The 250386-nt window shown below is 49.2% G+C and overlaps 12 protein-coding genes and 1 long non-coding RNA gene across 38 annotated transcripts; 5 read left to right on the top strand and 8 right to left on the bottom strand.

Annotated features, from left to right (window-relative positions):
* Positions 1 to 2803: 2803 nt before the first annotated feature.
* On the bottom strand, positions 2804 to 17900 carry RBPMS (RNA binding protein, mRNA processing factor). Of its 2 annotated transcripts, XM_054202833.1 has the most exons (9): positions 17771 to 17900; positions 10939 to 11016; positions 10313 to 10351; positions 10074 to 10136; positions 9133 to 9283; positions 8436 to 8566; positions 6666 to 6735; positions 5258 to 5363; positions 2804 to 4477 (listed from the first exon to the last, which is right to left on the bottom strand). In XM_054202833.1, exons 1-7 carry the CDS (start codon positions 17834 to 17836, stop codon positions 6673 to 6675), a joined length of 591 nt encoding a protein of 196 aa, XP_054058808.1. In that variant the 5' UTR covers positions 17837 to 17900; the 3' UTR covers positions 2804 to 4477; positions 5258 to 5363; positions 6666 to 6672. The 2 variants fall into 2 exon arrangements, with proteins under 2 accessions (XP_054058808.1, XP_054058810.1); XM_054202835.1 differs by lacking the exon at positions 8436 to 8566.
* A 3010-nt stretch (positions 17901 to 20910) lies between these two features.
* On the bottom strand, positions 20911 to 23841 carry DCTN6 (dynactin subunit 6). The gene is made up of 7 exons (XM_054203862.1): positions 23737 to 23841; positions 23499 to 23563; positions 23304 to 23409; positions 22068 to 22156; positions 21816 to 21863; positions 21350 to 21492; positions 20911 to 21243 (listed from the first exon to the last, which is right to left on the bottom strand). Exons 1-7 carry the CDS (start codon positions 23757 to 23759, stop codon positions 21145 to 21147), a joined length of 573 nt encoding a protein of 190 aa, XP_054059837.1. The 5' UTR covers positions 23760 to 23841; the 3' UTR covers positions 20911 to 21144.
* Positions 23842 to 28419: 4578 nt separating this feature from the next.
* Positions 28420 to 34769, bottom strand: BTC (betacellulin). Of its 2 annotated transcripts, none has more exons than XM_054204091.1 (10): positions 34649 to 34769; positions 32033 to 32128; positions 31658 to 31775; positions 31368 to 31514; positions 30993 to 31100; positions 30075 to 30879; positions 29733 to 29912; positions 29353 to 29484; positions 29148 to 29219; positions 28420 to 28777 (listed from the first exon to the last, which is right to left on the bottom strand). In XM_054204091.1, exons 1-5 carry the CDS (start codon positions 34728 to 34730, stop codon positions 30995 to 30997), a joined length of 549 nt encoding a protein of 182 aa, XP_054060066.1. In that variant the 5' UTR covers positions 34731 to 34769; the 3' UTR covers positions 28420 to 28777; positions 29148 to 29219; positions 29353 to 29484; positions 29733 to 29912; positions 30075 to 30879; positions 30993 to 30994. The 2 variants fall into 2 exon arrangements, with proteins under 2 accessions (XP_054060066.1, XP_054060065.1); XM_054204090.1 differs by having other exon boundaries at positions 29737 to 29912.
* Positions 34770 to 39321: 4552 nt separating this feature from the next.
* On the top strand, positions 39322 to 52955 carry PARM1 (prostate androgen-regulated mucin-like protein 1). Its single transcript, XM_054202923.1, has 4 exons — positions 39322 to 39400; positions 50557 to 51261; positions 52020 to 52098; positions 52692 to 52955. Exons 1-4 carry the CDS (start codon positions 39352 to 39354, stop codon positions 52774 to 52776), a joined length of 918 nt encoding a protein of 305 aa, XP_054058898.1. The 5' UTR covers positions 39322 to 39351; the 3' UTR covers positions 52777 to 52955.
* A 10160-nt stretch (positions 52956 to 63115) lies between these two features.
* RCHY1 (ring finger and CHY zinc finger domain containing 1) lies at positions 63116 to 68611 on the bottom strand. 2 transcript variants are annotated; one of them, XR_008466816.1, is made up of 10 exons: positions 68500 to 68611; positions 68301 to 68420; positions 68058 to 68173; positions 67914 to 67992; positions 67363 to 67407; positions 67202 to 67260; positions 66612 to 66684; positions 66226 to 66252; positions 65728 to 65848; positions 64501 to 64720 (listed from the first exon to the last, which is right to left on the bottom strand). XR_008466816.1 is itself a non-coding variant. In XM_054204147.1 (9 exons), the coding sequence occupies exons 1-9, from the start codon at positions 68554 to 68556 to the stop codon at positions 64592 to 64594; spliced, it is 753 nt and encodes a 250-aa protein (XP_054060122.1). In that variant the 5' UTR covers positions 68557 to 68610; the 3' UTR covers positions 63116 to 64591. The 2 variants fall into 2 exon arrangements, 1 of the variants encoding a protein (XP_054060122.1); XM_054204147.1 differs by lacking the exon at positions 66612 to 66684 and having other exon boundaries at positions 63116 to 64720; positions 68500 to 68610.
* Positions 68612 to 69527: 916 nt separating this feature from the next.
* Positions 69528 to 70291, top strand: LOC128910667 (uncharacterized). The gene is made up of 2 exons (XR_008466817.1): positions 69528 to 69628; positions 69914 to 70291. It is a non-coding gene; the product is annotated as an uncharacterized LOC128910667 (long non-coding RNA).
* On the bottom strand, positions 69626 to 85336 carry CDKL2 (cyclin dependent kinase like 2). Of its 10 annotated transcripts, XR_008466815.1 has the most exons (14): positions 85063 to 85333; positions 80585 to 80779; positions 79508 to 79686; positions 78493 to 78605; positions 78032 to 78171; positions 76902 to 76990; positions 76183 to 76309; positions 75024 to 75298; positions 74473 to 74563; positions 73587 to 73698; positions 73359 to 73465; positions 72547 to 72642; positions 71203 to 71745; positions 70294 to 71093 (listed from the first exon to the last, which is right to left on the bottom strand). XR_008466815.1 is itself a non-coding variant. In XM_054204141.1 (13 exons), the coding sequence occupies exons 1-12, from the start codon at positions 85228 to 85230 to the stop codon at positions 72596 to 72598; spliced, it is 1626 nt and encodes a 541-aa protein (XP_054060116.1). In that variant the 5' UTR covers positions 85231 to 85334; the 3' UTR covers positions 69626 to 69844; positions 72547 to 72595. The 10 variants fall into 10 exon arrangements, 9 of the variants coding, with proteins under 9 accessions (XP_054060116.1, XP_054060112.1, XP_054060115.1 ...); XM_054204141.1 differs by lacking the exons at positions 70294 to 71093; positions 71203 to 71745 and adding an exon at positions 69626 to 69844 and having other exon boundaries at positions 73376 to 73465; positions 85063 to 85334; XM_054204137.1 differs by lacking the exons at positions 70294 to 71093; positions 71203 to 71745 and adding an exon at positions 69626 to 69844.
* Positions 85337 to 89269: 3933 nt separating this feature from the next.
* On the top strand, positions 89270 to 106301 carry AP1AR (adaptor related protein complex 1 associated regulatory protein). Of its 2 annotated transcripts, XM_054204145.1 has the most exons (10): positions 89270 to 89404; positions 94085 to 94133; positions 95678 to 95704; positions 96522 to 96547; positions 97423 to 97519; positions 98176 to 98274; positions 101421 to 101482; positions 102145 to 102218; positions 103156 to 103284; positions 104804 to 106301. In XM_054204145.1, exons 1-10 carry the CDS (start codon positions 89328 to 89330, stop codon positions 105067 to 105069), a joined length of 906 nt encoding a protein of 301 aa, XP_054060120.1. In that variant the 5' UTR covers positions 89270 to 89327; the 3' UTR covers positions 105070 to 106301. The 2 variants fall into 2 exon arrangements, with proteins under 2 accessions (XP_054060120.1, XP_054060121.1); XM_054204146.1 differs by lacking the exon at positions 98176 to 98274.
* A 137-nt stretch (positions 106302 to 106438) lies between these two features.
* Positions 106439 to 166392, top strand: ALPK1 (alpha kinase 1). Of its 9 annotated transcripts, none has more exons than XM_054204129.1 (16): positions 106439 to 107455; positions 107592 to 108259; positions 113092 to 113169; positions 130978 to 131210; positions 135953 to 136107; positions 145227 to 145425; positions 146941 to 147000; positions 147226 to 147312; positions 147997 to 148073; positions 150344 to 150439; positions 150811 to 150915; positions 151343 to 153362; positions 154091 to 154244; positions 155277 to 155439; positions 156433 to 156619; positions 157232 to 161617. In XM_054204129.1, the coding sequence occupies exons 4-16, from the start codon at positions 131090 to 131092 to the stop codon at positions 157426 to 157428; spliced, it is 3621 nt and encodes a 1206-aa protein (XP_054060104.1). In that variant the 5' UTR covers positions 106439 to 107455; positions 107592 to 108259; positions 113092 to 113169; positions 130978 to 131089; the 3' UTR covers positions 157429 to 161617. The 9 variants fall into 9 exon arrangements, 8 of the variants coding, with proteins under 8 accessions (XP_054060104.1, XP_054060102.1, XP_054060105.1 ...); XM_054204127.1 differs by having other exon boundaries at positions 112152 to 113169; XM_054204130.1 differs by lacking the exon at positions 113092 to 113169.
* TIFA (TRAF interacting protein with forkhead associated domain) lies at positions 108886 to 113846 on the bottom strand. The gene is made up of 2 exons (XM_054204148.1): positions 113704 to 113846; positions 108886 to 110822 (listed from the first exon to the last, which is right to left on the bottom strand). Exon 2 carries the CDS (start codon positions 110800 to 110802, stop codon positions 110239 to 110241), a length of 564 nt encoding a protein of 187 aa, XP_054060123.1. The 5' UTR covers positions 110803 to 110822; positions 113704 to 113846; the 3' UTR covers positions 108886 to 110238.
* A 2913-nt stretch (positions 166393 to 169305) lies between the features above and the next one.
* On the bottom strand, positions 169306 to 170010 carry NEUROG2 (neurogenin 2). The gene has a single exon (XM_054203574.1). It carries the CDS (start codon positions 170008 to 170010, stop codon positions 169306 to 169308), a length of 705 nt encoding a protein of 234 aa, XP_054059549.1.
* Positions 170011 to 174959: 4949 nt separating this feature from the next.
* Positions 174960 to 198016, bottom strand: ZGRF1 (zinc finger GRF-type containing 1). Its single transcript, XM_054203924.1, has 29 exons — positions 197957 to 198016; positions 197327 to 197480; positions 196727 to 196807; positions 196527 to 196607; positions 196347 to 196403; positions 195695 to 195880; positions 193144 to 195325; positions 192736 to 192818; positions 191971 to 192069; positions 190675 to 190780; positions 190482 to 190588; positions 190131 to 190281; positions 188509 to 189161; positions 186849 to 186987; positions 186119 to 186303; positions 185502 to 185689; positions 184785 to 184924; positions 183813 to 183959; positions 183143 to 183257; positions 182062 to 182321; positions 181073 to 181232; positions 180326 to 180403; positions 179337 to 179484; positions 178255 to 178382; positions 177798 to 177921; positions 177203 to 177379; positions 176962 to 177096; positions 176536 to 176797; positions 174960 to 175239 (listed from the first exon to the last, which is right to left on the bottom strand). Exons 3-29 carry the CDS (start codon positions 196745 to 196747, stop codon positions 175124 to 175126), a joined length of 6228 nt encoding a protein of 2075 aa, XP_054059899.1. The 5' UTR covers positions 196748 to 196807; positions 197327 to 197480; positions 197957 to 198016; the 3' UTR covers positions 174960 to 175123.
* A 117-nt stretch (positions 198017 to 198133) lies between these two features.
* On the top strand, positions 198134 to 226959 carry LARP7 (La ribonucleoprotein 7, transcriptional regulator). 5 transcript variants are annotated; one of them, XM_054202655.1, is made up of 13 exons: positions 198134 to 198300; positions 202877 to 203092; positions 204578 to 204678; positions 204788 to 204871; positions 208056 to 208220; positions 208918 to 209026; positions 210615 to 210989; positions 211949 to 212078; positions 215054 to 215211; positions 216160 to 216242; positions 218952 to 219111; positions 221495 to 221586; positions 222011 to 222925. In XM_054202655.1, the coding sequence occupies exons 2-13, from the start codon at positions 202885 to 202887 to the stop codon at positions 222140 to 222142; spliced, it is 1797 nt and encodes a 598-aa protein (XP_054058630.1). In that variant the 5' UTR covers positions 198134 to 198300; positions 202877 to 202884; the 3' UTR covers positions 222143 to 222925. The 5 variants fall into 5 exon arrangements, with proteins under 5 accessions (XP_054058630.1, XP_054058631.1, XP_054058632.1 ...); XM_054202656.1 differs by lacking the exon at positions 198134 to 198300 and adding an exon at positions 198479 to 198925; XM_054202657.1 differs by lacking the exon at positions 198134 to 198300 and adding an exon at positions 199728 to 199819.
* The last annotated feature ends 23427 nt before the right edge of the window (positions 226960 to 250386 follow it).

The raw sequence follows: 250386 nt of genomic DNA, 5'->3' as shown, positions 1-250386 counted from the left end.
AGCAGATGACATAATAGGGCTACGTGAAAAGTTTGGCGCGGATGTTAGGGAAAAAAGCTGGTGGGGAGGTGTCTCTATCCAAGGAGGTTTCAAGCATCGCGTGGACAAGACCAGGCTGCCCTGATCTCTTGTTGGCAGTGGTCCTGTTGCAAGAGGGAGGTTGGATCAGAGACCTCCTGAGGCCCCTTTTACCCACGTGCTCCTAGCAGCCCAGAAAAAAACAGCCGTGACTCTGAAAACCCATCGGCGCTTCTGTGGTTGGGACCCACGTGTTGGGCTCCACCAGCCCCATGGGTGGGACGTTGTGCAGAGTGGAAAAGGATGGTTAAGGCAGGAGGTTGTCCTTCCATTAAGTTAATTTTTTGACTATACCTGCACTTCTGGGCTTACGTCCAAGGCCTGGAGTACTTGCGCGATTTCCTCCTGCCTCCATCAGTTACGTTGTATTCTCTATTCCCTCCTGAGCTAGTTATTAATTATGGAGACTGCAGAGATGAAGTCCAGACTCTGCTAATGGTTGACTTCCCCGTGTTTTAGAAGCAGCATTTCAGGGATCCGCTAATGGTATTTCTTAGCTTTGCTTTTTAAGCTCCACCATCATCTTGCTTCCTAGCCTGAGCGTGGCAGCGAGGCGGATAACGGTGTTACACAGCCACGGCGAGCACTGCGCCCTCGCCCTGGCCTCAGCTGTCCCCGCAAGGCCACCTTTTTTACGCTTAGCCACCGGCTTCCCTCCCAGCCTGCGTCTCAGCCTCTAAAGCTGCCTGGCCAAACCCCAGGGCTATCTCGTCTTTCCTCTCCCAGCCTTGTTATTCCTTCCCCTCCTTTCCCGAGGAGGCCCGCAGGAGCGGGCGCTGGGCTCGCTCCTCCTCCCTGCCCCGTCCGGGCAGCGGGCTGCCGGCCTCGGCGCCGGCTCTGTCTGCCCTTTGCTTTCCCTGCCCCGGCTGGCCCCTCTCCATTCCCCCAGCACCATTCCCGACTCCCTGCCTTCACTGCTGCCTGCACAGGCTGCCTGCCCCCGCATACAATCCTCTGGGAGATACAGCTCTCCTTCTCTCGCATTTTGTTCCCGTTGCTCCGCCGCTTGCTTGCATCCGTCCGATGTGGGGAGTTAGCGCTGTGTTTTTCTCCTGCCAGCCCTTTCCCTGCCTTTGCCATCATCGCTTCCAGCTTGCTGCCCATCAGCGGGAAGCCTCAGGGCAGCAAACCTCCACGCAGGGATGCAGGGATGCGTAGGAAGGAGCTGCTCGCATCCCCCCCCAGCTCCCCGAGCTTAGCCTTGGCGTTAGGGGGATGGGGAGAGAAAGACTTGGGAAAGTGGAAACAATGAGAGTGCGAAATTTTCTCATTTTGGTTTTTCCAGCTCTGCCTGTTCGTTTTCCCCCGGGGACTTAGCCCTGGTATTGGATGCCAGCACTGGCCCGGGAGTCCCTGGTCCCCGTTTTGCAATCTCCTGGTGTCAGCCAGCAGCTCAGGCCTTCCTGTAAGTGCCCCGACGGTCACGGGGAAGGAATGTTCCCCCGGCCGCATGGGGAAAGGTCACCACGGGCAAAGGGGACGCTGGGGCCGGGCAAGCAGCTTGCCGCTCCCACCCCTCGCCGATGAGGGCAATGGCGATCAGCACGGACCCGAAAATGTTTTGATTTACAGGGGAATTTTTTATTTATTTATTTATTTATTTTTAAAAAAAGAAATGGCTCGAGAGGCTAAATATTTTCAGCAGGGCCCCGCTTTTCTTTCGCAGGGCAGACCTCGGAGCAGATGCTGTGCCCAGGCAAAATCCAGGAGGATGCGTGCGTGTTTCATTGCTTTCTTAGCTGGAGGATGTTTGCTGTTGAATCCGCTCCGGAAAGCATCTGCGTGTCCCGCTAAAGGGATGGCTGCGACAGTGGTGCCGGCCAGTTCCCGCCGCTCTGAAGAGCGGTTGGGCTGAGCAATACGTTCGCCTTGCGCTCCCAGCTTGTCGCTCTCTTCCCTTCCTGCCCCCGGGGCCTGCCAAGAAACCTCTCCCCTCGATGCAGCTCGGAAAGAAAGCTGTGACTTGCGGTGGCCGCGGCGGGATTAGCGTCCGACATTAAGGGCTTAACTCCCCGCCTCATCCCTGCCAGCCGGGAGTTTCGAGTAACACCACCGTGCCTTTTTCTTCCGCCCTCGACAGTTTGTAGCCTGCTTTAATAATGTTCTTTACACACTGTTCTCCGGGATGCATTTTCGCTAAGCTGGAGCTCGCTCCCTCGTGCTTTGTTTTCGGTGTCTGGCCTTTTGGCTGAGGCTCCTGGGGACGCCGGTCACTTTTATCGGGGCAGGGGCAGAGCGGAGGAAGGGGGAGGAATTTCTAGGTTGGGCTTATGAAACCGAGTTTTTTCAAAATTCTCAGCTTGTTAAAAAAAAAAAAAAAAAAAAAAAAAAGTAATAATAATCTGGCCCTTGGTCTCTAGGTTACGTTTGCCTCTGCTGTGGCTGAGCTCATGGAAAATCGCAGCTTAGCTCCTGTGCTCGGTGCCAAGATTAGTAGGTTTAAAAACTAACCGATAACATCTTTGTAAACTTGGAGGCGTTTCTTTAAAGCCTGCTGATCCTTCCAGCCTGGATTTTGGAGCTTTCCTAGAGATCCAAGCCAGCCAAGCGGGACGACGGTATTTGCCCTGAAAAATCAGGTATCTGCCCTGAAAAATCACGTCCGTTGCCTTCAAATACCCCGAGGGAGGAAGGAGGCTGCTGTTCCCCGAGGCCCCGAAGGGCGTGTTGGGATCCTTCCCCCTGTTCCTAACCAGACACACAGCACACGATGACGCCCTGCGCATAACTTATAATAATCACTGGTTTTATTTTTAAAAAATTACAATAGAAAAGTACCTTTAAACATATTTCCAAAAGCGGAGTAGACAATGTGGAAGCTTCTCTCCTCTCCACAAGACAAAGTACAGGAAATAGTTGGCTAAAGGAGTTAGTCCGTCGCTTGGAAACGCTGGTATCGTTCCTTTTAGAGCCGCTCAGAGGTTTGTCTTGGAATTGATTTCTTCTCACATCGCCTTTATCAATCCCGCTCTTTACAGAAGACCCCCAACGGGACAGTTTCCCCCCACCCCGCCCTGGCTCCGGCAGCCGAAATCTCAGCCGTCTTATCGTGGCCCACCCACGGAACGGAAGAAAAGGGGACGAAAAAAGGTTATGATATTTAGCAAGGCCACGGGCACCCTGTGTCTTCAGTGCAGTTACGGCGAAGCCCGGGCAGCGGATGAGCTCAGTGTACTATGGGGGTGGGGGGAAATGCAATGGAAGAAGTTTTGCGCCTCCTTTTGCAAGAAACTGAAATCTGTTCGAGGTTCTGCTTTGCTTTGCTTTGCTTTGCTCTTTGTTTTTCCAAATTGCTCCTGGAGCAAGGAGAAGGAAAGACTAGTAAAGTCAAGCGGTCTCTTTGCTGGTACGTTGCCTCTGTGAAGGTTAACAGATACTGCCCCGAGGGTGTTAGCAGCCTCCCTTCTTGTCTTTGCACATGGAAACATGGAAATTACACACGGCGAGCCGCCGGACCAGCATAACCTTGACACTAAAACCCCAGTTCAGCCCAGCGCTTTGGCATAACGGTAGGCACGTGGCTAAGCCCCTCGCACCCGACCTCGAGTAAGCTGGCGAACCGAGGGCTTGTTGGTTTGGTTTTTTTCTCATTACAGCAGTTTACGTTGCCTGTAACAACTTCAAGCAGTCATGGCAGGAGGAGGAGGAGGAGGAGGAGGAGGAGAAGGAGGCAAATTGTCACCTTGCTACATGTGCGGGCTGTCTCTGCCCATCCCTGATCCGAGCCGTTGTACCATGCCGAAGCTTTGCACAGCAAGCTATTAACATAGCCCTAAGGTAAAAAAAAATCACCATAAGAAAGTTTCTGATTGTCCTGCCTGGTTGTCGTTTGGTACAACTGGGAAGAAAACGGTAATACTGTAAGTGTCCGCAGACGTCTCGCCGACACGGCCGGAGCGCAGTTCCTACAAACCCGAACCGTGCGTCCCGACGTCCGCACGCGCGTGAACATCATGCCTTCGACATGCAGCTGACGGGGCCGGGGGTGGGGTCGGAGGAGGCGGGGGGGGGGATAGACACTCCGAATTACACGCATTCGAAAGTCAAGCACAAAACCTGTGATCTGACCCAGTGTAAGATTGTCCTATTCGGGAGGTTTGGTACAAAAATACTTGCTCTTGGGTTTGGTGGGTTTTTTTCTTTTTTTTTTGTCGTCTGCTTTCCTATGGTCCTGTTTGAAAAGACTTTTCAAACACTACAGCAATGCCTGTCAAACCATGCTTTCAGAAGTAACACACTCTTTTCTTACAAATATACAGTGTAAAAGAGGAAAATATTATTACTAGGTATGCTTTTCGTTTTTCTTCTAGGAGAGCAGATGTGTGATAGAGGCTGTGGGAAAGTCTTGGAGGAATCCAAACTTGTGTGAGGTTCGTTTTTTTCGGTTTTTTTTTCAAGCCTGTAACAACAGAGAGAGGTGTTAAAAAATAAAAGAATAATAATAATTAAAAAAAAAAAGCAAGCAGCCGCGATCTTGGGCTGAGGCAAAGCAGAAAAGGGGCCGTGTGTGGTTAATGTCTCCTCCTTCACGGGGGAAGCTCCCGTGCCGCAGCCTGGGGGAGAGGAAGGCTTGTTTTGGAAACCGGGCGAGGAAAGGAGCAGCCCGTGCTCCAAGGACGGTCGTTTAACCGGGAAAGGGCAAGGTGGGAAATGCCTGCAGGAAGAGCCAGGGCTGTCGGCACCCCGGGGTCGGTCGGCCAGGCGTAGGAGAAGGACCCCACTGGTCCCAGTTTGCTCCTCCAGATGGCCGTAGCCTCTGGGGTTTTAACGGAGGAGGCACCAGCTGGGAAGCTGAGAGTTAAGTTTTGAGTTGAATTTCGCACTTAAGAGGAATTCAGTCTCTGTTGATCCAAGGCAGGAAACGAGGACGGCAGCGAGATGAGATTACCGGGGGGGGGGGGGGGTAATTCAAAGCCGAGAGGCATTCCTCGGCTGGCGAAACTCTCGCCCCAGATAACGACGACGGTAAACGCGGGAACGGCAGAGCCGTGGTTGGGTGCGGGAGGCGCCGCGCCGCAGCGGCAAGCAGCCGTGCCACCCTGCAGGGATCAACCACCCCGGGGACGCTGCCCATTTTATTTCCTCGGGGACCGTCGCCTTGGCTTCCTTGCCCCTCTACCCCTCTCCCCAAAGCAGCCGCCTCCCCCTCGCGCAGCCCGGGGCCGCGCCGCAGCCTTACCAGCACACTGTGGTTTTGCGGAGAGCACGCCAACCCAGTAGCCGCCTTGGAAGACTCCATTAATACCCACAAGACTGACTGTAGGCCACCATCACACACCTGAGACCTGCCAGAGGACACAGCGGAGGGTTAGGGACGCTGGCAGGGGCTGAGGTCGCTGTGCTGCGGGGAGAGGTGGTTTTGCCGGTGGCCGGGGTCGGCGCTTCCTAAGGGGGCGTTTTGCAGCTCAACCCTGCCCTCATGGGCTCCACCTGGCAAATACGGAGAGGATGCAGGCGGGAGAGCCAAGGCGGCAGCGAAACCCTTCGCTGGGCTGTGCCGTAGCCCTTCCCGGCTGGAGGAGCCTGGCAGGGAGCCGGGAGGTCCCTGACCCTCCATCCTCGCCACTCATTGCGGCTACCAGGGTTGCTGCAGGCAGGTGGACCTCTTCCAAGGAATTCACTCATCTCCCCTTCCCAAATACGGCTCTGCTTACATTTTAGCTGGGAACATTGGCACGTTCCATATTTTGGAAGAACCGCTGGTTCCCAAAGCCTCGCCGCTCCCTATTTTTATCTGCTGGGCCTAAAATAGCTGGTAAATGCTTTGCGGATCCACGTCTGGGGTCGGCTGCAGCCACGGCTGGTCCTCCCGCCCTGCCCGGGCGAGGGAGCCTCGTGGCCCTGGCGCAGGGCTGCGGGGGCCAGGCGGACGGGCAGAGCGACGGCGACGGGCAGCCGATGCCGGAGCCTCCTTGGATCCGCCAGGATTTCTCCGCAGGTGGGTGCGAATGTGGCACAGGAGGCTTCCCAGCAGGCATCAGCAGCTGGGATGTTCGGGGCAGGTGGGGATCACGGGGCGAGCGACGCTCAGCCTCGACCCAGCATCTTTCCCCTCTTCTATTTGAATCGCCGGTGTTTATTTCTCCACGAAAGACCGAGTTATTTGCAGAGCGTATCTCGCAAGGCTTTTTCCATCCCAAGATGTCCCAGGTGTAATCAAAGCCCTGGCGGGCGGGCAGCGGGGCGCTTGGTAATGCCGCGCTTCTCGTTGGGAGAGATTTCGTTAAGGTTTCATGAGATGTTTGCGTCGCCCTGGGAGGCGGAGGTTGCCTTCAGCCAGGCGGCCTTGATGCCGCCATCGTTTGCTGGACCGTGCCGTTGCTACGCCCTCCAGGCACGGACCTGCCTTTCCGTCCTGCCCCGGGATATTCGGGAAAGCGTTGGGGTGGACGGTGGCAGAGGTGTCCCCTTCCTGGGGGGAAAGGAGGGCACCCGGACCTGCGGTGCCTGCTGGAAAGTGGCCTCAGCAGTGCGGGTGTAGGGTCTGGCCACCCTTGAGCCACCGGAGAGCCCCAGGAGCTCAGGCTAAGGGTGGAGGTGGCCACCGGGCCGGCACGGGAGGAGGGGAGCAGGGAGGCGGCACTCACCCGGCATTCAGCAGAACTGACGGGACTTCCAGCCCTGAGAACCAGCCTCGGAGGGAGGGAGCCAGCGCATCTGCAAAGACAAAAGAGGGGCAGAGGGTGAGGGGGTGGTGGCCGCCAACTCTGGCAAGAGCCGGGCTGGGAACGAGCCATCCATCCCCGCTCCGGTTCGGGCAGTAACACTCGTCCCCCGGCATCGCTCCTTGCCTCAGGACCCAGCCGGGCCGGCAGCACCGCGCCGTCACCCAGCAGGAGGTGGGTTTTCCCCTCTTGACCCCTGCAAAACCCATGTGAGACGGAGCTGGGGGGATGTCAGACGCCAAAACCCGGATAACGCCACCTCGTCCCCGCCGTCCTGAGGTTCCTCGTCCCGTCGCTCTCTGGACCCGGCCTGGGGGGGGCCACCCTGCCCGAGCAGCTCAGGTTTGGGTGGTGGCGCCCCTCTCCAATGCCGGCAGCCGCACGGCGGGGGACAGGGACAGGCTGCGGCCACCAGGGGTGACGGGGAAGGTGCCACCACCGTCCTCCCTGCCATGCTGGCTCTGTAACCACGGCGGGTAATATTTCTTCTAACGGCATCTCGTATCAGGTCTCAGCCTGGGTTTTCCCAGAGCTCCCTCCTTACGCCTCTGTTCCCTTCGCCGGCCGTTTCGCCGGCATCCCGAGCCGCGCAGGTGCTGCCCGTTGGCCGTTATTTGACAAGGCGAGTACGTAGCTGCAATAATATTTACCCCCGCTCTTCCTATAAACAGCAGGGCCCCAAAAGCCGGAGTTTCATCCAAAGGCTGCGGCTGGTTCCTACGCCCAGCGCTTTTCCTCGCCCTCCTGCTCAGACCAGCCCCCGGCTGCCTCCGGCTCCCGGCAATGGTGGCTCCGGATAACCTGGCTCAATCCCGGCGGGCCAGGACCAAAAGCCGTTCGGATGCGGCTTATCCGGTAAATCTTGTTTCCACGCGCTCGTTTCCTCCCGCTCACCGCCAAGCCGGAGCCGGCGGCGAGGAGCGAAAGTCGGGATGGGATGATAGCTGGGATGGGATGATGTCGGGGATGGGATGATGTCCGGCGCGGCCGACTCTTCACTCCCCACGGTGGGGGTCTCTTCCCAGCATCCCTGCGATGCCGCTCCGGGCAACATCCCAAAAGCTGGCACTGCAAAGAAATCCTCCGCCGCTTCCATTTCCACTTCTTCTTTTCCCGGCTTCTCTCCCGGGGCGGGCGGTTAATTTTTAACGGCTAATTTTTAACGGCGGCGTGCTGCTGTCGGGGGCCACCGGCGGCGGCAGCTGTCAGAAAAGCGCCTTGTGACAAGCCGGCGTCTCGTCAATAAAAGATGGGTTCCTCCATTTGCGCTTCGCTTGCCCTCTCCTCCCCGCCAGAGCCGCTTTCCTTCGCCCCCCGCACCCGGCAAGCTGCATCCCAGCCGTGCTCGGGGTCGGGGGGCTCGGGATATGTGCCCTCCCCCCCGCCCCCCGCCCAAACCCCTTCCCATTTTGCGGGGTCGTTTGGTTCCGATGGGGACGGTCCAGCCCCCGGTGTCCCCCATCTGCCCCCAGGGCGGGCCAGAGCGAAGGTAGGAAGGCAGAGAGAGGTGTTTGGGGAGAGGCAGCTGGGTTTGGGTGCCATCCCTAAATATCGGGGCGGGAGAGGGGGGAAAGTGCCTGTTAGCCGGGCGGAGGTTAGCGGAGGGGAAAAGACGGGGGGGAGAGGGAGGGGGGGGCGGTCCGGGGCGGGTGGGAGGGTGAGCGCAGCGATGGCGGAAGGGGTCGGAATTACCTGGGCGTGCAGCGAAGCGGGGTAGGTGAAAGCAGGAGGAGGTAGAGCAGGTGCTAACTCCGCTGGGTACAGAGGGTACGGCCCCCACACTTCAGGGCTACTGGGGTAAAGTGCAGGCACTGTGAGCTCGTCTGCAAGAAAACAAGAAGGAAAATTAACGGCGACCCGACAAGGAGCCGCCGCCGCCGCCGCCGCCGCCGTCGGCAGCGCCGCTCCTTCCGATTCCAGGTGCAGAAACGGGCAAGAGGTGGACGAGGTTCTCCGCCGAGGCGCCCCCAAACCCCACCTCACCCCACCCCCTGCAGCCGCAGCTCGGCGGGACTCCTCGTCCCCGTCCCTGCGTCCTCTCCGGCTGCTTTTGGGGACCACTGGCCACCGGCCGGCACGTGCCGCCGCGCTGGCAGCAAGCGGGCGCTGCCGCTTCCAAAGAGACCTGGCGTTCTCCGTCACCGCCGCCCTCCCCCCTCCCAGGCCCTGACCCCGCCACATCCCTGCTCCCTCCAGCAGCCCACTGCGTCCACTTGGGATCCCTGCGTGACATCAAATTGCCCGAAGAAGGCGTTTTCTCCAGGGAAATGAGCGGGGGGGCGGAGGTGGGGGGGGGGGGGCCCAAACCTGCCGGCGCTGCGGCGGCGGAAGGTCCTGGGAGGGCGGGGGGGACACACACCGCGCAGGGGTCCCTCTCGGGTATACTTACAGGGCTCGCGGGCGATGAACTGAGGTACGGCGGTGGGGAGAGGCGCGCTGGGGTTGGGGGTGCCCACCAGCTTGCTCTTGGCCATCTTGGTGTTGGCCTTGGCGAACTCCAGCCGCAGCGTCTGGGGGATCTCGGGGTCGAAGCGGATGCCCTGCGGGAGAGGCGAAGGAGGCAGGGCGGGTGGGCGAGCGCCGCCGCGCGCGACAGCCCCGCAGCAAAAAATAACTCCCAATTAGTTATTTTTTTCTTTTTTTTTTTTTTTTTTTTTTTTTATTTAAACCTCCCCGGACAACTTCCAGCCTTGAAATGAGCTAATTTGCCGGGGCCCCCGAGCGCGGCGGCTCGCATTCCTCCGGCATCTTTAGCATCGGCACCATATTTGGCAGTCGGGCATCCCGCGCGGCCCAGCTCTTATCCAGAGGGATTAGAGGAGCCGAAAAAAAAAAAGAAATAAAAATGTTTTACATTGAAAATGAAGACGGGGCGGAGGGGGGGGGGAAAAAAACAAAACAAAACAAAAAAAAAAACAAAAAAAAAAAACCCGAAACTCGGGGAGGAGCTGGAGAACCAGCTCCACGCGGTTCTCCCCGTGATTGTTTTCAGGGGCTGCTAAAGGAGAGTGAAATTTGCTTTTTCTTTCGCAGTTTTAGCTGGGGTTTTTCCCGCTGGGGAAACGGGAGAGGTTGGGGGAGGCGTCTCTCGCCGGCTCTGATCCGTAGGGTTCGAGCCCTCCCGGATGGCCCTGGGAAAGGGGAGAGGGACGCAGCCCCAGCCTCGGGGAGGGAGGATGGAGATGGGGATGGGATGGGGATGGGGATGGGCTGGAGGGATGCGCATCCCCGGGAGGGAGGAATTTGCAGAGTATCCGGGGAAACATGGCGGGGTGAGGGCTGGGGGGAGGATAAACATCCCGCAAACATGGAGGGGCCGGACGCACTCACGTTCAGGGCGTTCTTGGCCGCCTCCGCCTCGGAGCGGCTGTCGAAGCTGACGAAGCCCACGGGCTGCGGAGGAAGGAGAGGAGGCACCATCAACCCAGGCTGGCGGGGAGAAAAATGGGGACAACCCCCCCACCACCACCACCATCGGCCTTGGGGACCCGGGGAGGGGGTGTGGGGGGTGTGACAGGGTGGGGGAGCGTGGCGTGGGGGCGCTCGCCCCGTTTTGCAGCGGCTCCTACCTGCTTGGAGGTGAGTTTGATGAGAGACCCTTCGTAGCCCTGCGAGAAAAGAAGAAATAAATGAAAAAAAAAAAAAAAAAAAAAAAGGGCGTTTGGTGGAGATATTCCCCCCACCCACCACCACCACCATTCCCCTCGGAGGGGGAAAACTGGCCCCATCCATCACCCCGCAGGCCTACAGCCAGGGAGGGATTTTGGGGCGGGGGGAGGTCGGCAAAGCTCAGCGCCGGGGTGCGGAAGGGTTTTTGTAGGGATGCCGGCTGCCCCGTGATGTTATCCTCCGTGTTCGAAAAGGGACGGTGTCCGAGCTGGAGGTCCGGCAGGGCGACGGGACCGGAGAGGTTGGCAGCCAACGCTCTGCCAACCAATGGGGATGGGAACACAACTCAACGTGCAATTAAAACCCCGGCGTAATCAAAGCGCCCGAGGCTGTTTTCTTATGGTTTATCAGCAGGGGAAAGGAGCAGAAACTTGTTGCTGTGAATAAAATGACCGCGTTAGACTTTTTTTTTTTGGGGGGGGGGGCGGGGGGAAACCAGCAGGTTCCTCCATCCCACCGAGGTTGGTGGGGCCATTGGGATGGGGCCACATCTCCAGCCCCACTCTTTCCCCACCAAATCTGGTACCTTAAAGGGCCTGAAGAGCAGGTAAAGTTCCCGGGGCTTGATGTCCAGAGGCAACCCGCTGACAAAGAGCGTCCTCACCTGGAAAAGAAGACAGGAGGTTCCTGAGGACCCTCCCTCATCCCTGGCCACCTCCCTCAGGGGGGGTGGCACGCCGGAGGGATGCTGCCAGCCCCAGCGGAACCGCTTTCGGGAAGCCAAAAACCTTTAAGCCCGATGTGAGGAACGCGGCATTTCGCGGCGTTTCGGGGAAGGCAAGCTGCGAAGACACCATGGGAAGAAGGTACCCGAGACCCGTCCTCACCGCACCGAGCGCTCTCCGGGTCAAAAAGGCCGCCAGCATCCCAGGGCCTTCCGACCTCGCTCTGGCAAACGGGATCTCTCCTGGCATCCCCAGCGGAGCCCTTGCTCCGCAGACAATGCCTATTGTCTCTGGTTAATTGCAGCAGCTCATTAAGTACCGGGAGAATCAAATCCCCCCGACTCTTCCTCCTGGAGGAATGGCCCGGGTTTGGAAGGGGCTGGTTCTAAGCAGACTTATGAAAAAAAATCACCTTTTCAGGGGTTTTTACTCTTTTTTGGGTGGATCTAATGTTTGCCGTGGTGCAGCATCCTCAAAGCTGGGGGGGGGATGCGGGGCTCCTTGGGGACGGGCAAGTCCCACCTGGGCAAGATGGGGATGGTTTTGCTTTACAACCAGCTCATCCCCAAAAATCTCACCCAAACCCTTTGGTGACCAATGGCTGGGGGGAGCCTGGGGCTGATGATGGCCCCAACTGGCCCCACCTGGACACCACCACCCCCCCCGCCCCCCGCCATCCACTTGCCTACCCTTCCCATGGCCCCGGGGCTGTATTTAAGCCCAGACCCTGCTGGATCTCAGCCATTCCATGGCCCCGTGGCTGCCATCACCCACTGGCTCTGCTCTTGCTTGGCCACCCTGGGGACGAAACCCATCGTGGTGGGGTCCCTGCCGTCCCCCTTGCTCGGGAGCCAGCCCCCGCTCCTGCTGCTCCCGTAGCATCGTACCGGGAGGTAATCTGGAGGATTTGAGGGCTGTAACTTATTTTTTTTCAGGCACCCAAATGCCTCATGAGAGGTGGGCTGGAGGGGCTAGACCGAGGTCACCCATCCCGGGTGCCAAACTGCTAGATTTGGGCTGGAGAAGGGGGGGGGGGAAACTTGATTATTAATTTTTTTATTTTTATTTTATTTTTTGGCCAGGCACCCTCTCCGCCCCTCTTTCCCTGGGACAGAGGCATGAGAAAACAGCCAGAAACGGCCAGCCCGGGCCTATTCTCCTGCTGACATCTCTTCTTTCTCTTGCAGATAAGCTATCACCTACCCCATCTCCCAGCCTGGGAGCAGCAAACATTCCTGCTTTGGGTAACAAAACCTCTGGCTGACCTATGTCTATTAAATAACAAAAGGTACTGGGGGCTGTTTGCATGTAGCCCTTGTGTCAACAGCCCCCCACCACCACCCCCCACCCGGTGATACCCATCGCTGATGCTGGTACCCATCTCGCTGATGCTGGTACCCATCCCATCGCTGGGTGCACGGGGGAGGGAGGGGGGTCCCTCCCAGAAAACAAGCCAGCCGTGAAAGTACGGGCATCCCACCCCCTTGCAAGGAATGGAAAAGGCAGGAAAGGATGCTCACGGCCATTCCCAGAGGGATGCTGAGAGCTCCAGGCCGGATGGGATCAGCGCGGGGATGTCCTCGCCCCTTCCCGAGCCAGGGCTGCAGGTAGGCGCAGCCCGGTAGCATGTCCTCTCTACCGGGACGGTCCCCCCCAAGGCACCCTTGGGAGTCCCCCCAGCTTTCTGCCTGTCATCTGAGACCGGAGGGTGACGGAGCATCCCAAGGCGTTCAATGCCGCACCTGGAGACACTGCCGGAATTTCTCCCAGCAGGGGCTGGGAAAGGATTCATCCGGAGGACCTCCCCTCGTGCCCGTGAAATTCAACGTAAAGAAGGCAAATTTACCCTTTCCTAGGGAAAAAAAATATTCCCTTTCAGACAAGTCCGCCCGAGCGCGGCCCCTATCCGGGAGCCATCCACCCTCCCAGATGGGTTTGCGTCCCGAGGAGGCCGAGCATCCCTGCGTGGTCCCTCCTGTCTCATCGTCCCTCCAGCCTCCCGTCCTCCCTGGCACGTTGGCTTCCCTCCTCTCCTCTCCCCGGGGAGCTGCGTGAAACACCAGAGGCGGCGGAGACGGCTCCTGGGTGGGGGGGAAAAAACCTGCCGCCGATTTGCCGCCTCCCTGAAATCCAAACCCCTAGGAGCCCGGCTCGCCGGATCGCTCAGGCCCCCCCCCGGAGCCACATGGCAGAGAGATGGGAGAGATAAAAGACCCTGAATAAAAAAAACCCTCCGAAATTCGGCCTCCTGGCGAAGGAAGGGCTTCTCTTCGGTAATGACTTGTTTTCTTTCAAAGTTCAACCGCGGGCCGGCCAAGTTTTAAACCGTAAAATCATACAGCGGCGAGCGGGAGAAGGGCTCCGACGGATTCCCCCCCAACACACCCCTGGCTGGTTTCCAGCCCCAAAAGGATGGTTGGGGGTCGGGGGGGGGGGGGGGGGGTTTAGGGTTAGGGTCGGGAGGAGATACGAGGTGACGGGTGCTCCCCACCTGCACCCCGCAAAAGGGTGCTGGGGGCGGGGGGGGGGGCTGGCGTACCCAGCCAAAGGGACATTTGTGTAGGTCCTACGTAAACAGCATCCTTTCGTAAGCAGCATCCTTTCGCTGGGCTGGGTAACAAGCAGGTGGGAGGGTTTTGGGGGGGTGGGGGGTGGGGTGGGACTGGCAGGGAAAGGGAGCGTCCTCGGGGATAATTCCCAGCAGGCTGGACGGATATCCTTCTGCCAAGGGAAAGATTCGAGGCGGAAATATTACTCCTGCCCTTAAATGGAAGAGGAGCTTCATCCCGCGGGGGAGCCGCTCCAGGCTTTCCCGCGCCGAGCCATCCCAGGGGCTCAGCGTCCCGTCCTCTGCCGGCGACGCTCCCAGGGCAAAATCCTGTCCCTGAGGCAGGAGGTTAAAAAAAAAAAAAAAAAAAAAGTCTTTTTAGAGCTCTTCCATAGGGAAAAATTCCCCCTTCCGGGAGGTGGATCGGGTGAGACACAGGCTCCCAAAGTGTCTTGTGGGATGGGGCCGGGCCTGCGTCTCCTGAGCAAGGATTAGCGAAGGGCGCTGGAACACGGCGGTGGGATTCCCGCAGCCCGGACACCCCCTTTTTAGGGCAGCCCGAGCCGTTTCGCTTCAATTCTGCCGCGCGGGCATTTTTCCAGAGTTTCTTCTCGCGTTTCTCCATCTCTCCTTCTTGTAACAATTCGGGGGTGAAAACAAAGGTTTCTTCCAGGTCAGGAGTGCCCATGTTTTCTCCGGGAAGGTGCTGGCCGTGGGTGCAGGACCTCGCGGGTGACCGCCACCTTGATTTCCTTCAGCGGGGATGACAGCTATGGGACCGCAGGGAGGAACACGCCAAAATCCCCTTTCCACAGTCCCTCCTGTCGCTGCCGCCCCGCAGCTCCCGCATTTGCCAGGGCCACTGGATCCCACCTCCGCCACCTCACTCCTGGATTGTCCCCTCCTGGCTTTTGTTGTCCCTGCAGAAAGCCTTCTCCTTGCTTCTGCTGCTCTCCTCTCCCTAGGAAGCCACCTCCATCCCACTTCTGGCCTGCGCCTGCTCCTCTGCGTCCCGCCATCACCTTCTGATGTCCCCGAAATACCACGTCCCATCCGGGATCAGTTTAAGGGACGCTGGAGAGGGGTTTGCTGGGATGGTCAGGGCTGGGGACGCGCAAGGAGAGGCGGGGACCTGGCCCAGGAGGTGGCTGGGGTCTCCAGACCACAGCCCCAGCATGGAGAGGTCCATGTCGGAGCGCCGGCAGCCTTCCTCCTCCTCTTCCTCACATGAAGCCACAAGCCAGGTTTGTCTCCCCAAGGTAAGCAAGCACCAGGGAGGTGTTTGCCCACCTCGGACCCCCATCGGATGGCGGTGTCCGGAGGGATGCCGGATGCCCCGAGGGATGCTGGGCCCCCCCCAACCCAGCCCCGGTCACGCTCCCCTGCTCCTGCATGAACCACCCCCGGTAAAACGTTAACAGGCCCGGGGCCGGCGGGGAGAGGCGGAAGGCGTCCGGGTGATTCATTCACGAGGCATTTAATCGCCTCCTTCAACCCCCAGCTCCCCGTCCCTCCGTCCCTCCGCCACCTTTCAGCGAGGTGGGGGACGGGACTCTCGTTTTAATTCTCTACCAGCCCGATTAACCGCTCGGCTGCCCGCCGCCGGGGAGGCACCCCAGCCCGGGGCGGGGAGCGGGAGGGCGATGGCCAACGGGGCTGCCATCGAGCCGTGAAACTCGGGGCAAACGGAGCTTCTCCCCCCCACCCCGCCTAGGGGGCCCAGCAAAGCGGGGTGCATTCCAGCCCCGCGGGGATTAGTCCTTCCGTAAATACTCTCCCTGCTAATGGAGCGTCCTCCTCCTCGGCTGGGTTTAGATTCCCGGGCTGCGCGTCCGCACGCCATCAAGCCACAAAACTCCCTGACATATAAACAAGGCTGAGGCCGGGGTGGGGTTGGCGGGGGGGGGATGCCGGCTCCTCCGCCCCTGGGATGCGGGAGGGAGGACGGGGCTCAGGCAGCCGGAGCCATGTCTCTGTCCCAAAGGTCCAGCAGAGGACGGGAGGAGAGGAGCGGCCCCTCCGGGAAGAGCGAGTCCGGAGCTGCCGGGGCTGGAACGAGGAAGTGGCGGAGGAAAAAGCAGCGAGAAGCCAAGGGAGCAGATGGGGGATTGCAACAGAGCAAACCCATGTCCCGCCCGCGGCTTGCTCCCAAACCCTCCGGACCCCACGCTCCAAGGAGGAAAGGAAGCGGGATCACTGGGGGAAGCGACGCAGGGGCCACGGGGAAAAGTTCATCCACTCGCTGGGCACCTTCCCCCTGCCCCAGAAACCACCCCAGGGGTCCCCTCCCTGCACCCCAATCCCCCGGGATGAGGGATCTGGCATGGGATGGGGATGAGGGCCATGAGCCGGGCTCTCTGGAGCTGCTCCGCTACCAAATAAGGCCTCCGTCGGAGCCTTTTACATGCCGTTCTCGCTCGGCCGGAGTGACGTGACCTCCTTTCCAAATTCTGGTCCCCCCCGCAAGGCTCCTCCATGGGGAAACCCACCCCCCACCCCCCTGTCCCACAGCTCCCCTGCGCCAGGGGGTCCCTCTCAGGGGGTCGGCCAGAGGGATGGGGAGGCCGGGAGCAGGCAGCGGGACTCCCGCCAGCCCAGGGAGGAGGCAGGGGCCAAAGCGGGGGGCTTGTCCCACCTCGCAGTGCCCTGATCGACCTCCCCGGGACGTGTGCTGCTTCTCTATCTTTTTTTGGGGGGGCGGGGGGGGTACGACAAGGCTGGAAGGCAAGCCCCGGGGAGGGGAGAGGTTTGCAGGGCGCAGTAGCTGGGCAACCCCCTTCCCCGGCGCTTAAACAAATACTCGACGGCACCGGCTCTTCCAGCCAGGGCTGGGAAAAACTCGTGCCGGGGGGCGGGGGGGGGGGGAGAAAAAAATACCTGCCTGGCACCGGAGGAGCCCGGCTTGCAAACACGAGTGGCCATCGCCCTCCTTAACACGTCCCCGGCATGGCGGGAGGACCCTGGCACCTCACAGCCCGCCCCTCCGGGGACTCCTCACGTCCAGCATCCCCCCTGGACGGGGCTGCTGGACAAGGTCAGGGGGTCCTCAAGGGCCAGGAGCCAGGGTGAGGGCTACCCGTGGCCAGTGCGGCACGTGCCACACCATTGGGAAAGGCAACAGGCCTCCGTGAACCTCCGAGCCGCACCGTGACATCACCGACAAGGAGCCGGCAGCATCGCCTGCCCTGCACCCGGTGAGGCCGCCGGCGGAAGAACTCCCCACGAGCGGAGCGCTTTGGGAAACTTTGGGAAGTTTCAGGCCGGAATCGCCTCTGGAATAAAAAGAACCGAGGTAGGCGACAGCAGGCGAGCGGCTCCGCGCCGCATCCCGGCGTTCTCTATCAACCGCAGACCCCGCGGAGAAGCCGGAGGGGACGTGCCGGAGCAGCCCGGCGGGTGAAAGGCGAGGAAGAGATCCTATCCGCCTGCCCTCACCTTCCCAAAGTCCAAATTCCCATCTCAAGGTCACGGGCAAACCCAGGAACTTGGGCGGTTGCGAGGGAGAAAAACCCCGTGGCGGGGCGAGGAATGGGGGGGGGGGGGGAAGGGGTCCGTCTCCCGTGGGGAGGGGAGCGGTTCCTCCATTTTTGGGGGGAGACCCGCGGGAAGAAGGAGGCGAAGCCCACCGGGAGCCGCGGTACCCAGCGGCACCCCGCAAACCGCCCCGGCAGCGCCGAGCACCGGCCCCGGCGGGGGTGGGGGGTGGGCGGGAGCGACTGCTTTGCCCCCCCCCCCCACCGCCCTGGTTGGGGGCGAGGCTGGGGGGGGGAGGGGGGGCTGCATGTCTCCAGTGGGGCTCCCCTGAGCCCCGGGGAGGCGGCGGTGTGTTTGCGGGGAGATGCGGTGGGATGTCCCGGGAGGCGGCGGGCGGTGGGGGGGGGGATGCGCTGCCCGCCGGTCGTTCCCCCTACACACGCAGCCCCCCGTGGTGGGGGGGACCCCTCCCGCGCCCCCCCAACTCGATGGCGGACACCCCCCCCCACCACCACCACCACCCCGGTGAGGCATCGCGGGTGGGGGATCGCGGGTGGGGAAGGGGATGCCGGACCACCCCCCCCACCCCCGCCATCACTCCCCTTCCGCGGCGGGGTGTCCCCCCGCCCCTTGGTGTCCCCCCGCCGTGTCCCCCCCCCCGCCCCAGCTACCTCCTCCTCGGGCAGGCCGGTGTCGGCGGGGCCGCCCTCCCGGTCGGCGGCGGGGAGGCTGCTCATGGTGCGTCCGGCCCGGCTCCTCGTCCCGCCGGCGGCAGCCGCGTCCGGGGCGGGCGGCGCTGGAGGCTGGAGGGCGGCGGGGGGACGGGGCGGGGCGGCGGGGGCCGGGGGAGGGACGGGGCGGAGGAGGCGGGAGGGAGACGGGGGGCGCGGGGGTGATGGAGGGGTGCGGGGTTGGGAGGGGAAGGGCTGGGGAAGTGGGACGCGGGGACACGGGCGCGGGAGGTGGGGCGCACGATGTAGGGGGTGGGGACGCGGGACAGAAGGCTGGGGACAAGGGACGCAGCCTGGGACACGGGGCTGGGGACACAGGACACAGGGACATGGCACACAGGGTCATGGACGTGGCGTATAGGAGATGGGGTGCACGATGCAGGGCTGGGGACGCGGGACAGAAGGCTGGGGACAAGGGACGCAGTCTGGGACACGGGGCTGGGGACACAGGACATGGGGCTGGCGACATAGGACACAGGGCTGGGGACGCGGGACACAGGGCCATGGGGACATGAGGCACAGGGACATGGACATGGGAGATGGGGCGCATGATGTAGGTCTGGGGACGTGGGACAGAAGGTTGGGGAGATGGGACACAGTCCGGGAAACAGGGCTGGGACACAGGACAGAAGGCTGGGATCAAGGGACAGAGGGCTGGGGACATGGGACATGGGGAGATGGGACACAGTCCGGGACACAGGGCTGGGACACAGGACAGAAGGCTGGGAACAAGGGACACGGGGCTGGGGACATGGGACAGAGGACACGGGGCCATGGACACGGGAGATGGGAGATGGGGTGCACAATGCAGGGCTGGGGACACGGGACAGAAGGCTGGGGAGATGGGACACAGTCTGGGACACGGGGCTGGGGACACAGGACACAGGGCTGGGGACGTGGGACAGTCTGGGACAAACAGTTGGGACATAGGACATGGGGACATGGGACACAGAGCCATGGACATGGGATATAGGAGATGGGATGCACAATGTAGAGCTGGGGACATGGGACAGAAGGCTGGGGACAAGGGACACAGTCCTTAACACAGGTTTGGGGACACAGGATGCAGGGCTGGGGACATGGGGCACTGGACACAGGATTGGGGATACAGGACACAAGGCTGGGGACATGGGATATGGGAGATGGGATGCACAATGCAGGGCTGGGGATACGGGACAGAAGGTTGGGGACATGGGACAGTCTGGGACACGGGGTTGGGGACACAGGACACGGGTCTGGGGACGTGGGACGCAGGACACACAATGCAGGGCTGGGGACACAGGACACATTCTTCCCAATGTGGAGATGGGACACAAGGCCAGGGACGCGGGACGTAGTCCCAGGGACATGGGACACAAGGCTGGGGACACAAGACCCACAAGGCTGGGGACACGAGGTGCAGCCCCAGGGTGACGGGACATGGCCGTGGGCCGGAGGAGGGGACAGCTGCTGGTGACACAGGGCAAGGGGGGGGGGACACGCAGGAGCAGGGCTGGCTGCGGTGGGAGGGAGGTGACGTTAGAGCAGGGGTCCCCGCCGTGGTGTGCCACAGCCCTGCAGGACTGGTGGCCGGCGGGGGGTTCGTCACCCCAACCAGCCCCACCTGGGCTCCCGGCCACCCACGCCCCCTCCCCGCCTGGCATTTAAGGCTCCCACCCCTCTCCCTGGTTCAAACAGGCTTTGGGTGAGCCGGGGGCACCTCGCCCTGGGGTTTTTGGGTTGACCCCCGGCCCTGCCATGTCCCCACGGACGTGGCTGTGGTCCCAGGGGGGCCGCGCTAGGCTCCGGAGCGGTGCGATGGAGACCCTCGGGGTGAAAAGCTTCTGGGACCAGCAGCCGGCCGCGTCCAGAGCGGATGCCGCCCGCACACAATCGGCGGGGACCGGAGGTGACGCTGAGGACATCCTGCTGATGGCACGGGGCTGACTTGGGGGGGGGCATTTAAGGTCATGGCTCGGGCTCGGCTTTCTGTGACTCAGTGGCCAAACCAGATCTGCAGGTGGCTGCCTGCGTGTCCTGCCACCGGAGCAGAACCGCTCCCGCTGGGAGGGAGGCGGAAAGCCGTGCCAGATGGATTTTTGGGGAGCGGGAAGCGCCTGGCTATGAGGGACGGTGGCCCCCCAGAGGGAATCTAAAATGTGGGGACCGCTCTAGTTACCCAAATCTGCCGGAGCCTCTTGCTTTTGGGGTAAATTCCCAGCAAAAGACTGCCTTATCTTGTGGCGGTGGTGGGGGGGGAAAGTTGGAGAGATGCATTTCATCTCCCATTGTTTTCCCCCACTTCTGTGGGCATCTCCACACCCTGCTTCGGCTGGGGTGGGCTGGGGAGGTGGCGGTGGCCGGGACAAACGTTCCCAGCCCTTATTTGGACTCGGCTTTGGGGAAGAGCCGCAGATTCCCAGCAGCGCCAGACCCCGGCTTGGAATCACGAAGCCAAAAAACAAAACAAAAACAAAACAAAACAAAAAAAAACGGTGGGTTTTTATTTTCCGTCTCCCTGCGGCTGGACCCGGGGAGAAAATCCGACGGGCTCCGTCCGGTGGGGCGCTTTTGTGCCTTGGCCTGCCCCACCTGAAACCCCGGGTCCCAAATCAAACCCCCACCCCGGGGTCCTGCAGTACATGGGGGTTCCTCTGCTGATGCTCTCGCCGCTCTTCTTTTTCCTATGGGAATTTCCGCTCCGCCGTTAATCCCGCGCCGGGAAGAAACATGGGGCTGCGTTGTACAAGAAGGGGAAGTTGTGAACAACATCCCTGGGGAATCTTGTGGCTTGGGTTGGGTTGGGGGGGGGGGGGGGCGTTGGGTCATGGACATGCCTGAAGCTCACCAGAAGAACGGCTGATGGTGTGGGGCCAGGACACCGCTCCCTCCCCCGGGAACCCGGCTCTCCCCCGGCGTGGACCCGTCTCCCTCTGCCGGCAGCGCGGGGAGGAGTCCCCAGGGCTGTCCCCGGGGCGGGGAGGGGGGGGACGGCGACGGTGACACCCGCCCCGAGGTGTCAGGGCTTGTACGACCGCCCCTGCGGCGTTACCGGACCCGCAAAGGACTTGATGTCCCCCGTCCCCAGCAGCCTTGGCAGAAAAAGCAGGTGACGTTTTATTCCCCAAAACAAAGCACGTACAATAGGGTTAGCGCGCAAGAGACGACGGATGAAAAGCTGGTCCGAGACGCTCGGTGGAGTATAAATAAAGGACACAAATCAGCAAGATTATTATTCTTTTTAAAGACGGAATGAGGGACGCGGGGACCGGCCGCTTCCCGAGACCGTGCAGTGCTTCACAGGAGCAGACGAAAGCCCCGGCGGCAGAAGATGCTCAGCTCTTGACAGGAGTGGATGTGGCCTTCACCGTCTTCTTCAGGTGATGGTAGTTGGGCAAGATCTTCATCAGGAAGTCCAGCTGCAGCGTCTGGGGCTGGGGAGAGGGGCAGGGGAGGTGACCCAGTGGCCCCGCCACCACGGCGAGGACGGGCTGCGGCGGATGGGAGGGTGACAGCGTGTCAGCCGTGTGTCACACCCACCTGCGGCCGCTCGGTCTGGACGCGGCGGAGGCAGTCAGCCCCGTAGATGACGGTGTTTTCAGGGATCACCTCGTAGGTGTTGATGTTGCAGCAGGCCCCAATGATGCAGCCGCTCGTCAGGATCACGTTCCTGCCGACAAATGCTGGCAGAAAGAGAGGGAGGAATGCCCTGTCAAACCCTGCACTGCCAAACACCACCATCACAAGCTCCTCAGGACCATCACAAGCTCCTCAGCACCATCACAAGCTCCTCAGGACCACCAACCACCACCATCACAGCCAGCCCAGCCCAGCTGCCACCACGGCAGCGACCCATGTGGGTTCTGTGTGGGGAAAAACGACAGCTTTGAGACAAGCTGTGGTTTGGCCACAGCTCCAGCACGACCCCACCACGTCATCCTCCGCTTCTCCCAGCGTCCACAAGAGCGCCACTGCCCAAGGGCCAAGATGATAAGCCCAGATTTACCTTTGGATTCGATGACGTTGTTATCTCCCACCTTCATCGCTTGGGAGTCTACAGGTCCGTGCTAAAGAAAACTGTAAAACCTTTTGCTTTTATTTCGAAAGGTGAACCCCGATGCCATTTTCAAACCAACACCTTGCACCTTAAATAGCCCCGGGCTGGTTGAACCCCGACGGAACCCACACGTGCTTCCCCTTGTAGCCGTCCCAACGCGCGGTGGGTCAGACTGTCCGTCTCGCCGCGCGGCAAGGATACAACACCCAACCTCAAACACGTTGTTGGTGCCAATGACCATTGGTTTGGGCTCCACCTCTTCAGTTTCTGGCGTGATATTTTCCGGATACCTGCAAGGCGGAAGAATGTATTTCAAGTTTTGAGGTACACAAAGGTACCATCCTCTTTAGCAGCTCAATTTCTGTGGGAGGCCGAAGCCACATATATCCCGTTGGATCCAGCTGGGCTGTCTCCTGTCGGCTGGAGAAGGATTCACAGAAGGACTTCTTCCCTAGCCATCGTGCCACACATACGCACAAAAAGTTTGGCTTGTTTTCTTTTAAATTCTACCTCCTCAGGGTTTTTAAGCGAACACCCTGCTCCCTAAAGAGCTGTAAGCACACGCTCACCTCTGACAAGACTGATCATAGAATCGCAGAACGGTTTGGGTTGGAAAGGACCGTTAAAAGCCATCTAGTTCCACCCCCTGCCCCGGGCAGGGACACCTCCCACCAGCCCAGGTTGCTCCAAGCCCCGTCTGACCTGGCCTTGAACCCCTCCAGGGATGGGGCAGCCACAGCTCCTCTGGGCAACCTGGGCCAGTGTCCCACCACCCTCACAGGAAAGGATTTCTTCCTAATTATCTCATCTAAATCTCCCCTCTTTCAGTGTAAAACTGTTCCTCCTCATCCCATGGCTCCCCTCCCTGCTCCAGAGTCCCTCCCCAGCTTTCCTGGAGCCCCTTGAGGGACGGGAAGGGGCTGGAAGGTCTCCCCGGAGCCTTCTCTTCTCCAGGCTGAACCCCCCCAGCTCTCTCAGCCTGTCCTCACAGCAGAGGGGCTCCAGCCCTCCCACCATCTCCGCGGCCTCCTCTGGCCCCGTGTCCGTGTCCTTCTGCTGTTGGTGGCCCCGGAGCTGGAGGCAGCACCGCAAAGGGCGGGGGGGTGTCTCCCCGGAGCAGAGCAGAGGGGCAGAACGCCCCCCCCCCCCTCACCCTGCTGGTGATGGAGCCCAGGAGGTGGTGGGATTTCTGGGACGTGAGAGCACATTGCCAGGTCATAGCCAGCTTTTCCTCCATCGAGCCCTTCTCGGCCAGGGCTGCTCTCCGTCCCTGTAGGGAGAACCGGGGGGGGGGGGTTGTCCCGACCCTACCCTCGGCCTTGGCGAACCTCCCGAGACGTGTCAACCTCCCGAACCTTCGCAGGTGTGTCACCGGCCCCGAAATGAGACGCGGGGCTGGGGGCCGGCCTCGCGCCCGCCGCCCGGCTTCTTACCCACCCATTGATGATGAGGGCCTGCTCCTCGATCAGGTTGCCCTCCCCGATGACGATGGGTCCCGCTTCGGCGATGATCCTGGCCTTGGGGTGGATGACGGTCCTGGGTCCTGTCGGGGGGGGACGGGGACAGCCCGGTGTCACCCCGCGGCCAGTCGTCCCCCCCTCCACCCCCCCACCATGGGGAAAGGGGTCTTACCGATGGTCACGTCCCCGCGGATCTCGCTCTCCACGCACACCACGGCCCCCGGGGCGATCTTCACGCTGAGGGAAGGGACGGAGGAGGCGGGGGGGGGGGGGAGCCATGATGGAGAAGGCGGGGGGGAGCCGTGAGGGGAGATGCGGGGAGGGGGAGGCGGGTCCCGGTGTGTGTGTGGAAGGGCGATGGGGGAGCGGGGGAAGGGGGTGTGGGGGGGGTGGTTCACAGGGGGACTTACCTCTTCTGCACCTTCTCCGCCATGACAGCGCTGCGCCGGGCGCAACTGCGCCTGCGCGGGGCGGGGCCGCCATCTTCCCCCCCCCCCCCCCCCACCCAGGTCCGCCGTCACCGCTCCCCGCAGCTCCGGTCCCCGGACGCCGTCCGTCCGTCCGTCCGTCCGCCCCAGGTGAGCAGCGGGATCGGGGTGCGCGGAGTCGCTCCAGCCCAGAGCCCGAGAGGCGGCCTCGGGGGTGGTTCGGGGCTCAGGAGGGGGCCCCGGGCTGGTGAGATGGAGCCCGAGCTCGGGGGCCGCGGGGGGAAGAGGCACCCCCGGGGTTTGGGGTGCGGGTCACAGCGCCAGGCCGGGCTCTGCCGGGTCTCGGGGACAGGAGCCGAGCGGTGCGGTGAGACCCGGGCACGTAAAACCCACCGAGTCGGGGTTTTCGGGGCTTAAAAAAGGGAGACCAAAGTCCCGCGGTTTTGGGACCTGAAAACTCGCTCAGTGGCTCGAGTTCCCCTGATTTTCCCCCCTCGGGTGTCCCCGAGTCTCCGCCGCCGCTTCTCCCCGGGCAGAACCGACCCCGCTCCCCGCCGCCGCATGCCCGGGCTGTCGTCACGGCCCGCGGCCAACGGGGGCGGCGGTGGCGAGCGATGGCGTCTGACCGATGGCCACGGGCCGGGGCCGAGCGGGCAGCGCGGAGCGGGCGGGCGGCGGGACCCGGGGCGGCCCCGGTGGGCGGGGCGATGCCCATAAGAGGAGCGGGCGGGGAGAAGGGGCGGAGCCCGGACATCGCGGGGCCGCCCTGAGTGGGCGGGGCTCCTCCCTCCCAGCGGGCGGGGCGATGCCCATAAAAGGAGTGGGCGGGGCGAGGCCGGGGCCCGGACACCCCACGCCGGGCAATGGCGCCCGCCGGGACGGAGCCGCCGCCGCCGCCCCCCGGCCCGGTCCCGCTCCAGCTTCCCCCCCGCGGCGCTCGGGAACCGGGGCTGGGGCTCGGAGCTGGCAGCGAGTCCCGCCTTCCCGCCCGGGACAGCGACTGCGGCGGCTCCGGCACGGCCCGAGTCCGGCCGGGGGGACCGGGACCGGCGGGGCGGGGCGGGGCTCCCGAGCGGCGCGGCCCGGGGCCCGGCGGGACGGAGCTCCCTTCTCCCCGCAGCGGGACGGGAACGCGCCGGCTGCGGGGCCAGGGGGGTCGCGTCCGCCGGGGCTTTTCCAGCGGGGGGGCCCGGCCGGGCAGAGGAACGGTCCGACCGGGGAGGGGATGGGAACGGGGGCTGCCGGGGCGGGGACGGGCCGGGCAACCGGCCCCCGGGGGCTGAGAGCCGCCTGGGCTGTGTCGCTTCCTTGTGTGGGTCCTTGGCCCCATGTTATTGTTGTTATTAGTATTTTATTGTTATTGTGCGTGTTGTTATTGCATTGTCATAGTGTGTGTCCTTGTACCGATGCTATTGTTTTATTACTTTATTATTGTTGTTATGATGATGTTCTCTGCCGTTACTGTGCTACTAAACTGCCTTTAACTCAACCCACGAGTTTTTTCTCCTTTTTCTCCCTCTTCTCCCCGCCCTCCTGTCCTGGATGGGGCCGGGGGGAGGGGGGCGAGCGAGCGGCCCCCGCTTTCGGGGCTTGAGACCAGGGTCACTGCCGTGGTTTGGGCCACGGGGACAAAGGAGAGATGCTCCCCTGAGGAGAGGGGTGAAGAGATGGGTGATTTCAGAGTTCAGCTCCTTGGAAGGGGCTTAGCTAAAAAGTGAAATTACTAAACAGAAAATCGGTGCTGTTTCACCTCAAAGCAGGACAGTGGCTAAGGCAGGTTTGGGGCTCAGAAAGGGAAACTTGGTGCTGAGTCTGGGGGGCTCAAAACTGGGCTCGTTTGGCCAGTTTAGGGCTCAGAGCTCGGAAATACGGACCAAGTCCTGCGTTTTGGGGTGGGGGGCTTGAAAGCGGGGTCCTTGGGCCAGTGTTAGAGCTGAGAAACAGGGACTGAGTCCTGCCTGAAACTGGCATCGTTTGGCCAGTGTAGGGCTCACAGAGACTAAGTGCTGTGTTTTGCAGCTCAGAGCCAGAAAGTAAGTGCTGTGTTTTTTGGGGGGGGCTGGAGTGTCAGGCTCAGAACTGAGAGACAGAGACTAAGTGCTGCGTTTTGGGGGCTGGAAACCAGGGCCACCAAGACAGATTTTGGGTTCACAGAGGGAGACTAAGTGCTGCGCTTGGGGAGCGTGGAACAGAGGTTAAGTGCTGTGTGTTTGGGCTCAGAGACGGAGACTAAGTGCTGTGTTCTGGGCACTCAAAACCAGGGTCACTTGCCCTGTGTCACAGCTGTGAAGGAGTGGCTAGGTGCTGTGTTTGGGGGCTTGAAACAGGGCTCATTTGGTCTGTTTTTGGGCTCACAAAAAGAGACTAAACGCTGCGTTTTGGGGGCTTGAAATGGAGTCCAAACCCTGTGTGTTTGGGCTTAGAAACAGAGACCCAGCCCTGTGTTTGGGGGCCTGAAACCTGGCTCATGGGGCCAGTGTCAGGGCTCCCACAGACAGACCAAGGGCTGCCTTTGGGGGCTGCAGCCCGGGCTCCTGTGGCCAGTGTTAGAGCTGAGAGACAGGGACCGAGCCCCGTGTGTTGGTGCTCAGGAACAGAGGTCAGTGCCCGCCTGCGGGGGCTCGCAGCAGAGCCCCAGCCCCGGGGGGGTGCGTGGGCTCCAGACAAGGCTCCTGCGGCCAGTGCCGGGGCTCGGCAGAGCCACCGAGTGCCGCCTTCGGGGGCTCGGCCCCGTGTGCCCGTGTCCGGGCCGGGCAGCACAGCCCGAGTCCCGCCTTCGGGGGGCTCCGGCAAGAGCCCCGGCCCCGCTGGGGGCTGCAGCCCGGGCTCCCGGGGCTCGCACCGACAGCCCGGCCCGGCCCCGCTTCCCCCGGGGGGGCAGCGCCCGCAGCCCCGCTCCGGCCCCGGGCAGCCCCCGCCCCGCCGCCGCTTCCAGCCTTTATTATTCCGCGCCCGCACGAAGCCGCCGCCGTTTTCCCGTGCCCGGCCCCGGCAGCCCCCGGCTCCCCGCGGGGCCGGGCCCGGAGCCCGGCGGGCAGGAGCCGGCAGCGCCGGACTTGGGCCCCGGGGCCGCTCCCCGCCAGGCCGGGCCCGGCCCCGCAGCGCGGCTCCTCCGGCCCGCGGCGCCGGGACGGGGGCGGCCGGGCCGGGCTCGGGGCAGACCGGGCCCAGCCCCGGCACCGCGCGCCCGCGAGACCGAGACCCAGACCCGCTCCCAGACCCAACACCGGCCGCAGCAGCAGCAGCTTCAGCCGCAACACAAGCCCCGTCCCCAGCTCACCAGCCCCGGGAGAAGACCCCGCGTCCGCACCCACCGGCCCCGCTCTGCCGGCGGAAGAAGCGGCGCGTGCGCGGGGCGGGGCCTCGGGGCGCGTGCGCGGGGCGGGAGGGGCGGGGCCTCGGGGCGCGTGCGCGGGGCGGGAGGGGCGGGGCCTCGGGGGCGTGCGCGGGGCGGGAGGGGCGGGGCCTCGGGGGCGTGCGCGGGGCGGGGCCTGGCGCGGGGCGGGGGGCGGGTCCCCAGGGCGCGTGCGCGGGGCGGGGCCGAGGCCATTTGGGCCCCGCCGGCCGCCGGCCGCCCCCTTCTCTCTCCGCTCGTTCTCTGCCGGCGGCGCCGCCCGCGGCCCCGGGGCGGCAGCGGCCGGGCCGGGCTCCCCCGGCGGGGCCAGGTGAGGCGCGGGGGGCTCGGCCTGCGGCCGGCAGCGGAGGAGGGTCGGGCCGGGGCCCGCGCCCGGAGGCTCGTCCGCGCTGCCGGGGTCTCGTCGGAGGAGCCGTCGTGGCTCGGGGCGCCGGGGAATAAAGCCCGGAGGGCCGGAGAGCGGCGCCCCGGGTCCGCCTGGCGGGTCCCCCCGTCCCGTTGCCCGTTCCACCAGCGCCTGGGGCTGGGGGCTTGTCCGGGGCTGCGGGGAGTCGGGAGCCGGTGCCGAGCGGTGGGTGCTGGGGGCCGGGAGCCCCGGGCCGGGCCGGGCCGGTTCTGGGGCTGGGGGCCGGGACCTGGAAGCAGATTCAGGGCTCAGGAGCGGGCACAGGGGAAAGTTTGGGGCTCAGGATCGGGAACTGGGGGGGGGGATTTGGAGCTCAGGACCGGGACCTGGGAGTAGATTCAGGGTTCTGGGCCCTGCACTGGGGAGAGTTTGGGGCGTCTGGGGCTCAGGACCGGGAGCTGGGGGCAGGTTCAGGGCTCAGGAGCAGGCACTGGGGGGTGGTTTGGGCTCAGGATGGGGTCTGGGTCTCCCACTGGGTCCAGCTGGGGGTTTGGGAACAAGCTCTGGGGCGGTTTTGGGGCAGAGCCCGGGGATTTCTGCAGCCCAGAAAAAAGACTAAGTCATGCGTTTTCTGTGCTTGAAAATGCCGGCGGAGTCCTGCGGGTCTGGGCTCAGAAAAATGACCAAGTGCTGCGTTTTTGGGACTTGGAAACGGAGGCTCAGTCGTCTGTTTTCAGCCCCAAAACAGTGGCCCGGGAGGGGGGCACTTTGGGTGGGGGGAGGCAGAGGGGGGTGGGAGGGCGCTGGGGCCCGGGCGGGAGGGGGGGTAGGCAGGGTGCGTGGACCCCCGCCGGAGGTGGGGGTCCGGTCGCGTTGTTCCCCAAAGTGCGGGACGCCGGCATGCACCAGGCCGAATTAAACGTCTGAGATAGTCTCTGGGCGAAAAGGCACTTTTCCCACTTCATTTGAGAGTCCAACTGTTTATTCACCGGACTAGTCATTGAACAATAAACACGCTCATTAGGCAACACGTGTACAATTATGACAGTTCATATTCATATACAAGCCATGACAGTGATTGATTTACGACCTGGCCAAAAGCCAGGATCAGTTCAACAAGCACAAGCTGTGATGGGCTGGGGCAGAATCAAACAAGCTGGAGCCATCAATGAACTGGAGATGGGCAGAAGCAGTAAACTGAGCTGGAGCCATTCAGACGCTGGACCTCGAAAAAATGGGTGCAGAAAGTGGTGTGGCTGAGCCTGGCCAGCAGCTGAGCACCACACAGTCCTGCGCTCACCCCACTGTGATGGGGAAGAGAACTGAAAAAAAGAAAAAAAAGTAGTCGGATTCATGGGCTGAGGTAAAGACAGTTTAATAGGACAAAAAAGGAAGAAAAAATACTACTAATACTACTACTAATAATAAAATATACAAAAACACATGACACACAGTGCAGTTGCTCACCACCCGCTGACCCGTACCCAGCTGTGCAAACTCTGCTCAGCAAAAACTAAACCATCCCTGTGGGATCAACACCGTTTCTAGCACAAACCCAAAACATGGCCCTGTACCAGCTACCGAGAAGCAAATTAACTGCACCCCAGCCTAAACCAGGACAGAAACAATGACCTGGGGCTGCAAAGAACCTGGACCCATCAAACAAAACAAAACAAAACAGAAACCACCAACCTGAAGGTGAAAATGAGTTGGAGCCACAAGGAACAGGAGTTGAAATGAGCCGGAGCCGTCCAGAAGCAGGACCTAAAACCAGAGCAGAAATAAACAGGAGCTGGAGCCATCCAGGAGCTGGACTAGAACAAATGGGAGCCCGAACCCACAAACGGGGGCCCAAACCGAGCAGGACCCAAAACAAACAGAGGCCCAAAGAACTGACCTGAAGCCGCACGGAGCTGGAGCGCTGCAGTCCTCGCAGGGTCTCCGGGGGGGGCGCGGGTTGGGGTGTCCCCTGTCCTCGGCGCAGGCAGCCCGGCTCCTTCCCGGGGCTCGTCCGTCCGTCCGTCCGTCCCTGCAGAGGGAGAGAGGTGGGACAATCAGCTCCCGGTGGCACCGGGACGGACAAACCTGCGGCCGCCCGGGCACGGGCAGCTCTGCCCGGACCCTCGGCAGCAGCAGCCCGGCACCGCACACCCGAGAGGGGACGGGACACCAGAAACGTCCCGCTCCCGCCTCCCCGAACGCCCCCCTGCAGCCACGGAGCCCCGAAACGGGGATCCCCGCCGGGGTCGCGTCCCGTCCCCCGGTCCCCCCCCGCACTCACCGGGCGCCGGGATGAGCCCTCCCCACGCCGGGGCACGGCCACGGGCATCGCCGGGGCCGCCGGCACCGACCGAGGGACGGGCGGCACCGGGGCGGCCCCCGCTGCCCCTGCCCGGCTCCACCGGCCGCCGACGGGTCCCTGCGGCGGCCTCTGCTCCCTCCGCGGCACGTTTCCAGCTGAAAAAGAAGGTTTTTAGACAAAACCAGGGATTTAAACAGAGCTCGGAGCCGCCCCAGCGCCCGGTGCTGCCGGCGCCGGCCCTCGGCTGAGCCCCGGGGCAAAGCAGCGGAGCCCCGGGGCAAAGCCAACCAGCCCCCCCGAGCCGCCCCCGCACTCACCGCTCCGAGGGGTCCGTCCCGCCGGCGGCCGCTCCGGGAAAGGGCCGAGGAAGAGAAACCGGCCGGTGCCGGCGGCCGGAGGGGTCACCGGCCGCCCCGGGAGACCCACGGCCCCGCCGGACCCCGTCTCCCCCCGGTACCGGAGCCCCCACGGCCGGTCGCCGGGTCACGGTCGGAGCTGGGGCTGAGCCCGCGGCGGAAGCCGGGAGCTGCCGGTGCCCCCCGGCCGAGCCTCAGCCGCCGCCCCCGGGGCAGGGACCGGAGCTTCAGGCGGCGCCGAGCGGGCAGCGGCGCGGAGAGAAGGCCCCGGTTCTGCCCCATTTTTCCCTGATTTTCCGAGCCCGGGAGCCGCCATTGCCCCCCGTTGCCGTGAAAGCCGCTCCCGGAGCCGCCCGGGGCAGCGGCGGGCCCGGAGGTGCCGGTGTCCGCTCGGCCCAGAGAAGCGGCCCCAGCACGGCCCCCGGGCGGCCCGGAGATGGGCACCGGCACCGGGACCGGGACCGGGACGCCTCTCGCTCGTCCGCTTCCGCCCGCGCCTGCCGCTGTTGCGGCGCCCCCTGGCGGCCGGGCGGGCCTTTTGAAGCCTCGCGTGTCCGCCGCGCCCCCGCCCCCCGCGCTGCGGCGCCCCCTGGCGGACGCGGAGGGAAACACCGCCCCTCCCCGGCAGCGGGGTTTGGGGGGGACCGTAAGGACCACGGGGACACGGGGACACCTTTCCGTCACCCCTTTATTCAAGCCGTTGGTTTTTGCCCGTGGAGCCAGCCGGTGCCGCCATCCGGGACCCGCCCGCGGGTACCTGGAACTCCTGCGGAGAGAGGGGAGGGCTTCGGCCTCAGTGACTGCGGGTGGGTGGGGGAGTGTCTCTCCTGTCATCCCCCAGGCTCGGTGACACATCCCCCCCCCTCCGGCCCCACGCACCGTCACGCAATGTCCGTCTCCAGCACGTCCTCGCTTCTGGAAGGCAAATTCTTGTTCAAGGTCTCCAGCTCTTCCGCCTTTCTCTTCCTCCGCTGCTTCCGACAGTGGCTTTGCAGGGAGGAAGGTGGGGGGGAAATAATTAAAAAAAAAACCGCAAAAAACAAAAAAAACAACAAGCAGGTGCTGCTCCTTCTCCCTCTGCTTTCACCTCGCAGCAGCTCTTGGTGGGACCACACGTGGTTCCCAGCCCTGAAGTGATGTCCCATTGAATTCAACATGTCCCAAGCCAGCGGAGGTGGGCAGGATCCGCTCCCGATCCTGGGATGCCCCTTCCCTTCACCCTGTGTCCCCGTCCCCCCTCTCCCTGCCACTTACTGACTGCAGAGGCAGGCGCAGACGACGAGGATGATGAGGGTGACGATGGCGGCGATCAAGGAGATGATGACGATCTGGCCCCGGTCGCCTCGCAGGTAGAAGATGTCCACCCTCTCGCAGCGAGACCCCGTGTAGCCCCGCTCACACCTGCACGGGGGAGGCAGGGCGGGTGCGTGTTCAAAAAACCACCATGGCACCCGCATCCCCTTCCTCCTGCTCGCCTCGGGCAGGACGGGCATGGCGTCCCCCCAACTGGCTGTGCCACCACGTCCCCACCGGCGGTGGCTTACACGCAAGCTGGCGCGTTCTCGGCCACGAGGAAGCGGCATCTCCCTTTGACGCAGTAGTGCTTGTACTCCTCCGGGCACCTGGAGAAGTGACCCTGCCGCCGCAGCTGCGTCATGTTCCCTGGGGGTGACAAAGGTGACAAGGATTCCACACACAACCCCCTCCAAAGGTTACGGTTCTGCCCGGAGGTGGCAGCATCCCCGGAGCTGCAGCAGATCCGAGCCCGGCCAGCGGCAACGGGGACGTGTGCGTCCTTGACCGTGGCGTGCCAGCCGTGGCCACCTCCCAGCTCGGTGGATGCCACGTGGCTACGCTAGACAAAACATCCCCTCCATCCCGCGCCGGCCAACGCCACCGGCTCCCCGGAGCATCCTTACCCGTGCAGCTCTCGGCTGTGCCACAGGCCAGCCCCTCCGTGCCATGCCCGGCAGTGACGTTGGCATCGGCACCCACGCAACGGAAAAACGCCAAGCCTGAAACGCAATGGAGGCGGCTCAGAGAAACGGGGAGCCCGGCCAGAACCCCGGCACGGCCACCACCGCCCCACCGCAGCCGCTCTCCCGGCCCTTCCCGCAGGGAGGGGACCGGCAAAGGGCTCCGCAGCTGCGCCCGTGGCCACCCCTTTCCTTGGCAGCATCAGCTTTTCCCCAGGGGCGAGGAGAAGGGAAAGCCGGTCCCCGCCTGCCTCCTCCACCCACCAACGCTCCAGCACGGGGGTCCGGGAGCCAGCGGGGCGGGTTTCAGGGGGGCCAGACCCTTTGCCTGGGGAAGGATGCAGGTGGGCATCCCCGTGGAGGTCCGGCTCACTGCCCCCCCCCCCCCACTAGTTTTGAAGAGCCTGGGTTTTGGGGGCGCTGAAAAACCCACTGGCCGTGGGCGCGAGGAAACGGCAGCGCTGCAATTCAGCGCCCACCAAAGCCCAGTTAATTCCAGCGCTAAATCCCCATTGCAACGTCGCCCGCTGCTGCACCGGGGTGTGGGATGCCCAGCACGAACCGAGCCGGGAAAGGGGGTGACCGTGCTCGCCGTGGCCAGGGGACGAAGCCGAGCGCCGGCTCAGCCCCGGCACGTCACGGCGGCGGTAACCGGATCGCTGGCATACCAGCGCTGACTCAGCCCGGCCCCGCCGCCAGCCCGGCCCTCCCCAGGGATTCGCCCCACTGTGGTGGCACCCAAGGGAGCGGGGACAGGTCCTCCCTGATGGGGCAAGGTGCTGGGTGGCTCCCGCAGGGGTGGCACACCGAGGCGGGGGGTGTGTGTGGGTGTGTTTCCATCCCGAGTGGGTGCAATTTGCAGTTTGGCCATGTCGAGAGACCTCCTGGAGATGGGAGAGTTTGGGCAGTCCATCCCGGGCAGCCTCGTCCCCCGGTACTCGTTATCCCCTCCGTCCCTTCGGCACGCTGGCAGCAGCGGGGAGGGCTGCCCTGCCAAGACTCCGGCGTCCCCCCCCCGTCCCATGTTCCCAGCACACGCGTCCCTCCTGGCTATATATAGCCACCGCCGCGCTAACGACGTGCTCTGGGCAACAGAGCTGCAGCAAGGCCGGGGCTGAGCCTCCGCCGGGGCTTCCCCACCAGCGAGCATCCCCTCCTCGACCCAAAAAGCCCATCGGGGAGGGCACGGATCCCACCGCCCCATCCGGCCCAGGCAGCGGGGTGGGAGCATCCCGGCGGGAGCCAGGAGGCTGACTTCACCCCTGGTGACCAAGTTCGCAGCTTCGGCATGGAAAGATCCCCACCAAGACGCGATCCCCACCCTTATTGCAACCAGATGCAGAGCTTTTGGCATCCTCCGGGTTGGCAGCCCCTTGGCGAGGACCGCCCCGGTGGCACCGCCAGCTTGGGGTGGGTTGGTGTGCCCCCCCCCGCCCCCGACACCCAGATCTCAGCACCCAGGAGCTGGGGGTGCAAAGCAACCTCATCTCTTTGATGCACGGAGAACCTGGCTCTGCTAACTGAGGCTGCATCCCCTCCCGAGCAGCCGGAGATAACCCAGGAAAGCAACCCAAACACTGGATTCTTTTGCCGTAACACCCCCCCACGCGCCCCTGGGAAAGCTCGAATTGCAGGAGAGCAACCACCCGGCACACCGATGGGCACCCCAACCCCAAAACAGGTCGGCCACCCTTGATTTCCTCCTGCCAGCACAGGTTTGGCAGGTTTTGCCGAGCGCTGTCACCAGCCCTGCCAAAGGGCCAAACCCAGACTGTTCCCGGCGGAGGGGAAGGCTCCCCCGAATGCCGGGGGGGGCATCGCCAAGCCCGGCTGATGTTCAGCCCTACCTCTGGTTATCTCCTGCCAGCCCTCAGCAGGCAGCTGCAGGCAGCTGCCTGTTTTCCCCGCTTCCCACGCGCTTGGGAACTAACACGGGGACACACTCGGCACTGCTCCCCCAAGATGCCGAAACTCGTGAGCAGTGTCCCATCAACAGGTGGGAAAAGCATCCCAGCTCCGCTCCAGGGTCCTGCCAGGGCATCCCAGCCCCACGGGATTCAGAGCCCAGCCGGCGCGCGCGCAAGGGAGCAATGGGGTGGGATGGTGGGGAGCAGCAGGATGGGAACCGGGGGGACACTGGGATGGGTGCAGGGAAGCATGGAGGGGGGGGGGTGCACGGGGACAGGACCGGCTAACCGCCAGGCCGGGCATGGGGCAAGGAGTGGGATGGGATTGTCCGGGGGACGCAGGGAGTCACCGGGACGGGGTGGGACGGGGGTGGGACGGGGGGGATACAGGGGATCAGCGGGACGGGATGGGGTAGCGCCGGGACAGGCACGGGGGGAGCACCGGGATGGGAGCGGGAGGCAGGTGGAGGATCACCAGCGTGGGACCGGGAAGCGGCGGGATGGGACAGGGGCAGCACCGGGATCATCGCAGGCTGGGACAGAGAGAGGACGGTGGCACCGGGCCGGGGTGGAGGGGGTCACCCAGGCCGACACCGGGACCGCGGCGGGGCGGGGGGGATCCCCTTAGGGAGCCGCGCCGCCCCGTTCTTACCGGAGGCGAGGGCCAGGCAGAGCAGGAGGGTACCGGGGCCGCCGCCCGGGGCCGGGGCCGTCGCCGCCGCCGCCGCCTCCATGTGCGCCGCCGCCTGCTCGGTGCCCGGCGGCTGCGGCGGGGCGGGACGGGGGCGGCCGCTGCCGGCACCTCCGCCCTCCTCCTCCTCCTCCTCCTCCTCCTCCTCCTCCTCCTCCTCCAGCCGCCCGGCTCCTACCCCGCCGGAGGCATCCCTTGGTGGTCCGGGGGTGCCCCTCCCCGGCTCAGCCTCCCCCCCTCAAACGTGTCCCCCCACCTGTGTCCCCCCAAGCGTGTCCCCCACCCCCCCCCCCCCCGGCATCATCCACCTGCCCGTCCCGCCAGCAGCAGCCAGGGCAGGAGGCGTCGAGCAGACGCCTCGCCTCAGCATCCCTAGGGATTTGGGGAGCGACAGGGACGCCCCCTCGACCCCCCCAGTCCCCCCACCCCGCTTTCCGAGGCGGGGGGGGGGGCGCTCCGGGCGTTCCCCTCCCCACAGGGAGAGGAGGGCGTGCGGCCGGAGCCCAGCCTCACCTCCCCAACGCTATTTATCCCCTGGGCGGCGCGTTATGAAAAGGCAGATTTATTCATAGCGGAGCTGCTAATAAAACACCCTCCCAGAGCCCTGGGCAGGGAATGACGGCAGCTACGAATTATTTTGCGAGGGGCTGTGCCTTGGCACAAGCCTTCCGCACGTTGGCCTTGGAAGGGTTTTTGTTTTTTTCTGCCTTGGGGCGGCTGGGAGGATGTTTCTGGTCCCCTGAGCGATGTCCCGAGGAAGAGGAGGGCACGCAGGGGTGAAGGTGCACCACCACCACCCCACGCCCCCCCCAGGACGCTGGCACGTCGCCTTACCGGCGTCTGGGGACGCTCTGTAGGGATGCGGCGCCCTGAGTTGACGCTGTCCTGGCCCCAAGGAAAGCCCAAGAGCTTGGCCCGGCGAAGGGGAGCGCAGGCAGGGAGGGGTGGCGGGGCTGCTGCCGGCGCGGTGTCGTTACGGGCATGAACTAAGGGACGGGGGGAGGCGGGAAATGAACGACTGGAAAGAACGGGTGACCTCAAACCGCAAGCTGGCAGCTATTAATGCAAGCGCTGGCAGCCACCCAGCCATGCCATTTGGCCACCGGCCAGGGGGTGAGTGAGCTCCCGCGGACCCAGCCAGCCAAAAAAACCCAGCCTCGAGCTCCGGCATGCTGGTGCTGCCGGTCCCTCGGCTGGCGGCCACCCCGGCTCCCGGCTGGCATCGGGGGAGAGACCCCAGCCCCCCGAAAGCCGGCAGGGTGTGCTAAACCACCGGAGAAATGTTGCAAAGCTCCGGTGGGGACAGCGGGGACTTGGGCAAGACCGGGGAAACTGGCAGCTGGCACCTGGATGCGGCATGGGGCCACCCAAGAGGAGCCGGTTTCATGCCAGTGGGGTGGGCAAAGGCAGGGAGCCGGCAGCAAAAATCCTTGTGCCCACCTAAAGAAAATGGTGTCCCTTTGGCATCCTTCATATCTGGATAAAATTGGGGAGAAAAAGCATTTTCAAGAGATGTTGAAAGAGCTGGAGCCCCAAGGCAGGTGTCACTAGAGGCAATGGTTTCTCTTCTCCAGTAGGAACTGGGAAGGGCTGGCAGAATTTATCTCCAAAAAGGGACCTCTCGCTGGATGTACGCCCTCTGCTCTCACTGTCACCGTGACTATCACACCTTCCCTGGAGGAGGCCCAGGGACCTGTCTGGCCAGGCAGATGTCACCCCCAGATGTGGCCAGGCAGAGCTGGCCCTGCCAATGAGACCGGGCAGAGTTGGCCATGCTGATGAGACCAGGCAGAGGTGGCCGGGAAGTTGAGGCAAGGCAGAAGTGACCAGGCAAAGGTGGGCCTGCTCTTGAGACCAGACAGAGGTGACAAGCAGATGTGACCATGCCGATGAGACCGAGCAGAAGTGGCCATGCAGTTGTAGCCCCACTGAGGTGACCGTGTCGATGAGTCCAGGCAGAGGTGGCTAAGCAGTGGTGGCCATGCTGATGAGACCACACAGGTGTGATCAGGCAGATGTGACCATGCAGAGGTGACCAGGCAGGTGTGACCCTACTGAAGTGGCCACGCTGATGAGACCAGGCAGATGTGACCATGCTGCTGAGATCAGGGAGAGGTGACTGGGTAGAGGTGGGCCCGCTGAAGTGACCATGCCAATGAGTCCAGGCAGAGGTGGCTAAGCAGAGGTGGCCATGCTGATGAGACCAGGTAGAGGTGGCCATGCTGATGAGACCAGGCAAGGGTGATTAAGCAGACGTGACCATGCAGAGGTGACCATGCAGAGGTGACCAGGCAGGTGTGGTCCTACTGAGGTGGCCACACAGACATGACCATGCTGATGAGACCAGGCAGAAGTGTCCCTGCTCATGCTGACCATGCTGATGAGACCAGGGAGAGGTGACCAGGTAGAGGTGGCCTTGCTGAGGTGACCATGCCAATGAGTCCGGGCAGAGGTGGCTAAGCAGAGGTGGCCATGCTGATGAGACCAGACAAGGGTGATTGAGCAGACATGACCATGCAGAGGTGACCAGGCAGGTGTGGCCCTACTGAGGTGGCCACACAGAGGTGACCGTGCCGATGAGACCAGACAGGGTGACCAGGCAGATGTGACCATGCTGATGAGACCGGGTAGAGGGAGCCAGGCAGAAGTGACCAAGCAGAAGGGTCCCTGCTGCGTTGACCATGATGATGAGACCAGGGAGAGGTGACCAGGTAGAGGTGGCCTTGCCGAGGTGACCGTGCTGATGTACCAGGTAGAGGTGGCCTTGCTGAGGTGACCATGCTGATGTGTCCAGGCAGGGCTGGTCAGTCAGATGTGACCATGCAAAGGTGACCAGGCAGATGTGGTCCTACTGAGGTGGCCACACAGAGGTGACCATGCCAACGAGATCAGGCAGAGGTGGGCAGGCAGAGGAGGCCAGGCAGAAGTGGCCCTGCTGAGGTGACCATGCTGATGAGATCAGGCACAGGTGAGCAGGTAGAGGCGGCCTTGCTGATGAGTCCGGGCAGAGGTGGCTAAGCAGAGGTGACCATGCCAATGTGTCCAGACAGGGCTGATCAGGCAGACGTGACCATGCAAAGGTGAACAGACGGGTATGGCCTTACTGTGGTGGCCATGCAAAGACGACCATGCTGATAGAGGTGACCAGGCAGAAGTGTCCATGCTGATGAGACCAGGCAGAGGAGGCCAGCAGATGGCAGCTGGAGCCCGAGGACGCTGCCTGGCAGGGATGTTCAAGGCCTCCCACAGCCCAGCCCTTCGCACCCATCTCAGGCGTGGAGTTTGCACCCAACGTCACGGAGGGGAGCGGTGGCTGTGCCCAGCCCTGCCCTCTCCTCGGAAAACCTCCTCCCCCGCCGTGGAAACACGCAGCACCTTCCGCAAAAAAAAAAAAAAAAAAAGTCAAAGTAAGGGTGGGAGACCAGCAGCAGGGAGTTTATCGCATGCCGGGTTCCTGATAACGGCATTATTTTTCCTCCTCCCAAGCGGAGGAAAGGTTTCAAGAAGAGCTGAGGTGCCGATGCTGCCTCATGTACGGCAAGGGCGGCCAGCATCCCGGCCGCTCCAGAAACGCCAGCTGCCTCAGATTTTGTGTCCTGCTGTTTTAGGCCCGGAGCCAGGATCCATCCCGAGAAAACGCCACACAACGCAACAGAATAGAATGGCTGCATAACCCCAGTTAAAGATAGCTCGGCCATGGCCCCGGCTCAATGACATCCTTTTTTGCAGCGAGCGTGCGAAAGCCCGGAGAAGATGAGTTCAGCCTGAAAACATTTCACCCGCGGCAAAACGCTTTCCAGAAGGAAAGAGGTAGAAAAAAATGGCACTCGTACCTCCCGCTGCGCCGCAGGTGGCTCCTGGCCGGGTCCCTTGGGCACCAGCAGCTGCATTTTGGGACCTGTTCCTGTGGCAGAAAGGCGAGGCCATGGCTGCCTGGCTCCACCCTGGCTCCCCACGATGCATGGACCCCGGGGTGTCCCCCGCCACGGTCCCCGGACGGATGTGGCAGGCGATGCTCAGCCGTGAGGACAGGCATGGGCGGCCCCATCCAGCTACGGCAGGAGATGGCCTCTGCCCCACGTCCCCCCGAAAGGCAAGAGGGATGCCCTAGCAAGGTGCACGCGGCATTTATTCCTTTAAAAGCATGTTATATTCAGGCGGGAGACGGCATGAGGAAGGACAGGGCCGAGGGACAATGCCACAGGGTGCCACACACACCGATGCCACCGTCTGGGGCAAGAGCCCCCCCATGCCCGGCGTGTGATGCCCGGTGAGGATGTATCACGCTTGAGGCAGGGTCCTGGCGGGGTCCTCGGCGCCCGGTACCAGTGCTGGGTGCCCGGTGCCTCCTCCCGAGGCTGTCCCGACCCCCAGCGCCGGTGCCCGTCCCCACTTACGGACTGCCCGGTCCCCTACGGCCGGTCTCCGGTCACCGCTGCGGGACCCTGGTCCCCGCAGCTCCACGCTGCCCCGCATCCTCCACCCGCTGCCCCGCCGCCGTCCCCGGTGCCGGCAGGTGCCGCTGTGCCACCGGCCATGGACCTGCGTGGGGCGGGGGGGGCGGCGGCGGCGGCCGTGGGGGGCCGGACCGGGGCGGGGGCGGCGGCGGCGGCGGGGCCGGGCGGTGCGTCCCTCCCGCCCCGGCCGCCAGCCCCGCCGGCACCATGGGCTGCTGCCGCCGCCTCCTCCTCGCCCTCCTCCTCCTCCCGGCAGGTAAGCACCCTCCGCCGCACCGGGATGGGGAAGGGGGGGGACCCGGGACCGGGGGGAAAGGGAAGCCCCCCCCCCCCCCCACTTCTCCCTTCCCGGGAGAAGCAGGATGCCCGGGGAAGGGCTCCGCAGAGCATCCCCCCCTCTCGCACTGGTCCCCACTCACTCACTCACACACACACCCCCCCCCCGCCCCCGCCGTCCCCACGGTCACCCCGACACCAAGGGGGCTGGGGGGCGAGAGGCGTTTCGCCCCTCTTTTCCTCCTGCCCCTCTTTGCCCCGGCTGCATCCCTGAAGCCGGGGAGCAGGAGGAAAACTTCGGGGGATCACCGGCATCTCCTCGCCGGCAGTCCCCCTGCCCGGGTTGGAGCTCATCCCCCCCATCGCACACCACCACCACCCCCCCCCACCTCCCCAGCCTCGCATCCCCCCTCCCAGCACAGTCCCTGATTTGAAGGAGCTTTTATTGCTCGCCCCGGCCTTGAGCGGAGGCTCCCGCACACCCGGCACCTGGCGTTTTCCCCGACCAGCTAAAGGCATCTCCTTCCTCCTGCCCCCCAGCAATATCCACACCCCCCCCCCCAATTTCATAGAAACACCCCCTTTGACATCTATTCCCCCCCCCCCCCCCAAGACAGTCAGAGGAGACAGTTCTGGCCGGCGCGACAGCGAGCGCTTTCAAATGACAGTACGCTCAGGCTGTCCCCCCGTCCAGGCTGGGCTTTTAATAAACAGCACGAAGAGCTGCTTGCTCAGAAACACGAAAAACACACTTGCATAACCGAGCGACGGGGACGCGCACGAGGAGAAACACATCGGGCAAAGCTGTTATTATTAAATGGCTCTCGGCGTGCGGCATGAGCAGCGCGAGGGGACAGGGCTGGGAGAGGTTCTGAGCTCCCGGCAAAAGCCCGCGGCCGGCAGCCATGTCCCCAAAACAGCAGCCGGGGAAAGCTGCGTCTGCGGGAGCAGCAAACCGTTCATCAAACCAAGCAGGTTGCCCAGAGAAGCTGTGGCTGCCCCATCCCTGGAGGGGTTCAAGGCCAGGTTGGATGGGGCTTGGAGCAACCAGGTCTAGCAGGAGGTGTCCCTGCCCAGGGCAGGGCGGTGGGACTGGATGATCTTTAAGGTCCCTTCCAACCCGAACCATTCTATGATGATGCTCTGATCATCCTGGATCACATCAGCCTGTGGGAGATCTTCCCCTGTTAAGCCACCCCACTAGTGCAAGAGGAGGGAGAGCTGGCTCAATCCTTCACCGTGTAAAGGAGGAGTTTGCCAACAAGCTCTTGTTTCAGTACTTTCCAAGCAAGTGCATTTGGGAGGGGTGGGGATGAACCCCCATTTTGCTCCGCAGGGGTGCCGCTCACCTCCTTTGCTGGCTTCTGCCTGGCCCCGATTTGGCCACTGTCTCGGTGAACCACTTGAAAGTGGCCGGGCTCTGCTGGGACTCGGCCCTCAGCCGCTTTTGGGGTTGGGAGGCGGGTTTTTCCCAGTGCCCGGCTCAAATCCCAAGCCGTTCCCACGACCATCCCTCCCTAAAGCACCAACGCCGGCAAGGCTTGGCAGAAGAGCCAGGAAAGATTTCCCTGGAGTGCGGTCCCATGGCTCCCAGGCTGCTCACAAACACCCCCGAATCCTTCGGATGCTTTCTACTACTTTTTTGTCCCCATAGAAATAATACTTAAAAAATATATATATATATATATTTACTACCAGTGAGAAAACAAAGAGCACGATTTAGATATGCTTCGAGCTCATTCTTCAGGACTTAGTGACAGAGGGGACGTCACTGGGCAGGAATAAAATGAGACCGGGCTTCGCCTGGCCACATAATGACATAATAGCATCTCGCACAAGGAAGTTTTTATGCTATTAATTCTTCATACGCTGGATGCAAAGTCAAACCTGCTTTCCTGATGTGATGCCCGGCCCCGTACGCACAGCTGGGCGCTGCAGCCCCGAGCCCTCTTTCCCTCTTAGCAATTCCCTTTGCTCCCCAGACGGCAGCTGAGATGTTTTAAAGTACCTGCGAGAGGCAGCTTTCGGCTTTAAAGGCTTTGGCGCTCCTGTGAGAAACCTCCAGGGAGGAAAAGCTGCTTTTTGGGAGGGGGGTGTGGGCTCGGAGCCTGGCAGGTGGGCTGCTTTGAGCTGCCACCGAGGAGATGAAGCTTTGAGCAGTTCTGGCCCTGCTCCCACCCTACACGAGCTGAAGGACAGGGGAAGATGGGTGGTTAATTATCCCCTCTCCCATCCCAAATGAATGAGCTTCGGCCTCGAATACCAGAGGATGCTCAAAAATTCTTTAGCTGAACCCCATAGCTTCCCCTCCCGGGGAAAGCTGGGATGGGGCTGACGCGTGTTGGAAGCTGCAATTAGCAGCTAGCCCGGGCAATTATTTAGCTGCTGTGGTGTCACTAGGGCAGAGCTGCTGTTCGCAACACGCCTGGCTGGCTGGAGAGCCGTATCCCAGAAAATCCTGGGAAAATGTATTGTGAGGGGGGCCCCAGAATCATCCCCTCTGCCAGTCTCCCAGCCCCACGAGCCGACAAACGGTTTCTCCTCCCACGGTGTGATATCCCAGGGAAGCAGACACAGCACAACACACGTTTGCATGCTTCAAAAAAAAAAAAAAACAACAACATGAGTTGTCTGAAGTTTTTTTTTTATTTAAATCAAGCAGAAAATCATTTTGGAAAGAGCCGGTGCCGTAAACTACTGCTCTTAATGAGGGCAAAGCTCACAGCACGAGGAAAGGTTCCCACACTGCTCCGCAGCCTCATTACGCCCAGCCATCGGTCAAAGCCACCGCGTGAGGTGACAGCCTGCCAACACACCCCAAGGGGGACACGGGGCTCTGCCAGCCCGGCACTCTCCGGGAACGCAGAGGTTTTCCACCCCAGGTCCTCATCAGACACCTCTGCACGGGTTGGCCGGTAGCCACAGCTACTGGTCAACCAGTGCTTTGTCACTCTCAGAAGGAATAAAAAACCCCCTCTAGATACTCCTCTTCGCCTTTTCTGCTATAATTTCACAGTGACTTCAGGATAAAACGCTTAATGAGTTGAATAATTAAGCAACACTTAGTGATGGGGGGGGAAAATATCATGTTTTCTTTGCCAGCCAACTCCACAGCTGCTGCGAAGTGTGGGTTTGTTACGCAGCCGACAGCCCTTGCTGCTGGGTTTGGACGTTGGGGCAGACACTGGGCAAGTCCCGAGGAGGACTTGGACGCCCACCCCAGGCAAGGAAGGAGCTGGTCATAGGGACCATGCAGGCAACCACGTTGATTTGAAAAGTTGGCATCACCACTTTTAGCTGGGAAGAGCAGAGACTGCAGCACAGTGAAGCTGTCCACCTGGTTCCTCAAGAGCAATCTGACCACACCAGCTTTCCTCAGGGTCTGAAAAGCATGCAAGAGCAAGCCAGGCCCCTGTGTTAGCTCCTTCCTCCCACGCAATAGCCTGGAGAAGAGCGGCTGCTGCTCCCAAGCCAGGCCACAACCCACCAGCCAGTGAAGACTTGGAGTGTCTCCTTGCGAGCTTGCCCAAAACCCCCCAGCTTTATGTGTTTGGCCACATGGACTTTCCTCCTGCCTTTTGCAAAAGGCAGGCCACGCATCTACAGGAGATGCTGATACAACCCCTACACGCAGGGAGGTGGATACTGATGGGTTGATGGGTTGCATCCTCAAGGAGCGCTCCCAAGGGACATGCCCAGGGTGCCCTGGCCAACTGTGTGTTTGGGGACAGCCTCTCCCCCAGGGATGGGGCCTCTGGATGGTGAGGGACACCTGGAGACAGCAGATTGGTTTCCATTGCGTGGCTGTTTCTCTTAGCTACAAGAAAGCTTCAGGCTTTGGAGCAATTAGACCTAAACCACTTAACAACCATGCAGCAGAAGAAAAACTAATCATGCAGGAAGCCAGCTCGGCTCGCCAGTAAATCAGAGCAACTGCACATTTATTTGATCTGACAGCCTTGACTTCTTGACGCAGTTGTTGGACAGCTTTGCCTTTTAGCTGCTGATGTTTCTGGCCCCGGATTTTCTCACTTGGCTTCTTCCTCCTCCTCTTGCAACCGGTTTCATACCATCACTGACATGACCTGGCAGTGAAAAGAAAGGGGATACAGCAGGAGCCGAGCAGGCAAAGCAGCAGCACATCACCCAGGGCTGCTCCACCTGCTGCTAGCATTATAGGTCACCAGCAAGCACATGTGGTGCTGGAGATTTGCTGTCATCCTGGAGAGCCACTGTGTTGGCCCTGGTTTATTCTAAGCTGAACAGATGTCCCCAGGAGTTGCTGTTTCCCCAGTGCCAAGCTGGCTGGGTGCTGGTATGGGAAGGTTGTTCCCAGATCACCTCGTCATCCTCATTTCTTGGTGGATACAAAGGTAGGGCTCCACAGCAGCGCCCTAGAAGAGCGGAAACACAAGCTCAATACCAAAAACAACCACCACATCATCCTGCTTCCTTCTCCTGGGTGAGTATGGAGTTTAGACCAACCCTTATTTACTGCAAACGGAGCCTCCAACCAGAGCAGAGAGATGAGCAACACCAAGTTACACGGTGACAGAAAAGATGAAGCAGCCCGATGCTGAACAGCTTGAAAAACAAGTTGAACCCAAAGCAAGAAGCAGCTTTATTTAGTTCTAGCCATCACAAGGAGACCTTTAGCCATCCGCAGATAAATGTTACCAGTTTTATGGCTAAACAGCAACAGCACAATAAAAGTCACACCTGAGGACAAGCAGCTGGGGGAAGAGAACTACAAAACCCAGCACAAGACACGGGCATCCCCAGCCACAGAAACTGAAGCCAAGCCAACAAGGTCATGAGCAGGAAGTCCTTACCCTGTATTTAAACATTAATTGCTTTACTGCTCTGCATGACTTCACCTGGTAATAAACCAACGCATGCTGCGGGATGAGAGGGGGCAGAGCTGCTCCGTCATCGTTACTTGGAGAAAACCAGCATAACACAACACCTCCAGAAAGCCAAAAAAGATTCTGCATCACCCACATCGAGCCACACCACCTTACCTTAGGTTTTAGGGTCCATTTGATGCTCCAAAAAAGTTGAAAGAAGCCACCCCTGTGTACAATTCCTTACCCATCACGTTTTTCCTGTACTCTTAGCAATCATGAGCAACAAGGACCCAGCTCCAGCCACCAGCTTTTATGTCGGAACCCCTAAGTGTGCTAATAGCCCCTAATCACCCTGACGAGCCTCGCCTGGGACCCCCCACCCACGCACGCCCAGCCCATTGGGCCGGGACCTCCATTTAAACTGGGGCTCAGGTCCTCCCTCCTTGTCTCAACTGTGTGGTAGATATATATATATGTTTATAGTAGTGGGTGGGTTTTTTTGGACTTGCCAATAGGTTGTCTTTGAGCTCCTCTTCTTTCATGTGGATTGATGTTCTGACTCTTTCTCTCATTTTATTTTTTCTGTTGGTCTTGTATTTAATGTGTTCCCTTGGCTTGAGCAGAGGATGGGGGCTCTGTCAACATCCTTTTTTATCTACCCTGGATATGCCTTGTAGGTATGTGGCGGGATTACTGTTGACTTTTCCTTTCGAAAGCAGAGATTGTATGCTGAATGCGTGGCTTAAGTATGGTTTTGTTAGTACCTGCCCCAGAAGCAGCTGCTGAGCTAGCGTGGAAAGTGGTACCCAACCTTGCTGCATGGACAAGGCATGTGTGGGCGCCCACCAGCCCTCCTTGTTGCAGTGCCTTATTCTCCATCTGTTGCGGCATTTCTTGTTCAGGAAGGGTTCAGATTCCACGTGTAAGTACAGCCAGGATAAGCTGCTGGGAGGGCTGAGAAAGAAATAATATTAATGTTACAGAAACTGAAGTTATCTCTGAGGCCTCAGCTGCTAGAGGAGCATCACCTACTGCAGCTGGGGCGTGGGTGCCCCAGTTAATTCAGGCTGTGAGCACTGCTGTGAGTGGGTTAGGTCATGGGGACCTTCTGGTAGCTGCACCAGCTGTGATGAGTCACAAAGTGAAGCTCGTTAACAGCTCCATCTCGGCCTTATCAGTGGATGTTTGTTTGCTGTGGTATGGCTGCTCCATCTGATGTCATCCACTTGGGCTAGAGATGTTCTCTTGTTGTTGTTTTTCAAAATGCTGTGTTTCAGCTGGCGAGAAGGACTGGAAAGCTTGCTGTGATGGTTTCTGGAGTGCCGGAGAGGCTGCCAGCCCAGGTCTTGGCTCTTCAGCAGAGCATGGGAGGTGTTCAGCTCCTGGGAGGGTGAGACCTCTGCCTTTGAGTGGCTTGCAGAGGCCAGGAGGACAGCATGCCAATGGGAGAGGGAGATAATCCACCAGGTGGATGGTTCATTCCTTGGGTTGGCAGGTGATTAGGGTTAATATTCCCTAGGAGCAAGATATTTGAATTATAGGGACTCGGGGGTTTTTTCTTTCCTTGGCTGTTTCCCATACTCCTAGGGAAGGCAACGTAGAAAAAGGACTTTTCAACACTCGCGTGGGGCTGTGAAGTGTGACGCTGCAGTTTTCCTAGGCTGTTACGGTGTCCTGGCAGTTCCTGGCTTGCCTCTGCTCCGACCTGGATTCCAGCGGGGTGGTCAACTGCCGTAAGTGAATTAGATAGGCAAATTCCTCCGGGCCGAGCTGTGCTGGGCACCCTTTGATAGCTGACATCCTCCAGCCCCTCTGACAACCCCTGTTTGAGGTTTGTTGGGGTTTTTTTTAGGTTTTGAAGTCCTAAACCTCATCTTCTAGTGGTCTTTTGTCCCTTCTTCCAGTGCATGGCTCTGTTTCTGCCCACAGCCGCAGCTCCTACACACCAGGTGCTGCAGAAACAAGGAAACCCCCACCCTGGTGGTTTTTTGCTCCCTGGCTCAGATGTGTTGGTAGAGGACTGGGCTAGCAGACAAGCTGGGTGCTCTTTGGGCCACCCTGGGGGCAGGCTGTCCATGAGCTGGTGCAGTGGCGTGAGGACGTGTGGTGCTATCAGCCAAGGAGGTCCTCAGCAAGGTCCTTCTTGTCCCCCTCATCCTAACCTGGTTGAGAAGCAGCCTGCATCGCCTCTGGGATCCCAGCTGGGCTCTTCCGGCGGTGCCAAGGGGCACAGCCCGTGTGGGAGGGGGTGATGCGCCGTGGGTGAGGGCGGTCGCTGGGTCAGAGATGACCTGGTGGAGGTGATGGCTCGGGGGAAGAAGAGGATAGCAGTGGGCTGGCACAGGCAGGGTTTGCTAGCAGAGATAAATGCAGCACTATTGATCTGGAAACCAAAGCTTGGCTGGCGATGACCATGCAGGAGCAGGGGGAGATAAGGAAAACCAGGGCTGCCTTCGGCTGTGCTTGGTCTCCTGGGAAATGTCCCTGTGACTTGTGACCCGCTTGGCTGGGAGCGCTCAGCCAGTGGCCAAGGATTGTTCCTGCAGCCAGTTTTGGCTCACCCTCTGAATTTATACCCTTTAGATATTATGGGAAACTTCCTGACTCATCCCGGCTAGCAGTACTGCCAGCTTTTTGAGGTCCCTATCGGTTTGCCTCCGAAGTTGGAGCAGATTCTGAGAGCTGTGCGGTCCCAGAGCACAAGCAAGCAACATGAGATGGCTTTGCAGAGGGGGAATAAGCTGCCTGCGTCCATGAGAGGCTGGAAGCACCTACATCTACAAGAGGTAATAAATTTTCAAGGTGCTGCCAGCCCTGGGAGGGTCCTGCTGTGCTTGATGTAAGAGCAACGTGGCACGCCATGGGCTGCAGGTGCTGCTGTTGGAGAAGCCACACCTGAAATGCCAAGGGGTGATGGAGAAGGAATTATTTTCCAGAAATACAGACAGATGTTCAGGCCTGATCTGAAGAGCACTAAGGATGAAGGGGTGCTCGGTTCAGGTTTGTTGGCACTTCCAGCATCCTCTGCCACCACATGGCGGCCGACTTCTGCTCCGGCTGAGCCACCTCTGGTGCACACCTCTTAAAACACTTGATGAGCGTTCTCCTCAGGGTGTGTGTAAGCTGGAAGCTACTCATGGCGATGCCATGTCAGGTCAGCTGGGCACCTTTGGGCAGCGTTGTGGAGGTTGAGGGGTTCGCTGTCGCAATAGCGCTTGCAGTGATGATGTCTTGCATCACCGCTGGTGGGGGAGGTGGACTTGGTGTTGGTGTAGCTTGTGTGTAGGGGTAGAAAACTCAGTTATCTGAGGTCAGAAGTGCGGGCACGGGGATGTTGGTGGAGCAGGTTGGGCCTGAGCACTTGAGTTCTTCACTTGTGCCCTTTATATCAAATACAGTGTTGCTAATAGGCCTTTCCACCCATGGGCCTCCAAAGCAGACCCTCTGGCGGAGACGGTGCCTGCTCTTGCATAAGGCCCGGGATGGCTGCGTGGTGTTAAATCCTTGAGAAAGACCCTGTTGCTCAATGCTCCTCGTGAATCCAGCCAGGGATTTCATGTCCCGCCCTTGGCCACGAAAACCAGCGGGCTGTGCTCTCCTGGGGCTGTGGCTGATGCCACCTTCAGCTCCTGCGATGGGGGAGGCTGCGGATTAACAGTACCTGCTAGAAATGGCACTTGTGCCTTCTTTCCCTTTTAAAAAAAAAAAAAGAGATGAAGTTTCGATGGCCTCCCTTCTTTGTACTCTGACACCTGCCCCCCCAGGTGAGTGTCTTGAGAAGACCATATGGGGATGCTTCAACCCCGTCAAGATACTTCAATCCAGTCAAGAAAGGGCAAGGGGGGTAGCAGTGTAAAAGCAAGAAGGGCACAAATCAACCACTTGAACCTCAACACCGTGAGGAGGCAGGCTCTTGCAGCTTCTTTCTGGCCACTGAAAGTGATGTTCCAAATGGTGTTGGTCCCCAACAGATGTTGCTGGAGGTGCTTTGCAGGTCCCACCACGCTGGCATGGGACCTGGCACTTGCTGCCTGGGGCACATCAGCGTGGAGAGCTATGCAAGGTACAGGGAATATTTGGTTTTATGGCGTTGCGGTGCCCAAAGTGAGCAATTGAGCCCCCCAGCCTCGGCAGGAGGAAGGGACAGGATGAGTGGGGACCCGTCAGGTTTGCTGGATGGAGCCAGCCCTGCGGGCAGGCTTTGTCCAGGTGAGATGCTGTGGATGAAGCCAAGCCGCGTTCATCTGAACGAATGGCTTCTAAGCTCAGGATTACCACAGCAATGTGACTCAAGTTCATGTGCCAGTAACTCCCAGGCGGTAACCAGGAAGTCTGAGATGCAGAGATCCTGGGATGAGGACACATCAGAGTGCCCTGTTGACAGCAGGAGCCTGGTGTGCTTTGGGAAGCTGGGAAGGAAGAGGTGGGACGTCCACGTGTGGAAACCAGGGTGCTGAGCCAGGCGGTTTATTCGGTAACCAGACTCCGGCTTGTCACCCGTCTCCTCTCCCTTATCCTGAGGTCTATCAGCCTTGTGCCTCAACAGACCGAGAGCGTGTGGAGGGTGAAAGCTCAGAGGCATCTCCAAGTGCCTGTCCCTGGGAGAAGAGCACCTGTGCCATCAGTCCCACCTCCCAGACTCTCCTGCTTGGGAAATGGGGCCCACCACAGGGGTATCTACAGGGCCAGGAGAAGTAAAATTTTTAGGTGTGTGCTCCTAAATGCCTTGGGCTCTTGTAGAAGCCATGCCCCGGAGATGGTTTTAAATCCCTGGCCAAGCACATGTTTGTGGTTTCTAGGTAGAAAATGCCTTCGTGAAAGGCATGCCATGAAAGGTGGAGGTCCTTAGCTGAGATGTCCCTTCTGCTGTCCTCCTCTGCTGAAGGTGTGTGGGTTGAGTCAAGCTGTATTAGACACCTGCAGCCTTCTGTTTGCACCAATGGCTGAGAAAACCCGAAACCCCTGCTCACCAGTGTTGCATCCCACCATTTCTAAGTGTTTCCAGCTTTCCTCCAGCATGAGGTGCTGTCTGTGCCCTGCTGGGAGCCTCGTGGGTCTCCTGAGTGCTCAGCGGTGAGGGGCCTTGCTGGAGAAACCCTGTGTTGCACAGCCCCTGCTCCCAAATTCGTGTCCTTCCCATGCCACTGTTTCTTGGCACAGCTTTAACGTGCGATAAACGTCCCATGGTGGGCCAGAAACCGCTCTGTTCCATCTAAAACGCATCTCTGGTGCAGGCTGGGTCCTTCTTGCTGCCTTGAGTGTCACCTACACGGGTGGCATTTCAGTTTGACTTCGGGGGGGGGAACGGCAGATTTGGCTGGGGTGGCTGACAACGTCTCCTTGGTGGGGGGGTGGCTTGGTGATGGGGAGGAGAGCCTTATGTGCCCACCAGCGATGTCCAGCCACGTATGATCTGCAAGTTCCTACTCGCAAAGATCTACCACGACAGCTGTCTCTGCTCTCACCGCTGCTGTTTTTCCCTTAGACGAGCACCAAGCTCCTGTCTCTGGAGCTAAGGTGGGAACTTGGCTGCAGGGTTCGCACAAAATCAGCATTTTGCCGAGTGTTTTTGTCCTCCGCACTCATAATAATTAGTTCCTTGCAGCTTGTTTGCACCGGAGCAAGTTCTTGCTCTTCCCAGTGCTGGGCTTGGGGTGCTCTGGGGGTGTAAATAAATGGATGCATGGGAATAAAAATCCCTCCCGATGTCACTTAGCGTTGGCACACGCTTCCCTCAGCCCAACCGTGCTGAGGGAGTTAGCTGCTAGTGCTGGTCCGGTGTTGAATTTAGCCTTGGGGAGTAGAAAGGGGGGGGGGAATAGAAGCTCCAGCAGTCTGCTGGTGAGGATAAGGGAAAAAATGACTCATCTTCACGCTAAGAAAGGGAGACAAATGAATGAATGCGCGAGGAAATGGGGGGAGAGGAGAAAGAGGAGTCTTGTGTTATCATTCCCAGCTGCGCGGTGGTTGCTGCTGGGGAGGAGCTTGCTCCCCTGCCGCTTCGCTGGCTGCTGGGAGGAGATGCTGGGAAGATGGAGGGGGCGACTGGGGATGGGGGGAGGTCCCAACCTTGGGGAAAAGCAGTCCTGACACACCCTGGGGCAAGCGGTCTGGTTTAAACCTCACCTCTAGCTACGCGGAGATATTTCCCATCTCTTTTTAGGCGGCTCTCAGCATTTTAAAAACCGACATGTTTCCAGCTTCATTCCCAAACTCTTTCGTGTTCACCCAAACCCCAGGTTGCCCCAAGGCTTTGGCTGTTATTAATACTTCTTTGTCTCACTCCTAGGACTGGGCAATGACTCCACAGCATCGCCCCTCGCCCCCACCAGCCCTCCCTTCCCCTCGGAGAGGATCCCGGTGGGGCCAGGCTCCAGGGATGCAGATGTCTCCACACCGGCTCCTCGCCAGCCTTCGCTGTCCGTGTCCACAGGAGCTGCCAGAGATGGGGTGTCCTCTGGGCTAGCGGAGAGGGATGGCCGCAATGCCACCCCCACAGCAGCACTGTCCCATGCTCCTGCCTCCATCAACGTGAGCTCCACCACCGCAGCCGCCATCACCACAGCAGACAGCCCATCCGTGGCCTCCAACCCCAGCTCGGTGCCACCAACCTTGGAGACAGCCCCAGGTCTTCGGACAGCAAATACTGCCACCTTGGCAAGAGGCACGATGGATTTGGGGGCAGCTGCCAGCCCCACGCGTATACCTGCATCCTCCTCCTCCTCCCTCCCCACCAGCGACCTGTACTCATCCACTGGGACGGTCTTGTCCCCAACGCCTGTCCTCACGAACCCCCGCACGACCCAGCCACCGACGCCGACCAAGGAATTCCCCTCCCTGGGGACGGTGGCCATGGCATCGAGCCTGGCCGTGGAGCCAACGTCCCCCCCAGTGACTGTGACTGACCCCACCACAGCCGAGGCCACGGCCATGGGCAAAACCACCCTCTCCACCGGCGTCACCATGGAAGAGGTTCCCCGTGCCTTGAGCGCAGGTGAGCACCACCACCCTCCATGTGCATATATAGATATAATGTCACCCTCGAGGTGCTTAGATAAGAGGGGCAGACCCCCCACGAGTTGGAAGGGAAGAGTTGGTCAACTTTCTGAGAGCATGATTCAGCAAAAGCTGGGCTTTCCTGGAGGAGCCTATGTCATCTGCTCCACTGGTGGAGACAAGGAGAAGTAGATACCAAACCTCAGTTGCCCGGAGATGTGAATTGAATCCTTAGTTGCAAGTTTGATTTGAAACACTTAAGGATGAGAGGAAACAAGGGTGTGGACGGTGGGCGCAGCCCGAGTTAGGAAGATGTAGGTTTTTCTTCTCCCTCCCGGAGACCTCACTGAGCTGACACTAGCTTTCACCTGTCCTCTTCTGCAAGCTCAGGCAGCTTAAAGCCGCTTCTTAAGGCCCAAAAAGGGAGGGATCTGGAGCATTTTGCAGCCTTGGTTCAGCACTAAACGCTGCCTGGTGCTGGGGGGGGGGCACGAAGGAGCAAGTCCGTAGTCCTCAAGCAAAGCCCAGCTGTGTTTTATCCCTGCCTTTATGGGAAAGGGATCACGGCAAAAAACACAGGCGCGCCCAGCATCCTCCACGGGAGCTTTGGGAAGCAGTGAGGGGATGTACCCCCCCGCCACGTCAGAGACGGTTGGCGTGGGTGTATCGGCAGCAGCCGGGGTGTGGGGTGGGTGCGACGGGGCTGGGCCTTGGCGGGGATGCTGAGCGCCGCCCTTTCTGACGGATCCTCCGCAGGGAGCATCGTGGCCATAACCGTGACGGTCATCGTGGTGGTGGTGCTGGTTTTCGGGGCGGCGGCGTACCTCAAGATCAGGTAAGGCTGTTTTTTTGGGGGTGCCTGCCCCAACGGGGTGCTCGAACTGTGGTGTGTCCGTCCCCCGACCCCGCCGAGGCTGCAGCCCCTCTCCCCATCTCAAGGGGGATGCTCGGGGGGCAAACCCTGGGGAGATGCTGTCCCCAAGCCCGGCGGGGCGATGTGCAGCCTCCTGTCCCAGCATGGCTGCGTTTTCTGCCACGGCTGTGTTGAAAAGCCGAGCTTTTTCTTCCTCGTTTTACAACAGCCTCGCTCAAATGCCGGAGACGCTGCTCAGCATAGTCATAACCAGTAATTATCCCCAGGGCAAGCTGCTGCCACGGGTCTTGCCGTGCCTCAGACAATAAACAGCAGCCCAGCCCGGCGCTGAGCATCTCTAATGAGGCTTTGCTGACAACTGAGACGAGCAGAAGTCTTGTTTTAATTCCCTAGCATATCCCAGTCTGGTTCAACGGGGACAAAAATCCTGCCTGGGCTTATTTTCTGTCCTGGTTGCGTCCTGCTGAAACATCCCAAAGCTCTCAGCCTAGTGAGGTAAAATAACTAACAAACCCCCAAAAGGTAACGGCGGGCGGTTTGCTTTCCCCTGGCAGGCACTCCTCCTACGGCAGGCTTCTGGATGACCACGACTACGGCTCCTGGGGCAACTACAACAACCCTCTCTACGACGACTCCTAGCAGGGATGAGGAAAAAAAAAAAAAAGAATAAAAAAAAAAATATATATATATATCCTTAATTTATAAGCGCTTCTGCAGCAGAGCATCCGCTGTCGGGGAGATGGCCGGGCACCGAGCCACTGCTGTGGGCAGGATGACGGCGGGTCCGGCGGACGCCAGGCAACCGGAGGGCGTGCGTGTGTGCAGTGCCTACAATAAACCTGAATTTTGGCGTTTGTGTAGGAAACTCTGGGTCCTGGGGCACGTCGGCCGCTTGGTTTGGAGGCGAGGGAGCCCAAATTCCCCAAGGGGAAGGGAAGGGATGGGATGGGATGGGATGGGGGGGAGGGAAAGGGAGAGGATGGAGGCTCAGCCAGCGCCGTGGCTTCCTTTGAAACGCTGCTGCCCCTTGCCAGGGGGGTGGTACATGGGGGCTGCTGAGCCAGAGCCGGCAGCGTGCAGGGGTCCCCCGCGCTTTCACGTGCCCCTTCCTCCAAAATCACCTCCCTGCATCACCCCACTGTGAAATCCTTCCCCTTCCCTCACCAGGGACCACGGTACGGGGCTGCTCCATCACTGCTCCCTTTCTTTTCCTGCAGGGGCTTCTGCGTAGAAAAGTTGTCATTTCGTTCTTTTTCCATTTAATTGTGTTTTTTTTGCCCCCCCCCCCCCCCCCCCCCCCCCCTGGCAAACACAGCCCGGGAGCCCGTGGGAAGGTGCATTGACCACCCACGCTCCTGGGCCGAGAGGTGCCAGCGGGTGCGTGCTCCGCAGCTTTATTTTTAATCCTTGAAAGGCTTGGCCGCTAAAACACAGCCAAGTGGTTTTCTTACTCCCCAAATTTTTGTGTTGAGCTGCTAGTGTGCGAAGCTGGGGCCGGGGAGGGGGGGGGGGAGATGCTCACCCCAGCCCGCAGCCCCTCGCTTGGCCACTTCGGCCTCGGGCTAAACCCCCCGCCCCGGGCAGTGAAAAGCAAAGCCCTCGGCCTGTGAGGCATCATAATAATGATGCTGAAGAGGTTTGGGGCATCCCAACAAACCCCCGGAGCTGGTCACCATCACCCCAGAGGTTGTAGATTGGGCGCATCCCATAGACCCTTGGCAAGGCGGTGGCACGATTGAATTTCTGGAGGGATTTTGGGGAAGGCAGCAGCACCTCTGCGCAGGTAGAGATGGACCAGTTCGCAGTGTTTTCTATCTCTGCTCTTAATTACCGATTGTTTTATTGCATGAGGTTCATCAGGGTATCCTCCAAAATACCTCTTTGCAAAAGCAGAAGCCGCGCGGCTGCTATGGGGAGGGCAACCACGTAGAAGCCGCCGGTTCCCTATGGGAGGCAAACGGGAGAGGCTCGAGCTGTCACCTCACCCCAAACGCCGGCGTTGGTTTGCTTCGGGTTAATCGGCGGCGCAGGCGGGGAAACAGGCTCTGCCGTTGGCAGAAGCGTCCTGGGGAACATCAAAGCTCGGGGCATTGCTTCCCGCAACGGATGCGTCACCTCTTCATTTCCATCAAGCCTGCGTAATGAAGGCGGCCGGCACCACACCAGCCACCTGAAAAGGCCAGGAGAAACGAGGGCATCTCCTCCAGCCCCGCTTCCCAAAAGGAAACGCAATCATTAGGCGTTTTCCCTTGCCTTCCCAGCCTTTTTCAGCCCCTTCGGCGTTCCGTCCTTTCACCTCCCTTTTCATATTAGCGTGGGTCGGGTGGCTCAAGAGCGAGACTTCAGCGCGGGATTTGCTGGCGCCAAGCCTACCCGCCAAGCTCTGGATACGGAGCTGTTCCTCGCTCTTTTTTGGTTCAAAGTGGGTAGAAACGGAGAATAAAGCAGCCAACAGCTGTCGCACCTTCAAACCCCGGCCAGCTCGGGAAGCTGGTGGGGCTGGGAGCACGCACGGGGTGAGAGTTACGGTAGGACAGCTCTGTATCCTGAGCTACAGCTCAACAGTGTCCGGTAACAGGCATTAAAAACAACCAAAACACCCCGAACTTTTTAAAAAAAAATAATCACTCACTCTGCTCAAACGCCGCTGCTATAAGGGAGGGAACACAAGAAGAGGAAAAGCCATTACCTTCACTTAAAAAAAAGTAATACGATCTCCAGGGGAATAAATTATTTTTTTTCACGAAGGAGAACAGAAATGGGGTGTCGCCTTCTGCAGGACACCGAGAGTTTCTAGGAGGAAGGCTTGGCCAAGAAATTAAGGCAGTCCTCATCAGCGCGGGCTCATTTCAGGTGCAGATTCACACTTCGTCTCTGCGTCAGCGCCGAAAACCGGAGACGCCGCTGCCTCCTCCCCGGCGCCGCCGAGCTGCGGGTCCGCAAGGCTGGAACATAAAGTTCACTTTCCTGCTCAACCCTGCGCTTGGACGCTTAAAAATGGATTAATATCTCTTGCCTACAACACAAGGAAGAAGCTGGACGTATTTTTGGGGCTATCCCGGGGTGAAAGGAGATTCCTCGCTTCCCGCAAGAGCCTGGGACCAGGAACCATCGCTGGTGCCGTGGTGTAAGCAGCAAGGCAAAGCTTCTGCCCGCCAGCGCTCGTCGAACAGGTCAGGTGAAAGACGAAAGGATGGACACTCCACCTCCCGACAACGGCTCAAGCCTCCCAAGCCCATCGCTGGGTGAAAAAGGGCTTTTTACAAAACCGCTTGTCTTTTTTGACGGCGCTCACTGCTACGGGCGGAGAGGGAGGCGCGAGGACGCGACCCACCGGCAGCAGTGGGTCGTGATAAATACATCACCTTCACCCGCATAGTTTGGAAACTGAGCCGAAAACAGCGGCTCTGTGCGGCGGTACCACCCCCTCCCCGCAACCCCGACTCAGAGCATCCTCCGGGAAATGAAAAGGGTAAGCGAAGCTGAGCCGGGCTTCCAGCTCGGGGCCAAAACCAGCCGGGGAAGGGCTGGGTACCGCAGGCTACGGCCCGGAAAAGCTCCAAGGTATTGCTGGGTGAAACCCGGCGTCGGATAAAAGCTACAAGGGCGGAGGCGGGGACGGCGAGCGAGATGCAGGGATGCCCTGACTCTGCACCGCCGCGGGGATGGTAAATACGTCGCTTTGCGAAGAATAAAGCGGCGGGAGTTATTCCAACTAACCCCACGGAAAGCCCGGAGCACTCCCCAAGCCACGCCGGCCCCTCCGCTGAACCCAGACAGCCCCGTCCCATCCCGCCTGCCCCCAAAACACCCAGCCAAATTCGGCTGCCTGCTGGATGCGGGGACTCCCTGGGTCCCAGGAGATGGGTTCTGCTGGAGGAAGGATGCTGTGCCGGCAGTTCTGACGCCGGGGCAGAGGGAGCTGGTGCCGAGACCGCACCGAAGGGCTTTCCTGGGTGACCGCGCCGCAGACACACCAGACTTTATCTTCCATTTATTCACGCTGCGTCCAGCCTGCGACGCGGCTGGTGCATTTCTATCTGAAGGGCCAGCAAGGGCCAAGGCGCAAGGCCGCCCGAAAAATAACGGATGTGCTCGCCAAGTGGAAAAAACACTTCATGATGGGGGATGACGCCCTCAAAGGCAGAACTGCGTTCAAGGCGATGCCTGCAAACACTCCCCTCATCTTCCCACCTCGGACCCTCCAAGCTCACCCTGGGATTTCTGTCTTCCCCCACTACTGTGGCAGGGCAGAAGGGGAAAAAAAACCATCCAGGATACGCCATAAAAATAAAGACTTTCTTTTTTTCTTCTCTTTTTGAAAAAAAAAAGATGAGGAAAACTCTCTGCCACCGGCTTGGTTTATTTACGAAAATAGCAAAAGCCCATTTTTCCCAAAGGCTTCCCACCTCCCCCACTCCCCCGCCTTTGGCTCAATCTCATCTCAGAGATATTTTATTTATACAGCAAAAATAGCTCGCATAGCTCCGTGCGGAACATCCCATTCCCCTGGTCCTTTGGGCAGCGGCGCTGCGGATGACGTGATCCCTCTCCAGGTCTCCTGCCTTGCCCTCACCGGAGAGGTGCTTTCACCCCCATTTCCAGGCTCCCTCTGCCCTCCCTAATCGTGCTTTTGTTTTGCTCGTTTGCGAATATGCTAATATCCCATCAACATGTCTCCGCATGTCGTCTTCTCAGGCTCTTGCTGGTATTAATGGAGTGAGTATTAATGACTTATTAGCAGAGACAGCTCTTGGCTGCAGCCTCCAGGAGCAATAACGCTCGTTAGATGAAGTAATTACCCCTTCGGCGAGAGCAGGGCGCGTTAAGCACCCAGCAGCTCCGTCCAGAGCTGAAGGCGTCACCTGGTCTTTGCACCGCACGTTCCTACAGCTCCAGCCTCCAACAACAGTCGCTTCCGCCAAAAACCCCCCGGAAATATTGCGACGCGAGGACGAAACGTCCCCGAATTAGTTTCTGTAGCTCGTTTAGCACTGGGGTGCTGCCGTCTTCAGGTGCCACTCCTATTCAAAGGTCACTTCTCAACAGGGAAGCCCTTTCCTTCAGCTCTCGCGGCTCACAACTACCTCCAGTCAAACCGCTTGGCCTTCAGCCCATCCCGCTGGTCTTCCTGGGTGCTATAGAAAGATCTGCGTGTTGGGTTTTTGTAGCCCTTTATTTTATTTCTCAGCCAAGAGCAGCCTCAGGCGCCCAACGCAAGCTAGGGGAAGTCTTCTGCTCCCCATTGCCCCAGCACACACGGGGCTGGGAGAAGGTCGGAGCTTTGGCAAGCAAACAGCAGCTCTGCCCGGGTCAAGGGGCACGACCAGGAGCCACCGGCCTCTGGTGGGACCTCCCCCTCGGGCGAGCAACCTCCCAAGGGTGTGCTGGAGCCCACCCACCATCCTGCCACCTCCACCGCTCCCAAAAGCCACTGCCAGCAGCTACGAAGAGCCAGGAGCTCCAGGTGTTTAACTTCTTGCTCTATGTTGCCAACAAAGCTACTTGCAAGCGCAACCAGAGAAGTCGGTGTTGAAGGCCTAAGCGCTTCTCACAGGTCTTCGGCTAATCCATCGTTTCGCAATTATTTCACAGGTTTAGAAAGATGTTTTTTTTTCCACGGAGCACCCAGACTTCTCCCACCCACCCCGTCCCATCTGCTCAGCCGGGCGGCTGGGCTTTGCCAAAGCTGGACTTTGCAACTCCCGACAACCCCGAGGGACCCCAGTCCCCAAAAGCCGTAGGAGATGAGCGAGAGGAGGGAAGTGGGGGGTGGCCAGCACCTCAAGGTCCGCCCCCCCCAGGCTCTGCTCCAGCCTCCGCCACCCAGACCGGAGCCAGCTCCTTGCAAAAGATAAGGGAATCGGTTCACGGGTCAGAGGGCGACTATTTCATGACACTATCAAGCGACAAGTTACAAGTCCCGTGTGCAAACTCCCCCCCAACTCCAGCTGGGACCATTAAGGAGAAAAAGCAAGGAAACCACCCCGTTTCCAGCGCGGAGGTGCCGGCACACCCCTGGGCTAAGCCAGCCCTGCTTGGAGCCGGAGAGACAGATGCTCCGCTGGCCCTCCGAGTTATAAATAGCACCACACCACGAGCCTTTCCCTAATTGCGTTCCTTCCAGTTGGAAAGGAAAAACAGATGGTTTCTCTGCAGCCGGGCAGGGGCAGGACATCAGGCTCGGCCTCGGGGAAGCCGGGGCTCTCTGGCTGCGGGACAGGGGGGTTTAAGCCTGCACAGCTTCAGGGAAGGGTCTTCTCCCACCCAAGAGTGCTCCCCGCCTCTCCCCGAGCCCTCCCAGGGGGACGCAGATCAAACACACGCGCTGCTGCTGCTGCTTCGGCAGCGCTCGGGGTTGGGTTTCGCAGCCCCTGCCACCAGCCGAGCATCCGCCAGCGCTGGGGTACCGGCCCAGCACCCCTCCAGCTCCAGCCTTGCACCCACACCCCCGTCTCCGGGCACGCAGCCAGCTGGAGAGGCTCTGCAGGAGATTCCGATTGGGACAACCCTACTTTCTCCCCAAAATGATGTTGTTGGACCCAGGGCCATCAGACCACACCGAGCTGTTTTCTGCCAGCAAGGCAAGAACACCACCAGAGTCACTAAACCCACCCTTCCAGACCAAAACTGGGGCGGGGGGGGGGGGGGGAGGCGTGTGTCTCCTTTCCCAAAACGCTCCCGATCCATCGCCTTGCACCTTCCCGAGCCCCCCGGTCCTGCATCGTTCCGCTCATTGGCTTAACGAGTCCCTCTCCTGAGTTTCGCGTATTTGGGCAGGCTTTATTAATAGCTCCGCTGACCTTGGCTGTGCCGGCGGCCCTTGCGCCTGCTGGAACACCACATTTTTCCCACAAGGCAGCGATAATCCCATCTGCTCCCGATTTTGCCCTACGCCGGTGACAAGGCTTCATTTCGGGTGGCAGGGTGGGAGCTCCCTGCCCTGCCCTGCCACGTTAGGGACAGCTTCGCAACAGCTCCCTCAGCCAGCGGGCAAGCCCTGGCCAAGCCAGCAGGTTGCCTTCATCCCAGGACCACCGCATCCCTCCGATCCGAGGATCCTGCCCGCTCCCGGCAGCGCTCGGCTGCTCGGGCACATCCAAGCTCACGGAAAGATGGAGATGGGTGGCACCGTGCCAACTCCAAGGTCAACGCCATGTCTCTCCCCTCGATGCCAGCCCCCAGCAAGGATGGACAGCGGGCACCAGGTCACCCTTGGAGCCACCGCGGGTCCGCCTGCCCCACAATCTGCCCTGCAGACAGGTCTGACTGCCCCACAACTGCTCCCCCATGGAGAGGCTGAGCAGATCCTGCTGATCCATCGACGCAGAGGGGCCGGGATGCAGGGGACCCAGCATCCCTGGATGCGCCAGTCCCTGGGAGGACAGGATTGAAGCCCAGGGAGGTGGGAATGAAGCCCACCTTGCCCAACAGCACCGCTCACGTGCCGCTCTACAAGCCTGGACCAGCATCTCCAGGGGACGGGGCAGCAGAGCTCAGCGCAGCACCTTCCACCCCACAGCTCCTCGCCTGTCTCCGTTCCCTGCGTTTCTCTTTCCCACCTCGGAAAGCCATCCATTTTTTTTCCGCCGCGCAATGCAATTTATTTCCCTGGCAAAGGGAGCTAAGGGGGGCTCGGTGCCAAGCTGAAACGCCACCGTACAGCGGGTCCAGCTGGTGGCATCAGGTTCCCCAGATGCCCCCCCCCATCACTTTGCAGCGGCAAATTCCAAAAGCGGGAGAGCAAAAGGTCAAAATCACCTGGATCCCGCCCCCGAGATCTTTTTCCCCTCCTCAACCCCAGGCAAAAAGTCCAGCTGGGGAGGGAGCTCAGCTCGACTACGGGTTTTCTTTCAGCCTCCTCTTGTGGTTGGAACCCAAATAGGAATATTTCCAGCAGGGATAAAATTAGCTTCCCATTTAGCATCGAATCTGCTTGGTTGCGGACTGGACCCGCACGGTTTCACAATTAGCTGCTCTGTCAAAGGCTACTTCGCGATCGAGTTTTCCAAAGTTGGCTTCCCAGCTGCGCCACGATGTTATTTATCGGCTAAATGAACCGACTACACTTTTGCAGGGGAAAAAAAAAACAAAAAAAAAAGGAAAAAAGAAAAGAAAAACAACGCACAAGCAGGAAACAATTAGCCGGTAACGAGCAGAGCGCTCCGCAAGGGATAGCTGGGAGAGGCGCAGAAATTCAGCCTCGACCTTGGCGAGCCACAAGAAGCCTGTGCCGTCCCCCTGTGCTCGCCGGCAATGCCCGCCGTCCCCACGTCCCTCGTTCCCAGCAGACCCACTCCTCCCTAGGCTGGCCCCGCCGCCAGTTGCGAGGCCACCACCTCAGCAGCAGCCCCGGAATAGCATCTCTCTTTAAAGATATATTTCATCCGGTTAATGAGCAAGTTGCTGGCATCTGTTTCTCCCCAGCAGCTGCTCGCAGGGACAATTTGCCTGCTCTGGTTTTCGTTGTTGTTTTTTTTTTTTCTTTTTTTAATTAAGGCTGGATTGGATTGGATTGGATTGGATTGGACTGCTGCTTCTAGCTGGCCCCCAGCAGCACCTGCTGGCTGAAGAGGTTCGTGTCCTGCATGGCCCACCACCACCACCACCACCCCCGGCAGCGCTCAGGCTCCCGTGGCCACAGTGCTCCCCTTGGAGGGAGGAGGCCTGCCAGGAAGAACCATGAGGTCTTGTTGGACCCGCTGGGATAACGGCTTCCTTGCCCAAAGGCTCACCAGTATGGGTGTTGGGGGGAGCGATGGCGCCCCCAGTTAGGGTGGGCAAGCCCAGCCCTTCCCAAGGAGATGGTGTGGACCTCACGGTCTCCCTTTCTCCACCCGCCAGCACAAACCCTTAGAGGCACATAAAAGGCAAGTTACTGCTCGTGTCCCCCACCTCCAGCAGCACTTTAGATGCGCTCAACATCTCGCCACCTTCTGAAGGCAACAGCCACCAGGTGCCAACGAAGCCAGGCTTGAGCCCCATCCACACAGGGCACAGATAGTACCTATGACAACCCCGTGTCACGCAAGGTTTGCTTGTGAGGAACACAAAAAAGCATTTTGTCAACTGCTTACAGAGCTGCAGAAGGTGGGGCCACCTCTGCCATCAAGCCAGAGCACTCAGCACCTAGCCGGGGACACTGCCACGCTCATCTGCAGAGACAGCCTGCCCCAATTTCGGAGCCCACGAGGACTAGACGTTGCTCCCCAACCTTCTTCTCGGCATCTGTTCACTGGTGGCTTTTTTAATACAAGAAGGGAATTAATAGCTAGTTCCTTTTCCTAGCTTTGCTGGACGCCCTCGGCACAACTCCCTGCCATCTCTGCTTCTCCAGCCACCACTGTGTCTAACCCAGCTTTGCCATCCACGGGCTTCTCCCGTGTCAACTAAGAGGGTGTCCTGGTCAAGGAATTTTTTTTTCCCCCCTCTTCTTTGGGAGAAGGACTGTAACTGCTTTAATAATGCAGAAAAACCAACATGCCTCACATTCACCTCAAAGACCTCATTTGACAGCAACATTTTCATCCCATTTACAGTTCGTTCAACCCTGCCTTGTCCTTTTAAAGCCAGCGGGAAGTCACTTCTCAAGCAGTAACACTCAAGCAAGAAGAGCACCTTGAAAACATCTCAGTGGCATCACCTGAACCTTTTTTTGTCCTGCTTCTGGGCAGCCAAACCCGCCGTGCCAAGCTGCTGGCAGTCACCGTGGGGCTCTAGATGTTCGGGCAGCAGTAGCCTCCAAGCGAGACCCAGCGGAGCAGCAGAGGTGGTGATGGGTGGTGGGATGAGCTCTGCTGGCGCCAGGCACCCAAATTCCCCTGCGCACCCAGAGCTGCTGCTTCTTCCCAGTTAAAAAAAATACTCCCCACGTCCTTATGAGACCACAAAGCTCTGAGGTGACAACTCCTCCAGGCTGATACAAGCCCCATTGACCCTCAGGGCTTACCTGGGAGCAGATCTCCATCCAGGGAGGGTAGTGAAGCCACCAGGTGACAGCAGACATTTGGAGGGAGCTCCAAAGCGGCAGGGAGTCTTGCTGGCAGCTTCAATGGAGAAACCAAAAGCATCATCCAGAAGCAAGAGGAGAGTTCTCACCATCTACAGGAGTTTGAAGTCAAGCAGAGATGTCAGCACCATCTTGAGTGAGGGAACACCTCGACTGGCCCGTCGCAGCAGGGACTCGCAGTCCCATAGTCAAATCAGCCACTTCCCCAGCCCATGGCCCTTCAGAGAGACGTTCCCCTCGATGTCCAACCCCAAGCCCCACACGTGCAAGGCTGGGGGAGACAGCCAGGAGCCAAATCACGCTCCTTCTACACTTCCGAAGACCACAGAGTCCCTCCAGCTTCCCTCATTTGAACAGCAGCCCCCAGGAGGAAACCGCCACTTGGTGCCCAGCACAGCCCATAACCCAAAACCTCCAAAAAGGACCTTTCCCTAGAAGCACCCCCAAAGACGCTCCAGCACAACCAAGCACAGAAGCCTTACCTGCTCCCCCACCAAACACCCAGCTCCCCCCAGCACAGCCCCCAGGCTTTAATGGGCTCCAGATGAGCTGATGCAGCCCACCTGGTCCCACCACGCAGTTCCCCAGCACGAGACTCCTCCACATCTCCACGGACAGGGGAGAAAGACAGCCCCAACCCAAAGCACCCGCTGGGCCACGCACGTAGCTACGGTTGCCCACCTCCCTCACACCGTGGGACAGAGGGGCAGGTTTGGGGTGGGAGAGCAGAGACCCGGACTTGAAGAAACCGGGGCAACGTGCTGGAATGACGCAAACCGTTCCGGTTTCACCTCGTGCCACAGAAATATGGAAATATAGGGGCTGCCGAGAGCGCTATTTTCATACGAGAGTGACGCGGGCCACGCGTTCAGGCATCTCACCCTTGTTTTTCAGCATCAAATCCTAGTTTAAACTCGGCGGGGAATTTCCAGAGCAGGCGCGTAAAAGAAGAGTACACCAGGCAGAGTGTAATTTGTTTATTTTAATACAGACGCTATTTTACGTTTGTTTATTTACAGCAGTGAGAAAAGCGCTTCAGAAAAAAGATACTGCAGTAAAGGCAAGCTACAGTAACAGTATCGTCCCAGTCCCGGTATTTCATACATAAAGGGCACTGCCAGATTAAGAAGAAAAGCAGCTGTTTTACAGTAGAACAAATTAAAACCAAGTAGTTGTACGGTGAAGAGTAACTGGGCTTATTTTTACATTTTATTTCGCTACTGAACACTATTTGCATGTTCTAAAATTCTCTGAAACTAAGAGCTTTCCGTAACATTCTGTAATATTTAGGCTGCGAAACACCTTGGGCAGGGTGTTACATGAGGAAGCGGCGGGGGGGGAAGGTTTGTTGGGATTTTTTTTATGTTTTAAAAAGCACTCCTCCATCCTCTCTCCGGATACCATTAAAAAAAAAAAAAAAAAAAAAAACACACAACCCCCAAAAGCCACATAAAATTGGTCCCTGGCACTACTCGAGTGCTGCTGCTTTAGCAAACACCTCGGGCTCAGCCCAATTTGACGACAATCCCGACAAGACGACGACGACACGTGCTTCCCTTAGCGTACTTCATCGAAACATCATGCTACGCGCGCGTCTAAAAACCCTACACCTTGGCCCCCGTAACCAAATAACGCAAAATGAGGAAGAAATGGGTGTAAAGGCGAGCGCGGCTGGCAAAGGAATGTGAGACAGCAGGTTGGATGGGTGTCCTGGGGAGAAGGCTGGATTTTTAGGCCGTTCATCGCGCGTAGGCAAGCAGGACAGCCCTGTTTTGAAGGGAATTCTGTGCACACGCCGCGCGCACCCACAAATCGAGGAAAGGTGCGATTTCCGCCAGCTCGCGCTCTCCAGCCGCTTACACCGACGGCTCCGAGGCCCTGGAATGAACACATCGTTTAAAAGGAACAAAAGGTACCCAAGTAAGACTTCGCAGACGTCAGCTTTATGTAAAAAGGCTGCTCTCAAAGCTACCAATTTTCCCCCAACAGCTGCAGCCAGCACAGCTCTACCTCCACCGCCCGGCGCGCTCGCAACCTTCAGCTGCCCCGAAACATCTTCTGCTGCATCAGCTGCTCATCACGCCTCATTCTGCGTCTCATTAGTTATTCCGCTAGTAAACGGCTCTTTTAAAGGAACGCTGTTCTCTCTGGAAACCAGCCTTCACCGGGCATCACCCTGCTCGCTGGGGGGATTGTCCCCCAAGGGCCCGACCGCTCTGTGCCCCAGGTACTAGGCAGTGGGGCACAATTAGCAAAGCTCGTTTGCACCCGTGTTAATTAAACCTGGTAACCATTTCACCGGTGTTATAAAAAGTTGGAATAGATTTTTACTGACAAGTGGGTGGGTTTGTTGGTTTTCTTTGTTTTTTTTTTTTTCCTTTAAATAGATAAGTCTCTTCCGTGGCAGAGTCATCCTCGTGCGGCCGTAGGCAGCGGGTATCTCGGTCACTGCTCCTCCAGAGGCAGCCGGCATTTTCCATCTTGGGCGGTATTGTATGATTCACAGTTTTTGCATTTCATGCCTAGGAGATGGAACTGCACCGTAGACCGGGCATTGCAGTCGTTGCAAAGGATCTACACACACAGAAAAGAGACAGAGAGCGGGCCCTCAGCATCAGCAGGACACTCAACAACGGACTACAACCACGCTTTTAGCAACCACAGAACCGGTTTGGCACCGGGGGACAAAGCAGAAAATATCTTCCTTTAAAGACAGCAGGGCTGATTTAACTTTTCCACCTGTAACTACTCAGATCCCACTGTATCATCACAGAGAATTTCCTTTTAGCACGGCAAGATGACTCCTCGCGTAAGTCGGGGACAGACTTTGGCTTCTTCTCTTGATGTAGGAAACCACCAGAGAAACCCTCAAGTGAAAATGAGCGCAGATTAACAGCAACACGGGCCACTCTGCTGTGCAAGTCAGGCAAGTGGGGGTTCCTCTCAAAACAGGCAGTAAACAGGTTTTTTCCCCCCCCCCCAATATCCTGACTCCAAGCGTCGGTAGGATGGGTTGGCTAAACCATAACGGGTGCAACTAAAACAGTAATGACCAGGGCTGTTTAATTCAGTGTGAACGGCAACTAGTTTCACAGTTCTGAGTTAACACAAAGGAAAAAAAAAAAACCAAAAACCAAGAAAACAGAATTCACCTCTGTGTGCTAGCCTTGCACAAATCAACAGCTGGATATTTTTGCAGAAAACCCACCACGTTTAGTTTGGAACATGAACCTCCAAGCTCTTAAAAAACAAACGTTCCTGCTTTTCACCACACAGCACTAAACACTACTGGACAAAGCAAGACACTTTCACAGACCAGGCCATTTCTCTTCTGCGTGGTCTTACAACACTAAGAGGTTGTGCTTTTTGGGATTGGTTTGTTTTTTTTTTTTCCCAGAATGCTTTTTTGTGTGTTTATAAACCCAGCAGATGAATACTGTAAGCCTACACACAACATCTCTTCATCATTCCCTAACACCAGACAACCCGAGGCAGGACAACTTCATAGTGCCCTCTGCTGCCAGTAATGTAAAGGCACAATCTGCCCAAAACAGAGACATCGCGCAAGCCCCATCTCTTACCTCCACCATCATGTTCTGATACTCTGTGGGCATAGGAGTTTGCGCCACTTCGTCATCCAGCTGACGCCAGTACCTTGTCATATCTAAAGCCGAGTGCATGCACAAAGGACACCTGTAACCTCTGGCAGGAAGGAAGGAAAGGAAAAAAAAAGTCTAAATCAGAAGATGGGAGTGGGGCCGTGAAACAAGTCCACCCAAAAGGACAAGCTTCGTATCACACCAGTCAAAGAGAAACACCGTGAATCAAAAAGTTCTTGCAAAAAGAACTCAAAATTAAAAGCCCCTTATCCCTTTAGGAGTTGGCTTTACGTTGTCGGGTACAGGACTGTCATCGTGATCTTTACCTCCTGAAGTATCATAAAATCATAGAATGGTTTGGGTTGGAAGGGACCCTAAAGATCATCCAGTTCCAATCCCCCTGCCGTGGGCAGGGACACTTGTTTGTAATCTGTCTGGACTACAACAATATTAAGAGAAGAGATATTTAGAAACACTTACTCTTTTAGCATATCCTCGTAACACGTTCTGAAAAAAAAGCACAATGAGAAGTTCAGCAAAAAGAATGCAATTACTGGCTGGTAACATATTTGGATTGAATGAAGGGAAAAGGCACACAGTTATCCCCAAATCATAAGTTAAAAAGCATCCCGAATACAACTGAGAACAAAGCTTCCCAGCAAAATCACCAGGTACTTCGGCAAAAATACGGAGACAAAGCATGTTTGACTCCATTCTAAGGTCTTCCAACCTAACACGAGGGAACAGAGTTAGTACTATGAAAAGCACCGCATGGTTAAAGTTGGCTAAAAAAATAGTGTGATGCATCACAAGGTAAGTTTAAGATGGACAGGAGCTGAAGGAAAATTCAATCTGTGGACACCTACATGAAAGACCGCACAAGGACAATGGGGAGGGAGGTGGAAACCAGAGAGCCAAGAGAGTAACAAAAAGCTGCGTCTGTAACACAAGATAGAAACAGAAAGGGAAAATGGAAGTGAAACGTGGTAATTATTCCTCCAAAGGCACCCCGCGCTATATATATAACATCCCTTTAAATTCCCAATAGAGCTTACAGTTTACGTAGCGCAACACAGCGCTCCATGTCTTGGGGGGCTACCTAAGGAAAGCTGCCACCGACCTCTTAAAATCTGCAACTGCCTTCTGCCCTAAAGAGGGACTTCCCTATAGGTTTACTGACGTTTAACTAGTAACAGAAGGAAATTCAGCACAGGAAAATTCAGAATGAACAGTACCCAGGTCCCTCCACCACCACCAAAGTTTACCGCGGAAAGAAAACAACCTTTCTAAAGAAATTATTTCCTGATGAAACACAGACAGTCCCCAACTGTGTGAATCCCTTAGAAACCATCTCTAAGCAGCTGGTACAGACTAACCAGGCCTATAGCGCCGCTGAGTAAACGCCACACACAAGGCAGCAGCTACTCCCCTTTCTCAAGTATCTGCAATGCTTTACCTGTGAAGAAGGTGACCACACGGCAGAACGTGAGCTCCAACGCGAGACGTGTGAATGTCCTGTTTTGAGGCGAGTATCAGACCAAAGATGAGAAGATTAATTCAAACACAGTCAAAAATACAGCCGCACGCAAATCCAAGAACGGAAAGGAAGGAACTCACCTCCAAACATATTGGACAGTCCTGCCTGGAGACGTTTTCAATACACTTTGCAAAAAACAAACAAACAAAAATTATTCTACTGCATAAATATCTGCTTTTTTTTTTTCTAAACTCTAAAATACCTTTAGAACGGTAAGAAAAGATGTATGAAACATCACTGCATTTAGGTTTGAAGTTCTGAGAATTAACAGCTGGCTTTGCATATTAAAAAACAAACAGCTTGAAAGTATACATAAGGAAAGGGCTCCCAGAACTCCCGCAGCAGCAAGCGGCCTAGCTTTTCCTATACTACAGCAGGAACCGGAGCTCAAACTTACACACTGTCAGAGCCGCAATCAACAGCTGCTTTTAAAGGGGAAGGAGACCAAGATGTTTATTTCCTATAGCTTCAAATGGCAGCTAAGCCAGCCTAGAAGCGCTCTGTGTTGCTGTTAGGTGCACTTAAAAGAACCTGCTGGTCCGTATGGCCTCGGGCAGAGCTAAGGCACTATCAACTTTTGTTTTCAAGGCGGTTTTTTTTCAAGATACGGAGTTAATCGGTGTACTCTTACCTTGTGCTTCCCCCGCAGACTCAAGCTTAGGCATAAATTGCACTTTGAACAGTGGAAAAAATCCTCCTTCGGCCCAATCCTGAGGAGAAAAGCGTCAGGCCAAGGCCGGCTCCCCCTCGCCTTCCCCGCCAGCCCCTCACGCACCTGCAGATCCCGCACTCGGCGCAGTGGTACTGCTTCTTGTCGCGGTCGAAGAGGTGGCAGATGTCGCAGTAATACTCCCCGAAGAGGTTGCGGCAGCCCTCGCAGTGCTGCTGGGCCTGCCGCCGTACCGGGGAAGCGGCCGTTAGGTGCGCTAACGGCCGCCCCCCCTTACCCCCCCCCCAAAATGGCGGCGGCGCCCCCAAAATGGCGGCGCCCCCAGACCCCCTACCTCCCCGGACCCACCTTCTGCAGGAGGCGGCAGCGGGTGCACTGCACCTCGGCCACACGGAAGCGGTCCAACCGGTGCCCCTCGGCGCCATCGTGGCACAGCCGGCAGGCGTAGAGCTTCCCGCAGCACGGCGCCTGCGAACGGCACCGCTCCCCGTTAAAACCCGCCCCGCTTGTACTTCCCCCTGCCCCGGAGGCCCCGCCACCGCCTCACCCGCAGCAGGCAGCCCCGCCGGTAGTGTTCGCAGCCCTCCTCCCCGCCCGCCGCCATGGTCACCCCCGCCCGGCCCGGACGCCGTTATCACTTCCGCTTTCCGCCCCTTCAACTTCCGCCGCTTCCGCTTCCGGCGGTACCGCCCCCTCTCCCCAGCAGCGGTGTGCGGCGGTGCCGCCGGCACTTCCAAATTAGCTCCCCCAGCCTCAAACCTTCTTTTCCCCCTTAAATCTTTTTTTATCCCCTCCTTAAACCTTCATTTCTTTCTTTCTTTCCTTCTTTTTTCCTCCCCTCTTCCCAAAACTTAACTTCCCCCCTCAAACCTTTCTTCTCCCCCAAGCCCTCCTTTTCCTCCCATCCCCCTAAAATTTTCCCTTCGCCCCAAAAAACCTCCTTCTTCCCTCCCCCATTCCCCTAAAACCTTCCCTCCCCCGCGAAAAAACCCTTATTTTGCCCCATTCCCCTCAAACCTTCATTTTTCCCCCCGCGTGCCACCAAAACCTTCCCTCTTTCCCCCTTCTCCCCAAAACCTTCCTTCCCCGCACACCTTCCCTTTTTTCTCCTCGCCCACAAAACCTTCTTTCCCTCTAAAGCCTTACTTTCCCCCCCAAAAAACCTTCCCTTTTTTCTCCTCTCCCCCAAAACCTTTCCCCCCAATCATCCTTTTCCCCCATTCCCCTAAAACTTTCCTCCCCCCCCAAACCTTCTTTTCCCCCCCTCTCCCCTAAAACTTTCCTTCCCCCCCGTTCCCCTAAAACCTCCCTTTTCCCCAAAAAAACCTTCTCCTCCCTCCCCCATTCCCCTAAAACCTTCCCTTTCCCCCTCTCCCCTAAAACCTTTTTCCCACCTCTCCCTTAAGACCTTCCATTTTCCCCCCCCATTCCCGTAAAACCTTCCCCCCTGCTCCCCCAACAATAAAACGGAAGCTCTTGGCCATCCGATGCAGCGTAGGGAAAGCAGTCAAGACGGCAGACAGGTTTCCTGGGAATGTTTTCTGGGAGGAGAACATTCTGTTTCCGGATGAGGACCCACGGCCGCGGAGGCCGAGCGCTGGGAGAGGCGCCCGGTTCCAACCGGGGGCTGCCCCAGCCCCTGGGGCCTCGGTGAATTCTCCGTAGGTCAATTTTAGGTGAATAACTTGGTTGCGTTTGCTCGTGGCTAGCTAAATGAGTGCTGTGGCCAGCTGGGAAGGTACAACTGGGCTACCCGGAGCAGTTCATCAGTAGCAGCGAAGAAAAAAAAAAAAATGGCAATGGGAAGGTAAAGGGCAAACTGGATGAGCACCATCAGCCTCGCGGTGTCCGGATGCTGCTGAGGGACGTTGGGATCCTGCGCTTGTAAATGGCTCCAAGAAATACATCAACTGTTAAATAAAAGCGGATTAAAAAAAAAAATATCTTGTTTTGCAATGCAGGTGATACCACCAATACAAATGAGCACCATGTCCAGGGAAGACTTAAGTCAGCGGATCTTACATTTGTAAGCACGCACCAGTACCGAGAGATTTGGAATTTGAACATCCTTTTATTTACAAATTTTAATGTATGTGTCAAAACGCAGCGCAGCCGCAAAGCTCTAAACGCCATGACATCCTGCATTCTGCCGTGACACATCCACAGGAAAGGACATATTTTGTGGAAGGACGAGTTCCAAAATCAACTACGCTGTCCAGGGGTGGGAGCTGTGACGACAGCCTCCAGCTGCCAGAAAATAGTTGTGAGCAACGTAAGGACACCATAGAACAGCCAACGTGAGGGCAGTTAAGCAAAAATGGTTTCTCAACGGTCCCGAGTTTTACACTTCCATGTCCCATTCCCCCAGGGGACCTAAAGGACCGATGACTTAAGTTACCCAGCGCCCACAGAAGCCATTTCCCAGGCCACGGCACAGTATTTTACACCCACATTCTTCCTTCGCCGCTAACAGCGGCCACGATTCACCCAGCGCGGCCAGACAACAGGCCCAGTTAAAACCCCTGACAACCGCCCAAAGACTGGGGGAGGAAAGCACGGAGGGAAAAGGGACCTAACACAAGGTCACACACGCTGCTGAGCGTTAGCGAGGGGTTCAAAGGGACAGCTGGGAACATATGCACGTTTAAACGTCTTATTTCCTGCACAAATGTTTTCTTCACTGACATTTATGTCAAGGCAAAGGTGCTTTTCAGATCAGGTAGCCCACCAAAACATGGCAAATTCAGCAGCTATCTGCTCTCTTCACTATTCATTTAAAGAGAAAATCCTCAAGCGGGCAGCAGTTTGACAAAAGAAAGCCCAGCTTCCTTCCAAATCTTCCAAACCAATTTCTGCCCTTGTCACACAAACTAACAACCGCTTTTTTTTTTTTTTTCCTCGGAGCAACTTCGGACAAGGCCCAGCCCTGGGCCAGAAAGCCAGTATTTCAGGAGCTGTTTTGCATGCAAGAAATCCAGCAGCAACGGCAGTGTGAGCTCCGTCCTGGGACGGGACCCGAGCCGCTTCCCGTGGCAATCCGCTGCGCTAACGAGAGAGAAAGGGATCCTCCTCTCTCCCGCAGAGACCCTGCAGCTTCAGCGCCTGGATGCTCAGACGGATTGTTCCCACTGTTTCAGCCGCCTGCATCGAGAGGAGAAAAGCGGAATGATGTTATAGACAGGCTAACGAAACCACCGAGGGACTCCCTGATGACATGCTTCCTTTATTTTGATTTATTACGCGTCCTTACCTTGCTAAAGCTGTGCACTTACACCTCTGTGCTTCACAGAAGACAACTTCAGTAAGTTCTCTTTTCCTCCCACATTTATTATCAGGATTGCTTCCCATCCTAATGTTTTTTCTTCTTTTTCCTTAGTAGCATTAAGCCAACACGTCACGTGCATGTGAGTGCCAAATACCCTCACACAGATTAAGAGCACGCACAGCGTTTGTGCAGAGATTTCAGTCAGTGGTTGCTCCCTCTTCTCAAACAGGAAACGCCAGTGCCCAAAAGAAAAAAACTAAGATGCACAGTTTTCCCCTACGTGTTAACAGTATTGCCATGACATGCTCATGGCTGTCTGAACACCCTTCCAGAGCACCTTGTCTCCTTCCCTCTTTATTCTCCCCAACTTCTGCTCCCTCTGGAAGGTGCAGTCCTCCTGCCCAGCCTCAGTGAGGAAAGAGGGATGAGTGCGAGAGTGAAAAACCTCGGCTAAGCACTGCACTTCTCGCTTTCAAGAGGCTGAGAAACTCCAAGACGTACAGACACTCCAAGACACCCTGGAAGATGCTGAGCGATAAGAGGTAACAATACCCCAATAGAAAAAAAAAAGCAAAACAACAATCAAAACAACACAATTTTTTCTATGAGGGTTTTTTTTTTTTTTCAGACAAAACAACTTAGAGAACTGCCTGTCTTTCAACGGGCAAGATGAGAAACTATTAAAACCACATTTAAAAGCCTCAGCTTAAAACAATCTAGAATGATAAGAAGCAAGGCTAACTCAAAGTGCAAACAGAGTGTCAGAGTTCAAACTTAGCAATTCGATCTTAAGCCTACAAGGCAACCACACAGCCAGGACTTTTCCTAAGCTTCCTTCTCTTCCAGACTCCTACCTCATGCTTGGAGAGCACTCAGGTATCAACAGCTATGTTAAATAAATTTAGATTGTATAACATGGTTACTAAGTCCATTTTCAGGGACGCGCTCGACAGCGCTGTACATACGACCCAGTTTTTCCACTCTTTACCTGAAGGCAGCCACATTCCCTTTTTGGTTATTCTATCGCCTTCCTCTACCCCCAACTTAACGAGCTGCTTAATTTCCAACACCAATGCCCAGCACCTCAGCTTAGGAAAACGATTTACTTCCTACAGCCAGCTTCAGTACCTGTGAAGAAAGCTGGGTGCTGCCCTCTGTAAGAAATCTGTCCTAGCGAGAAGTCCTCATCAAGAATGCGTAAAAGGATTTTCCCACTGCACCTCCCAACTAGGTAAGTGTTCATGAAACTATCCATCTGAAAGATACCAGAAGCCTACACAGCAGAAATTGAAGCCACCAGAAGGCAACGCTGCAGAAATTAACGCTTACCTTTTACAGGCAGGTGTCATCTCCTTCTCCATAAGGCTAGTGCTCAACTCTAGGGAAACCGGCTTCTGACGCATCGGGCATCAAGGTCCCCGACAGCTGTAAATTGGGAAGGGAAAAAAAAAGAAAAAAAGAAAAAAAAAAAAGAGAGCGTCAATTTCCAAGTGTAGTATAAATAGAGAACAATCGGAAATTGCCTTCTATGTTCCCAATGTGCAACTTAAACAAATCTGTTCTTTGATCAGATCAGACTTTAAAAATGTTTCCTGCCCCAAGACGGTCTGCCCAATCTCAACTGGAAGCAAGGTAGACGAAGTGACTGCCTCTGGAATTACTTAACTCCCAAACAACACCTCAGTGTTACAAGCTGGTTTTTTTGCTAGTTTTCCCCCTTCTCTCCCTCCGCCTGGCTCCTACACTTTCCCCCTCTGTACTGTCCTCAGCCCCTCAACATCTAACACAGCCAGAACAGTTCTCCTCAAAACATATGTCCCTCCTGGTCTCTCTTCAACTCCGGTAAATCAGGCTTACTTTCACCCCGATCCAGCCAGCTGAATTCGCAACAATTCACACTGTCCGCCTTAGCAGTAAGAATCTAATGTCTGGTTAACCTCAGAGAGACAAATAGAGCCCCACGTTTCATCCATGACCCTTCTCTTTTCCCCCGGCTTAAGGCCTCAGGTCTTTTTACTTAGAAACCAAGGCAAGTTGTGCCTCTGCTAAGAGTCACACTGGAAATTCATGGGTCACGCTATTCAGAAAGTCCCGAACCAAACAAATACGGAGCAGCACAAACTATTTCACTGCTTCGTTACCTGCTGTGAGGCCAGACCTGGGGTATGGAGGTCGATAGCAGCAAGAGAGGGAACGCGGGACTCTGAAACTGTTTTATTTTCCTTTTTCAGAAATCTGGGATGCCACCCTGCAAAACACAACCGATGCCTACCATGTTAAGGAAGCAAGAGCTGAGTGCTCTAACGCATGCTGCTTCCTGTCACTTATTTAGGATGCAGGTTTTATTTACAGGACGTCAAAGCTCATACCTTCCACTCCTCTCAGTTCAGGGAGATGATTTAGTTCTGGCAAACGCACATCTGCCTTAGAGAACTCCCATTTTTTCCTATTTGCCTGAAGGATGTTTTTTTCATTAGTGACCTGTAATCAAGGGCGTAAGTACCAGCTCATGAAAAAATAGAAAAAACAAAAACGAAGCTATTTTCAAGCTTAAAAATGCAGCAAGATGGCAACGTTCCGCTGTAGTTGGAACTTGCGCAAGAATAGAAGAAAAGACGCTAACGTGTGTGAAGGAATCTATTCTGCTCAAGTGTCATTTATACATTAAAAACAACCGAACAGCCGCAGTGAAAACAACCCAATCATCTAAGCGAGCCTGCTTTCAGAGAGACAAAATACAACACCGGGAGAATGGCTCAGATCAGTTTTCTGCACGAAGGCAAACGTTCCCGCTGGCATGGAAAGAATACTGCCTAGGTAGCGTGTGCAGTGGAAAGCTTTCTATTTCAGTTGTTTTCATTATCAATTTTTAATGCATTTATGACATGACTAAATAAGGCCTTGACCACGTTAAATCCAAATCTTCAATCCTGCTTCAGTAGCGCAGCACACACAGTCTGTTTTTCCCGGCCAGGCAGGAGGCCACAGATATATTCAAAGTCTCACAGATATCCCGTGTTGGACTGCTCCCCTCATTTAAAATGGTCCTCTGACAGAAAATACGTTTCATATAAGATAACTATTAGCAAAGGATAACAGACAATACAACTGTACGGAAAAAGGAATAAAGGAAATAATATTTCTAGTCGTGACTTAGGGTGAAGGCTGCAACAGATGGGATTCTTGACAATAAAACACATACTTGAGTGCAGCATTTATTTTTGCTTTGCCAAGGGGGAAAGACAGATGGCTTACCGACGTCAAGCTTACGCTGTAATGGCCCGCTGGAGAACGCTTCCGTTGCTTCAGAAAGGGGTTCAAGTATTTTTTACTCTTTTCATCAACTCTGTAATCAAAAATACACCAAATTTTGTATTAACTGGGGGGGTAACACGGTGAATATAAAAACAACAAATGCAAGACACCCAGAAACACTGTCATTAAATGCTGAGAAAGAAGGCTCACGGGGAAAATATCCTTCGTGAGCTCAGTGAACAGAGAAGTTTGGCCCAAAGGACAAGCCATGAGTCAAAGAAAGGCCAGTGTCACAGCAGCCGGCGAACTGTTGCTTGTCCAGTAGCGCTTTGCCAAACGCAGAGAGCCTGTGTGGACACACACAGCTGCTCGAGGTGAAGCCGGGACTTCTCATCCACATAATCCTTCACCCAAATGCTGTTTCGAGCCGTGTCCTGTCCCAAACCCACATCTGGCCTTCCCACACCATCACCCTGCACCTGTCTTGGGACATTACAGCTCCTTGGTGACAGGGACGATGGATACAAGCTCTTCTAGCTCTGCTCTCGTACCTGTAATTAAGGTTCCCAGCCAAAGGCCCCATCCCAACCGTAGTGGGAGAAAGGTTCTGGTTGATGGGAGGGATAACTATGCCTGCATTCTTGGCATAGTCCAAGCTGCTGCTGGAATCTTTTAGGCTGGTGTGGGGGCTTATTTTAAACGGGTTGATCGCACTGTCATACAGGGAGCTCAGGTTGGAGGATCGGTCCGCCTTCTCTGCATCAGCTTTAGAGCGCTTCGCCTTTAATAGCTTTGCATCTCTGCTCTTCGAGTCGATGCTGAAATCCTGTTTGGGAAGATAAGCGTTGTCTTTCTCTTACGGTCCTGTTTAAAAAGTAGCTTAGAGCAGTGCATGTGGGAAAAAAAGTCAGAGCCTAAACCTGCGTGATTCTGCAAGGATCTGATGGAGGTGGAATTGTTTTTAGTAGAAAACTTCTGTTTTCCATCAAATGGGAGGAGACTTGTCAGGGTTCCAGTGCCCTCTGTAAATAAGTCACTTTAGAATGGGATCGAAAACTATGGAGGAAGAACAGCCGTATCCCGTGTCACTTCCAAAGAAATGAAATAAGAGCCCAGTATCACCTCAAAGTCACTCTGAAGCCTCTACTCCTTAGTAGCCGATTGAAAGCAAAATATGTAATTTTAGAGACAGGGCTTTAACACAGGTAAACAACAGCATACAAGCACGTTTTCCTGATTCAACAGGAGTTATACTTCCTAATTGATTCTCCCCTTAGCTCCTTATTTGCCAGGAACTGCATCATGATGTAGTTTACCTGCTAGGGACGGCCCAAATAGCCATTTGAGGACTGCGGAACCGAGCACTGGAGCAACCTCGTAAGGGCCAAACGGCTAAAATCAAGGCACAGAACTCCTACACAACAGCCTGCAGGCTGTACTGCACTGAGTCTCAGACCTGCGGGGGCACAGGCCTAACGTACTGCCTTGAATCGGGTGACAAAGTCTCCAGGGCTGTTTAGACTCACAGCGGCCTCCAAAGGTGAGCTTCTCTGGCACATCACACTTACCCAGCCTTTTTTTTTTTAAAAAGTGAAAGAGACAATTATGCTTCTATTCTTGCTATGAACTTAAACTGCTGCACGTACTTATATAGTCATTTTAAAGCATCAAAAAAACCCAAACGGGTTTGGAAAACAAAGATGAACAAACCTGGACACCAAGGATTTTTCTTTCTTCTAAAAATTCATCTTTGTCCCTTTTGCTGATTTTTGATTTTTTTTGTAACTGATGGTCTCTGGCATCTTTCTGAATCTTTAATTTAAGCTCCTGAGCAAATCTACATTCCGTATAGGGGAAAAAAAAAAAAAAAAAAAAAGGGCTTCTGTTAATCTCAATATCATCATCAGTTGGTGTTCAGCCCAGTCTCCTACAGCCTTTTAAGTAATCAAGTAAACCGTGCCTTTTTAACTACTGAGAAGCCAGCCAAATATGATGTATGCATTAAAATAAACAAAATCTTACAAGCACACGCTTTTCACATTACAGCAATAAAGCCAAATATGATGTATCCATTAAAATAAATAAAATCTTACAAGCACACGCTTTTCATGTTACAGCAATAAAGGCGTTCGTATCCCAGCCGGGTGTAGATGCAGACAGCGAATACAGCGCAAGACTAAGCTACCCAATACGGTGTGACACTGGGTGCGCACACTGAGGAATTAATGTCGTGACAAGGTAATGGGGCAAACATGCCGCTGCAATGCGCTCCCTTTCAACTGCTCTATTTCCAGGAAGGCTAAACCCAAACAAAACCCAACACGTTTAGGGGCTGTCAGCTCTGCAAACCCGGCATGCAATCTTCAAGCACAACTGTGTAACTTCCCTCTCATCATTAGCCTGCTTTGAGCAAGGAATGAACCGTTTACCTTTCAGCAAATCCATCCTTGTTAAAGAAATCGCACTGCAGGAGTTCAGCGCAGGATGGTCTTTTGTCCGGATCAATCTGCAAACACTTCTGTCAAGTCAACACAAACATCAGAAGGCAAATATATTAGAAATTAAACAAAGGCTTTAGTATTTCTGAGTGAAGTCAGGAAAAAAGCTGCAAAACTCCCCTTTCTAGGGCCTGTTATATTGAGACGGGCCCAAGAGACACCGCTACCAAAAAAGTTTAATGTTTGCTGTCTGCTTCCATTCCAATCACTGATGCTCAGAGAGATTCACTGCACACGGAATACCTGTCACACAAATACATAACTCCGCCCTCAGTAAGCCTCCCCTGTTTTCAGTTTGTTTTGCCTAAAGCTTTAGACTCATTAAGCATTTCAAATACAACTATGTGGTTTTCAAGTTGTTTAGTTACCTATCATAAAGGTGCTCCAGACTCCTGCGTCAAAAGGAGCACAACAGCACTCCCTGGAAGGATTCTTCAGAATCTATGACAAAGCTGTAGGCTTCCTAACTCCCACAGAGTAGATACGTAACCCCAAGGGCATGGGACATGTTTGGATGCCATCCCACCCAAGCCTGCTTGCTTGCAGCGCCTCCACCAAGCAGGCAGAGGGAGGGTTGGCAGAAAACACTACATCCACAGCCCTGCTCGCAAGTAAGGAAGGGCTGTGCATTACCTACAAAGCATCCACTTCGGTACCGGATGAGGGACAAAGGTTGTTGGGAGACTTTTCAAAATATCAACGGATGCAGTGAGGTGTATAGCGGATGCTTTCAACACACAAGCCCTTCTTCACCTTTCAAATCTCCTTGGAAAACTTAGATCAGTGGGGCACCATGAGATACAAATCCTCCCTGGAGGACATGCAGTGACGATTTTGGCTCTGGAGATGACTGGCTTGGTCTCCCCTGTCACCCAGGACAGTAGCTGTCGTATCCTTGCAGTCCTCACTAAGCTTCCAACCCAAGCAGTTGCCTGTTGCATGGGTGGCTGAGAGAACGCCAGTTTAACAGCCTCAGCCCTTTCTGTAGGCTCTTCTTCTGCCCCCCAAGGTGAAGGACAAGTAAACAGAGACACGTTCATAGTAAACGATTGGTTAATTACCTTGGCTAAATCTAGCACTGCAGCAGAGAGCTTGGGATAGCGTTTGTCCAGAGATTCGGCCTCCTTCACTTCAGGCAACCTCATGCCAGCAAAGAGGGGATTTTTATAGAATAACTCTTGGTGTCTTGGAATTAAATTACCTGGAATCACACAACCAAAGCAACCACTCAGAAGAAATACAGAGCAGTCCTGTGAAACATTTGAGAGGCTGAAATACTGTGTCGGAACTACCGTTAAGAGCTACAATCAGTGTCGTTCTGTTTTTACCTGTGTGCCAGGAACTGATGCTGTACTCACAACTTCCCAGCTCCCCCTTTGTAAAAGGCACTAAAAGTACAGGCTCTCAGAAACAGTTCAGCGTGCACCACAGCCTTTCTCCCTACACTCAACTTCGCCCGTCAAAATGTACTTGACTCCTTCATTACTAAGCAGGCACTAGGAGCCCGACAGGCTGTTCTTACCCAGGCATTTGGTGATATGGTAGAGCTGGTCAATGTCGGAATCTCCAGGGAAGAGGGGCTCTCCCGTAAGCATTTCTGTTATCAGAGCACCAATAGCCCACACGTCGACAGCCCTGGAAAAAAAAACAAAACAACCCGACATCCCAGCTCAGCGTGGCTTCGTTCCTCTCTTTGATCTAAAGGCTGAGCCAGGCCAGCGCACAGCACGTCTTCAGCAGGTTACAGGCCCAGAGGGCGGCTTTGCCCCCTAAACAGCACGACAGCTGTTTTCCAGGCTTACGAGTGCTCTGATGAATGGCAAGGATCCAGCTCTTGAAGCAGGCAAACGCTAGCAGAAGCCTGACAGGTGTAAAATCAGGTTCCAAACCCCAATGCTTTAAAAAAACTAATATAACGCATCAGTAGAATCTTGCACTTTAGAGAGCACAACGGTAAGCCGCTCCTCTTTGTGCAGGCATCCGCTCTTCAGGCACGTTTACTGAAAATTAAGTTTAAGTAATAGAGGGACATACATAAATCTGCACAATTGTACTAACAGTCCTGTGAAGAACACGGTTTAAGTTCTGACCTGGTTTTGCTGCACTGGGGATCGCAGTAAGAAAAAAATCTCATTCATCCCACCCACTCCCTTCTGAAACGTCCATCTCTAATTGTTTGGAGGGACTTTTCTGTCTTCCCTCCATGACTCCAACTGCACGGGAGGGAATTCTAATCATAACCTCCTCCAGTACTAGCATAGGCAATGGAAAAGCTCCTATAGACAACAGATGAGGAATGCTGAGGGCTCTCCTCGCCTTTTGGTCCAGGAAAGCCTAGCACCGGCAGCAGTTAGCCGCAGAGTGGAAGAGAGAAGGAGGCTTAAACCTTCACAAGCGAATAACCAGGGAATGCTGAGCAGCATCCCTTTAACCTGTTTGCCAAGCAATAGTCCCCTGCCTCCCCAAAACACAGAGCAACCCCCTCCACACTCCTCACGTGCCCACAACCCTTCCGCAGCCTCACAAGCCAGTCTTACTTGCCATACTTGGTATCTCCCACCAGCAGCTCTGGAGCTCTGTACCATCGGGTCGCCACGTAGTCTGTGTAAGCTTCCCCAGAAGCTGCTATGGTGCGGGCAAATCCAAAGTCACATAGTTTTACAACTCCTGACTGGGAAACTAGTATGTTCTCTGGCTTAATATCCCGATGTATTATCTGCACAGAAAAAAAGCGAGTCAAGACAAATAAATTCCCCACTTCTACATAGTAAATTGACTGGCTCACCAAAAATAGTAGCTTTCTCACATCCAGGGAGAAAATTACATTTTTGTAGGCATGAGAAAATACAGAGTCTCTAAAAGACAACGACATGCACATAGGCAATGAATAGGTGCCGACCCAAGTGCACACGTAAACACAGAACCTCTAATTTTTGCACACAGAAGCATTTATTTTACGTATCTCTCTACATCTGCTATGCAGATGTGTTTACTGTAGGTATTTTAACAGGCACAATTTATTATGCTTGAAAATCTGGCCTCGACTACAAGTTTAAAAGCTGAAGTATCGCAAGGGCATGGGCATGTCCTGCAGTTAAATGTGAAGAGTATTTTAGGGATTCATGAGAGACACAATTTCCCAAACATAAAAATGAATAGACAAATATGTGCGTGTTTATATATATAGTTATACAACTAGGATTAAGTTGGCAAACCTGTTAGAAATCAGTTGCGAACAAAAACCTAAACCCAATGAAGCGAAAAAGCGAGCCTACATGTTTGCATGGGCGCTGTCAGAATCAAATTTCTGAGAGAGACTCTCTCCCCCTGCAAGATAAACCAACCTACAATAAGGTGCCATCAAGCATCGGATCCCCATGGACTTCTGGACCCTTCCTTTCAAACACCCTCACAAATCCACCTGAGGCAGGCTACGGGATTAGCTGACATCAAGCTCTGAATTCATATGAAATTCAGTCTGTCCCTTCTGCTCTGCCTCTTCCTTGTCAGCCAAAGCTTTATTTCTCTAAGTTTTAATATATATCAAAAATGTACGCTTCTGTATCTATTCATTCAAGGTTAACTGCAGAGCTGACTTCTTGTTGCATACTTACATTATGACTGTGACAAAATGCTATTCCTCTCATAATCTGAAACAAGTATTTCCGAACCCTGCTGTAGTCTAGTCCGTTTGGAGATGCCTCAAGGTCATCAAGCACCGTGTGATCCACAAATTCAAACACCAGATACCACCGTTTCTTCTTTTTGCACACTTCTAGCAGGTTCACGAGATTCTCATGCCTGAGTTGCTGTTATAAAACAGGAAATATTTTGTGAGAGCTTGACAGCATATACTGGATAAATTGCGACCAGATACTTTTTGCTGCAACCCAGCCAGTGCACTGCCCTGGAACGTTCTTCTTGTCATGGCACTCACATTCATTTATTCTTAAAATCCGCTCACTGATATTCTAGAATAGGTTTTATTTTGCCAAATTTATTTTATTTTTTTAACATTATCTGGAGGATTTCCGCCACCTCATATACGCAGACACCTGGTTTTATAACATAAAAATAAATAAAATGCTAAGGACATTTCTTCTTAATGGGGATGCTCAAAATACACTGTTCTGTTACTGGAAAATCTCACGCCTTCTGCTTCTCTCCTCACCTAAGAGATGACACTAACTCCTGCCATGATCTTGACAAGCTTTAGAGCAAACTTATGTTCTATGTGAGAGATATCTTGAAGAAGTCAAAAAGAATTCCAAAGGAGCGTGTGGTTAACACGTGAGAGACAGCAGGCACCTAACAACATCTCCCACAAAGACTTGCCATGGCAAAGGAAAATCCAGAGGTCCCTGAGCTAGCAGGAAAGACAAAGCTGGATGGTTTGGACTGGAAAGTTCAGCGTGCTGCGAAGTATGTCTCTGACCACCGCGAGAAGAACAGGACGTTTAGCCACGACTGGTGAGCTGCAGAGACCCTTTGCTAGTTCTCTGGTTTTGCTTATTTGCTCAAGCAACAATAAACGCAGCCTGTAACATTGGCTTGTACCTGTGACTCAAACTCCTTTAGGAGACATTCTCATCAAGGTGACCAATTAACACGGCGTTACCCTACCTGCTCCCTCAGGGCAGGGCACGAGGAGCACCACTAGCTACCCCCTCCAGACAGGATTCAAAGGATTGCTGAAAACGGCTCTCAATGCTTTGTTTTAAGAACATTTTTTGCCTCTGCCAACAACCCAAAGTGACTCCTCTCTTTTCTCGCACGTTTCCAGGAAGTTTTACTCTTTTCCTCTGTCACTGCTTTCTCTAGGTCCTCTTTTTAAAAAGCTCTTACATCCCCGTTTAGAAGAAAAACAAAAGCAGTTGCAATACCTCTCTGTTCTACCTATCTGCCAGTTCATCACCAACTACTCAGTGTCTGTATTTTATTTTTTTCTAAAAAGGATGACAGAAGACTTTTCTTTTAAGCTCCTACCATACCCAAAGCATTTCTGCCGGCACCGCCAGCATATGCACGTTTACAATAACTAACATGTGCCAGAATACAAGCACATTGAACGGATAAAAGGAAAGTTCAGCATTCTTATCTGTAATAGTGTTAACAATTAAACAGCTTCCATTAAACTGCGTCGAGCGGATTCAGAGAGAAAACTGACAAGTCAAGGATTTGAAGAGATTTTTTTTCCCCAATATATGCAGAGGGGGAAGCTGAAGATAGTTTAGAGAAAAAAACCTGCAACTTTTATGAAGAGGGGAATAAAAAAAGCCGCTGTATTTTCTAGTTATTTTGTCATCACATTCTGACAAGCCACGAATACACCTCTAATCCGTTACACATTTGTAACACTGGTTTAATCACACACCACTTTTAACAAAACAGACCACGCTACAATGCGCAGTTATTTATTAGCTTGGAGCCTAGCAGGGAAACGCCATCGGAGGCTGCCTGAAGGCAGCACCTTAGCCCAGGGATCGCGTCCAAGGAAGATGCGGGAGGACTGCAGAGCACAGGGACTTTCAGGGAAAATGCTCTGCCAGTCGAGAGGGAGTGCCAGCCAACCTGCACCTGGGTCTGTCAAAGACCTAGATTTCTTAGAAGGTCTGAAAAGCGAAAATTTTTTAAAAAAAAAAAAAGGTCAATTAGAAAAAAAGCTCTTTTCTCAAGAATAATTTCTTCACAGCACAGGAAACCCGAGGAGGTTTTGCTGTTTTCAGCCTCGATTGAATTTCTGCCCAAACTCCAGAAGAGAAGAAAAAAAAAAAAAATTAGGTTCACAAGGAGCGTGCAAGTGAAGAAACTATAAAAAGATTAAATCTCTAGATATTTATTTTCACCGTGAGAGGCCACACTTACTGAACTATATATGGTAATGTTCCCCTTGCCAAGTTCACACTAACCCAGGAAAACAAGTTAATTCCCAACACACCTAGGAGGCAGTACGTGCTTTGACTCAGTAACTACGCTGAGCCTGGTCAACAGATCAGGTACGATCCAGACTCACGCAGATCTGCTTTAGAAGGAATTGAGGGGACAACACTTGGAGCTGCCGGCTGCCTCTCAACCTCCAGCTCGTGCATTTCTATTAACTCTAAGGGTCTGTAGCTCTTGCAGTGATCACTTTTTTTTTTTTTCCTTCACAGCACAGGGACTATAGTCCGGCAGACTTGTGAAGAGACACTTATGGCAGCCAAGAGGAGAGGAGGCAGGCTTGCATGTACTCCCACCTCCAGAACACTCCACGTCAGAGGAAAAGCCTAGAAGCACTCCAACTCTAGTAAAACTTTCCTTCATTTCTTCACCAGACACATCACCCGTGTCCCAAGGCTTAAAACTACCACATGTGCACGTGACAGGGACACGCACTCTTCTGTGCACACCACCTGCGGGACAAGGGAAGAAGGAAAATGCTGCAACTGCTGCTAGAGGATATGGTGGCAAACACAGGGGCTGAAGGTGGTCAAAAGAGCAAGCAGAACAACAGATGTATGTCCTGGCACAGAATGCCACTCTGAATCCTTGGCATCCTATTCATGAAGGAATGTAGTGGAAAAACCTGGCAGTGAAACGGTTTAGGAACTTGTAAAAGCTTCTGTAGGAAGAACAAAGCCAAGAGAGGAAGCAGAAACACCGTATGACAAGACACTGAAGGGCACACACCCAAAACCCTGTTTATCTAAGGTTCCTGGGTATTTTCCCAGACAGAGTACCTACAGCCCATGAAGAGAAGTACCTTTAATAAACCAACCCACACAATGAGGCTACACCACATAAAACTGCTGATAAGAAGCCAATAGGCTGAAGTACGACTGGACATTTAGGTGAGTACAAGGCACCCACAATTGATACCAGGCAAATCACGCACTCAAACAGCAAAGGACATTATGCCAGCTGGCTTCAGCCCAGTGGATTGCCATTGATTGATAAGGTTCAGGGAACACGATACCTGTCCCCCTCCAGCCTCTTGCTGGCAGTACAAGCCTGCCAGGAAAGTACCATTAATAAAATAAAATAAAAGTAAAACTTTCCTAGAAGCATTTTTCTGTATCGAGTAACATCGGCACCGAGTCCGGTTAGGCACACTGCCACACATCCAGGTCACCGTTCACCTGCAGGTTTTAAAAGTTGAGCATTTCTTTAGTTTTTAGCAAGTTGGCAGCTGGGAGGTACTCCAATTTGGTACACAACGCAGGGGGACACAACTACCACCGGGAGGCAATAGAGAGCTTATGACTCCCTTCCTCATACCTTTCCTTGCTGAATACAGGGCACGTACACAGACTCGATTCTAATCAAGTCAGATTTAGCCAGGTAAATCCAGTACAACGTCAGCCAAAGGGAAACGAAGCTCTGCATGGCTACAACTCAGGGGCTAAAAGAATCTACTACAGCTTGGCTGCTCCTGGAAATACAAACAGGGCACAGTTATGTCTCTTTTGGTTTGGACTTAGTTATACTTTGTAAATCGTGGTCAGAGGTGTTTCCCTTTCAAAACTGACCCAATGGCTGAAATTTACACCTATCCCACAGCTTCACTGGATAAACACCATTCCTTAAAAGACTATTAAGTAGTCTCAAGAGGCAACTTCCTCCCAAGGACCCATCAACTCTCTACAGGTCGACAGCACCCGCACCCATCATTCTAAACACCTAGCACCTTTACTGCAATAAAAACCCCGGCCATAGACAGGAAGGTTACTATTCTGCTTGAAGGAGGCCTTTGCCTTAGGGAAGGTATTTCAACACCTTACCAGGATTGCCAACAGGCCGAGAGGAGGCCCCTGGAGCGCAGCAGAGGCTGCTCTCCCTCCCCAGGGGACACCCGTGCTGAGCTCCATTGCTCCCCGTGCCTACAGCAGGGCAGGGCAGGGCAGGTCACTCGAGTCATAACTACAGGAGCTTCCAAATAAAGAGGTCGGGCCCTGCATGAACCACCTCTGTGCAGCGAGTGTTCTCCTGCGACAGGAACGTCTCCCAGCTGAACAAGGAGCTACGAATTTAAAAGCGAAGCCACCGGTTCGGCCCGGCTTCGCTGGAAAACGCCAGCCAGCTGCCCTCACAGCCGCCCCTCCCCTCCCCTCACCTTCAGCAGCTTGATTTCCCTCACGGCGATCTTCCTCACCACCGCGTCCTCCTCGCTCTCCAGGAACTTCTTGACGGCGACGATCTGCCCGCTCTCCTTGTTCCTGCACTTGGTCACCACCCCGTAGCTGCCTTCCCCCACGAGGCCCAGCACCTGGTACTTCTCCATGGCCGCGGCGGGAAGCCGGGGACGGGGGAAGCCCCGTTAGGCCGCGGCCGGTTGACGGGAGCGGGGCCTCACCGGCGGGCGGCCCCGACGCGCCGTCACCAGGGCAACGGGGTGCCGTAAGGCGCAGCCGCCGCGCGAGCCCAGCCGTCGCAAGAGCCGTACGGCGCGACCGGCCGTGAGGGGAGCTAAAGCAAAACAGTAAAGGTACGGGTGTCAGCTACGCCAGATTCCTTCTCTGTGTTCATTAATTAAAAGGTTTAAGAGCGGATTCTCATCAGAAGAAGGGGAAAAGGTTTTGTATGCCGTAGTGAGGGCACAGGAGGGAAAGACTGCACTGCAGAACCTTTTGGGAAGCGCTTTGGTCCTACTGGGCATGTCCCTTCTGGGTCACCTGCTTCTCCACAGGAATTCCAACAGGAGCCCACGGCTCCTAAAATTTCCTCCTTTCCTTTCGCCTTGAAGACCTCCACGTCCCCGTCCCCTCAGTCCAGGAAACCAATTTGTGAGTTAACGGCACAAGAGACGCCCGATTCCTTCCTAACGAAGCCACCCTCAGAGCGCTGGAAAGCCGCTTGGCTCGTAACGAGAAAAAAAGCCTTATAAAGCATTCTCCTTTGAGCTCCTTTTCTTAAAACCCATAAGATACATGAAGAACAAATGACTGAGCAATCCTGGCATGAAAACGTGGGGTGGGCAGAGCGCCAAGATAAAAAAAAAAAAAACCCGGCATGAATTAATTTAATGAATATTCTGCGCCCGAGCAGCTGCGCGGCTGTTGCGAGGCAGCTTATGTTGCTAAGAATGTGGCAGCAATAAAGGTGGAATAATTTAAAAGGGATGTCTATCCGTGCCCTTGCTGTGTGTTTTATTTTAAAAACGTGGCAGTTTCTGCGCATACTATGTGCAACTTAACACATAGGCACGAAGGTAACGTGTTTCCTTCAATAGGGAATTCTATTCCATGTAGCAACCCTGGAGCACACGTGTGTGTTCACCCATCGAGACTTAATCCAACAAACTTGCAATTTCCCCTGCATGCCAGCGAAGGAGACAGTGACTGATGACGCAACCTGTGATGTCACTTGCTCCCGTTGACTTGTCTTGCCCTGGAGATGAGCAGCACGGCAGGACACGTGCAGGAGGAAGCAATCGGAGACCGAAACTACGGAAACAAAGACATTCTGTGCCAATATTCCCAAAATAAAGGTGCTGTTTAAAGAGTTGTGGGGAAAAAAAGAGGTGAAAGCAACAGGGAGGAAGGAGCAGAGACCGGTCGTGCCTGTTCAAAGGACTGCAAAGCTGTGAAACTCCTGCCCCGTCTGGCTGCTAGGAAAATGTCACACCCTGGCCATCAAACAAGGGCTGAGCTGCTTTCCCTCATCAGTTTTTACCCATCGATTCCCAGATGTTTCTCTCCTCTGTTTGTGTATATATTGCACAGTCCAGGGTGCTGTAGAAAAAAAGGTCTCCCAATTCCAATCCTATATTCCAATATGACTTTTCCCAAACCTTTATCATATTTCTTCTGAGTCACGTCGCTATGTGTCACCTTCTGTAATTCGTTGCCAGTTGTTTTTATTTCTCCTTCATCCTCCTCCTCCCTTTCTACGTGCAATCACTGTGATGCACCTTTCAAGGCTGACCTCACATTTCCAGGAAAAATATAAATCGGAGCTCAGTTAGCATTAATTTATTATATTCCTCCCATCTTCTACTGCTCACCATTATTGTAGCAAGTGCCTACTCTGGGTCCTGGCATCCGTTCCGCGCTGCTAATAGATCGCTAACTTGGCAACCAATTAACTCTTCCACCGCTGAGACACCACTTTCCATTAAACCAAAGGCACAAACCACAAACGCACATGCACAGCAGACTGCAAAAACTCACTTTGCCAGTGCAGATGGTTCTTCAATGCTATTTTATTTTTAATCATAGCAAATGATACGGGGAACCAGCTTTTCTCACTTACGGGCAGTGCCCGGTGTCAATGGGATCTGTATTACTTCCAGACGCCTCGCTGCTGTGTGAGTAATGCCGGCTTTTACCATCAGCAACTAACTCAAAGATGACAACAATTTCTTCTGGCTATAGGTTGCTTTGGGGTTTGTTTATTGAGTGATCTTTTTATATATATACATAAAAAAAATAAATATAAGAGCACTGTTGACTTACGATGATATGAGTTGGTTTGGTGCTATAATTTAAAGCCAGAGAAACTGAAGGTGGTGAAGAATTGAGCACGGGATCTTGCCAAGCCATACAGTACCTGTGCTCCACATACGTTTGACAGCCCGTTGGTATCCGAATAGCATTGACCGAGTTCAGTCTTCATAATTTGAGAAAAAGCCTTTTTTATAGAGAGAAACCCTCTCGTAATGTGATGCCTATAGCCAACAGGGGCCCTGAACTGGATTCCTCTCCTCAAAAGTGACACTGATACAATTTCTGTCAACATAGATTCTGGATCCTTTGAATGTGGGGCAATGGCATGTCTTTTATATATTATTTAGCTTTTTATACCAAATAACACGAGGCTGCGCTGTGTGCTTTCCACATTGTGTTTGTCTTCAATGTTCATCTAGAGAACGTCAACGCAGCGTCAGTCCTGATTTTGTTTTTCTATTTTGTTTGCCAGACATTTTGAGACATCGTGGTATCTGCCAGAATCATCCATTGCAGTTCTTGTAATTAAACCTCAACAAGACAAAAAATGATAGCCCCTGTCATTTAGATATTATGTTTTAGTTGGGTCACGCAAACAACTCATTATTTAATATTTTTGATAATGAAGTCTCCAACAACTTAGAGGGATGAAGCTGTCTGGTGCCCCAAGTGACCTCTTAGGGCTGAAATTACAACGGTGAGCTTTGGTTTTTTTTAATTAAGGAATTTTTGTTCGCATACAGCGTACAAGCTGTAGTGAACATATACCAAGATACAGGATTTCACAATACACCCCATTTCTTTTCATTGCACAAAATGGAGGGGAGTACTGCCTCCCAGCTCTGGGACCCCCAACATCAGGACATGGTCCTGTTAGAGCAAGTCCAGAGGAGGCCACAAAGATGCTGTGAGGGCTGGAGCCCCTCTGCTGTGAGGACAGGCTGAGAGAGCTGGGGGGGTTCAGCCTGGAGAAGAGAAGGCTCCAGGGAGACCTTGGAGCCCCTTCCAGTCCCTCAAGGGGCTCCAGGAAAGCTGGGGAGGGACTCTGGAGCAGGGAGGGGAGCCACAGGATGAGGGGTGACAGTTTTAAACTGAGAAAGGGTGGATTTAGTTGAGATATCAGGAAGAAATTCTTTGCCGTGAGGGTGGTGAGCCCCTGGCCCAGGTTGCCCAGAGAAGCTGTGGCTGCCCCATCCCTGGAGATGTTCAAGGCCAGGTCAGACGGGGCTTGGAGCAACCTGGTCTAGCAGGTGGTGTCCCTGCCCAGGGCAGGGGCTTGGAACTGGGTGATCTTTAAGGTCCCTTCCAACCCGAACCATTCTATGATTCTTTGAATAAAACAAATGAAAAATAAAAGTCACACCTGTGGCATGCAATGCTGATGACACAGCTGATCGTGACGTGTTCCCGCCTTCTTCCCGAGGCAGTTTTGTGGTAAACTACCTTATTTTTTTCTAAACCCACCTTTTCTACCCCCCCTGAGATGACGGGACCTCCACGCCCTCCATCAACCTCCCTCTGACGCTTCATCCCTCGAGGCCACACCTGGAAGGGAAATCAATACCTTTGGCGACGGTCCTTGAGGAGAAGAGCCTTCAAAATTCCCAGGTTTGACAGGATGTGGGTGGTTTTTTTAAGCTGAATTAGGCGGTTTTAGGCAAGCGGCCCGGCCCCGGCCGCCGCCATCTCCTCAGCGCCCGGGAAGGGGCGGTCCGCTGCCGCCGGGGGTGGTGCCAGCTGTCGGGGCATGCGGCATCCGCCTCTGCGCAGCGGCCGCGGCCATGAAGCTGGTGTCGGCGCGGAGCCTCCACCCGCCGCCCGGCCCTTTGTTTCTTAGGGTCAGCGGTTGCCCTTTCTCTCCCCGTCGCGGCCCTTGACGGCGGGGGCGGTTTGAGCCTGCCTGAAGGGAGGAGGAGCCATTGACCAGGATGCGATGGGGAACTGCTGGGCGCAGTGGTGCTGCGGGCTGTTCTTGCGGAGGGAAACCGGTCGGCTGCAGCGAGGCGGAGGGTAAGCAAGCGAGCGCGGCTGCCCCTTACCCCTCCCCGGGGCGGGGAGGTGCTGGGTCCGCCCGGCTCCGCCTTCCCCTTCCCTCCTCTTCGGCGGGAGGTGAGGAGAGGCGAGGCGGCCGAGATGGGGGGCACTGAGGCGGGTGGTCCCTGTCTCAGGGGGAGAGGTGGGGGGCTGAGCTGAGGTTGGGTCCGGGGGTGAGCTGAGCTTGAGGCGAGGCGGGGTCCGGGGGTGAGCTGAGGCGAGATGAGGCGGGTTCGTGGGGAGCTGAGGGAGGCCGGGGGCTGAGGTGGGGGTCCGGGGCGGGGGAGGGGGAGCTGAGGCGAGATGAGGCGGGTTCGTGGGGAGCTGAGACGAGGCGGGCCGGGGGGCTGAGGTGGGGGCCGGGGGAGCTGAGCTGAGGGGAAGCCGGTCCGGGGGGGGGGGCAGCTGAGGCGAGGCGAGCCGGCGGGCTGAGCTGAGGTGAGGCGGGTTCGTGGGGAGCTGAGACGAGGCGGGCTGGGGGGCTCAGCCGGGTCCGCGGGGGACCTGAGGTGAGGTGGGGTCCGGGGGGGAGCTGAGGCGAGGCGGGCCGGGGGGCTGAGCTGGGGTCCGGGCGGGAGCTGAGGCGAGGCGGGCCGGGGGCTGAGGTGGGGTCCGGGGGGGAGCTGAGGCGGGCCCGGGGGGGCTGAGTTAAGGCGGGCCGGGGGGCTGAGGTGGTCTGCGGGGGAAAGCTGAACTGAGGCCCAGTGAGTCTGGGCGGGCTGAGGCGAGGCGGGCCCGGGGGGAGCTCAGCTGAGGCGAGGCGGGCCCGGGGTGGCAGAGGTGGGGCCCGGGGGGGCTGAGGCAAGGCGGGCTGAGGTGGGGTCCGGGGGCGAACTGAGGTGGGCGCATGTCGCCTCATGCAGGGTGTGGGTACAGCTGGGCCGCAGGCTGTCCACTTCTCCCCGACCAGCGTGGGTAGATTGAAGAGGGGAGAGAGGAAGCAAACGCCTATGTAGCATCTGCCTTGACAGCTGGAGCTGATGAAATGCCATCTAAAGGTTGCTCGGCTTTGTGCAGTTTGCACAGTTGACAGTCATAGACGTCCAGGGGTGGCTTCAGGTAACTGGCTGTGGGAACAGTCCTTAGCCCTCTTCCAGGGTTGTTTTTTCCAGCAGCGGCAGCTTAGAAAGGTTTTTTCAGGTCAGTTGCCAAAATCTGTGCAGACGGCTGTGTTTGTGCAAAGGTGGAAAAACACTATATTTTCTTGAATACGTGTGTTCTCTGTGAGTCAGAAGCTGAGACTCAGTTGGGATAAAGGGTGACTATTACAGAAGATCGGGAGCAGTCCGAATAAACTTTCATATATGTTGTAAATGTGTAATCTGTGTTTTGTTCTGCAACAATCAGTTCATGGAAAAGCGGTGTACAAACATTGCCTGTACAAGAACTTGGTTTTCTTCTGTGCGCTTACCAGTATTTGATACTGATGTATCACTTATTTTTGATTGGTGTATTAGCATTGTTGTTCTAAGCAGATATGCTGAGCATTTTACTTGTTGCGAACTCGCGACCTCTTATTTCACATCGGCTCTAGCAGGCAAGTCTGATGTTCTGCTTGTCCCGAAGACCTTTTAGGAATACCTTTCAGAGAAATGGGTGAAAGACCAGGACAGTGTGTATGTGGAGGATACCTGCTTTTATTCTTGGTACTCACCAGCAGAGGGCATGAGCACATCTGAAATGCCTCGACAGCTGGCACTTCGGTATCTGTTTCTCGTGCTATACCCTTAGAAAAATAGGTAATACTTGAAAGATTCTTGCTTCACATGTGTGTTTTGCTGAGTCTCCTCTCATAGGCCAATACCCTTTTTTAGCAGTCAGGTGCAGCGACAATAAGTCTCCGTCAAGGTGTACTTACCCTTTAAATGTTTGTTTTGGTTGTGGGGTCTCTTTGGTCTTTTATTTTTCCCCCTGACTACTTTTAACTGGCTTATTAACTGATTTATGAGCACTGGGTAGGGGACAGAGTCCAAATAGGCACAAGATCGGCTTTGCTATAACAGCAAATTCTGTATACACGGTTATCTCGTCCTCTGGTCTAAATCGACTATTACCTGTATGTTTTTGGTTTCCCCCCCCACCTCGTATTCTTTTTTCATTGCATGTTTGCAATACTCTGTTACCCTTTTGTATGTTCACTGATGTTCGGAGTGTCATCTGTTCTAGTACTTGGTTTTGGTGTGTGTTTTGCTTTATGAAGCTTCATTTGTTAGCTTCCTGCCCCACTGTCTCATAGTCTCCCGTTGGTTTTCAGCAGACGGTTGCTGAAGTTACTGTGTTAGTCGCCAGACTTCGTCGTGTGTTTTATGTAACTTCCACGTAACTACTGGTTTACTGCTAATATGAATTGTATTTTGAGGCCCGAACCAGGAATATTGTATATGGGGATTAGCTTATTAAAAAAAGGTCACCAGGTAGCTGCCACGTGTCTCATCATCTTCATTTTCTGGGTGTGCTGGTAGTTTACAGAACAGTTTTAGAGTGTTGAGCAATTTAGGTATTTTCCTCTTCCTGTGTGGCGAGAGGGGCAGGGAATTGTATTAGAAACAAAACTGAGTCATAAATTTTCTTAGATTGCTACCAAATTATGCAGATTTGGCTACTTCTTGAACAGCGTAACGTAGTTTATCAAGTTAATTGGGATTATTTTACAAGTACAAAAAGTAATAACAAAATTACAAAAGTAATTTTAACTCATGCCTCGGTTTTAATAGATTAAATGTTCTTTTTTAGTGGCTCTTTTCCACACATAATCTATATAAGTTGGGTGTGGGGTTTCTTTTTAAATAAAAGACGATAACGTGACTTTGCATAAAAGGAGAATAAAGCACGTATACGTATGGAGTGCTGAAAAGTTTGTCTGCAATAGCTTTAGATCTTTGAAGGTTGATCTGGCAGGTAGGTCCTGTGGCCAATTAACTGAATTGTTTTCTCTACTACTTACCAAACTTTTCTCAAGTCTGTTTTAGAAAATAATGAAGCAGTAGAGCTTAAAGGAGAATAATAAAACTTGTAAGCATCTTAATAGGTTACTATTTTATTTCAATTGAAGTTGTTATGTATGGGGGGTGAAGTTGATGGGTCTTCCATTTCTGTCCCTCATGACCTCAATCTTCCATACTTGCTCTGGGATTTAAGGGCTCAAACTCTGCCACAGAATTAGGTCTTGTGTTATTGAGGCCCTGTTTAGCAGGTAGCAGAAAGGGTAGGTCTCCCTTGAAGTGTCATTGCTGTTGGTCTATTTGTAATTACATTTAGTAAGTTTGCACTGTGTTCTCTTAGTTTTCTGTAGGCTCAGTGTTCAATTCCTGCAGTTTGTGTCTTCGTAAAGTTTAGCATTATCTAGTTACTGCCTGATGCTGTAAACTGGAATCATGCTTTTGTTAAAAGCATAGATAATCCTGAAACAATTTCCTGTAACAGTTTCATTAAATTAGATTCTTAATAGTATTGGCTCCTGCACACCAAAATGTGACACAGAGGGGTAGCAGTGAAATTACTTTAAGTTTTCATGCCATGCGTACCAGTTACGCTTGCGATGTAATGCATGAATTAAAGTGGCCTTTCACCTCTGGTTTAATTGCAATGAATCAGCTGGAAACAGTTCTTTAGGGGCAGCTATGCCCTGCGAGGCACACCATGGGGTAGAAGGGAAGGCTGACCAAGACTCAAGTGGGTTGCACAACAAATTGCCAGGGGAGATGTGCTCTACCTGTCTTGCAAATAAAAATACGATGGAGATGAAATACGACATGATTAAAATAATTCAAGCTTTGGCTGGTGTGTTGCTTTTAGTATAGTAGACATAGGTGTCGGTTGCAAATACAGAATGATCTTTTGTACAGGTATCGAAATGCCTGAGGCCCTGGGTTCATTCCTGGTATCAGTCAGCACTTGCAAACTGGAAACTCTGGTTTCTAAAATAGTTTGATGAGATGGATGTTGTACTGAAGCACCCTGTACATTAGAAGGTTCTTTTGGCAGATAGCCAAACCTCTTTCACTGTGTAAAAATGCATTCAGGTAACTTAATACTGTATTGTTTTTTATAGAGGACAGTGTTAGGATAGTTCAACAATCAAGGAGGAGACTGATTCCCTGTATAAAATTACAGACTCTGAATAATTTTTTTTTTGTACTTGAAAGGTATTGTCTTGACCTCTTTGTAGACATTTTTCTCTGAGGTTTAACCTTCTAGCTGTGCCAAGCTGTCAAAATAAACTGTGTTGTTTAACGTTGACACTGTACAGGGTGCTATGCTAGTAAACAGTTAAGTGCCATGACGAGCAACAGTGTTTTCAGAAATTGCCTGCAATTACGGTTTTTGAGAAAAATGTATTGAAGGATGTATTGCAGAACACGCTAAATGTCTGTAAATGTCAAGTCCGGCATCCTGATAATTGATTTCTTCTCACTTGAGGGTGGTGTTTGTCTTTTCTCCAATTCTATAGAAGATGTTTACATGCTTTGGCCTCCTTCCATTCTGGTAGCCATGCAGAGTCTGGCATGCGTAAATGTGCTTAATACGTGAGGATTTTATGTTTACTTTATACGTACTTAACATATTTCAAAAGCTCTTTGAAAATATTGGGCTTGATTTCCGTCTGCTGTGAATTGAAGACTATTCTGTAGTGTAACTGTAGACTTATTTTTCCAGATCAAAGTATTTTAGAACATGTTCAACAGGAGAACACTTCACTATAGAGGTAAGAGCTTACATTTCTAGTGATTAAAAAAAAAAAAGTGGAAAAAGCTGTAATTCTAGCAATGCCGTTAACGCCTTTTGCTGTTTATGCACACATGCGCACTGAAATATTCTGGATTAATCCAGACGAAATTGATGCTGCAATGGGTGGCAAGATTCTTGTAGCACCTCAGAACATTGATTCATCATCTCATTTTAATCTGTCATTTGGAAGGAAGAGAAGTATCCATTGTGATCTGATACTCAGCACCAGAGCATTCTAAAGTCTGCCTATTGCATCTTTCATCGTTGTGTTGAGAGTGATTTTTCTTTTGTGCTTGTTTAAGTGCAGGATATTAAGTTCTTGATTGCAGGATCATTAATCTGATTCTAGAAAAAGCTAGTGTCTGATGAGGTTAGTTTATAGTTAGTTGCACTTGTAGTCCGCTTTGTGCTCACTACAAGAGGTCCTTGGCTACCGAATATCACCCTTTTTGCTGAGGGTAGCGTGAGGTTAATTTGTGTAGGTTGAGATTGTCAGAATAACCTGGTTTACTTTTTCTGAGTGTTCCTTATGGTCTAAAAGTCCTAGACCTTTCAGATTGCCCCCATTACTGAGAATAACATTAATAGCTGTAATCACTGCTTTGGCTTTCAAGAAAAGGGACAGAGGTATATGGTGGGGGAAATCTGTTTTAGTACACAACTTCCAGTTGCGAGAGAGTGTTCCTGCAGCAGAAATATGAGGGGGAAAAGAAGGTTCTGTCCTCCTCCCAAATTGTTATGCGTAGTCTGTTTACAGCATTTAGTCTCTACTGAGAATAGTGTGGAGAATTTCCATTTGCTTTGTTTTTACGTGATATTTGAACTTCTGATGGATGAGTTTGTGCATTTTTGCCTGGTTCTGGCTTTTTTTGGCTTCCTATCATTAATCATTACAGTGCCTTTATTTACTTTTAGTTTCTTACGTGCAAAGCTGGGAGGGGGGTGGTTGTTGCTGGTTTGTTTTTAGAATTCTGGGTAGAAATTAACTCTGTTTTCCGTAAATTAAATGCATCTTCAGATAACTTTTTGATGAGTATCATACGGTTGTCACGCAGGGTAGAGGTTACACAAAGGCACTATACCCCTTACATCTTGTACATTTTTAAATTGAGTGGGTGCTTTGGTGTATGTCAGAGCCATACCGTTCCTTCCGCTGCTTGGGTCATAATGCTTCAGTTACACAGAATTATCGGCCATTTTACAAGCTAATGAGATTTCATTTTTGTCAGGGCCCTCACATAAGTTGTAGCAAAGTACGTGAATGTTCTTTAGTGCTGACTCTTCTCCTCTTAGGAGAATGTATCATTTAGGAAAAGAAACACTGGTAAGAAGAGAGGTCCCACTCCAAAAGTAATACTTTCTCTAAAAGTAGGGGCTTTTGTAAACGGTATTACAGTCCCACTGTTATTGATGGAGTAATGTTTTTACAATACAGATTATATATTTAATCATATTTACTATATGTGTTTAATGACTTGTTCTATTGAATTGTAAAGATTATTTACTTCTTTTTCCCTGCAGTTTGAGAACCTAGTGGAAAGCGATGAGGTAGGTACCTGGATCGTAATGTGAAACCTGCTAGTATGGCCCTTAAAAATGGTTCCAAGATCTGTATCTTCCTCCCACTTTATGCTATGTCGTAGACTTAAATTGCAGGGTTTTTTGACTTTGAGTTTTGCTTGCACTAGGAATGAATATTTAACGCTTTGGGAGAGAAGAAGACCTAAGAGAAGAGAAGACTGGTTGAGAGGAGGATGGGTAGTAACCCTTTCAGGAAGAGAGCACTGTGGACAATAGGAAGGCAGAAAGAATATAAGAAAAAGGGAGGGAAGCCTTCAAGGAGAATTTGCTTCTGGTGTAACTCTTGTATAAGACTCAGCAAACACTCTTTATCTGAGAACATCCGTGGCCCTGGGTTGCTTTGCGAAGGAAGGTTTTGGTAGTGCTCTGTCTTTACAAGTATGGGTAAACTGGCTGAACGGTACTTCAGAAAAATAGAAGTTGGCCTTAAAACTTCAGTCTTACGAATTTAATAGAGCTTGATAATGGGTGGGACACACACCACATGTTCAATACCCTGCCCTGTATTTAAAAATATGAGGACTGATAGTTTTGTTCCTGAAATATACCACTGGAATATTTATTTTCAGTTGGAAGTACTTATTGTTTTACTTAATCAGCCAGTTCAGTTGATTGCGCAACAAGATTCCAAACTAAACCAGGATATTTCCCCCCCAGCCCCGAGACTGCACACCCAGTATATGGGAGAAGCTATGATGTAGTATTGGGTTTTTTCCCCAATTGAAGTTGATCGATCGATGGGATTCTCAAAGTCAGACATTTATTTTTATTTCTTTTTTAACAGGGGGAAAGCCCAGGAAGCAGTCACAGGTAGGACTTTGAGATTCAGGACCTCTCCTTCCCTCTGCTCTCCCGTTGTGACTATGAAATTTTTCAGAGTTTCTGTCAAAACCCTTTCTGTCTTTTCAGTTGTCAGATACGTGGAAAGAATACACGTCAAACTAACCTTAATGCTTAACCTCGTTAAAACAGCTTAGATGATAATGCATCGTGTAAAAACTATACAAGAGTGTTAAAACAGTATGTTGCAAAGAGAATCGCTATTCTTGTTCCCAGGGTCTGCATTTAAAGTTACACAGGTGTTAGTGCTAATATTTACGTAGGCAGTAGAAACTTAGAGGTCTGCTCTATAGGAAACATAAGAAGGTGCCCAAGCGTGTGCTTTGCTTGTCTAATTCTAGGCATTTTGTATTACTTAAGTTTGATCGTTCCCAAAATGCTGTTCCCTGTCAATGGTCCCAAAGAAGCAATATAGCAAACCTTGTAATTATTATAATGCTTTTGCGGTCTTTTTTGTTAGATACATAGACATAAAGCAGGCAACAGCTGAAAGGGCAATAACTTACAATTAGGGGACCAAAACAAGTAAGAAAAAAAGTTATATTTACACCACAATGATACTAACTGTACCATTCAGTAGTTCTCTTAGTAAACAATGTTTTGAAAATATGCTTTCTACAAAGATACAAAAAATGCTTTGTAAGAGTAAGGCAAGAGAGCATTGTCCTCTGTAAACTGGAACTTTGAAACTGTGTTCTCGGGAGGAGGAGGCCAAAAGCACAGCTTGTTGAATTTGCATTACAGGACCAGTCGAGAAAGACTATGTGGATATGTTTAAGTGCAGCTTAGGGTTCTCGTGCGTAAATAATAGATGGAGTCTTTTTGTGTTTCTCCCATGCTTTCAGACCTCTGACCGAGGAAGAAATTGCTGACTTGAAAGACAGACATTATGACTCCATTGCTGAAAAGCAACGAGTTGTTGATATGAAACTTCAGTCAGAGGTAAGCAGTTACGATGACTAGTATGGTGTGGATAGTGTTTCTTTTAAAGTAGTTAAGATCAACCACGAACACAAGGAGATTACATTTGCGTGAACGAAACAATTGGGTTTTGTTCGTCGGTTGGTTTTGGTTTTGTTTTGGTGTTGTTTTCTTAATGAAAGGCAAAATGAAAGGCAACTTTTCTTGTGCTCAGTTTTTTCCAGAGCTTTTCTTGAGGAGAAAAAATGCATAATTTGTCATTTTGTTTTAGTATGTTGCAGCAATTAATGGAATATAATGTAGAACGCAACATAGAAATTGAGAATGAATTGTAATAAAGTACCAATGAAATAAGCAACTGAAAAGACTGAAGTCTTTCGCAGTGCATAATAAAATACAGTTCATAATAAAATACAACATGCATTTACAGCAATTCGCTAGTAATGATGTTTATTCAGTAGGGTAATGTTTAGTTACCTAAATTTCTTGGGATGTTTGGTGGGGGGCTAAGCTGTTAGATTCAGTTAATGAAGAAAAAATGTTTTAGCTATAGCCAATTTTATTTTATTTTTATTTTCTAGAAGCTCTTCTTTTGTTTTATTGAAATTATGGCTTTATTCATAGGAAGATAGATAGGTTCTGCTTTTGTTAACCATTACTATTTTGTTCATATACAGTTAGCCTTACAAGAGGAGAAGTTAAGACTAGAAGAGGAGGCTTTATATGCTGCACAACGTGAAGCAGCCAGGGCAGCAAAGCAGAAAAAGCTCTTGGAGGTGAGGGGAAAAAGACCCCAATATATATCAGAGCTTCTGTTCTGTTTCTATGTGTGCAGACTTTCCTAATATCCTTTACATCTCAGGAAACATAATGAGGAAATTGCTTTGGCTTGTAAATTCAAGTAGAGAAAGAAATACGCGATTTGGAAGTACGGCTGCCTGGAACAGCTGAAAACGATCGGAATTGTTTGAAACAGCTTATGACGCTGAGTATAGATTTTGAATGAGAGATGTATGATTTTAATCTATAATTAGCTTAACGGACTCCTTATATAGAAGATACTGATCTTTAAAGTGATCTGTGATGGTTTTCTAGTAAAAACCCCTGAAATTAAGCACGCATTATGACGTCATTTAGACTTGCAAAATATTCTTTATGTATCTGTGCATTTAATTGTTCCTTGTGTTAACGTGAAGATACGTGTTTCCAAGTTGTCCGAATTTACTGTTAACCCTGCTTTGAGCATGAGGTTGGACTATAGATGACCTCCTGAGGTCCCTTCCAACCTGAATTGTTCTGTCATCTCGTGGTTTCTATGTGTAGTAGCCAAAGTCCAGTAATGACTTAACAGTAGTCTTTATTTATTTAATATGTCTGTGCCTACTTTCAGATGTCTGGTGCCTTAGCTTTTGGAGCTTGGTCAAGCAAAACAAAAGCCACGTTATGTTTTCCTGCTCTCTTGAAAACAGATGCTGTTCTGTATCCTGATAGCATTTATTACCGACGGTTTTCATGTTGCAGTTCAGAGTTACATATTATCAGTGCGTTTAATATCTTTGCCATCTTAATAAGCTATTAAAGGATGTGTTCTTGTAGAAATTGCAGGTTGCCAGAAATGTGTATGTTAAAAAGAACATTTTCACTTTTTGCTGTCTGTTTGTCTATAATGTATATGGCTGCAGTTTTGTAGCATTTTTGAGGAAACAGTCCACTAGATACGTGTTGAATTAGAATTAAGTTTTGAAAAGTTCAGTGTTAGACTAATGGGAAAGTCTGAAATCTACAGGAGGTATAGGGGAGATCTTTAACCCTAGTGTAATGTCTATATTCAAAAGGCAGTGAATTGAAAATTGCTATTTCCAGACTGGTAGTGATGACTGAGTGTTCATCTAATATTTATGCTGCTAAATATAGGTCTCATTTCACATTTCTCTTTCTATCCTCTTGTCATTTGGTATAGAAAGGTTAATTCTTTGACCTTTTTATGCCTCCCTTTTTTTTTTTTTTTTAGCACTTTTGGTCTATATAAAGTCAGCAAAAGTGAATTGTTTTATGGCTTTAACTGGTTTTTGTAGAAGTTCTGTGCAAGAAATGATAGTTTTCTTGTCTTTCAGTATTTTTAATACGCACCTCTTTCAGTCGGGACCTAAGATAGAATGCATTAGAGAGATTTTAATTTCCTCCTCGTGAAATTAGTACCACTTATCTCCTTTACAAACAACCACCCCCCAAAACCCATAGGGATTATAAGGATCTCTAAGGAAGCATTTTTGTGTAGATATGCATCAAGCATTTAACCTTTCTAAATAATGTAGAAGCCATTTTTGAATACATAACTCATCTCTCTGCTCTTTGTGGGCAGAAGTCTTCTCAATGAGAAAATAGGTTTTTCATTGGACGTATGGCATCCTTTTGAAACTTAATTTGGCTTGCTGATGTTGCCCTACTAAATGTCAGGGTTTGGAACAGCGGAGAATTTTAATATGTCCTGGAACATACAGTGCTAGATGTGACCTGACAAAATGGGTAGATAATTTAAATTGGATATTATGTGGGTATATGAATCTTAAAAGGCAGTTTTTGCATATGTCAGTAATTGATTTTTACAGACCTGGTAACTGTGTTGGTGCCAAATTCTTGTGTCTTTCTCCCTGCATACTTCAGTCTTCTCATCTACAACCAACATTATGTGATATCGTTACTTCTTCTGCACTTTCCATTTCCTTACTGGTTTCAGTCTGCCTGTTCTGATACTTAATTAAATACCCGAGATGGAAAGGATGCCAAGCGAACAAATCCATCATCCTTTGGGACTGAAAAATACTAGCTGATCCAATGCGCTTATCGCACAAGACTATTTACCCAGCGAAGAGCAATTCTTAGATGAAGTTAAACTTGACATGAAAAATTCTGGTTTATTTACCCCTGCTTTTCTTTTGCAGGGATAGATCTTTTAAGGCTGAGAATAGATTTTTCAGAAAGTACAGTAGCTAGGTACATTAGACTTGTCTATAAGACTAGCTTGTTCATTATTATCTTAATCTTTGTCATAATTAGTGAACAATTACTGCTTCACAACTGATTTACCTCTGATCACATAGTTGATGTGCCTAGTTTTTATGCTCTCTTTTTCAAGGCAGGGAAAAGAAACTTGAGACAACTTATGTTGTTGAAACCCTAAAACTTAAGCGGAACCCTGCTTCCATGACATCTGTTGTTCCTCTTATAACTACAAAATAAATGCATTTATGGCTTGTCTTGCATTTTTCATTCTGGTTTTGCCTAGTGATACCAAGAAAGCCTCTTCTGTCTCAAGAGTGGAGAGGTATTAATAGTTTTGGCCTAGCAAAGCAACAAAGCTTTTATTAATGTAAATGAAGCACTTAGTGCTGATACAGACAACCAAAGGAGGTAGCAGTGCTGCTTTGTAGAGGGATAAAAGGGCTTGTCGGAAATCTTTCTTTTTAGGTGGTACGCCGACTGTTCTTGCGCACAGAGCAAAACAAATCAAGTGTAACCCAGGTGTTAGCTGTGTGCTGAAAATACCAGTGGCTTGAGAAAAGAAGACAATAGAGCAGAGGACAGGTGCAATTGTGAATGGTGTTCACATGTTTCTAGACAAATGGATGCACTTTTTCCTTTTTTGGTGCATGGAATAGGTTAAAATTTTGATACCTTCTTTTAAATGGAGAGATTTCTGAGACTAAAACATTACCACTTGCATGTCGCCTTCCCTTCAGTATTATAAAATCTGATCTTTATTTGAATGAACGTCGGTCTTTTCCCGAGTTGTACTTAGACTGCTCCAAGGACCAAGACAATGCTCCTTCTAATGTCACAGTTAAAGGAATGCTTAATGTATTGGGTATATTACTCCAGGTGATTGCATTCAGCTTTTTCAACAATTTACTTCTTTCGATAGCAACGTAGACAGCAAAGGATAACACAGCGAGCGCATGCTGTTAATAATGGAGAATATCAGAGGTAAGATATAAAGTTTTATTAATGATAATTGAGAACCATGACTGTTTTTACTCCTGTTCCTCATGGCCTCTCACAAAAAAAAAAAGAAAAATCCACATATTTCTCAAGCCTTACCTGCGCAGCATTTCTAAGTCAGAGTTATTTTCATTGATTGCAGTTTTCTTCGTATGGAATAGTTACTGAACGCAAACGGGTTACCATTAATGTGCAGAATTGGAGGGTAGATTGCATTCGTTCTTGTTTTCACTGTAGTTATTAGACTGATGCATACAAAGTTGAACCTACTTCCAGCCTGTTTCTTCATTAATATTATTCACTTAATTCTCTTTACTCCCACCTTCTGTATTTGGTGTTGGGGGGTGGGTGGGGAACCCTGGAAAAAAAACAAAAACAAAAACAAAAAAAAACCCAAAGAAATTTACTGTGGAACAGTATTTGAGTTTAGAAAAAAATTCTAAACCGCCTATTTTTGAATTGAAGAGAAGGGGGGATAGGAGGGAATTTCCTTTAGGGAAGTACAGTTAGAAAAGGAACTGTGAAAACTGAGGATTGATGGCGTAAGTAGGAACTAACCAGATTTTAGAAACGAAGGATTAACCTATCTTCTGTGGCATCCTTAGAGGTTTATAAAGTTAAAAACAGTACGTGCGTTGTTCTTGCAGCTCTGTGGCAGAAGATGATCTTGATTCTTTCTTAAGAAATACCAAATTCCAGTATGAAGCTTTTCGAAGTAGTAGTAAGTCTTCTTTTTATTATGCATGTCTTTAAATGTTAAGCAACTGAGGAGCATGGAATACTATTTCTTATTCTAGATAAACATCATTTATTTATATTTGTATGTATGTGTATTTTTTGTGTATGTATATTTGTATTAAAAAATCTGATAGAAACTTACTTTGCTTTCTAATCTCCGATGCTTCGAGTGTTCGAAAAACCCACAGCATATACAATTTGTGCTACAGCCATTCCAGGTCTCAAAAGCAAACCAGTTCTGTAAGCAAATGAGTGTTGTGCATGGATTTTATTTTACTAAGGCTTTCCAGCTGTCTTTGTGGAGGCAACATCAATGCAGTAAACTTCTCTTGTAAAACCTAACTGTGTACCTAACTGTGTATTGAAGATGCAAATGTGCGCGTGTGTAGCTCTTTTCAGTCGTTTCTTAGCAAAAATAATTAAAATCATGCTAATGGTTAATTTTTTTCTAATGAAGCGCAAGAGAGGATTTGGCTGCCTATAAGTGTATATCCGTAAGTTTTCTGATGACAGTATGTGATAGTCACTAAAAAGCTGGAGGACCGATGGTAATTCTTGGGAAACGCTGCCTGGAGTTTAGGAGTTTAGGGTTTTGGAAAGGGAAGGTTGGTTTATGGGGCTTTTTTTTTTTTTTTTTTTTTTTGCAAGCCTTCACACACATCCAGCTGACAGCTTAATTCCTCTATAGTTCTAATTAGACAGTATTGCTAAAATTCCTCTTGTAATATCTTAGTGATGCTGACTATTAAAAAGCTGCTGTATATTCTTTGAAGTGAAGCGCTTTTTCAAGTGTTTCTGAGGTTTAAAAGCCACGAAGCCCAAGAAAAACTTTCTTTTGAAAGTTTAGTTTTGCATACTGAACCTCAAATTCAAGTATGTATGTTTATGAATTAAAAATACCTTTTTTTTTTTTTATATAGGGCTTTCATCTGATGCTACAGTGCTGACGCCCAACACGGAGAGCAGTTGTGACTTAATGACCAAAACAAAATCGACGAGTGGAAATGATGACAGCACTTCATTAGATTTAGAGTGGGAAGATGAAGAAGGTATTTATTCTGCCGTTCGGTTTCATTCTGAACTTCCAAGTTAAAAATGCTGAGAGTTTTTAAGTATGTTGATTGCAAATTTGTCATTTTGAAAAGGGAAGGTGATCTAAAACTTAATTCTGATAGAATTTCTGTCAAGCGTGTAATGGTTAAACTATAAATTATTTTTACTTAGAAAATTGCTTATTTTGATAGGTTAACTGTCCAATAAATGATTAATTTATTTGGATCCTTCAGTAAATGTCTCTTCCTGCATTTTGTGGAACTGACTTGTCGACTCGCAACAAAACTAATGGTAAAGAAATGCTGCCCTCTTGTGAGCCAGCAGCAGAAGGAACAGCTTGTTCTTTGTTTTAAAATGTGGAAGTTGGGCAGGAGTCTCTGAGCGAAGTATTTTGGGAAGCGTTGTTTCTTCAAACCCTAATTATTTATATTGTAACTTCTACTGGAAACTTAAGTCTGCATTCCAGGTGAGCATCCCAACTATCCTAATTGCTGCTGCTGTTTGTTATAGATCTTTTCTGTTCTCTTTAGTAAATCTGCAAAAATTTTTGTCTTTGTTTCAAAGTTAACCCAAAATTTTGAGACCTTGACTCTTGAAAAGCTCACCTACAAGAAGCTAGGATTTCTTTTAGCCAATGCATAGCGCGTTTTTTTGTTTGTTTGTTTGCTTTAATAGACTAGGTTTTGACAATCTGTTTAGAGCACTAAAACATCTGGTTCAGAAACCTGTGTTGAAAGACTTAACTTTCACAGACTTACCCAGAAATCCTAGCATCTTTTTTTTAGTTCGTGTGTGCAAGAGCTAATAGCATTCTAGAAGAACTGGAGCTAGAGTAGGATCATGTGTGTTGACGTACACTGGATTTTACATTGAGAGTAATTAGCATCAGTGGAGTAACAGTGTTCTGGGAACTGTCTATTCTACACCGTGCTTAAGAAATGGGGAAAATTGCGTTCTTTTGCTTTTTCTACAGATTGAGTTGTCCTCCCTCTTTTATGTGTTAGCTTAATGTAATATATTTCTAAATAATTATTGAAAACCAAGTGAGAACAAGATTCAGTCTTTCCCAGGCATACCCGCATGCAAAATGATCTTGTTCATTTGACTGGTTGAGGGTCTTGAGGTCAGTAAGTTACCGGAGTATTATGGGATTCCCCAGACATTTGGCTTTTCTGGAAATGGCACAATCGTCTACTATGGCAAAATCATCTAATATTTACGTGCATTTTACATATAGGGCAGCAGCCTGCATATATAAAATAAAGGAAACACTGCTAGCGAGTTGTTTCGCTATGTTGCCTGTTTTAGAACGCTGTAAAACAACATCACTGGCTGTTGTGTTCGTTTGGGCCAAAACTGACCGCAAACTATGGGGTTGATGCGAACACCACTGCCAGAAAAAATACGGTGATGCTCAGGAGTGAAATTACCAGAGTTTCTTCTGATGATCTAACGCAAACATAAAGGTACTCCCTCAAGACTGTGTCTGTCTCATAAACATGTCTCAAATCGCAGGCATGAACAGAATGATTCCAATGAGAGAACGCTCCAAAACAGAAGAAGATATACTCCGGGCGGCGCTGAAATTTAACAGCAAGAAGACGGGAAGTAATCCAACTTCCGCCTCTGACGATTCTAATGGATTGGAGTGGGAGAATGACTTTGTTAGCGCGGAAATGGATGATAACGGCAACTCAGAATATGCCGGATTTGTAAATCCTGTATTAGATTTGTCTGCATCAGATGTAAGGATATCCGATTCTGATCGTCAAGACAGATAGTGGAGCTGCGTGGCCCTTGTTTGTGACCAAATGTTGAAAAGTGAAATAGAATGTACAAAAGCAATTTGCTCTTTTATAACATGGTTCCCTTTTTCTTATAAATTGATCAGCAAGGAGCGGGAATGACTTGCTATCTGAATTAATTCAGAACTAAGTGCAATTTTATCATCTACCTTCTAAACTTTTATGAAACTGGGATGATTCTATTGTGTATATTTCTGGATATCTGGATTTAATATAAAATTACCTGCACTAATTTAAGCCTCATAGCTTGCCTATCTATATATTTTAACCAGCCTTTTTTTTCTGGATGATGTTTCTATTGATTTTGTTTTAAAAATTCATCATTGGCCTAACATTTATCTCAGAAACAATCTTATACGATTTATCTAATACTTGAATATAGACAAATAATTTTAAAGACTCTTTATTTCCAATGTGTGCTTTTGACTTTAGCTATTTAGAAGGTGTACTTAGCCAGCTGCAAAACAAGTATCACATGTGGTAAATGGCAGTTTTTCCCTATCTAGCGTATAGTCTTCCGAGCCTTGTGTTGTCCTCTTACCGTTTGTTTTATATTTTTATTACTTTATGCTAAGTACAGTTAACCTCAATAAACATAGTATAAATCATCAGGTTAGGTAAGATATTGTCTTGTATAATATACCAGACTTAGCGCGTGCTAGATAGAAGAACAGCTATAAAAATTCTTGTATGTGTCTGGGAGGACCAAAGTCTTGATTTCCCCGTCCCCCCAGAACAGACCAACATCTGTTGCTGCGTGGTCCTTAAAATTATTTATCTGTGGAAAACTCGTAATTCAGTTCAACTGGAACAATTATTGAAAAGCAGCATTCTCTGAGCAAACTGGGAGAGGGATGATTGCTCTGCTGCTGGAGGGGGGGGAGAACAAGAACCTAAAGACTGAATTCCTATATCTGCATTTCAAAAAGGAAAAAAAAAAAAAGTTTGACTTACGAAACAGCGTGGTGAAGTGCTCTGGTTTTCCTGTGCCTCTAAACAGGGTGGTTAATACTGCTAATACAGACTGAAATTCAAGGAGGTGTTCAGTTTCTGCAAATCTGGTGTAATGTATCGTGTAGTCTCCCCTGATATTTAATGTAAGTTATATGTTTTAAAAAAAGAAAAAGCTCACTGAAGACAACATGCAAAACGCTTGTAGATCTCAAGCTTTCCCCAAAGTTTCAGTAAAGCCATTCTACTCTACTGTTCTTCGGTGTAGCTGTCTTGTTTTTCCCTGAAAAAAGGGGGACGGGGTGTAACTTCACTGTTGTGGAGCAAAAGCGACCCACTGTGGTACGTGGTAAATCTGCATCATCAGAAGAACTGAATTTGTCGGTGAAAGTTGTGTCGCTCTTTTAGATCTATAAATAATAGTGGGGCCGCTACAGTGTGGTCCGTCTCCTGATAACTTGAACAAAGAAACTGCACACTTGGATTAAGTACGTACAAATATCAACGCTAATGAACAGATAAATCTTGTTGATAACATTCCATATCTTAATTTAAGTTGTAGCTATGTCATTGAAAATATTTTAATGCAATTAACGATGTTTGCGATGCCTGTAATAAGCTTTAAAAAATTTGTACACACCAAATGTATATTTTTTGGTTTGGCATAAGCTACTACTGTGTAACTTCTCTTGAATGTTTATTTGTATAATATATTTCTATGGAAGTGAAAGCAACTTTCTCAACATGTAAATAACACTTTTTCTTTTTTTTTTTACCTGCTGAAACTGTAACTTTACCCTGCAGCGGGGTCGCTGCTTTTCCTGACCAGTGAAGGTGAGGTTAACTTGTCCTGATGGTGCTTTGAGGAGGTAAATTAGCGGATAGTCCCGCTTGTGGAATGAACAAGCACTTAGGAAAAAGGAAGCTGACTCCAGCTGAAGGCTTTTACTGTGATGGGCATGCTCTGTAGCATTCCGCTTTTCAGAGTTCGGTGCACCGCACTCGGTGATTTAAGTTATGGTCAATATTTGCGGGAATTTAAGGAATCGAAAGATTATATAAATAGCTCATGTAAAACAGTGCAACAGGACGGTAAAATGCCTATCTGTACAGATTTAAAAGTCATCAAAATTTTCAGTCGGTCTTAGGTTTGGCAACGTTTTGTCTGTTGCTGGTTTTGTGGCTGCCGTGTCATTCCAGGTAAAAGCAAAATTACCTATGTGTCAGATAACTAAGGAAGGTTTTTAATCAATAATTAGCTGTGTTGTTCACTCCCGAATTCCGTAGCATCCCTTCTGGAGACCTGTGGCTATGGAAGCTCTAACGAGCTGCGGTAACGGAGGAGTTTGAAGAGCTGGGAGCGTGGAGCCCTTCTATCAGAAATGATCAGCTGTATCCTCGTACTTCAAAGGTAAGATAACCTTCCTTGTGTAATGCATGCAGCTTCCCTGTCTGAGCTAGTGCACCGGTTGAGTTGATGTAGCTGGCTGTGCCTGTATATAGGAAATACGGTGCTTTTAATAGGAAACTCTTATTTTTCATTCCAGGAGAATGTTTACCAAGTTGTTCATCTCTGGTTATACCTATGTTTCTATGCTAAAATGGAGCCATTGTCGAATATACAATTATTTGACGTGAGTATTTGGGCAGTCTGTTCAGAGTTACTCGGTTAAGCATAAAATTCATGTTTCAGCATTGTCTTTTAGTTTTCCATGATTGTGAATGTTAGGGCAGCTGAGCCAAGCAAAAACTTAGGAAAAAAAATGTTACCTGTCTCTGTGTGTCTCACGATTAAGTTAGCAGCGTATGACTAATGGCAGTCTTGGGGTGGGGAGAGGCAGAAGGGGAATGCGTTTCTGGTGGACAAAATATGTTCTGGTACGCCTGTCCTGAAACAACAACTCTTCCTCAGTCTAACTTCTGCTGGTCAAATCAACACAGTGAGAGGATCCTCCGAGGACAGGCTTCATTTTTTAATGTGTGGTTTGAGGTTGATTATGGTTGGGTAAAGATGGTTGTAGAAATGACTAGTGTTTGGAAGCCATTAAATTGCTGTTTTGTTGGGGTTTTTTTCCTGGTTTCTGGAGATGTGCCTAAGGAACGCTCCGCTCTAGATCTGTGGATATCCGTAGAGCCCCTCTGTGCAGGGTGAATACGAAATCTGCTGAGACAGAGCACTCTGAACTCTGCAGACCGGATGGAAGGTTTTTCTCAGGTAAGTACTGTTCTTAGACGCTTCCATTTATATATTGCACTTGAAAATTTGAGACTGCGGTTGTCACCTTTTCTTTAGATAATAGCCCAGAGGGTGTAAGCAATTGATGGGATCAGTGCTCTAGGTTAATGTCCTACGTGTCGGGGCCAGTGAACAGAAAATGGGTAACAATACTGCTTAGTGGTAGTATCGGCAACCTGGTTTTTAATCCCAAAGCACTACAAAACAGGAACTTGCGTGTCATCCGTAATAATTTAGGAGCAGCAATGGGAAGCGAGCTGTTTACTGGGAATGCAAAACTAACGTTCCCTCCTGCCTCCCACACGAGCCAAATTAGCGAACATAAGAAATCCCGTGCATTTTAGATGAGAGGTTGACTTAATGCAAAAGCTTTTGTATGTAAGAGCTTGTTTCAGATTATACTTGCATCTTGCTCTCTTTTTCTAGACAGCTTGTATTTGCAGGTATTGGCCAATCTGTCTAATTAAAGAGTAGGAAGACTGACATCAAAAGCATTTAAAAGCCGAGCGGCCAACAAGTACTGGGAACCTGCAGGCAGCAGCACCATGCCTGGTGATACCTGCTCGGGTTTGGTTTGTTAAGCTGAGGGGCTGGGTGCGTGACAGAGGCTGAATTGCACACCTAGGCTAAAGGCTCCAAAAGTTAAGTAAGTCCCAGAGCCTAGTTGAAAGAGTAGAAAACGTGGGAATAAGGTATTTTTTGGCAAGGATGAGATGAACCCACAAATGAAATCCTACATAAGCCCGTGTTTGAGTTTCACTGCCTTTCCCGTGACTTTCTCTCGCTTGTTTTTGTTTGCCTTTATCTCAGGTTACGTTGTGTAGTTCCTCCCCTCAGTTATAATTCTGGTTTACTTGTGATGATTAATGCTGAAATGCCTCCTAATGCGCATCCTAATGTTTAGGCATGGTAAGATGGGTAACTCTTAATGTTTGCTCTGGTCTGCTTCTTGACAGTGTGTCTTTCAGGCAAACTGAAATACTTGACAAAAAACAAGCGCCACTGAAAAGCTGAGCCCCTAGCAAAGAAAAACTTAACTGAAACAACCTGAGAAATAGTTAAATGAAAACAAAATTGTAAGAGAGCTTGGGGTGGGGGGTAGAGGTAGAAAACTTGCTGGAAGTATTTTAGTGAACTCTTATCTTGGAGCAATGTCCGCTTTTAGAAAGCGCAGAATAGTGCCTGTGAAAATCTCTTATCTGGATTGTCCTGGAAATAATTTTATTCACCATTAAGCACTTTTAGATTGTAGCTGTAGAAGACAGCAGGTCCCTGCTCGGCAACCAAATGCTTTTATTATAAAGTTTATCCGGGTTTTTACATACCATGATCACTGACACTGTGTGTGTGTTTACATTCACAAGCAAAAGCAGTTAACTTGCAAGAAATACATATTTGCACGCATTTTAAAAACAGAAGAAAAATCTCACTGCTAAGTTAATAAAAACATTAAGTTTAAAGGACTATGCTGACAAAGTGCTTCTAAGCTGTAAAATCTGGGAAGTTACAACGTAGGCTTGAAAATACTGTTTGGAATTTCACATCAAAAGCAAAGCACAAAGTATAACAAATGCAGCGAGACGTTAGGCCCCTGCTTAGTGAAAACACTGTTCTGCGTGCTCTACAGTAACGCCTGTTAAATACACCTTCGAGGCGTGCCGTCGCAGTTCTTGAATGGAATCTGCTGCGATGGATTTGGGTGGCCCTCTGTCTCCCACACGTTACATGGCAAACAGTGGTGCTCAGAGAGCACGGATGCCCTGGTGAAGACAGTGGCAGGAATCTCTTTCTGTTGAACAAAATAGGTTCTGATGTGGCCATGCCGAAAACAAGAAGTAAGAAGGCTGACGTGCAGCGGTGAAAACCATCAAGACCAGTGGACTGAGATGACAGCCTTCCATTTCGGAAATTGCGCAGGCTTCAATTGATCAAAATCTGATCCAGCCTCCTTCTCCTTGCTAGCATGACTCGTTCTCATCAATCTCCATGGGGCTTTTGCCTTGGGAAGGAAACAAGGAAGGAGAAATGCCATTCTCCGGTATAGGCAGCAGGGATGGCAGGCATCTTTCTTGTAAGATTGGCGCTTCAGACAAGTGTAAGTAAGTCTCAAAATAATCCACGGACTCCCCTTCTTCAATCTCTGCTAAAATCTGGTAGTCCCCAAAACATATGATGCACTTCCATGGCAGGTCAGTTTTGTTTAAGTACCCCAGTTCTGTTTGGTCCACAAGCAGTTTTGTTTTCTTGCTCATGTTCTTGATCTCAAAACAAAATTCTGAGCTGTCCAGTTTCCTGTAAAACTGCAGTGCAAACTGAACCCGAGAAACGCGAGTGTCCATTAAGTTATAACGGCAGACATTAGAATCGCGGCCGAACTTGAGCATTTCATCTACCCTGACCTGTTCTCGCTTACGGAAATTCAAGCAACGAAACATCATCTTGTCTTCTTGGCACGGATGGTAAAAGGTCATGTGGAGACATGTTACTGTTTCTTCAGTTCCAGCCTCTTCAAAAGAGGTCATGATGAAACGAGTCCTCAGAACTACAAGAGAGAAGTAAAATCACAGCATGAAATCACTGCAGTACCAAAATAAACTGCGTTTTAAAAATGTGGCATTAGAACACTTCATTTACTATTGTATAGTGACAATTAATAGCAAATCGGCTGCCAGGAAGCGTAACAAAACCACTGGAACGAAGAAGTGCGACTTGAGCCTACCCACACCATGGCAGCCATCATTTCCCACCGTTTTGCCAAAGACTCGTTGGGTGACCCCAGCGAAGTGACAGATTGCTCGGGGCTGAACTCTTCCCAGCTGCCGGTCTCTGCTGCAATGGCTACCAAGCACTTCAGAACTCTGCAAAACACCCACCACTGTAAATTGCTGCAGACTAGCTCTTCGCGAGGATCTCGCAGGTAGATTTATCTTTGGAAGATGCATGTCACTTAGCAGGTTTACCTTTTGGACTTAAAAGGGAGCATCGGTCTGGGCCTGGATGCTAACAGTGTGGTCCTCTGGATAGAAGGTAAAATGACAGACTGGTTTCGGTTGGAAGGGACCTTAAAGACCATCTCGTTCCAGCCCCCCTGCTCTGGGCAGGGACACCTCCCACTAAACCAGGTTGCTCCAAGCCCCGTCCAACCTGGTCTTGAACACCTCCAGGGATGGGGCAGCCAAAACCTCCCTGGGCAACCTAACCTGTTCCAGTGTCTCACCACCCTCATAGCGAAAAACTTCTTCCTAATATCTAATCTAAATCTACCCTATCAGACAAATGACTCTTACGCGTGCCGTCTGACTGCAGGCAGTAATGTTTCAAATGTGTATGAAGCACTCTTTGGCTCTTTATTCTGAATTTACCTCTTGTATGAAGCGTTTAAAAGTGACTGGTGTGACAGTATGTAAAAGGACTGCAAAAACTGGAATATCAGCAAGACCTAAAGGAGGAATTGCCCCCAACTCTAGGTCTTTCCCTGTTGCCTGTTGGAGAAATCCCAGCAATCTGCTGCAGAAGTACTTAACGAGGCATTAGAAATAACAAGTAACTTTGGCGTTTTGGTTTGTGGTTTGTTGTTTAGTTTTTCGGGTTTTTTTTAAGCTTCTCACATGCAGCGCAGAGACACTTGTTTATGAACTAAATTCTGTTCCAATGTCTGAGCGACTGCAGCGTGTCGAAATAAAATCTGAGACACCTTAGGAGACACAGTGATCTGGTCCTCTGTACGTGCAAGGCCAGCGTTTTCCTGCACTGAAACTTAGTGTAGAGAAAGAAAAGGCGAAGTACTTAAAGTAGGAACCAGAGAATGAGCTCTTGGTAACTCACTGGCAAAAAGCGTGAGCAGCCATTTAACTGGTCATGTTTCTCCTAGACTGCAGTGAGTTCCCGACACGTCACGCACTGATTCTGAGCTTTCTCACCAGCTCTAGTCAGTGGGTGACGCTGAAAAGCAGCTTGCAATTTAATCTGGCTTTTATTATGGGTAGGTGAATCACCTGACTTATGGTTTTGTTTTTTTTTTTCAAGGCTGAATTATACCACTGTACATAAACTCTAAGCATGGTGAATGGTGGTATGTCAGCGCGTTAATTTCTGTGTGAAACCTCAAAATCGCTTCCTTATTATACAAACCTCAAAATCGCTTCCTTATTATACCTTACTTGGATGTCTTCCTTCTCATACCTTACACTTACTCAGTAGTAGTGGTTTAGCGACCTCGGCTTGCTTACTTGAAGTAGGCTACCACAGTGACTCTGCCAAGCCTAGGCGGTTAGAGAGAGAACTTCAGCGAGCTCTCGGAGCTCACTTTAAAACACAGAGATGGCCCGATGGCAGGTTATTCCTTAAATGGGAGGATGCCAGATGTTGTTCGAGGTCAGTTTGAGTTGAAGGGGGAAACCCAAGTCATTTCGCTGAGTTCACAGATCGGCCTGCGGAGAGAGGTTTCTGTCTCGAGGCTGGGGCTGAATTTGGTAACAACTCTAAAAGCACGTTCTGCTTCCGTTAGCAGCTTCCGTAATTGGCTTCTGAAATGCACGAGGACTGGGCAAAACACAGGAATATAAAGAAATATATTTTGATAAATGTGCAGTGTATACAACTATGTATCTGATCAACACAAAATGTTGGCTTTGTTCACGTTTATGAACTTTACAAATGGCTACATTCGTTAATTCTGTCTGCTCGTGTGCCACCTCTGGCATCCCCAGCTCAGCTGCCCCGTCCTCTATTGAGGGTTTATTGAGGCTGGACTGGACACAATTTCACATAAATACTGCGGGAGTTTCTGATTACTCGGTTGTTTTGGACAGGAGACAGATTTCGGAGAGCTCCAACTGGAGGAGGAAACTTTTCTACAGTTACATCCAGACGAATCCTGCAACTCTAAGGTACCCATTGCACTGCTGTTGTCTGTACCTTAATTTGAGTCAAGAGAGTTGTGATTTTACCTCTTTCCCTTCTCCCAGCATCCTCATTATCCCCATTTTTAGAGACCGGGGGTGACACGGAGCATTAGGATTACGGATGCCCTACTTGAGAACCGCCGGGCTCCTGTTTGTTCAGCGATGTACTCAAGAGCTATAATGCTCTGCCATCCACTTATTGCTCGGGGAGCTCTGCCAGTTTGCTTTTGCAAATCAAAACGTAAGCGTTTTGTTAATTAACTATCATTTTAAATGACCCTGAACTTTGAGGCAGGGACGGTGCAGAACCCGCTTCTCCAGCACCTCGTGGAAGGCGGTCGTCTCTCCTTCTAGCCTCTCCCAAACGCCACGCTGTGCTCTCTAACCTGTATTTTAACCCTCGCCAGACCCACAGCTCGTCTTCCAAACCCTCCTCAGCCCCCGGCAGCTCCGTCCCGCCTCCCCCGGTGTGCCCGTACCCGAGGAACCGGTACGTCCCCCTCCCGGCCTCCCCCTCACCTGTGGGGCGGATGGGCGGCAGCGCCTCCAGCCGCCTTCCCTCCGGCGGGTGCTGCGGGGCGGGATGCGGGCTCCGCCGGCTCCTCGGCGCTCAGGTGCCTCCGCGGGAAGGCGGGGGAACGGCGGCGGTGGCGGGGGTTGGCCCCGGGGGCGGGAGGCGCTGGGGCTGCCTTAGCACTGCCTCGGCCCCGTGAGGTTGACCTTGGGTTGTTTTTCCAAAAAGCCGGAAGGAGAGAGGGGAGAAAAAAAAAAAAAAAAAGCCTCAGCCCTGTCTGGGGTTGTATGTGGGTGTCTGAAAATCCGGCGCTCGTGAGTGACTTACTCAAACCTGTGGTCACCAGCGACACTAAGGGTATGATCCGGAGTTTGCAGGCTCAGGTTTCAGGCAAAATAATTTCAGTTTCACCCCCCATATCAACACTTAGAAGAGTAAAATGCTGTAGTAAGCAGCACGCTATAAGCATGACGGTTGAGCGATGATGTTCTTAAATCGGGTGTTCTAAAATATTAGGTTATTTGCTGTAGCAGTGCTGCTTAGACTTCATTGCACTGCCTTTGGGGGGGAAAAAACCTAATCTTTCCTTGGATGCTGATCTAAGATGAGCTGAAAACTTTCCATTTTACTAGAAATCCTGAAGCGGCCCTGCCCATCTGGTAGGAAAAAATGAGCAAGTCTCTCTTCATTCGGCTGCTTCATTTTCCTTAGTAAGCAAGATTACTCCCAAGCGGAGAACGAGAGGCAGAGTGCAGAAAAAAACCCGTTTCAGTTTGAATCCTAAGTAGTCAGTGTCCTCCCTTACCTGTGCTTGTACAGTGTTGCGATGAGCACGGTGGTGTGCCTCGATAGGTTTGATTGCTTTGGCACGGGTGGTGAAGTGTAAATAATGTTGGTTCATGTAAATAATGTTTCATTTTGTGGGTTTCTTCTATTTATTCAACAAGCAGGTAAATCGCTCCTGGGTTGATAAGTTTCTTTGTAGTTCTTGTGGAGTAGCTTTTATCTGTACACAGGCGAATACATCTGCTGCCTATGGCCTTTTCCCCACGGATCAGAAAAAAGAAGGGGTTAGACTGTGTTCTGCAAGAAGTCACGTTGAAAAGCAGGGAAGGAAAACGGATCCTTCCAAGTTTCTCCCTTTGCAGAATGCCTTTCCTGCAGCAGGCAGGGCTAGGTGTGTACGCTCACACGAAAGCACTTTGCTGCCTTCTGGAAAAGCCGGAGTTGTGCAATCCTGCTGTTTATTGCATTTCTTGATGGCTATAATTCCTGTCAGCCCTTTGATTCCGGAAACAGCCTGCTTCCTGTACTGCGAGAGAGCTTTTCTGTTAGGATTATTTCAATATTTGTACCTGCTAAGGTATGTAAGTACTCTTCCCTTTTTTTTTTTTTCCTAGGACAATGTAACCTCATATTAACTACATATTCCTTATTAACTTATGATTTAAATATAGCTCTGCGTGATTTTGTACAGGAGAGAACAGGAACTGCATTTACTGGTTCTGTCTTTTGTAAGTGTATAACTGGTTGAAATGCTGCCAGCTTCAGGAAAACAACTCCAGGTTTGCCCGGTATGAGAGGGGGGGAAAAAAAAATAATTTGGGCACTCTGTGCTTGGGGGTTTTTTGTGTGAACTTCCTGCTAAAATAGTTACATGGTTTACTAGAGTTCATTCCTGTATAATACCTTCCTGTTTTTACTGAAATTTCTTTGGTCAAAAGCAAAACTGCACATAAAGCTTTGTAGAGCTGAGCTGCGCTGCGTGGTGAGCAAGCCGCTGGGACTTGGGCCAGGGGAGCTGGTGTCAACATTAACCTAGTAGCTCTCGCTGCTGTCTTGTTTTGTGTTGTCTGCACAACCCCTTCGTCCCCTGGGGTTGTGACTTTACCCAGACGTGCTTTTTCCTTTTCCGGAGTGTGAATCTACTCTGATGTCCCTGGAGTTACCACACGGATAATCGAGGTCATGGAAATTTGAGCCTTACCACAGTGGCACACGGCATTCCCCCGCATTACTAAGACGGCATGGGGTATGAAAATAAAGATGGAGCAGAACCATGCTCTCCTTTCAAGTTGCCTTCCAGCTGGCTGGTTTTTGGACACCTGTATTCCTTGTCTTGCCAATCCCTGAAGAGGAGGAAGGTCTAGGAAAAGTCATGCTCTTTACTTTAAATGGATGTTTCCTGCTTGTGTATGCCTGGTGTGGCTTCTCTGTGTAATTATCAGTGGCACATTATCGATGCTAGACATTTAGGCTAATTAAGTATTTGTAATGCGTAGGCTGAAAGACTGGGGTGCTTATGGCTTGGCTGCGCTGGTGTAATGTTTTTCTAACAAATTATTTATTAGGCTTTGGATAACTCCAGAGTCTAAATAGGCAAATCTGGAAAATGGAAAAATACTGGGAACTCTTATATTGTTTTCAGTCATGATGGGCCTTAAAAATCTGAGTCAGTGAGGGCCAATATGTTTCTTTGTCTTTCTAGGAAGTTCATGGTAGGTCAGAAGAGTTCTGGAAGGTGTACTCTGGGTTAGTGAGTGGAAGGAGTGGTTTTGGGTAGCTATGTTCGAGCTATTTCTTTCTCGAGTGACTCAACGTGAAATCTTCCTTCCTGAGCTTCCTTCCTATGCTTTAAAAACCCTAAAAAACTTTCTATTTCTGTCTGCTATTTAAATTGACATGATTAAAGTCTCTTTATCCTGTTGGACCGACACCAAGTCTGACCTGATTTCAGTGGCGCTGAGATTTCGCCACGGTTCTGTCCTTCCCTCCTAAGGCCAGGCTTTACATGTGGTTATTGAAAGCGCAGATGTAGCGCTTAGGTTTGCCAGCTGTGTGACAGGACAGGCGCGGGCGTAAAGGGTGTCTGCACTTGTAAATGTTGCATAAGGATGACTTCTGTGGTTTTTCCGGTGGCCTTTTTTTGGGTTACTGGCTCTCCCGCTCATTGGTACAGCTTGTCAGCGGTGCCATCATGTGAATACTGAAGCAGATGCGGTGACCTAGCGAGACCTCTCATCTCGAACTTTGCATTAGAAATACTTGCAGTGGATTTGAACGCGGTGGGGTTTGGTTTGAAGGAAAACGCGTAGAGATGCCGTTTTTCTGCAGAGTTGGCCTCTCGCCACAAGGGGACATGAGCAATGCGCTCCTGTTTCCCTGTCATGCGTGCGAGAGATGGGAAGTGCATCCTCTCTAGTGAGGCTAGCAGTGAAGTACTGCTTCAGGGCCATAAAATCCAGGCTGCTGGACGTGTTTCCTTGTGCGTAGACGATGCTAGGGTATAATAAGACTCACTGCCTACACGTGTAATGTGCGTGTAGGGTTCAAATACCAGCCTCTGCCCTCCTGCTGCTCTTCCTCTCTGCTTCACAGCCCATTTCTGGATCCAAAGCACCTTAGTGCTGTTGAGGGTACAGGGGCGGGAGCCAGTAGGTGGCAATGTGTGACCAGACATGGGGAACCACCGTTTGTTTTGGGGGTTTTGGTGTTTTGTAGGTTTCGGTTTTGTTTTAAGTCAGAAGCTTCATTTTGATATTGCAAGAGCTGTTGTGGTACTTGTAAGTTAACGGTTGTAATGACAGTGGTGACGTCCAAGAGTGTTTGGGAAAGGCGTAACAGAGTACGCCAACAACCTGTAGCTAGGTTCTGCAGTGAGTTATTATTACTGTACAGCAACCAAGTGTCTCATGTTCAAACTGAAAAGAAATAGGTCCTTCTCGAAGACACGTGTATTCCAAAAATAAAGCAAGGTACTCAGCTGGATCTCAGCGCGAGAGGGCGGAGGTGCTTTCACTGAAATTTTAGATGCTGATGCCAAGAACAGCTCCGCTCCATGAAGCAGAGAGAAGGTCTTCCAAAGGAGGAAGAGAGAGCACAGTTTCCTCTATGTTTATCGGCTACTTTGCTCCTTGCTTACTCAGGAAAAAGAACACATCCATTTCCCATCTCATTTGACCTGAATAAACTGATGAGGAAGCTCACCTTGACTACTGAAGAGAACCATTTCTTACAAGATGGACTTTGTTTATGCCACTCTCCGAGTTCTCCTTTTCTTTTTCTACATCATGGCCTGCCCTTGGTCCTCCTTCTGAACCCTTCTGGCTTCTCCCTTTGGCTTCTTTCTTGCCTGTCTGCTATCTCAGTTTCTCTTCCATCTTCCTGCCCCTCTTGCTGTCTGTTGTTACTCCCTCTCGCCATCCTCCTGATTGTTCTTCCTACCCCCTCTGTTGCTCCCTCCACCCTTTGTTTGTTTTTTCTCTGGGGCCATTCTCCCTCTATCTGGATTCTTTCCCTTTCATCCACCCCACTGGCTTTATTTTCTCTTTCTCCCTAGTCTGCTTTTACTGCTCAGGAATAGACACCTGTGGAGTAACTTACAAGAGAAGCGAAACCATGCAGTCGCGGGGCAGCCAGGAAATAAACACTGGGAAGAGACTGGAAGGTGGAACAAACTGATCTGTCTGTTGGCAAGACCCAGCAGTGGGTCCTTGGCATTTCCCTCCTTATTCTGTTGAAACAGAAATAGCTGGTAGAGATCTAGGGCGAGAAAAAGACAGCACAGCGAGGACGCTGTGGAAAGAGGAGGTGGTGTTCCTTGTGACTGGGAGCCCCTTCTTATTGACAGCTCTGCCTTTGGAGGAAGGTTCATACAACTTGGTGGGAGAGAACCTCCTGTAATTCCAGCTTTCATGGGACAAGAAGTGGAAAAAGAAGTGTAAGAGAGGCTCAGTGCCATGGAACAGGTGCTTGCTTCTTGCTCAAAATGAAAAGTAAATCATCTTTAAGCCCTGATACAGATGAAAAATTGTCAGCTCTGCCGTGCTGTCTTTTTTTTTTTAAGTTGGAACAAAGCCTGGAGCCTTAAGTGTGTTGGAGCATCACGTTTCTCCAAGAGTGTCTTAATGAATTTCAGTAGAGCTGAAAATGAAAAAATAATTTGTGCAGCTCAGAAGCACAAATGGGGATGTGTAGTCTGTGCGCAGCTGCTGATCGTAACTGTGCTCACAGGATTCCCCTGTGTCTTCTAATAGTTAGAAAGCTGTGGGGTTTTTGTTGGCAAGCCCTACTGGAGTTCTTTGTTTACCGATAACCGTGAGTCCAGCTTTTCAGTTATTTGGTGGTCATCTCCTGCCTTTGTATGTGGAGGTGATTTACCAATTGAAATTTTGCTCCCCTAGTCGTATGCTACTACAGTTATAGCTGGCATATACATCTCCCGACATTTGTTATTTGGTAGAACTTCTCTCAAACTAGAAAGAGAAAATACTTGGCGTACAGATGAGGCTTTTCTTCTGTAATTGCTTCCAAGCATTATGCAATTCATGTGTCTCTTTTTTTTTTTCCCCGCCTACAAATATCCTGTGAACTTCCTACACGTGACCTATGATATCTTCATGATAGCTCAGTTTTTAACCTTGTCAGATTCACAAGCTATATGAGATTGAACCTTATCGAGGCTTGTGTAAGAGAAGTCCGTGTTGCTGTGGGTAGCCCAGCATGCAGCGTGACACCTTGGCTTGAGATCTGTGCGATAGAGGGCATGCTGGGAAGTTGAAGCTCCGTCTTTCACATCAAATCTCACGTTAAATAGCTGAACGAGAGAAGGCTTGGACTAGTGTATTACGACCATCAAGTGAGGGTTGATCAACCTTTATAATCCCACTGATCGACTGTGACCTTTAGGAGACCAACAGCATTCTTTGCAAGAACTAGAACAACAGTCCAGGTTGATTACGGTAGAGGTAAGTATGTTCTCCCTAGGTCATAACCCTTGCCTTTCAGTTGGATGTTCCCTGCTCTTTGCTATTTCCTCTTCCGGAGCACTAAACTGAGGAAGCTGCACTTTTCTCCGAGTGGCCAGATACCAGCAGTAATCAAAGGCATCACAGTACATAGTATGGCTAGTGGCAAGTATTTTAAATACTGGACTGGGAATTTATAAGCTTCTAATAATGATAAAATCTTACTTGCAGCGTTAAAAATTCTATTTCCTGCTGCTCTGAAGCAAATCTATTGGAGTGTAAAAACTGCGACAATCAGTGAAATGGTTTGGCTGAACGCAGGAGCTTCACGACTTCAGAGCGCTTTGGAATAGTCTCCAAAACACCATCTCTGTGCTTCTTTACATTTGCCACACGAGGGACAGTGCGGTCTTGTCTCCTAGGTATATAGTAGCAGTTCTAAATGGGTTGGATTATCGTCTTTTTGGATGAGATACTATTTTGATAGCAAGGAGCTTAAACGTTCCCTCCACCGGGACCGAGATCTTACCACAGGGATTGAATCTGCTCACTCTGTCCGGTTTGACATCATTTAGATGGAGATAATTTCATGCCTACAATGCAGACTAAACAGAGCCAACCTTTTCAGCTCCCTTCAAAAGCAGTAATTGAACAAAGAAAGTTATTTTGAAGAGTTAAAGATGAGCACTAAAATAAACTGTCTTTTGCTGATACATAGCAGGATCAGCGAATCTAGTGTTTCTTATTTCCCCCCCCCCTTTGAATTTGTATAGCTCCTAAGGTGCTAAAGATTCCACAGTCTGTGCTGTGTGGCAATAAAAACTCTATTCCATTATCTCAGTATATAGTGTTTAAGGGCACCCAGCTGTGAGAGATGCAGCCTGCCCTTTTTTTTTTTTTCTTTAAAGATATATATGATCGTGTCCCAAGCTACTGTACCTGTGATGTCTTTACGTTGTGGAGCTTACTGTCACAGTACAGCGCTATGCGTTTTCCTCAGATGTAGGCTTTAATTGTAGTTTCTAGTTGAATCAGTTTGGTATCGCTCCTGCTTTCTAGCTGGCATGCTAAAACTAAGTGACTGAAAAATAGACCTGAAATAAATGTGAACTTTGCTGAAATAAACGTGAGCCTCTCCGCAGAAGGGGATCTAAGGTGGAATAGAGACAGAAAGAGGGGACAGGAGGGAACCACGTTACAATAAATATTCTCACTTTGGCATCTTTTGTCTCGCTCTGGGTTATACTGGCTGTCGCCCTTTCAGGTTGAGCCATTGTAATCTGTATTTCAGAAGCCTTGCTGGCCCGCGAGAGAGAGGATTTGCCCAAGGAAGCAGGTGCCTGGTTCATCTTTACCTTTTATTGTTCTGATAACCCTCCCTTGGAGCAGTCGCTGTCTGGTGGTGTTCATTTAGGAACAAGGCATTTGTATTACTGTAGGCGTATAGGCTCCGGTTGTAAATTGGCATTGAGAGGTGGTGAAGGCAGCCGCGTACCTCTTCCCTCTTGTGCAGTTTGGGACCAGGGAGAGTCTGTCCCTTCCAGAAACTCTCGGTGATGAAAAGAGTAGGATTTCACAGCGCAGGGAGCGTCGGTTTATGGCTCTGTGTATAGTCTCACAAGGGAACACTGTTCAATAGGCTTCAAAGTGATTCAGCCGTGGCATAACCGTGGCTGTGGCCACATGTAATATAGCCTGTAGCTCTTTAAAGAGGATTAGCCTTAGATCAGGGACAGCATTCATTGCTGGATTTCATGTAAAGTAGAATATGCTAATGAAATGGAAATGTCTACAGCAAACATTGCATAATATTGTAAACCTCAAAATTGAGCCTTGTGTCTGGATATCTCTGCTGGAAATCAAACTTCCATATTCTGTTTGTTACTTGGAGAAAAACTGAAGTTTGTAGTTATCACCCCAAGTTCTCTGTAGTAAATCAAGATCTAGTACGCAGTTTTACAAGCGAAGTTAAAAAGAAGACAACAAGCATTCTAAGGTAACTTTTGAAACAGTGTGGAATGCTTTAATGATGTCCTAGCTCTCCAACAGAGACAAAATCCACAACATCTTAAAATATCTTCATTTGGGTTTTCTGCAACGAGTGTAGGCTTGGTTTGATCCTCCGTTCGCTCCCCGGCTGCCCTGCCGTTGTTTTAAACACCATGTTTGGGCTTACGAGAATTTCAGCATCAGTCCTGCGGAGACACAATATTTCTGACACGCGTTTCTCGGCCAATCCATCTTTTTAAGGCACTTTCGGTCTGTACGTCAGCTTCAACTGGCATTCCGGTGGGCTTGATTTGGCTCTCCTATTTCAGTTTTATGCCAGTCTTTTGAATGCTTGAAGTCTAATATTGTCTATACGTGAAAAAAGCCCCCAGACTTCAAGGGGACCTGCGATTCAAACTGTCTGGCTTGAGATATTGTGAAGGATTTTGTTTGCAGAAGGTCATGAACATCTCTCAGAAAATTGTTTTAGTGGGTGCAGTGGGAAATTACTGGCCACGTCTGAAAGTAGTATTGTGTTGTTGCGTGTTAAAGAACCCTTTCTTACCGTATTAATGCGCTGTATGTAGTATATTAAACCTAGAATCATCTTAATGATTCTTAATGTCGTGTATTTGTAAGCTTCACGGGAAGCTTGTTACCCTGATACGAAGTTGACTCAGTGCCTGGACTTGAAACCTTTGCCCGCGGAAGCATTCAGACCTGCTAGGGGTGCTTTTCTCCTCGCACAAGTAAGCAGGCATTCACGTGAGGCTTTGCCTTATCGGTGTGTATTTGTGGCCTGGGGTTTGATGCCCGCGCGTCACATCCAGACAAATGCTAGACAGAAAATACAATAGTAGACGTTATATACCCCGATGGGCCCTTTTGCTTTTGCATACCTACAGGTGATGACTTGAAGTGCCTCATCCCGGTCTGCTGGGGAATAAAAGTCCAAAGAAAGCCTTTGGGAAGAAGGTTCCTTCTGGCTATGTTTCCAAAACGTGCGCTTTCATTACTTAGTAGTTTTTTCTCTCCGCACCGCTCCATATCTTAGGATTTTATTTCTTATGGTGGTGGATGGGTTGGGTTGTGAGTGTTGTTTTTCTTTATTTTTGCCGTTCGGAAGGGTTTCTTTCTATAGACGTGGAGGGTGGTGATACATATTCATGAAAGAGAAGTCTTTCCAGCCCGTGCTCGCATTGACAAAGACTTAGCTGTTTCACACAGCAAGCTGACTGGAATTGTGTGGGGCCTGCCTGACCAGATTAGAGCAAACAGCAAGCTTATTCCTGCAGTCGTCAGGCCTCCCCTTCCTAACAATTTCCCCAATTGTCATTTTGACAAGGCTGTCATTAGGTGATGGCTTCTTTTGGCCATTTTCAGATAAAGATAATTTCCTTAACTTCCATTTTATTTGACAACAAGTAGTTTGGGAGAGAAAGGAAGTGCTTCAGTAGTTTATGGATTAAGGGTTTGTCACTTCAAAGGCATCTTTGATCTAAAAATATGTGCTGTACCAAATTAATTATGTCTTTTTTTTTTTTTTAAAAAAAGGAACTTTTAAATGTATTGATCTGCCCCTCAATTATTCCCTTTTTTGCATCCCCTAGAAGTACGTGGTATGGCAATGGTGAGGGGAAAGCACCCAAATGGCCTCTGAGAAGTCATGACCAGGGCGAAACAACAGGTGCTTTTGTTCGGCACCCAGTGCCGGCTCTGTCCCAGATCTGTTTTTAGCCAGGGGTCCCGTCTGCCCCTGACGAGGGAGGGATGTGCGCCCGGGTGTAGAGCTGGCTTCAAAACTGGGAGACGGAGAAGGCGTTTCATTGAGGAATGGCTTGTTGCATGTTTTGTATTTGTCTGGGTCGCTCCTGTGGTACAACTGAGCGCCCTAAAAACACAGATCTCAGGCAGCGAGCGTTTAGCAAACTGGTTTGTGTAGTTTGGTGATCAGTTTTGACTCCCCAGTAGCCCCTTCTGCCAGCTCTATGGGGTGGGCAGTTGCCATGTGGTTTTGGCTTTCTGTGGGTGATTGTGCCCCCCACTTGCCACCTCCCTGAGTCCCTACACCCTGGCTGTTCCTACAAAAGTGCTGGCAAACGGCCTTCTCTGATTAAGGGTAGCTTTGAAGCCAAGCTCTGGAGCTCCTTTATTTTTTTTTTTATTTTTCAGCAGGAGTAACTTTGCTGAAGCTCTGTTTTGTGTCTGTGCTGCGCTAAGAGATCCCAAACCTCACACCAACAAGCACAACCAGAAGAGCTCTTTTCCTGGTCTGTTTGCGACTTAAATGCTCTGCCACAAAGCACTAAGCTCAGGTTTGGAGCAGGCAGCTGCAGCAGCCGTTGAGGATGTTGCTTTACCCAACCCCGTCCACCCGAGGAGGCACGCTCGGCGTTGGGCTTGATGATCCTGATGGGTCCCTTCCAACTCAAGATATTCTGTGATTCCTAAGTGCAGGTCTGCACTGGCTGGTACTCTCTCTTCTGGTACTTTGTTTCGCGCTGCCGCAGCGAGAGCGGGATGTGGTGGAGGTTTTGAATACGGATCGAGAGCCGGGCTTTTGCAGCGCCTGCCTCAGCTGTGTCAGGCACCGGGCTTCACTTTGACCCCTCCTCTGCTTTTTAGGACTGACGAAACTCCGTTCTTTGCCGTAGCAATGTAAATCCGTCGCGGTAGCCCATTACGCTTGGCTTAGCTGAGGCTGGGATTTGTTTTGTATTAATATTAATATCTGTTCTACCTAATTACTTCAGCTTTTTCTGTAATGTTACCTCTGTATTATTATATCCAGCCGGCTAACCACCTCCTTGCTGCTGGAGGCTGTTCTTGATCCCATTTCTAAACAGAAGCACTTCTGCTCTGGCTGGGGTAGCTGTGCAGAGGCCGGCTTTTTATTTTTTTTTTTTTTCTTCCCCTTTTGCCTGCTAATTGGCTGAGACCACCAGAATTTGGAGGACACAGATGTCACTGATAGTTTGCCTAGGGAGCACATTCATGCCCATCTGTTGCAGTCTAGAAGGCTGTTCATATATCCACAAGGCCTTCATTTAATTCTTGTCAGAAAGTAATGTAAATCCAGTTTACCTCAGAGGTCACAGCCAAGATTTATGCCAATGAGCCCCCTGCAATTTACACACACTGTAGTTGTATAGGATGAAAAGAAAGCCTTTCATGTTGGTGCATATTAACAAGAAAGCTTGCCTTAGGAGAGGCTTTTTGATTGAGGTTCTTCCTTATTTTAATACAGCCAATGCCAGTTGGTGTATCCAGCTTTACCAAAAGAAAACATCTAAGCTTTAAGCCAGAGAAGTAAACTAACTAAATAAATAAAGCCCTTAGCAAATCGATTATTTTGTTTTTTTTTAAAAACCATCTTTTCTCTTTCATGTGGCAAAGCCTCTGCGTACTGAAAAGAAAGGTAAATGCTCTAGGAAAACACGAGCATGTGTGCACTGAAATTGTCAGGAAACTGAATTTGCTTTCTGTGGAAGACGATATTAACTCAATCACTGAAACCTTTGCTAAATTATCGTAAGCATGTTTTCTTTTAATGTTTTTTTTTGTTGTTGTGTTTTGGCTTTTTTTTTTTTCCCCCTCAAACTGCCAAATCTGAAAATAAACTTGAGCCTGTTATTTTTGACACATGTGATGGGAAGGACCCCAGAAGGCTTGTGTGCAGATCCGCAGGAGGGAGAGCAGCTGAGGGTGCCGTACGATGTGCGGCGCAGCCTTCTCACCTGCTGAAAGAAGAAATACCAGCCTCAATGTTCAGTCGCTTTTCTGGGGACAATCTTCTTGCTATTTTTTTCAGTCTCTCTACAGAAAGCAAGGGGAGACAAAATATATGGAGTGAGGATAAGGCTGTTACTCGATCAGCTGCAGGAGGGGGTGCAGCAAGAATAGATCCAGCACTGCCTCTGTGTCATGATTTCATCCCTGGCCTCCTTATTTAGCCGGAGGCTGTGCCAGTTTAAAAAGCTCCCTCCAAAATTAATGTAGCTTCATTGACCTTAGCGAAGCTACATGTCGATAGGCCGTGGTACACCACGAGCTGCTGCGTGCAGGCTTCGTGTCGGGCAGTTAATCACTTGATTAGAACAAGGAAAGTGGATTTCACAGAGCTGGAAGCAAGGATTCTTACTCCAGCACGCATGAAAAATGCTGTTGTGCAACATGGTGTTGGCATGGCTAAAACGTATGGGAAAGCCGTTGAATTAGACCAGAGGGAAAAGGTAGAAGTGCAAGTGGGTGCCGAAACTCGAATTGAAAAATAGCTGATCAAAAAGAAATGCTCTTAAGTACTTTGGTTATCAAAATTGACTGTAAGAGCGGGCAGAGAAAATAGCCCGCAAAGATGGCTCAGGTTGTGCCCACAAGATTACAAGGGGGTTTCAGAGTTGGGCGCTTCTGCTTCTTTCGGCCCAGGGTAGTTTGAGGGCGTTCCTTTCATTTACGCTGGCTTCCCTCCGAAGGATCCTCCTCCCTTTTCCTCCTTCCTTTTCCCTAGTTTGTCTGGCTGGTGGATTTTACCTTGCCTATAACCTTTCAAATGTTACAGGCATGAAAATCGGTATCATTTGCACGGCATCATAATGACCGGAGTGGTTTGGGATTAGGAGGGAGGAGAACAAGGCATCGAAATAAAAACACGGCACAGATTCTAAGTTCCAGTGTAGCACTTAAAATAATTAAAATGTTTATTTGAAAGTCAAAACAGCCTCAGTCATAAATAACTATCCATTCCTCGATTGATTGTGTTGAGTCCCAACCGAGAGCTCTGGGAATAAGGTTTATTTGCTCCCTGTTGGGATTAATCCGTAAATGTAGTCTCCACATGGAACTCATCAGGTCTTTGCTTCCTCTTCATTAGTCTCCCTGGAACTGGAGGGTAGCTTGAATAAGATGAAAATTAGGATAATATATTTTCAGAGAGAAAAGGTCTGGCAGTCTCTAATTTGAGTTTCAGGACCATAATGCTGTGGAAAATTTCCCAAATGGTGTTGTCTGAGAAACCAATGCTTGTTATGCTTGCCGTATTTGAAGTTTGAATGCGGCAATTACATCTTCTTTTTCTTAAAGCCTCCAAAGCTAATTGCGGTCTTAAACTGGCTAGATTGACTCCCAGGCTTACTTCTATCCGCAGCAGAACTTAAAATTCCTTTCTCTTGACAGATCTTTTGGTCTTCTAGCCCAAGGGCTCTGAAATGTCACAGTATGGCCCATTTCTTGTTAAAGAGATCACTTCACTGTAGCCCACCCAATTCCTCCCTCCCTCCCTCTGTCTTGTTCTGAACCCCAGCTCTGATTAGAGGGCAATCACAGAAATATAGTTTCTCATTCCCTGAGACTTTTGTAAATTTGTTTTCATCATATTTGTTGTAAGAAGTTGTTTTAATCTAGGCTCCAACCAGAAATGGCACGGACTCTTTTTTTCATCATTTCTGTTTTAGCGTCTAACAATTGCATCGACTGTTTAAAAACACCCCGTATCCAAAGCTGGAGTAAAGGAGCAATCACCAAAAAATGCTTAGGTCCTCAACCTGAGGCAAAATGGTTTTTACTGTGTGTTTTGAAAGTGGTAACTACACTACTTGTTAGTGCGTCCTCGGAAAGCATTTTTGTCTGGACGGTTTTGTAGTATATCAAGCTGCAGTTTTTATCACTTCTTAAAGTACTCTCCGTTAGGATTTAACGGTACTTTAAGAAAGCTAATTAGTAAGCATCCAGAGGGTTCTAAAGGCCCCTAAAAGTTTTTGCTGGCTGTGCCGTTCGGCTTTAGTCTCTGGTCCTGTGTTTGCCCCAGGTCCGTAAGCTGCGTGCTTGGTTATTTTCACGTCCCAGCTGTCATTCAGTGCTACAGCTGTCACAAAACACAACTTACGGAGTGGCATCTGTGTAAAGGGTGCTGCTACGGTTTAAAGCTCTTCGGTGCGTTTTAAGCTGATTTTATGATGTGAGTCATTACCCCTAGTGATGGGTCTCAAAAGGCTGTCTTCCTTCTGAGTACTAATGTACTGTTTATTGCACTTTTCTATATGGTTCCAGCACTTTGTTGTCCCTGCTGTTGTAAATCATTACTTATTACTCTTAAGTGTCCTTGCTGTTTATTCAGTTCTTTGGAAAAATGTACTTGAAGAAAAATTTCTCGCTTGCTGACATTCATATATCACTCTCATAGATCTGGCAGTTTCCCGGTGAGTTAAATCTTTACAATCCTAGGAAGCCGAGTGCTGTACTTCTACACTAATTTAAGCTTCCCCGCTAAGCCCCGTCAGTTCTTTGTGAGACCGGCGGTCTGTGTGGCGCACAAAGCCACGGGGCCCTCCTGCTTACAGTAATGACCCGATGTGATCTTCCAGGCTGCGGCCCTCCAGCCTTTCCATGAGCTGGGTTTAAAAGACTAATTTTGGGCTCTGGACTGCAATATAGATGAGTTGGAGGATGTCTGCAAGCTCCCTTGGATGCTCTTAGTGCTGTGTTATTTTTCGTAAAGGCAGGTATCCCTGAACTTGCTTGCTTTAGTGCACCTACATAGAAAATTGTGTTTATGAGCACGTATTTACCAGGGCTGCGAGGTGGCAGGCCTTCTCCAGCACGCTTCCGCGTGCTTTTGAAGCAGTCTCCTCCGCTCGGTCGGATGCGTGTTCGCAGCAGATCTGAGATACGTGTGTGCATGCCCGGCGGTTACTAGAGAGCACTCCCTAGAAAACGAGGTTTTTTGAGAAATCAATTACACAAAGGAATGGAGTCAGGGCCAGATGGCAGGGATGCTTCATCCCAACCTGGGAGGTACTCGCGGGACGGCCGCACGCTCCTTCCCACAGGGCTGGGTAATCAGATAAATCAATTAGCAGATGTCAGTGCAGTTAGCAGAGCAAGCAACACCAGCATAGGTGCGTTACTGTGATTGTAGCAGAGGGGGCTGTTTTTCCTTTCCCCGACGGATAACCAGCAACTGGACCAGCTTTTCTACACCTGGCAGAGTAAAGGGAGAGGACACTGTTTTTTCTCGAGAGTCTGCTTTCTGGGTGTTGTCACTAGCTTCAGATGTCTGTCCTTGCCGACCTGGAGGTGCTTAGGGAGAGGGGACCTTTTTGAACTAGGATGTGGACTAGGACCTTGTGCTGTGAGCGAGTCCCGTCGGTGTGGGGACTTTTTTTTTTTTTTTGGAATGATTTTTGTCAAGTGACGGTTAGTTCAGTCCCGTCTCCCGGGTGGATTTCGGACCATGCTGTAGCCGTGGCTCCAGTCCTGTCTCTGTCTCCTTTTGCTCCTGGTGAGAGCCCCTAAATGGGATCTGTGCCTGGTCCATCCCTTTGCCCTGTGGGTGCAATCCCAGCACCCAGCTGTACTCACCTGGCTCAGACCCACCTGGCTCAGACCCTGCAGGACGGTGCCCTTTGTGGAGTCGCCCTGCTCGCTCTTACTTGGAGCTTAAAAAGATGGAGAACTCCTGGGTTTTCCTTCTGCTTTGTTTCTTAATGTCCTGTACCAGGACGGGGAGAGAAGAGGCCTTCCGCTATAAATTCTGCATTTGTGGCTTTCTTTTTTAATTTTGCCGTGCTTAGGAGCTGTATTGGATGGTGTTGATACCTGTATGTGCCCCTGTGTTCTGAAAACACCTCTAAATCCTCTCCCAGGATTTGCATTTATAATACAAAAGCGATTGGAGAAAAGGAAGGTAGAAATATCAACTTGGGTAGAGCTCAGTCTGACTCTGTACTCTTTAAACTCTTTATATAGGGAGCTGGACTCGATGATCCTTAGGGGGTGCCTTCCAGCTTCAGATACTCTATGAGTCTATTCTGTGATTCTAATTCATACTAGAGGATGGTTTGTACCCTCCAGAACGTGGAGACTACAGTCTGCTTTTGCAGCTGGTTGAATACTGGTGCCAGGACCTTCTCGTGCCGTGCTCCGGAGTCGCAGGAAGCCCTGCTGAGGTGCTGCACGGTGTGGGTCGCGCAGAAAGAACTGACGCCAGCAAAACACCACTGCGATCACAAAGACAAGCCTCGGATGCTAGGAAATGTTGAGCGGTTAACAGCGTTAGCCTTGCCTGAGTTTTTATCCATGGTTCTGCATCTAGCTGATCTCTCGCTTGTCCGCCCTGCTCTCCTGTTGCTCTTATGTGCCTGTGTCCTCAGTCACCCTTTTACGGCTTTTACGTTTTTAATTTCTTCTTTCTCTGATGATTGTCTGCAGAGTCAGTCACGGCCCCACTGACTAGCTCCTGCCTCCAGGCTCTTTTGCTGATGAATCCCATCTTTTGCCCTGCTCCACCTGCCTTTCCCCGACAGGCTCTCTGATCCTCTCTGCTTTCGCATGAGTGCATCTCTTTTGCCCTCTGCTTTTCAATCTGGCAGCGTGCTCGCTCTTGGTGCCGTTGAGAACACAAGCTATCTGCCACCAGCTCCGGGATCCAGCGATCCCAGAGCTGCAACAGAAAGGGGGGGGGGGGCGGACCTCTCTGGAAACGTAGCTGATAAAATGTAAATCATTTCTAGTCAGCAGAGCAAACTGCGCCTGTATGTGTGTTCCCTTGCGCTCCCCTTCCTCGTTCATAGCCTTACCGTTTCCCCAGTTTTAGGAATGTTTTCACAGAGGCTGTTGCTGACTATGTTGTGTCAAACTGTAGGAGCAGTTTTCTAAGACCATCATGAAATTGATGGGGGGGAAAAAAAAAAAAACAACCCCGAAGTATTTCTTTCCCGCCTCGTTTTTGGAAGGCTGCTCGGCTGTTTTGGCAGATGGCTGAGCCGGATACCTGGGATAGAAATTGTGGATTATTTTTTTTTTTCCACATCGCTATTGGCAGTGTCCTAAGTACCTGGTTTAACTGTGGGAGAGCCAGCTGTGATAAAAACAAGCCTTGTGTGTGTCTGATGAGATGGGTGAAAGCCCCAGTCCTTTCTGTCTGCCGCAGAGCTGGTGAAGCCGTGATCAGCTCCTGTGGCTTTGTGCTAGGTGAGCTCCTGCTGCATGCTGCAGCATCAGCAGAAAGACTTTTCATTCCGGTGGGCTCCTTCAAAGACCATTTTTGCTTCATCACCTCAACCAAACCGTGGTAGGATGCCATGTTACGTGGCAGGAGAGAGGCTGGCATGAGAGGAGGTGAGAGCGCAACGTGCTCCTGTCTCCCCCAGGGTAAAAGAAACAGCCCCCGTGGTCTGGTAAATGCACGCAGCATCCTCTGCGAGTTCAGAGCGCGCACAGCTCTGCCATTCAATCCTGGCTAACAGCGTGCGACAGCCTGAGCCTCCCAGGTGCAAAGGGCTTCGGCGCAGCCTGGCTGGTCACTTCCCTGCTTGGGGTTTCACAGCTCCATTAAAGACCCCGTCCTTTCTCCCTGGCACCTCGGCGATGTTCGCCTCGCGCAGTTTGTCACCGAGACTCTGCAGTAATTTCACACACTCCTCTAATAAAGTCCTCTGAGGCTGTCATGTATTTTCATGTGTTTCCCCTATTATTTCTCCCTGCTTGAGCCTTTCAGATAATTGATGATACTTTAGTTAATCATTTTCCCCCTCCTTTGTTCGCCAGGTACCTCAGCCTTGAAGGGATCCTTTTCATTTAGAGTCCGTGTCTTCTCTTAAGTAATTGATCACTGTGCACCCGGGGACACCCAATTCACAGCCGAGTGGGATCAGCCTTCATGAATAATCAAAATGCTGTGGCCACGCTGCTGCAGGAGTGCAAGCAAGCTCTGGACGCGCTCCTGTCGGCAAAGGCTGACACGAGTGAGGAAGACGAGCGAGAATACCGGCGGTGCCAAGGTGAGGTCCCCAGGAGAGGCAGCGGGACCACGGCAGCAGCCGCCGGTCCTCAGCCCTGCCCTATTTTTGTTCTTGTGGCAGATGAGTGTCAAGAGATGCCTGGATTTCGAGGCCATGAATGGGATGCGGGCTACAGGCAGGCAGGGAAAGAAGTCCACTTTGTTGCAGTGAATTGCTGTCAGTTCTAATTTTAGGCTTCAGTAAACATGAGGCTGTAAGGAACAGTTTAGTTTGGGGAGAACAATGCCCAAAAGTTTGCTGATGCACATAAATTTCAGTTATTAAAAAAAAAAAAAGGGGGGGGGGAAAGGATGCAACTTCTGAATAAGGGCACATATTTCCTCTCCTTTCATAGGAACTGGGGGAGGGCTTTTTCTGTTTGTCAGCTTCTCCTAATATATTAAAGAGCTCATTGCCTCAATCTTTATCTTGTAAAATGTGTGTGACCTCTATAAGTGGTGTCCAAAGGAAAAAAACAACTTGCAATATCCCTCTTGAAAGGAAAATCCATGCCCAGCTAATGGCCGGAATAAATAACCGGGAAAGGAAGCAGTATTTAGCGAGAGCTGTAATAGAAGGGTTCTTCATTTGTTTTCGTGCTGGCATTACCTGCTGGAAACCAGTGTTTATTTTGGTGTTGCTGTGGTGCTTTGAGAGTGTTTTTTTTTAAAAAAAAAAAAATAAAAATTATTCTTTCTTAATTCTAGTGGAAATCCAGTTCGTGTCGATCATGAAAGGCTGTAATGCCCTCGGTTCAGTTTTCTCTGGGTTCAGACTTTCTGAGCGCTACATAACTTCGTTGCCACAGGTTGTTTATTTGTGAATTAAAAGCCACGTTTGAATTGCTGAACTTGTTTGAATTATGCCTTTTTGGTACAGGGTAGGGAGGTTACGTACTCCTTTTCACCGCACAGGAAGATAACTTCAGCGAGTACAGAAGAATATAGTAAAGGGTGAAGGTGAAACTTCTGGGAGGAAAAACAAAGACATTAGCAAAAAAAAAAAAAAGACACAAAAAAAATCTATTTATGTGCAGGTTTTCCTTTGCATGACACGTCTGCAGTACTGTCCGTTTCCCCCTTTAGTGTTACTAATGTTTAGTTTTGCTTTGCATGAATGACTCGGCCATAATGTTAATTTGATCTTTAAAATCCTTTGTTTGTCTCGGAGCGCAGAGCCGTTGAGAATATGTTTTTCTGACCATCCTTGTTCTTGCTGGGAGGTCAGCTGCCTTTTTCTGAAGCACCTAAGTCTGTTTGCGGTGGAGGGTGGCGTATAGGTTTCTGTTATGGATACTGGAAGATTTTTCGCTTCTCTTTTTGTTTTCAACAAAGGGTACTTTGTTTGCTCATCACAAATTCTTTCAAGTTTTATTATGGCTCCTTAGAATAGGCTCTTGAACTCCTAATCAGGTAGCGCTTTTTTTCCCCCCTCGTCCTCCTCCCTCCTTTTCTCCTATTAAATACCACAAAGTATAAGAAATAATCAGTTTAGTTCCAGATAAGGTAAATCAGTGCCCTTATAATTGCGCAATTAGACACGGTCCTTCAGGTAAACCGCTTCAGGAAATAGGCGATCAGAGCCTGAAGTGGTGCTGGGGCTTTTCCGAGGATACCGTGTTCCCATCAGCTGAAAGAAAAATACCCAGCAGCGGGGCAGTGACAGCGACATTAATAACTGCTGGGGAAGGCAGGGCCTCGCAGGTCTGTGTCTCTCGGCTTTGGGGGGACCCTCCTAGCGCAGAGGCAGAGGGGGGTTTCTTTGCCCCCCTCTCCTCCTTTGTTCCCCCCGGCTTTCCCAGACCAGGAGGAACTGGAAGCCAAATACGTATAAATGGGGGGGGGAGAGGAGGAGCACACCCTTATCTCACGTTAGTTAAGGGGGCAGCATCTGTGTTAGGTGGCTAGGATTGCTTTTTTTTTTTTTTATTTCTTTTTAGGCTAGAAATCGTTCCGGTCAACTTCTGTGCCCATTCAGCCTTTGTTAATTAATGAATTTATATTGCCTTCAGGGAGAACAGCTATCTCTATACAAGAGAAGTCTTGTCCTGGGCGTTGGGTTTTAGCTGGAAGCTGCAGGACTGTTCACACCAGCTCCCCAACTGGTTGGTGTGGTTCTAGTGGACGTTGTTGCGATACAACGTCATTTTATTGTCAGTAACACACTAATTGGGTTTATACCCATGTGGCGACAACTTGGCGTCACGGCAAGGCTTGAAGTGGTGTCCTGCTAGGCTTACACGAGTGTCCAAGCCCAAAGATGACTGAAGGCTCTGAGATTGCCAGATCCTTCTGAAAACGTTACCCTGGCTTCCTTTTTTAACCAGCTCCGCAGTAGTGACCGCTGAGGCTGCTTCTTTAAAAATCAAAGTTCAACATTAAAGAATTTGGCCATATTCTTTGTTCCTTAGTGCATCAAGTAGGAAAGGGATTAAGGTTTAAATAAGGATACCATGGGAAAGAGGAACGAGAGGGCAGCAGTAATACCTTTATGCTTTAGAGAGAATACCAGCGTCCACGTTATCCAGCTGATGATCTTCGTAGTTGCTGACATTATTATTTTTTTCCTGGTTTATTGTCATTTAAGTGAGTGTGAGTTCATGTGGGAAAGACAGAAGGAGGTGGTAGAGGAGGAGACAGAAAGGCTCTCTGTGCAAGCATCCTATTTCTCTTCCTCTAGATCCCTCCCCAAAATGTCCGTCCTGTGGGATCATATGGAGAAATATGTGCTTGCTGTGACTGCCTTCAGCCCCCGCCCCCCCATCTTCCTTTGGAAAAGATTTTGGGAAGCTCAGTCTTCCGCCTTCTACGTGGCGGGGGTAAACCCGTGTAGATGAGACGGGTATCGCTGCTCCTGCAATGATCTTGCAGTGAGAGGTGTGAGGGCGGCAGCACGACCTCCTCTCCCCTCCAGCTCTCTGCCGCTCGGCCACCTTGCCGCGGCATGGCGGGGCTGAGCCCTTCCAGAGGCCACTTTAGAAGGGCAGGGAATCATGGCTGTGTGCGAAGCTGGGGCGTGTAGTAGGAATTGCATCCAGAGCTGCAGCAACAAGTGAGAAAACGGGGGCTGTGGAAAAAGAGATATCTTTTGAAAGGGGTCCTCTTTCCAAAATGTCATGAAATATCCAGCTTCCCATTTTTTCCTAGGAAAAACGTAGTGGTGAATGCACTGTAATATGAGCACGAAATAAGCTTTTTATGTAATGCATTTTCTACAGTAAAGGATTGATTAAAAAAAAAACAAATGTAGTAATACATTTATCGCATTGCCTTGGTAAAACAATGATGGTCTCTGAGCAGGGTTTTTTCCGGGGATTAATGGCCAGAAGGGGCTAGATCTGCAGCTGATGATCACCATTAACCCCATCTGGTCAATAATCCTTGTTAATCCACTTTTATTGGCCAGAGAATCTGCACGGCACACTCAGGCTGCAGCTTCACCCCTGCTTTGAGGAAAATTAAAATGTGGGCTGCAGCTGAAATGAAGGGACAAATCCAAGCCTGGATTTCCGGTTATGTGCTCCTATAGCAGTTGCATCCTTGGTCGGCTCAGGTTGGAGATCCAGCTGAAGCCAATGGTTAGATGGGAGGTGAAGGACCAGCCCAGGGAGGGAGCAGGGCATGGACCAAACTCGGCTCTTGCCATGTGAGCTCTGGCACGTCGCTGGAGCCAGGCGTGGGAGCTGGGAGTACTTTACCCTCATCCAAAACAAAAAATAAAAAAACCCTGTCTTTTGTCTCCTTTGCGTTTGGCCTTTCCAGCTGGGAGGGAAGCTGTGTTTTGGGTAGGGTTTGGAAACCCTGGGGTGGAAGGTGTGAGGACTGTGGCTTCCGTGCGGGCCGTGCCTGGGTAGGAGCATGCCTGGACCAAGGGCGCTTTCTCCTCTTAACTTCTTTTTAACTTGAGTTGCAAACTGCGAGAGAAGTGCAGGATCTCAGGCCAGCTCCTCAGCTAGTGTGAATTACTTGGCTACGCTGGCTTCGGATAAGATGCATCGGCTTCAATCAGGGACTCTCGTAGCAAGGCTTCGGCTGTTATCTGCCACGCATCCGTGAGCACGGCCGTGTTCATAGCGGCTCTCGGGCACATGGCTTAAACCGTTTGTCTTGATATAGCAGTGAGCTGAGGGAAAAAGCGTATCCTGTAGCCCACGGCTACTGCTTTGAGAGCAGGTTGAGTAACTCAGGCCAACAACGTTACTGAGTTATCAGTCAAATATTCTCAAGAGCACACGCTTGTTATTCATTACATCCCTTTAGATCTTTGTCTAATTGCTTCATATGGGCTGGGTTTATCTCCCAGTCTGGATGGGGCTTTTCAAGCTGGCGCTGCCACTGTCACCGGCGAGCTCTGAGCAAGGGGGACAGGTCTTCTGTGCTGTTGGCCCCCTTTGCTCTGCCAGGAGCCCTCTCCTCACACGGGGAACAGGTTTCCTCCTGTCTCTCTCGGAGTAGCTCTTCACGCCCAGCCAGCCACCAGCCGGTGTGACTTCCTACTAAAAGCCTTTTTAATGGCTGATGGCTCCCATTTACCTGGAGGGCAGAGCAGCCAAGGGTGACAGATGACAGGCGAGCTCACCTTCATTCCCCATGAAGGCTGGTGGCAAGAGTTAAGAGCTGGTATCAACTGGGAGAAGGTCTGAGAGGGAGGGGAGGTATGCTTTTTGCAGGCTCAGTGCTCTGTCGTAAGTGTTGCGGCTGAAACCCACTGCCGTATCTTTACCTGCTCTTTGACCTTTTCAGCTTTGCTTCCTGAGGACTTGAGGACCCTTCTGGAGGAGGCAAAGGAAATGAAGTGGCCCTTTGTGCCGGAGAAGTGGCAATACAAACAAGACCTCGGCCCGGAAGACAAAACAAACCTGCAAGATATGATCAGCGTAAGGCTCCCCGATTTGCTGGTATGAAGTTCCACACACCTGTTGTGTAAAATGTCCCGCTGCGGTGCTTGAGGGTACATAGAGCCTTGGTCGGTGGTATCACATGTGGGTTCAGGGGCTTGTTTTTCTGCACGGTGGCAGCAGCGGGTGAGGAACCGCTTGGCAAGCAGAGGTGAGCAAGTCTGCGATGGGATGAGGCTGCTCACAAAGGCCAAAGGGCCAACGTAGAGATGTGATTTTTACCTTGTCCTCAGACAAGAGAGGGACCCGGAAACCATATATAGCTTCCATTTTTTGTTTTTTTTTTCATTAAAATTGCTGTGAAGCAGCATGTGGGAATCACGGTTTCCTCCTCCTTGTGAGACAGCTCATCTCCACGTCACCACTGCATCTCTCCAAGGGAAGGAAAGTCCTGCCCTTTGCTTGCCAGTGCAGCCAAGCCACAGTTGTGGATCAGTGGGAGCTCTGCCTCGGCGTTAGCCTTCTGCTCTGCTGGCTGTTTCTGCTCACTTTCATACACAGCCCACGCTAATTTAGGCTTTTTTTTGGCTGTTCCTCTGGTTTCACAGGGCAGTTCTGGCTCTGCTTCCACTGAGGCAATGTTTATCTCCTCCCTGAAGAACTGGCACTGTAATAAAACTGAAATTCCAAATGTTAACGTAAGATTTTTTTAAAAAAAACATGAATTTGAAAACCATGCTGTGCCTTGTTTAATTCAGCACTCCTAGGAGGCAATGATATTACTCACTTTAGTAGGGCTTGCACAATTCATCACCCCCTTTTCTCTTTCCGAGACAGTTACTTAATAAGATCCCTTTGAGGACCAAAACTGGACAAAACCTGGGCAGGAAAGGCAAGAATTTAATGTAACTTCTCCTGTGAGTAAAGGATACTTGGGTGTGTAAGGAGCTGCAGGATCCAAAGGGTGCTTGAAGATCCCATCCTATAAAGTGACGTGTTTGAGCTCAAAGATCAGAAAGCGGCAGGAAACGTGGATTGCTTCTTGCTTTTCTGATTTTCTCCGAGGTGTGCCAGACAGGACTTTAGAAAATAGGGGACTTACTTTTTAATGGCAAATGTAACATCTAGGCTAGCAAGTCTGCTTTTGGCAGGACAGGCATGAAGTAAAATGAGGTTTGTGAGGCTTGGGTTTGGTTTGTTTTTGTTTTTGTTTTTTTTTTGCTTACAGTCATGCATGTCTGAAGCCAACACAGTCCCATTCCTCATGGCAAGGGACAGTCGGTCCTGAAAATCCGGGGTTCGGGGCAGGGAGGTCTAGCCCTGCTGAAATCCCGGCTGCAGAACTGCTGTTAACTCCAAGGTGGCCGGGAGATTTCACCTGCTTCCCGGAGAGCCCTACCCAAGTAAAGCCAGCGAGTTTTGTTTGGGAATAACGACTATTTTATATAGCACCAAGCAACGAGAAGCTCAGAAGAGCCAACTGCAGGGCCGGGAGGTGTCAGCCCCGGCATCCCACGTTGCGGGGATCCTGAATTTGCTTTGGGGCGGGGGAGAGGCGGGGAGCGGCTGCTTCTTGGGTATTTATTTTCTTTTTCTCTTTGGTGTGTGTGGCCTTAGACAGAAATTTATGGCGGAGGTTGACCTCCTTTACAATCCCCGTGCAGCGCTCTAACTTTGGAGCGTTTGTCCGCTCTCTCCCGGGATAAACACCTGCAGTAAACTCCCTGAGAGACCTGGCTAGATGGGAGATTAATGTGGCTGTAATAGTGGAGCAGTGTTTGCAGCATTATGCCCTCTCCCCAGGTAGATGGATCTTTTCTGAGATGATACCAATTATTTATTGCTGAAACATCTGTTGATAACTGCAGCTGCCCTTGTTAAACAAAGCATATCATGGGGTCATAGACTATAGGGACCTAAAATCCTACCGCATGCTAGTTTTAGACTATTCACCGACACCCCCTGAAGTCCATTGGTTGCTGTTGTCTTCAGTGTTTCATCCTGCGGTTGAAAATACTTTGTAAACGTTGTGCTGCCTTTCCCCATGTGCTTTGAAGTATTATTTCATCTTCATCGGTAATTTATATTCCAGTGCCATTGTACCATGGGAAAAAGGGAAAACCTTTTTTGTTTTCCATTTAATTGTAGATAGACTGACATTTTGACCTGTATTATTAGTATTAGTCAGGAAAAGGGATTTTTTTTTTTCTCCTTCATCCATTCCTTCCCCCACCCTTTTTTTTTTTTTTTTTAAACAAAATTTCAAGGCAGAGCAAAGGCTGCTTCAGTTCTTTGAATAAAAAGCTGGGGGGGGGAAATGAGGCTGAAGAGAAGTGATTACAGTGTGATGAGGAAAGATAAAAGTCTGAGCAACTTTTTTTTTTTTTTTTTTTTGGCATGAGGGACAGAAGGATAATTTAATTCCCTGGAAGAAAAAAAAAAAAGAAGTCTTTGTCGATTTATTGTTCAGAAAAACCTTTAAAATTTTTCATCTCTGTTTATTTTAATTTGCCATGCTTAGAATAAGCTCATAAACCGTAATTCATTACATTTAAAAAGTGCTTTGAGATCCGTGAATGAAAGGCACGTCATTATCATAACACGCTGGTGGTGTTACGAAGAGGCAGAGCTGGCTACCGGGGCTCACCACGAGGATGTTTTACTCTGCGAGTAGGCTGAAAAGCTCCATGAGAGCAGCGCGGCGAGTAAGCGGATTAAGCTTTGGCTTCAAGGGTTTGCCTCAATGTTGCACTTTGAAAAGTGGGATACCCGTTGCTGGCGGCTGCGTGCGAGTTTGACGCATCAAGAAGGCAAAGCCACCTGCACCTGCAGCTTTCTTAAGTGCTCTTCTTCGCCTTTGCTCCGGGATGCTCATTACTTCTGGCCGCTGGCTGAAGCAGTAGGAAGGCATGGCAAAACCAGCTTGGGGGAGCAGGGGGGAGCAGCAAGCCAGGCTTTCCTTGGCATTCTCTCGCCGCCGCCTCAGTTCAATGGGAGCCGTGCCACTGCGGAGCAGGGCTCAGGGCAGATTTTGGCAATGTGTGCAAACTTTTCTTTTTTTTTCCCCTCCCCTCTCTCCACAAGATCAACCTCCCTAGGGATTTTAAGGCAACAGATTTACTGCAATCCTTGAGCCAAACCAGCGCTTCTGGTTTTACGAAATCTTTGCATCTTACAGAAGGTGGGGTTTTTTTAGTTTGTTTTCATCATTATTATTGTTTTTCCTTTTCCCTGCCGGGATTCACCAACCAATACAATACCCCAATTCAACAAGCTCTGTGTACTGTTTTCCATGTTCTTCTAGCAGGTTTTAAGAGAGCTTCTCCATCGGCTGGCAAACCGAGCCCATCCTGCAGCCCCCATCTCAACCGGAATGCCCCTTCGCTGGGAATCTGCACTAGGGCATGAAGGGTGATAACCAACATCTGTATCTCGAGTGAAAACTGGGAAGCACTGGGATGTTTTGTTTTTAACAAATCAAAGCAAAATCAGAATCGTAACAGCATCCTTGCTGACAAGTATAAATCAGGAGGGATTACTTTTTCTCTCTACATACCACACGCGCTGTGGGGTTCGGACGGGGGCTGCAGATCCAAAAGGGAGGCTGCCAGGGGTTACCCTTCCTGCGCATCTTGGCTTTCCCAAGGGATGGAAATCGCCTTACGCTCCGGTGACCAGCCGTTAGAGGGCAACATGCCCATGTACAGTAGGCTTTGATCCCACAAACCCTATTGTGGGTTTCGTCAGAGGACAGCTCTATGCGCACAAGTAGTTCTCTGGTGTGATGATTTGCGCCACGTTAATATTTTAATTTTATTTTTTTTTTTCATTATCAGAGCCTGTTTGCAAGCCCGTTGTAATGACCTGGGGCTTCGCTTCGTTTTTATTGTACGTATCAATAGTTCCTGCATCCAGGCTCAGGCATTCAGCCGCGGACCAGGATCTGCTGGGATAGGTACAGTGCGAATACAAAAGGAAAAGCCCCCAAGAGCAGGGCTCCTGCGGGTCCCTGTCTATGTGTGCAGGCTGACCCTGTAGTCCCTGCCGCGGGTGGGGAAGTGCGAATCCTGGCCCTGCTGGCGCAGAATTTCATGGGAGTTAATGGGAATATTGAAAAGAGTAGAAAATAAGGCCCTGTAGCCCTTGCCTGGGTCTTGGTTAATTATGTCCTGATGGATTGCCATTAGGGAAACCGTTCTGAGGGAATGAGGGACGTGCCCTAACTACCCTTAGGTGCGTGTGTGGCACTTAAGAGCTGGGAGCCTTTGAAAAAGAACTAACGAGGGGGCTGAGGATTTAGTTTTCTCCTCCTTCTAACTGTTGGTGTGGTAACAGGAGAATTAAAGCCCTAAATCGTAGCCCTGGGATCTTGGTTGTTCGGGCTGACCTTTTGCTACCTGCCTCATTAAGAGTTCTTCTTGGGTGATCCCAGTGAAACGGAGAGTGGCTGTGGGCTGAATTCAGCCCGAGAGGGAATCTGTGGCACCCTGTTTTGAGGACACAGATTTAGGAAAGAGACTCTTGGATTTTTAGCGCATCGTAATGGTCTTCATGCCGCCCCCTCGCGGGAATTCTGTCGCTGGCATTTAGCTGGTTTTAAGGATTAAAACATCCCCTTCAACATAGTATTTTAATATACCGCAGGGAACGGCCACAATAGTTTATAAATAGTCTAGAGCTTGAGCACAGCAGGACAAATCAGGGCCGCAGAATGACTGTTGCACCGATCCTAGGTAATAATTAAGAACGGGTACTCCTGTAGATAACTGCGGACCCCCAGACTCCCACTGCCTTGTCGGATACACAAGGCCCCCAGGAACTCTGCAATGGTCCTCAACTTAGGGGTGGAAGCCGAGAGCAGCACGTGGAACATCCCAGTAGCAGAAAAAATATATCAGTGGCAAGTCAAACCGCAAAAAAGGAGTGTTCTTGAGAAAAGCGGGAGTTGCTCTCACTGTAGGGCTTTCTCAGCTGGGGAAGCAAGATGTGGTCGGTTGTAAACTGGCCCGTTCTGTGGTGGTTTGAGCTGCTCGTAATGGACCTAATGCTGCTCCCGTTGAATAAACACCCAACTCTCTGTTGCCTTCAGGAAGAATGACTTGAGCTAATTAACAGCTCCAGAAGCTCCAAGCCATCAAATGGGGTTCTCCGCTGCTCTGAGCAGAGAGGAAACGGTCCAGGAGCTTCTTATTCCTCAGTCTGCAGCTATTTACTGGGTGACTTGGCTGTCCCGTGTTTCAGGCGGATCCATCTGCACCTCGTGGATGTGCTTTCTCCTGCCCATCACAGAGGTGGTAGGAGGCTTAATTCCTCGTTATTTGCGGAGCGGGCTCTGATTGCCAGCTGAAAGGCAGAGATTGATAGAGAAGTCCCGTGCGGTGACAGCAGCTTTGGTCTCTTGGAAAGACAGGCTTTGCTAACGGCGCGTGGGGTAAGAGGGTGAAAGGCTTCAGCCAAATCCGTGGGTGTTTTGACTCTGTGTTTAATCTGACAGGGGACGAACCTAGAGGGAAAGAAAACCGGGCAATTTGTTAGGGTTCAGTGAAGTGCTAACTAGGAGCAGCTCTTGGGAGAGAACGAAAGCACCTGGAAGTGAATGCCACCGAAACCCCTGCCTTGTGCACAGAATTACGAATCCGTTATTGACTGCTCTTGTTTTTCTGGTGGTGTTTTGTGTTGTTTTTTTTTTTTTTTTTTAAAAAGATTTTAAACCTCAGCTGCAGTTGCAAATGATGCTGAAGACTGAAACAGTCTGAGACAAATGGATACAAGTGAAAAGGCAGAAATGCAGAGCGTCGGCAAAACTGCGGGGACGCTCTGAAAATGAACTGATTCCTGCTCCTGCTTTCTAACCTTGCCGCCCCTCCTGAGCCTTGAGGCCGGGGGGGGGGTGATTGCCTCCAGGATCTTCGCTTTATAAAGAGGGCAGAGAGAGTGGATTAAATCAATATTTCATTTATTTGGGCTTGTAATTCCTCTTACATCAGCTGCCACATAAAGATTTTCCCCTATTTTCTTCCCCTCCTCCTCGTCCTCATTTACTATGCACCAATAATTTCCCTTTGACGCTTTCCTGCCGGTCCCAGTGCCAGATGGCCCCGGTTCTGAGCTTCTCCCCTCTCTTGGGAGCGGCCCCCATTGTCAATGCAAAGGAGGGCGTCGTGGCTTTGAACCCAAAGCTGGGACCCAAACTTCAGCCCCGGCGCGAGGAGGAGCCAACCCTCTAATGCAGGAAACCATGCAAACAGCACACCCTCCCACTCATCCCCATTAAGTGTGTGTGTGTGGGGGGGAACCCACCCTTCACCAAAGGCTGTTTTGCATTTTCCCCAATGGTCTGTGTATAGAAATCTGGTGCAAATTTAATTCTCTCACCACCTGATTCCACTTCCCAGCCGTGAGGTTCCCTTTGTGTCATAAACTCAATTAGACGTATGCATTTCACATCATGGACGCAGATGCGAAAACAAAGTGCGCGCGTACCTCGCTCTTTTTCTCTCTCTCTTTCTCTGTAGATGCGTCTAGATCGGCTTTAGAGCGATAAAGAAAGTGAGTAAATCTGTTTAGGGCAGTAGCCCGCTATGCGGAACGAAGTGTCCGCCTGCGGCGAGGAGTTTCTGATTGCCTTGGGGTAGGCTGTGACATCTTGGGAGTCTGTAGGGTTTCCCCAGGTCAGGCCTGGGTGACAGGGGAGCCTTACCCGCCCCCCCCCTCCCCCCCCCCCCCCCCCCCCCCCCCGTCGGCTTTTGCATTTCAGAGTGGCGTGGGGAAGGTTTTTGCGCAGGGTTTGGGTGCGCGCCCAGCAGGCCGGTGCGTGAGCCCTGGGTGCTGAGGAATTTTCCAGCCACACGAGTTGGCAGGGCATGAAAGGAGCGGGTATTAATTTCTTGGTGTACTGCTCGGAACGGGGAGGGGGGGACACACGTAATTGCAAAGATTGACATCGAACCATGTTTTCTGTGTGCCACACAGCATGCAGCCCTGCCTTCTAAAAAAAAAAAAAAAAAAAAAATAGCGGAGTTTCTCTCCCTGGCTTGACTTTTCTACGTTTTGTGTCCATTTGGGTTTGGAGAGGGACACAAGAGGTTTCGGCATTGAGCGGAGAGTTAAATTATGCAGCTGCAAGACTGCCAAGCCCTTCAGAATAGGATGCTTCGTTTAGATTTTCCACAATGCTATTGAAGTGCTTATTTTCCTCCTGAAGAGACACAAACAGATGCAAACTTCTGTAAACACTTTAGAAATGAATTCAGTGAGTTTGGCCTCTCAGCAGTGCTCAATAGCTGACAGAAAAATGTCTAATTAGTGCAAGTGGAAATAATAGGGCCACTTGGATTCCTTCCATCCTCCTCCAAGTCTACTTTTCCGAGGAACTCAAAGGCCCTTTTGTTTGGTGGGTCACCCTCTCTCAGGCTTTTGTGCTCCGATCTATTAAAGGAAGAAGGGGAGGAAAAAAAAAAAAAAATAGATTAGGCGATGCTCTGTGCTTAAATATATGGCCTGTTGATGAGCATTTCAAATGGCTGGTTTGCAGTGTCAGTTTACAGGTGCTTGGAGAGGGGGATTCCTCCATTGTTGGCCAGCACAAGCGGAGTTGTGCGTGCTGGGCTCCAGGAATCCTTTTCAAGTGCCATCCTCTTAGAAAAATCCAACTCGGGGTCAGGGGAAAAAAAAAAGAAAAAAAAGAAAAGAAAAAAAAAGGGAAATTTGTAGGAATCCGCCTGGCCGAACTGCAAACGAGCTAGGAAATACTTGCAACAGATTGGTGCTTTGGGCCGTACGTCGCGGGCTCTTCTCCGACTGGTTTGACGTGGGTTTTCTCCTGCACGCCTCAGACGGTGGTCGTGCCGCTCAAAATCAAGAGCGAGGTCTTGCTGTCGGGTTGTGGGGCTCTGAGCTAAAAGCAAAGAGGATCGAAATGAGGGTGGGGAGGAGTCCAAGGAGCCTGAGCGGAGTCTAAAGCGGCTCGTGGACGTTGCTGCCTCTCTGGCCCTGCCTGTGCGTTTACACAAGGAGGCCGATGCTAAGACGAAAATGGGAGATAGCTGCCAAACTTGATGTTTTAGTGAGGATTTGGACAAAGTTTTCTCGGCAGTCTCTTATGCTCTTGGTGATGCTGTGGGGCCTGATCCTCCCTCCCCCATGTTGCTTTTACTCTGTCTATGAGTAGTGCGTCCCACTGACGTGAATGAGATGAGAAACGCGTCCTTTTTATGAGGCAGCTTTCTATGGTTTAGGGCATTTTTTTTTGTTTTTTCTTTCCTGCTGTGGTTGACCACGCCGCAAAGCAGTACTCGACCATCGCCAGCTCCCAGGTATTTGAGCCAGGCTGGGCAGCAGGAAGCCGGGTTCTCTGTAGGCAGCCCAACGGATTACTAGAACTAATAACAATTAGTTTAAAAAGGGGACACGAGTCTGTAAAGACTGGAAATGCTCACTCCAGCCATTGTCCCGGATGGAGCTCAAACCATCCCCTCCTTTGTATACCACAAACAAACAAACAGGCCAGGAATCTGATGTTTTTCCCCTGCGGGTCATCTTTAATAGCTACTAAATCTGTATGAACTCTCTTGGATTCCCACAGTGGTTGAACCATCACACCAACACGGGGAACCAGCCGGAGCTCCTGGGATAGCGTGCTGTTAAGAGGCCAGGAGGCCAGGAAGGACAGCCGTGAGGAGGCACACAGCCTCACCGCGGTTGCAGAAATCCACCAAATTATGCGGTTGCGAATACTAAAGAACAATTAGAAAGACCCCCCCCAAAAAATCAGGAGTGATACCTGCAGGTCAAACAAAATAAACAGCTGGAACCTCCCTATCTTAAAAATGAAAATATGATCAGGAACAGGCATAGGTTATGATAAATCCTTTCTGATCACCGTCACAAAGACTTTCTCCATCATGTAAATGGCTAGTAAAGATTATAAGGTGAGTAGAAATTTTGAGACAGCCTTTTAATTGCTAGGGAATACTTGCTTCTCGTCATGTTCAGTGTTTCACCTGCTGCAGAGCTGTGTAGCCACCTTGCAGCAAATAACTAGGAGTATCCCATCTGTTCTAAAATGGTACGTCGGCAGCACCGTTGGGCAGAGGGTTACTAAAGGTGAGTATTTTCTGTAGACGTTTCACTGAGCCTTTGCGCGGTGAGTCTCTCCACGGCGCTGGTGTTCTTTTCAGGTTTATTTGAAAGCCTCCGTCATGGTCAAGGACTGCGTAACAGCGGCTGCTATTGTCTTCCTGATCGACCGGTTCCTCTATTGGATTGATGCCTCCAGCAAACTTCTTCAGATCGCCAAGGGCTTGCACAAGCTCCAGCCCACCACGCCGATCGGTCCTCAGGTGCTCATCCGGCAGGCTCGCCTCTCCGTCAACACAGGTACCTGTCGCTTTTCTCAGCTCAAGCCCAATTAGGAACTACTTGACTTTGAAGAAGATACTTTGTCCCTTGCTGGGGATGACATGCTTACGGCCCCCGTGCCACGTTTTCAAACGGCGCAGCCCACTCCCAGCCCTCTTGAGCCCTCCCAGCTCCTCTCACTAGCACAAAGGGGCTGGTATAAAGGGTTTCAGAGCCAAAGCAGGAGAGAAAATTGTGAAAGGGTGTGGAAAATACTAATTGGAGCTTTTGTTCCTTAACAAATCTTCCCTGCTGGTTTCAAACAGGGATATCTGAATTGCTATACTTCTGACCAAGGGCCTTTAAAAAGTAAATTAGAATCCCAGCATTTTCTCTGCACTGTCCCAGCTGCCTTTTTTTTTTTTTTTTTTTTTTTTTTACTTCGGTGGGACCACTTGATTATGCAAACAATGCAGCTTACAACCCCTCGAGGATAAATTGATTTAAAAAAAAAATAAAATTCCATCATTCCTATAACAAAGGCAACACCTGAACTATTTTTAATGTTATCTTCCCACTGGCCCTGGGGATACTTCCCACTCCCACCGGGGAGAAGAAAACAAAGCCAGACAAACCTCCTCTGAAAAACCCAACTGAGGAGTATTTTATTTGCAGAAAAGAGAACTGTAAGTTCCCTGCGCAGCCATTTTTATTCGTGGCTGTGGGCTTCTCATGCCATGGTACCTGGGTGCTGGCGCACTCCAGTCGATGGGAGTGATAGTCCAGCCGACACTTACTCCGCTTCACTGGCCGGAGCAGCCTTTGTGAATTCAGCCAGACAATTGAGACAAAAAGCAAGGTTTGACATGCATAAAGCTGATCGAATTAGACCTTAAGGCGTCTCCTGCAGCCCATCAACCTACCACGGGTGACTCCGGCCGCGCGACAAAACCTCTGAGCCGTATGACAGGGGGCTGAAAGGCAGAGTCCCCACTTTGTGTTGCGTGCCGCACCCTTTCTCTGTATTTTTGGGGTATATTTTCTGTGCTTAAGATGGTTTTTAAAAGCTAGGTAGAGAGCGACAGGGAGGTGGCATAGCCTTTGGCTAAACCAGGTATAATAGGTAATTTCATCTTACTTTGCAACCGCCTATTATAGAATTTAGCACACGTACGCTTAAGACTGTCGACGGCAACAAATCTACGTGCAGGTGATATCGGGGTGTATCGAGTTTCAATATCATACAGCTTCTCGAGGAGATTTTCTGAAGCAAGTGCCTGGCTAGAAACAGTTGCCTCACGGGCGTTTTTTGCAATATTTGTTGTGTGAGGGAGATAGTCCCTCTCAAAGAGATTCCTGAGCGTGAGGTGGCATCTGCAGCGCGGGCTTAATGGGAAAGCTTAGTCTAAGTGTGGACACGACGACAGTGCTGGGAAGAAGAGTACGATCTGCAGGGGCTGTCACTGATGAATGTTTTTGTTCATTTCATGCCACGTGATGCATTTTTATATTCATTTTCTATCCTTTTTTTTTTACTTATTTATTTTTACTCAGGTAAACTTTTAAAAGCTGAATATATCCTAAGCAACCTCATTAACAACAACGGAGCAACAGGTACATAGATATTTCTTTTCCAATTTCATAATTGCTATTTTGGTGGGATTTTTGATACTAATTCCGATAGCCACGCAAGCTTCAAATCGAGCCAGTCTGACCTCAGTAATGACTCCTTACATCACGTTTCTCTTTTCTTCACCGTTCTTTGCTAAAATGTGGAAACTGCAACTTTGTTTTGAACTTCCCATAGTTCTCTGCTGAGTTTTTCCACTCTCTCTGCAGGTACCTGGCGATACGCTAAGGAAAGCGACAGGATTCTCGTTCAGTCAGTCTGCTTGCAAATCAGAGGACAGATTCTGCAAAAGCTTGGTGGGGCTTTTATCTATAAACATCTGCTCAAGGTTTTCCCCTGCCGTTTGTTTTTTTGTTGGTTGGCACATGTCAGAGGTTTAGCTAGTGGAGAAGCCTGATGCCTGTAACGCAGCCACAGGAGATGAGTTGTGCATCCATCTCTTTGCAGCAAGGACCTAGAGCCATGTACCAAGCAAAACGCATTTTAGAAATTTACATTGTTGTTATTAATCCTACCAGAAGCTGAGGAGCGTGCTGAAACGTTGCTCCTTTTATCCTGTGCTACTCCATGTTTGCTAGCACTTCTCCCAGATTCACCGTTCCCAAAGGCACACGGTAGTTTATCAGAGGAACATCACAGCAATTTCCTCTCTCAAGACAAGAAACCCCATCATTTTCGGCACGATGGGCTTCTGGATTCAGGGTTTGGCACTCGAGGCCAACAGCCTTCATTTTATGCTTTTGCTGTGACCTTTCGTCTTCCGTGGCTGTTGAGCTCAAGTCTTTTATGAACATAAAATGTGTGTTTATGCACAGCCAAAAGCTAAAGGAAACTAATAAATGTTCGGTGTCACCAAAGCAAAAAAAGACATAGTTTTATACTGTTTTGAAGGTTCCTGACTCAAGGAGGCGTAAAATAAACTATTGAAAGCCCTCTGTAGCTGTAATCCGCGTAGTGACTATTTTTCTGATTTATTTCAGGGATGTGGTATGAGGCAGCAGAGTTGATCTGGGCTTCGGTCGTGGGATATTTCAAACTTCCTCAACCAGATAAAAAGGTGGTGTTTCCTTTTCGCTCTGGCTATCTTTGCCACTCTAACAATCGTTGCAGATGAGCTTCTGTTTACTTCAGAAGAGTCTTCTAGCAATAATGTTTCGGTTACGCACCTCAGCCGAGGTTAACATGCAGGATAAATGTTCTCGCCGAAGTCTGTATTGCACGTTGTTTCCGCATGCATGCCCAGACTTACGGGCACCTTTTTTTCCTGCAGGGCAATGAAAGTAATAGTTTCCATTAAGCAGAATCAGCTGAAGTGAACCATCGCTGAGGGTGCCTGTGACAAGGGCAGAATGCAGCCACAGATTTTATTAATTTATCTGTTTATTAGCAGTAAGGCTAATTTTTTGTTCCTAGTAACCGAGCGTGTCTATTTGCCGGAGTGCTCACAAGCTGCACTACGCTATCTGTTGTGGGTGATGGATGTTCCTTGGCACTGCCGCATCTGAACACCTTGCAACAGCTACCGTGTCTCTCTCTAACACCTTTGGGAGGCTTGGCTGCGCTAATCTTGAAGCAATGTCACAGCATGTGTCCGTAGCTAAACAGGAATGTGAACCTAAGTCTTGCAAGTCCTAGGGTGATGCTTTAAGAAGTTTCGTAACTGCACCCCAGCATAGGATATCCCACAAAAGCAGACCCCGTCACCTCTCCTCTGCCTTACCTTAGAGCTTGACCTCAATTTCAGAACACCTCTCTGGGAGCAAAGGTGTGTAGTGAATTTGGCGGCAAGCACACAGATATTTCCCGGCGATCTGAACTATTTAGCTGCGCACAGACCCTTAGCTAGCACGTATAAATCAAATCTTCCAGAGAGACAGACAATTAGCAAGTTCATAGATCTGCGTGTTACGTGTTCCTGTCTTATTTTTTAATTGGTTCTGTAGAACCGATTCCAAATTACTAAAGAAAACAATTGGAAAACGAAGATTAGATTGTAGACAGATTGAAGATTGTAGACAGCAAATTATCCATGAGCCAGCAGTGTGCCCTTGTCGCCAAGAAGGCCAATGGCATCTTGGGCTGCATAGGGAAGACTGTGGCCAGTAGGTCGAGGGAGGTCATTCTTCCCCTCTACTCTGCACTGGTGAGGCCACAACTAGAGTACTGTGTCCAGTTCTGGGCTCCCCAGTTCAAGAGGGACAGGGAACTACTGGAGCGAGTCCAGCGAAGGGCAACCAAGATGATTGTGGGACTGGAGCACCTCCCTTATGAGGAAAGGCTGAAAGAGCTGGGACTCTTTAGCCTGGAGAAGAGAAGGTTGAGGGGGGACCTGATTAATGTTTACAAGTACCTAAAGGGTGGGTTTAAGGAGGACGGAGCCAGGCTCTTTTCAATGGTTCCCAGCGACAGGACAAGGGGCAATGGGCACGAGTTGGAACATAGGAAGTTCCGTTCAAATACACGGAAAAACTTCTTTACAGTGAGGGTGACAGAGCACTGGAACAGGCTGCCCAGGGAGGTTGTGGAGTCCCCTTCTCTGGAGATTTTCAAGACCCGCCTGGATGCAGCCCTGAGGGATGTGCTTTAGGCAATCCTGCTCTAGCAGGGGAGTTGGACTAGATGATCTCTAGAGGTCCCTTCCAACTCTGAAGATTCCGTGATTCCGTGATTAAATTATCAACACCAAGATCCTCTTGGCTTTTGTCCACCTCTGTTCATTTGGTTTTTAAACAGTGCAGTAAGTTAGGGGAGTGCATTAAAAATAGGATGCTTGTTTTCTTAGGCTATGCCTGGTGAGCATTTATTACTTCTATCATCTCTCTAGGCATCTTCACCTTGAATTTTTTAGAAAGGCTGGGATCAGCTGGCCGGTTCTTAAACATAATTTTTGGCTTTCTGTCATCTTTTCTGACAAACAACAGTAAAACAGATTGAGTTTTTTCTTTGTTCAGATATGATTAGCCAAGGGCTTCATGCAGCTTTTGGTGATATCACGAGAATTCACTTTCATTGTCACAAACAGCACCTTGGGAAAATACAATGCTAAGGAAAATGCAATGCTATTTAAGTTGAAACCTAGAGCTAGCGGTAATCGGGATAGCTGCCACTCATGGAAACTCAGACGTATCCACCAGGCCACACTTTTCCGCAAGTGGGAATTAACAAAATCCTACCAAGGTGGCGTCTCTGAATTTCTTAGCAGTGCTTCCCTTTGTTTGTTTCTTTTTTTTTCCTGGTGTGCTCTACATGGAACCAACGTTATTGTGAGCAGTAAAATTCAAAAGACAAGGGGAAAAACACTATCATAATTTTCCATTTCTCTTTCAGGGAATTGCTACTTCTTTGGGTATTATGGCAGACATATTTGCTTCCATGAATGACAAGGATTATGTCCGGTTTAAAACCAGTGCTGAGATTGATCTGGTAAGACTTGGTTTGGTATTTGTGTGTGTATGTTCTTCAGGTGGACTGTATGTCGTTGTCCCAAATTCACCCACACTTTGTTCTTCCTCCTGTTCCTCTCCTGTGCTGAGAGGGCTGAAGAAACTTCCATTGCTGCTGTTGTAAGAGTTCATTAGCGCCTAGATGGAAGAATGCCTTGCTTCAGGAAAAAGAAAATATTAAGAGTATTTACAGACCCAAAGGTCTCAGAGAGCTCAGGGAACCTACAACACACAAGAAACAAATCCCAAGCTGCCTCGCTTTAATTGAACAGGGTTGCTTACCAGGTAGACCCATCTCTTTGAAAAGAAAGCCTTTAAGGTGAGGTTTTCCCTCTTTTTTTATTTCCCTAGAGCCTTCTCCGAGAGTTCGGTCATCGCTTATTATCAGCTGCTGAGGCCTGCAAACTCGCGGCAGCCTACAGCCAGTACACCCCACTGTTTGTCCTCACAGCCGTGGTAGGTATTAGCCTTCATTCTGAAAGTGCTATTTGTATAAGAGAAGAGTCCGGGCTATTAGATTTGGCTGTAATCCGGCTTCCAAACATTACGTCATGCAGGGTATTGTGTCCGTGTTGTGGGTATGACGCTATACGTTGCTCTGCACTCCAATCAGAAGCTAAACAGATGGGCAGAAAGCAGTATCTGTCCACAGACTGAGGATGCGCTTTCAGGCCCGTTTGGGAATGCTGCTGCTTCTGTAATTACAGCTATATTTCAAAGGAAAAAGAGCACGATTCCCTCCAGGAAACACAGCAGCAGGCAGTTAGAGCCGACGTTTGCTTCAAATTGTACAAGGGAAAGAAACATATTTTTCTGCCCTTTGTTTATCTCTGACAGAAGTCCAGGTTTTTAATTCCTTCATTTCTCTTTCTTCCCTTCCCAGAACATCCGTGGGGTGTGTTTGCTATCCTACAGTCACTCCAAGGACTGTCCCCCAGAAAAGAGAAAGTTCTACCTGTCCGAAGCCAAAGAATCCTTTGAGATCGGCCTCCTCACCAAGGACGATAACAGTCCCATCACCAGCAAGCAGGAGCTCCATAGTTTTATTAAAGCGGCTTTCTGCCTCGCAACCGTGCATCGATGGCTCTACGGGGAAAGCGAGAACCTCCGTGAGGTGCGTCAGCTGTGTAAAGAAGCCATGGGAAAACTGCATTCCTACAGCACTTCATCGACAGAAGAGGAAGAGAAAGGAATGCTTGCCAAGGAGATCATGTCTCTGATCGCATCCGTGAAGAAGCGCCTGCGGGTGGAAAGCTTCCCTAATTCTGATGCTAGGTCTTACGTTCCAGACGGTTACAAAGGCACAGTGGAAAAGCCTATCCTGCAGCAGGAAGTCAGCTTTGAGAAGATCCTTGCCATGCATTCTCAGCATCATCTGTCAGTGTGTGAAGTGTTTGAAAATACTTGCAGGCTTCATAAAACCGCACCAGGAGAAACCCAAGTGGGAGTTTGTATCACAACCTTAAGAACAGAAACCAAAACCGTAGACACTGTGTGTACTACTGAGGACACAGCGTACCAGAGGAAAGGCGCTGCGAAAATGCCGAATTCACCAGCAGCAGGAAGTAGCTCAGAGAGACTCAGTGGCCAAAGAAATAAATACATCGGTTCTGATGTGATGAAAATTTCCTTCGATGAAGAGACTGAGCCGTTCGAAATAGAAAAAAATGATGAGAACAGTGCTTTCAGCAGATGGCAAAAGAGGAGTCAAAGCACTACTTCAGACAGCTCTTGGTGCAAGCTTTCAAAATCAAGTTACTCTTCCAGCTGGGAGGAACTAAACTCTAACAGCAGCAAAGAGTCTCCCAGGGAAGGGCAGCAGCAGGAAAAGGGCTCAGCGGAGGAGCAGTGTTGCACAACAGAATCTGATGAAAACGGTCAGGCTGCATACTTGAGCTCACTACCTTCCAGAACCTGGCGTCCGTCCCCTCGAGAGCCTCCGCAGAGCCGTCGGGGATCTCCTCAACCTTCCTTAGAGGTAGCTGGGAGGCTGGTAGAGAAGGCGGCTCTTTGTGGAGAAGAGCTACGGGAGGGAAGACACGGTGGAAAGAGCTCGTCAGAAAAGAAAGCGCAGGAGGTGAACAACGCGGTTCCTTCCCTCTCCACCCCTTACTCTGTTCCTACCAGGCTGGAGGAAGAGGAGGAGGAGGAGGAGTCCTCCTCCCGGGCAGAGCTGGGCTGCAGGACCAAGGACAGCGGCAGGGAGGGTGGTGGGACCCGCAGCCGGTTGGGGTGGGTCGACCCAGAAGGAGAGACCGCAGAGAGCACCGAGGATCCCTCCTTCGAGGCACGACCCCCCCCAAACAGGGATGCTTCCGTACTACCAACGAGCATCGAGCCGAAAATGGCCGGCGACTCCTCTGTGCGTGACTGGCTGAGGAAATCTGCCGTGGTGGGAAACGGATCTCTCAAAGTGCCTGAAGTTGACGGCCAAGCAGAAACAGTAGATGACACTGAATTTGATTTCATCAGCATTGGAGACCTAGTAAACAATTCTCCTACGGCGTCTGTTCCGGAGCATCAGTCAACTCCCAGTGCACCAACAGCTTTGTCCTCGGGGGGAAAGATATCCATAACTGAGCACTTTGATTGTGCCACTACTGAAGAAGATGAAGAAAAGTCTCAGGATGTGGTGAGCAGCAAGAGACAATCCAGTTCATCTCTGAGTTCCTGGTACAAAGCGGGACAGATGCCCAGGAGTTCCCCTGAAAGTCCATTTCTGAGCACAAGGGGAAGTGGTTTCATCTTCACGCCTGGGAGAACGAAGGAAGAAGTCCTTGACGCTCGATTTCTGAAGGATGATGATTACATGCAGCTTCTGGCAGGGGTGGAACATAATTGGCTTGTCCAGAGACTGGTGCCTGCTGGAATTTTTAAGTCTAAACAGCTTCGTAAAGCATACTGTAAGTTTCCATACAGCAATGGGCATTTTCACACAGCAAGAGGTTCTCCTGCAGAGAACAGTCTTTTCAGACTCAGGCTTTTTAACACAATGTTTGAGTCATCGTTTATTAGGACTTAATTTTTTGTTGTTTTATGAGGTTTTGTATAAGAATTTTAGCAATGGAAGAACACTCCCTTGAACCATTTTCTCCCGTTCCTTCTTACCCATTTGCACATCAGTCATAGATGATGGGCTCCAACTCCATGCCCACTCAGTCCCACCTGCTTCAATCCCTTCATGCAAGAGGTAACATACGCTACTGGAACTCCCTGTGCCAGTTCATCAAGCCCTTTCCACCCCATTACTTGAGTCTCTGGTTTTGTCTGCAACCTAAGACAATGATTATTAAGTGAATAATAAATAACGGCCATACCTTCATACGCAGACGCTTGATGAATATATGAAGAAATACAGAAGCTAGGAGCAGTGGCACTATAGGCTGCCTCATTTAGCTCGTTAAGTAAAACCTACTTAGGGCTTATCCCATCTTGCGTGTCTCAAGCCCGTTGAGCATTTTTTTGTCCTTAATGTAAAATATCCAACTCTGAACCTACGTACCTCTTCTTATATATTTCATAGCCCCGTACATTGCTTCTCTCCTGGGTGCTGGTTATTTCATCCCTTGGCACAGGCTTAGAGCAGTCCTGTGGAATTTTCCATTCTACTCGTGGTGTTTTCTTTTTGTAGCTGCTCTTCTTCTAAAATACTCGAAGAAATCAGGCCTCTGGACAGGCCAAGAAACGGCTGTATTCATTGGAGACTACCTGAACGTGGCAAAGGAAGGCAAACAGAGAAGTGCATTTTGGATACACTTTCTGCACCAAGAAGAAAGTCTGGGCAGGTATTGACCGAACCAGTTTCTGAAACTAAGTATTTATGAGTGTTGCTTCTGTGTAAATATGAATTAAAACTGTCTGGTAGGATTAGTCTTACACCTGTGATTCAGCTAGTCCAGTGCCTTGTTAGACAGTAGCTTTTATCAAGTGTTTTCAGAAGACAGTACAAGTTTTTACTCGGACAACTACAGAAATCATTGCAACAGTGGGAGAAGATTGTTCCTTTAGTCTGTTTCAACTATCTGGTTAGATTTTGACTGATTTTCTGTAGCAAGTATGTTTTATGGCTTTCCCGAATCTCTTGGGCATTTTGGCAGTCTTTCACTCCACGTAACTCTCTACTTTTTAATCTCTGGGAAGAAAAAGCTACTTCACTGTTGACTTCGGACAGCCATGGTAGTGTTCATTTGCTCATGACAATTCTTAGGCCTGACTTCACCTTTGTCTGTGCTGGGATAATCTCCTGGGAGCTTAAATGTTCCTTCCTTTTTATTTGACCTCTGCTTTTGCATGCATTAGAGAATTAGCAATATACGTATGTATCTCACAATACCTATAGGCAGAAAGGTGTTTCACTTACTTTAATTTCAGCAGCAGGTTTATGCAATGGATGCATCTGCTCTGAAAGCTTCATAAACTCCTCTGCACCAGCAGACCTCTGCTAACTGCTAATTGCAGATTTTGGATTGTTATTAGAAGTAGCTTATGAATTATTATGGGTTAAGAACAGTATTTTAAGTGTGTCCGAGTTGGGTCTCCCTTCTGAGTCAAGAAGAGTTGACTTTAAATATTCCGGTGTTATGAAACCCCCGTCCTAGGATTTGATCGATCGGTACAGCATTTTATGCCTGTAAGAGCTATAAAATAAAACACCCACAACTTCAATCCCTACCGTTTTAAATGCATCGCCAATGGCTGGCTTTGCTTCTGCACAGCCAAGCTCTGCTTTGTCGTGATGGTTCTGTATCACAGGTAGGGCTTCCCAAGTGCAGTCTGCTGCAAATCGGGCTACACCAAACACTTCTCTCTTTGTGTAGGTACGTTGGGAAAGAATATAAAGAAGAAAAAGGACTTCTTCATCATTTCAGTGACGTGGAACGGCAAATGACTGCCCAGTACTACGTGACAGAATTCAACAAAAGGCTGTATGAGCAAAAGCTCCCTACGCAGATCTTTTATATCCCATCTGCAGTACTCCTGGTAAGAACTGTCTTCTAAGCAATGCAAAAGAATAGATGGGAAGAGTGTCTTCAGTCAATTTTGATCTTAAAATACCAGCAGTTAAGCCACCTCTGGATGACTCTTACCTGATGGCTGCATTTGCTCATTTCAGGACAGAAGACGCCTACCTGCAGGGCTACAAGTTCATGGGTGGACTGGCAGAAAAGATGCCACGTCCTATTAGAAGTTAGAAACTCACTTGTAAATGAAACCCGGGAGTTACCCAGCCTTTTATATCGTCTGGGTGTCCTGGCACAGAGGTCAAAGCTGACGTCCGGCCCCTGGCGGGAAAGCGAAAGATCTTTTCTTTATTCTTAGGCTTAACTTCCCATTTGATTTGTGTTTCAAATACGGGGAGCCACCCTCCACAGTAGAGCGCTGAACTCATTGTTTCATGATGACTAGGTGTATGATGGCATACTATGCATGTTCCTTTTTCTGTAAGCCATTCTGGCGCTAGATCTAGCTCTATGGCACCGGATCTGGCTCTGTGCCGCTCACTAGTAAGGCCTAACGAGAGCCTGTCATCCGTACCCGTAAGTCTCTGAACACAGAAATGACTGGAAAAAAAAAACAACCCAAACCCTCCCACTGGTTATTTACACACTGAAGAAGGACCAGGTGCAGGTTTAGCCACATCTTTTCAGCTTTTTCGCATCTTCTTTAGACATAGTCTCCTGGAAGAAGTTGTTTCCTAGATCTTTCTAGAATTCATTGCTCATGGAGTTTGCCCTGTCAGGCTGACTTTGTGTTGGATCTTGTAACACTCTTCGTTCTAGTTAAATGTGAGCTCCTCATCTAAACAGCTGGTGTTTTGCATCAGCAGCGGGTTATCGTGAAGACTCTTTCCATCCATCTTATGACAGAAAGTTCTTGGAGGAAAAAACAAGACTTCAGTAGTTAGAGGAGCTGTAGCATCCTTGTTTTCACATCTCTGCTTGCATGACTGTCATTAACACTTTTTTTTTTCAGATACTGGAAGACAGAACTATAAAAGGATGCGTGAGCGTGGAGCCCTACATCCTCGGGGAGTTTGTGAAGCTGTCCAATAACACGAAGGTAGTGAAGAATGAGTACAAAGCCACAGAGTACGGTCTGGCCTATGGCCATTTCTGCTACGAGTTCTCCAACGGAACAGACGTTGTCGTTGATCTGCAAGGTTTGTATTACAGCGAGCTTCATTTCTTGCGTGTCCTCTCACGTTGCCGAATATGCTATGTAAAGGATGTTGTGTCTCTAAATGACGTAAAGCGAGGGAGGTGTCTGCAGGTATGTTTTTGCCTTGAGCAGTTGCTCATGTTCTCCGCTGCATTCGCAGCAAGAGCACCCACGCGTGCCACAGCTTCCTGCCATGGAGCGATCTGCATCCAGTTAGACTAAAGCCGGTGTGCGAGGCTGGTCGGATGTGGAACCATCTGAAGGAGAACCATTAAAAGAGGCAGCGGGTTTTGTCACGCTTCTTCCTTCCTAAAATTGGCAAGCCTAAAAAAAAGGTGTCCTATTCAGCTGATGGAGAATTGAGGTCTTTGGTCAAGAGCCAAGGGTAAAACCTTTCGGACTCAGTCTTTACCACACAGGTATCTTTGGGGTATTCATTTCATTAAATTTTCATTATGTACCTCTTAGGGTTCCGCTTTTGCTGGCATAGGTGCAAACTGGGAACCGCTGAGGTGACAATAAGAGAGGATGGGCTGTGCCGCGCCGACAGTCCTGAGTACGCTGATGCAAAGGCTGTGATGTTCAATACCGGGATATATCCTTTCTTCCACAGGTTGGGTGACAGGTAACGGGAAAGGCCTCATCTACCTCACGGACCCCCAGATTCATTCCCTTAATAGCAAAGATGTTTCACGCTCCAACTTTGGGAAGAAAGGAATTTATTACTTCTTTAATAATCAGCACGTGGAGTGCAATGACATCTGTCGCTGCCTTTGTTTAACAAGACCGTCGGTAGAGCTGCCGATGTAGACTCGCACAAGGCAGTCACACAACGAACGACCAAAGGATCGACGTGATCTTATGATCCTACACACCTTTAGGAACATATTGTCTTTGTGAGAACGTGTGAGTCGGGTCAGTCATTACCTGCATGAGTTTGGCACGTTCCGGTCTTTGCATTCAGGCTGGTAATACCACGTTGCCGTCTTGTGTACCCTCCGAACCTCATGTTATTATAGCCATCTGTAAGAATTAACAGAAGAGCTTAAAAAGAGTAAGAAAACAGCCTCCCAAATTCAGCGTGAGGTGTACTACGAGACGGTATAAACTTCTAATCCATTCAGACCCAGTGAGGGCAATAGGCACCGTCTGCTCTGTGGAAACGGAGTATGAGGTGGAGTGAGACAGAAGCGGAGAGTTGTATTTCAGCCATGTGTAAAATGTTCAAAAACTTGTATAAATGCTTCGGGGAACAAATGGTAATGTTTTGATTCACTTCAAGAATAATGAAGTTGTCTTCAGAAGCATGTGTGTGTATGTGCGTGTGTGGCCACACAACATCTAAATGGGTGGACACGCGGTTTTAACTGTAACAGCCAAGAAAACTGTGCTGCTCTGCAAGGAAAAAATAATGTTCTTGAACCGCGAGATGCTTTACGTGAGTAATTTAGGACTACTACATTTAACAAACTCTCAGAAGACTTTTCCAAGAGAAGAACAGTTCTCCCTTAAGGACAGCCCCTCTCTTCTGCCTGTGATGAAGCTGTGAGCAGCGCAGACTTGGTGTCCAATTCTATAGCTAATTCCCACAAAGAATCTCACTGGGCACGAGGGTGGCTGCTTCTACGAGGAGCCCAACGTCTACCAAGCGGAGTAAGCGGCCTCAGCGCCGGTTTTGGTTCCAACAAGCACCCCTTCCCCTCGAGCCTCACAGAGCTGCGAGGTGGAAGGCGCTTTACTGTCACGCGTGCAAACAGGTGCAACTTTGTCCTTTAACGCCGGCATTTTAGCAGTGGTTTTGTGATTGGTTGTGGTTGTTATCGAGCATGCTTAGCCCCTGATTTTTAACACCGGGACTAAACAGCCCCTGGCATGTAGGCTGGCCACATGCTGCAGTAGGGCCTGCCTGGGTTAGAGGCAGCTGCAGCCTTTTGCTTTTTATGAAACAATCTTTTGTGGGTTTGGGGTTTTTTGTTGTTGTTGTTGTTGTTCTGTTGTTGTGGTTTTGTTGGGTTTTTTTTTAACTAAAGCTTGCAATTCATTCATGTGACCTCCTTCGCCACCTACAGCAGTTCACACACTGATAGCCACACACCTACCTCCAAGAGACCCAGCGCGTAGAGTCACTCTGTCACAGTAAATTTCAGAAGCGCATAGAGAAAAGCGCTGCCCTCCCAACTTTGTGAATTCTAGCCCAACAGCTGAAAGCTTACTGGTTTTTTCCCGCACAGGCTGGTTAGCTGAAAGGAGTCAAACCTGCTGGCGTGGTCGGATAACATATACATACGCAGTAGGGAGAACAGCCGTAAAAAAAGAGGGGACGGGAGCGCCTCACACAAAACGCTGCGCCCCTTCCATGCTGAATTAAGCCAACCGGCGCGTCTGCTTGAAATTAAACCCCCCCCAACCTATTGACAATATTACCCAAATTCGGACTCCGATGAAAGAAGCGTTTTTAAATCAAAGATGCCGACTAATTTTGTCCTAAAAAAAATTCCGCTGTCCATTTCCCATCAACTGCGGATGGGCTTTTTATGAATTATCTGGCCAGGAGGAGTGGGCTTCAACCTTCATTTCCGACAGGTGATGAACCTGCATGTGGTTACAGGAGGCTGTTTGTGTCGGCCTCTGTCGGGGATGCGTTGCAGATTTTGATTAAAAGCAGAGGGCATATCTTTGCATCTACAGCTTGCAGCTGGTTTTCTATTCCCCAGGAGAAGGAAAGCCATCTTATATCCTTCCAGCACATCTTTCCTGGTGTTACTAGCCTCACCGACAGGCAGAAAAGCTGCTTCTGGGGAAATTCAAGCAACAGTTACGTATGTATTCCCCTTAACAGTGCCACATGACGCACAGGACTGGAGCTAACATTTGACGCTGCCTCTCCAGCCAAAAGAAACTATGACGAGACCTAGATTTTACTCTTCCAAGACCGTGCCAGCACCTCCAAAAATGAGTGTCCACACTCTCATCGTCAGCAGCAAAAAGCTGCCTTCGTTTCAAATTCTCTTTTCCTCCGAAGCCCTGACCGCCCCCGAGCTCAAAGGCCGGGATCGGTTCTTCTGGGGAGTTTTTCCTGGTGAGAAAGGGAGCACAGCATCAAACCTCCACAAAAAGATGGGTCCCCAGCGGAGAATTAGCTTTAACAAAACCGTCCCGCTTTTGTTTCTGTAGCCAGCGGAGATTTTTAGGCTTTTGTCCCCGCTTTTTAGCAATGCTATTGTTTTCTACGTGATGTTTGTGCCGAGTTGTTTGGAAGGATGCCCTATCACTGCGCTGACCGATTAGAACTAGGTGTAAAGAGGGAGAAGCAAGAGAGGAAGAAAAAAAAAAAAGAAAAAAAAATTAAATCTCTTTATTATGGTGCATAAACCTTCAGTGTTGGGGAGCTGGGCAGCTGCGCAGGAAGAAAAATGCATTCAAAAATATAATGCTAGTGTGAATAATCCTTTCTCGAATGCTGCTTGCAGACTGCGTCAGCTTTGTCAGGTGAACTTGAACTGGGCCATCAGCTTTGCTGCCGTTCCCATTGCACACTGTCTGTCACCCCGGGGCATTCACCATCTTGACTGTTGTTAAAAGCCAGCAAACAATCCATCATTGAGCCGGGGAGTCACTCGCTCATAGAAAAGTAAAATCGGCATGTGACGGTACACTCGGCCCCAGTGTTTCGCAGATTAAAGTGATACATGAAAACTCACGTGTTACTGGGAAGATTAAGCCCGTTATCTTGTTCTGCAGCCAATAAAGGACGGCCTTGTCTGCGGCAGTAGGGAAATGCTGGCTTTAACCAAGTGACAAACGCGGCGCATACATAGCTCCGTGCTCCGGCAAACGAGAGCGCCCAGCTCTAAAAGGGGAAACAAAGCTAGTTAGCGAGATCTCGGGAATTAATAGGCAGCGGAGATGCTGTGTTAAAGCCTCTCGGCGGAGGCTTTCCCTTCTCTATAGAGACAATTAAAAGCAAAACAAAACCTCCCGGACAATCTCTGCAGAACAAAGTGTCCTAATGCGCTGCCGGCAGCCGGCCCCGCGGTGTCTGCTGTAAGAGCACATGCAGCTTCGAGACCCCTGAAAAGCGATGCCTCTTCCAGCTTCTGCCTCTTGTTCGCAGAAAGAAAGAAAAGATCTATCGGGGTACGCTCCTGAATAAACCGATCCGTGGAAAACGTTAATATTTTGATTTCTTCCGCGTATTTGCATTTAGCAGCTGATTTCTTTTGTTGGTTTGCAGCGTAGGTTTCATCGTCTCAGCCAAAGTTAAGGCTACTCAAAAGTTAGTGTCAAGTCTCAGCTTGTCCAGTCCCCTGTTAAACCAGCCATCGTCGTATTTAACCCCGTAGGTTCTCCCGGTCTTACTCTTTACAGGCTCGGGCACAAATTCGGAGGTATCAGTCCTTCGCAAACGCCGGCACTCTTGTCTTCATCCAGGGCTGGGATGATGGAAATCCTGCATGAACGTGCTCTATAACCCCATCGCCTGAAGAGCTTGGACACATACGTGGCCCGAAACACACAGCACATAAAGTATCGGTTCATATTCATGGTATAAATAGGTGATTATTGGGGGAAATAAATACGTGACTCAGGCTGATGATGGAGCGTTTAATATTTTGGCGGGAAGTTTCATCTTGGAGCTACTGACTGAAAAAAAAATTGCAGTTCTGCTATTTCTTCTGGTTTCAGAAGAAAGTAATTTGAGCCAGCCAAGACTTAGGGAATACTTTTTTCTTTTTTCTTTTTTTTTTGTTTGAGAAATTCGGTGGTTTATATTAAGTAATTTGCTACCAAGGGTGCTTTTGGGGCTTGATTTTATTATAACAGGCTCCAAAGTCCAACATGAGAGCTCAGTGTGACTATTAGGACCCTGTGGTCTCTACAAAATGAGCGAAACTGTGTTGTGCTGGTACAGTGAAATATTATCATTGACTGTAGGGACGTAAAGGCGGAAGAAACATTTCCTCCTTTTGGCCTCCAGCTCAGGGACTTGAGTTTAGACCCGGCGTAAGCACTGCAGTAGGTCAGGCACAAAACCGTCCCGCTCTCGGCAAGGTGACGACGCACTTTCCTGTCCTTCGGGGAAGATACCTGGTTAAAGAGGTGGGGTTTTTTCCCCACTTACCTTTCTGCGGGTATCCGGGCGAAAGGCAGAGGTCTCGCTTGCTGTGCGCTCGTGCATAAAAGTTAGTAAAATTGATACCAAGCGGGAACGAGGTGATGCAACTCATTGATTGATTTTCTCGACTTCTTTGCCAACGCTTAACGAAGCGCTTTGGGGAACTTCTCTTACAAAGGACGCAGTGTGACAGGGACGAGCCTCGGTTATTCCGACAACAGCAGGCTGAGCCAGGCTTGCCTCCCTCCCTCTCCCTCCGATCCCGGGCCATTAAAGGCCAGCGGGCGCGGGGTGACCCCTCCAGCTGTGCGGCAGCCCCCGCACGCGAGGCAACACGTCCCCGCTGCCACCAGCCCGCCGTCAGCTGCCCCCAGAGCCCAGCTGCTGGATTTAGGCATCGGTCCTTTACCAGAAGGAGCTATTCATGGGTACCGAGGGGAAAAATTCCCCGCCAGCCAGCTCAGAACGGCAGCCTGCACTGCCACGTCCCTGCTGCTCGGCAAAATCCAGCGCTGATGGCGAAACACCAGCCTCCTCGGCCGTCTCTTTCCCGCTGTGTGGCTTGGGAGCAGGGGTGGGATTGCTCTTCCCGGCACGGGACTGGCACCGACCACGGGAGTTTTCCCAGCCCGTCCTGTCCCCAGGCTGGCAGAGCCATGGGCATCCCCGCCAATGCCCCCCAGGGAAAGGCGAACCGCGGGCACGCAGCTGTATCTCCGGGCATTGCACGTGTGTCGGGAAAAGCACGCTATTTACAGGTGGTGTGACATACTGTCATAACCTGAAATAACCAGAACGGGGATATTTGCAGCAACGTATCGACGGATAACTGCCACTGGCACCTGCTGCCGTGGAGGGAAGTCCCTGCACCGGCACCCGACTGCCTTCCCCCGCGGGGAAGAGGAGCCAGCAGCCTTGGGGACAGCCCCTCTCCCGGGAATGGCACACACCACCCGCCTTTTTTTCCACTTGGATGGAATCATCCCTCTGCAGAGTGGGAGCAGATGGGGCTGTCGGCCCCCGCAGCCGCTCGCCTGAGCCCGTGGTGCCTCCAGCCCCCCCAGCCTGCCCGCGGCGACCCTCCAAAGAGAACTTAATCCCATTCTTTAATCTTCAAACCTCTCTGCCAAGCTATTTTTAAGACGGAGAGGATCTTTCATCAAGAAATACCGAGTTATTAATAATACGGTTGTTGCTCGATAACCGCTTAACGCCTCCGCTCGAAGCAGCCTGTGACGCAGGACCCGGAGCACCCGCAGCACCGAGGGACGGCATCCCGCTTCCCCTCCCCATCCCGGGGGGGGTGCAAGGGCGGCACAGCCGGCACCCATGGGTGCGTCCCAGCCGATGGAGGCTGTAGCCAAGCGAAGGGGAACAGCCAAGTGAAGCCCAAACTGCCGTGCCGGCTACCGGGGCTGCTGTCCCCTCCAAGCAGGCCATCACGTTAATAGAGGTTGATTTGCAAACGGCGTCGTGTCCCCCCCACCCCCACCCCCCCCCGCCCAGTGCCCCCCTTTGCCTGACTCCCGCTTTTCTGCTCAATGGCACAGATGCTGCTTTGTGCTGCCCAGGACCAAGCAGCTATTAGCAGCAAATCCAGCGAGGGAAATTAATGAAGGCGACTACTAATAAAAGACAGCTCAGGACAGCCATACCAACTTGCTCCGAGCAGTAATTAACTTTTTTTTTTTAAAACTCATGAAGGTAAATATGCCATCAGCTTTGGTCCACTCTCTCTTCTTTTTTAATAAAAGGAGGGGGAAGGGAGGCGAGGGAAAGGGGACTGTGTGTCGCAGCCGCCCCGGCACCATCCATGCTCCCTCCCCGCACGCTGCCGGCCGCTGCGAAGCACCGAAAGGCCCTCCATCGCAGCCAGCCGTCCCAAGAATGTTATTCTCCGATCGATTTTTAAAGGCTTTGTTTTAAATCTTAGCGTTACGAGATCGCTACCTCCGTTTAATTCAGAAATCTGAACTCGCTACAAGAAGTGGCGGGGATGAGAAGGTTGCCGGGAGTCGGCTGGACCCGCACAGACGTCGCAGCATCGTAGGCTGAAGGCAGGAGATATAACCTTAAATTGAAGCTTGTCAGAGCAAAAGAGCCCGTCTTAGACTTTAAGACGCCAGATTTGGCCCCGCAGTAAGACAACAGCCTCCGCCACGTGAAAAAATAATCCCACCGGGATTTCTGTTATAAAAGCGTAAGGTGCTTGAGACTTTTTTTGCCTGTGCGCTATGGGAATCGGGGCTGCATGGGCCAAATCCACGCATCATAAAGGCAAAAATAAAGGCGAAGCAGCCCCTTCCCAGCGCCCACCAGCCTGGATGTGCCGCTGGGCGCAGCTGCCCGAGCTGTCTGCCCTCCCGCTAAGCTTTCTCGCCTGCCTTGAACGACGCCGGCTTAGTTGCGTGTCACTGTTAGCCTTGCTCCTGGCTCACTTTTATTCCTTCACGCTGAGTTTATCTGATTACTTCGGCCGGGGGAAAACAGACGGCCCGTTGACATCCCCGGTGAATGCTCCAAATGTCCTCCCCGGGCAGAGAGCAGCTTGCGGGACGAGCCCGGAGAGGTGCGGGGAGGGGGGGGACAGACAGCAAATCGCAAAGGCTCTACTGCTGCCAGGCAAAGCAGCGCCCCCCGATTTCGTCTGCAAAGCTGGGGGTCCCAGCTCTCCCATTGCCTGCGAGGGCTGGGACCTGGGCTCTGGTCCTGCTCCTGTCCCTAAATCAAATTGGGATGAGCGTTTTGCCGGGCCCCCGCGGCAGCCGAGCCCCTCGGGGCTGAGGTTGTGACTGTGCGAGACTCGGACGCGCTCCTGCCGGCCGCCACGGCATGGTTTGGGTCGGAAGGGACCTTTGAAGGCCACCTAGTCCAACCCCCCGGCCATGAGCAGGGACACCTTCAGGGTTGCTCAGGTTGCTCTTTGCAGTGCCGGGACCCCCGGCATCCCCTGCCGATGCCAGGATCACTCCCTCCCCCAGGCCCTTCCAGCATTTCTTTAAGTTGCACATACAGTTTCTTAACAGAAAGAAGAGAAGATGTCTCTCTGTAATACCCCAGGTGATTGGTCCTTTGAATTAAAACAACGTTATGGGATAACTAATGTATCTAGTGTTAAAAAAAAGCCAGCCAGCGTGCGCTTAATTACTTAATGTCGTATACATTTTGGTAACAAAGCCGTTAGAGCGTGCCATAGGATGCCCCATAGCAGGTGAGCCCTCATCGAGTTGTTTCCCAGCACAACGGCATGGCTTTTTCACCAGCGCGAAACCCGGGCATCGCTGGGACAATCAAATCATTTAATCAGTTAATGGGCAGTGGGCCCTGACCCCCAGCCCGAGGCACCTGAGTAAGGCTTTAGGAAATTGGGGTCGTTCGGGGTTTTTTTAGCTTCGTGCTGAGCCTAAATGTCTTCAGGTTTACCTGGGAAACTACCTAAATTTGAATTTCCAGTGCTCCTAGGTCTTCCGCCTTCCTTGGGCATCTCGCTGAGCGCCAGGGAGGTGCCGGCGCCCGAAGGACCGTCCTCGGCTCCTGGGTGTCCGCGCAGGAGGGGGGACGAAATCTGCCCTTCGCACCCCCCGGGCAGATGAGGGCTGGGCCGGGGACGCTCTTTTTTAATTACGCTGATACGTTATGAGATTTATGTCTGACACGAAAGCAAGCGAGCGCAAGCCCTTGGGGGGCGGCTGCTGTCAACCCGGCGCTAGTTTGGCTTCTCGGCGCTATTCTTATGCCAAGGAGGGCTGTAAACCCCACCACCACCCCCGGGGGCCATAGAGCTGCCCCTCCAGCTCTAACGGTGCAGAGAAGCTTTTATGCCAAAATAAAATACTCGGAAGGATCATAAACCCATTTTTTTATGGCAAGGTGCTGCCATGGAAACCACCCTCCCGGTTTTCCACTTCATCCGAAGAGGTGCTTTCCCATCCCGGCACGTCCACTTCCAGGTTCTCTGTCCTCATTTCTGTAATTTCCTGATGCTCCACTCGGGGCTGGGGCTTCCCGTCACCTCCAAAAACCAGTCTGCAGGGAGGAAAGAGGGAAATAAAAGGAAAAAAGGGAAGAGGGGAATGAACTCATTCAAGTTTAGAGGGAAGAAAGAGGGAAATAAAAGGAAAAAAGGGAAGAGGGGAATGAACTCATTCAAGTTTAGAGGGAAGAAAGAGGGAAATAAACTCTTTCGGCCGCATTCAGAGGAAAAAACGGGGATGCAGGTGAATGGGTTAGGTGACAAATCCAGCCTCTCCGGCTCTTCCTCTGCCTCCCCCTCCTCAGGCCCGTCTCCTTCGAGGGCATCTCCAGACGAGGAGCAGGGAAGGTTTAGGCTTGCGTGATTCCCACCCCAAACCCTGCAGAAAAACCCTCTCCCGATCCCCCCCATCCTTCATCTTCCAATGCTCCCTGTGCTTTTTCCCCCAGTGATTCCCATGGCTGTAGCCCCAGCGGGACGAGGGGTGCTCCTGATAACGAGGAATGGAAGGAAATACCTCCAGGATGACGAACCTGGCAAGAAGCAGCGCGTATCCCGGTGCTGAGCCACCCAGGACATCCCTCCCGCTCCTGCGGGGCTCACCACGGAAAGAGGGGCAGCGCATCCCATCCGTCCCGGCCTTTTCAAGAGCCGCAGACACCTACTCCAGCACCTCTTAAAAACTGAGAGAGAAACTGGGAAGGACAATGAGACCCGGCCAGAAAAAACGGAGAGGGTAAGCGAGGCGCTAGCCGCCTTTTTTTGGCATTCCTGGAGTTTAATCATTAAAAAGGGGTCGTTAAAAGAGAGCGAGAGTGAAAAAAAGCCCCCCCGCTCCCGACGGGCTGCCCCACACACCGCCCGGCGGATTGAAAGCCTCCCGCTTGTTTTGTTCCTTCTGGGCCCGTGGCAGATTTGGGGGGACACAGCTTCATCTCGCAGGCCACATCAAAGCAGTGATTATGCAAATGCGCCCACTTTTTTTTTCCTTTTCTTTTTTTTTTTTTTTTTTTTTTTTTAAGGAATTATTTATCACACAATAACCCCCCTGCCAGGGGGGGAAACAATAGATCAGGCAAGATAGCGCTGCTCGCCCGAGGCTGCGGGGCCGGGAGGGGAGAACCCCCGCACGTTTTATTGGCCTAACCTAATTTCACTAATTCTCTTTTCACACATTTTGGCGTGTTTTTTCTTTCTCTTCCCCCCCCCCCCCCCCAACCCCTTTCGGGGGTATGGCTCCGAGGGCTGGGTTTCACGGTCCCAGGATCCAGGGGGGGCACCGGGCGGGATTCATGTGCCGCTCGTTTTATTTAATTAATACATTCAGGCGCCGCCGCTGGTTTTTAATGATTTCCAGGTGTTTGTACCCAGAAGTCACAAAGTGCTCCCGGGCGCACGGGGACGATGATCGAAGGGTCTCGGTGGCCTCCGGCATCCCCCCTCCCTGGTGACATCCCCAGCCAAGTGCTGTTGGTACCCGGGGGGCAGCTGAGGGGCGCTCGGAGCCACAGACCCCCAGCCCCCTGGGCTTGGCTGGGGCTTGGGATTCATCTGTCTCTCAGAGAGACAAAAAATTCTTCATCTTTAAACCCCCGCATTATTTTTTTCTCGGTAACGTTTATTTCCTCCGGCCTCCTCTGCCACATCCGTGAGCGGGAAGACGCGCGATAAGTAGTTTGTCTGTCCATCACGCCTCCGAGAGGAAAATGTAAATGATCGGTAAACTTCCGCCGAACTTATATCGTAGAATCGCAGAATGGTTTGGGTTGGAAGGGACATTTAAAGGTCACCTAGTTCAGACCACCTGCCGTGAGCAGGGACGTCTTCAACTAGACCAGGTTGCTCCAAGCCCCGTCCGACCTGGCCTTGAACATCTCCAGGGATGGGGCAGCCACAGCTTCTCTGGGCAACCTGGGCCAGGGGCTCATTACCCTCAGAATGAAAAATTTCTTCCTAATATCTCATCTCAATCTCCCCTCTTCCAGTTTAAAACCATCCCGTGGCTCCCCTCCCTGCTCCAGAGTCCCTCCCCAGCTTTCCTGGAGCCCCTTGAGGGACTGGAAGGGGCTGGAAGGTCTCCCCGGAGCCTTCTCTTCTCCAGGCCAAACCCCCCCAGCTCTCTCAGCCTGTCCTCACAGCAGAGGGGCTCCAGCCCTCCCAGCATCTTTGTGGCCTCCTCTGGCCCCGTGTCCGTGTCTGTGTGCTGTCGGTGGCCCCGGAGCTGGAGGCAGCACCACAAAGGGGGGGTCTCCCAGGAGCGGAGCAGAGGGGCAGAACGCCCCCCCTCTCCCTGCTGGGGACACAGCCCAGGCGCCGGTACGTACCGTGCTTCATGCTGTTTGTCTTTGCGACGTTATCAGCCGCGGGAGGAACCCAAGACCAGAAGAAATTAAAACACCACGAAGGGAGGCGGAGGCCGAGTCGTGCGCGTGTTTCTTATGGCGCCTGTCCCCTCTGGAACCAGCCTAAGGCTTCACTCGGCTGGAGAAAAGGATGATCTTTCTTGTTTTCCGCTTCTCCCCAAGCAGCTTTTCACCCAAAGACTGCGAGCGCCCCCCCCCCCCATCCCCACCCTGGGGCTGAGCTGACATCCCCAAGAGTTTAGCTTTGTTCTTATTCTGCAGAAAAACAACAAAAAAAAAATGGGGGGGGGGGGGGTGTGTTCTTTTAAGAAGCAAAAGGAAATTTGAGGAATTTCACTGGAGGCACCCCCGTTTCACCGGAGGCGAGGACAGGTGCCCGGGTGGGGGCAGATTCCCAGTAATTCCCAGCAGATGGCACGTAATGCCGAAAAAGCAGCGACCCCCGAAGTTACGAAAATTAGAGATTTTTATTTATATTTTATCACAAGAACAAGCCCTTTGCTCTTCAGCCGTAAATACATACTAGAATAAACTCTGTAAATTATACAAAAAAAATACATATTTTCCATGAAATCTTTCTTTATAATAAATAAATGTGAACACGTGTGTGGCTGATCGCTGTAATGTTCCGTGTCTGTTGAGGTTTTCACTCTGTTGATTTATTTTTAATCTCCTGAAAGAAGGGGGGAGTTCCTCGTCCCCTAAAGGTCGAAATAAATAATGCATGAGGAGGGTCCTCCCTCCCCATTCCCCCCCCCCCTCCCCACCTCCCCTCCCCTTTCTCCTTTTTTTCAGCCCAAATTTCCACGCTTGCATTCAGCCCTCACAAAGCCTACAAATTATACAATGACTTCTAACCTGGACCCCTAGAAAACAATTTATTTTTTGTTGTTCCCCCCCACACCCCCCCTTCCTTTGCCCCCCACCCCGCTCCCCCCCCCCCCCCATATATAAATCGTAAGGGACAGATGGCAAAAAAGGGGGAGCGGAGGATGGCGGGGTGGGGGGGGACGGACACACGGACACACACACACAAAAGCCCTGGGGACAGAAACTGGCCGAAAGTGCACATCGGAGAGAGAAGAGCGAGTTTGGTTTGGCAGGTGTCGCTCCCACACACCCCCCCCGCCCCCGCCACCCCCCCCACCCCCCCCCCCCGCCGCCTTGGGAAGCGGGCAGATGCCGGAGCCCACCCCCCCCCGCCCCAACCCCGGCGAGGGGGGGAGACACACACACTAGAGGCAACGGCGGGGCTGGGGAGGGGGCGGCGGCGGCGGCGGCGGGGGGACCCCGAACCGTGCGGGCCAGTGCTCGGCGTCGGACGCGGGGCTGGCGGGGGATAAAGTGCAGGCGTAGGGGGAGGCGGAGGGAGCGGGGCTGGCGGAGCCGCCGCTCCAGGAGGAGGAGGCGGGCGAGGGGCTGCCGCTGATCCCCCCGCTTCCCCCCGCTCCCCCCGCCGCCCCCTCCGGGCCCAGCCGCCCCGTCCCGGCCAAGCGCAGGGTCTCGGTGAGGGCCCAGATGTAGTTGTGGGCGAAGCGGAGGGTCTCGATCTTGGTGAGCTTGGCGTCCTCGGGGAAGGTGGGCAGGACGTCGCGCAGGGCGTCCAGCGCCGCGTTCAGGTTGTGCATGCGGTTGCGTTCCCGGTTGTTGGCCTTCAGCCGCCGGTTGCGTTTGATGCGCTGAGCCGTCTCCGCCGTCCGAACCGTCCGCGGGGCTCCCCGGTTCCGTCCAGCCGCTCGCCGTTTCAAACCCCGGCAGCCCGGCGCCGACGGGGCCGTCCGCAGCTCCTCCCCTTCATCCTCCTCCTCCTCCTCCTCCTCCTCTTCCTCCTCCTCCTCGGCGCTGGAGGGCAGCGAGGGCGAGGGGGCGGGCGAGACCAGCCCCAGCAGCAGCAGCTCGTCCTCGGCGGGAGGCGCCGGGACCTCCGCCTTCACCAGCATCCCCGGGCACCGGGCGGGGGGGACACCGGGACGGGGACGGTGGTGGTGGTGGTGGGGAGGGACAACCGGGATGCGCCGCGCCGCAAACGGCGGTTTAACGGTTCGACGGAAGGTTTGAAAAGGGGGGTGGGGGTGGGTGGGGGGGATGGGGGGGAAAGGAAAGGGGAGGGGGGGGGGGGGGTCGTTGGCACGCGCCCCGGGACGGCGGCGGAGCGAGCCCGGGGCCCGTCGGGCTGCGTGTCTGGCACACGACCCTCCTTAACACCCCTTATATACCCCGCGGGGAACAATCAAACCTACCCCCGGGGTCCGTCCCCCCCCCCCCCCCCCCCCCGCCATCCCCGTGTCCCCCTCGCCCTCCCTTTTCCTTCACAGGGGCCCCCGCCGCCCCCTCGTTGGCGCCTCGCGCTCGGCTGGAGCGTGCCGCTAATTTATTAATGAATGGGGGGGAAGGGAGGGGTGGGAGAGAGGCGAGGGAGGAGGGGGGGGGGGTCGCGGCTGGCCAATCAGGGCGCCCCCCGCGCCACGCGCGCCCGAGCCGGCTCCCTTTCAGCCGCTCGTTAATGGGAGGCGGCGGCGGGGGCTCCCACACGCCTCCCCTTTTCCCCCGTGGAAGGCGGGGGGGATCGCCTTTTTGGGGTGAAACAAGGGAATTAAGGCATTCTGCTGGGAGCGCTTCTGCCGTGGTTTGCAGCCGCGGGTTTCCCCGCGGCTGCAAACCACGGCAGAAGCGCTCCCAGCAGCCGTCGGGTGCTGGTTTTTGCCCTTTTTCCTCCCATTTTTCAGGGGGTTTTGGACGGAGGGTCCCCCCCATGCGGAAAACTCCGTCACCGGGGCACGGCCGTGTCTAGATACGGCCTCCCTGAGATCGGCGCCCACCCACCCGCTCGTTATCATTTACCCATCTGTTTTAGAAAAATCTCAGCGACTCGGCCAAGAGGTTTGAAAGACTCCCCCTCGCCTCCTTCGTTCGGAAAAAACGGGGAAATCCTCAAGCATCCCGGGAGGGTGACCCAAAGGGACCTTCTGGCTTTTTCAGCAACTTAAAGTCACCCTCTGTGGTCGCTGTGAAAGCGATGGAGAGGTGGGGACAGCGGCTGGGGGGTGGGCGACAGGAGGGCGCAATCCCAGATTTTGCCAGACCCGGGGCGTGAAACCCATTCGGGGTTTGGCCCAATTCCCCAAACTCCCCATTTTCTCCAGGGGTTTGAGCACAAGACGACCCAAGGAGGAGTTGGCTACCGAGTCCTCGCAACCCTCCCAGCGTGGCGAGTCCGAGCGGCGCTTGTGTGGTCCGGCAGAGCGAGGGCCGAGAGCGGCGGGGAGACGGTGGGCGGGGGGGGGACACAATACGCCAACGAGTGTTCGCTGCTGCTGGTGCCGGGGCTGCTGCCCACCGCCTGAACTGTCCTCCAAGGGTCAAACTGTTCAACTTCAGCCCCTTTTGCCAGAACTCAATCCGACTTTACGGGAACAAAAGCCCAAAGTAGGGGACGATCGAGAAATGGGAGCACAATGATTTAAGCTTATCACACAGCCCAGAAATAAAGGAGGCTGAGCTTGTGTGCGGGAGAGGGGGAGACCTTCAGAAAGGCTTTGTTTGCCCTAAGAAGATTGAACTCTCGGGCGACCCAAGAGCCCTAAAAGTTTAGGGTCTGTGTTGCCGAGAGACCTTTGGGGAGAGCCCATCCACACTTCGACCTCACAAGTCGTGAGCCGGCATTAATGGCCGGCCTGCCCCAGGTGAACCAGGGACAAACAGACACACACACGCACAGACACACACGCACACACAGGCTCCCCCTGGGCATCTCCTGAGGGTTTGGGGTTCCAGGGCTGCCCACATACCCCCCTGTACCCTGAATTTTGGGGTGGGATGGTTCTGCTCTTAAACTAGGGGCCAGAATACGTCCCCTCCCAGCAGGGTGCTGGGATGCTCTGTGGAGGGGACAAACCAGAGCCTGGTGTGGTGTCCCCCCCCCCGGCAAAAGACAGGACCTTCCCGACCCACCCCCCCCCCCCTCCGAACTTGCTGCAGGGAGGGACAGGGGCCAGCCCCCCAATTCCCGAGCCGCACTAGCGATTCTGGGGTTCGTTTTGGGAGCAAGGCGAGGAGAGGGTGTCCCCCCCGCCTCCTCAGAGCGCTGCCCCGGCATCCTTCCCTGACCCCCCCCAGGCAGACGAGCCCCTCCTCGGGGGCCGATTGTTCCCCAGCGATTTGCATGGCAGGTGCAGGGCTGCAGAGCGATTTTGCCATCCCAAGACATCCCCCCTCCCTCCCCCAAAAAGAGGGTTTTCCTCCCCCTCCCTTGTGAAAAAAAGGCCGCCGGTGCCTTCCTTTCCCATGAAGAGGAGAAGAAGCTTGAGGCTCGCGTGAACACGCTTCAGTTTTCTTATTCTTTTCTATAGACGTGGGGAAAAGAACAGCCGATTGTGTGAAAAAAAACCCCGGTGCCTGCAAAAAGGGCCATTGGCCGTCCAGGCGAAGGTGCGCGAGGGAGAGCACTAATCGCTGAACCAGGAGACAAATACGATTACCAGCTCCGAGCCTTGAGTCAGAAAGTCTCATAGACTTTAAGATGTTAATCCCCGACATAATCCTTCCTTTGGCGTGTAGGAATAGCGCAGCCACAAGAGTTGTTTTGTTATTTATATTGGCGTTTAATAAAACTCAGCCAGCGGTGAATGGGCTGCCCGCTCTCCAATGGTAATTAATTCCCTATTTCAGTGACCCAATTGTGCTGGGATAGAGCAGTGGGACAGTCCCACTGCCCCAACCCGCCTTTGTGCAGCTACACGGCTCTCGTGCTTCAACAGCTATGGAAACTCATTCTTTTGATGTCATTCAATGAGTTTTCCTTGGGCATCTTCTAAACTTCAAGGACCCTTTTCTTTCCCCAACGCCTGAAAAGCAGGACTAGCTTGACCACCTCTGTAGAATTTAATGATTTGGTGAAAGGGCCTTTTTTTTTTTTTTTTTTTTTTTTTTTTTTTTTGAGCCGGGGAAGGGGGGGTGTTGCGTAAGGAAAGAGAGAAAGAAAAATTTGGCAGGCTGCTATCAAACAGGGGGCTATCCAAACTCCAGCGCACCGAACTCATTCAGTTCCTAATTTATACAGGTCTTAAAAGCCGCTCTGCCTTCCTCAAAACGCCTTGGGGCTTCTAGAAGGGATGTGCCCGTAAAGCAGATACTCTGCTTCGCACACGCCACAAATCGCAACCGGGCTGCGGCTGAGCCCGAAGGAAATCAAAAGAAGATATTTCCATCCACCGAAGGGGAAAACAAGCAGACGCCCAGAATGGGTTGCGTTTTCGTTAAAAAGCACGTCGGGGGCTTTATCTTTCGGCCGTTGGGCAGAGCGGCAGCGGTGAAGCGGCCGCAGGAGGAGGAGCGCGTGAAACGAACACGTGAAGAACACGTAGGAACCCCGCAAAGTCGTCCCGGCACAGGCAGCCTCTTCTATGTCTTTATACACGCTTCCAAAAAAAAAAAAAAGAAAAAAAAACCAACCCAAAAAAACCCCACCACAAAACCCTTCGCAAGTCACAAACAATTCAGGCTTCAACTAAGAAAACACAGAGTGAACCATATGGCCGGGGTGGCTCGAGTTGGCTGCATTTTCCCCCAGACAAAGAAGGGATTGAGAGTTGAAGGAAAGGAGAAAAAAACCCAACTTTCCGGCTGATGAAGCTGTTGTCTGGAGGCAATGATCCCAAATCTCAAGGCTTTATTCCAGGCTCCGACTGAGACGTGATATGTCATATGATTAGCATCTTTCATATTTACAAGAGTAGTAGGGGCTGCCAGTCTTTAGAGAAAGGGGAGAGAAAGAAGGGGCATATGCTGAAATGGATTTAGCATTTGAAAGAGAGAAAAGAGAGCGGATAAATACACTTAAACGAGGATTTAGTTTTACTCCCGTTGAGTTCTAATGGCTTGTTGATTGAGATTTTAGGGAGCTGTAACAGAGGTGTCAGCAGTAATTTAAAGGCGCTATTCAACCCTCCGCTGCTCCTTCTTCTCCCCCTCCCCGCTTCGCTCCTACGCCCCTCTGGCTTCTCCCGGCCTTCTCCGGGCTCCCTGCCGCTGCCGATGTCCTGCCCGGTTCCAGGGTCCCTCCCAGCGCCGCGGACCCCCCCGATGCCAATGTCCCACCCGGTCCCCGCCTCCCAATCCCGGGCTGACGGCGCCACCTGGCGGCGGGTTAGAGCCGCCGGCGACGTTAAAATGGACAATTCTGGGTGTTTTTCACCCACGGGCAGGGACACCTCCCACCAGCCCAGGTTGCTCCAAGCCCCGTCCGACCTGGCCTTGAACCCCTCCAGGGATGGGGCAGCCACAGCTTCTCTGGGCAACCTGCGCCAGGGGCTCACCACCCTCACAGCCAAGAATTTCTTCCTCAGATCTCATCTCCATCTCCTCTCTTCCAGTTTAAAACCATGCCCGGTTTGACCGTGTCCAAGCTTAGCCATCTTCTCCCCCCGGCCCCGATTCATACACTCACCCCTGAGCCCCCTCGATCCAGCCCTAGGAAAGACAATGAACTTCTCTTGGCATAGAGTTTCTGAGACAATAGCACTCAATCAAGTCATTCCCTTTTCTTTTTTTTTTGTAGTTTCAAAACAAGAGCTGAGTGATCTTATCCTAAAACATGTAAAAAAAATCCAGATACAGGTCAATGCCTTTTCCTTGAGTTTTGTCAGCATCCAGAGATTTAATAGACTCAGGCCCCATAGTATTTCTTCTAAGCAACTACTCTACGTTTTATTTAGCCTTTTAATTGTTTCAGCCCCGCTCCTTCGTAGCTGCCACCCATTTCTAAACATGCAAAATGACCAAATGGTCCTAAACTATGATGTTACATGTATATCTAATGCGTGAAACAATGAAACAGCAATAGTACAATTCAGTCATCCAGCAGGTAAAGTTGCTTTATTAGTTTTCCGTCCTACAAACAAGGAGTCCAAAGAGAAGTATCAGTGCACTGATACACACACAAAAGTTTCCCCCATTAAATATAAATATTAATCTGCCATCATCCTGATAATTTTTTTTTTTTTTTTTTTTACAGACACACAGGTCCTATTTTCTCCGTAAAAATAGATGCACGGTTTAGTTTCCCTTTTTCTTATTCCGTTCCTCTTCTTTCCGTTTCTCCAAACAAGACTTCAGAATGTCGTTCAGCTGCTGCTCACACCGGCTTGCGTGCTGTAATCCATTTTCCCATCCTAAAAGCAGCAATAAACAGGACAATTACGTCTCCCTTTACAGCATCCATCATGCAATCCGTCTGCACTGATGCAAACGCCTGTTTCCCCAAGATTATCCAATGGCTGTAATATTTCTACTTGGAAAATCGTTCTTCTCAGACTTTGACGGGTAATGAGATGCCTCTTTTGACAGCAAGCAAGCAGGTAAATAAAATAATTACTCCCTTAGCACCAATTCTTGCAGTGATCTGTTGATCAGCGATGGCGGGAGTCTCGGCGGATCCTGGGGAGTCAGATTCAGCCAGAATTTAATTGAACATACTGGAAAAATTTGGACACCGTTCCATCTCTCACTTCTCTACTTCAGAGAAAAATCACCAGAGGAGAGTTTACGATGAAGGGTGATTAATGCTTTGAGACACAAACCGTCCCATTTCAAAAGGGGACTCATTCCAGCGCCAGAGGGAGAAACTATGACCTCTCTTTCCCAAATATGTGCGGCGCAGAGAGGAACGAAGAGGCCGTTCGGGCATTTTGAACACCTCCTAGTAAGGCTGCAAGGGGCAGAGACAGGCACCGTAAGGTTTTTTGGGTTGTTTTGCTTAGGCAGCATTAGCTTTCGAATAAGTAAACGCTCAGTTGCGGTAAGCCTCGCAGCAAAAGCGCTGAAATTGTAAAAAAAACCTGATTTTCAAAAAACAAAAAAAAGCCACCTGTATTTCCCTCTGTGGTGCCATACAACAAACGTGTATTCAACACGAGAGTGACCTGAAAACAAAGCAATCAGGAATTACTCGGCAAAGTCACCTGATCCCCAATAGCACTGTTATTTTTCCAGCGGCTCAAAGTTTATCTTCCAAAAAAAATGAGCCCCTAGGTGCAGAAAGATGCTATGATTTTTTTTTTCTTCAAGTACTATCCATTCGGGAATATCGCCGTGTAGAAGAATTTGTTGATAACTGGTTTCTGCCCGGGTCTACTAGGTGAACGCAAACTGGGAAAGGACTGGAAACGCGGCAATGGGTTTCAGAAAAAGAAGTCCCACGACTGGGTACCAAATACCCTTCAAATACAAAACCAATCTGCGGATAAAAGCGTGAAAATGCAGCTTGCGCGCTTGCAAAGACTTGCATTCTCCTGCAATATACTCTATTTTTTACGCTATAAATATACTGGCTTATATAGCATGCACACTGTGTACTCATTATATAGTATGTATAGTGTGTATGTGCTATAACATATAAAGTGTATTATACTTAGTTTAATTAAAGATGAGCTGCATGGTTTCAAAAATACAGGAAAAGCGAACACTACCTTTGCAGCGAAGAATTACTCTTCCCCACAGTCTGTTCTTACTTAAACAGGCCAGATTTCCGACAATCAACAAATGCCTCTTGGCTCTCGTTAGCGCAACGTTCATTCTCTTTTCCGAGTCTATGAAGCCAATTTGTCTCGTTCTTACACACGACAGAACGACGATCTCCTTCTCGGCTCCTTGGAAGGCGTCTACGGTGGAGACCTGGATAGCTTTGACTTCAAACGCCTCAGAGCGAGTGCCGCTAAGCAGATTTTGGATCTGTAGATAAATTAATATGGAGTTCATACGAGTTAATGCCAGTCACAGGCAGTCACGTTTGGTTCTCACTTCTAGTTGACTCTTCCTATGTGAAACGGAGCCCACGTTTAGAACAAACAAGTACATTGAAGGAAACGGTTTTATCGATGGTGGATCACACAAACCTTACACATCTGTGATTTATAAAGAGTAATCACACCAACTGCAGATCCTTCGATTCCACTCGCCATCAGAGCCTGGAGGAGCTTGACTGTAAAGTGAACTTCTGCCATGTTGTAAAAGCTGTTGTCTCTTTCAATCTGCGAAGAGGGAAGAAGATTTCCAAGTTCCCTCTCGCAAACAGAAACAGAAGGGAGGAAAAACTACGATATTGACCGTTTATAGAAGAAATGCTTAAAAACTTACTTGCTCTTCCCCATTAACACTGTAAAAGCATAGCGTTGGAAGCCAGTCCAATAAAGGACTTCTGTCTTTCTCGGAAACACCATCTATCAGATGTCCTTCGTAGAACAGCTCGTTGGCTATGGCACTAATAGCAGGGTGACATCGGTACTGTGTCCGAAGAAGTATTGGTTTATGTCCCTAAAGAATTACGATACAGAAAGCGTGACTAGGAAAAAGATTTGCTACGTGTTTTGCAGCGCCAGCTAGGTCGAACATGAAATAAGGGGAAACAATTCCTGCAGTCTGCTGGCTGAACCGCCGTACATTTACATCAAGACGACTTCGAACAAATACCATAGGCCCCGATTCTTCTACCTGGACTGGAAACTGCACAGGAAGATCAGAAGGCAGAACTTGCCGCTCTTCCAATCCATTCTCGTCTTACATTTGTTACGCTCACACATTTCTGTGCACTGGGAAAGCAACATTTACAGAGGAAATGCACTAGAACGGAGTCCGCTTAATTAAAAACCAGGCTGAAACACCGATCCTCTGACACCTAAACCAGAACTCTTATTGTCTCCAGCGGGCCTACAATTTCACCCTCCATACGTACCATTAAGCAAAGCCGGTCAAAGAGAGTCTGCTCCAATCCCTTTTCGTGCACGCTCTCAGACCCTTGAATAGTGGGCGGTAATTGCTTAGGGTCTCCAACGAGGACCAGCTTTTCACACTGAAACCTCAAGAAGAATGTGGACACTTAAGACAGGAAGTTCTAAAAAAGGATACCGAGCTACTCTTAACGAAAGCGTGGGTTGTGTTTGCGTATCACAGATGGCTTTCCATCGGGCTCCCTCCTCCATCACCCTCTTCCCACAGTTCAACTAACACGGTGACCCAAGGAAGGCACCTAAGAGCAGGCCTCAATTGAAAACGCCTCAGCTTGTATTTTAAGGTAAGACCTCGGAGTTTGTGTTCTTAAGAAGACGTGCAGGTTTGGCAGTTACTTGAGGCTGCGTCACTGCTAACTGGAAGGCATTTCTCTGCCGAAATGTGACACAGGAAAGCTGTACCTTGCGATAGGAAGGAGAGAAGCAGGTTCAGTCATCTGACTGCACTCATCCAGCATCACCACGGGGAACTTCAGAGCGTTCAGACACGGGAAGGGGCAGGCAGCACACGTCACTCCAATCACTTTTACCTTCGTTATTAGCGAGGGGGAAAACGTTAAGATCATGTAATATGCAGTCAAATAGGCCTAAATTAATTTTTAGCAGTTCTACTGCATGCCACGTCATGTCTCACAAAAAAAATAAAGACATTTTAACTGCCAATAAAAGGCACTGTGTGTGCACGGAGATGGATCCAAGGTTAGCATTTCCTGTGCTTGGGGTGTTTATGTGTTAGAATCACTCACAGATTCGTGTATTTTAAGACCAGATCCGGTCCGGTACAGAGAGACTTCAGATGATACAATCTGCACAAAACTTCTGAGCCCCAAGCAGCAAGAGTGGCAACAACGACCACTGGGCATAAGCACAAGAAACAGATCGCTCAGATGTGCTTTGTTGTTGCTCTCCAGCAAGCTGAGAATTTTCGAGTCTAGGACCGAGGAGAAAAGGCAAATAACTGGAGAGACCAGAAATTGAGAAGATTTTTTTCTACAGGAAGTAGTAATCTTAGAAGGTATGCGCTTTGTTTAAAAGGTGCTTAAAGCATACTTGAAGTCATCTTGGCAGTTGATACTCGACTCCAGGATAGATTTAGCTCCATCCTGATGTTTTACCTCTATGGCTACGTAAACCGTAGTTTCAAGGCGACGGTGCAGATGAGCTGTGCTCAGAAATTTTTCCCTCCCCAACTTGTAAACTAGATTGGTAACATTAAATCAGACTGCAATAACATTCAAAAAGGGTTTCTGTCTCATATCGCTAAACAGGAACTGCAAGCGCAACTCAGAGAAGTCGTACGGAAGTCAGACACTAAGCTATACCTGTGGAATCAAGCCCATCCCAGTCCTGATAATAGTCATTTTAGTTTTCAAAACTTTAGGAGCTTGGCAGGCGTGAGAGGGGATTCCCAGTTCCCATTCGCTGGGCCCTGTGGATAAGGCACAGCGAATCCCCGCTTTCCCATCCCGTCACTTGGGCCGTACCTGTTGCAATATGGTTTTATTGGTCCCCAGTTTGTGTTGCTCAATGCTCTTCCTTACATATATTTTTTCAACTGGAGTTAAGTCTTCTTTCATGAGAGCAAGCAGCTCTTTTAGCTGCTCATTTTCATTCCCCGAGCCAGCGTGTAAACTTCAGGAAAAGATTTTACAACATGCGTTACAACGACTGAAAGAGAACAGTGCTCTCAGTGCTCAGCGCACACCCAATGTAGGAAAAATAATCCTACTTTATACTTAATGGTACTTTACCACGAGGTACTAACCTCGCCCGACTCCAGCTGAGACAGACTTGTCTAATACCTGTTATAAACCAGACCTTTATCCCCCCAGCTCAGACGCTGCCCCCCCAACCAGAGACACACGTGCAGGAAGTCACTTCTCCAAGTACACAGCTGATTTCAGAGGGGAGGAGAACCGAGGAGGGGAAGTTTCTCATTCTTATACCATTTAACACCCTCAGGACGCCAAGGAATGGACGTTTCATCTTTATTCATCTTGAACTTTACTTCCTTCTCGGAAATTGAACGTACTGTCTAGACGGCTTGCTTTTAAGTAAAGGACAAACCCCGGAACTCTATAGCAACGATAACTTGGGTTAGTACAGAACTCATGAGTTGTTATCGTTAATTCTCTGAAGACTAAGTTTACAATTACTTCCTCCTAGTTCTTATCACTCCAGCAGTACATATCTATTCCAAGTCTGTCTGTTTTGCTTTTCCTCCTGGTGTACGTTCCCAAATCGGTAACTGTCATTATTTAGCTCTCCTCTACCATTTAAAAGCACAGTTCAGCAACAAGTGACATTCCCAAATCAAGGTAACATCTCTCCACCGTGCCGGGGGGAGGAAAAAACCCTGAGACAGGCATATTACAACCACATTTTGAATGACTTCAAAATAGTCATTTTGCAGTCTGCATGCCGTCATGAATCTTAGAATCGCTTCAGATCCCTCCAAGATGAAGATTCTTACCTGTAGGGAAGAATTGCTTTGGTGATTTTCCTAATACTTCCCACTCTGATAAAATCCTCAAATCCAAGATCGAGTAGACTTCGAAGAAAAAGAAGTGATAAACATTACAAAAATATAAAAAGAAACCTCGAACATTTTAAGAGCGGTTCTAAAAAGGCTAAGAGGCACATCGGAACACAAGGCTCTGTGATTAACCAGATGAAGTAACTCAGGCCACAGTTCAAGCAAATCAAAGTAAATTACCTCATCGTTACTTCTCCCAAAAACGCTTAACGCATTTACGGTTCTCCTCTCATCAATAATCTTCCATTTGATCTTTCCCTTCCTTCCTTCACCCTTCCAAACCAGGAGTTTTATTTCATGTTAGCGTCATGCCGAAGCTTCCCAAGTCTGACTTCTCTCTGCCTCTCCCTCTCTCTCTCCATCCCTCCTTCCCCTGTCGCGACCTCCCAACGCTTCCTGAGCAATCCTACTGCCTCTCACGATGGATTGTCATAGTGAATTTGATGAGAGAAGAGCCCATTATTAGTCTCATGTGAGTTCACGCAGCTAGCCTGACGCGGTCTTTTAGCATAGGCGTGCCCGGCAAAGGAGCAACGGTAAAATTAAAGCTCCTGCGCACATCTTCTAAGGAAAGGATGTGATCTTTCTGAAGTGTTACAGTGGAAAGATCAATGCAATTATCTTTACCATTTAAGTGCATTATTCTTTTTGGAACAACAGCCTGTAAAAATCTGAGTAACATACCCCAGCAGTATCCTGTCAACGGCGACGTTAGTGGAAGAAGCAATCAGAAGTTTCCATGGAGTTGGCCTCGGACCCTCCGTAGCTTCACTGCTTTCGAAGAGCTGTACCAGGAACAAGATCACAACAGACAGCAGATAGCTCTTCCCAGCTCCAAAAACACCTGGCGATTTGGAAGAAAAAGCCAACATTACACGTGAAAAATTTATAGAAGGTACAGTTTTATTCAGTTGTTGTAACTTAAGGTTACTGGACGAAATATTATGCCGTGATTCCTGTAAAAACATTGCACGTGCTTGCTTCAGCAGCTCTAAGTATGAAGGGGCAACGAGTTGGCTTACACTTCACATTTACTGACTGCAATAAATTTACAAAAAAATACAGAAGAGAGGAAGGGTAAGGTATTTTTCCTAAATTTTCTGGTTGAATACACACATTCCTTGCTAAATTTATACGATAATTTTGCAAAACATGACAAAAAGTGGTTTCGATATGAAAGGAAGTCTGCAGGCAACACTAAAATGACTCTGATTTTGTGAGCGGATCTTGCTAGGAAAGAACTAGACTTATTTAAAATCCTGCAAGAGGCAGGATGCAAATTCAACCATCAAAAGCTCCGTGCTGACAGAATGGATGTTATAACATCAAGGTCATTATCGAAAGGTCTCATCCAAAAAAATGGCTTTTCAGGAAACGCATGAAGTCGGTGAGGACAGCAGCGCTACAAAAGAGTTCAAGAAGATATTCCGTACACAGAGGCAGTTTATTCAAGCTCATCCTTTGCGCTACATTTAAAATAGGTCAACATTTACCTAGATGTGAGGATTTCCCTTTAAGTCTGCCCGAAACTGTAAATATATGATTAAGGAAACAAGCCCACTGTATCATCACTGAGAGAATTTAGGGATATTTCACTAAATTACGGCATTACACATTAAGTAGCATTTTTGCAAAGACGCAACAGCAGCAAGCGTCAGTTATTTGCTATATACCACGTATGATCGTGATCGGGAAGATCTGACGTTCTTCCACCGGTTTGGTATTGTCACACGAGGTCATCATCTGAGCTATCTGAACCAGTGACGTAGCTTGATCCGGGTTCAACGAGAACGTTTGGATCATCTTTTTAGCCAGCCCCATCGCCACCTCGGCGCTGACCGGTCCGTGCATCATCGCGTGTTTCAGGCTGACGGCAGGTGGAATAAATTTTCTTCTGTTGACTCTCCTCATAGCATTTTCGGCATCAAAATTCCTAAGAAAGATACAACGGTCCAAAGCTGGGGTATAATACTGCGTAGGTATAACTTGTATCTCATGGTTCTGATATTCTTACTCACCTGACATTGAAGTGCTGAGGCTTTAGGATTAACAGTGACATAATGAAAAGTTGCTGCCCACCCTGCACCCTGACATACACCTGCGCTGTATATTCCTGCCCCTTATGACTTCCCTGGGTGAAGGCTGGATGATATTAAAGAGGCTTTTGGGTTTTGTCATTCTTGCTCCGTGGCAGCGAGACTGACAGAATTAAGACGGGGTAGAAGGCAGCAATCAGAGGTAGCAGGGAGTCATTTAATCACTTGTTTTACATAGTGAATCATAAGCAGTCTTGGAAATATCCCTATATCTCTCCAATTCTCCAAGGAAATATTTTATTTTTAGGTTTCGTGTCAAGCGATCCTAAAAATTGGGAAGGAAAAACAGCTCCGCTGTAAAGCATATAGCATATACATTAGCTTAACAGAGATCAGCCAGTGACTGTACCATCAGTCTAATGGTTGGGACAACGCCCAAGATTAGTCTCTAGGTTGTAAAACACGGGCTGCAGGTAAGTTTTCAGCCAAAAAAAAAAACCTACAATCCCTGAGTTGGAGTTAAGCAACCAACACATTTTCATTTCCGTACAAGTGAAAACTGCATTGCCGACAGTTCGTTCCTTGCACTGTTTTTTCCCCATTTTAGTTTTCCTCATCCACTTTTTCGTAGGGCAAAGTCAATGGTATTCTTGTTGGGTTTTTTCCTGTACCTATCGAGATGTTGTACACTCACAGCAGCGCTGAAACGGTAACTTACTTTTTTAGTAGATAGGGTATTAGTGGTAGTGTAGCCGGATTGAAGTGCTCCTCCATATTTCTTAAAGAGGTAAGCTCACCGCTAGCGTTACAAACCAGCAAGGCGTGAACACACACTGCAAAGGCCACAGAAAAATAAAATCAGGAAAAAAGGAAGTGAGCCAAAATTTCAAGACGTCTAGATAAGTTAATTACAAAATGCCAAAAAGACTAATTAGCCTCCTCAGCAGAAAGCAAGTTACCCAGTTACCATGTCTGATTGAGTACTAGAGATGAGTAAAGACTATTAGCCCTTCTTTTCAAGGTGCATTACTTGGAAGTATTTGCGATTCCAACATTAGGAAAGTTCTGGGAAGGAAGCTTAGATGAAAATCCTTACTCATTTTAAAAACACTCGAGGTATTAGGTTGCTTTGGAATTCAGGAGGTGAATTTTTTAAGTAAACCATCTGTATCACAACAGCTAAGCAGATGTTTTCTTACAAGAGAGAAGACAGGAACATAAGAACACCCGCAACGGGCCAGACCCAAATCCCATCTAGCCTGTTTCCAAAGCGTACAAAAGGGAATGCCTAGGGGAGAACACGTATTCGATTCTATTTTTCTGAACGCGCTGCCAGTTTTCCTATGGTTGTTTCCCCCCAGTTCTGAATTATTTGGTGTGCAACTTACTGTTGGATCGCCAGTTTGAGGGGCAGTAGCCTTTCAATGGTAGTAATTCTACTTCATTGTTGGAGGACGGTCCAAAGAAAGCACTACTTGCAATGAAAGTATCCAGGGCATCAAAGGTCAGCGTCTTCGAAACAACCCAAATATCATCTGTCAAAAGAATACAGAGCTCTCGTTTCCTTTTAAAGGAAACAAAGCCGGACAGAATAGCCCAGCATTTACTATGCCGCAAATTAAACCACCGCTAATGGCAAAGCAGGGGGTATTAGAAAGTCCTAAATAAGTGTTAGTTCAGTTCAAAAAGAATGAATAAATAATTTGCAGTTCTTCTAGTATCTATTTTCTGAAATGGATGGTGACTGTCAGGTTCTCTCCTGGTGCAGTTAGCATTTGGGAAATCTGAAGTACTATCAATTTTGAGAATATATGGAACAAATCACTGAAGAATACCACAAATCTAGTTAAGCGCTCTTTCGCCAAAGAATAGCAAACTGCTGAAATAAACAGACATTTTTCCCTTCCCTTTCAAAACCAACACATGCTGGAGCCTTTAAGTGTTCTGTTTTATTTGGCACGCCTGATGAGACAAAAGCTCACTACGCTATTCCTACACCAGGTATCGCCGAGCACAGCCAGGGAGATTTCAAAGTTCGGAGCAACAATGGTGTAGCAGAAATGATTAAAAACTTGCCAAGCACAAGTTTTGCCTATGCCCAGCTTCAGAATTTAAAGTTACAAAACCCTGATTCATCACAACATTTCAGAGTCTGTGCATAAAGTGCGCACGGACACGCTTGTTTCTGCCTAATTTCCTTTATATAGCTTTCAACAGCAAATTGAACAAACTGAAGACAGGGGTATCGATTCCAAAGTTACTAAAGTGAAGTGAACTACCGAGACTTTAGATTACAAATTAAATCTTCAGAAGGCACAACGTGACACGGACAATTCTTTCGATGCTGAAGATTTGGTTACCTTTGCTATAGAGAGAATAATGCTCCTTTCTGCTCAGTTTGAGGTATAATTTGGTTTTGTAATCGGCATCAAATCTGGCAGGCGTATTCATAGACTTCTTGAACTTGCTACACCGCTGCGTCTGCATTTCAAAGGCTTTCCTGTTAAATTGTGAATTTGAGGAAAAGTATGTAAACAACCGGCACATTTTGGATTCACCGCCAAAAATAAGAAAGCTCCCCAGACTGGACCAAATTATACAGCACACATCTTGGTCGTTGCTCATCATCTTACATGACTAAGTTTTAAATACATTTGTCTCCACTGCAAAATACTTCTCATATTCAGCCATAATCAAATTGTTTCCCCTACGGTTGAGCAGCACAGAACAGCCTTCGATAGAACTTCTACCATTAAAATTAGAATCACTACGAGAATAAACCTAGTTCTCTTATGAAAGATTAAATGAACAGTAATTCAAACACAACGATCATGATCGATTGCTTAATGAAATCCCTTAAGTCGCTAGTAAGCGCTTTTGACTCTTGCTGAAAAGAGCGCGGACCTAAAGTGTCAATCCTGTGACTATTATTCCTTCACTAATTTGGCTTTTACGTTTCTACATAGAACTGGAGCCTCTTTCAAGGCAGTGGAAGTCTCTGTTAAATGCTACCGGAATATTCGTAAATCCTGCCCTTCACCTAGCACCTGTGAGAAGCGGCGAGCATTGCCGAATACCTCACCAAAAGCTGGCATCCCTCATAGAGAGAAATCTTTTGACTTCTGAGGTATGTCCCGATACTTTTTACATCACGAAGCACTACACTAGGTCTGGATTTTATCTGCGCGGGGTTCACGTCTTCTATCCACTTGAAAAACGAACACCGCTCGGCTTTTGGGGCATCACAGGCATAAAACAAACGACCCTAGGAAAGGAGAAGGGGGGAAAAGACCATCAGCACATTAAAACGAACAAAAAAGTGTAAAGCAGTGGCCCACAGAAATAATCAGGTAAACGCCCGTGCTTTCACTGTGTTTGGCTGAAAAGCACAAGTGTGTTCCCGGACCTCTCGGCTTCTGAACCCGGTGTGTGTACTCGCACCTTACAGAAATCCCACGTGACCCAGAAAATTATAAAAACAGGTCTCTCGGCTGCTTCTCTATGGAGAGAGCTATTGCTTCAACAATTCTGGACACTAGTGGGTACTACAACTAATCTTAAAAGTCATCTCTATAAAACCACTTCAACCTCCAACTGTAAATCATGCAGAATCGCCCTGTAATTGTTCACACAACTGGGTCTATACACCAAACAAACATCCCTGACTGTAAACAACCAAGGAATAAAACAGCACCTTGTTTTGACCTTCTTTTTTAACCGTAACAAGCTTCGCAGGACGCATGTGATTGCAGAGAGGAACGCAGCTTTCCTTGCTCTCACTCGGCCCATCTTTCAGCGAAGTGTAAAATGATATATCCACTTTTGAAAGAGCATCGTGCAATCTTTGTGACAACTCAAATAGCATTATGTTTAATTGCTCTGGACATAAAAAGGAAAATAAGATTAACGAGCGCAGCCTTAAAGTGTTTACGCAAGTACACAACATCCGGAGAAACACATTTTCCTTTCAAACTTTCAACCCCAAACCTAAATCAAAATGCTTAAGCCGAGTCCTAGAAGAAATCACGTGTCCTGCAAAATTCACATATTGCAAATGCAGTGAATTTGTTTTAACTGCTTTAGTTTAATTCAAATCCCGTTTAAGTATATGACTCCAAACAGTAAGTAACTGTATGTAAAAAAAACACCCAACAACAACATAACAAGGCTTTAAATGGGAATCTAGGGTCTGGTAAAGTCTGCCGGGTTTTCTGTTTGGCTGCGTAAGTGTATCGGTCTTTTGCTTTGTCTTTGCAATTTGGGGTACAGATTGCATATGTTTGAGCACATATATTCGAACTCAAACGCACACAGCTGCTCCAGATGATGCTGACGATCTCTCTCCCTCTCACCCTGCTTTTGAAGCCTCAGAAATACACTGTTTAAAAACGGCGGCATTTTACACGGCCTGGTGTTAAACGTACCTGTCAGAGCAGCTTTAAAAACCTGTTTGTAGTGAACATGAGACGGAAAGACAATTGGTATGGAAATCTTCCTTTTAGGAAGATTAGCATATTTTACTTTATCCACATTAGGAAAAGACAACTCGGAAATTGTTATGTCCTAAAAAAAAAAACACAGAAGAATAAATCATTGAAGCTCAAAAAACTCTGGATGAAACAGATTTTGATAGACGGCTACTGCACAGATATGCCAAAACCTATCATTTTTTTTTTCCTTTTATATATTGTGCCCTCATTAATAAGTACAATTAAACAGAAATAATTCAGATCTCAGTCCACAACCAGAAGTTTCAAGACGACGACTGGCAACGAAGAATCAGTTTTCTAACAGCAAAATACAAATCCCCGTCACCACAAGTGGCTGCAGACTTAACTGTACGTACAGGAGCGTGTATTCAATAGAACCACCAACAGGAATAAAACGAAGTACACCCGGAGCTACAGCATGGAGAGCTTGGACTGCCCTTTTGGATGTACCATCAAGTTCCAGTTTGCCCTTTGACAAACAGCCCGCGTTACTAACAACCCAGGTAATGCTTTCAAAGGCTTTGGAGTAAATGATGTAATTCAGATTCACGTTCTCAGCCCCGGACACGGGGAAGGGGCACGCAAAACCTCGTTTTCGACACCGTTTCTGCACAGAAATAAATCCAACAGATGAAACCGTAACAAAGGTAGCACAGAGAAGGACGAATCAGACTAGGGAGCTTTGGGAAAAGTGCGCGTACCACAAGCTATCCCTGCGCCTGCCATCCCAGCTAGTCCCGAGTACCTTCTTCCACCTACCTACGCTGTGGTGGGCATCATGATGACAGCTCTCTTCATAAGCTTATTAAGATCGATATAGATGGATTTTTTTTTAATATATATACACACACAGTGTATACCAGTGTGTATATGAAATATACTTGTTATTTCCACACCTGTTTCACATGAATTTTACTGTACAAACACTTTTAAAGAACTAGAAAACAGAGCACTCTACACTTGCATTAAAAAAAAAAAGGAAAAATCTAACATTTTCACTAACTTCCAAACATAACCACTGAACAACTTCTGAAACCTGACTTGTGGTTGGTTTGGGTTTTTTTTTCCCCCCCACTTTGACTCCGTTTAAGACAGCCTACTGGTCACAAACAGCTGTGCTAATTTTTAGGTCCTCATTCAATGCCCAATTATTTTCCACAATCAGAAATGAAGAAGTTTAAAATACTTTAAAATCAGAGACTAAGCTTTGAAGCAAGATATGAGGGCTCGTGAAAACGATGCCGATTTCACAATTAAGAAAAACGCTCCTTGAAAACACATTCTTACTAATTATAGATGACAAAACGACCGAACAGCTTTTACTTCGTCTTCCTGCCATCAACATTCCTATTTAAACCTGGCAGCGTGCGCGCCAAGGAATTACCTTTAAAAAAGGATTGGTCACAGCGCTGAAAAAAATGTATTAGCAGCTGCTGTTCTGCAGCGGAGCCTCTTGTGTTAATACATTTGTAGAAGCGTTTCACCCAATCATACTGATAATATCCTGCAGGAAATCTGATAAATGCAGTCACTTTGTCCAAAAAAAGCCGTGTTTCTGTCACTTATAACTGTATGTGCTGGAACAGCTACACACCTGGCCGTCTCCTGTTACGGCGTGGCAGCTCAGATGACTCAACACCTTTTGTGTAGCTTCAGCCAAAGGTGTCTGACTTAAGTGCAGGGAAAGTAACTTCCTCTCTGAAACCAAATCTTGGCTGCGGGTGTTGGCACAGCATTTACCAAGCAGGCTCTTTGCTGTCAGCGGAGGTGCAGAGCCAGGAGCACTTTTATCCACAGCACCACTCTCTCCCCTGTCACCCAGCGGCATTCCAAGGACCTTCTCAGCGCAGATGTCACCCGTCACTTCCCCATCATCGCTGTTTTGAGTTATCAAGTCACTCTGAGCACTGTTTTGGTATTTTAGCCACTTGCTTTGTCTGTATCGGGAACTCGCATTAGGGAACGCTGCTTCTACACGTTCCCTTTGTCCGTCCTCTGTATCCTCTCCAAACACAGAGGTTTCATAATTTCTGTCCTCAGGGCGAAAAGCCCTAATAGGAAATACCGCTGACTTCTGGCCTAGAGGGGCTACTGAAGAGTCAAAAGACTGCCGGAGCTTCTCGCCGTCAGGTGGATAAACCGCGTCAGGAATCTTCTCAGTGGCAGGAAAAGTAACAAATGGTGTTTTAACTGCGGGTTTCCATCTTGAGAGGTTGCGTTCCTCCGGATAGCTGGATTTCTCCCGGCCTGTAGGGCAAAAAACTCTCACGAGCAACTCATAGCACTTGTGGATGGCACATTAACTCCAGGTGTACAAAAAAATACTAAGATAAGGAAAGAATTCTAAGGTCTTACTTTTACATCCTGTCTTCTAACTGGCAAGCTCTTCGTATCATGCCTGTGCAGTACTAAATTTCCACACGACACGAGCGATTTCAACCGCGATTGTTTCAATGCCTAAATCCCTATATTCCGAACACCTTTCTGTAGACACTCTACTTGTATAAAAAGATAACGTTTGGTAGAAATTATTAAAAAATTATTGTGTTTGGAAGGTCATTAATCTGATATTCTTGGTAGGTTAGCGACAGCTGCCAATTAGAAAACATACAGCTTAACATTTGCTCCTTTTTCCATAAAGAACGCCCACAAAGCCGCGTGAATTAATGTTAACCAATGTAGATAAATAGGTTTCTAGTACCCCGAGCATCTTTTTGACTAAATTCATGACCAATAAGCAATGACAGTCATTGATAGACGTCCAGTGGAAGTGGGTTAGAGGACAGCGGTATATGGAAGAAAACTGAAAGTAGGTAAATAAATCAAAACATTAATATGAATTAGAAGCTTAGCTTACAGCCTTCCCCCCCCTCACCCCCCAGACTAGAAGCTAATTTTTCTTTATAAAAATTAAATCATTCTACTGAAGTCTTTTTCAGGAGAATACAATTGGGGGCAGGAGGCATGGAATTCAAGGCTAGATCAGCTGGTTTGGAAAAGAGTGTTTAAAGTAGTGCTTGAAGTAGTAACACACACGCCTATGAAAAGCATATGACAAACACAAATCAAGTTCCGTAGTTACACAGACACACGTCAGTGTATTTCAGCACGCAGGGTAGCCGTCTATTACAGCGCAACTCACCGTGCTTCAAAAACCCTCCGAGATTTTTCCAGCAAAAATATTGTAAAGTGCAAGGATAAACTATAATTTCTTACTGAGAAAGAAATGCGAACGTTCTGGTTCACTTAGCAAGATCCCGCCTATCAGGGGCTCCCGGATGGCTCCAACAGATTCCTCATTTCCTGAAGCTGGAGAAACTGTAGAGTCGGGATCAAGTGTGGAAGTTGGTTCTACTGATGAAATCATCTACAGATGAAGAATTAACACATCAAGTGAATGACTGGGGAAAAAAAAACTTGATTATAGCTCTTCTGTCACTATTTTCTCATCATTCCAAACGACTGAAATGCCTCTCAGAGTTAAGATAAAACAGTTTCAAAAATAACGAGATACTACCACACAGGAAATAAAGACGAAGAGGTCTAGAACAGACAGTCAATTCACACCTTGTCAGGTTCCCATGGAGTCCACTGCCTTTGTCTCAAACCAGAACGTGAAGGTGAGCCTGACACTGTCCACGGTGGACCTTCAGAATACACATTCAACGCCAATGCTAGGAAAAACACGCCAAGGACAGAAGTCATGCAGAATAATTGTTCTGAGGCCTGTCACTGCCATTCTGTTTTTACTTTCACTTACGGGACAGATCCGTTCTTGACTCTGTAATTACGTTAGACTTCACTTGAAGATTCTCTTCTCTGATAAAGTTGAGATCATCCTCATGAAGGCTTCTTGAGCCTGGAGACTTTACCAAAAAGGTATAAGCAAAAACTTCTCAGAAATTACACTGTTTATCCTCTATATAAATATAAGCTTTGCATCAATCTTATTTCTATATCTTATTTCTACATATAAAGTTTCTTAGTATCTCTAGCCCATTCTGGAAGTAAAAAAAAAAATGAAGCATCCATTTTCTTCCAGCGTTTTAAACACCGAAATATGGACTGCATTAGAAAAAAATAGTCTATATTTAACACTGCGTGTCATGTTTCTTTGCTTACAGAAGCAACAGAATCATAATCCAAGACAAAGTTTTAACCGTTGCTTTGGAACTCTCTAACAATTACATTTCAAACCCAGTTGAGGTGAATGCTATGCCACTAACACCAGGAAACAATCATTACATTTTGCAAATGCACAGTCCTGTGGCAAAGATGAGTTAAAATAGATTTAACCACAAAGGACTGCATTCGGTTCTTAGGGATTTTGATGATTGTAGTATTCCAAAAATGACCTCTCTTTTATCCTCCATTTACAGGATACTGTCTTGCACTAAGGTTGCTAGGAATAACCTTGAAAAAAAAAAAAACAACATTTTACCTGTTGGAAGCCAGAAAGGACATAATTACTTGAAAACAGGGGTGACAAAAAGCTCTCAGCTGCAAACTCTGGATTATCTGGGTACTGCTGCCATCCTAGCCGTGAGCAGGGAGCTCTCAACATTATCTCACTAGCTGCTGATCCCTTTACTTGGTGCCCTTGAAACGCAACAGGCTACACGATACATTGGAATTATCATTAACTGAAAGCAAGTACCGTTCTGGAACTATCTACAGTCAATAAAGGTACTTTTCATACATACAACAAAAATAATGTTGGAAACTGTGGAAGAGAAAAAGATAAATCAATGCTTTTCTCTTTTTTTCTCGCGCTCCTGCAATTCAGCAGCAATAAAGTTTTTGCACAAATCTATCAACAGAATATTAATGTTCTCATGCAGTATGTTTAGTCTTATTTTTGTATGGTAAAATTTGAGTTTAAAACTCTCAGTGGAAAACTTCCCACAGCCAAGTGTACTAAAGAGTGATGAGAAGCCCATTATGAGACTGGTTAAATATTTATTAGGACTTCTTGTAATATATTGCAAATAGTAAACCACTTCATTGAAATTTAAGAAACACTATTCATTATACTTCGGTTCCACAGAATTTGTACCTTTGGTTGGCAGCCAGATATTCTAGGATCTCTTTGGGCCGCCGCTACTGGTTGAATATATGCCTCTGTTTTCTGTAATAAGTTGTCCACGCAGTTGGGCTGCATATAGAAGTATCAAAAGCTAATTAGTTTAACAAATTTATAACCATTTAAACTGAAAAACTAAGCTGTATCTTGTATTCATACAAGAGAAAGCGTTTTAGATTACAAACTTTTTACGTGGAAGCCCAAACAATCCACAATAGAGTAAGAAGCTATGTTTGCTTTTCAAACAGGACAGGAAAAAGAAGAATTTAATCTAAAAATCTTTCTTTCACTTTGGATGGGTTGAAGGAAAGAGATTAATAGTAGCATTGGACAAAAATACCAACGCGAAGCATCAGACACAAACAGATTTGCCAGTATATTTCAACCCAAGTGATGAAACTCTTAGGAAAGCCACACATTCAAAAACCGATAGTAAAAGAAAAAATACATGGTAAAAGAAGATGGGGTAGGGAAGGAGGGGATGTACCAGAGATGCGATACTAAACCTAACTAAATATTACAATTTGCATTAAGTTTCTTGTCATGTATTTCGCCTCCTGAACATTTATTAGCAACAGTCTACAAGAGGACATCTTCTATCAGCTTCTTAGTCAATGCCTCTAATCAATTTCTAGCTCAGGCTCCATAGTTTCATAGACCAGGAATTTTATTCAAGAAGCCTGGTGGAAAATGAATTTATCTTGGACAGATAGATACATACAGTCAAAAATCGGTTACCATAAGGCCAGAAGAATCAAAGTAGGAACAGGAAGATGCCTGTGCACTTTCTGAGTAAGGCATTTCTGTAAACTCTTTTATAGCTACAAGAGATGGAAAAGCATAATAAGTTACTGTTATAGTATTCTTTTTACATGAAAACATCTGAATACTTACTGGCTCGCAAACCTTACCCATACAAATAATTGCACATTTAAGATTTAACTAAACTACAGCAGACAGACATAGACCCGGAGCCCGCATTGTCGCTTTGAACACTAAAAAAAAATTGCATGAGGGAACCTTCGTAACACATCGCTCCAAAAGTATGATTTCTGGATATGAATTGTCCAGCAGCAGAGATAAGAGGACAGGAGTCAAATAGGTCCAGTCATAGAGAATTCACTTTAAAATAGAAGCTGACCTAACCTTCATCCTTCACAAGGGGCCCAAACATCTCTTTAGAAGTCTCTGCCTCACGTAAAACGCTATTATTTTCCTCCATCTTTTGTAAGCTTTCTAATGCTGTACTATGTTGAGTCAAAGCTCTTACAAGAGCGATATTGTTTACCAACTCGGAAAGAGATGATGAATTTTCAGCCATTGCCCTGCCTTTCAGGCAATCCATTCCTATTCCTTCACCTTGGCGGGCTTCATGAAAGGCATTTACCGTCTCCATATTTTCAGACTCGGTTTCACCTATCGCCGTTCGCTCTGGAGACGAATGGTCTTTTCCAAATGGATAGGCAGAACTCATGGAAATTAGAGTATCTTCCTTACGTGAAACGCCAAATGCCGTTTCATGGTCTTCTGCGCTATATCGGAATGAGCCATAGCTAGGATCTGATTTTTGTGACAAAGCCAGCAAAGGACTACCCGGTTTAATATCATCACTCTTAGTACCCCAGAAGTGTTCTACATCAGCACCTGGGGATTTCATGCGTCCAAGCTGTATAACATCATCTTCAGTCATTTTGGTAGAAATATATGAAATACTTTCCGTTTTCTCAGACATACTGGTTTTAGGGTGACATTCAGTAACATTTGTGTCACGAGGCAAAGGATCAGAGGGCTTGCTTTTTATCCACACTGTGTCTTTAACGGCATGTGCTGCACAGCCAAGAAGATCCTTCTTATTGTTGGCGGCTTCGGTACTCGATTGACTTTCATTAATCTCTTTTACATTGTGTCCATCACCCAGAAGCTCCGCTTCAGATCTGGTCTGCTTTGCGGAGCCTCCTGCAATTCTCCCTGCATCTCCAACGCCGGTGTGACAACGCTGAGACGGTATCCCCTCGGTGCAGTGGCTTCCATCCTTCTCTCCGTCAAATGTTGAACATTTGACTTCGTGTTTACTGTGTGTCACCACTTCACAGCGAGAGCGAAGTCTCAGCGCAGCATTTTGCGCGACATCTTCTCCCTTTAAGCAATCCAGACTTGGTGAAAGCACATCTCCTTCGGTGAGCTTATTCACATCTCTTTCACACAGGTCTTCATTGTCAGCATCATTAAAATCAAAAGCCTCCATTAGATTAAAGTTAACCTCCATCACCTGTTCATCTGGACCACAGTCTTTGTCATGCATACGTAATTCCTCCTTCACCATTCCAGTGTCAGTCAGTGTTACACCCACAGAGAGCTCCAGGTCACCGGGCACTCTTTCCGGGCTTTGCCTTGGCTGAAGCTCACTTTGCAACTTCACTGATGAATTTTCATTCACATCGTTAGTCACTAAATGCTTCCTGTACCTAAAGAGATTTCTTTCAGTTGTGATCGGACCCACTGAACGCGAAACATCACCTGAAGATGGGACAAACTGACTGTCACTCATTCTACTTAGGGTGGACTCAGGCGGGAAGAAACTCTTTGTATTGCAGGGATCTTGTAAGTCCTGACTTAAATTATTTGCCTTTTTGACACACATCTGTCCTGCAACTTCTTTATCACAAGGTTGCTCAGCTGAATTTAGAAACATTTCAGCATTCCATTCCTTTTGATCATTTACAGTTTCCTTCACAGGAGAAAAGTGCGTAATATTTTGCGTGAATCTTTCGGCAGGGTTGCCTGAAAAAGCAGTTAGGATAGTGCTGGTTTGGTTGTATAAACTACCTGCGTTTTCTGATGCCTGAAACCTAGAAAGACATTCTGTGACTTCAGACGTCGTTTGCTCTCTGCATCCTCGTGTTGGTTTGGACTTCAGAAGAGCTATTATCTGTGCAGTGCTCCTGATGTTGTGTGACACTGCCCCGGGACCAGCTGTCTGACTACAAGACATGGCGTGCCTGGTAATTAAAGGAGATTCTGGCTTCACAGTCGACCGATCAGCGTTTCGCTTCTCTGTCTCCTCATATCTGTCAAGAAACGGAGCTGAAAGCAGCGAGGAGAGGGACATGCGTTCTCTATCATTATCCGTACACGCATCTTCACGGAAGTCCGCAGATAGATTTGTTCCTGCATCCTTCTTGCAAATCGTAGAAAATAATGGAGAGGTGATATAAAACTTGGATGGAAAAGCACCCTGACACTGCTTAGATAAGGGCAATGTTGTTGGGTTTTCTCCATCTCCCGTTGCTGGTATTTTCTTTTCAACTTGGCGCGGCCCTTGGAAACCCTAGGAGAGAAGTCTTAAATTAATTATACTCAGAGATCAACTTCACATTTTGCAACAGAACATTGAAAACAGGGCACACCCCATAACATAGATCCTAATCAAGTAGCACATGACAATTCCACAGGTGTATAGAAATAATCTCTGGCCTTTGCAATTTTCACTGCAGTTTTAGCACTAGCAATCCTGCTACACCAAACAGATTTAGTAAACTCAAAAAAAAAAATAGCTACTGGTAACACGTTCTGGCTTAGAGTTGCAAAAAAACTAGTAAGACATCATCTATATATTTACTGCTCATTAAAAGATGTGCCCTTTGAGTTTTAAAATGCACGTTAGCATCAGGCGTAACTTTTGAAAAGAAAGACCTACTGTAAACTTCCTTTTCAAGCCAACAGAGAGATGTCTTGGAGGCAGAACACTGGGCTTTACACCATTTCTGTCCATTGCCGGAGTTTCTGTGTTCCACGGCTGATCTTCAGCAGATTTTTCACTCGCTTTCACTGCTTCAACTGTGATCAAATATCGTTCACTTTCTAAATTATCTCCAGCATTCACCTAGAAAAGAGAAAGCAGCAGTGTGTAGATAATAGTGCTATAAAAGAAACAGTAAGTCTTCTAAATAAATATTGTCTTCTAAATACTTAAGATGTAGAAATTTCAGATATCTACACCCGGTAAATCACAGCTGCTGTATAAATACTTAGATTAAAATAGACATATACTACCACGCATTAGCACTTAGCCTCAAATTGTGTTTATCTAATACTTCACTGCGATACACTGCTTTTACCGAAAAGAAATAAAATTCTATAAGTGCTCTACATTGGTTCTGCAAAGAGAGACTTATCAATAAATAGCAGCTGTTTTCCATTTTGATCATTTGCATTGCAGCAGACTTTCATTGCCACATTAAGATAAAGTACTCCCTTCATTAACACACACTAGTTTTAAATGCTTCCTGAAAAACAAACCACTAACTACCATAAATTTAAGAATAAAAAACCCTCCCAAAAAAATATACCTGAGATTTTATAAAAATACTCTCCAAGCATTGTCCTTTATCATCAAACAAGATAGCCTGCAACAAAAAAAACCAGAATTTTAAATACCTCATTTTATTTCACAGATAACGAGATTGCTACTGACAGTCCAGCAGCAGTAGAAGATGTTAAGCCATTCGTATTCAATCTGAATTGTTCACCTTATTCCCGCCAGTTCTAATCCTCAGAATTCCATCTTGCCATGTCTTTAATTTTTTCATTTTTTGGTGAGTGTATAATACCTGTTTTAAGTGCATAAAACGTTGAAAAATGATTCAAGAAAATATTTAAATAATACAGCCGCTGTAGCGCTTTTTAGTTTATTTCTACTTAATTGTACACAGTGTTAAAAGTCACTTACAGTAAAGTCTTGAGAAGCCATTGCTTGGGCAAAACAGTCATCCAGCAACTTATTTCACAAATATTCACATCTTCACACAGCCTGAGAGACAGGGAAATATTCAGAATATACAGAATCCAGTCGCGAAGGAAATGTATTGACAGAAAACAGATATCAGTTCACTTTTTTAGTATTTTTTCCTGAAAACAAGAGAGCTAGACGCAAGACACTGTCAAAACAGTGGAGTATGGCCGATGTGAACATTTTAAAGAGAAGCCTTGAAAATAACGTAAGAGAAAGACTAGTGGTAAAAAACCAGCGTTTTTATAGGCGCCAATGTATTTCCTAACTTCCAGGGGAATTCACTCATTTAAATGAATGGCTGGCAACTCCGAAACCACCAGAGACCATACTGCTATTCAGAAGTTTATTGACTCCAGATGCGTTCATGCATGTTTAATTTACATTAAAGATAACCGACTCTCAAAGTCAGTTACCCGTGAAGCCAAGCCTCTTTACGTATTTAAAGTTAGCTCACAATAACTTTTACGCTAGCCTCTGATAACGAAACCAGACACAAATCATTATAAAAGCAACTCATCGCTGGAAACCGTGACTTACTGCTGTTCGATACGCGAGCAATGCAGTCTGCATCAGTGTCTGGAGAGCGGCACTTGCCACGTTAATTCAACCCACCAACAGCACCGCAATGGAAATAATCACAAGAGATGAGGCGAGATGGTCAGCTCCTCCTACACTCCACACCAGCGACAAACTGCTTATAATAAGAAGGGAGAGATATTTTACGCTGTTTCTAGTGGCTGCCGCCTTCCTGGCCGTCCCCGGGCGTGAAATGTAGGAAATGCACGTCCTTAAAGGATGTGGAATTATTACTAAAAGGAACCGGACGATTGCCAACACCTAGCGCAATTCCATACAGAACGCGACGGTAACAGGGATGAACAGGAACGCTGCTAGCACACGTTCACACAGACCTCCCTCATCCCCTTCCTCCACGCAGCCGAGACAAGCCCAGGGAGCCCTTTTTAACTCGTTAACCGTAAAAGTTTCCCTCAGGACGGCGGCGGTTGCTCCAAGACCACCTCTCCGAGGGCTTCCTTACCTTACAGCGGGCCGCCACAGAGACAGAAGGTCGCCCCTCAGAGACACCCACCCCTACCGGACACCCCCGATGCCCAGGGACTACCGCTCCGGCTAAGGAGCCCAACAGACGACACCGGCCCGACCCACCTACCCCAGGACGGCTGAAAGCGACCGCCGCCGCGCTCCCCTCCCGCCTTTTGAACTTCCCGCCGCGGCTCCGCCTGACGTCAGAACGCCGCGACGCCCAGGAGGAAGTCACGTGGCGCGGCGCCGGGCGCGCGCGCGCGCACCCGCCCACACACTCTCCCTCCCCCCCCCCCCCGCGCGACACTGCGCATGCGCGGGCGGCGCCGCGGGGGCTTTTCTCCCTGCGGGGGCTGCGCGTCGCGCCGGGATTGACGGCGGCGGCGGCGGCGGCGGGAGGGGGGTAGGTCTCGCTGCGAGAGGGTGACGGTACGGCCCAGTGCCCCCGCCGTGGGCGGCGGTGGCAGGTCAGTGGTGCGGGATTGGGGAGGGGGGAACGGCCCGGCGCGACGGCGGGGCAGGCAGGGGGCGCTGCGCCCCCCCAGTTCGTGCCATGCGCATGCGCTCTGCGAAGGCGGCGGCCGTTGGGCTGAGGGGGCTGCGCGTGCCGGGCCCCCTCAGGCGGAGGGTGGGCGGGAAGGAGTCGTCGCCTCAGGAAAAGCGTCGCCTTTTGGTGCCGCTACTCGCGTCCCTTAACCTTCATCTGGCCTCGCCTGTTGTGTTCTCCCCTTCCCCTCCCCTGTGGTCGGCGGCTGGGTGTCCGTCCTTCCCACTGCCCGCTTTTCCCGAGGCGTGCGGCACCTTCCCGAGGCGTTCGAACGGCCCCTGGCCCTCGGCGTCTCTCTCGGGCTCTGTGGTGACTTTGCCCTCGCAGGTCGTGGTTCTGGCCGGGGTGCCTTCGCGCTTGGTCAAGGCCTGGTACCTGGTGTTGGAGGAGAGGGTCCCATCTTGAGGAGGGGGAGCATGGGGAGCGGCTGGCCTTGGGCTAGCGCGTGAGCCCTTGCTTTGCTATTTTATTCGTATAAGGTCTGTGAGCAGTTGCAGCGGCAGTGCGGAAACCTGCAGCGGTCAGTACCTGCGCGATTGGCAAAGGTATGGCGGTCTGCCTTTTTGGTAGCTAGGATTTAGCTAGTTGCTATGCTGGCAAAGATCAAGTGGGGGCTAAAAAAATCGATTTCACATGGTGTTTCTCGCCTTTGTTTCAAGGATAAGGAAGATGAAGTTCTCCCACAGTTGTGCAGTGTTTCTGGGCCAGTCTGTGTGCAGCTGCTAACAGGGCAACAGAATGTCTTGCTTTTGTACCCGCCTCTATCCTGCTCCCAAGTGCTTATTCCTGCTGCTTGCTTCCCTTCATCTTCTGCTGCTTATTCAGCTCCTTAATGAATTGGTTTAACCCACTCATGCAGCAGGGAAAGACTAGAAAATAAGAAAAACCACCCAGAGTTAAACTGTCTTACCAGAGGGTGAGATACTCTGAGGGAAGAGCGTGTCCCGACTAAAATGAGAGAGCTAGGCTGCCCTCTTGGTGTCAGTGAACTGTGGGTTCATGTAGTTGAATCCATCTAAGCATAGTCTTGTTCTGTGGGCCTGTGTTTTATTAAAAATGCACTTTCTGCCTCCTGTGATGATAGAGGAAAGGGTAACCGTGGTAGGACTGACGCAGTGGGGTCTGCCTGTGTCTGGAAACAGCCTTAACGCCCGTCGCTGTCACGTAGAAGCAAAACCTTTTCTGTTTGTGCGCACGTGGGTTTTGGAACATCTCTTGAATGCCTTAAATGGGGGTTTAAAATGATGTATTGGTTTCCTTGCTTAAAGTGGGGAAAAAGCAGGTTCTCTGGTTGCAGGTTAAGAAAACTGCGCTGATCCCCCTGAACTAACTTCTCTCTTTTCTTAGCTCGCTTTCCATAGAGTGAAGTTGCAAGGCAGGATGGGAACTTAAACTGCTGCTGCTCTGCCTGTGTCTATATTAGAGTAAGAATACCCGAGGTAGGCTACTGAATGTGTCTTTGAAAGTAGTTTCAGGTTTGCTGAATGCTTACGTTTATTTTGGAGTAAATGTCCACAAGAGGAAGTGCTGCCACTGACTATATGGAAACATTTAGAAGTATTTTGAATGATTCTTTCTCCTCCCCCCACCCTCCTGTTGCTGCATTTTGCTACTTAAAATGCCCAAAGCAAATAAGCGTTTGCATCAATGCTTAATATAAAAGAATAAAGGGTATTTTATAACTGTTTCTTCCAGACCTCAGATTACAGTTAGATTTGATTATGTTTTTCTAGATCTTTGTAACAATAGAAGTTGGGTTTGGAACTTAGCTGTGTACAGGTTAGCACCGACGTGTTTAGTGTTTGCCTTTTAAAGAGTATAGGTAAGTTACTACAGATTTGTCTGGACCTGTATTATGTTGATTTACATTATCTTAGCTTTCTTTGAGTTCCCTCCTGCTGCTTAATTGTCCCTCCTTTTCCTGGTATCACTGTCCCGCATAGGGATGCTGTGATTTTACTTAATTTGAGGACAGCTAAGGGATGGCAGCTGCTTTGCTTTAACAGAGTGAAGTTTTGACCCTGCTTTTGCTTTCTTCTGATTTTAATTGTTTATCAGAATAGTGCTTGCAGCTGTGAGGCTGGCAGCGTAAGAGTTGGCGAGTCCATGAAAATGCACTATCTTATACCTCGGCATTGCAGCTTTCATTGATGAGTTGAGGTTTGCAAGAGTAATGGCAAATTAAGAGAATACCAATGAAAAAGCAAGTGCTATGAGTTATTAACACGCTTACTTATAAACAGTATTTTCTTAAATCCTGAGTTTTAATCTAGTGTTGTCTCAGGTGTGAGTATTTTACTACTGAATGTAAGATTGCATGCAGATTCTAATTATAGGCTTCTGGCTGACATTTGCTCTGACTCTGTATTTTCAAGCTCCTCCAAAGTAATTTTCTCAAAGGTTCATTTCTAAAGCAAGTAGCACAAAGTGTGGGGGGGGGAAGCCCAGAGTATAGCTTGCAGCTGTTTTTCTTTAAGCTTGAATGAGAACCTCTCTCCTGGGAAAGAAGTCCCAAGGCTGAGTGACTCAAAATGCATGAAACGCTTAGATGGCTTCTTAAAATAAAGCTTTGCTGTACATAAGCCGCATTGATTATATGTCAGTGTGGTCATTTAATGCTGTTCAGCCACTAAAAGTATCCCTTAATGATGCTCTACCTTTAATGGTGCAACTCAGTGTAGCCCTCGGCTAAGTAGCATATTGTTCTGCTGATTATTAATATGAATATCTTGTTGAAGGGCTTGAATGGAGCTTGAACTTCTGCTTGGGTTGGGAGTTCTACCTGGCTTATCTGTTCAAGGTAATTGTTGACCTTTCGCTATCTTGAATGGTCAGCTCACAGCGGGGAGAGAAACTGATATCCGGCCAAGGAAGCCTGATTTGCACAATAATTTGAGGACCATTTCCATTTTTGTCATCCTGTTGCAGAGGTGGGCTTCCTCTCTGATGGCTCTAGTCACGTTTTCCTTGTACGGTGCCTTGGCAGAGAGCTGAGAAGTCTTTCATGTGGTGATTGGTACATTAATTACTTTAATTTTTGTGTTAATTTCATTTTCCACAAGGTGTCTGCTTTTGGCAGTATGGCTTTGGTTCGCTCCTGTAAAATCAAGTACTGTGGTGACAAGCAGGTCTGGTGGAGGGCTAACTAGCTACAGCAAATTGAACTGTGAACAAAAAAGATGGATTGATGCATTAAAAATTGTTTATGTTCTTCAAGGCAAATCTGTACATTTAAGTCACTTGCCCCTAATTAGTCCCTAATCTCTAGGGGCCTGATTCTGAGGTTCTGACGGAACTCGGTTTGCCGTTAAAATCAGTGACAGTTGATGAAAAAGCCCTAACCAAAGAAAGGAAAAGCGTCTGTTTAAGGGTAGCACATACCGATTGCCACAGGGACTTGCAACTAAGAATGTGTTACAACATAGTCAGAGTTGGGATTGGAAGATTTTGAATTCCTGCTCTTTGGTAGGGCCTTGGCAATTCACAGAGCGAGTAGTTCGCATTTTTGATGTAACAAAGACAGTTGTAAAAACAAACCTTACTATTACCAGATCTGCCATGAATATCAACTAGGTGTCTCAGTCTATCTTTACATGGTATTTATTTATAAGGATTAATAGGTGCGTTTTGCTTGGAGGTCATACCATAAATTTTTGCAGCGAGCTCTTCAGCCACTGCGTGTGTGTGCCAGTGTGTAACCTGTTTGCAACCGCTGGATTTACGATACGTGCCTGCTGAGCATGGTCCTTTCTCCAGCCTTTTCACAAGTCTTCTATATAATGCATCTTTTTTTTTTTTCTTCTCTGCTTTGCCTTCTACGTAAAAGGGTAGTTTCTGAAGTGTATAGTGCTCTGGTGTTTTGTGTGTCCTTTCTAATGGTTTGTACTGGGAGATACGGACAGTGGAGAACAAATTATTTCTTTTTTCAAGTCTAAGAAAATGTGTTTATTGTGAGGGAAGTTGTCTGCTTTTTAGATTTAGTTTTTGTAGGCTCTCTTTAGCAAGTAGCTTGCTTTTCTGGTAACGGGGAAGTTATGTATTATTAAAACACACTTTGTGACCTGCACAAATGCTTTAAAGAATTTTCCAAGCAGTTGGAACTGTGAATCCCACGACTGCTGCTGAGATTCAGAAGCTGCTGTTAGAAGTCTGATGGAGAGGACAGACTGTTCACAAGGCACTCTGGATTAACACGATAATACAAATTTTAAATGAAAAGCCTGCAGTTTGGTACTGGTTTGCTTCCAGTGAATCTCTGGGGCTAAAGGGCAGTACTAGGTGCCATGAGTTCCAGCTTAGTCTTCACCGCACAGTTATTGTGTGACCTACTTTTCCTCATCTTCTGTATGCTTTGTGCTCTTCTACGCTACAAGTAACAAATGGCACATAGTCTCAAAGGGGATGCGCGATGTTTTTAATGTAAGATAAACCAAGAATGTTTAGTCCTTGAAATGAGAGTATTTTGTTTTTTCTCAAAGGTTATATTTAACTTTCAGTTGACAGGATGACAGGAATGGAGACTGAAACTGCAAGAGACAAAGCCATGGAAGAAGAAAGCACTGAACAGAAAAAGGAGAGAGAGAAAAAGAAGAGGTCAAGGGTTAAACAGGTGCTCGCAGATATAGCGAAACAAGTGGATTTCTGGTTTGGCGATGTTAATCTCCACAAAGACAGATTTCTCCGAGAACAAATAGAAAAGTCCAGAGATGGGTGTAAGTTTATATTCACTACGTTTCAGTAAACAGATATGTTTAACTTTCTTCTTCGCTATATTGCTGGTGTCAGTTAGAAGTTATTTTGAGGTACACGCCTGCTCCTGGGGAAGACGGTAGATTCGTGCTGGAAACCAGCATTAGGATTAGCGGCTCGGGAGACAGAGCTTGGCACTAGTTTTTAGAAATTGTATTTAGTGTTTCTCTTTTTCTTTGCTTTCCTGCCAGCCATAATATAGAGGCATTTGCAAGGGTAGGAATCCTTGTGTGGCAGACCTGATTTTATTTTTTTAACTTTGTATACTTTTAAGAACAGGCAAACAAACAAGGGGCATTTTGCCCTTGGAGGTACAGTACTTGACTTGTAGGGTGTGTATGTATATGCAGAAATTAAAATGTCATTTGGATTTGCAGTTTAGCTATAGATACTTGTGTGTGTGTTTTCTGCACAAGTTTGATAGGTGAGAAATCATGTAGTTGCATGTAGGGCTACTGTGGCTACTGCAGACAATTTTTCATGTGGTTTATTTGACTTCAGAGTGGGAAGTTGAGCTTGTTTCTGAAACTATTTGCCAGTTTCTGGAGAAGAAATTAATTTACACAGTAGCTGCAGCGACTAGTATGCTAGTGCTTTAAAAAACAGTAGATATGTGGTAAAGACAGTCTATCAGTATAATTATTTAATTAACTGTGTAATGATAGATGGACTACAACTGTGGTATGTCTGTAAAAAGAGGTCGTCCCTTTCCATCAAAACAACGTCAAAAAAAGCAGTTTCCACCAGTGTTTACTTATTTTTCCTTTCTTAATAAGTCCATATTTATTTGAAGCGTAAACCATTAGTCCAGTTGCATTGCGAAAAGTCTAACCTTCTAACTGGTCGGTGTAGTCCTTTACATACATTGAACTTCGAGCCAGTTTAAAAAAAAAAAAAGGGGGCCTTCAGAGGAATAAAATTTAAGCTAGGTTTTCCAGAGATATTAGAGCTTGGATGTCTTTATCTTTTTTTATTAAGAATAACGCTACGTAATTTTCTGTCAAGGTTTTAGCGGCATGACTCATGGCAGCTGAAGTGCAAGCAGTGGCTCTTTTGTGTTGGGAAGGCTGGGTTAAACGCTTAATGAGTACTTGGAGGAGAGGCATGTTTTCAATGCAAATTGTTTTTGTGTTGTAAAACTACATCAGAAAGGGGGTTTTCTTCCTTTCTTTTCAAAGACAATAGTTATCAGTGGGGAGGTAAAAGAACAAAATTCCATTTGATAAAGGTTGGCACAAAAGAAAATCAAACATAGGTTTACTTGAAACTTTAATTTTGGTGGTAAAAAATTTTCTGTAAATCCTTGGCAGCGTGGTTACATACTGCACTTATGACTTGCAGACTGTTTTACAAAAATACTAGCTCGGCCTTCACGTCAGATTAGAAAAAATAACTAATGCTTTCTAGATTACCCTGACTTCATCATTTGCACCTTTTTTTATCCTTAGATGTTGACATATCACTTCTTGTTTCTTTCAACAAAATGAAGAAATTAACTACTGATGGAAAATTGATAGCTCGAGCAGTTAAAAGTTCATCTGTTGTAGAGGTATGTAATATTTCACTCTCTTGTATTTGCTGATACTGGCGAAATAAGGATAGTGGTACAGAAGTAGGCAATAATCTTATGAAAAATGTTCATTTCCTGTTACTTTTAGTTGGATTTAGAAGGAACTAGAATCAGAAGACGCCAGCCCCTGGGTGAGCAACCAAAGGATGTGGATAGTCGCACAGTCTACGTGGTAAGGTTGTACTTGTATACGCCTGGTGCCTGGCAGAGTGCTTTATTTCTAACTATGGAGGCTTTTTGGCTTTCTTGCTGTTAATTCCTTGAGTGCAAACTCCACTGTTCATTGTCTATGACAATCTGATTACATAGTATTATTTTCTGTATTAAGAGCAACAAAACAACATAAAGAAGCCATATAGTTTTATCCGAATTAGAAAGTAGATTTTCTTTGAGAACGATAATGGATTTAGTACAGAAAATGTTTACATAAATTGTAAAAGCTAATAGAATTTGATTGTCCTTTTTTTTTTTTTTCTCCAAAAGAAAAGGACAGTGTGAGGGAGGGAAGTGCGTTATGGATGTACTGAACCTGTAATGCTAAGGCCCACAGAGTGGGGTTAATGTACATGTTTGATGCAGTAAGTATTTTTTGTATGCAGAAGGTATCTGTGCATCGGTATTCTTGGTAACACAGGGAGGGACTGGGCAGGTGACTGCCTACTGTTGCTTGTGCAGTGTATTAAGGGAAATAAATTAAGCAAAGGCAGGTGAGCGCTGGCAGTGAGCGTGACAAGAAAGGGGTTAGTTTGGTGCACCGATTTCTTTTACCAGCTTAAATCATTTTAAATGCTGAGCAATGAGCTGCTTCACGTGCTGGTAAGAAAGGGCGCGCTTTCGTTTAGCTATTACTGCTTTCACTGGGCTTTTCTAGTTCGTGCCGTTAGAGGAGTAACACTGCTACCAAGAAATATTTACAGATTACAATAATGTAGTCAAAGCTTTATAATAACTTTGCTAGTTTTATCAAACAGTATCTGGCCGGGTTTGTAATATCGTCAGGGGTACTTTAGAAAGTACAGTCTGATTACGAAATCTGTTACTGCAAGTGCCTCTGGTTGTGTAACACACAAACATGGTTCTTGTAAAAGCAGAATGTGCTGAAATGAGCCAGTCTTATTTTTAGGAGGCTTTAAAAAAAAAAAAAAGTCCTCCTAATAGCACAGTATCCTGTGGCTACCTTGATACTGGAGTGATTAATTAATTTAAATGAAAATAGCTTGTACTGCTGGAAAAACTCTGCATTTCAACATGGTGTTTCAGATGTGTCATATTGATTATCATGTTGTTGAACCGCTGAAGCGGTAGCGTGGAAAGAGATCTGATAGTTGGACTGTCACTTATTTAAAACCCTGTGCAATTTATAAATAGGACTGAAGCCAGTGTGGAATTCCCTTTGTCTCTAAAGCAAACTTTCCGTGGCTAACGTAGGTGTATACCTGTAGCAAACAAATTAGCGATTTCAAGCAGACATCAAGCTTTCTGTGATGAAGGTAGATAATAATCATGCCCCAAATGCCAGCCCATCCAGATAAAGAGAAGCTGGAATACTCTCATCATTGCATCAAAAGCCCAGAAAAGGTTATTCATTGGTTTTTTTTAAGTATGATGTGTGCCAGTGATAGTATTTCCCTAACATGGTTACAGGGACTGCTTAGAACTTCTCAAATACTTTGTCTATATCGTTTTTGGAAAAGATATTCCAAATGTAATGAGCTATATAGTCTACCCATAGCTAAATGCTTTTAATATTCCAAACGTAATGAGCTATATAGTGTACACATAGCTAAATGCTTTTAATTTTTAAGCTTTTTTTGTAAGACCAAAATAGATAACTGGTATGTTTTGGTAAGTTACGGAATTCATAGAGAACTTATTTAGAGAATATGTAGCAACCCATTACCTCCTCTTACTGATATCAGAGGATGGGGTTTTTTCCTTTTTGAAGACTAGGTTGTGAATATGCCTTTTATACTGCAATTACAGAAATGTTAGGCCGTGTTAAATGAGCGATAGGTAGCAATGGCGGGGGGAGCGGAAGTTGTTGGTGTTGGTAAGTTTCATTTCATTCTGGAGTAGGAAGAGACAGAAAGATTAATACAAAGGTTACAGTTAAAGCCTCCCCTGCGAAGGATTGTCTCCAACGGTAGCGTGTTTTCTGAATTTATGCAGGAAGTCAAAGATTTATGTCTGAATTGAGACTTAAAGGTGCGTTCCTTTAAGGAATAGTAACTTCATAAATTTATATTTTTTACAATATAATTTAATTTAGTGGGAGTTATCATTAAATGTCTCTGAAATAAACTTAAGGTTAGTGACTTTTTTTATATGCTTGAACATAAGCTACACTTTGACGTAGACTGTTACTTTGTACTGATCCCATAATATTTTTAAAGCTTCAAGTAATTGACTTTTCAAGGTCCTACTAAAACCATAATGAAACGTTTTTCTCAGGCGGGCAACATTCATGCAACAATAGTTTTCTACCTGAATGTGGTAAATAATGTTTTCCTACAAGGAAAACCTTTTAGTGCAGTAACTGCTATGAAAAAAAAAAAATGAAGTATTGCTGCCTCTCACTTGTTTAGGCGTGAATTTGAGAATAGGGTTTTTAATGGTGCTCAGTTGGGTCTATTTTGAAATTGATATGACAGAATTTCTCTTTGATTGGTGAAGGGAAATACCTAGGTAACTGAGACGTGATGTCTACAAGCCGCTAAAATATGTTGCTATATTAAGGAGTTGTTAGAAATAAAATACCAGACAGTTTTATTGTTCAAGAAGCTGGCTGAAAGTTTCTGCCGCATCTCATCAGCTAGGCCTTAAGTGCTAACTGCTAAGCTTTAAAATGTCAGCTACCGACAGGAACTTATCAGTTTGAGTAGTGACTCTTTACCGACCTACGAGAATTCTTTCTGTGACACCTGGATTGCCAACAATTTTTTTTAAAATAAAGTCCTTGCGTCTTTGCAGTGGATCATTTGAGACAATGCAGAATTATGTTTGCTTGAAGGCTTTAAATTTACAAAGCTATTTCATGTTGGAAAGATACAGCTGCAGGTGAGGTCTTGATATCTGTCACAGGACGAAGATAAACATCTAAATTAGAATGTATTTGTTAGACGTATATGAATGATTAGAGATCCATTCTCAGATCACTGTTTTTACTGCCTGAATACTATGACCTCTTGACAAGAATAATTACTGAAACTAAAAAAGTTTCTCAACGTTGTCACACCAAACCTAAATATTTTGTTATGACAGCTTTTTTTAAATTAAAAGATATAGTAAACAATCTGATATGATGGTAATACAATAGTGAGAAAAATGACATTTCTTTCTTTGATTTTTTTTTTTAGGAGCTGCTTCCCAAAAATGTCAATCACAGCTGGATTGAGCGGGTGTTTGGGAAGTGTGGTAACGTAGTTTACATCAGTATACCCCGGTATAAAACTACTGGCGATCCAAAGGGATTTGCTTTTGTTGAATTTGAAACTAAAGAACAAGCTGAGAAAGCTATTGAGGTGAGTAAATGGTGCCTCTGGCCCGTTAACATTCTTCCCGATTGTCACTCTGTGATCTGGATGGTGTAGTCTTTACTAGTTCACCTCCTGAATCTTAAAGAAATTCCTAAAATAAGATAATGTAAAAACTTAACTTGGCGGGAGTTATGTTCCTGTCTCCTGCCCCAGGACTTCCAATCAATCCCACGATTCCTTGAAAGTGTAATTCTGTTAATAAGCTGGAGACTTAGTAGAAACGTAGTGGGTAATTTTGGGAATAATTTCGTTGGCCACTCTTGGCATCTTTTATGGAAATAGAGATCTCTGTGTAACAGTACAATGGCTATTAAGCTTCATCAGGTAAGCGTGGACATACTTAATTTTCTGTATTTAAATATTATTTGAAAGTTTAAAAACATTTGTCTTTGAATAGCATAATGGTAACAGATGCATAAAGATGTCACGTTAATGTATAACGTAATATCAAGCAAGCTCTGCATTTAAAAAGCAAACAACAACAACAAAAAAGCCCATAAAATCAACCACAGCACTGAAAGAACAATGTATACATCTGGAGTCATGAGGGGCTGCCTCTTTCTTGAACGAATACGGGATTGTTGCTTTTAACTTGGATGGAATTCTTTTAAAAAGCAAATATGATTAATTTTTTTTTAGTAAAAGCTTGTGGATTTTAATATTTTAATTATTTTTTTTTAAGTTTTTGAATAATCCGCCAGAAGAAGCACCACGGAAACCTGGGATTTTCCCCAAAACGGTAAAGAATAAGCCTGTTCCTACCCTGAATACAAGTAACAGCAGCGTAGTAGGTAAGTGTTATTAAGTTAATGGGATCAAGAAACAAACTGTTCTGTGCTTCAACTTCTGCAGAGAGAATATTGAACTGTATCGGCTGTTACTGCAGCCGAATCTCACGTTTCTTAAAAACTTGATAAAAATGCATGTTGCTGTTTGTTTTTTGGCCAATCTAGGCTTATAAATGAAAGTGTAAAACTAAATGAAAGTGTAAAACTAAAATGTATAAGCTTCTGCCTTTTTGTTTTCCTGCTTGATAATGAACTTGATTTCTTTTTTTTCCTCTGTTGCTAGCTGCCACCATTAGTCATTGTTAGGCTGGCAGAGCAGCTTTCAGTCTGTACAATAAATCATTATCTGAGCATTTAGCATTAGAAAAAGACAAACTTGACACAGATTGCTTTAAAAATATTTAGTATTGAAAGAAAAGATACAGACGTAAGAGCAGAATTAAACGTTAGTGCTGTTCGGATGAGTTTGTGATCATCTGACTTGTTTCAGAGCAAACCTCGTGGTGTTCTCTCTGCTGTAATTTTCTGTGAGAGAACTATGAAAACAGTGGATTTTTCTTTTTGCCTTTCTTCCTTTTTGGAACTCTTGTTATTTCAGCAGAGTGAAATTAACGTTTTACAGCGTATTTGCAATTCTACTTACGTGATTGATAGTTACCGGTAAAAAAAACTGGAGGATATCGCTGAGAAATGAATCCTGAATTCACAGCTGAGCGTGTTTCCAATAAATACTATTTACTATAACTTACACAGCAGCATCACAAGATTATGTTGTAATTTTGATCACTGAAACATTTTTCCTCATTTCTGATAACGTAATACAATTTCCCAGGCTTTATAGACACCTTCCTGTCTTTTTTGTAAGTTTAATGATGAATCATGTTATATTCCTCACTATTGTCACTAATTCTTTGTTATACCAGTAACTTTTAGGACAGGAAAAAATAATCAAAGGAAAAACTTGCTTTTTAAACCCACTTAAGCTACTTTACTGCTTCATCCTGCTTATGGCAACTTTGAAGCAAGTAGACAGTATTGAACATAAAATTATTTTTTCCAGATGGGTTGACATTCTTTAATTTAGGAGGCTAGTTGTTCATTACATAGCGTGATAGATTCATTGGGCTGAGTATCTCTTTATTCTCAGAATACAAATCGGCAGTCTCTTTTGATTTTCTTAGCTTTGTTGTTTGGCCGGAAAGGAGGAAGGTATCTCTTCTCAAAGACAAGTAAGGGATGACATAACAAAATGGACACTTGTTAAGGCGCAGTCTAGCTCCTTTCTTTTTAATTTGAGAGTAAGTACTTTGGGAGTCCTGTAGTCAAGCTGCCCTCGTGACCCGGAGGTCTTTCTCGCTTTGTGGGGCTGAGTGTCTTATCTGTCTTTTTTCTCTCTTCTGCTTAAAACGCCTTGGAAGACCTTTGGGATAATGTATCGCATGTGTCCAGTAGTTAGAGATGGCAGAGACAGGCATTTCATTTAACATCCCAGATTATCATGACTTGCGGTATCGTGATTGTTTACTTAGGTCAGTTAATCTAATCTAGTTTTTAATCATCGGCAGTTTTAAATATTGTATTTTTTATACAGAAGAGAAGAAAAAGAAGAAAAAAAAGAAATCCAAAATCAAGAAAGAGAGCAACGCGCAGGCAGCTGTAGAGACGAAGGAATCGAACACGAACACTACAACAGAGCAAGCACCCAAGTCAAAAAGACATAGGACTTCATCAGAGTGCTCAGAAATGGAGGGAACTGAGACTCACAGGCAGCCCTCGAGGAGAGAGAAGAGAAAGTGGGACAGAACAGAAAGCTCAGAGGGACCTTGGGAAAGCAGGCCGGGGAAGAGAAAAAGAACCAGCTCTGGAGACGGTGAGACATCAACCCCCAAAGTCAAGAAAACTGTTCAAAAGGATGAAGTTCGTCCTGTAAAAGAAGAAACAACAGAAGCTCCGAAGGATTCCAATGGTAAAGTTTGCTGCGTGTCTTTTTAGTACTTTCATGATTCATAAGCATGAATGAAATCAAACGGCAGGCGGGAAAAAGTCTAGATAAGGAGAAAAGCTAGAACTAAAGAAACTGTGGTCTTTGCAGTTGAAATGGTATTTGTAGCAGCCGAAGTTAAGTAAATAGGGGGTTGCGAAGCCAAATGAAACGTATCGAGTGTCATACAAATGCATTACTGAACTGACTTTTGGAGGCTGATAGGTTTATTAATTGGCTTAATGATTATTGAGTAAACCTTTCAAGTGCCGCTGAAAGATTCAGACGATGAATTTTCTTTTGGAAAGACTTAAAATTTAACTGGGAAAAGGTTGTTCTGCTTGGGTCAGTAGGTGAAAAACGGTTGAAATGGTGCAGGCTTAACAAGGTCTGTTTAGGAATATGTGGTGTTCCCTGCAGTTAAGTTAAAACCTGGTCATGAGTCATTCCAGGGAGATAAACTGCATGGAGAATAGGGAAGAACTTTCAAGACCGAAGCAGGTAAATCTCATCAGAAGTAAAAATAGTACACAGAGAAGTTAATAGAACCTCACTGAAGTAACGTATGGATTAAACAGTCAGCCTAGGCAAATGGTGACAGTATAAGAATCTAGATAAGTAAGATTGAAATACAAAAGGAAAAGCTGATGATCACGGTTTCTTACATGAGATAAGGAAAAAAAGCAGTCGATGGGATTAAATGCTGCATTGAAATCACATTTTGGTTGACAATCCGCGATTAGAGACTAAACTCAGGTAGTTGAGAAAATGGACTAGAAATAGGTAGTACCCTCTGATTTTTGTGATGTTCGTTAAACTATTTTGTATAATACTGTGTCATTTTATGGAAATATTCATTCAGGCTTTATTATATAATATCTACCGTATCTTTAAGTATCTGTCATATTAGAACTAAACATTTTTCTTTTGGACTTTTAACGTAGACGTTTCTGCAGAAGATGACAAAGATAAAAAAGACACATCCCTTTCAAAATCAAAAAGGAAACATAAGAAAAAGCACAAAGAAAGACACAAAATGGGTGAAGAAGTCATTCCACTCAGAGTGCTCTCCAAGTACGTTATGAAACCGATCTTACGTGACTAGTTTATGCTACCTGGTGGATGGGGAGGTATTTATTGTTTAGTTGCTTCTTCGTTGCACGAGAGCATCGCTTTTTCCATAGTTTCACTAAGCAAATTGATTATTTTTTTTTTCCTCAGTACTGGGAACTGATGTGGAATAATTCTTCTGCCTGTGTAGTGGTGGGCTAGAACAAGACACGTGGCCTTAAAAGGGGTTTTACCTTTCTTACATTATGAACCATTTTTCAGTAACGCTGGTGGGGGCGGGTGGGGGGCAAAGCTGGTTTACAGCTCCTGTGTGAGATCGAGGCTTATTTAACATTTGATTTATCCACCGCCTCCAGTCCAGGTACAGGCTCGGTGGCCTTGGCAAAATGGGCAATCTGAGCTTTAATTTCTTATTTTTTGTGGTTTCAATTGCAAAAAGCAGTAGTAACGGCTTTTTTGCCTAATGGTAGCTATTTACTTTAGCTAGCCAACTCTTTGCCTTTCTCCAAACCTGGGGCATTTGGAAGTATGTGGTACCTTGGTTTTTACATATTTTGAGTGTTTGGAGTTTTAAGTATTTACCGGAGTATGTAGCTGTATTGAATTTTGTTAGTTCCAGGAAACTTTTTGATGAAAGCCACAAGTTCTGCACACTTTATTTAATTTTTCTTTCTTAACAGGCTCGTGCATGGGGATTTCATTGATTCCAGCCTTCGTAATGTTTTAATTCAGTTTAAATCTTTGTATGTCTTACAGTCCATCACCATTGCTAAAGTGCAATTCCAATTTTTATTCCACAGAGTTGCATATTAGCAACAGTATTAGCCTGTAGGTTCAAATACCGGAGTTTTCCAGCCCGACTTACAATACCTACAGTAGTTCTTCAGTAGTTGATACGTAGATGAAGTCATGCCATTCCAAAAGTTTAACAAAAATATTCCATGTCTCTCGCTGTTGGGCTCTTAGGAGTCACCACAACTAAAACATGGAAGCACTTACTTTTTAGGCATCCAGCAAGTACCTCCATGTTAAAGTAGAGGGGGTCCTTGCCATCTTGTGCCAATACCGCGATGCAAAATTGTGCAATGGGCTTTTTTGTATCCGTTTCGATATATTTCCTAGAAGGAGGCAAGTCCCTTGAGTTAAGACAAAAGGATTCACCACCACTAAAACATGGAAGCACTTACTATTCAGGAACAAAGCAAGTACATCCACATTTAAGTTGTGGGGGTCCTTAAGTGGAGACACTAAATAGTAACTTTAAAAAAAACAAACAAACAAAAAAAAAAAAAAAAAAAAAAAAACAAAAAAAAAAAAAGGAAAAAACCAAACACCAAAACCAAACAGAAGCCCCAAACACAACAGCAAAAAACCCCAACACCCCATGGTATACAGAGCTCTGTAAGTAGGCTTCTTTTAGCTTTAGCTAATTTTTAGGAACTTGTTTAAGACATTTAGGATCCACCGCCACTGAAACATGGAAGCACTTACTTTTTTTAGGCAGCAGGTACCTCCATGTTAAAGCAAAGGGGGTCCTTTAAAAAAACAAAAATAGCTGAAAATAATTGAACATACAGGCCACCGAAAAGTCGTCTCTTCTTCAGTAATACTTGATGCTTTTGGTCCTTGTTGGAGAAGCATGCCTTTATCTGCTACAGCCAAAATGCTTCATTTTTCTTTTCCCGGAATCAAAAAATCTTGCAACTGAAGCGCAGAAAAAAGAAAAATCCTGGATGGTGTTTCAGTATTGCGATCAGGATTCACCTCTACTAAAACATGGAAGCACTTACTTTTATAAAATCACAGAAAGCACCTCCATGTTAAAGTAAAAGGGGTCCACAAAAAACGGGAGTTATCAACGATGCTTGTCCTCTTCCACGCAGGTTCCGAGACTACTGAATCAAATACGGAGAAATAGTTTTAAATTTCAGTTAGCTATAGTGAAACGAGGGGAAAAAAAGTTTTGTAAGAGTATAAGCATTGCGAATACTTGCCTGACTCATTCCCCATGGTCTTCTCTTCCTTGGAGTCAAGTTAAGGAGTACCTCCTTGAGCTGTATTTATACCATACCTTGCTGTGGAATGGTGTTGCCTTTTTATCTCTAAGAATCATTACGTGGGTCTTTTGTTATTTTAATGTCTTTGCTCTGTTGAGAATGTATGATCCTGGGTGAGTCTGGATGCTTTTTTTGAAGTATACAGTTGTCAATGTTAACAGCTAAAACCATTACCACAAGATATCCTCCTCTTTAAAAATCCTCTATCAGCTTGTTTGATAGCACAGATTAGGGTAACAATGAGTCGTTCTCACAGTGGCACTACAGGCATTGTGTTTCTGTGGAGCAAAGCTCTAGCTGTTTGCAGAAACATCTCCATGTTAAATGTATGTAAATATATAAATTGCTTCCATGTGGTGGTATTTTTTAACCAAAATGCATTTGAATAGTAAGGAATGTTCTTATCTCAGTAGGTTTTTGGTGAGTTTAACCAGTTGCTGATTTTCCATCAATGATTTTTCTAGAAAATAAATGACTGAATATTAAAATAGTAACACAGGAGCGGGTTCACTGAACTAATTCAGGGATTTCAGAGTTCACTGTCTCGGAATTAACTCTGAATTTAGTGCCTATACTGCGTGTAGTTCCAGTAGAAAACACAGTTTACCAGGCTGTCCTATGTGCTTTCTAAATATGGAAAACAAATTGGGGAGCCATCCGATTTGTATGGTAGGTTGATCTTGTTGGAACTCGCCTGGAATATTAAAAGCTAAAGCAAAACAAAAATAAAAATGCAGGTATTGACAAGCCTTAATTTGACCCAAGTGCGGGGAGATGTCTAATGGTAAGAATGGGCTGCGCTGCTCCCCAAGTTCAGCTTAAGCTGTTGGTAAACTGTTTTGTCTTAAGTTACCGTTGAGTTTTCTAAGCATTATTTTCGTGTTTACAACTGACATCTTACACCTGCGTTGCCGCTTATAGGACCGAATGGATGGATTTGAAGCAAGAATATTTGGCCCTTCAGAAAGCCAGCATGGCCTCCTTGAAGAAAACCATGTCTCAAATCAAACCTGAGCCTGTGGGAGAGATGGAAACGGAAACTTGTGCGGAGAAAAAGCCTCAGTCTGAAAATGACAAACGTAATCCTGTTTGTGATGGTTTTTTGTCGTGTTTTCTTCATGATTCTAGTGCACAAACATAAGTGGTTTAAGACGCTGGTCCTCTAGAAACGCTGCAAAATGGTTTTATTTTCTTGAATGCTGGAGCTTTCTCCGAATGTCAAATATTATTAAAAGCAAACTCCCCTCATTTAGGTAGATTTGGGACTAAGGAATTTTGTAAGTAAAGACTAAACAAGTAATTTCAGCATATTCCAACAGCACTTGAGCTTAAGGATCTTTTTAGGTAATTGTAATTATAAGTGCCTCAGAGAAGTAAATAAAGAATCGACTTTTTTTGATGCTGTAACTTGGCCTGGTTTGAAGGTTTAACTATACCTGCAGCAATTTACAAAACAATTTCTCTAAGGCGTTCAAAAATGGCTTGCAGTTGGGTTTTATCAGCTTTATGGTTAAAAGGAGCTTTGTAATTATGTCCTCCTAGTTAAATTTCTACATTTTTCAGAGACAGAATTGCTCTTTTTTGGTCTGGATCCTCTGTACTTCTCTTCACTAACTTCACTAATACCTGGCATTCCGATGCCTGTCTGCTTATTTATAATTACTCCAGAACTGAGGGTTCGCTCAACTGTTAATTGTAATCAATAGAATATAAAATATTCTTATGGGAAGGCCATGTAGGCTGTAAAAACTTCTCTAAGGCTCTTTTCTTGGACCTATTTTCTTTTTCACTTTTTTTTACTCACGTTGACTTTACCTTGTGAACAGTCTTGATCCTAGATTTAAAGAAAAAAAAAATACTTAATCCGCATTAGCAGCATTTCATGCCCTCTGTTCCATTTCTTGTGTGCGTGACGTTGCTTATGTGCTTTCATAGCATCTTTAGTGTGTCAGACTAATAAATGTAAAATTTTTTTCCTTTTCCTTTTCGTGTCCCCCCCCCCCACCTCCTCTCTTCAAATTGTCCAGCCACAATGGGGCCCCAGTTCGTGAGTGGAGTAATTGTGAAGATCATTAGCGCTGAGCCCCTGCCGGGCAGGAAGCAGATCAAGGTAATGCCTTTGTAACCTCAGGGTAGCTGTTAGCCTTTCCTCTTACAGTGCCCCCCAAATGTTTGAATATGGAATCCCATTTAAACGGGTCCTCCCGATTTCTTTTTTTATTTGTTTGGCCAGGAGCCGTGTACAGATTCTTCTCTAGTACCTGTTAATGGCAGGTTTTACCACGGCGAAATAGGGTAAAAAGCATGTTTCAAAGCAAAAACTTAGCCTTTAGAGCGCTTCAAGCAATGTCAAGTTTATAACGAAAATAATGACAAAAATAAATGATGCTCTAGAGGATGAGTAGCCCTTTCCAGTTTAAAAAGGGAAGTTGAAGACAAAGTGGGTGCGCTGTTCTGTATTTGTCATGGTGCCAGTCATTCTGGCAGTGTTCGGATCAAGAAATCTGTACTAGTATATTGGGGGGCTTTACCATTGACAGGAATCTGGGGGCAAGAAAATGTCCTCTGCATGAAGAAACAATTGTCTCTTTTTCAGTAAAAAAGATTCTCAATTACAAAAACTCCAGTTCAGTGAGAGTGACAGCACCTAGATCTCGTCCAGTAATTCATTCACCCATTTTTTTATTCTTCCCTCCCTATGGTTAAGTGCTCTTTATTTTTCTCGATTTAAAAGTCTTTAGGATAATTTAAATTTTTTTTTTTTTCACATCATGATATAAAAGTTATGTATGTTAAGTAGAATATTTCTGTTAAGGAAAGTAGCAGTTTTAAGCTGCATCCTGTGAAATGGAAATATTAAAAGTTTTCCAAAGGAAATAACAGGCTTTTTCCAGATACTGAATTTTCTGTGAACGGGACACGGGACTTTTTCTTTCACAAATTGCGCTTTTGGATGAATAACAACTGGAAAGAATTTAAACAGCTTTAACTCAACGTTGGAATAAATGTTTAGACCACGGAGGACAATGAGAGAATGATTCAAAATGCGAGTTCTGAGATGACTTATCAAATTATCTGTATTTATAGCCGAGTGGCCCATTTGAAGTCACTGGCCCCTTGCAAGCGTTTGAAGTTTAGCGTGTGCATAAATCTAAGCAAGATGAGAGACGTCTGGATCACTGAAAACAAACTGATGAGAAGGTTTCAACTTAATCAGTCTTATCGGCCTAGGTGTATTTGTAGGCAGTTGTCTGAGTGCTGGAGACACCGGGAGAATGTCGCAGTTGTCGCTGCAACATTTTTTTTGAGGGCCCCTTTGGCTGCAGTTACGCTTTTCATTTAGTTTCAGGGAAGTGTTTTAGGGAAAACTAACGCTTTATGAAAGTAAAGGTGGACAAAATAAGATTGGGGCGTCCTTTGCTGCTATTAATCATATCTTTGTTTCCCATGGTATGCACATAGGCAAAATATTTCACAATGTGTTAGCAAAGAAATGAGGAAAAGGTGTGAGAGAGAGTGTAATTGCAGAATCCAACTGTAGTTGGAAGGAAAATAATCTTTATAGTGCACCAGCTCTTCTGCAGGTCAACGGTGGAAGCTGCAAACTGTACTTGATGCTTACTGGGTATTTCTGGCCCTACTGGTGGCTTTTAGGAAAGGCGTAACTCTCTGACAAAAACCTCGCTTTGCCTGTGGTCCCGGACTGTCACGGCTGCAGCAAACACTGCCGCAAAGCAATGCATCTAGGTTTTTTTCCCTTAACTTCCAGGTTGGATCTTGATTTCTGATTTTGTCGCTCTTAATTACTGCCGCGCTCTGGAAAGATCTTTGCAGAGTAGTTTTGACGTTTTAATTTTTTACTTCACTGCGTTGATATTTTGCTATTAAGGCGCTTCTCAGATCATGACACTTGCCCACTCCAGTAAACCGTTCGGGGTGTTGTAGTTTTCCACGTAAGCGTGACTTTGGGATACCAGAATGAAGAGTGGAAAGTAGCTTTGCTTGGCTCTTGAATGATTTCGGCAGTACTGGCACCTAAGCTTTGTTTTAAGGCTGTCCGTGGTAGTGGAGGGTTAAAAGCAGTGTGTCGTTCTTGAATAGAAGCATCTTCCTTGAGCTGCCTGCTGTGAACAAAATTGACTAGGAATGTGTGGTCTTAGTTAATTTCCCTAACAGCAGGTATTACAAGTGAAGTACTTCATCTGAAAGAGCGTGTGTGACTCTTCTTCCTTCAGCTGTTAGTGAGAATTTTCAGGCAGAGGTCACTCCAGAAAGATAGAAAGGGTTGTTTTACTACTACTCATCGGGTCGCAAATAATCTGCCACGAATGAACTTGCTACTATATAATTCATGCGTAGAATGAAGTTAGATATTTTTCCGTTGGACCGACGTATATCAATGTTACAGTGCACAAATAACTTTTTTTTTTGGAAAAAAAAAAAGGCCATTCAGATACAGTATTGAAATAAATGGATACCTACTGGTGCTCCATTAGTAAAATTAGTCTAATGCGAAACAATAACATCTTCAGGGATTACTGCTTTAAATTGTTCTTGGAGGGCAGGATGAGAGATAGATAGATGTTGTAGGCTCATAAATCAGAATTCAGATATAACCTTCTTAGAAAAATATCTTAACTCAAAACGATTTGACAAGAGATTCATTGATTAAATCAAAAAGTTCAGTTACTGCCTTCTACTTTGTGACCTTTTTGAAAATGTCACTGAGCTACAAATCGGGTGGTCAAAAAGTCACTCTTTTTATATTCTTTTTTTAAAGTCTGGTTTATGGTCTGTGTTTTCTCACATGCTTTGACAGGATGCTTTAGCAGTGCTGGCTGACGTTGCCTATGTTGACATGCTGGAGGGAGACACGGAATGTCATGTCCGTTTTAACACTCCTGAGGATGCACAGATTGTCGTGAAATCATACAAAGAAATACAGATCAAAAACAACTGGAAATTAGAAGTTCTCACGGGTAAGACTTCTTTTTTTAATAGCAGTACAGGAGAAGACTTAAGTACTGTGGAAAAGATTGTATCGCATGGTAGCTTTATGGATATATTTCCATAACTTAGGGAAAAGACTGCTTTCTTTTTTTCCTTAGAGTCTTCTCATTTTGCTATTGCAGTGAAATTGGTAAAACAGTAAGGATTTTTATGCCACTGTTCAGAGCAAAGTAATGATTTTGCTTGCCTTTATCAACTTAATTATGTTCTTTTGGGATTTATTTACATACGTCACTTTCGGTGGCAATGGACTATAGAGCTTAATTCGTATTTCAGCTTTATGAATATAACATTCCGATGACGCAAAATAACTTTAAATGAAGATTTTCTTGAAAATACTGAACCTACGTGTGAAATAACAGGACAAGGATGTAACAGCATGGATACACTTAGGGTGGTTTTAGCACTTGCCTTCTAATTAATCTTTCTTTTTTTCAGGAAGTTGAATAACTTATGCCTGAGTACTGCCACTTTTAAATTGTATTTACACTAAAATTTTTACTGGTTTTCTTTGGAACTTTATCCTTATCTGTGTTGTTTTTTTTTTTTTCTGAAGTTACTCTGCTGTTCTTAATTCGTAACTTGTATTAGATTGGTCTAGTCTTCCAAGTGTAGAGAAACCTCTTTATGGAATTTTGGGGGGTGGAAGAAGGGGGGAGGGAGAAAGGCTCTCAAACTTTGTTACTGTAGTCATGAAATTTTTGAATTCTTGACATGCGCTAAAAATCCCAAATATGCAAAAAAAAAAAACCCCACAGGTAAAACAATCTGAATGAGATTCTCTCATCTGTGTATTTAAATATTTTACCACACTCCTGCACAGACTGTCACTTAGGGCCCAGTTCCGTGCATGCAGGGATGTAAACCCTCATAAACGTCAATTAAGGATTGCAGAAGGAAGAGCTATAATGGAAGCATTAACCTTGGTAATATCAAAGTTAATTAAAGTTTGAGACTCACTGAATGCTGCTAATGTCTTTTGGAGATAGATTTGTCTCCAGAGTGTTCTGTGTTCCAGAGATCCAGGCACAACTTGAAATACGGCATTTTACAGCTGTGTGCTCTGTGTGTATGTCTCTGGTTTTGTACCCTTATATAAAAGAGTGTAGTAGTAGATTGGGAGTAAGCAGACGTTGTAGGAGTGTTCCATTCATAGTCTTAAGGTTTCTTGTTTTCCGAACTGGTTCATTGAAATGAGAATGGAAAGGCTTTCTGAAGAATGCCGAAGTGACTCACAGGAAGGATTTCAGCTTTGCTTGGTGGCATAAGGTGAATACAGAGAATATGGAATCTTTAATGCTCCCTACTGCGGGGACTAAAGCTTTCCCAGTAGTATTTTACTTCTTAGAACTTGACTTTGACTAAATGTTTTCAGCTTTTCATCCGACAAGAAATGAAATACCTAGGGTAATGTTTGGTTGTTACTGTGATTGAATCTATAAATAATGTTGGTAAAAAAGTATGCAAGATTGGTTCTCAGAATTATTAATTCCATAACTTTTGCGGGAACCTTTTCCAAGATTCACTTGGAAACTTCCCTGTAACTGAAGATTTCCCATGAGACCGTGCAACGTTACATCAGAAGATTCCCATCGTGATAGTTACAGCACAAACCAGAGGAAACAGCGGCAAACTGCTGCTTACTGCAAAACAGCGGCTGAAAAAAGCTGCAAAATTATTTCCTCTCATATTCTTCCCCATGTTAAAGTATTCCTAACTGCCCGTAAAGTCCCCAGAGTTTGCTTCTAACAATGGCTGCGCTGAAACAAAATAATCTTGGTCATTCTTACAGTAATTACTTTTTTTTTCCGGTTTGATAGTTGTTTAAAATTAGTCAAGAGGTTGAGTACGTCAGTAAATCAGAGGGCCTCCAAGCACTATGGCAAAACTTTAGCTAAAACAGAGCTCCTTCTGCTGATTACATATAGACAGTGGTGTTTGCATATTTCCTCGGTTCTTCTTGTTGAGTTTGTAAAACTCCTTGCTCAGGAAAACTTACAGATACCCTGGCAATCCAGTCCAAAAAGTTAATAAAATGCACAGGGGCTTTGATTCAGGTCCTGTCCAGCTCACACAGAACGGAGACCTCGGTGTCGGCTTTAAGCTTCTTTGGACAGAGGTTTTTCTGTCCTTTGTTCACCTGGGTGTGTGTTGGTCAGATGGTGCGACGCCGTATGCCGTCTCTCGCTATGAAATTTCAGACTGATGGGGAGATGCTGGTTAGGTTTCCCTCACGGGTATTTTCATGTGTGTTTATCTTAGAAAATATTCCTCCTCATCCCAGCTGAAAACACTGCATCCACTCGAGTTATACTTTTATTCATGTACTGTAATGTTAATTTGTATTTCAAGGTGATCATGAGCAACGTTACTGGCAGAAGATTTTAGTGGACAGACAAGCTAAGCTTAACCAGCCTCGAGAAAAGAAACGGGGTACTGAGAAGGTAATCTGCAAGTCCTTTTTTTCCTGCGCACCCATGGTTGAAAATATGACTCTCTCTCTGTGTGGGTCTACGTCTTTTGACACTTTAATCTTTGACTCTGTATTTAATCCAGTTAAATCGCTTTCTACTGACTTTGCAGCAGGGTTTTACAGCCACAAAATGGAAAACGTGTGGCTGTCCTGGTCCAGTTGCCAAATGCAAGGCTTGTCTTTATGGAGACAATCAGAGAAAGTTAAGTCCATGACTAAAGGCATGAAGTTAATTTATAAGCTGGTTTTCCTTAAAAAAAACTGCCTGGATGAACTCGTTAAGAAGTTAAGGAGTCTTGATTTGCTCTAGTGTGATAAAGTCTAGTGCTTTAGTCTTAATTCTCTAGCATGATTAAGAAAATGTTTTTCTTCAGGATGAATCTCTCTTCTCGCAGTTTTTTTTAGTGTCCGGTTCTGTGCTGTGGTGCACGCTGGTGTGTTCCCAGTGTAGTCAAGGGCCTGTGCACGGGTGTGTCTGCGTCCCGATCCAGACAAATCTGAATGTCGCCGTGAGCATCCATAGCTAAGCAGCTTCCAGACCAAAACTGCCTCACATCTAGTGAAATTTCCCTCCAACCTCGACCTTGGTGTTCCTGTCAGGCCACAGCGTTGGCGGCGTTGCAGTGAACTTGCAGGCTGCAGTCTCGGCTCCTGCCCCAGAAGATCCTTCCAGGCATGAAGGGTTCTTCATTAAGCCAGTCAGATCCTTCACCTGACAGCGAGGAGCCAGAGGGTATTTCGCAGACATTTTATTGCTGGGTTTACTTCACAGGCATTGCAGATAAGGGTCTGAGTTGGCTTCACCCCGAATCTTTATGCAGTCGCTTGCAAAACTTCTGACTCGTTTGCCCTCGATTATTTTCTGGTGACTCGGGAGACTTCCTGTAATTTTTGTTTGCTAGACTCTCCAGTGATGCACGCAATACCAAAAAATGTCCTAGTTGCTCTGTATATAATTAAAAAGAAGTATTACATTGACCTAAAGAAACAGCAGGTTGTGCAGGTCAAAACCTTGTCCTGTACAAGGCATATTTTGCCTGTGTTATCTTGTTAGCCTAAATGTTCTTTCAGAGATCCTGCCGACACACGATGTGTCCTTAAAGAATTTCCCCAAATGACTGATTTAAAAAGCATTAAGATGGCACTGGTTCTAGACATTACTCTTTAATACAAGCGGTGAGATAATGTCAAACCTGGACAGCTTTAGAGCCTTTTACTCAGTGCTGCCAGGGTTTGTTCATTTTTTCTTTTTCAATGGACTTGTACTTTTTTAAACAAAAGGTGCCGCTGGCACCTTTGACTTTACTTTGGACTGTAGGTGCGCCCCCCCCCCCCCCCCCCCCCCCCCCCCGCTCTCCAGCGTCTGCTCTTTATCTTTTGAAGATTGGTATTTGTTGACCAAACCGGTGTAAATTGGCCAGTAATGTACTTCATCTGGGCTTGCAAATATAAACCGCCTCAGTTCTGCCTAACAATAGCAGCCGCAAGGATGCAAACTCCCACTCCTCCCCCTTAGCCATCACCTTGCAACACTGGGAGGTGTTAACTTCAAAGCTTAGTGAATGCTATTTAAATGCTAACGCTGTTAAGCAAAACATCAAGTGAAGAATGCCTCGCGGTAGTCAGTAACGCTTAACCCTTTCGTTACTTTTTGACAGCCCGTATTCCGCCAGTACAGACTGATAATAAGAAAAACAGTGCTTCTCTCTCCGTTCATTAACGTTATTTTTCATCTTTTAGTTGAAAACTCTTCCAGAGTACTCGGAAGTTGACTTCTTTGAAGGTCACAATAAAAGGAAGGAAAAAAGCAATATAATGATTCATAATTAAACACAGCTGAATACGTCATCAGTGTATCTTTCACATGAAGATCTATTCTGTTAAAGATTTTAAAATCCCTTAAAAGATCTCTCTTTGAAGATGAGCGTTTGCCTGTTAGCCGTTTTATGCTTCTAATAAAGACCGCATCATATACTTTCTTTCAACTAGTGCTTAAATGCAGGCTTAGAAGTTAACGTTCGTATAAGCTATGTAGCTGCAGTGATGTCAATGTCAGTAGTTACGGGGACAGTGAGCGTACCTATTGCTGCATCCCATTAGAGACGCTTTCGAGTGTAACTTTAGGCACTTTGAGATTCCTCTTTGCCATGTGGTCTAAAAAGCATGGGCTTGCTCCGCTTTCCTGCGGTGGGTGCTGTGGCATGCCAGGGTTAATGATGGCTTCAGCAGAAGGTTTCTAGCATAACGCCTCCCCCCACCAAAAAAAAAAAAAAAACCCCACCCAAAAAGAAGTGGTAGAGATTTTGCTTTCTCTGGCATAGTTCCTATAATGAGCTAAATGTCCAAAAGAGACTAAATATCCCAAGGTTCCCCCGGAACTTGTGAGTAATGCCCGGCCGTGTTTTGGAGTTAAAAAAAAAAAAGGTGTTCGGTGTCGGGCTTTGCCCCAGGCTCGGTCGTTCATTGTCACCTCTGTGCTCCCCTCTGCTGCCCCCCTCCAAATCCATGTGCTCTGTAGCCTGTTGTTCAGCTGCATGATAAAACGCCCTTAGTGATTCAGTGACACAGACTAAAAACCTTCTTGCCGGAGCCGTTCCTTTAGGGCAGTGCCAGTTTATGCAGACCTGAAGCAATTCATCAGTCTGTAGCCTTAAACCCTCTGGGACTGATTAAAAAAAGTCTTCTGTTCACGAAACAAAAGCATTGGTGCCTGCAGGCTTTCCCCTTGGGTCCGTGTCTTCTTGGGGGGAGGATCTGCTGAACCTAGTTTGCACCTTGTACGCCCCCTTACACAGGAGGAAAGGAGGAAGTTTAAGGGGGTGGGAGTGGGTGGTAGAAGTGAAAGGCGTTTGGGTGAGGAAGTGAGAATTGGGTATTTACGAAGGGCGGAATAATTTGCAGAATATTTGGGAAAGTAGGACAGCGGGAATGCCTGGGCACAGCCCACCCTATTCTCTTCTGATTACGCCTGGGGTCGGGGGCTCTGTCAGTTTCCTGTCGGTGTGCGGGTGGGGAGAGGTCCCCCTCCAGAGCACAAATAAGCCCCTTTCCCTGGTTCTCTGAAGTTGGTATCTCCCGTTTGGAGACACGAATAGTGGTGTGCTTAGAAATAGGTGCTGATGCTGGACTGATTAGCTTAAAATGGGAATTCTTGAGGCCTCTTGCAAGTTCTCCAGCTCTGAGGTGCTGGTATAGAAACTCGCTGATAGGAACTGGGCGGTTCACACGTTAGAGCTTTCCTTGCAGTGTTGGTGATTCTCCACCTCACATCTTGAACCAGTAAGCCACCGCACTCTTCACTTCTTTGCAGAGTTTAACTCTTTTAATCTATTTATCAGATACCAGAGAGTAAAAGTAACTCTTAGTTACATCTTTGGATCAATTTTTTTATTTCTGGAGAATGGTTGAGCAAGTCATCTACTAGAACATCCTGTCTGATGCTGTTGAGAACGCGTTAAGAATTGCAATCGAGGTAAATGCCCCGGGGATGCAGGGCAGTAAAACCGTGGTAGTGTAATTGTATTGCAGCACAGCAAACAGGGCATCCGTGCAACATCCGTGTGGAGCGTTAATTCCTGACTGCCATCATCAGTGCAGCAGCCTACCTTGCGCTTCCGCACTGCGTGCAAGACGCAATGCCTGCAGGGCGAAGCTGTGGCCACAGTCGTATGGATAAATAGTAAATAATTTGGTTTATATGTGAAACTTTTCAAATCTAGCAAACTCTTTGCTGGACTGTCTGGTGAACGAGTGTCCCTTTACCTCAGCAGCAGACTAATATGTTTTAGTAGTCTCCATCAGATAAGTTAATGTGGATTTATGCTGGTGTGTTAACAGATGTGCCTGCATTGACAGGAGTTTCCTGCTTTCTCGCTTTTTAGTCAGATTAGGCAGCCTGACTTGTTCCTTGCGTTATTTTTTTTTTTTTTTCCATCTTATTCATGTAACAGTTAATTCACGAGCTCTTGCCTATGGTTAAAATATCATGATGGGGCACTGCAGTAACAAGGCTTGTGCCTTTGCTTTTGATTATTAGTGTGGTGTTGCAAGACTTTGCTTAAATCTGTGAATGTTGTAGTATGGCTGCTTTAAAAGCAAGGATGCTTTTAATGTTGTTCCCAGTGTTTTGTTTTCTGCCTGAAGACACGGTACACAAGTTGAAAAAATGAATAGGTTATTTATGTTCCGCGGGACCATTTCTCATACCTCTGTACCAGGAGCAGCCAACGAGGTACCCCAGTAATTTAGGCAATCTCCCTAAAATGCAACTGAAAACAAACAAATCCCTGGTCGGGACAGGGTTTTGAGTTAGGGATTCCTAGGGTCAGTGTTTCTCCTACTGCACTGTTATTTCTTGAGATTAATTCTACGCAGGGTTGTGATGCGTATCGTGCCGTTTTCCCAGCCTGAAGGATGGCCCCCGTCTGGGTTTCAGTGGGTTTGTTCTTTGCTGAGTGTAGAAAATGACACAGTACTCCTAAGGCATTTTTTTTTTTTTTTAAATGGTCTGACCTTGATTTTTCTTGCATCGCTAACAGCATGAATCCAATAAAAGGACAGGGTTTTTTGACTGGCTGTATGAGCTGTTTTGGGATTTTTGAAGTTATAATTTTGTGTTCTCTTCAGCCATGTTGGGAGGAAGAAGGGATTGAATGAAGGATGCTGCAATGTCCAGAAATCGAAGAGGTGCCTTAGTATTTTTGATGGTTCTCAGGCAATACCGAAATAAATTATATCGGGACTGCTTCAGTATTTTCTGGCTGAATGTACAGGTTAGATCAAAGAGCAGGTTTTTTATGAAGTTGGGTAAATCGATGAATAATATATTCATGACTGTGAGATAAAAATCGTAACAATATAACTTTCCTCTAATCTTTTCTGTAATATTTTTCCTGTTTGCAGTTGATTGCTAAAGCTGAAAGGATGAGACTTGAAAAGACTCAACAAACAAGTAAACACATTCGCTTCACTGACGATAACTAACCAAGACCGATCGTGATCTTGAAAGTGAACTAGATATTTAAAAAAAAAAAAAAATCCCAACAACCAAAAACAAACCCCACAAACACACCACTGCTTACAGCAACTAAACCGTTTTTAAGAAGGCATCAAAACCTGGTCCGTTTGATTCATGATTCCGCAGACTTGCAAGTATGAAGATTGTTTTGAATCCCGTTTTTAAATAGGCTGAATGTTTACTGCTTCTGAGCCGTTAGGTAAAGCTTTCTGGGGAAAAAAATGTATTAAGAGATCTTGCTTTATTTCACTTCTGATTTTGTTTGGGTTTTTTTTTGTATGTTGAAGTTTTATACACTAGGTTCTGAAATAAAATGCTTGAGAAATTTTCAGTTGTGCATCTCTAATTCTTCAATCTGTTTTGTGACACTGTAAATAATAAAACTGGTTAATGCTAAAGAAACCTCTCTAGGCCTCTGTTTAGTCCATCGGACTGTTTCAAAATACAGTAGAATGATTGTGGAGACTGCCGTGTATTTGAAAGTGGCTAGGACTGTCAGAAAAGATGTCATTGAGAAGTCTGGAAGAAAATTTACTTGCGTGAAGTGCACACTAAACTGAACTTAGACTCTCTTTTTTTTTTTTAGAAGAATCGTCAGGGGAAGAAATAAGAAAACCTTTGTTTGTTACATCTGATAATAGTAGCTCCAGAAGTAATTCTCACTTACAGATAAGTGTTAAAGTTGTGTAGTTGACCACTTAAGATGGTGATCTTAACGCGCTTTAAAGTATTTCCTTGTAGACTGGCAATATTTAAAAAACAAAAAAAAGCCATAAAATCGGAATGATATAAATGATTGAACTTAGGTATGACTAAGTCTGCTGTTAAAGTTCTCTCCGTTAATGTAAAGATAAATTCACGTGTTTTGTGAGATTTAGTGAATTTTATTGCAGGGCAAATAAGGCACTAACACACAGGTTTATAAAAGTGTGAAACTTCCTTATAAATAGCAGGATGAGCAAGTTATTTTGAAACTCGAAGTATGTTCCTAAAATACCATCAGAGTCTCGTGAAGGAAACTGTCAATGACACTCTGGGTGTTTTTGCCGCAACAGATTTTGCTGCTAAGGTAAGTTAACGTTTTAAAATTCTATGCTGTCAAATTACTGGAGCAGTCTGGGTACTTCAATGATACGTATTATGACAAAACAATGTTTGGTGACACTGGTATATTTTTGCTATATGAGAAAAGAAACTGAATCATTTCTGCTGAATTCTGGAAAGTAATGTGGGTATAATAGCCACAGTGGCTTTGCAGTCAGGGAGAACAGGAGGGAAAAAAACAGGAAAAAATATTTTTCAAGAGATTATAGCAAAGCACACTAACTGTAATCAGACTGTCCAAGATAAGAATAATGTAGAGAAGCAGCGCACTAAGAGCGGAGGAATGTTTATGGAGCACCATTTACGTGCTGCTATTTGTGATGTATCCTGTACTGGTACAGTCCGTAGGCTCGGGTACCACCAGCGTCAGTCTCCATCCTTCGCTCCCACACACCAGCAGACGGTATCCCTCTCCTCGGGCGGCGAGCGAGGGAATGGAGAGGATTACCACCCGTCTGTCGATGGAGAGAGGGGATAGCAGTGATCAAAGATAGCCGAAATGCAGAAGGGGAAAAGTGCAAGATAAGAGAGAAACTCTAGGAAGGGGTGGAGGGGAAAAGCTTGCTAATGGTTCTTGGCAATTGCGTAAGGACAATTCCTCCCAGGGGCCTGCCAGGCGCTCCTGTGTGGAATTCTGCAGTATTCAGATGTTTAGTCCAATCGCAGGATTTTTTTTATTATTGTTATTTAACCTTCCACTTTTCTTTTACACGAGGAAGGTAAGATACTTGGTGACGCAGTAGAGAGAACAGAGATACCTGGCTATGAAAAGAATTGATCCACGAATCAATGGATCTCCAGAAAGACAGGAGAAATTTTTTTTTCCATTTCTGTGACGTTGAAGGCGGGGGGAGGAGGAGGAGGGCCCGACAGCCTACTCTGGGTAAAATGGTTTGGATTCATTCTGCTGAAATTCATTTAAGTCAAAAATTTATCCAGGCTATAAATAATTCAGCTCATAAATGATTCAGACTTTTTATGTTTTGTGGAGAGGGGAGCAGAATTGCAAAAGCATTACTTTTGGAGTTTTGCTCTTTAATTAATAATTCCTGACTTGAACACATAGCAGGAGAAGTCACCCTTCTGTTCCTTTCCATGTTTACATAGGTTAAGTATTTACAATTAAACCTCGGTTTTCTTCTGCTTTTTCAAACTAGTGCAGAAACCTGCTTCAGCGAGGAAGGGTGGCGGTTGATTCTTTCTGAAGAAGTTAATAATAGAGTTTTTGTCATTTCTTTCAGAAGTCATGTATGGAGACTATGGTCTATATGCTTTTACTAAAGAAGCTTGGATTCTTAAGAATGCCAGAATGGATTATATATGGGTTTTTTTGTCTTTTAAGTACACGTGACAGCTAATATCTGCTGCTCTTATACTTCCCCGTCAACGTATGCTAAGAGGAGGAGTCCATCTGTTGAGTTTTATCGTCCCAAGAGTTGCATCCTTAAAGGTACTTTATATTTGACCTTAGCAGGTCAAATATAGGACCTGCTATAGGAGTCCTATAAAGGGGTGCCTTTATATATAGGAGGGGTGCCTTTAGCAAAGTCTGACACATTTACCTGCAGTGGTTTGGGGTTTTGTTTACAATTAAATTTTTTCTGCTCTACCGCTTTTCTCTAAGTTTGTCCGATCTTAGGGATTTACAATAGTGACATTTTTCCTCCTCCCCCAAGAAATACCGCATTTGATTTAAAAATTCAGGATGATGGTATAAGATTACAGGAATTAATAACCTTGGACTGCTCTTCTTCATTATTTTTTTGCCGATTTTTATGTCTCCCTTGACTGTTGAGTGTTTTGAAAGAACATTATTACGCATAAATCTGCCTGGAGCAAAAACCAGCATTGATTCTCTTCTTCATGACCCAGCATACAGCTGAATCTGAAATTATTTTTAGCCCTCGTGTTTTTACTTCTCTTCGACAAATTGCAGACTCGGCACGGCAGCAGCAGGACTGTAACTCTGACCTATGCCAGGCCTTTGGTGCCAGCAGAACATTTGTAATTTGGGTCTTCAATTAAAAAAGAGAATTCTGTGGGTTAAAAAAAAAAAAAAAGTAGTGGTAATTTTTGATGATTGTAGATCTTGTTGTCCATGGTCTTGTCCCCCCGAAGGCTTCTTCGATTTCTCATCTGATGCAACATTTCCAAGCTTAGAGACTGGCCTCGTGAGGACTGTTGTCTTTTAGCAAGGATTGTTACGGTCACCTTAGTGGTGCCAACCAGGGCTCCGTCGTGGTGGGCTTTGTACAGATAAAGAGCTCGGAATTAAGAGGGATACGAGGAAGGGGAGGAGCAGGATGGGAATGGAGTGTGCAGTTGGTTGGTGCGATAGCAAGGAAGAGTCATTTTTAACGAGCAAGGGGAGGACCTCGGTGGTGCGGAAAGAGCGGCAGGGCCGCTGCACACGTTGAAGGGACACTTGGGCTACCCGCATCTTCAGATATGCGTCCTCCCGCTTTACGACCGCCTCCTACAAACCGCATTTGTGCGGTAAAAGTGCTGGAGGGAAAAATGTGGTTTTAGTAAAACACCCTGGTCAAAAGCAGCAGACTGATACTCCACAATTCATGGGCCCTTCTGGTAGCCAGTGGTCCACACTCAGTGGAGTATCCCACTCACAGCACGATGCTTGTACCACGTTGCCCTTTCTGCCTGTCCCTGCAGGGTAGAAAAGCTTCTTTATGTTTGATTTTGTACTTTGTGTTAATTTATAAGTTTCTTGTTTGACTGTCCTCAATCTTACCGTCACCTGGAGCAAGCAAAAAGTCTGGAAAAAGAAAAATTCTGTAGCGAATTTGCAGTGAATTGCAGTTCCTGTAGGAGACTGGAGTTACTGTGAGATGCCTGAGTGTTCTTGTCTGGGGCATGGGTGTCTTCAGCGAGAAAACTTCCCAAATCTTTATCTGCCGTCTCTGTTGACATGCTGTATTCCCAAAAACTCTGCCCCTCTCTCTAACTATAGTTCTTTTACTTCACCATCTGACCAAGTCTGATTTAACATTGCCCGTTCTACCTGTTTTACCTTACACAGCTAACACAGGCATTCTGTACGTTGTATTTTTTTCTCTCCTAAGATGTACTGTGTATCCTAATTTAGATCGGACTTTAAGGCAGTCCTTGAAAACTAGCAGGTAAGTAAATTATCTTTTTTCTAGAGAGGCTCTAAATCAAATGAGAAGATTACCCTCTGATAGATGACAAAGGCACTTGCCTGCCCATGTTCCCTAGAACACAGGTCAGTGTCGTAATTGCTTACTTCTGGTACCATAGTGTCTAATGACCTCAGACGGGATTAAATCATGGGAATAGTGCTGCATAATGCTGTAAAAAAATAATCAGATAAGGCACGCTCGGGTGACTTTGCAGTGTGCCTGAGCGGGGAAGTAATATGGTTACCTCACCTACAAGCGATTTAAGTTTCTGTGGATGGTGTTAGAGAAGTTGCTCTCTACCAAAAGGGGAATATTCTTCCTGCTGTTAAATATGTTTTCTTCGTGTCAGTTGCGGCTCTGTAATGGAGGAATGTGGCTTGCGTGTCTGTGATGTTCCAACGGTACTAAAGCATTATATTCCTCATGCATTTTCTTCTCCGGTAGCAGGTTAGAAGTTTGGTCCTGCAAGTACTGAAGAGCATTTATTTTCAGTGCAAATGCACGGCTGTCGTATTTTGGTTCTTTACCTTTACTTTTTAAATACGCCAGTAGGTACTTTCTCAGTGTGTTGGAGAAATGTCTGGGAGAACACACTTGATTTGTTTTACGAAGTTAAAAAAAATTGTAGCTGCTTTTTGTTGTGTTGCGAAGATGGGATTCGGTCTGTCTCTCTTTGGCAGCATCCCTGGCGTAGCAGTTTGTCGCGTCCCTCCACGGGGGCCGCTCCCGCCTGCCCCTGAGCCCGTAGCTCCTACTGTGCAGCAGTCCCTGGGAGTGCTGTAAAGGACGCGACCCCAAGGATTCGGACAGAAAACGGTGGGAAATTTTAAGCTGACTTCATTGCTGAGGAAGACATGGTGTGTAAGCGCACCCAAGGCGCCTGGCTGAAGTACCTGCGCCGGGCGTGCATTGCCAGGATTAACTAGAAGTAACCGCAAACGAGTACTCGCTGTGTCGAGCTGGGCTTTGCAGAAGGTTCCATGTCTGAAATCGTTGATGTTCGGGTTAAACGTGCCATCAAACGAACCATACTTCTAATTGGGTCTTCATCCTCAAAGGGTCGCTCTCCGGTGGAGCCGTAAGTGGCAGAGAATTGTGAAGCTGGGGGCTCTCAGACTTGCCTTCAAAGCAAGCAGTCGCCGTTAACAGTGGTAGGCGAATCCTTTGAACTCGGGAGCTGCCAGTGCCGAGAGGCCGGGGCAGTTCTCCGGGGAACTTGGCAACCCACGGGTTTTTGTTAGTTCACAAGCAGAGCCGGGCCAGCTCTCCTATTCATGCCTCCGTTTGCTGGAACCGGTGTAGACGGCGTACTTAGCATGCGTAGCTGTTATCCCGGCGACACCGATTGCCGCAAAACCAGGAGAAAATGAAGGCAGGAGAATATGGGAGAGCTTTGCTTCCCGTTGCCAAGGCGACTCGTTCGGAGCCAGATAAACACTCACTTGCCACTGCTGTGGTTGTATTGCCTTTGCGGTGTTTTGAGTGGAACCAAACACCCGAAGGTGAAAAGAAGGGGGAGAAAATTGGAGAGAAGGGACAAACCCGCCTTGGCACTCGAAAGCAAAGGATGGCTGTGTGGGCAGAAGGGCTGCCTGTGTTTCTGCAGCGGGGCTTGTTTCCAACCCGTGTCGCAGCGCCCTGGCCCTGCGCAGCCCTCGGCGGTAGCTGCCTGCCAGTAACGTCTAATTACGGTGTTCAGTCCTAATGATTTGTGTAAAAGGAGGGACCTGGAATAAAGTGAGGAGCATGATGAGTCTGATGGGGAAAAGCCTTCCAGTGTGGTGTGATTTTATGTAAGGTCATTTAACCTACCCCATTTTTCTCTGACCTTTTGCAGGGCTGGGGCAGAGCAGGGGGCAGGGGTTGCAGCTCCGTCAAATTTAAAGTTTTTATTCTATTCATTTTTTTTCGTAGACATTTAGGTTCATTTTTTCTAGACTTTTAGGTACAGCTGTTCCCAGTGTGGGGCCGCTACCCGCTAGGTGATGACTCGCCGAGTCTCTTGCTGTACCTAATCCTTGCTCTGCGGGCCTGGGGAAGGCTGGGGACAGGGGTGGCAGCCCGGGGGGTGCCCATGGAGCAGGGGGGCTACCGGGGACCCAAGGTTCTGGCCAGCAGAGGGCAAAGCTGCCGCACGCTGTCCTGTGCCGCAGGCACAATGCAAAGCTTGGGGCAGCTTTGCATCCAGTTATGCACTGGCTGATCACATAGATGAAGCTATATACATAATTTTTTTTTTTGGGGGGCGGTGGGGGTGGGAAAAAAGGCCCTCTATGTACCCAGGGAGCCTGCAAGGTGTCCCGGTGCTGGGACACGGGGTCCCCAAGCACCAGCCATGAGCCTTGGCTCTCATCTGTTGCCTGTGCTAGACCAGAAAAATGCTGTTCTAGAACGTTCAGGAGAGATTTTCATCAAGCTGGGAAAATACTTCTCTGAGGGTCGCTAAAACTACTTGCATCTGGGTTGAATACCCCCCTTCCCCACCTCGGGTAGCAGAGCTATGCCAGAGAAATTAGGGTTGTTTGGCACTGAGTTACCCTTTGCAGTCAATAACAGACCAGATAAACGCAGAAGTTTATAAAGAAGTTATAAAGTTTATATAAACACACAGATCTCTGCTACCTGGTGGCGGGAGCATACGTGGTGATAGGTGGGATGCAGGTGACACGCGTTATTCCTTGTCGCCGAAAGCGCAAGAGCATAATTAATATAAAAGTAGGAAGCTCCCCGATGCCTTGTCTCTGCAGATCTGCAGAGGGAGCGTGTTCCAGTTCTGCCACCCTCTGAACGATGCGTGGAGCACACACGGTTGGATACCTTTTTGCCTTTGTGCTTCATGCAATTTTCTCCTTTTGGTTTTCTTCCCACCGTGGCTGGCATTTCTGTTTGCTTTCCTTTCCCTTACCTGCTACACACTGAAATGTTTTTGTGATGAGAAGCGGCTTTTTGTTAACCTTAGCATTTTGTGTGATGTTTATTCAGTGAGTATTTTGGGAATACAGCTGCTCTCTCGGATCTTGCCCATCGTATCTGGTGCCTCAGTAGATAAGTTTAGCCCAGAAGGTTTAGCCTAGAAGACCTCTTCCACCTGCGCAAACGCAAAGCGTACTCAACCTGTTGGCTCAGTTTAGTCAGACTAATGTAATTTAAAACCTTGCTTCAGAAACGGGCTGTGCTTCCTAGTCTGAACTTCACACTTAACCCAAAAGAGCCTTATTCTAAAGCCAAAAGCCTTGAATTTCTTCCTTTATGGCAAGTTATATGTATCAGTTAGTCTTGTATAAAAATAAATTCAGTCTTATTGCAGTGTAACTTACAAGGTGGGCATTGTCTCTCACCGATTACAAGCTAAAGTGACTTTTACCTGGTGTAGCCTCAAGAAAAGTGGCATTTTTTTCAGTGCCGAGCAAGTTCTTACGAGTGGAGACGGGCAGAGGTGAGCTCAGCCGTGCTGCGCGCTCGCTTCGGGGGCATCTGCTGCTGTCCAACCAGCGTGATTCAATCGGCATCGGCCCATCCTTTCGCCTCTTTTCCCTATCAGTGCAGAGTCTTAATGGGGGCCCGCGTTTGAGTACAGCTCCAAGAGCCAAGTTAGGTCACTGTTAATGAAAAGGCAGAAGCCAGTTCCCTCTGCCTCCTTTTATGTTACGTTTGTCTTTGCTATTCTCCATGTTGTAGCTGTAGACTTTCTTGCTTCTGGCGTCTTACGCTGTGGCAGATACAGAAACATCTATCCATTAATTTGGCTAAAGTTTCAGGCTTAATTAATCTCTTTCATACAATGCTGCTTTGATATTATGAATATCTTTTTTTTTTTTTTTTTTATTCTGACATCTAATACTCAAAACCGAAAGCAGCATTTTGAATCGACGAAAATTCCTTAACTTGCGCTGAAACGTCCACTGCAAAGCTTATTATTTATGCCACCACAGTTCATCCTCAAATAATTTTACCCCCATCTTCTCCCAGCAACAGCTGAGTTGTTTCCTGGTCTGCCGTTGGATTCACCTCTCGCGTCAGCTGTGAAAAGGTAGATCAGACTCCGCGCCTAGAGCCACGGAGAAAGTAACAACCAACCGCGTCTCCTGGATTTTCCACTTGACGGTGGTTTATTTTGCCCGTGATGATTGATATGAGCAGATTTATTCAGTGTTTTATGCTTTATGTGAAGGGATGGTCTTCGAGATAGTGGCGAGGGTGTCGAGCTGGCAGCTCTGGTCCGTGCCCTGATCCTGCTCCCTGCCTGCGGCCGCCTGCCCGGGCACCCAACCTCTGTGTTCACACCAGAAACTGCTCTTACGCCAAAAATGACAACTGCGGAAGAAACACAGTGAGTCTCTTGAAAACTTGAAGCAAGAGGGAAATCATTTCCCTTTTCCTATAGATTCACGTAATCTTCTTTTTCCTTTTCCATCCTTTTTTAATCCCCGTTCTTTCTCTCCTTGTCACCGGTCTCCTGGATTAAAGATGAACTCCTTTCCCTCTAACGCCCTCACCACCTCCTTACCCCGAGCGTGTCTCAAACCCTACTGCTCTCTGCCCTGTCTCTCGCTGTGCTCTTACGCTGATGGAAAAAGAATAATACAACTTGAATCAGGGGCAAAATATTTAAAGTTATTTGGGTGTTTAAACAAGCAGCTGTGCAGCCTAATTGGGTTTAGACTGTATCTATTTTTATATTTATCTCCCTCTCTCTGCAACTATATATAGATAGAGCCGCAGTGGCAGAATGGGTCATCCGCAGCTTCCAGCAGGGAGAGGCACACGGAGTCGTTTTGCAGTTTTTAAACCTGAGTTTGGCACCGTCCCCTCTTTCAGACGCCCCGATTACGATTCCTGCGCTGCCTTTTGTATCCCGTTTGTTGACAAAATATTGTACCACAACTGGGGACACGTTGCTTGCGGGTTGGGTTGGACTCTTTCCTTTAGTGAAACCTGACAATGTGGCTCACGCTTTTTGACTCCTACTTTTTTCCTTCATTGGTGAGGTACTCCATGGTTGTTTTGCCTGAAATTTTGTACACTCGCCTCTTCAATGCGCAAAAGCAACGGTTTTAAGGAATTCTCAAATACATGAAAGCAACTGGTAGCTGGGATGCATTGAATGGTGCATGCAGAAGAGAGAGCCCTTCCTTAGGGAGCTTCCTGAGGAGTTCGTATCGGACAGGAACGGCTGGAGCTTTCACAACGGGCAGGTGTGGCCGTATTGGCCGACGCTGAGTGCGGTCACATCGTATTCGGAGACAGTAACTTGGCCTTTGGGTGTGAGGCAGCGATTTATGGGGGGGAGTGGAGGTGTTTCTGATGAAGCTGGTGGTAGGTGAGGCCGGGAGAAGGGTAGTGTCTTCTGCAACGTTAGACTGGCATCCCGCGCTGGAAAAAGACAGCTTGCCCACCTGGCAAAATGTCATTTCTCTCCACTAGCACAATGTGAAGGCTGCTGGATGGCAGAGGATGTGTCCTGCTGTGTGGGCAGATGTTAATTAAACTGTCTTGTGCCTGTTGTTCTGCTGTTGGCAATCGCCACCTTTCCAAATTGCAACGGCTGTCTCATCCGCCCCTTTGCCTCTTTGGAGAAGGCAGGAACAGGCTTGGAAAGAGGCGCGCTGCTGTCGGACTGCCTGTGGCCGAATGGAGCGAGAGTCAAACAAGCCGTGTCCAAAATTAAACTGAGAAGCAGAGAGTTTACAGTGAGAAGTCGGAGTCCGTGGCTCGAGACGTTTACTCAATACAGCGGCTTTTGCTATCTCAGTGTAAGAGGTAGGAAAGCAAGCGCCGGTGCTTCTGTCGTGTACAGGTGGAGACCCAAACACCGCAGGCGGCAGCACGTAGGGCTTGAACTTGGCAATGGCAGGAGCAGGAAGGATGAGGGGATCGGAGCTGCCGGTTGGCTGCGGACGGGAGGGGAGAAGCTGTTCTGGAGACGCTGCCAGGAGGTCCCAACCCAGGTTCGAAGGGTTAATTTTAAACTCTGGCTTTTTTCCTTGTGTCTCAGCATTGTCTGGTTTTAGGCATGATGGGAATTGGAAGTGACACACGCCGCGGGGGAGCTGTTCTCACGGGGTTTGCATCACGCCTAAAGCTGGACGTACGAGAAACCTCCTAGGAGAGACTGGTCTGCCAGACCCTTGGATGACTCGGCTGACACCAGCCACGCTTTGGCCGAGCATCTCAGCTTCCAAAGTGAAAGGAGCTTTCAAGCTTTTTGGCGGTCGCGTCTCTTAGCATACCAAGATGTTTTCTGAGCCAGACGTGACGGAGAGGGGCGAGCTGGTGAGACAGGCTCCGCTTTCCCCTGGCAGAGGCAGTGCAATCCCTTCCTCCCTTGCCATGGTCTCCTTGGAGACGTGTAGGGAAGCCATGACTCCCGGGGGAGCGCTGGGACAGGCTTTCCTGGCCTTGGCAGCATATTAGCGCCAAGCGAGGCCTCCTATGTGAAGGAGCGCCTGCAGATGAGACTCGAAGCGGCACTGCGACGGCATGCAGCTAGAGCGGACGACACACGGCGATGTAAAAAAAAATAAGAAGAGTAATACCACCAAAATAGCCCAATAGCTAATGCCCAGCAAATACATTCCTCGTGGCGCTGTACTTCCCCATTGTTTCCAATATTCTTCTAGATCTGCCTTGCGAAAGAGGAGCGAACATCCTTCAGGAGAGAGGGGTGACCTGGGATTCGCGGTTGCGAGGCGCTGGGAGCTGCTGCTGGCCCCTCGCGCCGGGCAGGACAGGCCCTTCTGCAGGGGGCTGCCTGCGTGGCCGCAGGTCACGGAGAAGCTGAATGATATTCTTGGCCTCAGCAAGCTGACTCAGTTGTGTGGGTGCGGTGTCTCTTGGAAACATCCCGTGTCTGCTGTGGGAAAGGTAAGGAGTAGTTTTGTCGGAAAGTTAAAGATGTTATTTTTCAATGACATCGCTCTGCGGTGGATACTCGCCGAATAGCTTGCAGCCGTCTTTCAGACTGAATGGAAATGTCGAAGGCATTGCTGTGGCCCATGCGAACGGATATTTCCGGAGTAATATGGCTATCAAATAATTCCGTGTGAGACAACAGCAATCTAAGAAGCACGCATGACAAAAATCGAGCGAGACCAAATACTTGTTTCGGTGAAAAGTTGAGGTTTTTGGTCTGATGTTAAATGCTGGGATTCAAAAAGCCTTTTTGCGCAGCAGAGAAGTCTCTCTTGCTGTTTCAGAGCTTACCACAGAAAGCTGATAGAGACACAGAAATACAGGTGCAGCTTCTTAAGTCTATCTTCTGTGTAAGATGGAAATCAAAACGAGGATCCTGACATTAGGATAAGACAAGATGAAAGGCTAAAGCCGCTGCGTGTTCTTTCAATCTCAAAATACGAAGCCCAGCCTTACGTGACACTGATCTATGCGTTACCACGGGCAGCTTGAGGCCCATCGGGTCCATCCGAGGAGGTTCTGCCACCGTCCCATCTGGTCTGTATTCATCTGTCACTGGCACTCAGAGCCACCAGAGAGGAGAAAGAACCGGCAACGTCACGCAGTGGCTTTTTGACATCAATACAAGCAGCGTGGGAATTGCTAGGGGTTGTTTCCTGGCATTTATCACGGGCATCAAAATGTAACGGTGTAACAGGGGGTGGAAAACCCCACGAGTTCTATAAATGCCACATCATCTCCCACTTGTGGGTAAATACAGTTGTCATTCTTCCAAATTTCTAGACTGAAGGCTACAGTTACACTGCATTTTGGCTGTTCCCTAGCTAACGGACACAAGCGCGTGTCTGATTCGCATGTCAGCTTCACACCGGTACCATCTGAATCCTCCTGTAGGCTCCGCTACGACCACCAGCCGAAAAAGGTACAGCATGGACTTTGTTAGCTGGAACGAGCTGGTGTCGCTCCACACAGTCGTCTTAAATGAGATCAAGATTTGGCTAACAGCAGATGTTAGAAGGAAGAACAAGAGCAGCCATGCACCCAGTGGGACTGCGGTTTCCTTTAGCTCGGCACCCCCTCTCCGGCAGCACCAGCGGTCGCTACCCAGGGAAGAGGGGAAAAAATGGATAAACAGACACTGAAACTTCCCTGAAATGGCCCCTGAGTCTCTGGAGTGCAAAGTACTTCTTGTAACTCCTACTTCATTATCCCTTCTAGTAGGCTCTTTTCCAGTCCTCGGAGACACCTACTAAAGACTAAATGCTCTTTTTCTGTGTTTCCCACGGGCTGCCCTACTTTACGTCATCGCCTTGGCGATAGAAAACACAATTCTGTACAAAATCACTATCTGCTTGTCCTGATTCCTGATTCATTTTCTTTTTCGGAGGCGAGGAAGCGAAACCCTGACCCGGCTGAAATCCCCGGGCAAGTTACAGTCCAGTTCGTTGCGGCGGGGGGGGGGGGGGTGGGCTGCAGCTTTGAGAGGCAAACGCAAGGCAGGGGGAAATACTTCGGGCATGCCTCACAGGTCGTGGCACAAGCTCGCCTGTTTCTACCCTCTCCGCGTCGCCTTTGTTCTCCAGCAGTTTCCATGGTGCCCCTGCTTTCTCTGCAGACCTGTCTGCAGGCAGCACTCTTCTTCTCTGACACGCCACACAAGATGATTTTTTTTTTTTTACTTATTTCCCCCCGCCGCGAGGCGTTGCGTGGCTGTGCCGCAAAGCTGTAGCGCAGCCTGCTAGGCATCAGCTGCCAGGGATATCTTGCAAGCTGTCTCCCGGGCGCATCTTTAGAAAGTATGGATCGGTGGGGGGGTTTTTTAACTGAAGGGAGGCGATACGGATGATGCTACCTGGGAATCCAGCTCAGCCTTTCCCCGGTCACGTTTGGCCAATTAAAATATGAAGAGGAAGGCTCTTACGCAAGGGGATTGTTGCTGGCAATGTAGCGTTGCTGTAAAAAAAATAAATTAAAAAACCAAACAGGAAAAAACAAACCAAAAGCAATAGAGGGCATAACAAGGAAGAGCAGCCGTGCTGCCTGCTGCAGCACTCTGCAAGTTTTATCTTCATCGGACACGGGTGTGAAAGTAGATGATCTGTGTATCTGACGCGGCATCACAGAGACGCTGGCAAGGATGAGGTCAAGCTCGTTTATCCCTTATCCAGCTGTAATTCTCCGCTAACCGTTCTGATAGCGGGGCACTGACCCCCTGAACTGCTCTGGCAGGAGACAGGGAGCACCTCAGGTCTCCCGTCAGGTACCAAGTCAGAAGGGCCGAGTAACCCATCCCCTGTTTTTTATGCCCAGGAATAATATCCCTCGAGCAACCCTGAGCTTTGAGGGGCAGAGGCTGTACAGAGGATAACGTTCGAGCGCTTACGGCCCGATGCTGGAAATATTTCAGGAAGAAAACTGGTTTTATGAATCTTACAGGCTGTTCACCGGAAGAGAACTGGAGTGTAAAATCACTGCCCAAGTGAAAAAGCAGGCAAGAGGGCAAAGCTGTGCTAATGGAGGATTTTTAACTCCCAGGCACAGCGGAGGGGACAGTAAATGGCGGAAATAAGGCTGGAGGTCTGTTAGCAGGCTGCGTACAGGAATGCAATTTAATCCAGGACCTGCAGATATCAAGAAGAAATGGAACAATATTAGAGATAGTATCAAAACGTGGAGAGAATATAACCGAGGACACAAGGGCAGCTTAGAAATAGAGATGTCCTATTCAGAAAAATTCAATACTGTGAGCAGAAAAGAGGTTTTCTCCATTAAGGTCAAGCTTGTGCTGTGTGTTGGGGCAGAACAGGCTGCTCCCCAAAGCTGGACATAAAAATTAATGGGTTTTAAGTCTTGGCAGAGGTTTTCAAAGATGCCTAGAAAATTATAATGCCCAATTAAATAGGAGTCGGTCATCCAAGTCCCTTAGGCGGTCCTGAAAATCTCACAACCGCTCTGTACTGCAGCTGATTTTCAGTGGGATTTTTCCCCTCTGCTTCTCTTTGCTTTCCTCTTCCAGCAGCATCCCCAGCTCCCGCTGGCACAGGCCTCTGGCTGGAGCCGAAGCCAAATAGCAGGGCTTTGAAACGCGGCATTCCAGCAGCCTCGCCGGGGACGGGAGAGAGGATCTTCTGTCCCTGCTGAGGCCCTGCAGAGCCCAACCTGCGGCAGCCCTTGCACACCAGCCGACCGCTGTTTTCCCACCGGACGCTTCCCTCTCGCGTTAAGCCCGTTTTTGTACCTCTGAGGTGGAAACACGCAGCCGGATCAGCAGCGAAAAAGCAGGCTGTTGTCCAGTGAAGTTAAGAAGCGTGAGATCTAGTTTGAATGTTGTGGGGTTTGGTTTTGGTTGTTGGTTTTTTTTTTTTTCTTAGCTGATATTAGCATTTCACACGCACGTACCGTGCGCCTGACCTGTCTGGGCTGCAGCTTCTGGGCTACGCGTCAGGTCTGGCGAAGATGATGGGGATGTACCTCCTTCAAGCCAGAGGGTTCTTTGTGAAGGAGCGTTAGACAAAGCTGAGCACGTCCTGCGCAGCAGGGCACGTGGCAGGGAAGGTGGGACTGTAGAGAGGCAGGTCCCCGGCACACGTGATCCTCTGCTGAAGCAAGGTCCCCGAAGAGCTTTAATTGACGTAGGTGAATGTCGTCCTTCCTTGCTCTCCGCAATTACTCGAAGCCGAGCAGCGCTGAATCACGACCTGCATCGGTATCAGTCCTCCTCTTCAAGCAGGGCGCAGGCTGGCTGGGAAACCGTGCCCAAAGCACTGTCGGCTGTAAGAAAGACAACGGAGGAATTGAGAAAATTGTATCGTTCTTTATATATCCGTATCGTTTCACCCTGTATGTTGGAGCCTTGCAGCGGTCACCAGCGGGACACGGGCTGGTTTCCTCCTCCCCTCCTTGCTGCTGGGAGGCACTAACTGGCGACCAGCACTTGTTCTTTTTTGCCTCTGACCGAGAAGGTAGTTGCAACCATGGGAACAAGATCAGGACAGGCTGCCTTGGGGCTTTTCGGGGCTGTCCCCGTGCCTGAGAGTGAACCTCGCTGAATTATTCGGGGTCGTTTTTCCACAACCGTCCAATGCTGCGGGCCGCATCGGTAAAAGACCGTAGGGAGCTTCTCTGTGCTCGATTCACTTCCTAGGACCCCCTGGGAACTTTACTATGTCCTTGATTGTCTCCACCCACCCCCAGCAGATCCACACGGGGAAGGGGCTGTACCTGAGCGCAGAGGTCAGGGGAGTCTCCTACCTGGCAAAGGTTTGGGAGAAAGGAAAGGAGAAAGAAAAGCCTCATTATTTTGGGGATAAGCGGTAACATAGACTTGCAAGAGAGCAGGAGGGAAAACCAGCCCTGAATGTGACTGGTGTCATCTAAAATGGGAAGAGCGTCACAAGCTCCCCTTGGAGCCAGCCTCCAACAGCACCTTTAAATACCGCAGACTTCACGCTGAAACTTAGTCGTGGCCAGAGCACCACTGCCCTCTTGATTTTCCACTAATTCCTTCTACTCCACCCTTCTCATCCCAATTCCCACCACCTACCACCAGTGATTATTGCCTTTCAACCTTCCTTATCCTCCAGATCCACCCAGTCTATCCATGGCCCTGGAGCTCCTCTTCAGCAGGCTGGAAACGTGCTGGTAGATCCCAGGAATGACGTGTAGAACCCCGTTTGACGCGTGCGAGGCATCGTGGCGCCGGGCACCCCGGCGGGATCCAAGGAGGAGATGCGTCCTTGCGTGACGGAGGTGACACGAGCAGGCATTTCTTCTGGAAATCCTCGGAGACGGAGAGCGGTAACGCAAGAAATACAGGTGAGCAGGACGACGGCTCTCGTAGCCAACCGAAAGGTGTATCTTGCAGTTGTGTTTGGCTTGAGTTTTACGCTCCTCGAAGCCTTGAACTTCCTTTTGTACGGGTTTGTAAAAATGCCATATGCACCTGCAACGTTTGGCAAATGAGAAATTACAGCTTTCCCCCTCCAAACAGCTGGTGTCTCTTGTACGGTAAAAGACACACCACGTGTTACAAAAAGCCTGCGGCCCTCCTTTCAAATCTGCCTGCAGGGTTTCCAGTCTGCTCTGAAACCAAGGCTCTTTCAGCCCTTGTTAGGTGCTAGGTAACGCTCAAGCGAAGGTCACGGCACAGAGTCACAGCCTATGAGCTGGGTAAAAAGTAAGAATGAGTGAAATAAACGTAATGCATACGCTGAAATACCCATGGAGTGAGCGCCGGCTCGGAGAGCCGGCTGGGAGACGTACCTTTATTTATTTGTGGTTCTGAGAAAACGGGGCCGTGTTCTGCATCGTTGTCTTGGCGTCGCCTTCGCACCTAGAGAGATGTGTTGAAAACCTGAAATAAGTTTCCATTCAAAGGGCGGTTTTATTCTCCTCCAAACTGGAGCAGGCTGGGGCAGGGCGGTGTAGCCCCTGTCTTGCAGAAAAATCCTTTCGATTAACCGGTTTTCCTACACCTTGCGCTAAAACCCACGAAACTACTTTTGGGAAGAAACTTGGGTGAAGCAGCGAATTTTTTTTTTAATTTTTTTTTTTTTTTCTCTGCCGAATAAGGGAATCGCTTTTTTTTTTAACACGTTAGCGGGCAGATCGCCGTACGCGTCCAACCAGGCAGGTGTTTCGGTGAGGGTTTGTTGTGGGCTGCCGCACTTCAGTGTGCGTGAGCCGAGGTTTCCTTGGCCGGGTAGGGGGCAAGGTGGCGAGCCCCCGTGGCTAAAATCTGGAGGGGAGTGAGCGTAACTAACCAGCCCAACCGCTTGCCTGGGGATATGACGACTTCGCTTTAACTCGATGCTTTCAAATCGTCTTTCCGACGCGCGGGCTGTAGCTCCGCCAGGTGCTTGGGGTTTGCTGTAGGAGTCGCTGAGGGAAACGGTGTTCCCAGAAATTCCCGTCTTATGCGGGAGCGCAGCCTCGCTGATTATAGGGTCCCTCGGGGCCTGAACCTACCTCGATGTAGGCAAGCGGGGGAATAACTCTTCCCCCTCCCTTGTTCCGCCGGGGGCCAAGGCCAAAAGGCGTCCCCCCTCTCCTTCAAAAAAAACTAATCAGCGCGCGGAGGAGGAGGATGATGATCATTGCACCCGAAATCCTCCGCCTTTCTCGCTTTTTATTCCCCTATTTTGAAACTTCAGAGCCGAGCGGGGAAGGCGGGGGGGGGAGAACAAGACGTCATCGTTTAAAACATTCAACCCCGGTGGGTTCGGCCCTGGGATGCCCGAGCTGGGGGGGGGGGGGGGTGTACACGCGTGTGGGGGTTCTGCGGGTGGGTGGGTGTTGAGGTGGGGGGGGGGGGGGTGTGGGGGAAGGACGAGGCGGGTCCTCCCCGCCGCCGGCAGCCGCGGAGGTGTCCGTGAGCTCATCGGGAGCCCGTCCCCCTCCCCGCACACCCACCCATACACACACCCACCCACCCACCCGCGAAGGGGCCGGGCGTGCGGCCGCGCTGCGGCGGAGCCGTGCCGGGGAAGGTCACCGCGGCCCCGGGGGCGAGGGGGTGGGTGTGGGTGGGGGGGAGAGACAGAGATAGAGAGAGAGATAGCGAGCGAGCGAGCTTGGTCGCCGGCGATGGTGGCCACGGCGGGAGTCCGGCGGCCGCGGGGCTGAGGAGCCGGCGGGAAGGAGCCGCGGGGCGAGAAGATGGCTTCCCCCGCGGCGGGAGGTGGGCCGTCGCCCCCCGCCGGCCCGCCGCGCCTTCGCCAGGTGGGTGCGCGACACGCGTGTCCCCCACACGCCTCCCACCGGGGGTCGGCGAGGAAGGGGGGGGGACGTGAGGGGGGGGGGGGGTTGGTGGCGGCACCGGGGCCGGCGGGGCTGCGGCGGGCGTGGGGGGGGGGGGTGGGACGATCCGCGCATCCCCGGGGAGCCGAGCGGCAGCGGGCGGATGGATGCTTGTCTATCCTGCTCGTCATTCAATTTAAAAAAAAATAAATATATATATAAAAATAAACATAAAATAGCACAAAAAAAAAAAAAAAAACCAACCCAAAAACCCTCCAAAACGCCTTCAGGCACCTGTGCCCGTGCGCGGAGAGGACAGCGCGGGGGACGCGGGCCCACACACACGCGTGTGTGGCCTCACGCGGCGGGTGGTGCAGCGCGGCGGTGGTCGGTGGCGCATCGCCGCCGTGGCGGGGCGTCTCGAAAGGCACCGCCACGGGGGGAAATCTTCGTTGACGGAATGCAGCGACGTCCGAGCGGCCGTTCCCGCTCTCTCGCCGTCTTGCAACGCTGCTCGCATCTCTCCCCCGCAAGAAGAGAGCTCGGGTTTGCGGCGGCTGCTGCATTGATTTACATTTGGAACGGCCAAGTTGGTGGCGGGAGGTTGGGTTGAGGTTCTCCGGTAGGGCCGAGCTGCTGTGGGGGTCCTCTCCGGAAAATGAGGAAGGCAGAAACAGAGGGACGTGGTGCTGGTGCGTTCGGTTTGCTCTTTCCTCCTGAGGCGGTGTGTGTTAACGTGGTGGTGAGAGTAATAAAGAAAAAAGCTGTCGTCAAGGAGGATTCCCGATGGGTAATCAGATTAGCGTAGTATATACGTACGCCAACGTAAATCCAAATATAAATCCCACCCTGCTCCTTTTGTTGGTTTTTTTTTTTTTGGCTTGGGTTTTGTTTTTGGGTTTTTTTTTCCCATTTTCACCAAGAAGCTAGTGGGACCCTTGACGAGGAAATCTCAGGGGTCCACAGTTGGGACAGGCAACTGAAAGTTTGGAGGAATATCTGGAAGTTTGGGCCGGGCGACTTAAGCGAAAAGGCCTTTGTGTGGGTTTGCTCCTGACCCCGGCTGGAAATGCCCCAAGAACAGCCGTCCCCCTCACCCCCATGTGTTTTGGCATTTCCCGTTCTCTTCCCCGCTGGAAACTGAAAGGAAAAATGTGACTGATTTTAGTAGCTGAGTTTGCTCTTAGGAGGGAGAAAACCGAGCAGGGATCTCTCCGGTTTATTGACAATCCGTGCTAGGTGCAATCGGCAGTACCAGCAGGACGGATGCAGAGCGTCGGGGAGGGAAAAGAAGTTCCAGGTAGTAAAGCAAAGCCCTGGAGATGACGACCCCAAGCACCGGGGATCTCCGTGAAACTTATACGTATCGCTTATTCCGCGTGCTGCCTGGAACCAAGTCAGCAGTGTCTTTGCAAGCGGCGACTGAGACCCTCGGTGACAGCTCCCTTCCTGCCACGATCCTCCTCCTTTCGAACCTCCGCTTCGCTCCTCCGCAGCACGGCAAACACCAGGTTGCCAGTTACGTGTTTTGATTAGCAAGCAATTAGCACCGTTAATAGCGCTCAATAACAAGCGGTTGCCCCTAGCCACCGATGGAGAGGAAGGGAGAGGAAGCCCCGCTAGACCGACGAGTTGCTTTCGGCTGGGTAGTTTCAAACACAGGGACAATTTGCTTTCTTGAGAAAGCGACAGCGCAGCCGACGGGCAGAGCAGAGCAGCCCCCACCCCATCCTGGAATACAGCGCCGAGGAAGGATCCAGTACGTCCAACGGCAAAGCCGGACCTGTGGAGCGTTCCGAATTGACTTCTCACGGGGTCGTTCATTTCAAATGAGACTGAAACGACGATGTAATATCCTGAATTAGTATGCGGAAAGCGCTCGTGAAAAAAAATTGACTACCACGGTTGTTTTACTGCCTTCCTATGCGTTTTGTCCGCTCTGTATTTAGTATTATTTTTAATTGCGTTTAGAAAGAAATCAGTTGTCAGACATGTTTCTGATCGACGGTTGTGGTAGAATCCAGTGTTTATTTGAATCTTTGCTGTCCTTCAATAAGGCAGCGTACATACGGCTCGTTGGGCATTTAAAAGTCTGGGAATAAATGCCCAAAGCCACTCAAGACCAAGGCAAAGAACACCGCAATGGCTGAAGTCAATCGGTTTTTGCTATAAAGCACTATAAGCTTCCCACTTTGCCAAGCGTCCTTAGGAGGGAGGGAGAGCAGACTTGGGGGGGTACAAAACAAAAGGGAAACGCGTCTGCTTCGAAACCGTTGCACGGACTGTTTTGTTATCGCAAGGCGCTTATCACAATAACCCTTACTGAAAACTGAAATGGGCAACGTGCCGGATTCCCGCAACACGGGGGCCTCTCCCAGGTCCTTGGGGCTCGTCCCATCTTGCAGCTTGATAGGGAAAGCCACCGAAGGAGCTCTTTGAACTGAAGTTGTTTTTGCGGAGTTCTTATTATGTCTTTCGGTTAATTTAAGGGGTCTGCGACTCCGTCCTTTATGCTAAATGCATATTTGGGGGCGCTTGCAGAGCTGAGGCCGGTGTTTGCATCTGTGACCCTGTTTTAGCAAGAACTGTATTTTACCTTGAACACCTGAGTTGCGCCATTTAAGCTGTGCTTGAAGTACCCCTTGGGCAGCCACGTGTTGCAGTCAGATACCAGTGAAATTTGTTATGTGAAGCGTAAGAATGTACCGAGCAAAAAGTAGCTGTTGTAAATTATACTACTGGAGACCGTCGTGTTTGGAACGGGATGGATGTTGTCTCTCGTTAACAGTCACCTGAGTTATTCCCACTTGTCTTCCTTCTAGTTGTCAAGGCTGTACTTCTCTTGTCAAAAGAAAATGTAAACGCTTTTGCTCGCATTAAAAAATACAACCGTATAAATAAAATTGGCAAAGCAAACACAAAGCGTCTTGCATCAAAACATTGGATCTGTAGAAGAAAGGAAGCAACAAAAGCAGAATTGAAGGGAAAGACGGGGGCGCTGGGTTGATGTTGTGCCAGGGATCTGTGATTAAGTGGACCCTTTTATGGATCTCCCGTTGCCCGCTTGTCAGGCAGGTCCCTTCTGGCAGCCTCTGTGGAAGCTATTCCAGGGTTTGAACTCCACGCGCGCCGCAGGGGCCACCACGCGCCCCACTGCCCTCCTCGGCCACCACAGGCATGTCAAGCAAGGGGCATTGCCATTTCGGATGGCCCTCCACACCGTAAAATCAAGTTGGCTTCGGTGGAGCGGTATCCGGTTGCCGTATTAGGACCTGACTGATGGATTAAAAGTTGTTCAGAGGAATGACTGAAGGTGCCAAAGGATAGAGATCACAATGAGGGTTCAGTTCGGGTCCTCTGAACAACCCAAAAGATTTCAGTGAGGAATCCTATTTCATTTGGTGGTGTGGTTTTATGTGAGCATGTTTCTGTAAGTAAAATAAAGGACGCAAGGGTAAAACCCCCCTCTTACTAACCGTTAGCTAGGAAATATTTTTAATCCATTGAAAATGCAAGCTGCCCGACTCATTAGCAGGAAAAACGTATCTTCATCCATTATCTGATACGAAAAGAAAGCACGCAGGAGTGTCTTTTACTGTGATTTAACCGATTGCAGTCAAAGTTGCTTGTCATCGAGCAACGTACAGCAGTCACGCAGTAATTTTCCTGATGTCATGCCATTATTGACCCCCCTGAAATCCGTTTATTCCACAGAATTCTCTTTTGGTAAGAGTAAAACTATGTAAATTATGTAAAATTATGGCTGGAACTGGAAGTTCTGGAAGTTCTTTTCCTCTTCAAGCTCTTTTATTTATTTATTTTAAAATGCGGTTGGACGTATTTGGAAATCCAGATATGTCCTTTTGGACATAAAGGATTCTGGGGTGCCGAACTCATGGTTTGGAGTGAGAACCGAGACTGGAGAGAGAAGATCCACCATGGTGTTCAGCAGAAGAGTGCTGGCGTGGACGTGGGGAAGATGGGGAACAGAGCTCCTGTCGCTCTCTTTCTCCGGGCATGTTTCCGTGGCGAAATTGTCCTGCGTGGCAAATCCGCGAGAGCAGGACATTCACCTGAGTACTTAAGAGAGTGGAATATGAGACCTTGGGATTTTACCTAATACCTCGTTACTAGGAGAGTCAAGGTCACCACGAGCAGTTGAGATCACTGGAAATAAGGATGGCCTTGCGCGCTGTGCCAAACGTGCCTCTTGGATGCCATAGCGCTTCACCTCTCCGCTCAGATCATCCAGTTTTTCAGCCCGAAAAGCACCTGTTTATGTCAGGTGACATAAACACTAACAGACGTGCTCTGGTCGCTCTGAGGTCTCCACCTGGGCCTTGACAAAAATCTGTTACAGGGAACGCTTCAACTGGTGTGCGGGACGGACGGCAGGAACTAGTTTTCTTCTTTTTATTTTGTTTTCTCAAGGAGTTTCCCCCTGCGACTCCACTGGATTTCGTCCCTTACCGTTTTATGTTTTTCTCCTGCGAAGGAGGAGGAAACAAACCCTCCTAAAAACTTGTATTCCCCTGCAGCGTTAATGGCCATCTTCCGGACCGTTCATACCACTGACTATTCATAAACTCCTGGAGTGCTTTGGTGCCGCCTTTTCCAGCCCACTGCTCTTTATCCCACCCCCTGGACTTCTCCTGCTGCAGGACGTTCTTTGTCCCCCGGCTAACAAATCCCTTGGGATCGGAGGATATTTGAAGCTCCTCTTCCATGGGTGGATTAGACTGATGTCCCTCCCAGCAGCTTTGCTTTGGGCAGTATGTTGTTTGCCTTCACCTCTGGGCTGGCACGGCTTCTAGTTCCATAATTCCAAAGATTAGCTGGGTTCGAATTCCCCGTTTTCGAGGTTTCTCTGAACTTTAATTTGATTCGGGCTTATTTTTAATTTTGCCTTCTGCTACTGCGAAGGATTAGAAGTAATTTGCCCCAAACTGGAACGACTTGAAAAATCGGCGCAGCGAAGTACTCGCTCAGGCGTCACGGCACGGAGTAGAGACAACATCCATCGGAACGAACATTTCTATTTCAGTGAGCCTTGTGTGCCGTATCAAAGGGAAAAGGGCGCTAGGAAATGTCTTCTCGCCGACTTGAAAGGATGAAATGTAACGCACGATGAACCTGTTGCATAATAGATGAAGGCTAATGTCGGAAAAAGTAATTACAGTTAGCGGGTAAATGACTATGTGTGTCTAGATTGCATATAAAAATGACTACGCGTTATTTAGGTTGCAAAATCAAGCGCTTTGTAGTTCCAAGCTAATAGAATTAAGCTTAATTCTGTCCCCTTCTGTGTCTGTTCTTTACACTGAATTGGACTCTGGGAAAAAAAAAAGAAGGCTTAAGTGATCATATAAATTGGAAACGGAATCACAATGTACGATAACACGCTGTAGGATAACACCTGAATAAACAAGCTCGAGGCAGGCAATAGAGAGACTGGAGCTTTTTAAAATAAGTAGCAAAAATTCTCCGTAATGAAGATCTGGTATATGCAGAATTACAGTGGATCTTGGGTATTCGGTCGCGTTTCCATGACATACAGTAACTGAAATGTCGAGCCTGCACGTTGGTTGCATCCAGTCGAAGGAGTGCTCCGAAATCCTGGGAATTAGCAGATCCTTCTGATCACACATGAGATTTTAAAATGAGGGAACTGCGGCGAATAGCCCGAATTTATGCAGAAAATGCACGTGAAGGTTCACCGCTGCCACGCAAACCACTTTAGGTCAAGCCAGCGTTTTCAGCCTGCTACGGAGGCGAAGAATTAAAGTGTTTTTTTAGTCCATTTATGTTCCAGTCGGGTCTTTCCATTACTTTTCGGTGGGCC

This window comes from Rissa tridactyla, chromosome 5 (genome assembly GCF_028500815.1).
Source record: "Rissa tridactyla isolate bRisTri1 chromosome 5, bRisTri1.patW.cur.20221130, whole genome shotgun sequence".
Classification (NCBI taxonomy): domain Eukaryota; kingdom Metazoa; phylum Chordata; class Aves; order Charadriiformes; family Laridae; genus Rissa; species Rissa tridactyla.
This window is presented reverse-complemented; position numbering and strand designations above follow the sequence as displayed.

Coding starts and splice junctions, on each gene's coding strand:
- BTC (XM_054204091.1), bottom strand. CDS start 34,730: ATGGAGGCGGCGGCGGCGGCGACGGCCCCGGCCCCGGGCGGCGGCCCC. Junction 32,129..34,648: donor CTGCCTGGCCCTCGCCTCCG/GTAAGAACGGGG, acceptor ATTGCGTTTCAG/GCTTGGCGTTTTTCCGTTGC. Junction 31,101..31,367: donor TGCGCCTGCCTCTGCAGTCA/GTAAGTGGCAGG, acceptor CTCCCTGCAAAG/CCACTGTCGGAAGCAGCGGA.
- RCHY1 (XM_054204147.1), bottom strand. CDS start 68,556: ATGGCGGCGGGCGGGGAGGAGGGCTGCGAACACTACCGGCGGGGCTGC. Junction 67,993..68,057: donor GCCGAGTGCGGGATCTGCAG/GTGCGTGAGGGG, acceptor TTTTCTCCTCAG/GATTGGGCCGAAGGAGGATT. Junction 67,261..67,362: donor ACTGTCCAATATGTTTGGAG/GTGAGTTCCTTC, acceptor GCCTCAAAACAG/GACATTCACACGTCTCGCGT.
- CDKL2 (XM_054204137.1), bottom strand. CDS start 85,230: ATGGAGAAGTACCAGGTGCTGGGCCTCGTGGGGGAAGGCAGCTACGGG. Junction 76,310..76,901: donor AAGGATGGATTTGCTGAAAG/GTAAACGGTTCA, acceptor TACGGAATGTAG/ATTTGCTCAGGAGCTTAAAT. Junction 74,564..75,023: donor GCTGGGAACCTTAATTACAG/GTACGAGAGCAG, acceptor TTTTGATTACAG/AGTTGATGAAAAGAGTAAAA.
- NEUROG2 (XM_054203574.1), bottom strand. CDS start 170,010: ATGCTGGTGAAGGCGGAGGTCCCGGCGCCTCCCGCCGAGGACGAGCTG.
- PARM1 (XM_054202923.1), top strand. CDS start 39,352: ATGGGCTGCTGCCGCCGCCTCCTCCTCGCCCTCCTCCTCCTCCCGGCA. Junction 39,401..50,556: donor CCTCCTCCTCCTCCCGGCAG/GTAAGCACCCTC, acceptor TCTCACTCCTAG/GACTGGGCAATGACTCCACA. Junction 52,099..52,691: donor GCGGCGTACCTCAAGATCAG/GTAAGGCTGTTT, acceptor TTCCCCTGGCAG/GCACTCCTCCTACGGCAGGC.
- RBPMS (XM_054202833.1), bottom strand. CDS start 17,836: ATGAGCAGCCTCCCCGCCGCCGACCGGGAGGGCGGCCCCGCCGACACC. Junction 10,137..10,312: donor TCAAACTCACCTCCAAGCAG/GTAGGAGCCGCT, acceptor CTTCCTCCGCAG/CCCGTGGGCTTCGTCAGCTT. Junction 6,736..8,435: donor CCGCTTCGCTGCACGCCCAG/GTAATTCCGACC, acceptor TTGTCTTTGCAG/ATGCGCTGGCTCCCTCCCTC.
- AP1AR (XM_054204145.1), top strand. CDS start 89,328: ATGGGGAACTGCTGGGCGCAGTGGTGCTGCGGGCTGTTCTTGCGGAGG. Junction 94,134..95,677: donor GAGAACACTTCACTATAGAG/GTAAGAGCTTAC, acceptor TTTTCCCTGCAG/TTTGAGAACCTAGTGGAAAG. Junction 101,483..102,144: donor AATAATGGAGAATATCAGAG/GTAAGATATAAA, acceptor TTGTTCTTGCAG/CTCTGTGGCAGAAGATGATC.
- DCTN6 (XM_054203862.1), bottom strand. CDS start 23,759: ATGGCGGAGAAGGTGCAGAAGAG. Junction 21,493..21,815: donor CAACGTCATCGAATCCAAAG/GTAAATCTGGGC, acceptor TCTTTCTGCCAG/CATTTGTCGGCAGGAACGTG. Junction 21,244..21,349: donor TCCAGACCGAGCGGCCGCAG/GTGGGTGTGACA, acceptor CCCTCTCCCCAG/CCCCAGACGCTGCAGCTGGA.
- LARP7 (XM_054202655.1), top strand. CDS start 202,885: ATGACAGGAATGGAGACTGAAACTGCAAGAGACAAAGCCATGGAAGAA. Junction 208,221..208,917: donor AAGCTGAGAAAGCTATTGAG/GTGAGTAAATGG, acceptor TTTTTTTTTAAG/TTTTTGAATAATCCGCCAGA. Junction 212,079..215,053: donor CCACTCAGAGTGCTCTCCAA/GTACGTTATGAA, acceptor TGCCGCTTATAG/GACCGAATGGATGGATTTGA.
- ALPK1 (XM_054204130.1), top strand. CDS start 131,090: ATGAATAATCAAAATGCTGTGGCCACGCTGCTGCAGGAGTGCAAGCAA. Junction 136,108..145,226: donor TAAGGCTCCCCGATTTGCTG/GTATGAAGTTCC, acceptor TGTTCTTTTCAG/GTTTATTTGAAAGCCTCCGT. Junction 150,916..151,342: donor TGTTTGTCCTCACAGCCGTG/GTAGGTATTAGC, acceptor TTCCCTTCCCAG/AACATCCGTGGGGTGTGTTT.
- TIFA (XM_054204148.1), bottom strand. CDS start 110,802: ATGACCTCTTTTGAAGAGGCTGGAACTGAAGAAACAGTAACATGTCTC.
- ZGRF1 (XM_054203924.1), bottom strand. CDS start 196,747: ATGGCTTCTCAAGACTTTACT. Junction 189,162..190,130: donor ACGTTCGCATTTCTTTCTCA/GTAAGAAATTAT, acceptor TTTGCCCTACAG/GCCGGGAGAAATCCAGCTAT. Junction 184,925..185,501: donor GGATGCCAGCTTTTGGTGAG/GTATTCGGCAAT, acceptor ACAATTTAACAG/GAAAGCCTTTGAAATGCAGA.